This window comes from Podarcis cretensis, assembly GCF_951804945.1.
Source record: "Podarcis cretensis genome assembly, chromosome: 14".
Taxonomy (NCBI): domain Eukaryota; kingdom Metazoa; phylum Chordata; class Lepidosauria; order Squamata; family Lacertidae; genus Podarcis; species Podarcis cretensis.
This window is the reverse complement of record NC_137183.1, coordinates 18,524,056-18,812,413: the sequence shown is the minus strand read 5'-3', so window position 1 is coordinate 18,812,413 and position 288,358 is coordinate 18,524,056. Positions and strand designations below refer to the sequence as shown.

The following is a 288,358-nucleotide window of genomic DNA, read 5'->3' as shown; positions in this document are numbered from 1 at the left end:
GTTCCCTGTAACTTGGCTTCTCGCAGTGAGGGAACCACCAGAAGGCCCTCGGTGCTGGATCTCAGTGTCCGGGCTGAACGATGGGGATGGAGGAACTCCTTCAAGTATGTGATGAATAGTAGGGATGGATCATAGAATCATAGAGTTGGAAGAGACCACAAGGGCCATCGAGTCCAACCCCCTGCCAAGCAGGAAACACCATCAGAGCACTCCTGACATATGGTTGTCAAGCCTCTGCTTAAAGACCTCCAAAGAAGGAGACTCCACCACACTCCTTGGCAGCAAATTCCACTGTTGAACAGCTCTTACTGTCAGGAAGTTCTGTCCATGACTCTGTCCATTTCAGTTTCCTTACGTTTATCATTTTGCCAGTCTTCAGTTCAGTTCTTCACATTTCCACATCAGTTTCTGATTGTTTTAAAGTCCTCATGAAAAATTAATCAACATCTCAGTGCAAAAATACATGTTTGTATGCAGTTTTGCTTAATATACACATTTTTGCAAAGCAATCCCCCCCCCAATATAATGCATGTTTACGTGAGCTTAACTATCATATGCATTTTTATGCACGCTTTAGTATATACACTTTTGTACTCATTACTCACTCCCAGAACTCCATTATAAGACTCAGGGAAGTGCTAATTCCAAAGACTGGCTGCATTTCAATTTATGCATTGTTTCAAAAAGTCCCAGTAAGGTAAAGGTAAAGGTAAAGGGACCCCTGACCATTAGGTCCAGTTGTGACCGACTCTGGGGTTGCACGCTCATCTCGCTCTATAGGCTGAGGGAGCCGGCATTTGTCCGCAGACAGCTTCCAGGTCATGTGGCCAGCATGACTAAGCCACTTCTGGCAAACCAGAGCAGCACACGGAAACGCCGCTTACCTTCCCGCCAGAGTGGTACCTATTTATCTACTTGCAATTTTTTTTGTCGTGCTTTTGAACTGCTAGGTTGGCAGGAGCAGGGACTGAGCAACGGGAGCTCACCCCCTTGCGGGGATTCGAACCACTGACCTTCTGATCAGCAAGTCCTAGGCTCTGTGGTTTAACCCACAGTGCCACGCACGTCCCTTCCCAGTAAGGTAGGCTCATCTTTAAATGCAAACTGAATCAAACTTCTCCTGCATCCCTAGCTGATGCTAAGCCTGGAAGCAAATATTGCCAAATCCAGCCTCTCAACCTGGCATGGGCCTGTTACACTTTCCCTGCTGTATCTGTATTGTGCTTCTGGTTCCACCCCAGCTTACACTTCATTATGTTTCTTTACATAATGTCGCCGGCAATAATAGTAACAGCTAAGCTCTTTCTTATTTGGATGTGATGAACAGCTCAATCTCTTGAGAGGGAGGAGATGAATGAAGCACAAATATATGGGGAAGGGGGAAATACATCATTGTTACTAGTTAGTGAGCCATGCTGTTGGAAATAAATATGTTCGATGTGCATAAAAACTGGGGGGGGGGAGGGCAGGGGAGGAGGAGAGGGAGCCACGACAACTGTAGGCAGAAGTTCAACGCATAAGTAAATGATCGCTTAGGTCTGGGCCAAATGATTCGGGGGAAAGTATAATTTCAAAAAGATATTAATGTTGTTTTATGCCCTGCATAATTGACTGCCACGAGGCATGCAGAGAGTGTGAGCTAGGTTTTGCATGCAGAAATTATGATTTGGAATATCAAGTACAGTCGGCTAATCAGCATGATTGAACTGCTAAGGCTTTCATCATAAAGTTGGATCCGTGATTAAGACGACAAACAAAACCAAGGAAGTAACTGAAAGCACAAAAACAAGTGTGCAAGCAGAAAGCCAGCAGGGGTATATGACTATCTCTGTGTGGAACGGAAGTCATGAGTCTGTCTGAGGTGCCATGAGCTCCTGGCTCTCCAGGAACAAATACGTTCCCTTGAGGCCAACATGGCAGACCTGGGAAAATGAAGAAAGGCAGAGAGGTTGGTGGATGAGGCCTTCAGTGACTTTATAACTGTGCCCCCTCACAGCTACAATTGCGTGGCAAGTTCCCGCCTCCCCCCACGGAAATAAAGACACAGACAACAGAATTCAAGGTTAATGGGTCAAATTAGGCCACAACTTTATTGATTACAGGAATTGAGGGGTATTGGCTTAGGCATTGGTCCTATCAGCTAACTGATTTCAGCCCGCTTGGTTGAAGACCGGTGAGGGTTAACCAGCAGCAGGGGGAGTCCTGCTGATGCACATCAACTAGGAGCTCCCCCTGGGGTCACCGATCGGGGGCGTGCCAAAGGCCCACACCTCCATTGGCTTAGGACAAGGCGAACCCCCCCCCCCCCCCGGAATCCTTTACTGGACTACCCTTCAATTTGGGGGGAAGGTGATGGCGCTTCCTCCCCCCACCGTTTTCATCTGCATAACAATACCCCTACCAATGCCTAACCGCCAATGCCAAGGAAGTTGTGATGATTGCAATGAGGTAGGCGAAAAACCAAATGGCTGGTGTCAATTTGCCAAATGAGAAAAATTCCTACCAGGCCCCTTGACGGTGACCAACCACAGTCCATAGCAAGGTCGGAGAGCCTAACCTAACCTAACGGGTGGGCGGGGTGGGAAAACCTGATCAGCTGGGGTGTGGAGAGGCAAAGAGGGCAGTCCTCGGCCACGCCGGCCCTAAATAGGGCGGGCCACACCCCCCAGACCAGCCGATCGGCTGGCCGGGGGAATGACTCATCTGAGGATTCCCTAGTCCGAGGATTCTCCTAGCCTGAAGCCCGCAACCCCACCTCCTCTCCAAATCAATGCTCTAAAAATCAATCCATCTTCCCAGGTAACTCTGGGAATTGTAGCTCTGTGAGGTCTCCTGACAGCTCTCAACACCCTCAGCAGACTACAGCTCCCATAATTCTTTGGGGGAAGCCATGCCAGTTTAAAGTGGTATCACAGTGCTTTATCTGTATGGTGTGAATGTGGCCTCTGACTATTTCATTTAGATGTAATTTATATTTGTGACTGGGGATGTTAGCAGTGGCCACCATGCTATGTTCCTCTCTTGCTGGAAATTTTTTTCTGGTCTACTCCAGAGTTGCTGGCAGAGCATTTTAAAGGCTTTCTGCGGTCAGTTCTGATGTCACTTTCCGCCAAATATTAGCATTTATGCAAATGGAGGAGCTGAAGATTATCTCCTGCCTAGTGGGAGGCCTTGACTGGGCAATATTATCTGACTGCAGGAAGGAAGCTCCTAAGGAGTTCTTGAAAGCAAATGAACAGTGGCATGTCGTTAACGGTCCTAATTAATGCTATTTTATCGAATGTGTTGTGAGTGTATTGAATGTGTTGTGAGCGTAATAAACACTCCTGGTTTTATTAATAAAAGTACTTTTGAAAAAGCTATTGGTCTAGGCCAGGCTTCCTCAACCTCAGCCCTCCAGATGTTTTGGGCCTACAACTCCCATGATCCCTAGCTAGCAGGACCAGTGGGAATTGTAGTCTCAAAACATCTGGAGGGCCGAGGTTGAGGAAGCCTGGTCTAGGCCAATGTGGCCTCAAGCTACACCAATGTGCTGTAATAGTTAAAGTTTTGGCCTAGGGCCTGGTAAACCAAGGTTCAAATCCCCATTCAGTCATGCAACTCACTGTGTCACCTTGCACTAGTCACTCACTCTCAGCCTAACCTACCTCGCAGGGTTGTTGTGAGAATAACATGGGGGAAGAGAAGAACTGTGGACACCAACTCAAGCTCTTCAGAGGAAATATGGGGTATAAATGTATTAGGTAAAGGTAAAGGGCCCCTGGACAATTAAGTCCAGTCAAAGGTAACAATGGGGTTGCGGCACTCATCTCGCTTTCAGGCAGAGGGAGTCGGCATTTGTCCGCAGACAGCTTTCTGGGTCATGGCCAGCATGACACAACCACTTCTGGTGCAACGGAATAGCATGACAGAAACCAGAGCACATGGAGACGCTGTTTGTTAGCCCAAAAATGGAAAACAAGTGAGGTCCCAACTAAAGAAGAATGGCAACGTAAACTGATGGAATATGTGCAGCTTGCAGATTTAACATATAGAATAAGAGAACAAGAAGAACAATGCATTTAAAGAAGATTGGAAAATGTTTATTGAATATACGGGGGGGAATTGTGTACACTTAAAAACATTGGCAGCATTAAGATAAATTCAACAGTGTGAACAAGTTTTGATGGATGTAATAATGGAATACTGAATGGTTTAGTTTATGTAATATATGCAGAAATTAATGATATGAAAAATGAACCATGGAAGGAGAAGAAGGGAGGTCATTGTCATTTTAAGGTTGTTTAAATGAATATTTAAAATGGCAAAACAGAAAATTTAATAAAAATGAGAGAGAGAGAGAGAGAGAGAGAGAGAGAGAGAGAGAGAGAGAGAGACTGGTTGTAAGAAAAGTGTTGGCCTTGGATAAACATCTGGATTTCCTTTTGGAGGTGGCACACAGAGAAGGGCCTCAGATGATGATAGGCGTCTTGCTGGTCACTGTGAAAGCAGGGTGTTGGGTTAGATGGGCCATTTGTCTGATCCAGAAGGGCTCCTTTTGTGTTCTTAATATCTGTTCATTAAAACAGAAAATTGAGGTTCAGGGGAATGCCTCCTTGAACAGGTACGTCTCCAAGAGCCGGCGGAATGCCACTACTGATGGGGCCTCTTCTATTTCAAGATGACTAGTCGGGTTCACATGGGGGAATATAGGTGTTCCAAGCTGTATAAAGCTTTAAAGGCTGAAAATTAGCACTCAAATTCCCAACAGGATCATGGTGGGAGAGTTGAAGTCCCTCTCCCCACACAGCATGGTCCCAATCAATCACACACACAAACACACACTTGCCTAACAGAGGTGACAATGTGAATAATGACTTGTCTACTTTGGCTCTAAGTAGAAGCCTTGAACTAGCCTGTCAAGAAATGAATGAGGAAGAAATTTGATTCATTTCACATGTTCCTCAACCTCTGACTTCCTCTGGGCTAATATGTCACAAACAAACTTGAAAGCATCATTATCACCTCATTCACCTGCCAGAGAGCAAGATAACGTCATTGCTCCTTGTTCTGGAAAAAAAAAAGTCCCCAAGCTATGCTGTTTTGCAGTTCCATTTCAATACTCCACAGGCATTCTTCTGTGTAGTTCAGAACTTAAACAAAACTCCAGTTGCATAAATTTGCTTCTGAATAGCATCTGGCAAAGTTACTAAATCCCAGACTCCCCCTGTCTCCCCAACCCCACTGCCCCTGAAGGATGCAAAATTCAGGCTAACACAATCTATTTCCTGGGGAAAATCAGTTATCAGTAAAAGCAGATGTGGGAGGTAACAAAACACAGGTTAAATATTGATGACTGACAAAGTTTCGTGGCGCAACAGAACAGCCTTTCGTTACTCAGGCAGCATATCAATTAGGCTCTTTTCGAAACGACTCTACAGAAACGTGAAGATTTCTTGCCTTTTGAATCAATTTAAAGAGTCAACCAGCTGTTAAGGCTATTATATTCTATTGCCTCCTTTAAAGAGTGCACAGCAAATCAAGGCACTGTTACACAGCTCTCCAGGCAAAGCTGTTTTTTGTCTTTTTACTCCCCAACCTCCTAAGCTGTGACTTACGTAATTGGGAAAGAACAGGATGTTTTGTGATGCACATTCCAATTATTATTATTTTCTTACAACAGTTAAATGTCTTCCAGACAACACAGGCCCCTGCAGAGTTCACAAGAACAAAAGCATTCTACTAACGAAAGAGAAGAAAAGCAAATTCTGTATGCTAAGTTTCTTCAACTGCATGCCCTATAAGCTGGTCGGCCACTATGGGAAATAGCTTGGATGGGGCGGACTGCTGCTCTGAGCCATCAAGACCTGATCATCTCCCACCTGATCTGCTGAGAGCCTGAAGGGTCCTGCTCTGCTTCTGTCCACCTGGCTTGGGGCGGGGCCTGACAGGCTCCACAAAGGACGGACTGTTTTGTTCTTTAAATTGCTTTTATTTTTTTATCTATGTCATTTTAAATTGTAATTGATATTCATGCTGCATTCTTAGGTTTAGATTTTATGATTTATGCGGAAATTGTTTTCCATTTGGTTGTGTGCTTTTTGTTGTGCTTTATTTATTGTTTATGACTTTTGTTATGTTGGTAATTATGTAAATCTTGTCATGTTGTAAGCCGCCTTGAGCATTGTTTTAACTATGGACAGTAGGCATACAAATAAAATGATGGTGGTGATGATGATCTCAGTGAACATAATACAAGAATATAAGAAGAGCCTGCTGGATCAGGCCAAGGACCCATCTAGTCCAGCATCCTGTTCTTACAGTCACCAACCACTGTGGGTAATTCACCAGCAGGATTCAAGCACAAGTGCACTCTCCCCTTCTATGGTTTTGAGCAACTAGTATTTAGAAGACATCCTGGAGAGTGAAGTGAAATGGGCCTTAGAAAGCACTGCTAATAACAAGGCCAGTGGAAGTGATGATATTCCAGCTGAACTATTTAAAATTTTAAAAGGTGATGCTGTTAAGGTGCTACACTCAATATGCCAGCAAGTTTGGAAAACTCAGCAGTGGCCAGAGGATTGGAGAAGATCAGTCTACATCCCAATCCCAAAGAAGGGCAGTGCCAAAGAATGCTCCAACTACCGCAGAATTGCACTCATTTCACACGCTTAAAATTCTACAAGCCAGGCTTAAGCAGTATGTGGACCAAGAACTTCCAGAAGTGCAAGCTGGATTTCGAAGGGGCAGAGGAACCAGAGACCAAATTGCAAACATGCGCTGGATTATGGAGAAAGCTAGAGAATTCCAGAAAGACATCTACTTCTGCTTCATTGACTATGCAAAAGCCTTTGACTGTGTTGACCACAGCAAACTATGGCAAGTTCTTAAAGAAATGGGAGTGCCTGATCACCTCATCTGTCTCCTGAGAAATCTCTATGTGGGACCAGAAGCTACAGTTAGAACTGGATATGGAACAACTGGTTGGTTCAAGATTGGGAAAGGAGTACAACAAGGCTGTATATTGTCTCCCTGTTTATTTAACTTATATGCAGAATTAATCATGTGAAAGGCTGGGCTGGATGAATCCCAAGCCAGAATTAAGATTGCCGGAAGAAATATCAACAACCTCAGATTTGCAGATGACAGTACCTTGATGGCAGAAAGTGAGGAGGAATTAAAGAACCTTTTAATGAGGGTGAAAGAGGAGAGCACAAAATATGGTCTGAAGCACATAAAAAAACACACCAAAAAACGAAGATCATGGCCACTGGTCCCATCACCTCCTGGCAAATAGAAGGGGAAGAAATGGAGGCAGTGAGAGATTTTACTTTCTTGGGCTCCATGATCACTGCAGAGGGTGACAGCAGTCACAAAATTAAAAGATGCCTGCTCCTTGGGAGAAAGGCGATGGCAAACCTAGAGACATCACCTTGCCAACAAAGGTCCGTATAGTTAAAACTATGGTTTTCCCAGTAGTGATGTATGGAAGTGAGAGCTGGACCATAAAGAAGGCTGATCGCTGAAGAATTGATGCTTTTGAATTATGGTGCTGGAGGAGACTCTTGAGAGTCCCATGGACTGCAAGAAGATCAAACCTATCCATTCTTCAGGAAATCAGCCCTGAGTGCTCACTGAAAGGACAGATCCTGAAGCTGAGGCTCTAATACTTTGGTCACCTCATGAGAAGAGAAGATGCCCTGGAAAAGACCCTGGTGTTGGGAAAGATGGAGGGCACAAGGAGAAGGGGACAACAGAGGATGAGATGGTTGGACAGTGTTGTCGAAGCTACCAGCATGAGCTTGACCAAACTGCGGGAGGCAGTGGAAGACAGGAGTGCCTGGCGTGCTCTGGTCCATGGGGTCACGAAGAGTCGGACACGACTAAACAAACAAACAAAATAACATTTCAGCATGATCCTTTCTGTGGCCAGTGGGTGCAGAGAGGCTCCACTGCTGCCTCGAAGGATAGCCATTGTGGCAAGTAGTATCAATAGTCCCCTCCTCTATGAAATGCTAGCTGACAGATATATGAAGCTGGCCTTTTACCAAGTGAGATTATTGGAGTGCATTCAGACATGGGGAATTTGGCATTTCCCAGATTATAATGCTACCACCTGTGCCCCATTTCCCCAAAGCTCCTTTCAAACTATAGGACCTGCTATGTTACGGAACTGTGGCTTTCTGACCAATACACCATTTCGCCTTGGTCAATTTTGTTCCCAACACCGGGTGTGTTGTTACACAACAGACATCACTGCACAACATCGGCACTCTCCCAACTTTTCTGCACCTGCGTGCTTTTCCGCACCTGCGTGCTTCTGCTCCCCAATTATTCCCCCATAGAAATGGCAGGAAAGAACTGTATGCCAATATACCACCCTCCAATTTGGTCAGTGTTGGCATCTTGGCACATGCCGAAAGCAAAACCTTTCGACGGTGGCTGCTGCCTGCTGATTAAAACTGATAGGGCAGAAGACGGGGACGCTAACAGTAGGTGATGCCAGAGCCAATGACAAATAGAGGCAACGCATTCTAATTTTGCCTTCATCCTCCTTCCTAGAGCTTCCTATGGAGCTCTGCAAGGGGCAACACTGAGACTGAAGGAGGAGGAAGCTGACAACCAGTTCCACTTCCTGAACTGGTTGTAGGTAAGATGGCAGGCAAGTAAGGACAGGCTGGTGGGGGTGGGGCAGTGTCTCCTTGTCTCAACAGGCCAGCCTACACTGAGTTCAGACTGAAGTGTGAAGCATGTATCTCTGATTTCAATTCAGAAAGTAAGTGTCTGGGAAATCCGACATGAATTATCGGCCACCTGTATTGCATTTGATACGTTGCTTGCACTCCCCCCCTTTTTTTTAAAGGAAAAGGTAATGACTCAATAATAGCAACAAGGTACAGCGTTGCAAAGCTTTTTGTCCCCAGCGAGGGATGACTTTACATGCTAAATTCCGACTGCCACAGAAGCTTGTTTCTGTTATCACCTGCTTAAAGGAGAAGGAGATACATGCTCCATTATCTCATAATGCAGAAAAGAGACAAAAAGAAAAGCCAATGGCGTTTCTTAACTTATTCTCTTGTTTCTTCCTCTTTTGTAAAATGGATGCAGTTCATTAATTGGATCCTACTTGGGTATTTCTGGAACTGTGACTAGCACTATTAAACTCCACAATTGGCAGGAAGCATTCTGTGCATTTAATAGTTGCCTATCTTTTTCCCGCTCAGAATAATAATATGCTCTTAAATCAGTTTGAATTATTTAAAAAGAAGCTGGTTCTTTGGGAAGGGACAAAAGACACATTTGCATGTTAGATTTATCTAAAAATAACAGCTCACAAGCAATCGGCTACTTGGACAGTAATGGATCACCCTCACTGCTGCTTTCGATTGCTGGGGAGGCTCTCCTTCCTCCATCATAGATGCCAGCCGTTCAGAACCAAAGGATTATGATACAGCAGGGAATCTTTTTCAGCCTGGGGGCCACAATGTCTCCTGAGCAACATTTTCCAGGGTCCACATTCCAGTGGTGAGCAAAAGTGGGCACAGAAATGGATGGGACCCTTACCTTTCTACGTTAGGCAACATTCTAGCCATGCAAAACCCAGAAGTTTCTACATCCTTCCCCACACATGCAGCTCTCTGTCTCCCACACAGACAAGGAATAGGCATCAAGATATCAAGGAAATAAACAACTATCTGACATCTGAAGGCAGCCCTGCATAGGCAAGTTTTCAATGTTTGATGTTTTATTGTGTTCTTAATATTTTGTTGGGAGCTGCCAAGAGCGGCTGGGGCAACCCAGTCAGACAGGTGGCATATACATAATAAATGTTGTTTTTTGTTTTTGTTTTTAATAATTTTTTATTGGAAATTTTATTTACAACATAACACAAACCCCCCAACACAGAAATCCACGGTGTCCTGGGAGTCAATGTAGGTCTTTCAGGACTGGTGTTATGTGATCTTGGCGGCCACTCCCAGTCACCAGTCTAGCTGTTGCATTCTGGATTAGTTGTAGTTTCTGGATCACCTTCAAAGGTTGCCCCATGTAGAATGCATTGCAGTAGTCCAAGTGGGAGATAACCAGAGCATGCACCACTCTGGCAAGACAAAGGCTGGCTAGAGATCCACTTTCAGTCCCCAGGCCTGATGTTCCCTGGCCTGTGATCATCCTGGACAGCCAGGGCTGTTAAGATACCTTCTTCATAGTCCTTCCTGTCTAGGAATGAAAGCAGGGTTGTCTGGTGCCCATCGGGACTCATAAGGCAGAAGGCAAGGAGCCGAAATAGGAAGCGTAGCCAAAGCCAGTGACAGATGGAGCCACCTCATTCTACTTTTGCCCACTTCCTCCTCCCTGATGAGTTCTGCAAAGGCACCACTGAGACTTAAGGAGGGGGAAGCTGGCAGCCAGGACCACCCCCTGACCTGGATTGGTTGGAAGTAGGAAGGTAGGCAAGTGGAGGGCTGGCTGCAGGCAGGCTGAGGTTGGTGCAACAGGTCCCCACTATCCGTAATAGACCAGCTTCCACGGCCAACAAGGTCTTCCTGGGCTCTGGGGTGCTGCTGTATCCTTGCTTGTTCCTCAGTTCTGGTTTTTGACTTGCTCCTCCAGCCTGTCTCCCGGCTTGTCCTTCAGCCTGACTTGTTCTTCAGCCCTGATTCCTGATATCCTGTTACTCCCGCTTCCTGGCTTTCCTCAGCCTGCTCTCTGCAGCCCAATGTGGACATTTTCATCTCATTACAAGTTAAAAGGCCCGCCCAATAAAAATTCAAGGAGGATCCCCAAGGAGGAAATTTTTTGGGGGGGATATCACTTCTCTTTTGAAAATGGAACAGTTCAGATGGCATGTTCAGAGACGCAACTTGAAAGGCAACAAGATGGTGATGCTACATCTTTTATCCGTTTCTGGAAACTGCAAACGCCTTGGGCTAATGAGCTGTCCACAGATTGTTTCTGCCACCCGTTGTGCCTTAATGTGATTAGCCTAGGGAAGGAGGCAGCAGCCAAGGTGGCCCTGCAGTCATTGGCTGCCAGGATTCCCTTGAAGTCTTAACTGGTCCAGACTTCACATACACATATGTCTGTGGCTACTTTCAAGAGGAGTTTCTGAACGTGTGGTGTTCTGCAAGCATCGCCTGCTCCTGACAGGCGTGTTTTTGCGTTCCTGAACTTAACTGTAATATCAACCCAGAGTCTTGTGATACCTTAAAGACTATCACATTTATTATGGCATAAGCTTCATGGACTCAGGTCCACTTTGTCAAGAGCATGAAGTGACCGGTACATACAGGAAAAAATGGTTAAGATGGGAGGTGAATGGCAAAAGTAATGCCAAAGTTACAGTCAGTGATATTCCATAGCTATCCTGGTATTGGTACACTATTTAACACATGAGTTTGGGCTGCATGTCTGTACTATAGCTGTGCCATTTTGCAAGTTAAAAACAAACCTTTCTTAAGCACTTTTGAAAGTCTCCTGGGTTGTAGGGAAATGTATCATTTTCTGTAAAGAGAGACTGATATTGCTGTTGAATCTGGCTCACGTTGGCATACTTGATCTTCATATGCAATTATTATTATTAATAATATTATTAATATTTATACCCCACCCATCTGGCTGGGTTTCCCCAGCCACTCTGGGCAGCTTACAGCATAAATAAAACAGAGTAAAATACAGTGGTACCTTGGGTTAAGTACTTAATTCGTTCAGGAGGTCCATTCTTAACCTGAAGCACCACTTTAGCTAACGGGGCCTCCTGCTGCCGCCGGAGCATGATTTCTGTTCTCATCCTGAAGCAAAGTTCTTAACCTGAGGTAATATTTCTGGGTTAGCGGAGTCTGTAACCTGAAGCGTATGTAACCTGAAGCATATGTAACCCGAGGTACCACTGTATCAAACATTAAAAACTTACAGTCAAACCTTGGTTGTCGAACGTAATCCATTCCAGAAGACCGTTCGGCTTCCGAAACGTTTGACAACTGAGGCATGGCTTCCGATTGGTTGCAGGAGCTTCTTGCACTCAAGTGGAAGCCAAGTAGGGTGTTTGAGTTCTGAAAAACGTTCAAAAACTGGAGCATTTACTTCTGGGTTTTCGGTGTTTGGGAGCCAAAAGGTACGATAATGGAGGCATTCGGGAACCGAGGTTTGACTGTACAGGGATATCTTCTACAAGTTATGCAGTTCTTTCTCTCTATATATATAATCAGCACAAATTTGCAGAGCTTCGGACTCTAATAAGAAGTGGAGGCTTCTGTGGAAGAGGAGGCCCAGCAGACATTTGGTCAGGTGGGGTATTCAAGATTCTGGAGAAGGTAGCTCTGTCCCCTTTCTGGAGTTCACAATAAATTTCTTTTTAAAAAAATAAATAAATTTTTATTAATTTTCCAATACAGTTGTACATTTTTATCCAAATTTTAACAAATTATCTTTTTGGACTTCCTTCAGCTTCTCTGGGAATCATCCGTGTTTGTCTCTTCAGTACGCATTCCCTTCATTTCTATTGCCATTTGTCTTCCCTCTCCCTTCTATTTCTTTTTAACAATACATCTCAACTTTTACAGTGCCTCTTGAAACCCCACTAGCATTGTTTGTACATCACATACATTTTTCAGATATTCTACAAACTTTCCCCAGTCTTTGATGAACTTTTAGTCTCGCACATATCTGATTTTCCCAGTTAATTTGTCCAATTCCGCATAGTCTGTCAGTTTCATTCTCCATTCTTCTATCGTCGGTATTTCCTCTTGTTTCCATTTCTGGGCCAGTAGAATTCTTGCTGCTGTAACTGCATACTGAAAAAGCTTACAGTCTTTTCTTCTTATTTCCTTTCCTGTAATCCCTAAAAGAAAAGCTTCTGGTTTCTTTACAAAAGTATATTTTAACATCTTTTTCAATTCATTGTAAATCGCCTCCCAGAAACTTTTCGCTTTCTTACATTCCCACCACATATGATAAAACGTTCCTTCTTTTTCTTTCCATTTACAACACTTATTGCATATCTTATACATTTTTGCTAGTACCATCTATAAAACATTTTCATAACATTTTCCTTCAACGCCGTACATGCAGCGAATTTTAAATTTTCTTTCCACAGTTTTTCCCAATCATCAAATTGAATATTATACCCAAAGTCTTTGGCCCATTTTATCATTACCGATTTAACCTCTTCATCTTTTGTATTCCATTCCAACAATATTTTATACATTTTTGACAAAATTTTACATTCATTATTTATTATATCTGTTTGAAACTTTGAATCTTTTTCTTCATAACCACTTTCTTTTATATCTTTTTTAAACATTTCATTAACCTGGAAACAATGCAACCAATCATTTACGTATTCTTTAACTTGTTCATATGGTTTTAGTTTCCATTTTCCCCCTTCTTTAATTACCATTTCACCATACATAATCCAATTACCTCTCATACTAATTTTCTTTACACTCATAACTTCCAGCGGGGGAGTTCACAATAAATTTCATCCAACTGCCAGAAGACCAGGAGGACTCTCCTTCACCACCAGCAGCTGTTACAGAAACTTTCCGAACTTGATAGGCACCTGCGTGGCCGAACATATCCTCCTTAACCTCTGGGGAAGGCTCCCTCTCTTCTTCAGCGAGCCCCAAGGCAGGGTTGGAGCATAAGGATAGACCGGACAGTCAATTTCAATTCTGTGTTTCAAATGCATTATTGTATAAGTCTGTTCAGATCCATTTAAGCATTAAGAAAGAAAGAAAGAAAGAAAGAAAGAAAGAAAGCTGTGTTTGTACAATATTTCAGCAGAACTGTGCATTTTATACTCATTTGATAGTGCTTTTTGAGCTGAGAACTGTATTGAAAAATTCAGAAGGAATGGAAGGATAACTGCATTCTGGTATCTGGATCAGGTTGGTTTGCTAAAAAAAAAATGTGGAGCCAACAAAATCCTGGTGCATCCCTAATGGAGTCACAGTTACAGCATCTCAGCAAATCTGGTGTTTGATCTCATCCTGAGGTTTGCTCAGTAGGGAGCTATCCATGGTACTGATCTTCATCTGTCAAACCAACAGCTCATTAGGGATGGAAGATAAATTTGTCCGATTCACATTTTAAAGCAAACACACTTAGTTTGCTGGTGCTGTGTGTGTGTGTGTGTGTGTGTGTGTGTGTTTAAAAATGCCCATTATTGTTACTGTATTATTATTATTATTATTATTATTATTATTTCTTCAAGAGCCAGCAGTATGCCAATACTGGTGGAGCCTCTTATATTTCACCAGGGAGAACATTCCACAACACTGGTGCCACCAGTGAAAGAGTCCCCCCACTCTCCTCCAGAGCACACAGTTGTTGTTTGGTTGGGTATATAAGGGGAGAGACAATTATTTAGGTATAAATCCAATTGGAGAGAAGGTACTAACCCTAGTTTGCTCTGAAGTTCTGTATGACTTATACCAGACAACTGACATCTGGCTTCTCATGCTTAGAACCATAAGAAACTTCACGACAAGAAGTCAGGCCATTGGGTCTGTGTAGCACTGGTGTGTGGGATTGCAGGCCCAAGAGCCAGCTACAGCACTTCATTCCTCTCACCCTAGTCCTTGGAAATCTGCTATAGGTCACATCCTTTGCTGGCCTTGCCTTGGACCCTCCTGCAGTGTTTTTGCCTGGCTGGAATGCATCCATGAACCCCGGTCATGCTTCTTGCTTTCCTGGATGGAGGAATGCAGAGAGCATGTGCAAGTATGTGTAGAAACTAGCATAATAATGATAATAGGTTTTGACCTATAAAGCCTGAAATGGCTCAGGACCGCAATACCTCAAGGACTGCCTCTTTCCATATGAACCTACCTGGACCCTGAGATCATCTTCTGAGGCCTTTCTTTATGTGCCTTCTTCTCAAGAGGTCCGGAGGGTGGCAACATGAAAATGGGCCTTCTCTGCCGTGGGTCCCCCTCTGTGGAATGCTCTCCCCAGGGAAGTTGGCCTGGCACCTTTAGGCACCAGGCAAAAATGTTCCCTTTTAACCAGGCCTTGGGTTGATCCAGTTTAAATCCTATGCCCTTTAAAAATGTGTTTTTTGAGGTATGGGGGGGGGCTATTGGTTTGTTGTTTTTATTTTTATTGGGTATTTTGTGGTTTTATATCTTGATCTTATTCTGTGAACTGCCCTGAGGACCCCCCCCCCCAGGTATAAAGCGGTATATAAATTCAACAAATGATGATGGTGATGATGATGATGATGATGATGATGATGATGATGATGAAAGTAACAACAACAATATGCAACCCATCTGACAGGGTTGCCCCAGCCACTATGGGCAGCTTCCAACAAATTAAAACACAGTAAAACATCAGACATTAAAAACCTCCATAAACTTCCAACAGAATATTAAAATACAATCATTCATCAAATATTAAAAGCTTCCCTAAACAGGGCTGCCTTCAAATGTCTTCTAAAAGTCAGATAGTTGTCTATTTCCTTGACATCTGGTGGGAGAGCGTTCCACAGGGCGGGTGACACAACTGAGAAGGCCCTCTGCCTGGTTCCCTGTGATCTCATTTCTTGCAGTGAGGGAAGCACTAGAAGGCCCTCGAAGCTGGACCTCAGTGTCCAGGCTGAGCGATGGGGTTGGAGACTCTCCTTCAGGGATACTGGGATGAGGCCGTTTAGGTCTTTAAAGGTCAGCATACTACACAAAGGCAAGCTTTACATTCTTAGCAATGTCCACTTTTGCCTCTGGCTCTGCCCACCAACATGTAGTCCTTGGAAGGTTTCCAGAAAGAGAATGTCAGTTGAAAAATGTCTCCTGCCCCCAACACTGATAAAGCCAAGTTATATCTTTGATGGCTTGCTATGGTTCAGGCTGAAGACTTTTCTAGCCCTACCTGGAGATGGTGTGGAATGAACCTAAGGTTGTTATTAATGATTTGAGCCAAACTTTGTTCCCAGGAGCTATGTACTCAGTAGGTACCACTGCAATCCTTCTCCCTCCCAAGGCAAAGACTGAGGGTGAAGACACTTACCTGTTTGCTCAGCAGGTGAGTTGCTGTTGCTTCCTGGGAGGGGGGAAATGGCATGGTACAAGCATACCCAGAGGAGCAAATCCAGTTCTCTTGTTTGCACTGCACCAATCTCCCCAGCACCTCACTCTTTCAGTAAGCTGCAGCAACTCACCTGCTCAGAGGTAAGCAACTCTGTTCTACCATACCACCTTTGAGACAATTTTTGCAGTCTTAGCTCCTGCTCTCCAGGGAGTTCCTTTGTTCCTCAATTTTTGTTTGAAAAGATCTAAATTTGGTCTCTGCCCAGATGGATGATTTAACCGTAACAACTTACAGAAGGTAACAGGCAGGTAAGCTCTCTAGAATAACATGGAATTAAAAGAGGAACACCGTTTAGGTTGATTTTAAGCTCTCCTGGCCTTCAGTGTTGCACCAAGCTATTTATTCCAAATTGCAAAACGGTCACACTGCTGCTGTTGTTTTGTAACTAAATCTCCAAATTGCTACTGAAAGACCGGCATGCGGGGGAACGTATAATGAACACTGCGAGAGAAACCTCTGGAGCCTTGTTTCTTTATTACCTAAAATCCTCGGCAGCTGAGGCTGCGAAATTTATCAGGCTTTATGATGTGCTGCACCTTTAGAAATTGGGTTGGGACCTCTCTGTGGTTTATAGCCACTGGCTTGGAATAATTTACACCCCTTTCAACCAACCCCATTCAAGGCTGGGTCTAGTGAAGCTTAAGATTCCAGGACTGGAGTCACCTTTAATTTGAACTTCACGGTGAGAACAATTGATCTTTTTGACCTCTGCCTTTCAAGAGAGCATGACGGAAGAGACTGATTGTCTAAACTCTGCATCCAGGGATAAAAGAAATCTCATATCTCATATTTTTTCCCATTGCAAACATCTCATCACTCCTCAAGATCCTTTACAGCAGAGATGGAGAAACGTTTTCAACCTGGGGGACCCAATCACATCTGGGCAACCTTTCAAGGGCTGTACACCAGTTGTCATGGACTGGCTGGATGAAGAGGAGTGGTGGGAGGAACCAGCTGGAGAACCACTAAGGGAAGAAGGCTCAGGGGTTGGTGGTGGGACGGCAACGAGGTGTCGGAAGCTGAAGAAATAACAGGGCTTAGTGAGCTGGGAGAGTCCGTGGCAGAGAAAAGTCTGGAATCAGAGACAGAAGCTGAAGGAGAAGAGTGGGCGGCCGAGAGACAGAGATGAGCCAGGCTGGTGCAGAGCTACGGGGGTCTCCTCCTGCTACTGGAACAAGCTCCATCTGGTCAGCAGGCTGAGACCAGACCTGCCCACAGACTGTCCCGCCAGAGCGGTGTATGCTCCGGTTATCTCCTGCTTGGACTACAGCAATGCTCTCTATGTGGGGCTACCTTTGAAGGTGACCCAGAAACTACAACTAATCCAGAATGCAACAGCTAGACTGGTAACTGGTAGCGGCCGCCGAGACCATATAACACCGGTCCTGAAAGACCTACATCGGCTCCCAGTACATTACCAAGCACAATTCAAAGTGTTGGTGCTGACCTTTAAAGCACTCAACGGCCTCGGCCCAGTATCCCTGAAGGAGTGTCTCCACCCCCATTGTTCATCCCGGACACTGAGGTCCAGCTTCAAGGGCCTTCTGGCAGTTCCCTCTCTGCGAGAAGTGAGGTTACAAGGAACCAGGCAGATGGCCTTCTTGGTGGTGGTGGCCACCCTGTGGAATGCCCTTCCACCAGATGTCAAGGAAATAGACAACTATCTGACTTTTAGAAGACATCTGAAGGCAGCCACCAGAAGGCCCTCAGAACTGGACCTCAGTGTCCGGGCAGAACGATGTATGCAATTTTGACTAAAATACACATATGTGTTTGTGTGTGTGTTATTTTCACTAATGTATGCACTAATTTTGTGTGCCCTTTCCCTAATCTATGGGTTTCTGCACACTTTGTTTGTGAAACTTGAATTGCAAAATTCAGATAGGTGCGAATTTTGAAGAGTTGTGCTTCAGTTCGTGCATTGGTTCATAAAGTGCAAATTAAATAGTTTCTCATTAAAACCGAAACAAACTTGCATTTCTCTCCACCCTGATGCCTAACTACAGGAACATAATTCACAGTAGTTGCAAGGCCCCATTTTCAAAATGATTAACTGCCAAAAATAGCTATTGATACAATTGTTCAAGGCCAGCTCCTGATCTGAGGAAACCTTCAACAAAATGCCCTCCTAGGGCGATGCCTCGCCGCACCTGTGCAGGTGAACCCTCGTTGGTTTATCTGGAGGTGAGAGAGAAACAATATGAAAACAAAAACGGGTACAAATTTGCCTAACATTTGCATATGCTAATGTTCATGCATAGATGCCCATTTTTGAAGTAATTACTGTAATTTAAATAGTAATGCAATTGGATCTCACCTTTGTGTTCCACCATACCTGGGATGTTTTGGTTAGAATGCCAGAAATGGCTTCTATTTAGTTATAGGCTTCAAAGTGATGCAGAGGTTCTGTGTGCAAAGGTGGTGCTCTACCAATGAGTTATAGTCGCTCACCTTTTTCCTCTTCTTCACGCCTCCCAGAGATCAAAAATAAAATGTTAGCAAACTTGAGAACAGGCATCACATATTTATTTTTGCATTTTTCTAACAGTGTTTTTTTTTAATATATATATTTTTGAAATAAAATTGCCGCGTGTGGCATTGTTCCACATCAACAGCATGGCTGGTGGAGAAATGCCTGCCTCGTATCAATAACATCTGCTGATTCCCCCTTTTTGGGGAGCTGAGTAATCAATCCTTCCCAGCAGGCCGTTCAAGAGAAATGCAAGCTTTGCAGACTGAGATCACCATCTGCGTTTCCCCTCCAGCCAGTCTTGTGGCAAGACTTGCCAGAAGAAGATTAGTCTTTTCTCTGTTTCTCTCTTCCCCGTTCCATCTCTCTCTCTCTCTCTCTCTCTCTCTCTCTCCAAAGTAACCAACAGGATTTTTTTAAATAAAAAAAATCAGGATGTGGGAATAAGTAGAATCAATAAGCTCTCCAGAAACTGAAGGTTAACATGGATCTCCACATATTAAGCGTGCCTTTGTATCGAGCATCATTATTATGTTATTTAATCTTTAATTATATACCTCTGTACGCCGGCTCCCTCGGCCAATAAAGCGAGATGAGCGCCGCAACCCCAGAGTCGGTCACGACTGGACCTAACGGTCAGGGGTCCCTTTACCTTTACCTGTATACCTCTAAGCAGTTTACAAAAATATTCATTAAAGAACACCAATGCAAGCAAGTCAACAAAGTTTCTCAATTTGATCCTTTTACATGGTTTTGTTTGTATTTTTATGCATTGCGATTTGCTGTTATTTTTATTGATGACAGATTAGTAATTCTTTATTGCAATAAGTGTAAACAGTTTAATTATTATTTGCTGGTGCTTCATTTTACTGTTTACTCTTAGATTCTGAAGTATTGTTGAGTGCTGCTTTCTTTGATATAAATTGTTTATTTTAAAGTTATTGCGACTTTTCATATTGGATCAGGTTGTTACTATTAATGTTTGGTGTTTTATTATTATTTTTATACGTGTTGGGAGCCGCCCAGAGTGGCAGGGGCAACCCAGCCAGATGGGCGGGGTATAAATAAGAAGCTGTTGTTGTATTTTTAAAATCAAAATACAAATAAAATCAGTCATTTTAAAACAATAAAGCATAAGAAAAATATATTCCAGGGTAGGCTTGGTGAAATAATAATTTTAAAAAGGTTTCAGTGGGTGCTGGATGCAAACCAATAAAGGTGTGATCTCAATTATCAGGGAGTTCCAAAGATCAGGCACCGCCACACCAAAAGTCAATTCCTTGCAAATGTAGATCGACATTATGGGGCACTTGTAAAATTCCCTGCCCAATAAAGTAATAGTGGATGTTTGCAGAGAAGGAGAGCCAGACATGGCCAAGAGAACCCAGTCGTGTATGAACAGATTTAAATGTAAGGTAATGTAAAGGTAAAGGGACCATTAGGTCCAGTCGTGACCGACTCTGGGGTTGCGGCGCTCATCTCGCTTTATTGGCCGAGGGAGCCGGCGTACAGCTTCCGGGTCATGTGGCCAGCATGATTAAGCTGCTTCTGGCAAACCAGAGCAGCGCACGGAAACACCGTTTACCTTCCCACCGGAGGGCCTATTTATCTACTTGCACTTTGATGTGCTTTGAACTGCTAGGTTGGCAGGAGCAGGGACCCAGCAACGGGAGCTCACTCCATCGCGGGGATTCAAACCGCTGACCTTCTGATTAGCAAGTCCTAGGCTCTGTGGTATTGCATAAATCCAGAGTGCTGTTGTACTTGCAGACTTCCCCTGGGCATCTGGTTGGCCACTGTGAGATGCTGGCTTGGATGTGGCACTGGCCTGATCCAGCACGCTCTTCTTATGTCTAGCCTGACTTCTGCCCATATGTTGGCAACGTGAACTCTTGTTTAAGCAAACAAGAGCTTAGCACAGAGGGTTGTCGATGATAACCTTCACCGACATTTCAAAATGGCATCGAGCAAATTGAATTCGTCTTTCTTTCAGCAAATAGAGCAAAACGAATGGGGCTGTCTTCCCCTTCCTCACCCTCAATCATCAGTTCTTCCTGCCTTACCACCACCCCCACTTTCTTCAGTTTACAGCAGCGGATGCATTTTCTTGCAAATATTGATAGGCCCTCCAGCATTATATTGGCAGGGGATAGCGGGTACCACTGTGTTGCCAGCACATCATGATTATTTGAATGGCCCTTTGGCCAGCGTCTTTGTAATATTGTCAGGCCCATTCACTTGGCCACTGTAAAGACTGTTGGCTACAAACAGTCACAATCTGACTGACATTTTAAAAGCGGCATTTGCAGATTAAATTTCTAATTTGGTTTTTGAAATTACATTTCCTCTCATGGTTCCTCTAAAGCAGGCAAGGCCAAACTTGGCCCTCCAGATGTTTTGGGACTACAACTCCCATCATCCCTAGCTAACAGGACCAGTGGTCAGGGATGATGGGAATTGTAGTCCCAAAACATCTGGAGGGCCAAGTTTGGCCATGCCTGCTAAAGGGTATGCAAGGTCCCTCCCCCACCCCCAATATTATCCCTAAAACACATACCCTACAACAGTTCTCTGATGAAATAGGGGTGTCCTATTTCATCATCATCATCATTACCCTGCCCATCTGGCTGGGTTGCCACACCCACTGGGCGGCTTCCAACATATATAAAAGTATAATAAAACCTTAAACAACTTCCCTGTACAGGGCTGCCTTCAGATGTCTTCTAAAGGCCCTTCTGGCAGTTCCCTCCCTGTGAGAAGTGAGTTTGCAGGGAACCAGGCAGAGGGCCTTCTCGGTAGTGGTGCCCACCCTGTGGAACACCCTCCCATCAGATGTCAAGGAAATAAACAACTATCTGACTTTTAGAAGACATCTGAAGGCAGCCCTGTTTAGGGAAGTTTGATGTTTTATCATGTTTTCAATATTCTGTTGGTAGCCGCCCAGAGTGGCTGGAGAAACCTAGCCTAATGGGGGTATAAATAAATAAATTGTTATTATTGTTATTATTACTATTAAAGGTTGTATCTCTTTGGCTCCGGGATTGCAAAACCCCAAACCCTCCAACTTTTCTCCGATGAAAATGGGGTGGTCCCAAGGAAAAGTGAGACATTTGAGGATCAGTGTTCAGCAGGTACAACTCTCCCTTTACCATGGAGAGAACTGGCTCCCAACGAAAGATTAAAAATACATTAAAACATCAGTCATTAAAAAACTTCCCTAAACAGGGCTGTCTTCAGATATCTTCTAAATGTCATATGGTTGTTTATTTCCTTGACATCTAATGGGAGAGCGTTCCACAGGGTGGGTGTCACTACCAAGAAGGCCCTCTGCCTGGTTCCCTGCAACCTCACTTCTCGCAGGGAGGGAACTGCCAGAGACCTTCGGCGCTGCACCTCAGTGGCGAGGCTGAATGATGGAGGTGGAGATGCTCCTTCAGGTATACTGGACCAAGGCCATTTAGGGCTTTAAAGGTCAGCACCAACATTTTGAATTGTGCTCGGAAACGTGCAATGAATGACGTCGGTTCCACGAGGCCTTCTGCCATCTCATCTTTTTCCTGTTCCTTCCACTCATTTTGCAAAATCAAACCTATCATATAAAAAATAGTTCTAATTCTGATTTAATTCCAAGCAAGTCAGGTTGGGGGAGCAGGCAGCGGGGAGGTGAGCATTTTGCCAATGACAAATTTAATGAAAATAAAGTCTCGACACCAAGACATTATGGGGTGGCATAAGCTACCTTCACTGTTGCCATTGGAACTGATAGTTACATTCAGTCACTTTAAATTATATCGATTTCCCCTCCCCCTACATTTTCTGCCTTAAACTTATTTTTCATCTCTTGGAAATCAATACTATGGATCCTTTGATGTGGAACAGGGAGTATCTTGCTGCAATCTGGAGCTGACGGTGGAAGAAGCTGGAGATATTCCACTCAGCCTTCTTGTTCTGTCAACACAGAAATGTGCAGAGCAATTTTTGCGCAAGGACACTAGTGAACCAAACTAAACCAATCCAAGGTGCAAATATATCCCTAGTAGGGCCATAAATAAGGAGTGCCATACATCCCCACATGGGTGCAACATTAAAATACCGTATTGGCCCGAATACAAGCCACACTTTTTTTCCAAATTCCGGCCGTGAAAAGTTAAAGTGCTGCTCATATTCACGACCTTACAAAAAATTATCCAGTATTAGCTATTGGAAAAATGATAGCATTCCAACAAAAAGAGAATGGCTGGGGAAACTTTGCGAGTACCTGGAGCTAGCAAAATTGACAGATTTAATAAGGAGAAAACCTAAAACTATGGTCATGAAGCAATGGGAGTGTTGAAATGATTAGTTACAGAACCAGGGCTCGACTACTAAAATCTGGTTGTGTTTAGAATAATCTTGTGAGTAATATAAAAAATACAAAGCGAGACATTAAGGAGACTCAAAGGAAACCACTGAACAGAGGTTTTGGCGAATGGATTACCAAAAACGCGTGAGGCAAATGGTGGAAGTCTTTTAAAAATATTTTAATTAAGATAGATAAGGATATGATGAAAATACATAATTGAACATAAATATAGATTGGAAATGGCTGTGTATAGTGAATACTTATCTACTTTTAAAATTCTCATTCTTGATCTTATTTCTTCCTTTTCTTTATCTTCTTCTTGTTCTTTTCTTTTATATTTTACCTTTCATTTCTTTCCTTTCGAGAGCCAGTGTGGTGTAGTGGTTCAGAGCGATAGACTCGTAATCTTGGGAACCGGGTTCGCGTCTCCGCTCCTCCACATGCAACTGCTGGGTGACCTTGGGCCAGTCACACTTCTTTGACGTTTCTCAGCCCCACTCACCTCACAGAGTGTTTGTTGTGGGGGAGGAAGGGAAAGGAGAATGTTAGCCGCTTTGAGACTCCTTCGGGTAGTGATAAAGCGGGATATCAAATCCAAACTCTTCTTCTTCTCCTTCTTCTTCTTCTTCTTCTTCTTCTTCTTCTTCTTCTTCTTCTTCTTTATTGTGAATATTGTTTTGTAGAGGGGTAAATAATTGTAAATATGAGAAGAGGTAAAATGTTTTCTAATTTTCTCTAGGTTACATGTATTTTCCTTTTTTTGTAAATTTGTATTTTTTTCTAATTTGTAAAAAATTAATTTTAAAAAATTAATTAAAAAAAATCCAGTATGCAGCCAAGAGCATGAGGCAAACAGCTCCAGGCGCAGTGCCGGATTTACGTATAAGCTAAACAAGCTATAGCTTAGGGCCCTCACTTTTGATTCTGGAAACATCCCCATTTAGAGGAGGGTGTTGCTTATGTATCTGGATTGAGGAGAGAAGTTTAGTTCTGGTTCATATGAGCTCTAAATGAAAGCATGGTTCCTGCTGAGCTACATAGGCTGCTGTTTCATTCAGCTCATTTTAATCCCGTATTTATATCTCTCCAGGGACCCCGAGCCATGAATTATAGATTGCAAAATATGAAACCATGCCATGCCTAGGAGCACTCAGTCCCCTCGCCCCAACCATGCTGGCTGCATGTAGTCCAACAATCATTTATGGTGATGGTTGGGAATGAATTACTGTTTGATTATTAATATTTTATGATATCGAGAATTGATTCTATCATATACAGTTGTACCTTGGAACTCGGAACACCTTGGCTCCTGAACAAATCGACTCCCAAACGAGCGAAACCCAGAAGCGAGTGTTTTGGTTTTTGAACAATTTTTGAAAGCCAAATGTCTGACGGGGCTTCTGCGGCTTCTGATTGGCTGCAGGAGCTTCCTGCAGCCAATCAGAAGCCGTGCTTTGGTTTCCGAACATTTTGGAAGTCGAAATGACTTCCAGAACAGAGTCCGTTCGACTTCCAGGGTACAGCTGTAATATTGTATTTCAAATGTAGAATTGAATATTACTTCAAATGATTTAAATTGTTTGTTTATGTGGTCACATTTTTCATTATGCATTGGATCAGATTGTTTTAGGGTGTGTGATCTTTCGTTCCTGTGGCTTGCAAATTGCCTTGCGCAGAGCAAAGCAGAAAGGCAGCGTACAAATTAAAAACAGGTATTTGAAAAATCAACATAGGTGTGTAAATTTGGATCGATGGATTGTTCATAGTTCTGATGTGAGCTCATGTTGTTCCTTTTCTCTTTCTGTTCTGTTTGCAGTCATGGATAATTTGCAAGACTTGTACTGTTTTTAATTATGTATTACTACTGAACACCATGTTGACATTGCAGTACAGTGGTGCCTCGCAAGATGAAATTAATTCGTTCCACAAGTTTTTTCTTCTTGCGAGTTTTTCGTCTTGCGAAGCACGGTTTCCCATAGGAATGCATTGAAAATCAATCAATGCGTTCCTATGGAGACCGTCCGGGGACAGAGGGGAAGCGCCGCGCGCCTTCCCCTCTGTCCCCGGACCTGTTTAAAGCAAGGGGCGGCGGGGAGAAGATTGCTTCTCCCCGTTGCCTGCCCCGCAATCTCCGGGGACAGAGGGGAAGCGCCGCACGCCTTCCCCTCTGTCCCCGGACCTGTTTAAAGCAAGGGGCGGAGGGGAGAAGATCACTTCTCCCCGTTGCCGCCCCTTGGTTCAAAAGGGGTCCAGGGACAGTGGGGAAGACGCGCTGCGCTTCCCCGCTATCCCCGGAGCTTGCGGGGCAAGCTTCGTTTTGCGAAGCAAGCCCATAGGGAGATGCGTCTTGCGGAGCGGCTAAGAAAACGAAAAACTCCTTCGTCTAGCGAGTTTTTCGTCTTCCAAGGCGTTCGTCTTGCGGGGCACCACTGTATATAAATGGTGGCATATTGAAAAGTTCATGAATAGAAATATTGTTTTAAGTAAATACAGTGGTACCTCGGGTTAAGTACTTAATTCGTTCCAGAGGTCCGTTCTTAACCTGAAACTGTTCTTAACCTGAAGCACCACTTTACCTAATGGGTCCTCCAGCTGCCGCTGCACTGCCGGAGCACGATTTCTGTTCTCATCCTGAAGTAAAGTTCTTAACCTAAAGCACTATTTCTGGGTTAGCGGAGTCTGTAACCTGAAGCGTATGTAACCTGAAGTGTATGTAACCTGAAGCGTATGTAACCTGAGGTACCTCTGTACATAATACAGTCATATCTTGGATCCTGAACGTCTTGGTACTCAGACATTTTAGCTCCCGAATGCCACAAACCTGGAAGTGCTTGTTCCAGTTTGCAAAGGTTCTTTGGAACCCAAATGTCTGATGGGGCTTCCACGGCTTCTGATTGGCTGCAGGAGCTTCCTGCAGCCAATTAGAAGCCGTGCTTTGGTTTCCAAACATTCCAGTCGAATGGACTTCTGGAATGGATTCCGTTTGACTTCTAAGGTACGACTGTAAATAAAGCGGACAGCTTCTGGCCTGACAGCCAAGCCCTGTTCAGCCAATAGTCCTGAGGGCCAGACAGAGTGATTTGGAGGTCATATTTGGTCCCAGGTCCAGAGATCCCTGCCTTCGGCTTTACACGGTTAAGTATTTTCACCAGTAGAAGAATCCTTTGAAAATTCCTTCCCTCTTTCCATCTTCCTCTATTTCCTTCTGCTAGAAAGAACACTTTGATTTGTATTCCACTGCTACTTTCCGTAAGATAACAAATCTAAAGGGGGGGAAAATCAATCTCAAATCCCCTTTTCCCCCTTCATCGTCACCCCATGGTTTTCTGGTGTGTTGTGACTGTTAATGGTGGCTTGCTTTCTTGGTGGAATAAATAAGAGAAGAACACTGAGCGGAAACCTTTTTTAGACCTGCTAACGTTGGCTCAAAGGTCCGAAACATTTGTGTTTCCTCCCCAGTCACATCTGAAGACCATTATCATGGAAGGCACAAATCCACAGGGTCACAGACCCACCCAGAAGACATGCACATCTCCACAGAGCTATGAAAAATTCAATTTCGCATGTATCTTCTGCACTATTTTTTCCTTCTTGAAAAGCTTGTTCCTTTTTGCCAATATTTCAGTGTTATCCATAATACACCACACAGTGTTTTTCAGAATTTCATCAGGGAAGTTTTCACGGGAGACAGCATGCTGTGTAGTGGTTAGAGAGTTCAGAGCACATGAGACTAGGATTGGGGGTGGGGAGGTTAGAGTCAGTTTGCATTTTAAGGCAAGTTTAACAAATGGCACTTTCCAAACCAATATGCATGCTGGAACACAGCCAGAGCATGGTGCTGATAACACCAAGGTTGCAGGTTCGAACCCTGTATGGGACAGTTCCATATTACTGCATCACAAGGGGTTGGATTAGATGAAACTCTGGGTCTTTTCCAACTCTACAATTCTATGATCCTTCACACTTTTCTGAATTTTGCAATGCCGTTTCCCCGGTCAAGAAGTGTGTACAAAAATTAGTAGAGGGTAAAGTGGGCATAGAGGGACACAGGTGGCATTGTGGTCTAAACCACTGAGCCCCTTGGGCTTGCTGATCAGAAGGTCGGCGGTTCAAATCCCCATGACGGGGTGAGCTCCTGTTGTTCGGTCCCTGCTCCTGCCCACCTAGCAGTTCGAAAGCACGTCAAAGTGCAAGTAGATAAATAGGTACCGCTCTGGCAGGAAGGTAAATGGTGTTTCCGTGCACTGCTCTGGTTTTGCCAGAAGCGGCTTAGTCCTGCTGGCCACATGACCCAGAAGCTGTCTGCGGACAAACGCTGGCTCCCTCAGCCTATAGAACGAAATGAGCGCCACAACCCCAGAGTCGTCCGCTACTGGACGCAACGGTCAGGGGTACCTTTACCTAAAGTGGGCATATAAATGTGTATGTCAGCGAAAGTAACATAGAAAAGTAGGTTATATTCAGGAAGATTGCTTCCAAACCTGTGTATAGAAAAATGTGTTTATTAGAAGAAATTCAAAGAAAAATGCTGGGGGGGGGATATGTTTTGTTAGTCACTGTAATATTTATACACATACATATAAATTACTGCAGAAATGTGGTGGACTCCAAAATGTGGAGTTCCAAAAATGAGAAACTCAAAACAAAGTTATGCGCGCGCGCGCACACACACACACACACACACACACACTTGAAAATGACATTAACACTAATGAATCATAATACAATAATCACTGGAATGGTTTCATAGTAGAGGGCATAGAAAACTGCATAGAAAAAAATGTGTTTAATAGGAGAAATTCAAACAAAAAATGCTGAATAAGAATTTTTTAAAAGGCACAAGGCAAGGCATGAATGAAGAGGGGGAACCTCATCTTCTTAAGGAGGATTGGGTGAGGTTCAATAGCCTGTGCTGCATTTCCTTGAATATTGTACATTTATTTATTGATGGGGATCTAGCTTGTTTAATGAGATGGCTAAGTAATTGCAAGGCTGAGTTTGTTTTCTGCATGGGACACTTTGGATCTAATGTGATTATATTTAATTACTGTCTATTGGGGAAAGATGCAAAATGCCAAGCCGAGCACAGGGGGGAAGTAATGTGGTGATTTATTTCTGTGTATCATGATCGTGTAGGATGTGAAAAGACTCAGGGGCCCAAAGCTCATTAGAAAAATGGGAAATGGGAAACATTTTTTACCCGATCCCATTGGAAACATGGGAAATAATCAGATTGCATGCAGATTTGATTTGTGCCAAATTATCACAAAGTGAGAATTTTGCCTTTGAAAACAAGCACACGGGGGGAAAGAACTAGTTGTTTCACACAATTAAAAGCAGAGTTAGGTTGAGTCAGAACTATGTCAAAACTTTTGTGAAAAAAATATTTCAAACAGCCTGTCCAACATCATCATGAGATCAAATTATCATGAAACTCCAGTGGGTGCAGAATGCCATGGCGAGACTTCTTACCCTCCATACCCTCCAACATTTTCCCAGTGAAAATAAGAATGTCCCAAGGAAAAGCGAGACATTTTGGGATCAAACTGGAAATCAGTATGGCTTCTGTAAATCCAGGACTGCCCTGGACAATAGGAACACTTGGAGGGGCTGGGCCTCTTCTTATATGCAATTTCAATTTTAGAGGGTGGGTGCAATTGCACCCCCCAAAAAATCACAGAGGGCTATGTTTTGCATTTTTTTCAGATCTGGAAGCTTTCCAGAGGATGCTCTCCCATCCAAAAAGATAAGTCAGGAATCTTTGACCAGAGGAAAAGAAACAGTTTGGATATCAAACCATCATGGAGTATGGCAATGAAATATCACACTCAAAATGCTTGACTAACCTATTAAGAGAACAGAAGATTAGACAAATGAACGAGAAAGCTAATGATTTTATCGTGTCCTTGGTGGGTAAGGAGGTAATGAAAATCTCATGAAAGATAAATGGCAAAGTTAGCTTTAAATGGATGTGAGGGAAAGCAAAGGAGGACCAGCATTCATTCTGTTCTGATGATTTATGCTTTCCACATTTCGGCTTTCGAAACACAGTTCTGCTCCATACAAGACTTTAGAAGTTTAGCACCGTGAAAAACTTTCAGCTCCCTGGAGATTTCTGGAGAATCTCCCTGGAGATTCTGCTAACTGGGGAGTTGTAGTCCTAAACATCTGGAAGGCACAAGGTTGAGGGAGGCAGGTTGGAGTTTTCAGACTAGGCCTGAGGAGACCTGAGTTCTTAATCCCCACTCAGCCATGACACTCATTGGCTGACCTCAGGCTAGTCACTATGTTTTTTCACCTAACCTACATAGCAGTTGTGAGGATAAAATTGAGGAAAGAGAAGAACTGTGTGCATGACCTTGAACAGCTAGGAGAAAAGGCAAGCTATAAATGTACCAAGCAATGGTGGTGGGTGTTGTTGTTGTTGTTGTTGTTGTAAATTCAGTGTGGAGAGAGCAATGCTGCATTTGTGGTGATTAGCAGCTACCTCCTTTGCTGAGTTCTTGCATATTAAAACTGGGACATAAAAAAAAAAAGGTCTTGCAAGCAGAGTGGAGGCAGTTCAAAACTAAAATGCAACAAAGGGAATAGACGCTTAGAAACTTTATGAAGACGAAACACTTCTCCAAATTAGCTGCACATAAAAGTCTCTGTTTTGCTTTGCCTTTATGGCTTCTCAAAAGCATCTTCCGAAGTCATGAGAGCTAATTTACTCTTTCTGCTTCCATAATTATCATATTATTATCATATTGCTTATATCTCTCCGGTGCTCCGAGCCATTTCTGCCCGCCACCCTTCACAAGAATTGCTGATAATTTTGTGTGAAGAGTGTGTTTATGAGTACACGGCACCACTTGAAGCTGCAATTCGAAGAAGGCTGCTAGAAGCAACTTCTGCTGAAATGAACAGCTGAAAATAATCAGTTAGGGCCAAACCAGACTCTTGTTATTAGGATCAGCCATTGTTTTGTTTTTTTCCTACTTGCATCTCCAAACAGCTCCAAAGTTTGGGATCTAGGGCTCTGGGACAGGCATGTAGCACTTTTCTTCCATGCCTTTTCCCTGATGGCATCAGAGTAGCCCCATTCAGTGGCTGAGCACACACTCTACATACAAAAAGGCTCCAGGTTCAGTTGCTGCTCTCTCCGGATAGGGTTGGGAAAGACTTTGGAGAGCTGCTGCAAGTCTGTGCAAACAGCACTGCCCCAGATGGACCTGTGGTCTGACTCAGTATCAACCACCCTCTTCTGTTCCCGCCAAGTGAGCTAGGAACATACAAAGCTGAGTCAAACCATTGCAGAGCCTCCAATTGCATCCTGATGTTCCAGGGATGGTCCCAGATTTACAGAAACCATCCAGGTCTCCGGTTTGATCCTGGAACGTCCCGCTTTTCCTTAGGATGTTCCTATTTTCATCAGATAAATGTTGGAGGGTATGGAATAGGACATCCCTATTTTCATGGGAGAAATGTTGGAGGGTATGGAGTTATGCAACCCTTGCGTCAAGGAGATAACCAACTATACAACCTTTAGAAGATCTCTGAAGGCAGCCCTGTATAGGGAAGTTTTTTTTAATGTTGAACATTTTATTATGTTTGTCTGTATATTGGAAGCTGCCCAGAATGGCTGAAGCAATCCATGGCTGTTAAAGTGGTACATTAGTGCTTTGGATCTCTGCCTCTCACCCAGAAGAGTTCTGTACTCTCTCTCTCTCTCTCTCTCTCTCTCTCTCTCTCTGTGTGTGTGTGTGTGTGTGTTGTGTGAGAGAGGGGGGGAGGGAGAGGGTTTTGAAAGCAGCAAACAACACTTCAGACTGGAAGGAGGCAGTCAGTCCCTAAAGCCATGTATTTATGACAGTGACTAACAAAACAGAAATGTTAGTTTTTAAAGGAAAAATGTTTTTTGTTCCGCCTTCTTCAGCCGCTTTGATTTGAATCGAAGGGTAGTGTCACCAGGACTGCAGAGCGCTGAGGTTAGGTTGCAGAAAGATACTGGTTCAAACTTAAGTCAGATGTCAGGGAAATAAACAACTACCTGACTTTTAGAAGACATCTGAAGGCAGCCCTGTTTAGGGAAGTTTTCAATGTTCAAAGTTTTATTCTGTTTTTAGTGTTCTGTTGGGAGCCGCCCAGAGTGACTGGGAAACCCAGCCAGATGGGCAGGGTATAAATAAATTATTATTATTATTATTATTATTATTATTATTATTATTATTATTATTTCCCCCATTGTATTGTATTGCAGTGTATTGTTTTGTATTGTGTATATTTTTTAAAACTGCTATAGAAGCCGCAGTTGCAATTAGCTCCACTCAGTGTCTTTTTTCCCCTGCATTTCCCCTCAGCGACGTTTTTCCTAAGACACCTCGAAGAAGCCACCAAGTGCACAAACAGCTTTTTGAAGATCAAAATTGAATTCCCCTCCCTCTTAGCCTCCAAAGGTTCCCGGGAAGAAAACTCAGTCTGTTGATTTCAAGGGGGAATTGTGCCCACTTGCAGAGAGGGGATTAATTTGATGCTTGAAGAGTACTTTCCTTGCACTGTTCTCTGCAGTGTACAAAGTGCAAGACTGGAGAAGTTTGAGACAGATGGGCTCTGGGATTTCAGAAGCTTCAGAGGCAAGAGCTGCAAGGGAAATATAAAACCACAACCCATTTCCTCCGAATACCCAAAACCCTTTGTGCGAAACACTCCAATTTCCAGATAATATGTAATATCGTTACAATGTCACAGTGCTGGGCAACTGTCCTTTGTTAAGGAGATTGCTTCTTAAGGATGCAGAATGACAGAGATGTGTTAGCCCTGATAAGCCATACAAAAGGACATATGGGGTTCAAACTGTGCAGGAACACAGGATACCAGCCTTGAAAGCCCCTCTCTAACCTTCAGCATATTGTCGCATGAAGGGCTACCTGGAGATTCTAGCTGAACAGGGTTAGAAACCTCGCTACAACTGGGAACCTTGTGCAATCAGAGCTCCAAATGAAAGAGAGGGTTCTAACAATATTCAGCTGAACTCAGTTGGAATGCTCCCCACGATCAAGAGTGCAGGTCCAAGGGAGGGTTCTAAGCGTGCTTAGCCAAACATGGTGAGAACTCACCTTGCAAATGGAACGCTGCGTAATTAGGGTTCCAGATCAAGGGGAACACTTGAACTGCATTCAGCTGGGTATATTTAGACTCCTGCAATGGAAAATCCTGCACAATCAGGGTTCCAGGTCAAATTGAGGATTCTTTGTTCAGCTGAATGTAGTTAAAATCTACCAGTGTGGTGTAGTGGTTAAGAGTGGTGGACTCGTAATCTGGGGAACCAGGTTCACTTCCCTGCTCCTCCACATGCAGCTGCTGGGTGACCTTCGGCCAGTCACACTTCTCTGAAGTCTCTCAGCCCCACTCACCTCACAGAGTGTTTGTTGTGGGGGAGGAAGGGAAAGGAGATTGTTAGCTGCTTTGAGACTCCTTAAGGGGAGTGAAAGGCGGGATATCAAGTCCAAACTCCTCCTCCTCTTCTTCTTCTTCTTCTTCTTCTTCTTCTTCTTCTTCTTCTTCTTCTTCATTTGTCCTTCTCCTTTGGCGATCACTCATAGCCGAGTGCAACTGTCTTCCATGAACACGGTTTTAACTGTGAGTCCGTAAGGGACTGTAGAGGTGAATTCTGGATCCACACGTCCTTCCACAGTGGGGACATAGGTTTCTGGGTGGGAGCTGATCACAATGAGGGTATGCCAAACGTGCCGTCCTCTTAACTCATTCCTCCTTTTCGCCCTGAGTTTGTGCTTCCTCAAAGTCCATGACACCTTTGGTAAAAGCTGTACTCCAGTTGGAGTGCTTGCAGGCCAGTGTTTCCCAGTTATCAGTACGTACACTCCATTTTTTTAGATTTGCCTTCAGAGCGTCTTAAATCTCTTTTGTTGTCCACCAGTATTTCGCTTTCCATTCTTAAGTTGGGAACAGAGTAGTTGCTTTGGAAGATGATAATTAGTCATCTGAACATGACCAGTTCAACGAAGTTGATGTTAAAGAATCATTGCTTTGACACCTGTACAGACCTTCATGCCCACCATGCAAAAAATCTGCAGAGCAGAAGACTGCACATACGAGGATGTTGGCAACAGGGCTTTTCTGCACACACCCCTATGCCGGCTGAGACCCTCGCTGCCTGCACACTGTCTCGCCAGAGTGGTACATGCTCTGGTTATCTCTTGCTGGGTCTATTGCAATGCACTTTATATGGGGCTACCTTTAAAGGTGACTCAGAAACTACAACTAATCCACAATGCAGCAGCTAGACTGGTGACTGGGAGCAGCCGCCAGGACCACATAACACCAGTCCTGAAAGACCTACATTGTCTCCTAGTACATTTCCAAGCACAATTCAAAGTGTTGGTGCTGAACCTTTAAAGCCCTAAACGGCCTCGGTTCTGTATACCTGAAGGAGCGTCTCCACCCCCATCGTTCAGCCCGGACACTGAGGTCCAGCTCCGAGGGCCTTCTGGCAGTTCCCTCCCTGCGAGAAGTGAGGTTACCAGGAACCGGGCAGGGGGCCTTCTCAGTAGTGGTGCCTGTTGGTTTCTGCTCTCTTCACTGTGCAGCGAAGTGCTTGTCACGAGGCAATGTTTACATTCCAGTCAGAGTTGCTGTTGGAGTTTCTCACGGGAAAGGAGACTGGATGTGACGTACACTGGTTTCCTGTTTTTCACTGTTCTCACTCAGTGCTTCCCTACGTGCTTTAGAGGAGAGAGGATGCTTTCTCTGCTCCGGCAGAGGCAAGATGTTTTTCTGTAATCTACCAGCTTTGAAAGGTAAATAAAGCAATATAGAGTATGTGCACGTATTCCTCATCATTCCGCTGTGCACGGGACACTGCAAACACAACATTCTTGGTTATGGGCCCAGAAGAACGCAATCAATCTTGGGAATGGGCTCCGGTAATCGGAACAGCGGCAGAGGGACGGATCGGATGCTATCTCTGCGCGTCAAGATGATTGATGAGGTATGTGCTACTGCTCCGGGCAGCCTGCCAGCATCTAATTAATGGCTTTATGGCTGGACTTTGAACTTTTATGGCCATTTTGCCGGGCACAGGCAAAGGCTATGCTGGGGAAACCGAAAGTAACTTTTAAACGTGCTTTTGGAATAAAGCAGCTGCAGAAAACAGTGACGCAGCTTGATTTAAGGCAGCAGAGAGAAAGCACTTTTGAACTTGCCTTTGGAATGAGGCTTGAAGCAGCAGAGACGCAGCTTGTATAAAGCAGCTTGCTTTAATGCAGCAGAGATGATGCAGAAGGCTAATGCCAGAGTCATGATGGCTAGCTGCAGAAGGCTGGCTGATGCAAATGGGGAATCTGATGCCAATCAGCCACATGCTCAGCTCAGAGTAGCTTGTGATACTGCCATGATTCAGAAAAAAGCAGACCGCCAGGGTGATAGCTGCATGGGCAAGGGGGAGTCTTCACAGACGTCATCCCAAAGTGCAGTGGAACCACCAGATGGCGCCAAAGCTTTGAAGGCAGTGAAATGCTACTCGTGTGGACGTCTAGGCCATATGAAGAGGGAATGCAAATATCCCAGGGCCAAAACAGAGCAGCGCAGCGAAAGCTCATCGCGTGGAAAAGGCCGAGGCAAAAGCAGAGGTCCAGTGTCCAGGACAACGCAGCCCAAGGCAATGGTCTCACGCTTCACTCCAAAGGTTGCAAAGGTCCAGAAGACGTCTAGATCTTTTTTCGTGGTGGATTCGGCTGCAACACACCACATGTGCAACGATAAGCGACTGTTCGTGTCTTTTACACCGCAGGAAGGTGCGATTCACCAGGCGGATGACCACACAATCCCCAGTAAAGGCTACGGAACTGTTGTTCTTCACAGTTTGGACTTATCGATACAGAATGTACTTTATGTGCCAGATGCCAAACATAATCTGCTCAGCGTTGGACAGCTGAATGAGCGGAAAATTGACGTTTCTTTTAAGAACAAAAGGTGCATCATCACAAAGAAAAATGATTATGTATTGTATGCTGAATATGTTAATCGTTTATATGTTTTGTATTATGATGATGTTGTGCAGGATGACACTTGTTGCATTGCAGGTTCTAACAAAAGTTTGCATGCAGAATGTATTCACGATTTTCATCGAAAATTTGGTCATTTGAATTTTGAGGCAGTATCTAAAATGCCTGCCTTGGTTGAAGGTATGACTATTAAATCCTGCAGGTACCACATGAAGTGCAAGGCATGCACAGCAAACAAGGTGAAAATGGCTGCGAAAGGTAAGGTGTCTAGTAGGCAAGCTACAGAACCATACCAAATTGTTCATGCTGATTTGGTTGGACCACTAGCGCCCTCTTTGGGTGGAAACAGGTACTTCATGGTTCTCATTGATGCATTTTCCAGGTATATTTATGTGTACAATCTCAAGCAGAAATCAGAGGCTTTTCCTAGGTTCAAGGAATTCTGTGCTTGGTTGGAAAATGTGCATGGTAAGAAGATAAAAATTCTTTTCACTGATCGCGGGGGGGAATTCACTTCTCAGCAGTTTGAAGCTTTTCTGTCTGAGAAAGGAATTCAACACGATTTGTCTAGTCCTCGCTCGCCATGGCAGAATGGACTTTGCGAAAGGGCAAATCAAACATTGCTTCAAGGGTTAAAAACCTTGCTGCATGATGCCAATCTTCCAGAGAGTTATTGGGCCGAATCTCTCTCGTGTTTTGTTTACAGTTATAATCTCAGGTTATCTTCAGCGATTGGTTGTACCCCCTATGAGAAGATGTTTGGCAAAAAGCCATACATCAAACACATGAAAATTTTTGGTTCTGACATGTGGGTTCACTCACCACAAAACTCCAAGTTAGACAAGCGTGGTTTGCATGGTATCTTTCTAGGTTATGAGAAAGGTTCTTACAGAATAAGGATGACTGACTCTAAGACCATTAAGCTCACAAGAAGTGTTGAGTACAATGCCAAGTGGGGGGAGAATGTGGGAATTTTCCAATGTTACCCTGATGACAGTGATGAGACTGAGGATAGTCAAAAGCAACCACAGCAACCCACACCCACTGATGAAAGTTCTGATTCTGAGTCTGAAACTGAATCAGGTGATTCAGAGGATTTCAAGAGTGCGAAAGCCTCTATGCGACCCTCTGAAAGCTCTGATCAAGAATTGGAAGAACCATTGTTCACAATAGGTCACTTTTCTCCCAAGAAGGAAGAGGAGAGTGTTGAAGACTTAAGGCTAATTCGCAGGTCACAAAGAGCCACAAAAGGTAGACCTCCAAAGAGATTTGCTGATGAGTTTGCCAAGATAGCAGTAACAGCTGTTAAAAGCTCCAAGAAGGTATTTGAACCTTCAAGTTTTCAAGAAATCCAGGATTTGGATTCAAAGGAAGCTGAGCCATGGTTAAATACCATGAAGGATGAGCTTGATTCCTTGAAAAGAAATGCCCTCTCATCAGATGTCTATTACTACAACAACAACACTGTGCCCTTTTGAATGTCTGCACAGGGCTGTTTTATCCCTAGGAGCAAATGGACAGGAAATCACTGGGGATTTCTCTTGTTTTTAAAAGAAGATGCTATCAGAATTTGGAAGCTTTCCTTCCTCCCCGCCCTGGCTGTGGGGAGGGGGGGCATATGTAAGGAGCCTTGGTGTGCAAATTTATGAGCTATGCTTTTTTACTTAATGAATTAATGTCTCCAGTTAATGAATTAACTTAGCTGGTTTAAGGAAAGCCGCTGCTTGTTCTTAAGAGGAGCACAAGTATTGTTAATTGCTACATATGTCCTTAGGGAACCCCAAACCGGCTACGATAAATAAAACCGAACCTTCCCTTCCTGGTAAATGCAAATCATGAGAGGAGGGGGAGGGAACGGTGAAATCTATGTTTGGAATGCGTAATGCATTCTAATTAGCTCCCTGTTAATCAGAGCAATTACCAGAGGCTATCGCAATACTGAAGGTTGCACTCAGGCTGGTCCTTTGAGATGCGTCTGTCAAAATAATTATCAGCTTGCACTTCACAGAGTCGACACCTTCCTTTTGAGATGAACAACAACAGGCAGCACCACAGTCATGTTGGGGGTGGATTAATCTGCTCCCCTTTGGAGGAGAGAAGCACAAGCTAGATTTTGATCCTAAAGATGTCAGCACTTCCAATGCTCATTCCCTCAGGTTCTATGATTCATGAACTGCAGTAACCTGGATTCTCCTTCCTCTTAGGTAACATTGCAGTCAACCTGGGCTTGTGTGTTTTCAGTTGTCTTCTACTCATGAGTAGGCCCACTGGAATGGGTGGGCCTAAGTTAGGCAGATTAATCCACCCCCAACATGGGACGTGGGTGACGCTGTCGGTTAAACCACAGAGCTTAGGACTTGCCAATCAGAAGGTTGGCGGTTCGAATGCCCGCGACGGGGTGAGCTCCCATTGCTCGGTCCTTGCTCCTGCCTACCTAGCAGTTCGAAAGCACGTCAAATTGCAAGTAGATAAATAGGTACCGCTCTGGCAGGAAGGTAAACGGCCTTTCCGTGCGCTGCTCTGGTTTTCCAGAAGCGGCTTAGTCATGCTGGCCACATGACCCGGAAGCTGTACGCCGGCTCCCTCAGCCAATAAAGCAAGATGAGCGCCGCAACCCCAGAGTCGGCCACGACTGGACCTAATGGTCAGGGGTCCCTTTACCTTTACCTTTATGTTAGTCATGCCCATCTATTTCAACCGGCCTGCTTTGAGCAAGGCCTCCATCTGCACTATAAATTTAAAGCAGTATTGTTCCACCTTATTTCAATGATTTCTAGACCAATTTAGCTCTGGTTTCTAAGCAGTGTACAAAGAGATGTAGAAGACAAAATCAATTAAGATAGTCAGATTAAGCAATCATGGCTTCCTCCCGCCCCACCAAAGTATCCTGGGAATCATTGTTTGTTAAGGGTGGCTGAGAGTACTCCCTCTTCCCTGGGAACTCTGGGAATTGTAGCTCTCTGAGGGGAGTAGCTGGTCTCCTAACAACTCTCAGTTCCCTTAACAAACTCAGGATTTGACTGTTTAAAGTGGTAACAGTCCTTTAAATGCATGGTGTGAATGTGACCCTTGTTTCTCAAGTCTGTGAGATCAAGGCTGTTGTATCCCCCATTGGGAGTATGAGACTCCCGAAGGCTTCGCTCACAAGGGTCATAGGAACGTGCAAACCCACTCACCACGACAAGGTAATGATCCAGCGAGTGAAGTGTAGTATAAACACCGACAACTGGGAAACACAGACCTGTGAGTGCTGCAGTTGGAGAACAGCCTTTACCAAAGGTGTCATGGACTTTGAAGACACTAATTTTTAAAATTTATCAAATTTATCAAAAATACATCATCCTCATTTCCCTCCCCCCAAAAAAAACCCCAACCAGACTTCCCTGAGCTCCTCTCTCTGGTTTCTCAGCACATGATATTCTCTGCATGTTATAAAATTGTAAAGATCCTCAATTTATCTATCTGTATATTACCAATAAAGAGTTTGTTAATGTTTATTCAAAACCTGCCAAGGAGTCCAGTTCATTTTGTTGTTTCTTTAAATACTTTGTAAAAGGTTCCCATTCTTCTTTAAAGTCAGAGTTATCCTTGTCACGTAGTTTATGTGTCAATTTCGCCAATTCCACATAGTCCATCAGTTTCTCTTGCCACAGTTCTTTAGTCAGGATTTCCTCATTCTTCCATGGACTTTGAAGACACTCAAACTCAGGACGAAAGGGAGAAACGTGCCAAGAGGGAGGCAGGTTTGGCAAACCCTCACTGTGATCAACTCCTGCCCGGAAACCTATGTCCCCACCGTGGAAGGACGTGTGGATCCAGAATTGGTCTCCACAGTCACTTACGGACTCACTGCTAAAACCCTGTTTTGGAAGACAGTCTTACTCAGCTACAAGGAAGATCACCAAGGAAGAAGAAGAATGCCCCATTGATATGCCCCAGAGGTGTGCATAGGCTATATTAGAAACCAGGCTTTGTGTTGCTGTCCCAGTTCAATTACCAGCCAGATTCAGGCAGGTGCTTACCATGATGGTATCTAGGTGCCTACCAAAGCCATTTTTAGTTTAGGAAGGCCTTCCCTGAAGTGCAACCCAGTCATTTATGGAAGATCAATTTTATAACTGATGAAATTGTTTTGTTGCTCTTTGAGTTTGATTGGATGGTTTTATTGTTTGCTGAATTGGTTTCATTCTTCTCAGAGCTGGAGCTTGATTCTGCCTTTACCGTGTGCTTTGATGGCTTTGTGTTGGGAATACGGAATTTGCTTGACAGATGAATATATTAAAAACCAGTCATTTTAAGGTGGCAGTCCTATGTGCTTACCTGGGAGCAAGTCCAATTGAAGTAAGTGAGGCATCCTTCCAAGCAGATATGCACAGGATTCTACTGCTAGTATCACCTTATGCCTAGAGTAAGACCAATGAGACCAAACAGCTATACAGTGGTACCTTGGGTTTACTTAATTCGTTCCGGAGGTCCATACTTAACCTGAAACTGTTCTTAACCTGAAGCACCACTTTAGCTAATGGGGCCTCCTGCTGCTGCCGAGCCATTGGAGCACGATTTCTGTTCTCATCCTGAAGCAAAGTTCTTAACCTGAAGCACTATTTCTGGGTTAGCGGAGTCTGTAACCTGAAATGTATGTAACCTGAAACATATGTAACCTGAAGCGTATGTAACCCGAGGTACCACTGTAAGCTGAAATCTTTTGACTTGAGTGCATGAGATTATGTCAGTTGGGTGCTAACTTCCCATTATAAGTGGGATTATGTCAGTGCTAACTTCCCATTATAAGTGTCAGTTCCTATATCTTAGTACAGAAAGTATTGATCTGATGTGTAGAGATCTGCCCTATTCTACTTAATTCAAGAGAGTTCCGGAAGCTTCCAAAAGCTTCTCTGTGTAAAAGAAAGAAGCAGAAGTTTCGTGATGTTTGGGTTATTCCTTCAGAGAAGCTGAGTACAGCTAGTTTAAACTGGTCCTGTTATCTCTTCTGTCAAGGTCTTGCTGACTATAATAACAGGCCAGAAGGAGCCTGGGTTTCACTTTCTCTTTCTCTCTTCCTTCTGGTGTGCTGTTCTGTTTAAAGTGTTATAGTTTAGACTTATTATAAGTAATTGTAAGTTTAAGTCTGCTGCAACTGGATTTCTTATGGACTGTGCCAATCCTAAATGTTTTGAATTTGTAACCATTATGCTCATTTGCCTTCAGTAGCAGTAAAGCACTGCTGGATGAAATATTAATTGCCTCTGGTCTATTTTTTGGGAATCCTGCAACGTGTTTAAGTTGTTACTCTGTTAACTATACACTGGGATCTACTCTGGATCAATACTGAGTAGAATTCCATGACAATAAGTGCAGAGGGTAAGCCCTGAGGATTTCTTGTTCCCAGGATGTTTCTGGTGCGCCTGCTAGAGAGCTACAGATGGCCTAAGTCCCAAATGGATTTTAACATTTACGTGAGTTTCCGGCAAAGGGAGACCCATGTGCTCACACAGCTCCATCTGTCAAGAAATATTTATATGCATCCGTCATCCTGGACTATCCAATTTGGAGGGCCACAGCTTAGTGGTAGAGCATCTGTTTTGCACACAGGACGTCCCAGGTTCAGTCCCCAGGAAGAGTTGGGAGAGAGCCTTCTCTGAAACCCTGGACATCTGCTGCCAAACAGTGTGCACAATACTGAGTTGGATGGGCCAGCAGTCTGACTCGGGGTCAGGGAATGGTCTGAAGACAAGGACTGGGGAATAATAATAATAATAATAATAATAATAATAATAATAATAATAATTTATTTATATCCCACCCTCCCCAGCCAAAGCCGGGCTCAGAGCTGCTAACAACAATAAAAGTAACACAGCATTCTAAAATCAATTCAAAATCAAATTAATGGCAACCATTGGGCTAGAGTTCTATGAGGATTACCAAAGGAGGGGGTCAGGCTGTGCCCTGGCCAAAGGCCTGGTGGAACAGCTCTGTCTTGTGGGCCCTAGTCTCTTGTGACAGAGTGTTCCACCAGATCGGGGCCACAGCCAAAAAAGCCCTGGCTCTGAATGTATCCTATGGCAGACCATCTTCTGATGCAGAGCTGGAGGGGGGATAGTTGTCCCCTCCTTGTCCACAGCATGTTCAGAAAAAGAGAGAGACAGAAGCTGAACAGCTTAGGGAGGAGTTACCCAGTTATGATATACAGTGGTACCTCAGGTTAAGTACTTAATTCGTTCCAGAGGTCCATTCTTAACCTGAAACTGTTCTTAACCTGAAGCACCACTTTAGTTAATGGGGCCTCCCGCTGCTGCCGTGCCGCCGGAGCACGATTTCTGTTCTCATCCTGAAGCAAAGTTCTTAACCCGAGGTAATATTTCTGGGTTAGTGGAGTCTGTAACCTGAAGCGTATGTAACCTGAAGCGTATGTAACCTGAAGCGTATGTAACCCAAGGTACCACTGTAATGACAAGGGAACCGGAAGGGAGGGGCAGCTAATGGAGACATCACTTGAGAGTGTGGGACCCCCTCCCTCACCACAGACTCGGAGGTCCGAACGTATCAGAGAGCAAAGGAGTCAGAGGGAGGGAGGAACTTCCCATTGGCTCCCAAAATGCTGCGGAAGTCAGAAGGAGGGTTTAGAGCAGGCATGGCCAAACTTGGCCCCCCCAGCTGTTTTGGGACTACAGTTCCCATCATCCCTGACCACTGGTCCTGTTAGCTAGGGATGATGGGAGTTTTAGTCCCAAAACAGCTGGAGGGCCAAGTTTGGCCATGCCTGGTTTAGAGGCACCATCTTGCAGAGAGCTGTGTATTTGTGCTTGCAACATGACGCTGTAGTAAAAGGACTATAAATTTATCAACCGCTCGTTAATTCTTATCTGTGAAGTTACTGAAGGGAGGGAGGATCCCCATGCCTGACACTCGGCATACGGCAGCTTTCCATGTTCCCAGGAGCCTATTCATACTCGTATCTCTCCACAGAGCTCAAGGCAGCCTCTATGGGGATTGTCTTATTTTATTTCAAAGCTGACAAAGTGTTCTGCGATGCTGCCCAGTCACCCCCATCTTGTCCTTATCTAGGGGTGCCACCAATAGCAAAGATGCTGGAGGGTTGGACTAACCCCAATCCTACAGTCAAGAACTGAGGACTACCACCCCATGAGTTTAGCAATCTAGTGTCGGATACTGTAAGCAGCTGCCTCATGTGGTGAATCACTAAACAGAAGGTGTCAGAACCCTTCCAGACCTGGTAAAACCCACCCACCCAGGTGTGGGAATGTTGTGGATAGTAGGAGAAGATATATTGATTAAATATTATCCTTCCTCACTCACACTAGCGAGTCATATAGCAGAGCTCATTCCCCTTTACACAGCAGGAAGCTTGTTTGCAGATTCATTTGAATCTCTTTAGTTAAGCATTCCAATCTGGCATGCCCAAATTAGAGTTTATTCCTTGTAAGTCCCCTTTTGTTCCCTCTTTAAAAAGAAGTAAAAACACAACAGTCTTTCCTTACAGAGTAACAGGAAGTTTACTTACATTCAGTTCACAGTATGATCCCTGGAGGCAGGCTTTAGCTCAGACTTCCTCAACCTCGGCCCTCCAGATGTTTTGAGACTACAATTCCCATCATCCCTGACCACTGGTCCTGCTAGCTATGGCTCATGGGAGCTGTAGGCCAAAAACATCTGGAAGGCTGAGGTTGAGGAAGCCTGCTTTAGCTTGTAGTTACAGAAGAAGGTGTGGATTCATCCCATATGGGCATTTATCCCAGTGCAGTCCAAGAGAAGAAATGGCATCAAAAGAGGAAGATGGCTGCGTGACTGGCCCCTTTGTAGGGTCTGCCAAGGTCACGCACCTGGTCACATGCAGGGAGAAGATGCTCCAGACCAGGTATAACAGGAAGTTCAACTGGGTGGAGTAACATCCCCCTGCCTGTGTCCACTCTAGGGAAACAAGGAATGTTGTATTTGACTGCTCTAATGGGTTACATCCCACACCAAATTGGCCATTTGAGCATTCTGGGTAGAAAAAAGCTGAGCCTTCAATTGTCTCTTGCTCTTCTGTCCCGACTCCATGTTTGTTCTCTGATTCTGCCTTCTAGCTATAGTCCTCTAATCCTGATTGCACTTTCTTCCTGAGGACTCGTCAGTCTCGAATTGCAGTTCTTAGTTCCTGGCGTGTTCGGGAACGTTGCACAACACCCAGCCCTGACACAGGAAAGAGAATGTCCTAAAACCCAAATGTCCTGGACTATAGAACTCCTGGATGTGCTTAAGTCAGCCACAACCCACTTAATCCTGACTCAGTCAGAGCAGCTTTCTGCCATTCATTGCCATAGCATCTGTGTGCTAATCACTTTATGGGGCATGTTCCCAAAAGGCGGATTATGCATCCTATAAACAAACAAACAAATAAATCCTGAGATACTTCGTAACATTTTCTACTAGCATTTTTTAAATTGTTGCTCGGCAAACTTCTGAAACGGTAAGAATGTAAACAGGAAACGTTTCACAAGAGCACGGTAAGAAAAAGAACAACAAAAATTAATCTCCCTTACAAATGGCTTAAGCAGTCCCACTGACACCTTGTGTTCCCCCAAACTTCTAATCGCTTTGTGGAACACTTCTTTCTGAGTTAAAATTGGAATGAAAGGTTAATAAGAAGTATGTGCACAGCCCCCAAAATGTCTATAGGCGAGTGAGAGACAAATCTTAATTCAACGCAAAGCCTTTCGGGTGAAACAAATAATCTTTTAATCACACTGAATTGTCAGATTATGAGACAGGTGTATATCCTATAAAACACAAATGTATCGTGTCCTGTTATGTGTAAAAATGTGATTTGACTTTTAGGAGACAACTGACAGCAGCCTTGTTTAGGGAAGTTTTTAACGTTCAAAGTTTTATTCTGTTTTTAATGTTCTGTTGAAAGCCGGCCAGAGTGGCTGGAGAAAGCCAGTCAGATGGGAAGAGTAGAAATACTAAATAATTGTTGTTGTCGTCGTCGTCATCATCATCTATATTGCACATTCTGTGGACTCCACTGGCTTTGCATGGAGAGAGAGAGCTCTTCCATTCAGATCCTGTCCATTGTAGGTAACTGGCTGGCCACTGTAAAGCCACTTCCGAGTTCGAGAGGAGGTGGGGTTGCGGGCTTCACGCCCTCCCCACGTGCGCGGGGGCTGGCTCTCAGCCTCTGCACCATTGAGGGAATCCTTGGCTGCGTCATCTCCCTAGCCAGCCAATTGGCTGGCCTGGGGGAGGCGTGGTTTGCACTATTTAGCATTGGCGCGGCCAAGCATCTCCCTCTTTTGCCGCCATAGCTCCTCTGGTTTCCCACCCACCCGCCCTTTAGGTTTCATAAGATCTTGCTATGGACTTTGGTTGGTCGCCGTCAAGGGCCTGGTAGGAATTTTCCCACTTGGCAAATTGGCACCAGCCACTTGGTTTTTTCGCCTTCCTCGTAGTAAATCGTCACAACTTCCTGGGATTGGCGGTTAGGCATTGGTAGGGGTATTGTTATGTAGATGAAGGGGGGAGGAAGCGCCATCACCTCCCCTGGATTGCGAAGGGTAGTCCAGTAAAGGATTCCGTGGGGCGTGGCCCTGTCCGAAGCCTATGGAGGTGAGGGCCTAAGGCACGCCCCCAAGCGGTGACCCCGGGGGAGTTCCTAGTTGATGTGCATCAGCAGGACTCCCCCTACTGGCAGTTAACCCTTCCTGGTCTTCAAGCAATCAGGCTAAAGCCGGACAGTCCGTAGGACCAATGCCTAAGCCAATACCGCTCATCACCTGTAACCAATAAAGTTGTGGCCATTTTTAGCCCATTAACTTAAATACTTGTGTCATGTTTCGTTATTTCCACCAGGGGGAGGCGGGAACTCGCCACGCAAGACCAGGATGCTAGACTAGATGAGCCTTTCACCCTGATCTGTAATCTGGAGCGAGCCTTTCAAACATGTTAATGCAGCCAGAGGTGAATGTGCCGTTGTGGACCAGCTCTACAGCTGTTTAGGAATTCATAAAAACTGGTTCCAGGTCAGTTGTCTTCAAACAGGACTTCATCAACTTTCACATCATTTTCAGACGCAGGGACCACGTCACATACTTGTTCTTTAAAAGCCAAGGCGATTGTGTAAGGTTTTCCTTTGGGATGCTGTCTGCACCTGTTCAGGTATGCATCATAGTATCCCTTTCCTCTTCCCAGTCTGTTGCCGGTTTGGTCAAAACCAAGTCCTGGCAGGAGGATGAGATCCAGACCCTCTGTTGAAGAGAGAACATAAAAACATATATTTTGAGTGAAACAGTACTGACTTCACCAACTCATTTCCTTTTTATTTATTCAGGAAGGGTGGCATATATTGACGCGTGCACAGACCTCAAGATTTGCCTTATAGCTATGTTGTTTTAAATTCTCATCTGTTTCTGAGTTGTTCTGTGGGCTCTCTGCTTCGATCTGCAGTTCCGCTCCTGAGGCACACTGTGTTAAAAAAAAAGCTCTCTGGTTCCCCATTCATTAGAATGGGGAAATCTAAAAGCAGCTATGACTTAAGAGTGGGGGAAATGAAAAGTTTGAGAGAAACCGAAATTGTACCACCCCCTCCCATGTACAAAAACCAACTTGAGCAGCAGTAGAAGTTTACTCCCAATACTGGTGATGGGACAGTGTCCTCAAGCACAGCTGAGGGCAGCAAGCTAGCTCTGCTCTCATGTTAGGGACTGATGGGTTCTTCTGATCTGTGTCAATTATGTATGTGTTCACTCACAGGTCTATTCCATGCAGATATTTTTTTAAAATGCATAAAAATTGCATCAATTATTATTATTATTATTACAGTGGTACCTCGGGTTAAGAACTTAATTCGTTCTGGAGGTCTGTTCTTAACCTGAAACTGTTCTTCACCTGAAGCACCACTGTAGCTAATGGGGCCTCCTGCTGCCACTGCACTGCCACTGCACGATTTCTGTTCTCATCCTGAAGCAAAGTTCTAAACCCGAGGTACTATTTCTGGGTTAGCGGAGTCTGTAACCTGAAGCATATGTAACCGGAGGTACCACTGTACAGTCATACCTTGGTTTTAGAACAGCTTAGTTCATGAACTCAGAACTCGAATGGCGCAAACCCAGAAGTAGGTGTTCCGATTTGTGGACTGACTTTGCCTTGGAAGCCGAATGTCCGGCGCAGTTTCCAATTGGCTGCAGGACACTCCTGCAGCCAGTCGGAAGCCATGGCTTGGTTTCCGAACACTTCGGAAGTCGAACAGACTTCCAGAATGCATTCTGTTTGAAAACCAAGGTATAACTGTATTATTATTATTATTACTACAGTGGTGCCTCAGTTTAAGAACAGTCCAGTTTAAGAATGATTTGGTTTACAAACTCCACAAAACCGGAAATAGTGTCTTGGTTTGAGAACTTTACTTTGGTCTGAGAACGGAATCCGAACGGTGGAAGGGCACCAGTGGCAGGAGGCCTCATTAGGGAAAGCATGCCTCGGTTTAAGAACAGTTTTGGTTTAAGAGCAGACTTCCGGAACAGATTAAGTTTGAAAACTGAGGTACCACTGTATTATTATTAATAATAATTGAATTTATATACTGCCCTTTACCCAGAGGTCTCAGGGCAGTTCACAGAACCAAATCAAAATACATACTGTATTTTTGGCTCTATAAGACTCACTTTTTCCCTCCTAAACAGTAAAGGGAAATGTGTGTGCGTCTTATGGAGCGAATGCAGGCTGCGCAGCTATCCCAGAAGCCAGAACAGCAAGAGGGATTGCTGCTTTCACTGCGCAGCGATCCCACTTGCTGTTCTGGCTTCTGAGATTCAGAATATTTTTTTTCTTGTTTTCCTCCTCCAAAAACTAGGTGCGTCTGGTGCGTCTTATAGAGCGAAAAATACGGTATTCAAAATAAAAACAACCCAATAAAAAAAACCTTCAAAAAACACACCAAACACCACCACATTTTAAAAGGGCATAGGATGTCAATCAAATCAACCAAAGGCCTGGTTTAAAAGGATCACTGTAGGCATTTTGTACACATTCTTCCTCTAAAATAACCCTTTTTAAAGTAAACTGCACCATGAAATTCAGAGAGCGGAAAAGAAGCACAGAAAGCTCACTTGTACAGAGTCAGACCATTGGAAGAAGAAGAAGAGTTTGGATTTGATAACCCGCTTTATCACTACCCGGAGGAGTCTCAAAGCGGCTAACATTCTCCTTTCCCTTCCTCCCCCACAACAAACACTCTGTGAACTGAGTGGGGCTGAGAGACTTCAGGGAAGTGTGACTTAGCCCAAGGTCACCCAGCAGCTGCAGGTGGAGGAGCGGGGAAGCAAACTCAGTTCCCCAGAATACGAGACTACCGCTCTTAACCACTGTACCATACTGGGGTACCTTTACCGGTAGATGGGCCAGTGGTCTGATGTGGTATATAAAGTCTGCTGCTATGATGCCAGCTGTGAAGACATCATATAAAAACAGCAAAGGTGTATGTGTGAGTATAGAAACACACACACAGTGCTATCATTCTCAATCATGCAGATTCCTTTGAATCATTAACAACACTTACGCTTGGCTAGGATTTCTTTAACTGGTTTGAAATCCTAGATATATGCACTATAATTCACAGTTCAGTCACATAAAGGTTACAAGTGATTGGTAAACAATATGGATGTAGAAACAACTAAGCAATCTCTTAAGGATAATTTCCACGTTCCTGGTACTTCACTTTAATTCCTCTTTTCTCTCTTGATATTAGTGTGTGCTGCTGGCCAGGGCACTTTTATGATTGTTTCTTCCACTGTTTGGTTTTAATTCGTCCAAGCAGGCTCATATCCCTGACTCACTTTCTTTTTTAAAAAATTACAAACTAGGATTGCTTCGCTGCGGGCGCCTTTCCCCCCCCTGCTCAAGCTTTTCACAGGTATAATTATTTTTGCAGTTGATCTATTATGCAATCAATAAGATGAAAACTCGGCTTGTGCAGTTAATAATAATCAAGATTCTACTCCGACTTTCTTTTTAATAGAAGAAAGGAAACATCTGGTAGCTCTACAACGCTGCAGCATTTTAACTACAGGCTGGTTAATTTGGACTGTAGCATAAGGGATAAAAGGAAAATAGGATTCATTATAGATTGGGGCCCTGGCTGGGACACTTCTCCAACCCAGAATATATGCCTGTCCATGTTTTTGCACTTGGGCAAAAAAAATGAGAGGCACAAATACAAGATGGGTGACACCTGGCTTGAGAGCAGTACATGTGAAAAGGATCTAGGAGTCTTGGTTGACCACAAACTTAACATGAGCCGACAGTGTGACGCGGCAGCTAAAAAAGCCAATGCAATTCTGGGCTGCATCAATAGGAGTATAGCATCTAGATCAAGGGAAGTAATAGTGCCACTGTATTCTGCTCTGGTCAGACCTCACCTGGAGTACTGTGTCCAGTTCTGGGCACCACAGTTCAAGAAGGACACTGACAAACTGGAACGTGTCCAGAGGAGGGCAACCAAAATGGTCAAAAGCCAGGAAACGATGCCTTATGAGGAACGGCTAAGGGAGCTGGGCATGTTTAGCCTGCGGAAGAGGAGGTCAAGGGGTGATATGATAGCCATGTTCAAATATATAAAAGGATGTCACATAGAGGAGGGAGAAAGGTTGTTTTCTGCTGCTCCAGAGAAGCGGACACGGAGCAATGGTTCCAAACTACAAGAAAGAAGATTCCACCTAAACATTAGGAAGAACTTCCTGACAGTAAGAGCTGTTCGACAGTGGAATTTGCTGCCAAGGAGTGTGGTGGAGTCTCCTTCTTTGGAGGTCTTTAAGCAGAGGCTTGACAACCATATGTCAGGAGTGCTCTGATGGTGTTTTCCTGCTTGGCAGGGGGTTGGACTCGATGGCCCTTGTGGTCTCTTCCAACTCTATGATTCTATGATTCATGTTGTCATGGGCTCACAGGATGACAGCATACTGGATGAGGACCAATACTCTTTAAATACCCTTGCCTTAGAAAACTGAAGAACTGATTTGGATGTCCTCCCTGTAAAACAGTCGTATCTTGGATCTCAAACTTAATCCATTCCAGGAGTCCATTTGACTCCAGAAACGGTTGGAAAACCAAGGAACAGCTTCTGATTGGCTGCAGGAGCTTCCTGCACTCAATCGGAAGCCGCATCGGACATTTGGCTTCCAGAAAACGTTCAAAAACCAGAACACTTACTTCTGGGATTTCAGAGTTGGGGAACCAAAATGTCTGAGTACCAAGGCATTCAAGAACCAAGGTACGACTGTATATTGAATGGATTGTGATTTGGGGGCTATGGATGGGGTTCTTGTTTTTATGGTTTTTATTGTGCTCTGTATCATAGAATCATAAGATTGTAGACCTGGAAGGAACCACCAGATCATCTACATAGTACAACACCCTTTTACCCTGTGCTTTTTTCCTTTAAAAAAGATGTTTAGGGGTACTCTCATTTTGACTCAAGAAAATCACCATTTTACAGTTCAAATCGGGAAAAGTAAATACAGTAAATGGACAGAAGCACAAAAAAATCACAAAATGTTTAGGGGGTATGCGTACCCCTGCGTACCCCCAGGGAAAAAAAGCACTGCTTTTACCCAAGGCAAGACTCAAACCCACAATTCTCAGATTAAGAGCCAGTGTGGTGTAGTGGTTAAGAGCGGTGGACTCGTAATCTGGTGAACCGGGTTCGCGTCTCCGCTCCTCCACATGCAGCTGCTGGGTGACCTTGGGCCAGTCACACTTCTCTGAAATTTCTCAGCCCCACTCACCTCACAGAGTGTTTGTTGTGGGGGAGGAAGGGAAAGGAGAATATGAGCCGCTTTGAGACTCCTTCGGGTAGTGATAAAGCGGGATATCAAATCCAAACTCTTCTTCTTAAGAGTTTCAAGCTCTACTGACTTAGCTATTCAGTAGTAGTAGAAGAGGAGGAGGAGGAGTTTGGACTCGATATCCTGCCTTTCACTCCCCTTAAGGATGTACATGTGGAGGAGCGGGGAAGTGCACCCGGTTCACCAGATTACGAGTCCACCGACTTTACCACTACACCACACTGGCTCTCAGTAACACTGTGGTGTCCATCTTCCCAACGCCACCATTTGCTTGTGTGTGTCTGTCCCGTCTCCCACCCACAACACAACTGTTGCTTTCTTGGTGCAAAATAGCATTTCAGGGGCTGGAGGGAATTCTGTGCAAAGAAGGAAACAATAGCAGGGAAAAGGAAGAGTGAAGTCCAGGTGTTTTCTCGGCTTGAATTGCATGTTTGCACTCAGGAGCTGAGGTTTTGCTGGCCATCGGGCTTTCAGACGTTGATTCATGCCTCTGCCAGGGAGAAGAAGGGAACCGGCTGCCGTCCTGAACCGCTGCCAAGCTTAAAGGCAACCATTGTGCCGATCTGCTATTTTTGTTCCGATATGGAGTGGGAATCGCCAAGGGGACATTTGAAACAAATGAGCCTGCGGCGGCTGTGCAACCCTTTGGAACGAACCTCATCATCTTACTTGTTAGTTTTTGCAGAGGAGAGAAACTTCAGGAACTTTTATTCGCTGGGGGGATGGATGTAGGAGCAAAAGCACTGTATTTCATTACGAAAAGAAGAGAGCCTGTTTCTGATGGTCGGCGTACGCTCTTGCTGAACCTGCTGTGTACAAGTAGAAAAGTGGGAAGGGAGTTGCTGGCTATTCCTGTCAATTGCTTTAGGGATACCCTGGGATATTCGCTGTCCTGTTAGTAAGCTTCAGGCTCACTTAGTTTTCTTTGATATGCTTTAAACGAATTGCTATTTCTTAATTAAGCGGTATATACATCTTGTTAATTAAGCCTATCCTCTTGCTGATAACACTTCAAACATCTGACAAAGTGGGCTTTTGTCCACATAGGCTTATACCACAATAAATCCTGTTTGTCTTTAAGGTGCTGTGAAACTCTTGGCTGTATGTGTGTGTTTTTGCTCATTCAGATAGGTGCCAATGATGTGATACTGATAAAACCTCATTGATGTGGGCCTGTTGTATAGCATCCTCTTTTGGGTGAAATATTATTGTTCATATTAACTTTGCTTTGGAAACAATCCTTGACATTTGTAGGTGCTCATATGCTTCTAAATTATATTCCTGCGATGTGGAGACTAGCAGATGCACAGCAAATGTGGAAGCTGTTTCAAAGTTGGAAGGGTAAATAATCTGAACATATTCCTGCCCTTTCTACATTTGAATGTATCTAGGATATATTAGGTAAAGGTAAAGGGACCCTGACCATCAGGTCCAGTCATGGCCGACTCTGGGGTTGCGGCGCTCATCTCGCTTTATTGGCCGAGGGAGCCGGCGTACAGCTTCCGGGTCATGTGGCCAGCATGACTAAGCCACTTCTGGCGATCCAGAGCAGCACATGGAAATGCCGTTTACCTTCCTGCTGCAGCGGTACCTATTTATCTACTTGCACTTCGATGTACTTTCAAACTGCTAGGTTGGCAGGAGCAGGGACCGAGCAACGGGAGCTCACCCCGTCGCGGGGATTCGAACTGCCGACCTTCTGATCGGCAAGTCCTAGGCTCTGTGGTTTAACCCACAGCGCCACCCGCGTCCCTTCAGTATATATTAGGTAAAGGTAAAGGTACCCCTGCCCATACGGGCCAGTCTTGACAGACTCTGGGGTTGTGCGCCCATCTCACTTAAGAGGCCAGGGGCCAGCGCTGTCCGGAGACACTTCCGGGTCACGTGGCCAGCGTGACATCGCTGCTCTGGCGAGCCAGAGCCGCACACGGAAACGCCGTTTACCTTCCCGCTGGTAAGCGGTCCCTATTTATCTACTTGCACCCGGAGGTGCTTTCGAGCTGCTCAGTTGGCAGGCGCTGGGACCGAGCAGCGGGAGCGCACCCCGCCGCAGGGATTCGAACCGCCGACCTTTCGATCGGCAAGTCCTAGGCGCTGAGGCTTTAACCCACAGCGCCACCTGCGTCCCTCAGTATATATTAAGGTTGCCTAATTAGGGACGCGGGTGGCACTGTGGCCTTGCTCACTGGAAGTCGGCAGTTTGAATCCCCGTGACAGAGTGAGTTCCCGTTGCTCTGTCCCAGCTCCTGCCAACCTAGCAGTTCGAAAGCATGCCAGCGCAAGTAGATAAATAGGCACCACTCTGGCTTCTGTCACAGTGTCCTGCTGCGCCAGAAGCGGTTTAGTCATGCTGGCCACATAAGCCGGAAAGCTGTCTGTAATGGTTGTAAGGGGGTTACTTGTGCGTAAATTGCCTTCAGTTTAGTCCGTTTGTTTGCTCAACCATGTTTAGGGTTGGAGCTCGCCCTCCGTGACCTGTTAGTCACTTGCAGAATCCGTCAGTGGGCGTTTCTTGAATCTCTTCCAGCATAAAAGCTGCTTGACCCCAAGTCTCCTCCTATGTTCCCTGCGCGGAACGCGTCTGCGCAAGTGAGGGGAAGGCAGAGGCGTGCCAGCGCTCTCTCCACTAGATTCGGGTGAAGGGTCTTGGAGCCCTGTCACCAATTTCTCCATCTCCCTCTCATCTCTATTGGTGTTACGCTGAATTCCTTCCCCCCTGCTGGTCCCCTCTCCAGCATCGCTCTGGAGCCCTGCCTCCGCCTCTCGCTCTGCTCGCTCTGATGTCAGTTCCCTGACACTGTCTGTGGACAAAAGCCGGCTCCCTCGACCTGAAAGTGAGATGAGCGCCACAACCCATTGTTGCCTTTGACAGGACTTAACCGTCCAGAGGTCCTTTACCTTTATTTCAAACAGTTACAAATCCAGACAGTGGTTGAGCTTTTGGGACAAAACTGCTTTTAAAAATGCCACTTCTGAGCTTTTTTTATGGAAATACAGCAAAAACGGCACTGCCAACATAAGCTGCCATACATCCGGATTTTCCCCGGACATTTGAAAGATTTACTGCAGCCGACTGCAGTATTCCGTATATATGTCTGGGAAAATCCGGATGTATGGCAATGGCCTAGTATATATTTTTGAAAATTCATTGTATCCTATGCATTTGGACACCTGTGAAGGAATCGTAACCCAATTCTGTATAATAGTTCCTGAGATCAAGTGGAAGGATTTCATCTCTTTTGGAGACAATTGGATTAACACGATGGACCGAACCTTTCAAAACAACACATTTTTTTTGGGGGGGGGGTTAGAATTCCTAAGCAACGCCAGATATGAAGCTGTTAGTATTTATCTATGTTAGTATCTATCAGGGCATATGGTCTGCTGATATTGATATATGTTTAAATTGGAGTTGATAGATTATTTTTTACTGTCAGTATGGACTGATGTGGTTTCTTCCTGTTATATTTGCAAGAGAAATCTAGCACTAGCTTCCCCGTCTCTGCTCTGCTCTTCCCTCCCCAATCTTTTTGTTTAATGTCTCCAGTCTGGAGTAAATTGTTTCCTCTCACTTAATTATTTGAGGCTTCTGACTGGGAGATGCAATTTATTCGTATATTGGTATCAGTGGCGGTTGGATGGGTGTTGGATATGTAGTTACTGCCGGGGCCTCCTCACAGCTCCTGCCAAAGCTTCTTGTGCTTATCTGAACAGAAATAAAATAAACGTAAATGTATTATTTTTCAAGTAAGAATGGAGCCCAGATCTGCAATATCCTTGAAAGGTCTAAATATTTCAATATGTCTGGTGCTGATCTTGTGAGTCCAAAGTGGGGGAAAACTTCAGACTGCAGGGCCATGTTCCCTCATAGGTAATCTTCCAGGGGCCATATGCCAGTAGCAGACAGGGGTAGAGGCAACAAATAGTTGGAGCAATGGATGTGACTTATTACCATCTGTACTTTTCTACATTTAAAGCACATCCTTTCCCCCAAAGAATTATGGGAATGATAGCTTTTCCCTCACAAAGTTATTTGTTGTTGTTGTTTAGTCGTTTAGTCGTGTCCGACTCTTCGTGACCCCATGGACCAGAGCACGCCAGGCACTCCTATCTTCCACTGCCTCCCGCAGTTTGGTCAAATTCATGCTGGTAGCTTCGAGAACACTGTCCAACCATCTCGTCCTCTGTCGTCCCCTTCTCCTTGTGCCCTCCATCTTTCCCAACATCAGGGTCTTTTCCAGGGAGTCTTCTCTTCTCATGAGGTGGCCAAAGTATTGGAGCCTCAGCTTCACGATCTGTCCTTCCAGTGAGGACTCAGGGCTGATTTCCTTCAGAATGGATAGGTTTGATCTTCTTGCAGTCCATGGGACTCTCAAGAGTCTCCTCCAGCACCATAATTCAAAAGCGTCAATTCTTCGGCAATCAGCCTTCTTTATGGTCCAGCTCTCACTTCCATACATCACTACTGGGAAAACCATAGCTTTAACTATACGGACCTTTTTTGGCAAAGCTATAGTTCTCAGCAAAATATAAAACACTATAGCGTCCAGAATTCTTGACTAATATGTTTTTAAAACACTCTAACCAGCCAATGCAACCCTCTGCCTGTCTACTCAGAAGTAAGATCCACTGAATGCAATGGTTTGTGCTTGAAATGCAGCAGCAAGGTGTCAAAGGCAAACATACAGTTAGCAGGGCAAACGAGAAGTTGCAGGAATTCGTGACTGAATAAATGTGCAAATGTAGCCTTAAATAAATAGCGTTCTGAATAAATATTGAAACAATACTTCGGAGGTTGGGGGGAGGGGAAGCCCCTCTAAGAAAATTAATCCTCAGAGTTTGCAAATGAGCAGCACATTTTCTACCTAAATTTGCTTCCTGCATATAGACCAGAAACTGTCAAACACTCAAAATCAAATATACACTATTGCTCCAGCCCTGCTTTAGAGATGGCATATTAAGTTTGAAACAGCCACCCAATGGAATGGCAGACATTGATACATTGAGGTGCCATCTTTGCCAAGAGCTTGCCCCATCTAGTATAACAAAAAGCAAGTTAAATTTCTCTGCCATACTATCTCAAAAATAAAATGGATTTCTTCTTTTGTCTTTCTATTGCAAAGCAACAATAATAGATCAGCAAAGCAAGCCCGTTTGCTGGGGACAGATTTGGCTAATTTTATATATATTCCATGTTAAACTGTTTTTTGTACTTTTAATTTTTCCAAACAGACTTTTAGGAAGCTGCCCTTAGACCCAATCGGTATTCTGTGTTCCAGGGCTGGAGAACATCTCCAGATGTTGGACTCCATCAGTCCCAGGTAGCATAGTCAACCATCAGGAATTGGAGTCCAGCAATGCCTGGAGAGGACCACAAGTTCTCCATCTCTGGTCATCTCTCCCTGACACTCCAAAGGCTCGGGAATACTTTCCTTCCCCATCAGCTTTTAGCAGGAGATGTCGGGGATTGAATCTGGGACTTTCTGCATTCAAAGCTCTACAACTTACCTTCAACCTTTGACATACAAAGCAGGTACTCTGGCATGCAGCTGTGACCCCCTGCATGCAAGGCAAATGCCGTACCACTCAACTATCTCCTTCTACTTACAGTTCAGGTGCAACACCAATAAGCTACAGTTCCTCCCATAGGTGACCTCCACATAGGTGACCGTTCCAGCAGAAACACTCAAGAACTCTCCCTCTGGAGTGTATCTGTGTCAGAGACGTGGCCGAATCAAATGCCTGAGAAGTGGCTGAGTGTGAAAATGAAGGAATGCCATTCCACAGGGAGCCAGTGTCTGACTCTGGAGAGAGGGAATGCTGGCAAAGCAGGGGTAGGATAGTTTGGGTCCCCTTCATCTAGAGTTCCCATACTCAGATAAAGCAGCAGACTTGGAAAGCTCACAGTCAGAGAGGGAGGAGGAGATAGATGGCATTGAGAGGGTTGCTATGCAACCAGGAGGGAAGCAGAGTTTAGAGGGCTCTTGGTTTGAGAGCGGGGGGGGGAGTCCACCCGCCCTCTCCCTGAACCAGAAGAGCTGAAAGGGTCAAAATGCAACGGAAGTACAAGAGCGGAAGGACTGGACTTTGGCGCCTTTCGTGATGTGAAAGGGGCGGAGACTCAGAGTGACCAACTCATAGCTAAGAGCGGCAGGCACGGAGCCGCTCTCTGGGTGTGAATTGTAAATAAAGGTACCATAAAACGGCCAGAGACTCGTTAATTCTTATCGGAGCTTGCTTGCCTGCCTGAGATCATTACTATCTGTAAGCTGTCTTCCCAGAAAATGAGGGCCGTCAGCAGAATCCGCAAGTAGGTTCCAGGTAACAGAGCCCTATCCCTCTCTTCCTCTGTGTCAGAGATCTGTGTCAGCATGAAGCATTTACAGTGGTACCTCGGGTTAAGTACTAAATTCATTCTGGAGATCCGTACTTAACCTGAAACTGTTCTTAACCTGAAGCACCACTTTAGCTAATGGGGCCTCCTGCTGCTGCCACGCTGCCGGAGCACAATTTCTGTTCTCATCCTGAAGCAAAGTTCTTAACCCGAGGTAATATTTCCGGATTAGTGGAGTCTGTAACCTGAAGCGTATGTAACCTGAAGCGTATGTAACCCCAGGTACCACTGTACCTTCCCGACCCACATTTGCCCTCCTGAGCAAAAAAGTGTGACTCTCCCTTGGATTGATATAAGTCATAAAGGTTTAAGGCAAAGGAATACTGATAATTCATCACCTAACAGAAGCAAAGCAGAGGCATACACTAACAACTATTCTTCCTGCAGCTTCCACTCCTTTCAGGTCTGTTGGGATTTGATAGCTCTTGTTCAATTTTCTCCCCCCCCCCCTCTCTCTCTCCTTCCTTCCTCTATTTCTGTTCCCCCAAAGCTTCACTTGCAACAATGTCCACTTTAAGGCAAAGGATGAAGGTGTTGAGGGGGGTGATGATGCATTTTGGAATGAATTTATATTAATTTTTGTATGCACTTTTGACCAATGGACATATTTTTATAAGCAATTTCTCCTCACAGAATGCATTTTTTGCATGTCGTTTTAACCAATATATAAAATATATGCATAATATTTTTTTTAACGCTGTTTAGTTGGACAACTGCATAGCAAATTTCTGGTAAATGCAGATTTCAAAGGATGGCTGTGCTTCAGTTTCCACATTGCTTCAGAAAATGTGATTTGGCTTTAAGTGAGAACTGAGCTAAATTCCATCCCTACCTATGAGGAAAGTTGTGTATGTTTAACCTGCAGACAAGATGATTAAGAGGCAACAGGTCAGTAAGGCTAGACGATATATCATCCAAAACCGGTTTCAAGTCCGTATCGCGGTATATTGGTTTCATATTTTTTGACCTGGCAATAGATTTCGAATCATGGGATGTGTGTGTGTGTGTGTGTGTGTGCTGTGTGCTATGCAAAATGTGAGGGAAACCGTGAAGCCAGCCAATTCCTCTTCACAGCCGCCTCCTTATTTCAGACATCGTATTGAATTGGTATATTGTGATGTTTAGCTGGAGATATATTGCGATGATGAAAACCAGATATTCTCTAGCCTTACAGGGCAGCTAGCTTCAAAATAATCGGAAGGGCAGAAAGCAGATTGGGATCTAGCGGTAGTGCGTAGCAAAAGGTAAAAAAACGTAAAGGGACTCCTGGATGGTTACGTCCAGCTGAAGGCGACTATGGGGTTGCGGCGCACATCTCACTTTCAGGCCAAGGGAGCCAGCATTTGTCCACAGACAGCTTTCCGGGTCATGTGGCCAGCAAGACTAAACCGCTTCTGAACACCATGACAGAAACCAGAGCACACAGAAACACTGTTTACCTTCCTGCCGCAGCGGTACCTATTTATCTACTTGCACTGGCATGCTTTCGAACTGCTAGGTTGGCAGAAGCTGGGAGAGAGCAATGGGAGCTCACTCCGTCGCGGGGATTCGAACCGCCGACCTTCTGATTGGCAAGCCCAAGAAGCTCAGTGGTTTAGACCACAGCGCCACCCGCGTCCACAAGCGGGGAGAGCGCTGTGCTTATGCGCTGCTTGAGGACTTCCCACGGGCATTTGGATGGCCATTGTGAGAGCAGGATACTGAACTAGGTTGAGTGTTTGGTCTGATCTGGTCTTTTATTCCAGCCAGACCCCAATATCCCATCCACTCTCTGCTTTTTGGGGGGTTTATCCCCAACCATCCATCCCCATTGAGCATGTTCAGTGCTGGCAGGGCTGCTTTGCAGGGGTGATGATCCTGGTGGCAGAATCCCAGCTGCATTAATATCTTGGATGTCTCCAATGATCTCTATGGGCAACTCACTTCCAAACCAGAGGGCATTTAAGAATAGCTTCTCAGTGTGAACCAGGAAATTTTACTCTTTCTACCACGTCTCTCTTCCTCCACCGTCCTTTTCCAGGAAGTCGCATTCCCACTCCTTTGAGTTACAGCCCACCCCTCACTATAAAGGATTTTTCTTCATACTTCTGGGTTGTGCCAATTCTGCTGTGTGTGGGTGGTGAAGCACAACCAGTCAAAGATTTGAAATATATTCACATGGATTAAACAAAAAAACAAAAAAAACCCAAGCATAAAATAACCACACGTCTTATCAGTTTACAATCAGCTGCACCGGTTCCACCTAGCAGCTCTGAGAAGCTGTGAACATGTTGAATCAAAGCAGAATAATACGCCTGTCTCCGAGTATTACTTTCTGCAATTTCATCTCGCTGGCAATTTAGCAACCTGCCTGACAATAAACTCGCAAGCGAATTACCTGCAAAACATACAGACCGCCAAAGACAAAAGCTATCCTTTCCTCCTCCTTTCAGCGTGGAAATGCTCATTCCAGGGGAAAAATGAAGATGGAAAGGTTAGACGCACACGCATGCCAGGACTTGGAATCGTAAAATTGTAAGAGTTGGAAGAGACCCCAAGGATCATCTAGTCCAACCCGGGGGAATCTCAAGCCCAGGGGCCAAATTTGGCCTCTCTAGCTGGTCCTGGTGCTGGAGGAGACTCTTGAGAGTTCCGTGGACTGCAAGATCAAACCTATGCATTCTTAAGGAAATCAGCCCTGAGTGTTCACTGGAAGGACAGATCCTGAAGCTGAGACTCCAATACTTTGGCCACCTCATGAGAAGAGAAGACTCCCTAGAAACGACCCTGATGTTGGGAAAGATGGAGGGCACAAGGAAAAGGGGACGACAGAGGACGAGATGGTTGGACAGTGTTCTCGAAGCTACCAGCATGAGTTTGACCAAACTGTGGGAGGCAGTGGAAGACAGGAGTGCCTGGCGTGCTCTGGTCCATGGTCCATGGGGTCACAAAGAGTCGGACATGACTAAACGACTAAACAACAGCTGGCCCTTTGGACTCTCAAACCTACACTCCCACACACACACTTGCAACACCCTTTCGCAGCTCTGCTTTGTACCCTCCTTGAGGGCTTTTGCCTAGTTAGAATGTGTCGTTGTATAAAGTAACCTTCTTATACCAGGTAAAATTAATACTTGTTGCTCTGTCCACATCCAATCAATTTTGCCGAGTGGCTCTGAATTCTAGCGTTATGAGAGGGGGAAGAAAATCCCAGCAGAGCATTCACTGTCTCCAGATATCTCAAGGACCGTCTCTGAACCAATCCAGACCCTGCAATCAGCATCTGAGGCCCTTTTTCATGTGCCTCCCCACAAGATGTCCGGAGGGTGGCGACAAGAGAACAGGCCTTTTCTGTGGTGGCTCCCTGTTTGTGGAATGCAGGGAGACTCGCCTGGCACCTTCATTACATATCTTTAGGCATCAGGTGAAAACATTCCTATTTACCCCTATCTGGCTGATTAACACAGACTCATTTTAAATGTGTTTGTAAGGGGGTGGTTATTTGTTTTTGTTTTATTATATATTTTGCTTTCTCATGTTGTATTTTTATGTTGTGGACTGCCCTGTGATATTCAGATGAAGGGTGGTATAAAAATAAAAAAAAAAAACAAAAACCATTGTTTCCAAAGTATTCATGGTTTCATTGGCCCCTGTCACAGCCCCTACCCCACAAGTATTTTTCTTACACTCACATTTAAGAGAAGTGACTGCACATGGCACAGCTGCCTTCAGACTTCCCTGGGGACACCTGATCTGTCTCCTGTATGTGACTGCAATGACTGAGCAAGAATTTAATTACATGGAGCAAGGGGGGGTGTCACTCAATCTCACTACTAAATCTACAGAATACTGACACCTGCTGGCTAAAGTAGGCGTTTTCGGGTATCTAGTAGCCCTCGTTGCTCAAGTTCCAGAAAGAAAGTGAGCCATTTTACACACAGCTAATCTGGGTCAGCCATTTCCTGACCCAAATTCCCCCACCCACAGTTCTCTTAAAAAAGAACCCCAAAACACCTTCCACTAGATCTAGCCCCAGTGTGGTTAGATTGTTGGTTAGGGACCTGGGAGACCAGAGTTCAAATTCCCACTAAGCCATGAAGCTCTCGGGGTGAACTTGGGCCAGTCACTGTCTCCAGTGGCGTAGCGTGGGGGGTGCAGGGGGGGCAGCCGCACCGGGCGCAACATCTGGGGGTTAGGGTTAGGGGGCGCAAATCCACGGGTTAGGGAACGCAAATCCACAGGTTAGGGGGCACAAATCCACGGGTTAGGGGGCGCAAATCCACGGGTTAGGGGGCGTAAATTACTTGCCTTGCCCCGGGTGCTGACAACCCACGCTACGCCACTGCTGTCTCTCAGCCTGACCTACCTCCCAGGGTTGCTGTGGGGGTTAAATGAGGAGGGGGACTACCATGCATGCCGCCTTGAGGGGTGGGAAAGTGGGAAAGTCAGTGCAACAAATTGATAAAAATAAATACTCCAAGTAAGGCTAGCTTTGGATAGAGTGTGCAGTTTCATTTCCAGTTAGTGCGTGCCCCACAGCTTCCTGCTAAAACCCTGTAATATTTACAGTGGTAGCTCAGGTTACATACGCTTCAGGTTACAGACTCCGCTAACCCAGAAATAGTGCTTCAGGTTAAGAACTTTGCTTCAGGATGAGAACAGAAATTGTGCTCCGGTGGCGCGGCAGCAGCAGGAGGCCCCATTAGCTAAAGTGGTGCTTCAGGTTAAGAACAGTTTCAGGTTAAGTACGGACCTCCGGAACAAATTAAGAACTTAACCTGGGGTACCATGGTATACCACAAATGTCCCGGAGGGGGTGTTGTCTTGCTTTTGTTGCACTATAGTGCCAGAGGATCCCAATAATGAAGTAACACTGGGGTTAGGTAGGTAAGGTAAAGGACCCCTGGATGTTTAAGCCCAGTCAAAGGCGACTATGGGGTTGTGGTGCACATCTCGCTTTCGGGCTGAAAAAGCCAGTGTTTGTCCACAGACACCTTTCCGGGTCATGCAGCCAGCAGGACTAAACCACTTCTCGCGCAATGGGACACCGTGACGGAAACCAGAGTGCACGGAAATGCTGTTTACCTTCCCGCCACAGTGGTGCCTATTATCTACTTGTGCTGGTGTGCTTTCGAACTGCTAGGTTGGCAGGAGCTGGGACTCAGCAACGGGAGCTCACCCCGTCGCGGGGATTTGAACCACCAACCTTCCGATCGGCAAGCCCAAGAGGCTCAGTGGTTTAGACCACAGCGCCACCCACGTCCCTGCATTGCAGAGTAACTAATAAAGTGGGATGATGTACAGGCAGCCCAGTATAAATCATCCACTTATGCACTATTATTGCCCCAGTGACATGTTGCAAAACACCCACAAAAACACAACAAAAAGGGCTCTGAGCAATGCGGATAATAATAATAATAATAATAATAATAATAATAATAATAATAATAATAATAATAATAAAATTATTTATATCCCGCCCTCCCCTGCCGAAGCTGGGCTCAGGGCGGCTAACAACAATAAAATAGTGCAACATTCTAAAAACATTCTAAAAATTAATTAAAATCAAAATTGATGGCAACCATAAACTAAAGTTCTGTAATTTCACCACTTGCATGCCCAATGGATCATTGCACTTTGCAAGTGATGTTCTTCTGCAGATCCTACTGTATCAGTAACTCCATTCTACATAAAGTAAGAATCAGGCCTTTAGTGTGGCGAAATTCCCTCCCCTTCAACATTTAGGTTGGCACAGTCTCAGTTGTCTTTTCAGCACCGACTGAAGACCTTCCTCTTTCAACAAGGCTTTTCAGTTTGGATCTTTCCTGGTCTGGATCCGTACTGGATTTTATTTTACTTTTTGAGATGTTTTTATTATTTTATCACCTGATGCTTCCAGCCCTTGGGAGGAAGAGAAGGCTATAAATTTAATAAGTAAATTAACTCCGTGAAACTGACTTCTGAGTTCCGCCTGCAAAGGACAGTACTGTTCGATTCATCTCTGCCTTGAGAAGCCCTGGCAGTTTAGAAGCACTGCTAGGATCAGGAGCTGCTCCTGCTCCCCCTTTTCCCCCAGAGGGGCTCTTTCACCAGCATACTAATGCCTTAAAGGTAAAGGTAAAGGTACCCCTGCCCGTACGGGCCAGTCTTGACAGACTCTGGGGTTGTGCGCCCATCTCACTTAAGAGGCCGGGGGCCAGCGCTGTCCGGAGACACTTCCGGGTCACGTGGCCAGCGTGACATCGCTGCTCTGGCGAGCCAGAGCCGCACACGGAAACGCCGTTTACCTTCCCGCTGGTAAGCGGTCCCTATTTATCTACTTGCACCCGGAGGTGCTTTCGAACTGCTAGGTTGGCAGGCACTGGGACCGAGCAGCAGGAGCGCACCCCGCCGCAGGGATTCGAACCGCCGACCTTTCGATCGGCAAGCCCTAGGCGCTGAGGCTTTAACCCACAGCGCCACCTGCATACTAATGCCTTGCTAGACCCAAATCCCTTCTCCTGATACCCACCCACCCGACACAGAAGTGCCATGGCTCATTGTCTTTGAGCAGAAGTTCATTCCAAACTTCAAATCATTTCATTAAAAAATAAATTACATTAAGAGCTAAGCCTTGATTTTCAATTTTGTCTCATGCCATGGTCTTTTTTATGACCAGTGTAAAAAAAAAAAAAAGGCAGAAAAAAATACTTTTTAAATTAATCTCTCGCTTGGATATATATTGTACTGTAAATTTTAATCAACCCTCCCAGAAGGGAAGAAAATCTAATAGTCCTGGCAATCACTTTACAATCTTGTTTGGACCATTTTCTGTTTTTCCCATTATGTAGTTATATTTAACTTCGCCGCTTCCAACATATGCGCTCCATCTATCTGTCATTTTGCACACATCTTATTTAAATCCTTCAATGGGGCCGTCAAGACGTTATTTACTACACAGGTGGATTTTTTCCAGGGCTTCTTAAATGCAGGTATGCACCTAATGTCCATAGAATGTCAGTCTGAGAATGATTAAAATAGCTCACTCATTATACCTTCATGCAGAGGTATACGATTAATGAATTTTTTCTGCCCACAATTGAAATTGCTCTTCCCCCTTCTCTTAGCTTATGTACCAATTCTAAAGTCCTGCAAGAGAACGAAGTATTTTCAATTTTAAAAATTGGAGGGGGGTGGAGAGGGACTTGAAGGACTTCTCTGTGACCCTTCCCCTCTGCAGGGAGGTGTGACCGATTCAGATGGCCCGCCCCCACCACTTAATGGATCCAAATCAGGCTTCCTCAGCCCTCCAGATGTTTTGAGACTACAGTTCCCATCATCCCTGACTACTGGTCTTGCTAGCTAGGGATCATGGGAGTTGTAGGCCAAAAACATCTGGAGGGCCACATTTGAGGAAGCCTGATCCAAATGGTTTCCAGAGAGTGGTAGGGGATGTTTTATCCCATGTTGATGGCCTTTCAGCTGATTCCCTGGTGGCCCGCTGGATTGTGGAGTTAACCAGGGCTATCGACTGTCTGGCTCCGAAGCGCCTTCTCCGATTGCATGGAGCCTGGACAGCCCCATGGTTTTCCCCAGAGCTGAGGGCGATGAAACAATCGCTGAGACAGCTAGAGTGCCGGTGGTGGAAAACTCACTCTGAATCGGACCGGGCACGGGTTAGAGCTCAACATTGAGCCTACCAAGTGGTGATAGCAATGGAGAAGAGGACCTTATTTACCGCCTCTATTGCATCTGCAGAAAACAGCAGCAGGAGACTCTTCCAGGGCCTTCTGGCAGTTCCCTCCCTACAAGAAGTGAGGTTACATTGAACCAAGCAGAGGGCCTTCTTGGTGGTAGCACCCACCCTGCAGATCGCCCTCCCATCAGATGTCAAGGAAATAAACAACTATCTGACTTTTAGAAGACATCTGAAGACAGCCCTGTTTAGGGAAGTTTTTAATGTCTGATGTTTTATCGTGTTTTTAATATTCTGTTGGGAGGCGCTCAGGGTGGCTGGGGAAACCCAGCCAGAAGGGTGGGGTATAAATAAATGATGGTGATGGTGATGATGATGGTGATGATGAAGATTTGATTCAGTCCATGTTTTTAGGCAAACTTGGTCCGTGCATCTTGTCAATTTGAAGAGAACTGATCTGATTCACAGACTGTTTCCATAACAATTGCTCTCTCTCTGTGTGTGTACTGTATTGCATGTGTGTTTCTGCAGTGCAACAGAGCACAGATGTGGAAACTGGTGTCATCCAGATGCTTTTGACTACAAACCCCCTGATCCCTGACCATTGGCCATGCTGCCTGAGGCTGATGGGGATTGGGAGACCCACATCTGGAAGGCGACAGAGTCCCCACTCCCAGTCTAACCGCTGTACCACTTTGGATATTTTCCGTCAATGACTGTCCATGCCTTGATATGTCACAACATTACTCATCTCTCCCACAAGGATGTATTCTGGCACCAAATTACAGCCCCCTGCTCACCAAGCTCACCTGCCGCTGACAAGGCTTCTTCCCTGATGTCATTTTCAGCCGGCTGATGGATGTTCCAGGAAGTCAAGGGCAGCAAAGCAATTTCTTCATAGGAAGCTAGCTTCACCATGTCCATGTGGCTGCTCCGGGGCTTGTAATGCGGAATGAAGCACTCTTTGCCACGCTGGAAAATGTCCTTAATGATTTCTTCTGTCTGGACCTCATCTGACATGCTTAGGAAGACGGCAATTCTCCGAGATGCTTGGTATTTAGGATGCTCCAGCACCTGCACTGGGAAAGAGAGGAGTTTGCAGTCAGAGAGATTGGAAAGTTCACGAGAAAAAAGGTTGGGAGAACCCACCTTTTCCTTGAGGCATCGGGCTTAACCACATAATCCAAGTTTCCAACTGCAACCAAGGTTGTTGTTCTTTTAATAGTGTATCAAACCATACAGTTGGAAAGGACCATAGCAGTATAACTTTTTCATTAAAAAACCCCGAAATCCCAAGGGAGCAGAAAAGACTATTTATGTATGTGACCACGGCTGCGCGGATTTTATTGGCCCAGAGATGGAAAGAAGATAAAGTCCTTACCGGAGAAGAATGGCAGTTGATAGATTGTGCCGAAATGTCTAAAACGACCAGAAGAATCAGAAATCAAGAAGACCAAAATTTTAATAAGGAATGGGAGGAAATTGTAACTTATCTTAAAAACCATTGTAAACTGTTAAAATCATTAGTAGGATTGGGATAACACTAGTAGTTTAATGGTGAATTTTGGATACAATGGAGAGGTAAAAGATTTGGATGATCATAAAAGATGCAGGAGGAAATGATTGACAATAGGACCCACAAAGGGGAAGAGGGAAGTCCAGAAGATTCTCTGGAATCTTGCTTTTATGTTGCATGTTGGATATGTGACTAAAATTTTAAGCTGAAAACCAAATAAATAAATTTATATAAATAAGGGGGGGGGAGGAAGGGACCTTAGTGGTCATCTAGTCAAGATTCCTGCTCAGAGCGGGATCTGAAACATAGGATGCAAGTACTAAGATGGCTTCCATCCTCTGCTTAAAATATCTTCAATATCTTCCATCCCTGTCGGATTACTGCCAAACAACTCTTACTGCTAGGAAGCTTCTTCTAATGCCTAGCACAGATATGGGGAACCTGCGGCCTTCTAGTTGGTGTACCCCCATCACCCAGGGCAAAACTACAACTCCCCATTGCCCAAGGCCATTGGCCATGCTGGCAGGGGCTGATGGGAGCTGAAGTTCAATGGTACCTGAGAGGCCAGTGACTCCCCATCCATGGCCCCCTCCTAGTAATCTTCACCCACTGAACTCTACCTCTGTCCTCTGGAATAACAGAAAACAAGCCTGCTCCATCTTCTGCCCGGCATCCCTTCAGATATTTGAAGCAACGCTCTTGGCACAACGTCTGGAAACAAGCTGCTTCCTTACTAGAAAACTGCCAGATACCATTTGATCCAGCATTCACTGGGGTCAAGGAATCTTTTTGACCCCAGTGGACCAGATCTGAATCTCCCCACCCTGTAGATCAGGCATAGGCAAACTCCGGCCCTCCAGATGTTTGGGACTACAATTCCCATCATCCCTAGCAAACAGGACCAGTGGTCAGGGATGATGGGAATTGTAGTCCCAAACATCTGGAGGGCCGGAGTTTGCCTATGCCTGCTGTAGATCAACTATGACACTTCCGTGTTGTATTGGGAGAAGGGATTTAAGCCTAGCAAAGTATTACATTAATATGCTGATGGAAGATGCCCTTAGGCTGAGAGACTGTGACTGGCCCAAGGTCAGAGCTTCATGGATGAGCAGGAATTTGATCCGGGTCCTAGCCCAAAACACTAACCACTACAATGCCACTGCTGCCTCGGGTAAAAGGCCTTGCTCCAATCCTCCTCTGACAGCTCAGTTTAGCTTCCCCACTACAGTCATACCTTGGATCCCAAAGGCCTTGCAATTCGAATGTTTTGGCTCCCAAAGACCGCAAACCCGGAAGTGACTGTTCCGGTTGGCGAATGTTCTTTGGAACATAGTTTATTTCCTTGACATCTGATGGGAGGGCGTTCCACAGGGCAGGCACCACTACCAAGATGGCCCTCTGCCTGGTTCCCTGCAACCTCACTTCTCACAGGGAGGGAATCATCAGAAGGCCCTTGGAGCTGGACCTCAGTGTCCGGGCTGGACAATGGGGGTGGAGACGCTCCTTCAGCGATACTGGGCCAAGGGCTTTATAGGTCAGCACCCAGTGGCGTAGCGTGGGGGGTGCAGGGGGGGCCGGCCGCACCGGGCGCAACATCTGGGGGTTAGGGTTAGGGGGCGCAAATTACTTGCCTTGCCCCAGGTGCTGACAACCCACGCTACGCCACTGTCAGCACCAACACTTTGAATTGTGCCCGGAAATGTACTGAGAGACAATGTAGGTCTTTCAGGACCGGTGTTATATGGTCTCGGCTTAACTACAATGGCCTCTAAGCTGTTTACAATACAAAAAGGGGTTGGTTTGTTGTTGTTGTTTTTTTAAAAAAAACCTATTAAAATCTGAAATTAAAATGCTTGTTGGAATTTTTAAAAAGTCTTTGATTGGTACTGGAGGTTCTGTAGGGAGAGGGCCTGCCTGACGTCAGCTAGAAGGCAGAGCCACAAAATTGGGCCCACAATCCTAAGCGATACAAGCCATGCATTCCAACCTTGATGGACCATTAACGGTGACTCCCCTGAAGACCTCAGTTACTGGACAGGGATAGATGAGATTAGGTGGTACTTGAGGTACCCTGGATCCAAATTGGCAAGGTGCTTGTAAATCAGCAATCGTATCCAGATTGAGAAGAAGATGCTACACTAGGTGGACCTTTGGTCTGATCCAGCAGCCCTCTTCTCAACATACCTTCTAGGGAGCTAGGCAGGTGTTTGGGTTCTCCTGGGCAACCAATTTCATACGCCCCTAAAACTTACACACACACACACACACGCATGCACTCTTGAATCCCCAAATTCCCCCAAGTGTTTAGCTTCTGACAGCTTCTCCGCAGGGACCACCACCATCTGGTAAACAGGATTAAGAAACGGGATTATTTTCGGAGGCTTTCTCATTTGGGGCTGTGGAGTCTCCTTATCTCTGCAGCGGGACTCGATGCAGCCGTAATAGTTACAAGCATGAACTCAATCTGAAAAGTGAGCTGGGAGTCCCTGAGGAGATCCCTGCTACTCCTTGAGCTTCACTCGGATAACCTGAGGCAAGACACTCTCTGTAATGTGGGCATATTGCAAGCAGCCAACATTACAAAACTGTTATTAGGATCATGCAAATAATGTCGATGAAATCCCTTGAGCACTCAGGAAAACACCATAGGCATGCTAAGTATCAGCTAGTTCAGCCATAATTTTTGCCAATCTTTACACGGTTTCAGAAGAATTTGTGTCGCTGTTAGGCTTTGGGGCTCTTTGCCCCCTTCCCTGAAGGCTTGAAGACGCCAAACTAAAACATGTTTCATTCCAACAGGTTTATGGGTCAACTGGCTCTTAAATCATCCTCTTACAACCAAGTTTATTTGTTGTGTTTATTGGTCTGACGGGGACGCAGGTGGCGCTGTGGGTTAAAGCCTCAGCGCCTAGGGCTTGCCGATCGAAAGGTTGGCGGTTCGAATCCCTGCGGCGGGGTGCGCTCCCGCTGCTCAGTCCCAGCGCCTGCCAACCTAGCAGTTCGAAAGCACCTCCGGGTGCAAGTAGATAAATAGGGACCGCTTACCAGCGGGAAGGTAAACGGCGTTTCCGTGTGCGGCTCTGGCTCTGGCTCTGGCTCTGGCCAGAGCAGCGATGTCACGCTGGCCACGTGACCCGGAAGTGTCTCCGGACAGCGCTGGCCCCTGGCCTCTTAAGTGAGATGGGCGCACAACCCCAGAGTCTGTCAAGACTGGCCCGTACGGGCAGGGGTACCTTTACCTTTACCTTTTATTGGTCTGATGGTTGTATATACGGTATGATTGTTTTAATCTGAAATCTCGTTAGCTGCCTCAAGTGGCTCACAACTTACTGCAAGCTGGAAAGGCAGGATATAAATATATATTTTAAACTGATATATGTGAACATTACACCCATTTATTTACAAGGAGCTACTCAAGACAGCTGTCAATATTGTGTTTTATTTCATTATTAATGTCTGCATCCTTCTGTTCTTTCAAGGAACCAAAAATTGGGGGTATGTTTTTTTTCCTGGCAGGTTTCCCAAACAAGTACTGGGAAAAGGCAGATCTTCTTAGGCTCAGAGATGACACAACACTCGGCATGATCAGGCCGCTTTCCAGATTATATTTAAGGTCATCCAAGTTTGGGTGCCCACCACTTAGAACTATCTCCCTACAAACAATGGGTTCTACCCAATGCTGGTCCTATTCAGAGTGTTGAAAATAATGGGCATGACCAACTTTGATCCATTAATTTCAATGGGTCTACTCTAAGTAGAACTTTGATATCACCTGCAAATCAAGATCCAGTCTTGTGAAAACATACTCCCTTCTCACCCTACCTCTTTGGAGAGAACGTTCCTCTTCCTGGTGCCGATCAGAGTTTTGAATCACATGCATGCCAATGAAAACCATGGTTTATACAAACAACATGGCAGGATCACCATAGTTTGCAGACCCACCTCAGACCAAGGGGTCCACGGTTTGCATTAAGCATGGTTTAAACTGGTGCAACGCAATATGGAGCTGTGATTGACACAAGGAAGGTGGGGCGGGGGGGGGGGGAGAAATCACTCTAGAGCAAGCCATGGTTTGGATGCAGAGCTAACCTGTTAAGTTGTGGGTGAACATATCAGACGACACAGCAATTCTTCAAACAGCTCTTGTTTATTCACAGGCCAGAACAGAACTGAACTGAAGGGTTCTGCCAGCCTGCTTATATAGAGCTCCACTAGAATGCAACAGTAACCATTTTCTGTAACTATCCAATCACTGAACATCACTTTCAATCCCTTATTTGCATATGTGGACCTGAGTGAAAACTATCTACGGTATCCTCCTGCTGGTCCAGGGTGAGAACTTCAGTACATGACATAACCAAAGACATTTTGCTGCCCAAGAGGGAAGAACAAATGATGCTCCCCCCAGAATATCAAAGGTGTATCAAGGTGTTCATGTTATGTTGGCACCTGAGGCTGAATGGCCCACAAGCACCTCTCCTCATCCCTGGGAATGAAAATACAATGTGATATTAAATATGAAATTAAATGACCAACTCAGTCAGTAGAGCATGAGACTCTTAATCTCAGAGTCGTGGGTTTGACCAGATGACCCCCGTGGTCCCTTCCAACTCTACAAATCTGTGATTCTGTGAAGAATTTGCTGTCATTTCACGACACCCAAAATCAGTCACATTCCCCCTACCTAATGATAGGGCTGGCCCAGTTTAGAAGAGTCCAGAATTACTTCTGCCCTGGGCCATTGCCAGGTTTAAACTGGCCTAGAAACTTGAGCTCCTTTCCTGATACCAAACCTTTCCCTCCCAACCAAGCTTCAACATCAGGCAATAGGTTATTTTTAAAATTTGCAAATTTCCCACTATATTTGCATTTAAATTAAATGTACTTTGATGTGCACTGGCCTCGCTCCCACTACCCCTGGGAAGTTCAGAGATCTTATTTAAAGACAGAGAAGACACCCACGGTGGAAACTTCCACAACCACACAGCACTGTGAACAACGCAGGAAACTGTACAGCAGTTTACCAAAAGCAAGCAAAAAAAGAAAAAGGAATCTGCTTGCTTTTCTGGATCAGGAAATGGCTATTATTGCCGAATCAGAGCATGCAAACCAGCAGGACTTCAGTCACAAAAGGAAACATTCAACAAGCAAAGCCACCCAGTGACTAATTAAACGCCAGTGGTGAGGTCAGCCCGGTACAGCTACTCTCATTTCAAATTAAGACCTCTGTCAAATGAGTATTCATTCGAATAAATAAATTTTCTCTCCGCCTCCTTTTCGTTTTCTGGCATTTCAGTCGTGGGCTTCTTTCATCTCTCTTCCCCCATCAAATACATCTCGTTCAGGCACTAACTGACAGCATCTTGTTACATTTCAGGGTATTGAAAAGCCAGATGAAGATGAAAGGCGAATTCTCATCGGATGGAGCAGGGCTCCTAACTTGGCTCCAAGTTACAAGAAACAGAGATGCTTTAAAAACTGGTTTTAATTTACTGGGAGATAAGTGTTAAGTTGTGGGTGAACATATCAGACGACACAGCGATTCTTCAAAGAGAACAGAACTGAATTGAAGGGTTCAGCCAGCTTGCTTATATAGAGCTCCAGTACAACGCAACTGTAACAACCTTCTGTAACTATCCAATCACTGAACGTCACTTTCAATCCCCTTTTTACATATGTGGACCTGAGTGAAAACTATCTACAGTATCCCCTTCTGGCCCAGGGTGAGAACTTCAGTACATAACAATAAGGTTTCTCACATTATTAAACAAGTCATGGGGGGCGTGCAAGGAATTACACAGGAGACAAACTATTGAGCCATCCCTTAGCACAAGAGCGTTCAGCAATCATTAGTGAGGTTTAGTGGGTCAGTGGATATGCAACTTATATGCAACTTGCAACCCACATCCCCAACCTCCCTTCTATTACCCCCCCCCCTTCTTCTTATTTATTAAATTTCTATACTGCCCTATACAGTGGTACCTCAGGTTACATACGCTTCAGGTTACAGACTACGCTAACCCAGAAATAGTGCTTCAGGTTAAGAACTTTGCTTCAGGATGAGAACAGGAATCGTGCGGCGGCAGGCCCCATTAGCTAAAGTGGTGCTTCAGGTTAAGAACAGTTTCAGGTTAAGAACGGACGTCCGGAACGAATCAAGTACTTAACCTGAGGTACCACTGTACCCGTAAATCTCAGGATGGTTCACAACATAACATCAAGAAGCTGCTTTGATTAAACGATTGTGATTTCTAACATTTCCATGCACCAGGGCAGGTTATAACAACCAGAAATACAATTACAAAAACAGGAAACCGTTGTAATAATGACACAAAAGACCTGCTCAGAGCAAAACCATGATCACAATCGTTCACTTGTATGTCGCCTTTCCATAGTTAAAACCACGCTCAAGGCAGCTTACGGACACAGAAATATTTGCGCAGGTACAAAACTGTAACCAAAGTAGTCCTAAGTGATGTGTTTTAAGCATTTAACACCTCTGTCCCACACACGGCTGAAAAAGTGTTGGAGATGTGATAAATTAGGGAGAAAAAAACACTTCCCCTCTGATACTAATTAAGGTACACACAGCATCTTGAGCAGGGGTCAGCAAACTTTTTCAGCAGGGGGCCCGTCCACTGTCCCTCAGACCTTGTTGGGGGCTGGACTATATTTGGGGGGGGGGAATAACCCAGGGATGCATTTTAAATAAAAGGACACATTCTACTCATGTAAAAACACGCTGATTCCCAGCCTATCCGCAGGCCGAATTTAGAAGGCAATTGGGCCAGATCCAGCCCCCAGGCCTTAGTTTGCCTACCCATGATCTTGAGACTAGTGCAGGGAGGAGGGGGAAAGGCTCAGAAGATATGCATCCCATGGTTCGTAACCCTCAGTCCCCAGATACTGTAAGCATCAACACTGGCACCACATGCCATCAGTGATACAGGAAAATAAGGAGCCTTATACAGAAGGGAACCAGTGGAACATCTAGGGAGCAGGTGGCGCTGTGGTCTAAACCACTGAGCCCCTTGGGCTTGCTGATTGGAAGGCTGGCGGTTCGAATCCCCACGATGGGGTGAGCTTCCATTGCTCTGTTCCAGCTCCTGCCAACCTAGCACTTCTAAAGCATGCCAGTGCAAGTAGAAACATAGGTACCGCTGTGGCGGGAAGGTAAACGGCGTTTCTATGCACTCTGGTTTCCATCAGGGTGTTCCATTGTGCCAGAGGCAGTTTAGTCATGCTGGCCACATGATCCGGAAAGCTGTCTGTGGACAAACGCCGGCTCCCTTGGCCTGAAGCGAGATGAGCGCCGCACCTCATAGTAGCCTTTGATTGGACTTAGCCATCCAGGGGTCCTTTACCTTTACTTTTACCTACGCTGACTCCTAGCAGCTCTCTAAAATTTCAAGCAGGGGTCTCTCCCATGTGGGAAATTTGCCCTGCCTGAAATCCTTGAGGTGCTTCGAGTTAAATGGACCATTTCTCTGACTCAGTACAGGGCAGCTTCCAATGTCCTTATCTGATGCCATTTTCATGCTGGGTCCAGTCTAGGTCACAGAACTAACACATTCCATTCCTATGACATTTTCACTCATCTCAAAATACAGTGGTACCTCAGTTTAAATACGGTACTTAATTTGTTCCAGATGTCCGTTCTTAACCTGAAACTGTTCTTAACCTGAAGCACCACTTTAGCTAATGGGGCCTCCTGCTGCCGCCGCGCTGCCGGAGCACAATTTCTGTTCTCATCCTGAAGCAAAGTTCTTAACCTGAAGCACTATTTCTGGGTTAGCAGAGTCTGTAACCTGAAGCATATGTAACCTGAAGCGTATGTAACCTGAGGTACCACGGTATTATGGAAGCAAAAGGAAGTTTCGGTCTCTGAGAATGGGGTGAAAAGGAAACAGAAGGTGGTTATGAATGATGAAGTCAGTTATATAGGAAAAAAGTCATTTTTATGTTAAATATATTGTAAGAACTATTTAATATTGTTGTTGTTTTTCTTCCTTTTTTCCTTTTTAGTTGCTAGGAGGTGATGGATATTTGTTTACTTCTATATTTCTTTTGTGTGTGTGATGTATTAAAATGAAACAAATATATATATATAAAACAATGATGAATGGCATGACAGAATTGATGGATACTGCACAAAAGTGAAGCAGCTTACTTTGCATCGGCAGTGCTCAAAGCTTTGCTTTTTATGTATTATGTTCCGCCCTATGAATTCATGATGTGGCAATAAAGTAGAGGCTGCCTTTGAGCATACACAAAATGCACCTCCCTCAACTGCTGAATTCTACCCAATCTCACCACATGTGGGAAGAAGAACGGTTGCCAGGCCAGAGTATGCGAGCCTCCAGAAAAGTTTCGGCCCTCAGCCCCGCTCCCTCTTTTAAAGCGTAAGGCTTGCAGTCCCTAAACCCCTTTAATTCTGCATTTATTTCCAACATTAATTTATTTCACCATCGATGGTCACAAAGCGGCTTGCACAACATCCCCTCAAAGTAATACACAAACAAACAAAAGCAATAGGTTTTTAAACAAAAACAAAAACCAGTTCCATAAACACAAGCAATCCATTTTTGGGGTGAAAGCAGCCACAATGAACTCAACGGGACATCTCACTTCCGAGGGGGCCTGCGTATCCGCAGGGGCTCCCCACGCACACGTTTCCGGGGGATGACGCATTACCGACCTCACTTCCGACTAAAACACTCACTTCCCACCCTCTCCAGGGGCATATCCGCGTCCGCCCCTTTCCACGTGCGGGCCGTTCCCTTACGTCACCTTAGGCGCCCTCATTTAACTCAAGGAGGGGTTTTTCTCGGGGCGGGAGGGAATCCCCCCCTTTACACTCTCACTTTCTCTCGGTCTCTATCTTAAACACCCGCGCGCGGAGGTGGGGGGACGAGGGCGCACGCGCTTGCGCTTCCCGGGCAGCCGCGCGCGCCGTTCCGTGGAGAAAGGGGTTTCTCCCGCTTAGTTTTTCTAACTGCACGTGAACCAGCGTCGCGTGGGAAGAGGGCAAAAGAGCCTTGAGGGACACGAGTTGGCCGGCCTCTGGGGAAACGCCTGGGCGGGGAAAAAACCCACAGAAAAGACTTTTCCCCCAGACAGGCTTGCTGGCCCTCACCCACCTTGCCGCGCACCAGGCGCGACTGGCGCAGCTTCTCGGCGGCGCTCAGGGCTCCCAGGCGGCGCTTCAGCTCCGCTCGCAGCGCTCCCTTGGCGGCGTGCAGGGCGGCCATGTCGCCGGCGGAGGCGGCTGCGCCCTCCCCTCGGCTCTCCATAGGCAGCGCAGCCTCCGCCGCCTCCCCGAGGAGGCGCCTCGACGACACCGGCTCAGTTCAGGAAAAGGAGTGCAGGGAGCGCGCGGAATTGGGCTCCGCGGGGGCTGTCGGTTGCGCTTAAATGGCCTCAGCGCGGAGGGAAAAGGCGAACAAGCTGTACTTTCTCGCTGGAAGAGACACTCACCTTTGTCCTTGCAAAATACCGGGTGGGGGAAGATTTTTCTTTTCATCTGGTGCCAAAGTGACTTCAAAGCAATCTACTGCAGCCTAACAGGGTGACCTCTCTGGAATTTGTCACACATGCACGCACATAAATGTGTAAATCTCTTACCCACCCCACCCCTCAAAAAACCCCCGTCCTTTCTGCTGGGGATAATTCAAACTGAAATCCCCAGGTGTCAAAAGAGGTTGTTTATGTATGCCACTACTCCGGCCCATGTTTTCAGCGAGGTCCCAACTAAAGAAGAATGGCAACTGAAGCTGACGGAATATGTGCAGCTTGCAGATCTGACATACAGAATAAGAGAATAAGAAGAAAAGACTGGAAAATGTTTATTGAATATATGGGGGGGGGGATTGTGTACACTTGAAAATGTTGGCAGCATTAAGATAAATTAAACAGTGTAAATAAGTTTTGATGGATGTAATAATGGAATACTGAATGGTTTAGTTTATGTAAAATATGCAGGGATTTAAGATATGCAAAATGAAACATGGAAAGGGAAGAAAGGAAGTCACTGATATTTTAAGGATGTTTAAATGAATATTCTAAAATGCAAAACAATATATACATATTCACACACACACACACACACACACATATATATATATATATATATATATATATATAAAATTTGGAAGTCTGTGCTTGGCTGCCTGGAGCTTAAATACTTGACCTTTCAAACCGGCATTTGGAGAGGATCCCTAAATTGGTGCAGAGAGAAGACCTGAAATACAGGACAAAACTCTTACCAATACAGAACATAGCATTATTCATTGAAATACAGTGGTGCCCCGCAAGACGAATGCCTCGCAAGACGGAAAACCCGCTAGACGAAAGGGTTTTCCGTTTTGGAGGTGCTTCGCAAAACGAATTTCCTATGGGCTTGCTTCGCAAGACATTTTCGCAGTTCCTGCGGGGTTTTTTCCCTTCCCCCCCACCTTTTCCTAAGCCGCTAAGCCGCTAATCTGCTTATCCACTAAGCCGATAAGCCGCTAATAGCGCTAATCCGCTAAGCCGTCAATGGGCTTGCTTCGCAAGACAAAAAAAAACGCTAGACGAAGAGACTCGCAGAACGGATTAATTTCGTCTTGCGAGGCACCACTGTATGGGACCCTCCTGTATTATATACAGGACAGGTGGCAACCCTAAACGTGACTCTACGCACTAAGGACAATCTTACTGATTTCATTTTCCAATTTTAGAGTTGCTTTTCATTATAAATCTAAAGCATTGTTTTCCTTTTTTTTTTAAATGATATTTATTAAGATTTTCCAATTACAACAAAAAAAAGATAAAAAAACCAAAACATCCATTTTTAAAATCTTTTTCCCAATAACATCTTTTCGGGACTTCCCCTCCCCTCCCCCTCCTGTATTCCAATTCTTACAAATAAACAAAAAAAAATTCAACAAGTTCTTATCCCAAATTTAAACTTATTATCATTGACTCAATTTTAAAAATATTTTCCCATCCCCTAAAATCGACCTGTTCCCTTCCGCGAGTTCCCCCCTTTAATATGCAATACAGATTAAAATAGAAGAAAAATTAAAAAATAATTTTACGCCCTTTGGATTCCAAATTTCCCTCCCCCCTTTCCCGGTTGCGTTCCCAATGTTCCTCGACGTCTGATGTCTTCCTGGAGTTCCCACATCTCTCTAAACCATAGTCCTTTCCCAGTCATCTTTAATTTCGAATGTCCAATCTTGGAAGGAGTCTGTCTCAAAAAAGGCCCATTTCTTCCATCCAGATTTTTATATCTAGGAGTAAAAGCTCCAATTTTATTTCTTTAAACCTGTCAAATCTGGATGTCCCAAATGTTCCCACTTCCAGCTTTGTCCAGTTCTTATTATTTTTGTTGTTCTTGTTGATCTCACTCCTTTTTTTTTTTCCCCCTGCTCTCCTGCACAAATGTTCCAATTCCAAAAGCTTCTAATTCCTCTGCAGAGGCTTGTTATTCAAGAACAAAACATTACGTTAAGTCCCTTTCATTCTTCAATAGATAAATCTATTGTCTCCTTTAGTGCGTAGACCTCTGTAGACAAAATAGTGTTCCATTTCTGCAGTTTCCCAGGAGATAGAAAGTTCGGGTCAAATTCCACGCCAACAATACTTGTAATGTCCCTCGGCTCCTCTAGGTGGTTTGCAATAACTAAATTCCCTTCCAGATCACGTCCACCAGTCAAAATAACTTGTTATTCCTTGTTTGTAACAATTTGTATCCAATTTGTAACAAATGTAACTGGCAAAGTCCTCGTAACAAAGTTCTCTATTTTATTCTTCCGCTTTGACAGCTCTTTGACAGCTGTCAAAACCTCTATTTCTCTTCTCCCGGCGCTCTCACAAATCGCTCCCAGGGTTCCGGGGGGGGGGGGTTGCTTTTTAATTCAATTCAATTCCACCTTTCTCCTCCAGCTCAGTCTTATGATTTTCCCTCGCGAAGTTAATAACTTTGTCAAAGTAGGGTTGCACTCGATCTTAGTTGTCAAATCCTTTGCTTTAACTCTTCTACAACGGGGGGGGGGCTGACTTCCTTTTTGCGCCTCCCCCGCTCGCTCCGAATTTTTTTTAAAAAATTATCCCCCTTTTTAGTCCAGGTTCCGATTACTCACGGGTTATTCTTTTAAGTCCAGATTTTCAATAGAAGAAGTCAGCGCTCTCCGTCGAATGGCATGCGGCTTCGCTCGGCAGGGGAAGCGAAGGACTCAAAGCACCACACCCCCCCCCCCCGTCACCCGCTCCGCAGCCTTTAAAAAGGCTCCTTCGCGGGTCGGGGGGGCGCAAAAGGTGCCAGCCGAGTCACCATGTCCATGGGTTTCAGCGCCCATGGTTTTTGAGGGTCCCCGCGTCGCCGGCGCGGTAGGACCCAGCCCCTGCCGAGCAGGCTCCCTCCGGAGCTCGGAGGGAGTCCGCCATTCGGCGATGGCGCCAACCCGGAAGTCCTAAAGCACTTGTTTTCCATGACGCCCCTCAGTACAACTGCTGAGGGAACTGTATGCTGGGATGTGCAGGACAGACTAAAGAAAGTGCGTTACTTTTCCTATGGATCGTAAACACTGAAGTTCGCTCCTACAAGAGGCAGCGGGGGCTGCCACCTTTAGACAAATTCATCATGGAGTGTGGGGTTTTCTGGCTAGTAATCCTGACCCAGCCTTCTACCTCCATTGTGGAAAGTGGTGTGCTTCTCAATAATAGCCATTTCTGGAAAGTGCAGGAAGAGAAGATGCAGTTACTGCTTGTGTTCTTCCCATGAGAGGCATCGTGGTGAGAGCAGGATGCTGAACTCAATAGGCCATTGGCCTGATCCAGCCCTGATCTCTTTATGTTCCTGAGGTGATGCCAGCAAAATCTCTGAGCCTGAAGTAGGGCCAGCTCCACTAAGGCTTCTATCAGATGAGCCTGTGGGGACAGTGGGCCCAAACGCACCCCAAGTTGTGGTAGTGCTGTCCTAGACTCAGGATTCATCTGTAGAAGACCTATAAGGCAGCAGTAGGCAACCTAAGGCCTGTGGGCCGGATGCGGCCCAATCACCTTCTCAATCCGGCCCACAGACGGTCCAGGAATCAGCATGTTTTTACATGAGTAGAATGTGTCCTTTTATTTAAAATGCACCTCTGGGTTATTTGTGGGACCTGCCTGGTGTTTTTACATGAATAGAATGTGTCCTTTTATTTAAAATGCATCTCTGGGTTATTTGTGGGGCCTGCCTGGTCTTTTTACATGAGTAGAATATGTGCTTTCATGATGGGCGTAAAGCCGAATAAACATTTTTTTGATGTGCTCTAATTTAAAATGCACCTCTCGGTTATTTGTGGGGCATACGAATTCGTTCATTTTTTCTTCTTCAAAATATAGTCCGGCCCACCATGGCTGAAAAAGGTTGCTGCCCCTGCTATAAGGGCTTTATTTCAGCTTGCTGGAGCAAATTCAGAGTTCATTGTTTCCAGAGCATTGCATGAGCCTAGGGTCCAGCCTGAATTTCATCCCACCTTGCCTTATGTCAAGCCTAAACCTTGTCTTGTCTTCTCACCCCTGTTGGGCCCTGCCTTGCCTCACCACACTGCAGAGCAGAGCAGTTCAGATCTAGATTTGCCAGGCAGAAGCTGCCTGGTTCGTCATTGTTGAGGATGTCTTGGGTTCATGTTAGCAAAAGTTGGACAGTACTTGTGTGTGACATCACAGACATGTGACACTGCCTCCCCCCCCCCCCCAGATCTTGGGTCCAAGCCGGCACCTCTGCCTTTCACTCAGATTTATCTGTCTGCAGTGCACGTACGACAAGGCTACAGAGCAATAACAGTTAGGCAAGAGTAGAATGGTGTGAGATAACAGTTTGGGGAAAGGAACTGGCAGCCACGAAGGAGCCCTGCACAAAATGAACTCTTGTGACAGTTTCCTGCGGCAGCACAGCTTTGATGGGGAAATGAACACCCTTCACCGAAAAATTTCCACATTTTGGCAAGGTGAAGTGGTGCTGCTGACACAGGCGGTATTTATGTCCTGTTCTAAACATGGATTTTGCTGGCGCAGAAAACTTCAGGATAGAAATGCATCTCCTACAGTTCTGTCTCCCAGACAGTAGGGACTTGCTGAAACATAATGGCATTCATTCAGTTTCAGCCCCTGAGGTAAATGCAGCTTTCTCACGAGAATGACATTTGCTCCAGAGTAAGAAAACCTCTTGGATTTGCACCCTAACTCTCTTTCTGGCAACAAGGCTGTTCCATATTTTAATGCACTACAGTCAGCCATGACACCTGATTCCTTTCTAAAGCAGATTGTAGGGTCAGTGGGAACTGTGTTACAACCCAGTGTGAACTGGATTGCAAACTTTAAAACAACAGCCTTGCTGTGTATGCTAAGGTGATCAGGCCTGAGGCACACAGCCCTGGTACTTTCTTTGCAAAGGAATGAAATAATAATAATAATAATAATAATAATAATAATAATAATAATAATTGTATTATTTATACCCTGGCTGGGTTTCCTCAGCCACTATGGACAGCTCCCAACAGAATATTAAAAACACGATAAAACATCAGACATTAAAAACTTCCCTAAACAGGGCTGCCTTCAGATGTCTTCTAAAAGTCAGAGAGTTGTTTATTTCCTTGACATCTGGTGGAAGGGCGTTCCACAGGGTGGGCGCCACCACCAAGAAGGCCATCTGCCTGGTTTCCTGTAACCTCACTTTTCGCAGAGAGGGAACCGCCAGAAGGCCCTTGGAGCTGGACCTCAGTGTCCGGGCTGAACGATGGGGGTGGAGACGCTTCTTCAGGGATACTGGGCCAAGGTTGTTTAGGGCTTTAAAGGTCAGCACCAACACTTTGAATTGTGCTCGGAAACGTACAAGGATTTAACGATAAACATCCAGACCAAAAATGAAAGTTCCAAAGCTTGCATTCCTAACCAAAAATTTTACACATCTAGGGCATCCTTTACCTTATGCAGAATAACCCCGAACAAAGGATGATAGAAATTTGAGTGAAGGAATTATCCTACCTGGGCAAACTTATCTCCAATACAGACACAAAGTATCTGAGCTAAGGATCCTTGTAACAAGCAAAATTAGGGATTGGGGGCAGGAGTGAGACATGCGAGAAGGAGGTGCCTACAAATACATTCTATCTTGGGGTTTCCCTGTACAGTGGACCTCAGGTTAAGTACTTAATTGGTTCCAGAAGTCTGTACTTAACCTGAAGCGTTCTTAACCTGAAGTGGACTATCCCATTGAAAGTAATGGAAAGTGGATTGATCCGTTCTAGACGATGGAAAAACACCCCCTAAAACAGCAATTTAACATGAATTCTACTGTTTCACGAGACCATTGATCCATAAAATGAAGGCAATAATCAATGTACTGTACTATAAAATAAATAAAGACAGTATTTTAGATGAAAAAAATTAAAATTTATTTCCAAACTCACTGTTTGGAGGGGGCTCAGGGTCCTCTTCCACAATCACAATCGGCTTGGCTCCCAGCATTCATGGAGGTCTCAGAGAGCTCCTGCGGCTGGAGCCCAGTCGCAGAGACTCTGCAGGCCCCGTGGACGTCGGGGCTTGGCTCCCGGGATTCACGGAGCCCTGCAGGCACCGCAGAGAGCTCCGTAGGCCCCGCTGATGTCCGGGTTTGCCTCCAGGCAGCGGCGAGGCCTCCGAGAGCTTAGACAACTTACTTCTGGGTTACAATTGTTCGTAACAAAAAAAACAAAAACGTAAGTTGAAGCGTTCGTAACCCGAGGTACCACTGTATATCCTTGGAGTTGGCATTGAGACAGAACTGCCTTTATGTACACTTGGGATATGAACTCCCATCCCACACAATCCAGAACACCATAAAGTTGCACAAGCAGCAAACCATTGCCAAAATACAGGTTTATCTCAATATTGCCCTCTGCACATGCATGGGAGCATCTGTTACATAGGTCCAAGGAAGTAGCGAAGTCCCAGCAGATGTGACTGGCTTGAGCTTCACATCCACTGCCCCAGCCTTCCTTGTTTGCTTCAGGTTCTATAAGCGAGAAACATTCGCACACTTAACTAAAAGTAATGTTGCCTGCTGAACAGCTGCCCAGATATTTCTCAGCTGTATGAATTTATGCATATTGGCAGCACTGTTCTCTCTCAGTTAACACACGCTGCTCTGCAAAACTAGCAACTTAAATTTTCAGTCTGAACTGGATTAAGAGCACAACTTTACTTAACTTTAAAAATAAATGGACATAGTAGAATAAATGATCTAATATATGTTTTCTACATAATAAAATAATAATTATATCATAAGTATCGATGTCTCTTAACATAAGCGTTGACCGACTGGGTTGCCAAATGCAAAACTTGCCCTGGTGTTTCTCCTTTATTGTTGTTGTTTAGTCGTTTAGTCGTGTCCGACTCTTCGTGACCCCATGGACCAGAGCATGCCAGGCACTTCTGTCTTCCACTGCCTCCCACAGTTGGGTCAAACTCATGCTGGTAGTTTTGAGAACACTGTACAACCATCTTGTCCTCTGTCGTCCCCTTCTCCTTGTGCCCTCCATCTTTCCCAACATCAGGGTCTTTTCCAGAGAGTCTTCTCTTCTCATGAGGTGGCCAAAGTATTGGAGCCTCAGCTTCATTATCTGTCCTTCCAGTGAGCACTCAGGGCTGATTTCCTTCGGAATGGATAGGCTTGATCTTGTAGTCCATGGGACTCTCAAGAGTCTCCTCCGGCACCATACAGTGGTACCTCAGGTTAAATACTTAATTCGCTCCGGAGGTCCGTACTTAACCTGAAACTGTTCTTAACCTGAAGCACCACTTTAGCTAATGGGGCCTCCTGCTGCTGCCACGCCGCTGGAGCACAATTTCTGTTCTCATCCTGAAGCAAAGTTCTTAACCTGAAGCACTATTTCTGGGTTAGCGGAGTCTGTAACCTGAAGTATATGTAACCTGAAGCGTATGTAACCCGAGGTACCACTGTAATTCAAAAGCATCAATTCTTCAGCGATCAGCCTTCTTTATGGTCCAGCTCTCACTTCCTCTCCTTTATTAGGGTAGCGAATTTTCTAGAATCCTGTTTAAATAATTCGAGTTGCAATGTAATTGTGGCACTGGGGTGGAGCTTTGCAGCAAAAGTCTAGGGTCCAGCTCATCAGAAAGAGCTGCACCAAAAAGTATGTGGTCCTTGACGGAGAAAAACCTGGCTCACTCTGATAAAAGGAGTATGACCACTGGAAGAATTCTCTGAGAGAATTATGGTTTGAGTTTTCTTGAATAAGGCTGTGAAGGTGCCATACTTTTAAGGCACATTTCTCCACACCAACCCAAAGGATCTTGGGAACTGTGGTTTACCCCTCACAGAGCACCCTTCTTAAACTACACTTCCCATGATTTTTTCAGTTGAGGGGAATGTGTGATTTAAATGTAGAGTGTTTAGTGTTTACACAGCCTAAGTTACAAAATGGTGGAAGAGGAATGGGCTACAGCAGAACTATGTTTCGTGGTAAGGGATTAAGGTATTTGGAAAGCAAAAACAGAGCAGCTGAAATTGTCTTTTAAAATGTAAACCTTCTTGAAGACCTGGTGGATATAAATAATAAGATGTGCAAGCCTAGTGTCAGGGAACTGACATCGGAGCCAGAGGTGGACGCAAGGCTCTCAAGCGATGCTGGAGAGGGGCCCAGCAGGGAGAGAGGGAGCTCATTGGCTGGGGAAGGAAATCAGCGTAACACCAGGGATAGAGGAGGGCAGATGGGAGAATCGGCAAGGGGGCTCTTCACTGGAGACCAGCGGGGAGAGCACGGGTCCTCCGCTACCCACACCCACCCTGCGCAGAAGACTTCCGCACAGGGAAAGTAGGCGTATACTTGGCGTCAAAGAACTTCTTTGCTGGAAGAAGTTCAAGAAACGCCCACTGACGGATTCTGCTAGCAACTGAACAGCCACGAAGTGAAGGGCTGTCCAGCCAGAACAGGTTTAATCAGGCTACCTAGCCAGGAGTGGCGGTAACTTACACACGAGCAACCCCTTATAACCATTACACCTAGTTTGAACAATACATCAGTTTGGTAAAAGATAACACTATTCCTTTGATTTTAATCCAGGAGAACCTTGCTTGTGGTCTCAATGGATCATTTTACTGATTAGCTAGACTTTATTTATTTAAGCCCAGGTCTTATAGATGAAAGTTAAAGTTTATATATGCTTTAGCTGTATATTTCTTGTTTAAAGGCTGGAAACAAAGTCTTGTGTTCTATTTTGAATCCACAGGGTCTTAAAATGTTAATTACACATTATGCTGCCCACAGTTATTTGTTTCTTAAAGTTGAAGGAATTTCCCCCATGCAGACTGAAGGCTTGTACCCCACTGTACTTGATCATACAAATTTCCAAAAATGTGGTATGATTGTAACTTGAAAAGACATTGTACCTTATGAACACACAAACATACAGTCCTGACTCAAGTTGTTCAAGTATTTTCCTGTTGAAGACCTAGCCAAGTGAATACATACTGAAATGGTGGTCTAAAAAATTGGTGGGGAAGGAATTTGCATTTTAATTAGAAACTACCTAAGTCACACTTTTTGACCCAATACACAAAACAAGACACAACTGTCCTTCAAAATTCACGCTTCTCTGAATCTTGTGGCGCAGTTCTGCAAACAGAAAATGTGTACAAAAATAGTATGTTGGGGGGGGGGTGGACTCTGAAATGCTGGGATTTTTTTTAATGAGGATCCCACTCCTCAAAGTTGTAAACTGCTGGAAAAATGTGGCTGGAAAAATGAGAAATAGAGATATCAGCAACTATTCTGTCTTAGAAAATTTCCAGTGTGAAACCTTTGCCTCTCTTTTATAACAATATTTGGCAATTCAAAATGTCGGGAAATGCAATAGCATAGCATCATAGCATGGAAACAAGGGTTAGAGTTGCTTAATCTCAACCTAAGGCTGAGTTATGTTGTTTTCTAGTCTGTTGGTTAAAGGTCAAGCTGAAAAGTACAGAATTTAGATTGGCAGAACTGAATGAACTTGGCTTCCAACGCTTCCTCCTGTTGCAACTCATCCAGTTTAATATTTTACTCAGGACCAGTTGTGCTGGGGTCCGCTTTCAAAACACAGAAGTGGAACAGCAACTGTCTCGAGGAGGTTATGCCATGTCACAATGCTTCTCACCCAGGGCCGGATTTCAGTTTGATGAGGCCCTCAGCTAATGGTGGTATTGGGGCCCTTTATATGTCCAGCTGTCCTTTGGCAACAACAAATTGTCACTGTTCTTTGTGTTGAATATATGTTTTATGGTAATTTATGGACCTAATAGGTATCTAAAGCCATTTGCTCAGAACAAAATACGTATTTTATCAAAGTACAGTGGTACCTCAGGTTAAGTACTTAATTCGTTCGTTAATTCATTCCGGAGGTCCATTCTTAACCTGAAACTATTCTTAACCTGAAGCACCACTTAATTCGTTCCGGAGGTCCATTCTTAACCTGAAACTATTCTTAACCTGAAGCACCACTTTAGCTAATGGGGCTTCCTGCTGCTGCCGCGCCACCGGAACACAATTTCTGTTGTTATCCTGAAGCAAAGTTCTTAACCTGAAGCACTATTTCTGGGTTAGCGGAGTCTGTAACCTGAAGCGTATGTAACCCGAGGTACCACTGTAATTGTTGAACTGAAATACAATTAAGAAGAAGTACCGTATTTTTCCGTGTATAACATGCCCCCATGTAGAAGATGCCCCCTGTTTTTAGGGGCACTGTCAGATGGCAATGGTCGTTGCTTGTGAGTAAGCAGTCAGGACTCTGACCTGTATTTTACAGGTTATATTTTGGTGCAAAACTATTTACAGTGCAGAGCCACAAGTTCATGTCTGCCTCAGTTGCTATCAGAATACGGGAGTGGTTGTTTCCGGAACCTCCCCCAACATAATAGCTTCGTCACCCCCAGCCTTTTCCTTCCTTCTTTGCGTTTTACACCTCTGTGCAGGGTGGGCAACGGAAGGGGTGTGCTTCCCTCCTGGTTGGCTTGGCCAGGAGCGGTGCTGAGGCTCCCCGCAGAATCCTCTGGTCCTTTCCCTTCTTCCCCACTGGAGGTGTGGCTTTCCTCACCACAGGAAGAGGAACTGCTTCGCAAGATTTTCAGAGGTTCCCTGTAACCCAGCTGCCCCTCTGCTTCCTTATTATTGTTGTTATGTTATTGTTATTCACTACAAAACATTGCAGGCAGGTGCATATATTGTTTCACCTTAACTAATAGCAAGGCTAGGGGGAGCCAGATTCTCCCCATAGAAGAAGCATGTGAGTAGGGGAGGGTTAGCCCTCTGTTACAAGGTCAGAACAGAGGCTGCCCCCCACTGCCTGGGTTAACAGCCGTAGAAAGAGCCCCTGTGGGTGAGGACGTTTGGCCCTGCAAACTACAGCTCCCATCAGCCCCAGCAAGCATAGCCAGTGGCCTGAGATGATGGGAGTTTTAGTTCGGCAGCATCTGAAGGGCCAGAAGATATTTCCTTATCTGCCTTGTTGGGACCTACGAAGTTCCAAGTTTTCAGCCACTTAACACTTTCAGCCACTGAAGTTCATGGTTTCAGCTTTTAGATGTTTCCCCATCCTTCAGCAAGCCAGTTTTCTGTAACCACCTGAGCACTCTCAGCCCTCAGTGAATTGTTTTCGGGACTCCCCTCACTAAGGGTTTTCCCCCTATAGATTTTCATACTTCTACACACATTGTGCTTCTGCAAACTTCTGTTCCCCTAAGCCTGCTGATATCTTCCCCTTGTGCGTAGGTATGCCAGTGGAATAAGCATCTTAAACATTTGGGGGTTGTGGTCAACTAACGTGTACTCAGAGTTAGACCCATTGCAATGGATGGCCATGACTGAGGTTCATGAATCTCAGTGGGTCTAACTCTGAGTAGAAGTAAGTTGCATGTTTACCTTTGGAACGTTGGGAGTGAAGTAACAAGGCTTGTTATAAGTATGGTTGCCATGTTTCCTAAAGAGAATATCCGGACACAAAAGCTTGCAGATTCTCAAAGACAAAATGAAGTTTTGGAGCTATTTTTAAGGAAATGCATAAAAATCTACTGGTAGTTAAGTGATTTCCTCCCAGCTACTGCTTCAGACTGCTGTATTCTGGCTATGTCCAGAAAATTTCAGACATATGGCAGCCCTGCCTGGACCACTGGGAGGCAGTTGGCAGAAAAACATCATATTTTTCCCTCGCTGATCCCTTCTTGAGTAACTAACAGCCTGTAGATCTTCTCTCAAGCTTTACTTCCTTCTTACTGCTTCTTCAGTATTAAGTGTTGGACTCTCTTTTTGTAAGTTGGTTCTCAGAATGGCCTTGTTTGCCAGGAGTAAGAAACCTTTCTTTATTCTTTCAACCAGCAGTCTTAATGGACTATTTATTTCTGCTCTCCTCCGGTATATACACACACACATGGAGAGAAACCATTTCAACTTGATTATTTGAGAAGATTTAATGCAATCTGAAGGAAGCTGTCCGTGCATCATGCGATAACAGTTCTGATTTACCGTGAATTGTATCAGATGCAATGTTTTCAACACAGGCATACAAAAACATAAATAAATAACAGATAAATAAGTTTGGAAATGGGAAGGAAGAAGTGCTCCCTTTGGCTCAATAAGGCAGTCTTGGTTTTCTAATAGCAGGAATCCTTCCCGGAAGGCATGGTGATATAAATATCTGGTGGTCACCAAGGAACCAAGTTTGTCAGTAATACTGACTGAAGAATGAGAAAACGGAGATGAGTTTTGTCTTGATGTAGTGCAAGGCCAGCCAGGGACTCTTCTCTTCACCCAACTTTGCAAGGAAGCCGTCCTGCAGTAGGGGAGAAGAATAACATTCTCGTTAGGGGTCAATTTATTATGACAAAGTGCTGTTTGCTTCCCCATACCAAGAGGGCAAATTGGTTTGAAGGAAAGTGCTCAGATTATCTTTCTTTTTAAGCCAAGAATATTGCAGGACAGTGCTACCTCGGGTTAAGTACTTAATTCGTTCCGGAGGTCCGTTCTTAACCTGAAACTGTTCTTAACCTGAGGTACCACTTTAGCTAATGGGGCCTCCTGCTGCTGCCGTGCTGCCGGAGCACAATTTCTGTTCTCATCCTGAAGCAAAGTTCTTAACCTGAGGTACTATTTCTGGGTTAGCAGAGTCTGAAGCATCTGTAACCTGAAGTGTCTGTAACCCAAGGTACCACTGTACCCACTGTTGAATAGTGGAAAAGATGGACGAAGGCCACAACTCTGTTGGATTCATAGCTCTTTATTGTAGCAGTTAGAACTACTCCTGGAATCAGACTGACTGCAACCTAGCTGGCTGCTTTATATAATACTATATAACTTGAAACAGTAACAACTCACAACTAGCTAACCAATCAGCGACAGTTTTCAATCCTTCATTTACATACTGGTGGCCCTGAGTGAGAACTGCCACTAATCTTAATACATAACACCCACCATTCTCTCTGCTAGCACAAGGGGTCCTGCACTAGTAGACAGGGACGTTTTACATTGCAGGGTAGAGGAATCCAATGCAATAGTCATGCTAACTCATTGTGCAATGGAACGCACAATCAATTGTGCAATAAAGTTACCAGTGACCTGCTTATAGACTCTCCTGGACACGGATATTCTGCTGGTGCAAAACATTTCGCAAGTGGGAAAAATATACTGCTGAGCGAGTTTGCCTTCGGCAGGAAGAGAACAGCCTTCCCCTGTTGTTTTGCATATAGCGTGTGGAAATTCAGAGCTAGGCTGTCTCCAAAGCTGGAGGTTCTATTCAGCTATCATGGCTGGAATAAAAAGTTAGCTTCTGTGAATTTGTCAGGTCTCTTTTTTTATTAAGGCGATTCAAGCCAAGCCAGCCAGCAGCAAATGTCGTATGGTAATTGAATATATTAAGGGATGCGGGTGGTGCTGTGGGTTAAACCACACAGCCTAGGACTTGCCGATCAGAAGGTCAGCGGTTCGAATCCCCACGACGGGGTGAGCTCCCATTGCTCGGTCCCTGCTCCTCCCAACCTAGCAGGTCGAAAGCACATCAAAGTACAAGTAGATGAATAGGTACCACTCCGGTGGGAAGGTAAACATCATTTCCATGCACTGTTCTGGTTCGCCAGAAGCGGCTTAGTCATGCTGGCCACATGACCCGGAAGCTGTACGCTGGCTCCCTCGGCCAATAAAGCGAGATGAGAGCTGCAACCCCAGAGTCGGCCACAACTGGACCTAATGGTCAGGGGTCTCTTTACCTTTACCTAATTATATATATTGGGTGAAAATTTGCTTTCTTTTATCTGTCCTGCTTATCTCCATTGCTTGTCTCTTCAATTTAAAGTTCAAGCAACAACCGAATGATGCACAATCACGCACGCACACACTGAACCCAGAAGTAGCCCCAAAACTTCATAATGGTGTCATGAAAGGGAGTGGAGCAGGGCGAAATGGAGTGGGCTTATGCACACTCGGCTGACACATGTGGGGGTCCAGAGCATAACTCCCACGCAAAACAAAGATTGCCTGTATTATAGAGAAGCACTGTAACAAAACACCATTTACAGTGCCAACACTTGGCTATTGTTGTGCGACCTGAGAAAGCAATACACTCGTACCTTGGTTGTCGAACGCCCTGGAAATCAGACATTTTGGCTCCTGAACACTGCAAACCTGGAAGTGAGTGTTCAAGTTTGCGAACGTTCCTTGGAACCAGAACATCCGACGGGGCTTCTGTGGCTTCTGATTGGCTGCAGGAGCTTCTGCTGATTTTAACCCTCAGTGTCTGAGGGGGGAGGAGATGGTCTTTCAGGTATTTGGGTCCCAGTGCCAGATTAGCAAACTGAGTAGGCACCTATTAGGATCCCCACGACAACAGAGGAAAAGTAATATTTGATATTGAAAGAAAATGACAAACCAGCTTTCTTAGTTCAATGTGAGGGAGTGGATGAGATTTTGACTGCCTAGGGGCCTCCATGGGGTTTAATCCAGTACTATAGGGACCCAAGTCATTTAAGGTTTTAAACAATGCCCAACTGAGGAAACTGAGCAGCAAACTTACCCAGCCTCCATTTTCGCTGATCCACATAGCTTTGGTGTTTATAAATTCAGTGACACAGTGGCAAATCGGTTCCACGTTTTCTCTTGTCAAAGGAACTCCGTGCTGTCGCAACTTCTTTGTGATAATTCCTGCGAAGACGAATATTGTCAAAATCCGTCCCCAGTTGGTGTTCCCGTCAGCAAATTCCTGTGCCATCACCTGGCTGAAAATGTCACTGGCCTCCTCGACAGAACTGATCTTGATGGAGTGCCAAAGTGGCTTTATCTTCTCTTCCACTTCTTCCTGAAGCGAAGGTGCTACTCTTGCCAAGACTTGGGCAACTCGACTCGGGGCAGCGTCCAGTTCGACATCCTCACAAACGTGTTTCAAGTAGTCTTGGACCAAAGTGTAAACAGACTGCAACTGGCTGTTTTCCATTGAGAAATGAGCACAGAGGGCAAAATGCAAGCTTTGACCTCGACAATGTAGCTTCAAATGATTTTCAGGTTGCTTGAGAGCTGAACTTAGTAACTTCAGCCTTTTCATGCAATGGTTTCCTCAATGGGGGTGGGGTGGAATTTTTCGCCACACTTTCAAGAAAGTCCATTTGCATGCAGCTTGTGGCTAGGAAATGGAAGTTTCCAGCGTGGGAAAAAAAACAGGTTTCTAGCTTAGACTTCCCCTAAAATGATTTATGAGTTCTCTAAATGCAGATAGAGGAACCGTTAAAAGTTATAACACAGTGGAACCTCAGTTGTTGAAAGTAATCCGTTTCGGAAGACTGTTTGACTTTTGAAACGTTCAACAACTGAGGTGCAATGGGCGGTCAGCAAAATCCATTGAAAAAATGGAAAAACATTCCTCAGAAGCCATTTGACGCCCGAGGCACGTTTGGAAATGGAAGCATTCGCTTTCGGGTTGTCGGTGTTCGGAAGCCGAAATGTTCGACTTCCAAAGCGTTCGACAACCGAGGTTCCACTGTATATTAAAAACCCAAGTAATCAGCAGCTGCAACCTGGCATATTAATGTTGCTAGATGAAGTAGGTTTACACAGGATCAGATCTATATACAAGACAATCAGTGTGTGTGTGTGTGTGTGTGTGTGTGTGTGTGTGTGTGTGTGTCTAGACACACATAAGCATTGCTGCAAGCTGGTGTACCAGCACAAGGGTTCATAGAAATTTTAGCATCCTGATTTTGGCATGGCATTAGTTCCAAGACCTAACGCCAACCTCAATAATAGTACTTTGGAGTAAAGAACCAGAGCAGTGTAGTGATTGGATCAGAGTCTTGGATTAGGGCTGGAAATTCTCTGTTTGGTCATTTCAGATGACCTGGCTATCTTCCAGTCTAACCCACCTTGCAGGGTTGCTGTGAAGATGCTGTCAGTGAGGGTAAGGACCCCTGTGCATTGCCTTAAGTTCCTTGGAGGAAAACACTGGATATTTGGGGAATGGTCATAGGTCAGGGGTAGAGCATCTGCTTTGCAAACAGAAAGTCCAAGGTTCAGCCCCTGACTTCTCCAGGAGAGGCTGGGAGACACCCCAGTCTGAACCCTAGAGAGCCTACTGAGATAGATGGACCAATAGGCTGGTGTGGAACAAGGCAGTTTCCCATGTTCTTATGAATGTAGCTGATTAAATAAAGGTGTTGGGGAAAGCAAGCTATGTCATGTTCCGTTAACAGATGAGTAGGACCTTGCTGACTTCTGTTATAAGAATTTTAAGCTCTCAAATATAGAATAAATATTCATAAGGTAAAGGTAAAGGGACCCCTGACCATTAGGTCCAGTCGTGTCCGACTCTGGGGTTGCGGTGCTCATCTTGCTTTACTGGCTGAGGGAGCCGGCGTACAACTTCCGGGTCATGTGGCCAGCATGACTAAACCGCTTCTGGCGAACCAGAGCAGCGCACGGAAACGCCGTTTACCTTCCCGCCGGAGTGGTACCTACTTATCTACTTGCACTTTGACGTGCTTTTGAACTGCTAGGTTGGCAGGAGCAGGGACCGGGCAATGGGAGCTCACCCCGTCGCGGGGATTTGAACCGCCGACCTTTTGATCGGCAAGTCCTAGGCTCTGTGGTTTAACCCACAGCACCGCCCACGTCATAAATGCACACATAACAAAATGCATCTCTGGGTTATTTGTGGGGCATAGGAATTCGTTCTTTTTCCCCCCATTCAAAATATAGTCCAGCCCACCACATGGTCTGAGGGATGGTGGACCGGCTCATGGCTGAAAAAGGTTGCTGACCCCTGGCATAGACCCTCATTTTTAAAGGGAAAAGGGAGATAAGGCTTCACCAAAAATGTTAGAATGCCACAAGTATGTGTCCTGGCCAGGCCTGCATCCCTTACAGAGATTTACATAGGTGTCAGAGCTGCCTCCAGGTCCCAGCTCACAGAGGACCAACGCTAGGCTGTAGTTATGTACAAAAGTCTTTATTGAGATTCCGTTTCCATTTTAAAGCCGCAGCGTGCAGCTCTACGTCTCGACCTTAGACCGGCGAAGTCCCGTCTGAGTCTCCGCCCCTTCCACACCAGTTTAACACTCTCGCCTTGCTCTACCTCTTCCTAAGCTCCTTTCTCCTCTGGGCCCTCCTGCCCGCTAGGGTCTCATCCTTCCTAGACTCCTCTGACGCTGACCCTGACGATTCTTGCCCCTCCTTCCGGCGGGCTTTAGGACCTGGTTCCCTATCCGGGCTACCTTCTGTGCCGCTCGCCTGTACCTTTGAACTTGGCGCGCGCGCCCAGCCTGCAACTTTCCTCTTGACCGTTAACTCGCTCTCCAATGGAGGCGTGGTCAACCCTGACTCATCTTCTCTCGCTGGTGGTGCATATGTGGGCTCTGACACCTGGGACTCCTCCCCCCCACTACGCTCTGGTGGGGAAGCTGGTCCTGATTTCCAACTGCTGCTCTGGGAGTCCCCGCTGGCCCCTTGCTTCTGGGGTGTCCCCCTTGGGTCGCCCCTTGCCCTGCCCATCGGCGCCCCCTTCTGTGAATCTTCCGATTCGCTGGAGAGGCTCATGGAATCTATCGGGCTGCTGTCATATTCTCCTACGCTGCCCTCGGATTGCTCCCCCTCGCTCTCCATCTCCTCTCCTCCCTGCGCTCCCGCTGAGTCCCTGACAATAGGAAACAGATGTTTCTTATCAGACAGGATAGGTGGACCTCTAAGATGAGCAACTCATCCCTTGAGCGCAAGACTGCTGCTGAAAATGCTTTTAAATGTCTTTAAACCTGCCCAAAGTGCTTTGAAACTGTTTTAAAATACACATGGAGCCATACTTTAAGACCACCACCCCAGCCTGCCTCCTCAAAACAGACCCTACCTAACAAAGGGAACATCAGACACCAAGGTTATAAGATATCTCTCATGTTGATGCTACTAAAGTGAAATATACCTCTTCGTCTACATAATGAAGTGATTTGTTGCGACGGGGGAAGCTCCATCATGTCAGTGTGCTATAATGAATTTATTGCATTGGCTCAGACTTCACTAGATAAGTCTATCATGTGCCGAGCTGGGAAAGCATTGAGATAACACAAAGTCGGAATTTCCCGTTGTTCCCTTTTCAAATAAATCATTCCATAAACAGCCAATAGTGCTGATTACGCCTCGCCTCGCCGGGTTCCTCTTGCTGAGATGATCTAATTTGTGCAACTTTGCAAATTGATGAACTCGGCTCCTGTTCCCAAAGCATCAGAAAAATAATTTATGTGAACGGCAAGGTGTTTGCTTCTGTCTCACAAAGGCATCAGCTGCGTGGGTGGGGATCGGGACGGTTTGACACCAAAGTGTCTGCTTTGCAGAGAAGTCTTGCATTACAGGACCCAGGGTCAGGGCTGAGCCATTGGCAGCAGTCCCAAGGGAAATGGAAGCTGGGACCCAGGAGCCCTAAGAGGGGCTAGTTGGTGGCAGCAAAGGGCAGAAGGGCAAGCCAGTGTCACAATCCGGTTCACGGGCGACCAAAGTTGAAATATACTCAGTCAAGAGTGGATTTCATGCTCTTTATTCAGCTCATAGTGGTGAGGAGGAATGAAAGTTCCCCCAAAGTATCTGCTTTATATACATTATTTACACAATGGGCTGCCCATGATTGGCTAATTCCGGAATTCTCCTGTAGGCCTATCAGGTTGTGGATTCACTTCCATCTGGAGCTGGATTGGGTGGCTCCTGCGGACCAATCATACTTCTGCATTGTTCTAGGGCCAATCAGACTGCTGCATTCTGAATCCTATTGTTCTAGGACCAATCAGACTGCTGCATTTTGGATCCTATTGTTCTAGGACTAATCAGACTGCTGCATTTTGGATCCTATTCAACTCAGTATATAACAGAAGTCCTGGCTGGGGACATCGGGACTGGGGGCAAGATGGGAGCAGGAACGGGGGTCCAGAAGCCAGGAGTCAGGAAGCCAAGAGTCTGAAGGTCAGAGAGCTGGGAGTCAATAAGCCAGAGGTCCGAGGGTCAGGAAGCAGGGAGTCAAGAAGCTGAGGTTCAAGGATCAGGAAGCAAGAAGCCAAACACAGCAAGGCAGACAGCGTGTTGCTGTGGCAAAGAGCCGAAGGGAAATGCTGACCTTATATCCCTTCCTGGCTCTTGCCACCAGGTGCTGTGAGTTACCAATCGGCCTCACCTGTAAGGCCACGCTTTGCCTCTTCAGAACAAACTTAGGAAGGCCCCAGTCCTGTAAAGTCCTATTGGTCACAGGGCCTGGCTCCTGCGCACACACACCTGACAGCAGGACAAGGCAGCTACTGCTGCAACTGAGCAGTAGAGCATCAGCTTTGCATGCAGAAAGTCTCAGGCTCAGTCCTCAGCATCTTCTGGAAATCGGCTGCCAGTCAGTGCAAGCAATTCTGAGTTCACTGGATTCTGTAAAAGGCAGCTTCTTATGAACCAGGAAAATCAAGGTAGAACTCGGACAAATTTTACTCAAGGTAGACCCAATGAAATTAATGGACCTAAGTTAGGCCACATCTGCACAACACCTTTATGTAATTCACACATGTAATTCAAAGCCAAAGCAATAGGTAAAGATAAAGGTACCCCTGACCGTTAGGTCCAGTCGCGGATGACTCTGGGGTTGTGCGCTCATCTCGCTCTATAGGCTGAGGGAGCCGGCGTTTGTCTGTAGACAGCTTTCCGGGTCATGTGGCCAGCAGGACTAAGCCGCTTCTGGTGAACCAGAGCAGCGCACAGAAATGCCGTTTACATAGCTATCAACTTTCAGATTTGAAAATAAGGGATCAGCAGCCTCGAAAATAAGGGATCAGCACGGTTTACCTTCCCGCCGGAAGTATTTATCTACTTGCACTTTGACATGCTTTCGAACTGCTAGGTTGGCAGGAGCTGAGACAAAGCAACGGGAACTCACCCCATCGTGGGGATTCGAACTGCTGACCTTCTGATCGGCAAGCCCAAGAGGCTCAGTGGTTTAGACCACAGCGCCATCCACTGAAATTAATTAATTAATGAATGGACCTAAGTTATGGCCCACATCTGCACAACACCGTTATGTAATTCACATGTAATTCAAAGCCAAAGCAATACTTAACCGTAAAATGACATTTTACTGGTTACATTTTATCCTGCCTCTTATCTCAGTTATCTGGTGTTGTTGTTGTGTTGTTGTTTTATTAAAAAAATCCAAATTACACAACACACACTAATTTATATATACAGTGGTACCTCGTGTTATAGACGCTTCAGGTTACAGACTCCGCTAACCCAGAAATAGTACCTCAAGAACTTTGCTTCAGGATGAGAACAGGATGACGCGGCAGCTAAAAAAGCCAATGCAATTCTGGGCTGCATCAATAGGAGTATAGCATCTAGATCAAGGGAAGTAATAGTGCCACTGTATTCTGCTCTGGTCAGACCTCACCTGGAGTACTGTGTCCAGTTCTGGGCACCACAGTTCAAGAAGGACACTGACAAACTGGAACGTGTCCAGAGGAGGGCAACCAAAATGGTCAAAGGCCTGGAAACGATGCCTTATGAGGAACGGCTAAGGGAGCTGGGCATGTTTAGCCTGGAGAAGAGGAGGTTAAGGGGTGATATGATAGCCATGTTCAAATATATAAAAGGATGTCACATAGAGGAGGGAGAAAGGTTGTTTTCTGCTGCTCCAGAGAAGCGGACACAGAGCAATGGTTCCAAACTACAAGAAAAAAGATTCCACCTAAACATTAGGAAGAACTTCCTGACAGTAAGAGCTGTTCGACAGTGGAATTTGCTGCCAAGGAGTGTGGTGGAGTCTCCTTCTTTGGAGGTCTTTAAACGGAGGCTTGACAACCATATGTCAGGAGTGCTCTGATGGTGTTGCCTGCTTGGCAGGGGGTTGGACTCGATGGCCCTTGTGGTCTCTTCCAACTCTATGATTCTATGATTCTATGAAATCGTGTGGAGGAAGCAGGAGGCGCCATTAACTAAAGTGGTACATCAGCTTTAAGAACAGTTTCAGGTTAAGAACGGACCTCCAGAACGAATTAAGTTGTGTGTGTGAGAGAGAGAGATTGGTTATTGGTTATTGGTTTGCTTTGTTCTTGTGTTTTTATTTTGTGCTCTTATGCTGTGAACAGCCCTGAGATCTTCTGATGAATAATAATATAATATTGTGTGTGAAAAACAAATCCAATATGTATAACTCAGAAGAACGTAACAGTAATAAAACATAGATTTATTGCAACACACGATAGGATCTGGTTTCCTTGCATTATTTCACCCCCTCCTTTCATGCCTTAAAAAAAAAAATCTATTGTCAGATTCTTGGGGGGGAGAGAATGAAAAAGAAATCTCATTTTGCGAGGGGGCGGCCCTGCTCTGCTGCTGCCCTGAGCACATACTTAGCCTGCATGATCCAGCAATGATCAGGCAATTTATTTACCACCAATTGCGTGATACCAACAATTTATTTATTTATTGGTGCTACAGAGCAGGAATGCTTCTCCAGATGGAAATAATGTGATCATGTTTGGGAAATGCTACAGAATGATTCATAAACCTAAATGGTGGCTGGATGGTTCAGTCTAAATTTGCCACTTGTGAACTATTATGGTTTCGATGGCATGTTACTTGCATGTAAAAAATGTTCCTGTCTGGAAGGGCCCAGAATCTCATGGATAGGATATGTGACTTTTAAAGAGGGTGTTCACATTGCAAGTTCTGTGTTGGCTTATTCTGTGTAGCACTGCCACCTGGCAGCAACTCACAAGTTAGCAGGTCAAACACCAGCCCTCAAAAGCAGAAGAAAATGCATTTTTTAAAAAAAAAAAAAAAATCTGTTATAAGCTATGTTTAGCGACAGATTGGGAGAATCAGGAACAGAGTTGTGCAGACCACAATCTCACACTGTCGTATGATTTAGAATGATAGACTGCTAGAGCAGGAGAGGGTGTTGTATGCCATCTGAACCAGTTTCTTGGCTAGCCCCCTCTCTGGACTCAGCTACATTAGTAAAGAAACAGCTATTTGAATGCGCTATAATCATGCAACACCAGATGGCGCCAGGGTGCAGGAAAATTTTATACACAATTTTCCATAGGGATTTCTTTCTTTTGTTATAACGATCTAATTTCTGACTTATTTATAGCATCCCTCCCTGTGTCTAGATCCACGTTCTCTTTTCCTTTTCCCAGCAGACAAAGAATTATTAGTTCCAACAAGCATTGGGCTGCTGTGGCAGGGTCTTCTGAGGGTGGGTGTTGCATGTTTTGTGTTTGTGTTTGTGCTTTTATATGGTTTCAAACTGCTGCTTTTCTAGAAAAAAGGGTGCCAGAAATCACCATGAATGCCTCTTATAATGGCAATGGTGCCCACCTGAGAGGTGCCAGAACTGAGTTCCAGTGAGTTCCAGCTGAACGAAAAGCTCTGGCATGCTATTTTTAATAGGGTTACTAATTTAAATTGTTGTCCAATGTGTATATTTACTTGCATCTGTTTCCATTTAAGCTGTGAACTGCCTTGGGTACTGGGAGAAAGGCAGGACATTAGTTAGATTAATAAATCCATTCTTTCCATGTCCTTTGTTCTACCATTTGAGTGTTCCCTTTGTTTTTCCTTTTGTGTGGGAGAAAGCAGTCTGTCCCCTTCCCAAAACCTGGTAAGTGGTAGATGAGGAGGAAGAGGGAATGACTAGGGCAGGCGTTCCTGGAGAACAAATAATAATAATCAGTGCTTTTTTACTGGGGGGACACAGGGTGGCGCAAACCCCTAAACATTTTGTGAATCTTTGTACTCTTGTCCATTTACTGTATTCATTTTTCCCGATTTGAACTGTCTAGGAGAGAACACTGCGATTGGAGGGAGGGAGGTAGCAAGGCAGACACATTGCTAGATTAAACCTTGTGGAGGCCCCTAGGCAGTCAAAATCTTGGGGCAGGGGGCTTGCATTGAACTAAGAAAGCTTGATTGTAATTTTCTTTCAAGATCCAATCAATATTATTTTGATCTGTTGTCGCCGGTCCCCTAAAAGCCCATAGGCCAGTGCCTGCTCTATTTATATAGTAATCCAGCACTGGGCAGACAGATGGATCAATGGAGGAGAAGGGGAGGCGGCACAGAGCAGACTGTTATGTACTGAAGTTCTCACCCTGGGCCAGCAGGGGTATACTGTTGATAGTTTTCACTCAGGTCCACATATGCAAATAAGGGATTGAAAGTGACGTTCAGGGATTGGATAGTTACAGAAAGTGGTTACTGTTGCTTTGTAGTGGAGCTCTGTATAAGCAGGCTGGCGGAACCCTTCAGTTCTGTTCTGTTCTGGCCTGTGAATAAACAAGAGCTGATTGAAGAATCGCTGTGTCGTCTGATATGTTCACCCGCAACTTAACACAGACCCAACTCCGAGGGCAGCAGAAGAAGTCACTGGCGGACTTCTTTTTGAGTTTCTGGTCCATGGTCTCTCCTTGGCTTCAGAGGCGAAGATACATCTCCTTGCCAATGGCTCAAGGGAGCCAAAGTACTCCTCTGCAGGTATCAAATGCCCTGCAGTAGAATTGCACACACCAGCCATGGACATCAGCGGCCATTAACTTCAACGGCCATTAAGTTTAGGAAGCTTCCGATTCAATCTGGTGGAATTGTTTCAGCATAGATTGCTCCTCTCCCTCTGTCCTCTTAATAGTGCCTTTAATCTATGCAGGAGGATTCTATTAAGTTAAACATTTGTATGTCTGGAATCAAGCTACATATCTCCTGGCAATGTTAATGGGTGTCCCACCGCTAAATCCCTGTGCGTCGAGTGCTAAATGCTTTTGCCTAATGATCCTGCTTGAGTCTAAAAACAAACGCTTGCGAACATTTGCAAGTTAAAACTGATTCCGTTCTTGGGTCTCCCTCATTTAATTATCCGGCAAGCTACACAGGGGGCATTTTCCTATATTAACATCTAAACCACACACATTCTTTCTCTCTGTGTGTTTGTGTGTGTAGACTCTGAGTAAGGAAAAGCAGACAACATAGGGAGTATATCATATTTCTGGGCTACACTGAAATGTAATGGGGCATGCAGCTTGAAAATATGTATGACTACCCAGAAGTGGAACTGAAAATTCAATTGGGCTTATTCCCCTCCCCCCCGCCCCCCCAAAAAGGTACGTAAGAGATTGACAGTCTTCATATGCCCAACTTGGGCTGGGTTGTGGTCAGGGCCGGATTTAGGTTTGATGAAGCCCTAAGCTACTGAAAAAGAGGGGCGTGGGTAGCACTGTGGGTTAAACTACAGAGCCTAGGACTTGGATCAGAAGGTCGGCGGTTCAAATCCCCATGACGGGGTGAGCTCCTGTAGCTCGGTCCCAGCTCCTGCCAAACTAGCAATTTGAAAGCACGTCAAAGTGCAAGTAGATAAATAGGTACCGCACCAGCGGGAAGGTAAATGGCGTTTCCGTGCGCTGCTCTGGTTCACCAGAAGCGGCTTAGTCATGCTGGCCACATGACCCAGAAGCAGTACGCCGGCTCCCTCGGCCAATAAAACGAGATGAGCGCCACAACCCCAGAGTCGTCCGCAACTGGTACTAATGGTCAGGGGTCCCTTTACCTTTACCTTTTAAGCTACTGAAGGTAATGGGGCCCTTAAATGTCCAGCTGTCCTTTGTCAACAACAAATTGTCACTGTTTTTTGTGTTGAATATATGCTATATGGAAATTTATGGACTTAATAGGTATCTAAAGCCATTTGCACATAACAAAATAGGAGCCTATATAGCACAAAACACTGTTGCTATATGTAGGATTTATTTTATTTGTTTTTTATCTTATACAGTGATACCTCCGGTTAGGAACGGGATCTGATCTGGAGGCCCAGCTGTATCCCGAAATCTTCGTAACTGGAGGCGCCCTTTTGCACATGCGCACGGCACGATTGAGCGCTTCTGCGCATGCGTGCATGACAAAACCCGGAAGTATACACTTCTGGTTTTGCCACGTTTGCAACCCGAAAGTTACGTAACCCAAGGGTCCACTGTATTTTGGAAATGTACATCCAGGGTTTTTTTCCCTTTAATTTTTTTGGGGCCCCCCAAGAAAGTTGGGCCCTAAGCTATAGTTTGTTTAGCTCATACGTAAACTCGGCACTGATTGTGGTAGACTAGCAGCAGCCAACATGGTGGTCACCTCTAGATGTTCTTGGACTATAACTGCCAACCGTCTCAGCCAGCATGACCAATCATCAGAGATGGCCGGAGTTCTGTTAGCATTTATATTGTATTTGTTAGGAAATGTATTTTACAGAGAATAAATTGTACTGGGGAGAAGAAAACCGATGTAATGTAATGTAACAGCGGCAAAATCTTGTGACCACATTTAAGGTCACAGGAATGCTGACCCTACATGGCTTCTTCCTGGCTCTGTTGCTGAAGGTGAATATTGGGGGGGGGGAGAGAAGATTTTTTTAAATTCATTTTTTAAAATAAATTTTATTTTTGCTTTTTCTATCTTACATAAACAAATGAAATTAAAAACATAAACATATAATCCCTTCTGACCCCCCCCCCTTTGTGGATCTTTGAAGGACCCAAGTTCAAATCTTCGCCCACCCATGAAGCTCACGGGATGACCCTAGGCCAGTTGTCCCCCATCAGCACACTCTATTTTGCAGGGTTGTGGCAAGGCTACAATGGAATTTCTGGACTGTACCATAGCAGCTCATGTGATTTATTTCATTTTCATCTTCTGCACTAATGGGAAACTCATTCTGCGAGTACCAAAATGAGCACAGCAAAAGTACCACCACCCACACAGAAGAGGATGTCAGCACGCTTGAGGAAAACCCCGAGGTTTGCAGAAGTACAAAAAAAGTTGTGAGGTGTTTTTATTTTCTTTTTTAATGAAAGGAGCTATGGTGGGCCCTCTGGAGATTTTCCTGGGTCCTAGCGGTCCATTTAAGTATCACATGTGTTCTATTGGCACAGAAATGGAAACAAGAAGAACTAGTGACAAAAGAAAAATGGCAGACAAAATTAATGGACTATGCAGAATTAGATAAGATGACAGGAAGGATCCGAAACTGTGGCTTCTCAGAGGACTGGAGTAAATATTTGAACTGTTTGATCCGTTCCATGAGGCTCTTCATATAGCGGTTTTTTCGTCTTGCGAAGCAAGCCCATTGAGAGCTTAGCGGATTAGCGCTATTAGCGGTTTAGCGGCTTTTAGCAAACAGCTGTTAAGCGGCTTATCAGCAGATCATCTGATAAGCAGCTTAGCGGCTTAGGAAAAGGGGGGGGGAGGGAAAAAACCCCGCAGGAACTCGCAATACATTTTCGTCTTGCGAAGCAAGCCCATAGGGAAATTCGTTTTGCAAAGCGCCTCAAAAACGGAAAACCCTTTCGTCTAGCGGGTTTTCCGTCTTGTGAGGCGTTCGTCTTTTATGTGAAACTATATATATATATATATATATATATATATATATATATATATATATAAAGTTTCACATAAAAAGCCTCGTTTGTGTTCATTGATAAGTCCCAACCCTTGTGTCCCATTTTGGTCCATGTCAATTTCACTGTGTTCATTCGTAAGTCCCATTCTTTCTGCCTCGCTTTGTTTGTGTAAGTTTTGCTTGTTTTCCTTGGCATTACTCTGGAATTAAAAGGAAAGCTGTATGGAAATTTCATACCTCAATGCACATTTTTGAATGCATTTTCTCACAAAGTTCACATTTCCGAATGTGCATTATTTTAAAGTGCATATTTCTAAAAGTATCTTATCTTTATAAGACATGGGTTCTGTTCTGCTTTCATAGTCGATGTAGGCTTATCAAAATCAACACTTTTTTAAAAAAAACTTTATTGAAAGTTCAAAAAATACATAATTATATGTGCACTAAACATGGTAAGGTGAAAATAAAAAAGAGAAACAGAAAAAGAGAAACAGAACCCGTGTGGAAAGGAAAATAAAGGGGGGAGAAGGAAAAACCAAAACTGTATACATATTTTACAGAGTTGTTATTGTACTTCACCAGATTTTGACTATTACAGTATTTGTAAGAATGGATTCCAAATATCACTGAATTTGTCCATGGCAAGTCTGCGTTTATATGCAAGTTGTTCATATGTTGCAAGTTTGTATTAAGTCTTCAATCCAATCGTAGAAAGGAGCCGCATTTTTATTTTTCCAATTCATCAGTATCTGTCATTTTGCTGTAGTAACGGCACATAAAATTCACTCATATTGTCCTTTTGTAAGGTTCCATGTGCTGGGTATATAATTCAAGAGGCTATTTTGCTCTGTAAATGTAAGGTTGTTCCATACAGTTCTGTTGATGGTTTCAGCTACCTTCTGCCAAAAATCTTTCAAGATAGAAATCCATGGATTTAAGTTAACTTGGTCCATTGAATTAAATGAGTCTACCCTGATTATGACTAAGCTGAATACAACCCCATCTTTTTATACACATTTCAGAAAGTTTTTTGAGAACACAAAATCCAGAAGCATACAAAATTTATGGTTAGCTGGGTTCTGCACCTTGGCCACAAAGGTGAATAGGTCAGAATTTGCAAAGATCCTTAGTGGCCCATTTGATAGGGGAAAGGATTCTTACATACCCTACAACACTTCTCCGATGAAACTAGGGATGTCCAATTCTATTATTATTATTATTATTATTATTATTATTATTATTATTATACCCTGCCCATCTAACTGGGTTGCCCCAGCAACTCTGGGCAGCTTCCAATACATAAAACAAAATAAAAAATAAACATTTTAAAAACTTCCCCTTTTGTCTTGTAAAGGCTGTATAGTTACTCATTTCTTTGGCTCAGGGGGTTGCATAACTCAGTACCCTCCAACATTATCCCGATGAAAATAGGGACGTCCTCAGGAAAAGTAGGACATTCCAGGATCAAATCAGAAACAGGGACAGCTTCTGTAAATCCGGGACTGTCCCTGGAAAATAGGGACACTTTGAGGCCTGTTCTTAAGTCTTAGTCCTACATAATGCCTCACTTCCCTGAGGCTGTCATAGTGTAGGAAAAAAAGCACAGAAGCAGAGCAGTGAATGAAACATTAAATAATGCTGAGACTTTCTCTTGCTTTTGTTTCCTTAATAGTTACATCTCGCTACAGCGTTTACCTAATTATCTTGACAGTGAGCTAGTACCTCTGAGGCTCTTGGAATAAAAATCTAACACAATCACCTAAAATATCGCAGTGCCAAGAGATTCGAAAAGACTCTCTCAGATTATTGTTATTTTTAAACCCTTGATTGAATTCCAAGTGTGCTACTCAGGCATAAAGCCCTGGTCCAGCAGAATGAGCCTGTTACGAGATCTCTGTATATTAGGTTAGCTTTGTGGGTGGTGGTGGGGGGGGAGAGAGGTAGGGAATTGGGCATTCCAAAAAGAAAGATATCAGAACCGATTCGCCCTGGTACTGGATAGAAAAAATGCACACCCTTCATAGGTACCAACTCTATGGAGCCCTGGTTCTTTCGGAGAGCTCCAATAAAATATTTTTGTCGTTTAGTCATGTCCAACTCTTCATGACCTCATGGACCAGAGCACGCCAGGCACTCCTGTCTTCCACTGCCTCCCGCAGTTTGGTCAAACTCATGCTGGTAGCTTCGAGAACACTGTCCAACCATCTCGTCCTCTGCCGTCCCCTTCTCCCAACATCAGGGTCTTTTCCAGGGAGTCTTCTCTTCTCATGAGGTGGCCAAAGTCTTGGAGCCTCAGCTTCAGGATCTGTCCTTCCAGTGAGCACTCAGGGCTGATTTCCTTCAGAATGGATAGGTTTGATCTTCTTGCAGTCCATGGGACTCTCAAGAGTCTCCTCCAGCACCATAATTCAAAAGCATCAATTCTTCAACGATCAGCCTTCTTTATGGTCCAGCTCTCATTTCCATACATCACTACTGGGAAAACCATAGCTTTAACTATACGGACCTTTGTTGGCAAGGTGATGTCTCTGCTTTTTAAGATGCTGTCTAGGTTTCTCATTGCTTTTCTCCCAGGAAGCAGGCGTCTTTTAATTTTGTGACTGCTGTCACCATCTGCAGTGACCCCTTCATGGATCACTACCTTGCCGTGGCAAAGGGGCTTGAATAACTCAGAGAAGCTATGAGCTATGCTGAGCAGGAACCAGCAAGCCACTCCAGTATCCCTGCCAAGAAAACTCCATGGACAAAGACAACAGGCATATAAAATAAAATATTTAGGGGGGCAATATTTTCTGCAAGTTGGTGCCTTCCACCCTACTTCCCTTGGGCAGCCACCTCCCCCTCAGCTGGGCACCTCTCTCTTTTCCTGGTCTTGGCACCCTTCCCAAGTGTGTCTGGGCCAGGGCAGCTGGGGAGAGGGCTGGCAGGAGGGGCGAATGGGGGGCGCAAGAGGCAGGCAAGCAGGCAGAAACTGACTGTGGGTTGGTGGGGGCAAGAGGTGAGCGGCGAGGGGGGGGAGGCCTGTGCCCAGTTGTATGCAGTGGGGGGGTGCGCTTCACAGAAGTGCGGGGATGGGGGGAGAAGTGAGGGTGGGGTTTTCAATCCGTTCTGGAAGTCCATTCGACTTCCAAAGCGTTCGCAAACCAAGGCACGGATTCTGATTGGCCCTGGAATAGAATAGATAAACTTTATTCACATTAGCCAACGGCCATAGCAACATAAAACAAGCAATATGTACAAATAAAAAGACAGCAATGGGTAAAAGGGCAATCAAATGACCAAGATTATCGTTCAGATAGTGGCCCTTAATCTCATCGCACCCTCGATAAACCTAGCAACCTTTGCTGTTGTCTGATCATTTTGATCTGATAAAAGAAAGAACAATGTGGCCTCAGATGGGCGGCCTGGGTAAATAAGAGTGGGGTAATGATCTCATTCCTCGGATCTTTATAAAGGGGACAGGACAAGAGAACATGAGCCACTGTTTCCAGATTGCCATCTCCACAGGGGCAGAGTCGTTTCTCAGTTGGAATCTTTTGGTATCTGCCCTCAAGTACGGCAGAGGGCATCACATCCAATCTGGCCAGTGTGAAGGCACATCTGTATCCTGGGATAGTTAATTTATACAAATATGGTGCCAGGGAAATTGGCCTTGGAAACAATGCCGACAGCCAAAGTGGACGTTCAGCTTCCATAAAACGTTTGCAAACCAGAACACTTACTTCTCGGTTTGCGGCGTTCGAGAGCTGAGCCGTTCGGGAACCAAGGTACCACTGTATTTTGTTCACGTTGGTGCCTGGGACGCCCTTTAAGGAACCTATGATATAGCATTTTAAATTCACGGGATTCACAAAACAGTGGGAAATGGCTATGACTTGTTCAGAACTGCCAACCAGGTAACATATAAGCCACTGTTGCACTTTTCCGGATGCATTTATTGCCCCTGTAAGTCCCAACTGATGAATGAGGATAGGCAACTGTGTGTGTTCAGAGGTGCTCCTATCTGGATTGGGATGAATATCTTGTAGCTGGTGGTGGGAATACTACTGAGGGCCACATTCATTGCTGTGTGAATGTGCTTTGCACCAGTATCACCACAGTTTGCCACTCAAAATAAATATTTTACAAACTTTGGGTCGCCCCAGGACCCGTTGACGTCCCAGTCATCTTCAGGACCTTCTTTGGGTCACTTGTTGCCTATGAGTCGCCCCAAAACTGCAAAACCAGCAGCCAGTTAGCTGTTGTACCGGCTTCCTTCTCCCCTCATGGCAAACCGGAAGTCCTGGAAGTTTTAAGCATCTCTTAAATATTCACTTGCGTTGTTTAGGATTACAGTGGTACCTCGGATTAAGAACTTAATTTGTTCTGGAGGTCTGTTTTTAACCTGAAACTGTTCTTAACCTGAGATACCACTTTAGCTAATGGGGCCTCCTGCTGCTGCTGCGCCGCCACCGCTTGATTTCTGTTCTCATCCTGAAGCAAAGTTCTTAACCTGAGGTACTATTTCTGGGTTAGTGGAGTCTGTAACCTGAAGCGTCTGTAACACAAGGTACCACTGTAGGAGTCTTTAACCTCCTTCGTTGCTGGCTGTGCAGCTGTGAATGGTGGGCTTTTTGTGATGAATTTACTGATTTCTATTGGGAGGTTTTTATTCTATTTCGATATTTAACGCTTTCAGATTGTTGTAGGTCACTTAGAGATTTTGCCCAAGATGCTAAGGGGGATATAAATCACCTAAGTAATAAGAACAACAAGAAAAACAATAATAACTCTGTTCTGCCTAAAGGAGCTCCATTTTCAGCGTATTTTGTTTGAACGGCGGGTGTGCCAACGCATCTTGATGAGAGCTGTCGGAAGCCTTATAATGCTCTGCTTCCCAATTTATAAGCTTAACAATCTGTGTCTGTGTAGTTTGAAATCAATATTAATAGAGAGGCATAAACACAGTAGGGTCGTTTCTGCTATTAGGAGCCCATGTCCAATTAATTAGTTCTTAGCATGCTTGAGTATACACTTCAGCCAAGATTGTGTGCTGTGTCTCCCCCACCACAACCCCTCGCCATGGATAAAGCATGGTCTCGTTTGGCATTTAAGTTGCTCCTCTTATTTATTTACTTCCCCGGGGCAGATTTATAAGCCAGAAGCTACTAAAATGGTGCACAACAAGGTAAAAGGAGAAAAAATATAAATAAACAATAAAAGCATGTTGATGATAATACGGCTAATATTCCAGCAATTGACTGGGGCTGTGTGTGCACAGCAGTTTGAGGTGAATTTTCCCTCACTTTGCATTTCCACAATCCACAGATAATATGGTAAAGGAGGGCAGGATCCTACATGAAATCACAAGTTATAAAACTGTGGACATACTGAAGTGCATTGTGTGTGGGCAGGTGGATTTGCACATGAATGGTGGTGTTTTTCTGGGTGCCGTCCCTCACCAAACCCCCTAGTTCTGTTGACAAGGCCCTCCTTGGTTAGCTGCCAGCGAGGGAAGGCAGAACAACTTACCACAACTCAGTTCTGGCATCTCTCAGGTGGGAACAATTGCCATTATACGAGAACGGCTTCGGCACAGTATACCTGAAGAAGTGTCGTCCAGCCCGGACACTGAGGTCCAGCTCCGAGGGCCTTCTGGCAGTTCCCTTCCTGCGAGAAGTGAGGTTACAGGCAACCAGGCAGAGGGCCTTCTCGGTAGTGGCACCTGCCCAGCGGAACGCCCTCCCATCAGATGTCTAGGAAATAAACAACTATCTGACTTTTAGAAGACATCTGAAGGCAGCCCTGTCAGGAGAAGTTTTTAATGTTTGATGTTTAATTGTGTTTTTAATATTCTGTTGGGAGCTGCCCAGAGTGGCTGGGTATAAATAAATTATTATTATTATTTGTATCTGTTTAGCTCGGGACTGCCCAGAGTGGCTGTGGCAACCCAGTCAGATGGGCTGCATATAAATAAAATTATTATTATTATTATTATTATTATTATTATTATTATTATTAAATATTAATATTTTTCAATCAGCTCTATTGTGCAAGTCTGTTATATCAGAAAACTTGTATTTCAATTAAATAATAAAAAACCAATTGTGCGCACAGGTAAACAAATGCCCACAATGGACTTCAGGTTTCCGGAACTCAATGAGGGATGGATGTTCAGTTCTTGTTTATTTAACTAGGGGCTGTGTCTCTGCTCACTTCATTCAACAACCCTACCTACTCACTACCCTTCCCAGAGCTACCACTCTCCTTAGACCTCACTAAATCTTCGCTCATTGGTCCAGGATTCCCATCTGGCTCTTCCTCTCCCTTTGCTGCTGCTGTGATGGCCCAGCACCTCTAAGAGTCCAATTTGTCATGATGCTGCAGTTTGCAGCACCACCTTTTGGCAGCCATGTGAACTGCATCATAATGACATCATTGGGAATATATGTATTAGGAGAGATATAAAGCAAGGTTCCTGCTTTGCAAGCCCAGAACAAGAGACTGTTGGTTGAGACAAGCTAACACACAACTACAGTGGTATCTAGGGTTAAGAACTTAATTCGTTCCCGAGGTCCATTCTTAACCTGAAACTGTTCTTAACCTGAAGCACCACTTTAGCTAATGGAGCCTCCTGCCACTGCTGCTGCGCTGCCACCATGCAATTTCTGTTCTCATCTTGAAGCAAAGTTCATAACTAGAGGTACTATTTCTGGGTTAGCGGAGTCTGTAACCTGAGGCATCTGTAAACTGAAGCGTCTGTAACCCAAGGTACCACTGTACATGGGGAAATGAAAGTAATCCAAGAATAAGCTAAAGAGTGGAGTCTTAGCTCCAACCCATAATAACTGTTCTCTTCTTCTTCTTTGGCAATCACTCATAGCTGAGTAAGATTTGTCTTCCATAAACATGGTTTAAGTGGCTGTGGAGGCCAATTCTGGATCCACACATCTTTCCACAGTGGGGACATAGGTTTCTGGGCAGGAGTTGATCATGGTGAGGGTTTGCCAAGCGTGCCTTCCTCTTAGCGTGTTTCTCCCTTGCGTCCTGAGTTTGAGCGTCTTCAAAACCCATGGCACCTTTGGTAAAGGCTGTTCTCCGATTAGAGCACTTGTAGGCCAGTGTTTCCCAGTTGCCAATGTTTATATTACTTTTTATTTTTTAGATTTGCCTTGAGAGAGTCTTTGAACCTCTTTTGTTGACCACCAATATTACGCTTACCATTTTAAAGTTTGGAATAGAGTAGTAACTGTAGACAATGTTTAACTCTATAACATTTAACATTTAACTCTATAATTACCAATTACTACAGTGGGGAGGTGCCAGACACAAAGGCGGATGGGAAACACAGAGAGAAGGTTCAACTGAAAGTGTTCAGGTTTGGACAAATGTACCCAATAATGCCAAGGGAGAAATCAGACCTATGGGTGCATTAACACTCTAGTGTATAAATGCTGACTCACACCTCAGGAAAAGCCTTCTTAAGCAAAAACTTCTTCAATAGCCATCTTCCTTGGTCCTCAAGCCTGACCTAGACATGATGCAAGTGAGGTTAGACCTCGCCTTCTTTGAATGAGGCAATAATGCTTCCTATTTTGTTTCCCACAAACAGTGTGATAGGTGGGTGGGCAAAAATATAACACAACACGTGTCAAGAGTGATAAAGAGGGAAGATGCCGGGAAGGAAGTTCTAGTTCTGAATCACCATCCTTCGGGATTTAGCAAGACTCTGAAACTGTCAATAGCATTCTCTGCATTTCAGAAGGTAAGGAAACATGTGACCTACCTTTTCCGAGGTCAGCTGGTACAAGAAGGAGAGAAAGCTGCTTACAGAGCAGTCATTTGTCAATACATTTTCAACCAAACAACTATTATTCTTTAGTTCAACATTGTGTCCAGATACCATTTTTTAATCATATGTTGAGGTTTTGCTAAGGTTTTCCCAGTAGTGATGTATGGAAGTGAGAGCTTGATCATAAAGAAGGCTGATCACCAAAGAATTGATGCTTTTGAATTATGGTGCTGGAGGAGACTCTTGAGAGTCCCATGGACTGCAAGAAGATCAAATCTATCCATTCTTAAGAAAATCAGGTCCTGAGTGCTCACTGGAAGGACAGATCCTGAAGCTGAGGCTCCACCAATACTTTGGCCACCTCATGAGAAGAGAAGACTCCCTGGAAAAGACCCTGATGTTGGGAAAGATGGAGGGCACAAGGAGAAGGGGATGACAGAGGACGAGATGGTTGGACAGTGTTCTCGAAGCTACCAGCATGAATTTGACCAAACTGCGGGAGGCAGTGGAAGACAGGAGTGCCTGGCGTGCTCTGATCCATGGGGTCACGAAGAGTCGGACACAACTAAACGACTAAACAACCACAAAAGGGAGAGGAATGACGTCTCATTGTTTTGAGTCTGTAAAGCTGTCAATTATGGCTCCACCCAGTGGGGTCCACCTGGCGCCATCTTTTGATGGACTTGTAAGATGATGCTTTTTGCTGTCAATGTGCTGCTGCCAAAGCTTCCTGCAACTAATATGGAGTGGGGTGGGTGTGCTTTACATATTGTTATGAATTGCATGTGTTTTTGTAGGAATATACTGATATCATAATGTGTTTCTGTCAGAAGTTGTTGGGGAGCCTCTGCATGTCAAGTGACTAGCAAGTCTAATAAACAAATAAACAAATAATAAAATCTCAGTTTCACAGCAGCCATTTTCATATTATATACTATGGTACCTCGGGTTACATGCGCTTCAGGTTACATGCGCTTCAGGTTACAGACGCCGCTAACCCAGAAATAGTACCTCGGGTTAAGAACTTTGTTGCAGGATGAGAACAGAAATCGTGCTCTGGCGGCGCGGCAGCGACAGGAGGCCCCATTAGCTAAAGTGGTGCTTCAGGTTAAGAACAGTTTCAGGTTAAGTACGGACCTCCGGAACAAATTAAGAACTTAACCCGGGGTACCATGGTATACCACAAATGTCCCGGAGGGGGTGTTGTCTTGCTTTTGTTAAGTACTTAACCTGAGGTACCACTGTAATAATAATAATAATTTATTGCTTATACCCCACCCATCTGGCTGGGCTTCCCCAACGACTCTGGGCGGCTTCCAACAAAATATTAAAATACAGTAATGCATCAAACATTAAAAGCTTCCCTAAACAGGGCTGCCTTCAGATGTCTTCTAAAAGTCTAGTAGTTGTTGTTCTCTTTGACATTTGGTGGGAGGGCGTTCCACAGAGCGGGTGCCACTACCGAGAAAGCCCTCAGTCTGGTTCCCTGTAAATTGGCTTCTCGCAGTGAGGGGACCGCCAGAAGGCCCTCAGTGCTGGACTTCAGTGTCCAGGTAGAACAATGGGGGTGCAGACGCTCCTTCAGATATACTGGATTCTCGTCTTCTCACTGGGCTCCCAAATTGACAGCAGGCTTGCCAGCAGCAACCCCGATGGGTGAGCAACCAAAACAGTATCTGGGACTGGTCCAAGATCAGGGTCAACATAAGCAGAGTACACAGCAAGGGTCAGGCGAGACAGGACATCAGAGCCGTCCAAGGCCAGGTTTGGCTTGGGCTGGAGGCAGAACTGGATGTTGTTCCAGCGGCTCTTCTGGTCCAGCAATGGCGGTTTACCTGAAAAGGATATTTTAAGATGAAAATTGGCTTTTAATCCCTCTTCCAATATTAACTATATTAAGGTCTTTCAGGATCAGGTCATCAAAGAGATAAGCAATATAGACGCAGGCTGGCAGGCCACACCTCTTTGGCATAACTTAAGCAATTGACCTTGCAGAAGCTGAAAAACAGAGGCTGTTATCATCAGACCAGCAGATGAAGATGGAGCTTTAGTTATCTGGGACAGAAAGAATGACATTAAGGAAGATTTGGGATAGCTAGGCAATACGGCCCATTGTATTCATTGTGAAAATAACCCCGTGTGGAGAATAAAAAAAGACACAGCATATTTTAATAGATGAAGCACTTATTCAGGGGTATATTTCAAAATCCACTTACGAGGTTGTTGTTTTTACTGACACAGAAGGACAGAATCTCCCAATTTTATTTACTTCCTGTTATTCATAAAGGGATATTCCCAGTGCTAAGTAGACACATAGCAGTGGCTGGGGAAACCCAGTCTGATGGGCAGAGTATAAATAATAAAATTATTATTATTATTATTATTATTATTAGCAGTATGGATCCCTTCCTAAAACTGTAGCACCCTGCTTGTGGTTAACGCTTAGCTGGAATGAAATATTCAACGCAGCAATAGAGAAATTAAAATAATAATTTATTTGTCAGACAAATAAATATGAGGCACAGTGGTATATGGTTACCAAGCTCTGGCCTGGCCTCTTGCCATTCTGGCCAGCACTTATATTTCCTTAATCCAGCCCCCTTGCTCCTCCTGTGGCTGCCTCTGTCCAATCAGCCTGGTTGAAATTCCTATTGGCTGTTTGCTAGAACCAATCACAAAAGATACACCCATTTCCTTCTGTCCTTTTATGGGAAACAAAAAGCTATATATTCTTCTATCTATAAATGACAAATAAGTAGTAATATATCTTACATGTGTCTCAACAAGGAACCTTAATTACCAGCTCACCTCGCCCTATTGCCCTCCAAAACAGATGGTTAATCTTAAATTTTTATCTTAAACAGATGTCAAGGATCATCATTGAAAGATCTCCTTCCTTTGGAGGTCTCTAAACAAAAGCTTGACAAATGCTCTAATGATGTTTCCTGCTTGGCTGGGGGGGCTGGGCTGGTTGCTGATGGCCCCTGTGATCTCTTCCAACTATATGAAATAAGAATCTAGCATAAGGATTTAACATTTCTTAGCTTCTAATTCCTTTGCATAATTACATTTAAGCCAATATATTTAATACATAACATAAATAACCTTTTAAAAGGAAAAGAAATCTTAAAAGGATCTCAGTTTAAGAAAGAAACAACTTTAGAAAAAGACTTCCCAAAATACTCTCTTCCTTTCTGCCAGCTAGATGCTTTTCCATTGCTCTTGACCTTTGAACCTTAGGAAAATATGGCTCAAGTTTAATGGGAGGCACATGGTTTTATTTTACTATTTACCCACTCTTAATTATGTTTATCTCTTTTTTTATCTTCTGTAATATGTAGGGTCAGTGTAACCTTGGCTGTCAGCCTGTAATTCCCTTTTTACGACTTTGAGAATTGTTTTCTGCTATAAATCAGGGGGCCCCCTTATCCAGGAGAATAAACATCTTGCCAAGGTTCTTAGGCAGCTGCTCTTCTGCCTGGCATGAAACATTTGAAGATCTTTAAGCTCATTTTAAAATACAGGCCCTGATCAAGCCTCAATAAAAATGCAGGCTTATGATTAGATGCCTCAAAACCTTTCATGGAATATATAGATTTGTATCTGAAAGATACAACACATTTTCTTGAATTTCATCAATAAAGGTTCATTTAGGTTCAGCCAATTTTCGGCTAGCTCCTTTGGGATGAATGTGCTTTGTATAGTAAGAATCCACAGGAGGGGGCTACCCTGGTGACGGAGGATACTCTAAACAAAAAGGAAGCACATCACCAGTTTCGTTTGTGCTTTAGCAGAACTAAGTACAGTGGTGCCTCGCAAGACGAAATTAATTCGTTCCACGAGTTTTTTCGTCTTGCGATTTTTTCGTCTTGCGAAGCACGGACTTTGGAAAAGCTTCAAAAATCACCAAAGTCTTCAAAAACCTCAAAAAAGGCTACCACACCGCGTGCTATGAGTTGCTCCTCGAAGTGAATGCACGGTTTTAAGAAAAAGGAAACAAACTTGCAAGACGTTTTCGTCTTGCAAAGCAAGCCCATAGGGAAATCCGTCTTGTGAAGCAACTCAAAAAACAAAAAACTCTTTTGTTTTGCGAGTTTTTCGTCTTTCGAGGCATTCGTCTTGCGAGGTACCACTGTACTAAAGCGGGGGGGGGGGGGGGAATCAGTTTTCAGAGAGATTGAACTTGCATATTTCAGGCACAGCCTGGGGCTGCAGATTTGCACCTAAGATAGTGAATCTATTTCTTGGATATATTACTAGCAGCACACATATTAACTGGAAGCCATCTGCATAGAGGTGTACAATGGAGAGTACAATGGCAAGGAGTTTGGAATATTTTTAGTTACACTGATGAACAGACAGCTAGGCTAATATCAATTAGGGAATTTTTTAATGTTTGATGTTTTATCGTGCTTTTAATATTCTGTTGGGAGCCACCCAGAGTGGCTGGGGAAACCCAGCCAGATGGGCGGGGTATAAATAATAAATTATAATTATTACTATAACCATCTTGGGCCCTACGATTGTCGGCTGAGGGTTTCCTGGTAAGAGTGGGCGGTGGCAGCGGGCGGCGGGGATCACCGCAGGCCAGATAAACGAGTCCCTCGGGCCTTATCCAGCCCGCGGGCCTTAGTTTTGGGGACCCCTGCTCTAAAGTCACCACATTTCCTTGGAGGCCGGATCTGCTGCACCTGCGGATCCTGCCGCCTGAGGCGGTCACCATTGCAGGTGCCCCTGTTCAGCAGCGCATGCAAACCTCACCATTTCGGTCCAGCTGTGTTTCTACCTGCCCCACATCCGAGATAATCGATAGTGTCAGGTGTGGTGCAAGTGGGCATGACTTGCCCAGAATGACCCCAAACAGGGAGGCCTGGAGCAACTAAACAGTCCTGTGAGCTCCCCACCGCTGCGATATCTGGTGTTCTCCTGACGGGTTATTTTGGTGGTTAGCAGATATCAAATTAATTCTGCACCAAGTAATTTCATACAGTTAATTTTTGTAACATGATATCGATGTTGTTGAACTTGCAGAGAAATTTCCACGAGAGCCCGGAGGTGATTTTAAAAAGCAAACGAACACCAATGAAGTTTACTCTTGGTTTTGTGTGACTTTCACTCCGTACTATTCACAAAAACAATTCACAACGGACAGCGTGCTTTATGAAGCAAGGCCAGAGCTCCAGGACTTCCAAAGAACTTGATGTCCTCGTACGAACCTTTGCACGACAAGCAAAACACCCGGCAATGTGGGATTGCCTCATTTGGTACGCCGACTTGGCTTCTGGTAACAGATGCTGCTCTTGTGAAAACTGGCGTTCTGCCAGGTAAGAAAACAGAAGCTGTAGTCTGCAGGTGTGTGTAGGAACTCTATTCTCTCATGCATTTAAAGTCTGCTGTTTATAACTTTAAAGTCAGGGAAAGGGAAGAGGATGTGGGGATGAGATTGGAGTTGGGGCTGGCTCACTTGCAAAGGGCGACATATAGGGCTAGGAGATATTTGGTTTTCAAATTTGTGATATATCACCAGCTAAACATTGTGATATACTGATACAGTGGACCCTCTGGATACAAATTTAATTCATTCCAGGGGTCCAGGGGCACGCCCAAAAATCCATATCCAGAGGCACCACTTCTGCGCACATGTGCGGCATGATAGAGCGCTTCTGCGCATGCGCGAGCAGCAAAACCCGGAGAAATACTTCCGGGTTTGCCACTTTCGCAACCCGACGTTTACGTTACTCGAGAGTAACATAACCCGAGGGTCTACTGTATATCACAATGTCTGCAATAAAAATGGAGCTATGTAGAGGCATAGGACGCGGGTGGCGCTGTGGGTTAAACCACAGAGCCTAGGACCTGCCGATCAGAAGGTTGGCGGGTCGAATCCCTGCGACGGGGTGAGCTCCCATTGCTCGGTCCCTGCTCCTGCCAGCCTAGCAGTTCAAAAGCGTGTCAAAGTGCAAGTAGATAAATAGGTACCACTCCAGAGGGAAGGTAAACAGCATTTCCGTGCGCTGCTCCGGTTTGCCAGAAGCGGCTTAGTCATGCTGGCCACATGACCCGGAAGCTGTACACCGGCTCCCTCGGCCAATAAAGCGAGATGAGTGCCACAACCCCAGAGTCGGTCACGACTGGACCTAATGGTCAGGGGTCCCTTTACCCTTTACTTTTATGTAGAGGCACCAGCTGGCTTCATGGTTTCCCCCACATTGTGACTTTTGCATAGCACACACAAACATCATGATTCGCAATATATTGACAGGTCAAAAATTATGAAGCCAATACCATAATATGGACCTGAAACTGGTTTTGGGCAATATATCCCCCAGCCCTAACACACACCATGATTTGCAATATATTGTCAGGTTAAAAACTATGAAATCGATGATATCACAATATGGACTTCCAAACCGGTTTTGGACAATATATTGATATATTGCCCAACCCTAGTGACAAAAGACGTGAAAGCAAAGTTTGTGTTGGGTGGAAGTGGTAAGAGCAGGATCATGGCAGTGGCCACCTGGTCCAGCATCATGTGACCAAACAGGTGACATGGGGAAGATCTCAAGCTGGAACTGCGTGCAACGAAATCCCTCTCTCCTCACCCTTCTCCTCCCAGGATACTGCAGGGACTATTTGTGCTGGGCCTGGGGGTAACCCATGAAAAGCGATCCAGGACTGGTCCAGAATCCGAAGGTTCCTCTAGGAGTCAGTCCAACAGGGCCAAGGCAGGAAACCAGGCAAGAACAGTTACAGGATCTCAGGCAGGATCTAGCATACAGCAATGTTGCTCCCGCAACCTGGGGCAGGGTCCGACAGCCTTTTATCTTTGCCAGGGTAGCGGCGGGTCCTGATCCCCTGATGACTCACCTCCCTGTTTCACCCAAAGGCAAGCACTCTTCCTGCGAGCACTCAGATCTCTCATTGTGCTGGTCCAGGGGGGAGGTTACCGTGGGGCGAGGTCCAGGACCTGAGTTGAGGGTCGGCAGACAGTCCTCCTCGGGCGAAGCGGGGTCCACAGCGAGAAGCCGGGCAAGGACAGGAACTCTGGGGAACAGGACTGGATGCTGGCCAAAACAGCTCTTCAACGACGTTGCTCCCGCAACCTGGGACCTGGCTGACTGGCCTTTATCTTCTCTGAGGCCAGGGGCGGTCCCGGCCCCTAGGAGACCCGCCTCCCCTGGCCTTAAGGCGAGCACTCCTCCTGGGAGAAACCAGTTCCCTTCGCCTCTCTGCCCTGAGCTTCTGCCGTTCAGGAGAGGCTGAAGGGTTACTGGACCCAGGGGGAGACTCACCTGCAGGCACTGAGTCCTCAACCACCTCCGGAGCCAGAGTGGATTCACCTGGTGCCTGCTCCTGAGGATCCGGCACAGGTGCAGGCGCTTCAGCATCAAGGCCCTGCCCCAGTTCAGCCAGCCCTGGAGGCGGGGACTCCTGTGCAGGCTGGGATTCCTCCGGTTCAGCCTCTGAATCGGATTCCCAGGCCATCACACTCATTCTCTCAGACCTTAGTCTCTGCAGCTCGGGAGATGTCGGTGGGTTACTAGACCCAGGGGCCGCCTCAGTCTCCCCTGACCCAACCAGTAGTGGAGCAGCTGTAAGTGGTGGCTCAGCGGAAGGCAGCGAGGCAATCCCTGCATCTGGAGCCAGGGCAGGCTCAAGCCCCTGACTCGGCCCAGCTGGTCTTTGTTGCAGGGGAACCTGTGGAGACTGGGACCCTTCAGGACCCGGCCCCAGACTTGGTTCAGATGATGCCTGAGGCAAAGGATCTGGTGCAGATGGAGTCTCCTCTGGTTCCGAGTCTGAGCCCGAGTCCTAGGCAAGGCACAATCTTGCAGATGAGGAGAACCATGGATGTCCCCTTGAGCTCCATGGAGGGAATAAATGCAATAAATAATACAACACAACAATGCGCATGAACATCAGGATTGTAAACTGCTTTGTGTTCTTCCTTTAGCAGTGTGCCATATAAGCCTATGCTATTGTGTGCATTTCTACATGTGAACGTGTCCATAAATCTGCTTGCGGAACACATGTCTTGGGCGTGCATTTGCAGGACTATTGAACCTGATGACACCAAACTATTTCAGGGGGTCAAGCAAGCCCACACTCCCTGGTTTTCTCCTGCAATGGTGGCTCCTCTTTGCCAGGAAGGGAGAAGGAAGGAGAAGGGATAGGATAGAGAGGGGTTACACCACTCTGATGTCATAATCCTTCTGCTGACATCACAGCCCTGCCGCTTAAGAGGAAGTCATTTGCCAGTCAGCAGAAAGAAGGAGAAGAACGTGAGAAGCAGAGAGGGAAGAAAGATGAAGAGGGGGAAGGAGCATGGAGAAGAAGAGAGGAGACGCTCTAAAGATCTGATGTTCTCAGATGCCTGACACACACCTTCAGCTGATAGCTGTGCAGTTTTCCTCGTGGCCCTTAAATGTTTCGGCAAGTGTGATGTTAAGGACAAGCGGTACCATCTCCACCCATCGAATTCCTCTCCTCTATGCTTCCTGCACATTTACATGCAAAGTCCAGGTGGGCATGCATTGCAGATGGTTGATGTGAGAACGGTAAGTGTTCCCCCCTCCATAGATCGGCCGTTCTATTGTAAGATAGGGTGGGGTGTTCAAAGACTGAACAGAGAGTTCTGAAGCAGACCTCCAAAGGCCACCGAAAAGCCAATGGTCTGTAGCCTGGAAATATGCAATAGGCTTGAAATGCTTGGAACATCTTCTGCGATATTTTAGCCCAGCTGTTGTGGGTTCGAATCCTCCTCACTAGAGATCATACCATTTGGAAAGGCTCCAAAGCTTAGGCCTTGCCTGTACAGTGGTACCTTGGTTCTCAGACGCCTTGGTTCTCAAACGCCAAAAACCTGGAAGTAAGTGTTCTGGTTTTCGAATGTTTTTCAAATTCCAAACATCTGATGTGGCTGTCGGCTATTGTTTCCGGGGCGCCTGCACCAGTCAGAAGGCACGCCTAGGTTTTCGAACATTTCGGAAGTCAAACAGACTTCCAGAATGGATTAAGTTTGAGAACCAAGGTGCCACTGTATTTAGTGCTTTTGTTTTTGCTATTTATTTTGCATTTTGGTTTTTGAGGCTTTTTCAGTTAATTTGTTTTTGTGACTGTGTGGAACCCAGTTCAGCTACTGATTGGTTGATTGTGTGACTGCGGAAATGGATAAAAGCCCCCCATCCAAACAATGACTATCATCAGTGCAGGTAAGGGGAAAAAAATTAATTTTTATTTTTATCATCTACAATACTGTCTTGTTAATTTATAGTACATTGATTATTGCTTTCATTTTATGGATCAGTTAGATAGTAGAATTCATGTTAAATTGCTGTTTTAGGGGTTGTTTTTAAAAGTCTGGAACAGATTAATCCGTTTTGCATTACTTTCTACGGGAAAGCGCGCCTTGGTTTTGGAATGCTTTGGTTTTGGAATGGACTTCTGGAATGGATTAAGTTTGAGAACCAAGGGACCATTTCATGGTGGTATCTGTGTCTGAGTTGCTGACTGTAGAGGCCCAGAGGGCTTTCAGGCAGAGCAAACAGTACAGGGTTAGATGCTAGATGCTCTGTTGGTGGCTCTTTAAATTAGCCTTTGGACCTGAGTTTATGGCAAGAGATTAAGAGGATTATTACTACTACGACTACTACGACTACTACTACTACTACTACTATTAAGGACAACAGTTTAATTTTGCTTCTGGGGCAGCCATGGCTTTATGTTGCAGCACCTGTCTTTAGTACGTAAGCGCCCAGGTTAATAATAATAATAATAATAATATTTATTTATACCCCGCCCTTCCCAGTTCAGAAAACCAGGCTTAGGGTGGCTAACAACAAATTTAAAACACTTAACTGATGCAACAACAAAACAGCATAAAATACAGTATAAAACATGAATAACAATAAATTCAGAATTCAAAAATCAGTTTTTTGGGCAAATCCATCCAATAAACATTAGATGATCACCAGGGCTAGCTGGCTGAATTAGTCCTATTTGGGCCAGAGAGGAGACCAGGGAAGAATTAGCTGTGGGATCCCAGAGCGGGTAATCTTCGTAAAAAGGGGAGGGGGAGGGAAGGAAGGGGAATAAAAGATCAGACTAAGTTCAAATTGAAAGCCAGGCAGAATAGCTCTGTCTTACAGGCACTGCGGAAGGAAGTTAAATCCTGCAGGGCCCTGGTCTCATGGGACAGTGCATTCCACCAGGTCGGAGCCATCACTGAGAAGGCCCTGGCCCTGGTGGAGGATAATCTGACTTCCTTAGGGCCCGGGACCTCTAAACTATGATTATTCATGGACCTTAAGGTCCTCTGCGGGGCTTACCAGGAGAGGCAGTCCCATAAATACGAGGACCCTAAGGTACCATGATAGGGAAAGTAGTGGGCTATGTGCACTAACAGAATTATTCTGCATTAAATAACTTCAACTATCAGCTTTCAGCAACTAGCAATAAGGGTCAGCCCCAAAACAGGTTGCCACCAAGTCCCATTGACACAACCACTACCCCTTCCACATATTTTCCTGCTTCTAAGTTGGCAGCTGGCAGAGGGGGGTAGCTGGTGCTTCTCTAGAGGGTTGGGTTTGGCCCTGGGACTTCCAGTTGCTGATCCTCGCCTTACAAGGATATGATGTGCTGGTTCAGCACAGAAGAAGCAATAAATGACACAGCCTTCTGGGCACACCTTTCCAGGAGTTATGTTAATGGGGTCTTATTGGGGAGGTGATGCTAACCCCCATCATTGTATTTCAGGCCAGATGTTGTTTTCCTTGAGAGCATCTCTATCCCTGAGCAGCCCGCAGGTGAACCCCCTGGTGCCTATGTAAACAATACAAAATATGCTAGGTATGAGCAAAGGCAGGAATAGTTGTCCTTCGGGAGCCAAATAGCTTTTAAAAGAACAGTTGTGTGTCAGCAGTGTTGCTACAGTTTGATTGCAAAGTCTAATAAAAGAAAAATTTGCAACGAATGTTCTTAAAATTTGCACTCTCAACCTTGAATATATCCAAGAGCTAGACTTTCAATTCTGCAGAATTTAATCTTCCTGGCTCCAAACTAGTCTGAAATGGAACTGGGGCTATGTTAGAGTGGGACAAACCTTGTCAGTTACAGGTTTTCATTTTTCACTTTGTTACATTTCTGGATTTGTTTGCAATTTAAGCAAATAAGTCCTCATGAGTGTTTGTCAGCATTTTGGGGGAGCAATGTTATGCATAAAAAGCTGGAGGAAAGCAAGCAGGTAAAAGCTAGGGTTGCCATATGTCCAAAATTTTCTGTACATGGCCAGGATTCAGCCGTTGGAAACAGTGTCCAGAAGGAAATAGCTGAAATTCAGATGTATGGCAACCCATGTCAGGTGTAGAATATTCAACAACTTTGGGAAAAACTTTTAAAAGCTCAAAAACTTTGACCAAAAGGCGGGAAAAATCTCAACAACTTTTGGGTCCACATTTTCACTTTTTGAATTCTGAAACATGCCAACCCTAGATAAAGTTAGGTAAAGGTAAAGGGACCCCTGACCATTAGGTCCAGTCGTGGCCGACTCTTGGGTTGCGGCACTCATCTTGCTTTATTGGCCGAGGGAGCCGGCATACAGCTTCCAGGTCATGTGGTCAGCATGATTAAGCCGCTTCTGGCAAGCCAGAGCAGTGCACGGAAACACTGTTTACCTTCCCGCCGGAGCGGTACCTATTTATCTACTTGCACCTTGACATGCTTTTGAACTGCTAGGTTGGCAGGAGCAGGGACCGAGCAATGGGAGCTCACCCCGTCGCGGGGATTCGAACCGCCGACCTTCAGATCGGCAAGTCTCCTAGGCTCTGTGGTTTAACCCACAGCGCCACCCACATCCCTTTAGATAGAGTTAAGCCAGTGTAAATTTACATCAGTTCCAAACTCTGTTCAGCACAGTTTGTATAAATATCTGTATAAATATATTTGCAGAGCAATTTCCCCGATATATCCCATTTTCATCTGCTGTTTTCACTAATATATGCATTTTCATGCAGACTGTACCTTGGTATATGCATATATGTGCACATTGCTTGGCTGGAAAACTGCATTGCAAAATTCAGAGAATTCAACATTTTAAAGATGGCTGAGTTTGGGGAAGAGCTCTGTGGCTCAGCATCTGCTTTGCATGCAGAAGGTCCCAGCTTTGATCCCTGGCTTCTCCAGGTAGAGATGGAAAGTTCCCCTGCCCAAAACTCCAGAGAGCGGCTGCCACCTAGTGTAGACAATACTGAGCTAGATGGACCAATAGGCTGACTTAGTATTAAAGCATCTTCTGTGTTATGCTATGCTATGTTTCAGTTCGCTGATCATTTCAGAGAGTGCAAATCAGGTAGGCTCACCTTTAAAAGATGTGGAAATGCGGAGAACCGAATTTAAGATTGGCAAAATGAGAAACTTGATATATTTGCCTATCCCTATAGCCTATAGGTGCTGGAGGAGACTCTTGAGAGTCCCATGGACTGCAAGAAGATCAAACCTATCCATTCTGAAAGAAATCAGCCCTGAGTGCTCACTGGAAGGACAGATCCTGAAGCTGAGGCTCCAATACTTTGGCCACCTCATGAGAAGAGAAGACTCCCTGGAAAAGACCCTCATGCTGGGAAAGATGGAGGGCACAAGGAGAAGGAGATGACAGAGGATGAGATGGCTGGACAGTGTTCTCGAAGCTACCAGCATGAGTTTGACCAAACTATGGGAGGCAGTGGAAGACAGGAGTGCCTGGCGTGCTCTGGTCCATGGGGTCAGGAAGTCGGACACGACTAAATGACTAAACAACAATAGCCTGCATAGGATCCATAACGACATAGGTGCTGGGTTCAACCCAACTTGGGGGAGAGCCCGTCGTGCACGTGACATCACACACACGATTCGAACCACCAACCTTCTGATCGGCAAGCCCAAGAGGCTCAGTGGTTTAGACGTGAAAGGGGAAAAGGGAAAGGGAACAAGCTCAATTCTTCAAAGGTTATTTGTTTGAGCCTGCTAACATCAGATGCAATTTTATGTTTCACCTCGCAGTAGGTTTGCAGCTAATGGTGGGTTTTTTATTTTACTTTTTCGGGAGAGAGAGGTAGTAGCAGGCTGGCTGGCATGAAAACGGAAAACTGCAAATGAGTTGAGCAGACAAATGAAGCAAGGAGGGACATTCACTGGATCAGAACCAGAAAATGGCCAGCGCAGAGCGTAACAAATCGGCAATACAGCTGTGCCCCAGGGCATTCAGACAGGAATCTAGCAGCTGATGATAAGAAAACAAAGGCAAAACAGAATTGGAGGAGATGGCCTGTGCAATTCGGAAATTTTTTCCTTTGCATTCCTACATGGAGCCAATTTAAATATTAAGAACATACGAAGGTTAGCATAGCCTCCTTGCTGGACCACACCAAGGTCAAATGAGACTGGCATTCTGTTTTCAACTGCAGATGCCTCTGAAACAGAGGTGTTGACTGACCAGGAGAACCAAACCAGTCTGTCCTGCTCCTGTGCTTTTTAAATAGCAGCTTGATCTACACAAATCAGTAGGTGGAGCATGTTTACCTACTAATAATTGCAGATCATGTCTGCTTAGAATCAGGAATGGACTGAGTGAGGACTAGAAAACTGAAGCTCCGTCCGGATAAGGCAGAGGAATTGCTGGCAAGCGGTTCATCTTCCCAGGGCAGGAGGGTTCAACCACTTCTGGGTGGTGTCTTCTTCTTTGGCGATCACTCATAGCTGAGTAAGATTGTCTTCCATGAACACAGTCTTAATGCTGTGTCCGAGGTGACTGTGGAGGTCAATTCTGGATCCACACGTCCTTCCACAGTGGGGACATAGCTTTTTGGGTGGGAGTTGATCATGGTGAGGGTTTGCCAAAATTGCCTTCCTCTTAGCTCGTTTCTCCCTTGCGTCCTGAGTTCCCATGTCTTCAAAGTCCATGACACTTTTGGTAAAGGCTGTTCTCCAACTGGAGCGCTCGCAGGCCAGTGTTTCCCAGTTATCGGTGTTTATACTACATTTTCTTAGGTTTGCCTTGAGAGAGCCTTTAAACTTCTTCTGTTGACCACCAGCATTACACTTTCCATTTTTAAGTATGGAATAGAGTAGTTGCTTTGGAAGGTGATAATCAGGCATCCGAACAACATGACCAGTCCAACAAAGTTGATGTTGAAGAATCATTGCTTCGACCCTAGTGACGTACACTGACGTTAGTTCGTCTGTCTTCCCAAGTGATATGTACAATTTTTCAGAGACACCGTTGATGGAATCTTTCGAGGAGTTGGAGATGGCATTTATAAGTGGTCCATGTTTCACAAGTGTACAGTAAGGTCGGCAGTACAGTAACTTTGTAAGCAAGCATTTTGGTTTCCCTGCGAATGTCCCAGTTCTCAAACACTCTGCACTCTCCTTATTGCTGAACTACAGCATATCATTCTTGGCCATTGCTGATTGTCTCAATACTGTCTGCAAATCTCTACCACAACTCCCCATTTTAAAAAAACAAAGAAGCCCTAAACTTTGCACATAGCAAAGGCACTCCAGCCCTTGGATCATTTTGGTTTTTTGGGTGCATTTTTTAGATAGCACAGCTGGAACTGGCCAGATCATTGCCTCAGTCTCAGCCTTGGTCCGCCTGCTGCCAGGATGTGAAAGACTGGAATAACGCAGTAATCACCAGTCTGATTACAAGGCTGTAAAACATTTGAGTATATTAAAGTGCTGTTTGAATGATAAAAAATAACACTGGAGAGGATGATTACAAAAACAAAGGACAAATGAAATAACAAAGTAGATAAACTCATAAAAATGACTCTGAGATCATGCGTGGATATTTTATGAACCCAACTAAAGTTAACTGCACATTTTTAACGTCCAAAACACAATAAAGAACAAACAGAGAGTTGCTTCTCATTTTAATAAGACACAATTATCCTTGTTGCTGGTAAATGCCAATGTCTTCCTAGACAGAAGCGTGCAGAGTGAAAAGCTGAAAGTCCGGAACGATATAAAAATATATGGAGCTGCTCTTCTATAAATTACGGATGTAAAAGGGAAAACAGAGCATACTGATGTAAAATGAGCAATCATTTATTTTTACTCTGAGGGACTTCAGAGGCGATGCTAGAGGAATCTGGTCTCCTCTACTGACAACAACCAGGTGACGCTTAGGTATCTTGATTTGCAGAGAAGATAAGTAACACCTTGACATGAGGTCAGGCTCTTTGTCCGTCCAGCTTAGCACTGTCTACTCCATATCCCGCAAGTGTTCTGGAAAAAACGAGACATCCCATTTCTCGCCCGAGAGCACAGCAGCCATTTTCGGTGCCATGGTCTCACCCGATTTCATACCAAACTCTCCCCCCAAAAGCATTTTTTTCAGCACCGTGATCTCATGCGGTGCCCCAAAATATGCCTTTTTGGGGCACAGCTCCCCCCCAAAAAAATCTTTTGAGCTCCATGATCTTGTGCAGGAGAGCATGGGAGGAAGATGCATGTCCCAGTTTGGGGGCTCAAGACGTTGGAGGGTGTGTTGCTCTGACAACCGGCAGCATTAAGGATAATGTTTTAATTTCCTGAAATGGAAATGTTTGCTTAAGTTGAATTGCTGTGTATTTTTTAGTATGGGGTTTTCCCTTTAGCAATAGCTCTCAACTGATTGGCGAACTGTGAGTCACATGAGAGAGGCATTCCATTCTGTTGTGACTATTATTCAAGTCACTGTCGTTTTTAACTGTTCTCAGTTCTCTCTCTGTGTGTGAGGGAGAATCGATGCTGAGAGACTTCTCAGGATACTGCAGGGGGCAGAGTTTCAGGAAGAAGGCCAAGAGGAAGGGTAACTTGTTTGAAGGCCCCCTCAAACCTGGCCCTGAAACCAGATGCAGTTATCGAAGATATTATTTTAAATCACATCTGAAGCACATTCTTCCCCTCAAAGGATTCTGGGCACTGTTGTTTACCCCTTGCAGATTTACCATACCATGCAACACTCAACAAACTACAGTGCCATATCCCACAACTGTCCCAACAAAACCAGAACATCCCATGTTTTCCTGCAAGAGCACGGCGGCCATTTTGGGCAATAGCGTCTCATGCAATTTTGGGATGCAATCTTGTTTTCTCCAGGGTTGAGGTCTTGCATGGCACCCCAAAACACATTTTTGTGGAGTGCCATGCAAGAAAAGTGTTTTTTTGGGGGGTGCACGATCTCACGTGGGTCATGTGACCCAACATGGGAGTGCAACCCCAGAAGATGGTGCCCCAAGTTTTCCCCTGTGTTGCACTGGAGGGTATGCCACGCCCAGCCTTAGGCCACCTTCACACCAAATATTTAAAGCACTATAATACCACTTTAAACAGTCCAGAATCCTGAGAGTTGTTAGGAAACTCCTTTTCCTTTCCCAGTCCTGCAATTCCCAGTGTGGATTGACAATCCCTCTTCACAGGTCATAGCTGTCAACTTTCCCCATTTTTAAAGGGAACTTTTCCCTTTTTTAAAGGATCTGATTTCTTTCCGCAGGGCCTGTAAGACAGAGTTGTTCCGCCTGGCCTTTAGCTTGGAGCCAATTTGATTCCCTCCCCCTCTTTCTTTTTCCTTTCTCCTCCTGTGATGAGGCTGCATTTTAATATTTTAATGTTTCAATATTTTAATGTTGTTTTTTAATCTTGTTTTTAAGTTGTATTCATTCAACTTGTTTTTATTATTGCTTGTTAGCCGCCCTGAGCCCGGCCTTGGTTGGGGAGAGCGGGGTATAAATAAAAATTATTATTATTATTATTAAATTCCCTTATTCCGGATAGGATTCCTTGCAAGAAAAGGGAAAAGTTGACAGCTATTAAGGTCTCCTAAAAACTCTCAGCGCCCTTAACAAATCCCAGGATTCTTTGGGGGAACGTATGACTGTTTAAAGTGGTACAGTGGTGCCTCGCAAGACGAAATTAATCCGTTCCGTGAGGCTCTTCGTATAGCGGTTTCTTCGTCTTGCGAAGCAAGCCCATTGACAGCTTAGCGGATTAGCGCTATTAGCGGTTTAGCGGCTTTTAGTGGATCAGCTGATAAGCGGCTTAGGGCTTAGGAAAAGGGGGGGGGGGGAGGAAAAAAAACCCACAGGAACTCGCAAGACATTTTCGTCTTGCGAAGCAAGCCCATAGGGAAATTCGTTTTGCGAAGCGCCTCCAAAACGGAAAACCCTTTCGTCTAGCGGGTTTTTCGTCTTGCGAGGCATTCGTCTTGCGGGGCACCACTGTATTGTGTGAATCCTCATTCAGAATCTGATAACAAGCCACTTTTGTTGAGGCCTACTCATATTGCTGAGAACATCATAAAATAGTTCTCACACCACTGACCGGAAAGGGAAGGTGAGTCACACACACTGACTGGAAAGGCATTACTGGCTGCTGAGAGACCATTTCTTATTTTATTTTGCCGAATGCTTTGTAAACGCAGCTGTACCCTTCTTTTTGGAGAAGGGCTGGTAACTTTAATTGATTAACCTGGGGATCCAAAATGTTCCTTGTAAAAATGCAAACTGATTAATATGACGCAGACCGCTGTACTGTTTTTGACACCTCCAAGCCCATTTTATTTATTATGTTCAGTGAAACACTATTGCATTCAAATAATTACAGAGTTACCTGTCAATTACTGATTATTAACCTTTCCGTTTTCACGTCAAAAGCACGAAAGACAATAGCAAGTTGTAAAAATTAATACTATTGCAATAATAAAATATATGTATATATTTGAAACATACTGATATCTTACCACAGCTGGTTTTGATGTACAAAAAAAAGGGGGGGGGAGAGAAAGAAAACAAATATAAGTAATCTCTAGCAGAAGTAAGAGTATATTAACTTGAAACATTTCAAAACCATACTGAGAAAAAAATCATTTGACAATAAACTGTAAAAGGGGACTAAATTTCTCTAAACACTCTTTGGCCATATCCTTTTTGTTTACTTGTTTGGGGCAGGCATACCCAAAAGCTCTGCCACTATGGCCCTATCCCATAATAAGCAGCAGGTCCCAGGAGTTTGGAGGCCACGGGTTGAAGGGCTATTGGGCAATAAATAGGAAAGGGAAATATAGGTAAACATATCTTCTGGATTGGGTGATTGCATTTATATCCCACCAATTTTTCTCCAAGGAGAACAAGCTGGTTCTCCCCCTCCTTATTTAATCATCACAACCCTGAGAGGTTCCAGGTTCGATCCCCAGAAGACTCTTGCTTGAAACCCTGAAAAGCAGCTGCTGGCCAGTGTAGACCATATTGAACCTGATGGGCCAGTGGGCTGGTTCAGTATATGGCGGTTTCGAGAGGCAGGGACTGGCCCAAGGTCACCCAGTGAGCTTCACGGCTGAGTGGGGAATCGAACCCTGTTCTCCCAGTTCCTAGTCTGACACTCTAACCACTACACTACACTGGCTCTTCTATGCTATATGGGGTTGTTGTTGTTAGGCTGTGGATTAAGGTAAAGGTAAAGGTACCCCTGCCCGTACAGGCCAGTCTTGACAGACTCTGGGGTTGTGCACCCATCTCACTTAAGAGGCCAGGGGCCAGCGCTGTCCAGAGACACTTCCGGGTCACGTGGCCAGCGTGACATCGCTGCTCTGGCGAGCCAGAGCCGCACACGGAAACGCCGTTTACCTTCCCGCTGGTAAGCGGTCCCTATTTATCTACTTGCACCCGGAGGTGCTTTCGAACTGCTAGGTTGGCAGGCGCTGGGACCGAGCAGCGGGAGCGCACCCCGCCGCAGGGATTCGAACCGCCGACCTTTCGATCGGCAAGTCCTAGGCGCTGAGGCTTTAACCCACAGCGCCACCTGCGTCCCAGGCTGTGGATTAGCTCCTCTCTAATAGCTACTGCTCTAATGAACAATGAAGTCAGCTAGGTAGTCATTCGGCTGGACAGGGGTGTGTGCCTGTGTCACTAGGTAGGTCAATGAAATGTCTCTTATTAGGACAGCAATGTAAAATGGAAGAAGTGCTATTGAACAACACAGGACTTGACTTCTATTTGCAGTAGATTGTATTGGATTGCACTGTTAGGCAATGAAGGAAGCCCAGTGATGTGCAATGGGGTGTACTCCCAAGTAAATGGATCTAGGATTGCAGCCTTTTTGACTCATAAAAAGTGACCCAGTTAAGCGGGTAGCAGTTAATTTTAAAACTTGAACTATAACTTCAATACAATTGCACTTGGGATAGCAGATGCCTTTGTTGGAGTCTGACACACAAGGGAGAATTTCTCTTGCAATTTTTTGTTTTGTTTTGGATCCCCGTTTTCCTCCACGGAGCTCAGTGTGGCTCTTCTTCCCTCGTAATTTCATCCTGTGTGACACTGGGTGTGACTCACCCAATGAACCTCATAGCCTAGTGGGGAACTGAACCTAGGTCTTAGCCCAACACTGTAACCACTATGCCACACAGCCTCTGATGATTAATTTGCACGTGTCATCTTATGTTTCCCCACTTCAGAATGATTGTTTTTATTCCTTTGTGAAGGCTTGCCGTTTAAACCAATTAATTCATCGATGAATCAATTAAAAATCATCTGATGAATGACTAATGCTTCTTTCGTCATGCGGCAGCCTTATTTTCTCATGCTTAGTGTCTAAAAAAAAACAACCCCACTGAATCTTGTGGTACCGGAAAAATGAATGGCATGAGCTTTTCTTAAGTATGCTACCATCTTGTCCTGCTCTGAAATCTGTGTGAATATAGATTTGAGTTAGAAGAGCAACACACACACACCCCTTTGGGAACTGTAGTTTACCACTCACAATCCTCCTGAGCACCCTTAAACGACATTTCATTTCATGTGCTTTAAAGCTGTATGCTTTTGAATGTGGATGTGATGGGTTAGAGCGGTTCTCAACCTGTGGGTCCCCAGATGATGTTGGACTACAACTCCCATCATCCCTGAGCTCTGGCCTTACTAGCTAGGGGTGATGGGAGTTGTGGTTCAACAACATCTGGGGACCCACAGGTTGAGAAAGGCTGGAGTGGGAGACTCCAATTTCCCTTATAGAGCTTGCTTTGTTTATTGAATATATTTCTTCTCCAAGTCTGGATTCAGACTTCTCTATGAAGAATTGGTTGTTAAACCACTCTGAGAATTGTAGCTCTGTGTGGGGAATAGTGGGTCTTTTAACAACTATCAGTGCCCTTAACGAACTACAGTTCCCAGGCTTTTTTGGTGGGGGAAGAGGGAGCCATGACTGTTAAAGTGGTATAAATGTGCTGTAAACGTATGAATTGTAGAGTTAGATGGGACTATTAGGGTCATCTAGTCCAACCTCCCGCAGTGCAAGAAACTTTTGCCCAACAGGTGTCAATGAGACCTCACCCTTCTCCAGAATGGAGATTAAATGGCAGGAAAAAACCCACCTATTAAATAGCTGCCAGACTAACACACAGGTGATAAATACACAGGAAAGCAATGCAGGCACAGAGGAAGACTATTGGCACTTCTAGTAAGGGTAGGCTGTAGCGTCTCAAGGGGGTGGGGATGGGGGAAATATATATTTTTACATACTCAAGAGATAATTTTTCCCCATTATTATTTTGCATAGTCAGCCAGGATCAATCTTTAGTATGAAAAAAGATCTTAGGCAAAGCACAAAAGAAACCTCCACACCATACATCAAAGCATTTTGATAACACATCAACGATCATGTCGCGCCCCCCAACAGCCTGGGAACTGTAGTTTGTCGCGGAACTACAATTCCCAGCACCCTCCACCAAACTACAGCTCCCCAGGATTATTGGCAGGAAACCGTGACTTTTCGCTTCGGTTCCAGGCAAGAGTGCAGCCCCAGCTTAACCGGGAGATGTCGGGATTTGAATCGGTGACCTTCTCGGGAAGCCCTGCCTCTGAACGACAGCCGTTCCCTTATCTGTCCAGAGCATAGCTGTCAACTTTTCCCTTTTCTTGCGAGGAATCCTATTCGGAATAAGGGAATTTCCCTTTAAAAAAGGGAAACGCTGACAGCTATGGTCCAGAGCCTAGTTGCTTGCAGCTCCCTTGCTTTCAAGAAGCATTTATGTCCCTTAAAAGAAACCAAAGATCCCAGAAAACGCTGCTTCAATCAAGCGTTGGACTCCAAGTCCCATGAGCCTCCCGCCAGCGCGGCCGCTACTCGGGGCTGATGGGAGTTGTAGTCCAACGAGCATCTGGAGGGCATCTAAGCTGGTTTTTAAGCCCTCCCTTCTTCCCATTCCGCCCGCCCCACTCGCTCTTATTAGTTTGTTTCGCGTCGCGCGCCGTCCCCGGCAACCGCTGCCAGTCACCAGGAAGGGAAGGGAAGAGGAGGCGGAGGCAGCAGCCGTGTCAGAAAGCAGCGACAGCGCCGCCTTTCCCCCTCCCTCCCTCCCTCCTGGGTTTTCTTTACCTCGTCCCCGCCCCCTTCCTTTTCCTTTCCGCCCGCCCGCCCGGCTTCCGCCAATCAGCGCCCGCCCGCGTCGGTTTCTGTCGGACAGGGCGGGGCCGGGGAGGAGAGGAAGGGAAAGGAGGAAAAGGGGGAGAGGGGAAAAAAAAAGTTTATTGAAGACTCGGAGGAGCCAAGCGGCGGCTGGAACTCTGCGGCGCGAGGACCCTCGCGAGCCCCCCTCCCCTCCCGCGGAGTCAGGTGAGAGAGCGAGAGCGCGTGCGCGGGCCCGTGGCCGCCTTTTCTCCTCACTACCCCCCCCGTGTGTGTGTGGGGTCGGGGGAAAGTGTGGGTCCCCCCTTTTTCTCTCTCTCCTCCCTACCCCACATACATGGGGTGGGGCTCTTCTCTTTGCCCCCCATCCCCTCCCCAAATTACCCCCCATATATTTACTTAAGCTGCCCCACTTTCCCTAGGGGCGAATTCAGTGGGGCTTACTCCCGAGGAGGCTTGGCTAGGGTCGTGTAGGGGGGGGAGGGAGGGGGGGTCTCTTCACATTATTCTTCTCACTGCCTCTCCCCCCACACCCCGTCCCCCACTTACATAACCTGGGAGAGGGGCGAGGAAAAGGGGGAGAAATGATATGGAATACCACCACCCCTCTTTTTGCCAAAGCCCCACCTTAGGAAAGAGTTGGGGCGAGCACTCCCCCCCCCAAGAAAAAGGTTCTTCGGGCCCAACTTGAAGGAAGGAAAGGGCAATTTTACGGGGGTGTAACAGGCTCTAGGAGGGGTGCATGTGTTCCTGCCCCCCACCAGGGGAACCTTACTTTTTTTGGTGTGTGTGGGGGGGATAGGGGTCTTAGGCAGCCCTTTTCCCTTTACTTCCCCCAGGAGGAGAGTTAAAGGAATATGTGGGGAAGGTGAAATGTTGTGGGGGGGGGGGGGTATAATCCCCTTCAGAGGACTTTGACCTATGGAGGGCACAGGGCTCTAAAATTACTGTACTTGTTTATTTGTCCCCTTCACACACAGGAAAGGAGGGTGAAAGAATGACAAGGGAAGCTTTTGCTTAAATACTTTTAGTTCCCTTTAGAGCACTTTACACTGGAGGAGGAGGGGGTTTGGGGAATGCTTCCTCTTCTTACACCCCCCCCCCCCAAAGGGTAAAGTTTTATGCTCTGAGTGGTACAACTTCAGGGAAGATAAGAAGGAAAGGATATTGAAAGAGGGGAAAGATCTTAGGGGTGCCTTCTTTTTCTTCTTTGACACCCCCTCCCCAAAGCTGAAGGAAGGCTTAGGGGTTATATGGACAGCTGCCACTTAAAGACTGAAAGGTTTTTGGCTGGGTAAGAGGAAAAGGGAAGACCAAAAACCACCTCTCTCTCTCAAATAGGGACTGATCCCAGTTCACACACTCATGGGGTAATTGAGAGGCAGGGGGTTCACTGGGAAACCTCTGCTTAAAGGCAAGGGTGGGTATCAGAAAGACCACAGGGCAATTTCTGGTGGGTCCCTTATTTGTTATTTAAAGAGTCCAGGCTAGATGGGCCTTGATATCATCTGGCAAAACTCTTTCTAGCCTCTTAAAATGGAGAGTGCAGACTTGGGACACCTGGTTAGTTGTACCTTAACCCTTTGGAGATCCTGAAAGTGCACTCCTATTCTTCAACTTAGAACACATCATGGAAAGGTAGGGTTTCTAGTTTTTTAAAAAAAGTATGCTGTGAAAGGCTAAAGTCAACTTAACCTATATGTAGGGGAATGTTTACCCCTTCCTCATTTTCAGAAGATTGTACCCCTGTGATAGGGGCATGAAGAGACATCTTCCATTGCCTTCTAGGTAATATTAAATATCTCGTAAGGAAGAAAATGGAATCCTCGTTGTATCAGGGAGGGTAATTCCCTGTTTATTATTTGTGCCTGTGTTCAGAGATCTACTGGTGGAGTCTTTTGCAAAAAAACAAAAGCTTCACAACAGCCCTGTGAGGGCATTTAGGCTGTCAGAATGACTGCTTCAACATCTGTCAGTGAGCTTCAAGTGCGGGAATTAGATTCTGAGTTCAGTCCTTATGCAAACCTTAAGGAAATAGAACGAGGTTCTTCTGTAGCAGGCTTCCTCAACCTTGGCCCTCCAGATGTTTTTGGCCTACAACTCCATTATCCCTAGCTAGCAGGACCAGTGGTCAGGGATGCTGGGAATTGTAGTCTCAAAACATCTGGAGGGCCGAGGTTGAGGAAGCCTGTTCTATAGCCTGTGGTCCTCCTTATGCTGTTGAACTACAACTCCCATCAGCCCCAGCCAGCATGATCAATGACCAGGGCTAATGGGAATTGTGCAGCAACATCTTGAGAACCACAGGTTCCCCATCCATGTACTATATAGGATACATTCACTCCTTGAAGTTCTCTGGCACTTGTTCCATCATGGGGCCTTCAGTCATCCTAAAACCGCTATGGGGAACCTTTGGCATTTTGGCCCTCCATATGTTGCTGAACTACAGTTCCCATCAGTCTCTGCTAGCAAGACCAATGGCCAGGGATGATGGGAATTGTAGTTAAGCAGCATCTGGAGGGTGGAAGGTTCGCCATGCCTGTCCCAAGGAACTGAGGAAGAAGACATTAGGATGGGGAATGAAATGTGAAGTGATGTTACATCCTTCAGTAGCTTCTGAGCAGGCAGAGAGCTCTGCTCAACATTTGGGACAGGCAGAAACAAACAAAAACGCTGTTAGAAGGGAAAGGGTGCTAGGTGATTGGTATCTGCTTGGAAATGGGTTGGGGACAAAATTGTCCTTTCTTAGGCCTGCCTACTGGATGTAAAGAGGAATCTTACAAAACGGGTGGACTAGATTCATGGGAGGACAAGTATTTGTGTGTGTGTGTGTTGTGTGTGTGTGTGGCAGTGGTGGTTATCAGCACACCAAGGGACCTGTTAGAGCCCTGGAAGGAAGTAGCAAAGGAATACAGAGACCTTATCATGGGATGTGGGAGGCTTGGTAGAGTTTTAGGAGAAACAGGAAATAGCAGCTCCTGCCTCCAGCAGGTTCTGGAAGGCAGGGGCATTCCCCAATGGGGAAGAGTTGGTATGTGATTTGGGAAGAAGAGGGGAGTTGATGTGGGCTGATGTGCAGCCTCACTGCCCCCAACATGTAAACATGTTGAGGGATGTGAGTTTAACCTCAAGCAGCTGTTGTTTTTGTCCCCAGCTGCCTTGCCCTGTGGAGTATGAGTCAATCAGGTGACGGGATATCCAGGAAATAAATAGACCAGTTAGAAGTGCCTGTGGTTTGGGGTGCTTTGGTTAGAGCTGTGGGGCTCTGAGCTGGCCTGGGGGGCCCACAGACATTTGTCAAAGAGACCACCTGTAGGGTTTGTTTGCGGTCACTGTTCATTGTATTTACTTCTGGGCTGATTTTTCCTCTGTTAACCTGCACCCTGGTTCTAAACTTTTCATTTGATCTCAAGAGAATTAGATTCTAGGTAAGTCTGCTTTGGATTGTATAGCCTTCCTTAATGCCTTTCATGAGGTGTATCATGTTCTGCATTATATGTTTAATCTTGTTAGAACTGGGAGCTTTGTCTTTGGCTACAAATTCCCTTTTTTGTCCAGGTGGTTATTAAACTCATGGCAATGTTAGACAATGTGATTTAATTTTATTAATGTTTAGCCTATTACAGGAAAGATCAGAATACAAGCTCTTGGGCAGAAGAAGGTCAAAAGTGATTTAACTTGCCTGGAGCTGTCGACTGGGACATTTTTAAAAAGTGAATTTCTGCAGGTTACTGTTCCCTGTTGTCTTAGACCTAAATATGGCAATGAATTGACACCCCCCCCCGCAAAGTCTATCCAATGAGAACACATTTGTGTCTACTTTTCCAGACAGCTGCAGTTTATTTCAAGCAGTAAAGTTCTTCATTTTTGCCATTTTTGCACTGTTAGCACTACCACTTTTGTTGTGGGCTGCATGCTTATCCTGTTCCTTCTGCTTTGCCTTCAGGCTGAGAGGAAAAATAATGACTTGTAAAGTATTAGTCTCTTGTATTGCGTTGGGGTTAGTGTGGATGGAGAATTGTGCCTCCAGCCAGCTGTTTCTGCCCAGGAGGCCAGAAGAGTACACTACTCCTCACTTTTTTTTCACATTGGTTCGGTGTGCACATTGCACTAAGCTACCCTATGGCCTAGCATGAGCGTGCGAGCTCCCAAAGAGGATAAGATGTCTGCTTAGCTAGATCTCTTTTGGTCCTGCTGATGCTGTACTGCTGAAAGCTAAGCCATGGTTTGGCATAGTACCTCCGAAACCATGATTTCCCTCTTCCAGAGTTCATGGTTTGCCTGGGGGGCCTAGGACTGGGCCCCTTGCAGGGTTGTGGAAGCCTACAATCGCAAGCCTGATGTTGACCTTGTTTCCACCTTCACAAGAACTCAGTCATAATTGGGTTTGTGTGTTTTTTTCACTCTTGTTTTGAGTGCTGTTTGTGAACGTGTGCCATAGATTTGTGCCTTGAATTTGGACCTGGAGAACCTTTTAGCTGTTCTTAATGATCTTCTGACACGTGCGTACGGTGTGCTGTTTATTGTTTCGTTGAGAAAAGAACGGGTGGCTGGCAACCGTATCCAAAGTTTACAAGTGTGCCATGCACAGCTTTTTTTAAAAAAACAAATAAATCTGTGCCTGGACTTGTTTCTGTCTGCAACCTTGCCCACGAGGTATGAGAGCAGAGAAGACACCCAGAGCCGAGGGTGATTTGCTTCCTGTAAAGAATCATTGTGGTCCTGTGCCGTTGCTGACTCCCATTTAATATTAGTAGGTGACTCCTGTGGTTTAAGGCTGGTACATAATCAGACTTCGTAACTTTTGCTCGGAAGCCTTAAGCAGAACAGTAAAACTCCTTGTGTAATCCCTATAAGAAACTGCATTTAAATAACTGAGTTCCTCTCTTGAATTGTAGATGCTTATTGAACTTTAGGTACTTTTTAAAAATGTGCTTTATTTTTAGGCCTTATAATTTATTCCTCACTGTCTTTTGGCTTTCAACTCATTGATGGCTTTTATTGCTGCTCTTTGAATTTTCTCTAGTTTGACAATGTTTTTCGGTTGTGGAGACACCCAGAAATGTAAAAATGCTTCTAGGATACAAAATATCAGCCATAGAGGTGGGGGAATATCTTTCTGCCTCATAGTGACTGTTAAGAATGCTTTGTTTGTACATATCTCATGTAATGTTCATCCCTCACTTGCAAGGAATTGATCATTCATTATGGCAGCACCTGGAACTCCCTATCTATTGATATCAGGCAGGCAATTTTGCTGTATTGTTTGGCACCAGCTAAAAAGATATGTTTCAACAAGCCTGCACTGGCATGTATTCCCGCCCCCCTTATAATAGTTTGTAAATTGCTGGTTTTGTTTAGTTTTTGATACAATTTGATGTCAATTTGTTTCTAATGTTTGCTTTCATTGGTGTTTTAAGGAATATTTTAGATTGCCCTTTGTAAACCATTTAGAGACTTTCTTTTTGAGTAAATGTATAAATTTTGTTAAATAATGCAAAAGTTCTAATTCTAGGGAGCTTGGTGTTTATCCCCTTGAAAGTTTTGCTTAGGGTAGCAGCCTTGAAACAAAATGGAGAATTTTGACACTTTACAAAATACCTGGTTTATTTATAGCTTTGTTTTATTTCTGATAAATATTTCGATACATCATTCAGCCATGCTCCCGAGACTGTAGTGTCAGACGTTTTTCTAGAATAAGTGATTTGGGTTTCTTCCTGCCTCAACTCAGTGGCTTATCTCTGTCCAAAAGATGTTCTCTCGGGCCTCTGTTGCTGCTCCCTCCTTTCCTTCCAAATAACTATTATTTCTCAACTGTTTGCTTTACCAATTGATTGCAGTAGAAACAAATCTTTCACAGATCCCACAGACGTGAATTTCAACCTTAACGTCTTCACTAATTCCTTTCATTACGTCTTCCTAAAATTTTTAGTATGTAAGTTGCCACAAAATCTCTGGTAATAAGCCAAGTGCTGTGACTTTGAAAATAGACAACACTTCGTATTAAGGCCACTTGCTGTACAGTATAACTTTTGGGTCTCTCCCTCCCCTTTAAAGTGAGTGACTTCTTGTATGAAAAGGGGCAGGGTGGTGGTGAAAGCATGTTGTTAGAAGCCGTTTTTTACTTGGATGGTGCCTTGACCTGGATGGTGTTATTAGATCAGGGGTGGGGAATGTTTTTCAGCCTGAGGGTGGCATTCCCTCATGATCATTCTGGGAGCTGCATACCAAATGCTGAGCAGGTCAGGGACAAAAGTGGTTGAAGCAATGAATTATTATTATTGTATTACATTTACACCCCACTTTGCCTCCTCCAAGGAGCTCAAGGTGGTGCCTACCATTCCTCCCTTTCCCATGTTTTCCTCACAACAACCCTGTGAGGTAGGTTAGGCTGAGAGATGGTGACTAGCACAAGGTTGTCCAGCGAGGTTTGTGGCGGAATGGGGATTTGAACCCTGGTCTCCCAGTTCGTAGTCCAGCGCTCTGACCATTACTCCACAATGGGTGTGACCGTTAGCCTTGTGCAGTAGGCTATATTCCATCTGTGCAGAAGTCAGAGGTTTATGTATGTACCCACTTATCTTCACAGCCCATCCAAACAAGAAAGGTTAATTATCACAGTCTGAGGACACAGCCTACCAGACAAAAGCAGTTGAGCAGATCCGGTCCATCAGGGGCATAGCACAAAGAGTGTCCTGGGGGCTAGATTGAGAGGCTGGAATCTGAGGTCCCTCAGCCCTGTATTAGCTCTTGCTCACAGAATTGTCCGCGGACAAGGTGGATTATATGTTGCATCATATCCATTCATATTCATAACTGAAAAGGTCATCCCATTTGAAATGTACCTTAAACGAAATCTTGGGCCCCATCTGCACTATACATTTAAAGCTGTATCATAGTGCTTTAAATGGCCACGACTTTCTCTAAAGAATCCTGGGAACTGTAGCTCATTATGTGTGCTGAGAGTTGTTAGGAGGGCCCTATTTCCCTTACAGAGCTACAGTTCCCTGATTAGTTTAGCATTCATTCCATCTTCACAGGGAATTTTGGGCAGTGTTACTTTAAAGGAATAGTGGGAGGGGGGTCTCCTAACAACTCTCAGCACCCTTAAACTATGGTTTCTGTGGAAGAAACCATGACTGTTTAAAGTGATATGATACTGCTTTGAAATTATAGTGTAGGTGGGGCTTAGCTGTTTTTAAAACACATTATTGCACTTAGATTTGAAAGAGGGCATGGCTAGTTATCAGCAGGACAGTAGTATTATGGATTTAAACCAAGGAACTGAAGAATTCTTAATCTCTCTGGCTGTTAAAGCAATTGCCCAGTTGATCAGGCAACAGTTAAAATTGTTGGAGGCAAAGTATTTTTTATTAAGAAAAGGCTTAATTACAGGGCAGTGTTTAATAATAATAATAATAATAATAATAATAATAATAATAATAATAATAATTTTATTATTTATACCCCACCCGTCTGGCTGGGTTTTCCCAGTGTGGAATGACTCCTAAATTATCTGATAATGATAGATATTGTCAGAGCTGCCTCTAGGTCCCAGCTCACAGAGGACCAACGCTAGGCTGTAGTAATGTACAAAAGTCTTTATTGAAGTTCAGTTTCCATTTCAAAGCCACAGCGTGCAGCCCTACGTCTTAAACCCTAGATCGGCGAAGTCCCGTCTGAGTCCCCTCCCCTATGACACCAGTTTAAGATCCTAGCCCTGCTCCACCTTTTACGCTGCTCTCTCCTCCTCTGGGTCCTCCTGCCCGCTGGGGCATTGCCCTTTCTGGACTCTTCCGACGCTGAGTCGCTTAGCTCCTCCCCCTCCCTCCGGCGGGCTTTAGGACCCGGTTCCCAATCCTCATTCTCTGCTGTCCCGCGCTCCTGTACATTTGAACTTGCCTCTCGCGCCAGCCCAGTGACCTTTCTCCTAACCGTTACACTACTTCGGTCACTGCTTCCCTCTTCCGGGACACTGGCCGGATCTGACCTCTCCTCCGTTGTCCGACTTTCTGATGGAGGCGTGGTCAGCCCTGCCTTATCTTCTCTCCCTGGTGGGGAATGCACTGGCCCCGATCCTTGGGACTCTTCTCTCCCACTCTGCTCTGGTGGGGAAGCTGGTCCTGATTTCCAGCTACTGCTCTGGGAGTCCCTGCTGCCCCCTTGCTCCTGGGGCGTTCCCCTTGGGAACCCCCTACCCCTGGCCACTGGCGCCCCCTTCTGTGAATCTTCCGATTCGCTGGATAGGCTCATGGAATCCCTCGGTCCACTGTCCTCTTCTCCTACGCTCCCCTCGGATTCTTCCCCTTCGCTCTCCATCTCCTCTCTTCCCTGTGCCTCTGCTCCTGAGCCCCTGACAGATATGAATACCTTTTTAAAAGTCATTTTATTGTTTCTTTTCCATTGAATTTAGGTCAGAGAATGAAGCATCTATGATTTTTTGTTTTCATTTTTTATTAATGTATGAATTGCTTTTTACATTTGTATTTAATAAATACAGGGTTTTTTTCCAGTTACCAACGAAACCCCAACTAAATGCAAGTTTAAGCAGCCCAAAGTGAAGATCTTTCACACACACACCCAGCTTGTTGAAACAAAAATGCCTTCATTTGTTTCTGTAAAGTACAGCTAGTGGGCACTTGTCTTATCTCATTCTGGATGTTATTCTACAAAACAGGAGCAGCCACACTGAAAGCCCTGCTCTGAATTACAGTGGTAAGCAGACTTCTGATATTTGAGGGACTTTAAGAAGAAATACTCTTGCAGAGCACAGTGACTTGCTGGAAAAGGGCGGTCTCTCAAGCTGCAGGCCTCCTTGACTCAAGTTATCAAACCTAGACCCCAGGTAGTCAACACAAGAGATTTGTGATTGTATTCCTGCCTCTTAAAAATAGTAGCTGTAGGGCACTTGGTCCAAACACATAGTAGCTTTTTTTGTTGAGGGTGGGGGGATATTTATCAGGAAAGTGGCAGGAAGGGAAGCTTAAACCCCTCCCTCCACACTGTGGTACAAAAACCCCAGACAAAGTGCAGTCATGCATTTTCTTGTCACTTCTAGTGTTGTTACGTGCCCCATATACCCTCCAGTTTGTTTCTTAAAGTCTTTTCCTAATGGTATTTTCAAAAAAACTTAAATGCATTGCTTTTGAATCCCTTGGCAGGTGTCTAGCTCTAGACATTTAGAAAATGCTGTTTAAAAATTGGACGCTATATTCCATGCCAAAGTGGAGACATAGATCTCCAAAACTTCTCTTTTCATTGTAGTGGTGAGAGACCTGCACTTCTTGAACCTTGAACACTGATTTATATGCCTGGTGTACAACAGGGTATATTATGTCACCTGTCAAAGATCACAAGGATCAAGGGGTGCTCCAAAACGTTTTGAATTCTTCAAATATTGCATGTGAAAGGTACTGATGAACAGCCCCTTTTGTAACTTCCTGGTTCAGGGAAACTCTTAATGCATAAGGAAATGTTGGTTAAAGATGTAATTGAAGGCACCTTAAGAGATGGAAATGTGGAGGTAATATTTAGATCTGCCATTGTTGTATTTGGCTTGTGAGCCTCAGGAAAAGTTCTTGGCATCCTTATGTCTCAAGAGACAATGTGTGTGTGTGTGTGTGTGTGTGTGTGTGTGTGTCAAGCCAAGCCAAGTCGCTGTGTTAGCAGCATGGAAGTGACCTCCCTGGAAGTGTGGGCATCATATATGGAGATTCTGGGCTGCCCAGACAACAAGACCACTCTCTCAGCCTCGCTGATGTGGTCCAAAGGAAAGCAGAGCAATTTGTTTGGAACCAGCTTGGCTGGAAAAGTAGTGATCCAAATTCTTCAGAGTTGTGACTTCTAATAATGGTAAACAAATGCCATCTCATCTGATACTTCATTTGCTGGGTCTTTGACCTGTTGGAACAATTCAGTCCCTATTCTGAAGAATGGGTAGGACGTGGGCTATCTGAAAGTGTTTTAACCTTGGGGAATGTGAAACCTTAATCCTATTAAGGTATAAACATCACCAGCACAGAAGATGAAGATGAGGATCAAGTTTGAACGTACCTGTAGAAATTCAGCTCGGCCAACAGGACAGTGCAATTCTGTGGATCAGAATAAGATCTGCACTGCAGCTGGATTTTTCTGTATCCCGTATAGCCAGTCCTAACCTATATGCAGCTGTTAAGGTGTGGGTATGGGATGTGACATTTTTGTTCCTCCCACCATCTCTACCCATTGGCCATGCTTGCTAAGGCTGATGGGAGTGGGAGTCCCAACAATAGCTGAGAGTCGCAGGTCTCCCCTTTCCCCTCACTTAAGGCTACAGATCGATAATGTCATTTATCTGAGCTTGGTTATAAATAATGTGTCCTCCTGGCTTATGCATATAAATATTTTTATCCTGCTCTTGTTATCATTAATTCCTAGGGTGGCAAAAACTGTGTAAAGCCGCCTTCATGGATTTGTCATTTCTGGTTATTCTGATGCAGGTTCACTGTGCATGTGGGATTCTGAAATATGAAGCAAAACTTGCTAGGTAAGGCACCTGGGGTTGCCAAGGGAGAGGCCAACCATTCTCTGCCATCACCCTCAAGCCCAGTTTCTGTTTTGGCTTGGCTAGGCCACAATGCAGTGTGCCAAGAAACTTTGTGCCTGTTGGGTTAATTTCAGAGCTCAGAAGTAATGGAGCAGCTTGCTGGGATTCCTACCCCCACCCCACCGGCCACTATTGTTCTTGTTTGTGTGAGGATCTGCTGCCTAGTCTGAAGCTTGCCTTGTTGTGTACTTGGGCTGTTGATTACTTAAAATAGGAAGGACCTATATCTGAAGACTCAGTCTGGCACCCTGCTCCCCACCTCACCACACACAGCTGCTTTCCTTCCATGTCCAAGGCATCTGTGGACCTTGCCACAGGACCCTGTGGTCAGGCGCTCTCCCTCTGCTGCTAAATTACGGGCTGAAGATGAGAGCATGCTCTGCCAACTTTGTTCAGCCTTGCCTTAGGTGCCCCCAGAAATGCATATTTGTTCCTGCTTCGGGAAAGTTTTGGCTTCCACACAGTTGTCAAATGAGAGAGCAGAGCTACGCTTTCCCCCTCTTCTTTGACTGGCAATGTCAGCAGCAGTAGCAGTGAATAGATTTATTTTTCTCTTGGTTTTCCCAAAGCAATTTCCACAGATCATGGGGCTGCAGGCTCACCGCTCACTTCATTTCATTTGTGCATTTTAGTTTCACTTAGTGGTTGTATAAGAATTCCTGAAAGCTTTTGAGAGGCTATGAGCTTAACGCCACACAAACTTTGCCTAAAATCCTAAGAGGTTGAGGAAGCTGCTCTATGCTGAGTCAGATAGTTCTGTTTCAGCATTGTCTACATCTGCAGTTCCCAAACCATTTTTTCCCATGGACCACTTGAAAATTGCTGAGGGTCTTGGCAGACCACATAATGATTTTTCTGCTCGTTTTAGCAATAGTAATGCAGTACACCGTGCTAGGTGCTGTATGCTTTTTAATTGCATTTTAATTGCAGTTTTTATTTCTTATATACTGCATTGTGTTCAAATGGTGATACCACGAAATAATGTTTACAAAATAAAAGAAGCAACAGAATGCAATTAAAAATAAATATGATTATTTAATGGGATGGAGGTGCTTCCTCTCATCTTCAACCACAGAAATGCCACAGACCACCTGAGTAAACTTCATGGGCCACTGATGGAGTGCAGTTGGGAACCCCAGATCTACATGGTCTGGCAATGGCTCTCCAGGATTTCAGACAGGGGCGTTCCCATCCTTACCTGAAGATTGAATTCGGGACCCTCTTTTAATATGTAAAACATGTGCTATAGGGCCTCATTGAGCTATGGGCCCCACAAGGGTAATTCAGGGCTGAAGCGTTTTTGTTTCTTTGCTTTGTGAGTTGAGATAAAATGACTTTTATGTTCTTGCTGGTCTCTGAGACTGGGCAGAAGACCAGATAGCCAATAAAAAATAGAAATCCAGTCTGTGCATTGTGTGGTCCTCGTGTGTATACTTCATCTGATCATTATAATGATAGGGAGCAGCTGTAAACTGGCTTGGAATCTAATTCCCACCTCCCTAATTCAGGGCCCTCTCTATCTTCAGATTGCACCACAAGACCAGTTAATCTTTGCAATAGCCTAAAATTACAGCGTGATTGGATAGCTTCCTCTCCCCCCCCCCAATCCTCTTGACCCTGTGCTTTATGCCAGTTGTGCGTCCATATGTTGCAGTTCGTTTGGAGGGATGAGGCAGCTACATTTCTAGTGCCATGTCTTTGGGAAAGGTCTTCACGGAGCCAATCTCATTTTGGAGTATGATTCTTTGAAAAACTAATTTATTTAAATGTATATCCTGCCCTTCCTTCCCAAGGAGCCCACTTTGCATTTTATTATATTGATTTATTTGAAGTATTTCTATACTTCCCAGATGACCGAACAGTCACTTCGAAATAAACAAGCAGCAGCTTTAAATTGGCAGTATATAAAATCCAGCATGCCTTTCTGCAGTTCTTTTTATACAGAGCACCAGTTTAAGGTGCTTATAAGTCAAAGTTAGCCCTGTGCTATGCCCAGGTTATCATTTACTTCATTTGGGTTGGGATAGGCTTTCAAGGAGGACAGAGAGGCATTTTGCTGGCATCCATCTGTCTGTCTCGAGAGACAATGGAGTACATCTCCAGGGGTGAAGTGTTAACAGCACCAAAGCGACCTCCCCAGGGCGTAAGCCTGGGCAGTGTGTTCGGAGACCCTGGGCAGCCCAGACAACAAGACCCCCCTCTTGGCCTTGCTGATGAGGTCCAAAGGAAAGCATTACAAGACACTTAGCACCAGCTTGGCTGCAGGAGTTGCACAGAAGGAGGCGTACAAGGCACCGTCCAACTGTCTTAGGGGCTGCACTCCAGATTTGTGTAAGGTTTACCCCTTAGCCTTTTCTTCTCCTGAAAACATCCCACCAGATACCAGAGGTTTAGGGTCAGAGTTTTCCTTGTCCTGGGTGAGCTTCCTTCCCAGGTCGACGAGCCCCATTTGCCCCTGCATAGAGAAGTATATGTGTGCAGAAACGAGCCTACTGTACAAAGGTAAAGGTTACATCCATTGCTGTTCTTCCTTTTACCCCTGGCTTACCCAGCCTGGGCATGTGGTCCCTGGGAGGTTGCCCAGAAGGGGAGGCATCCCTAGGACTGAAAAGGCCCCCCTCCCCTACTGTGTACAGCTGTAAAAACTACGCAGGGGGGGTTCCTTGTAATGCACCTCAGCTGCCTCATCTCATCCATGAGCCAAGGCAAATGGAATTGAGCAGCTGCAGTTAATAAGGGGAGGATTCTGAAGAGCAGCAGAGGCCCTAGCACATTGGAGAAAGGAGGAATAAAGAGTCTTATGTCACTCACTGCTATGAATCAAGACAGCTGAAGTGCACCATGGGGGCTACTGCTGCTTTTTCTTTATCTATATTCCACCTTTCTCCAAGGAGCTCAAGGTGCCTTGCACGGTTCCCCCAGTGTGATCCTCACAACAGCTCTATAAGGTAGGCTAGGCTGAGAGAGAGAGACTGCTCGAAGGTCACCCAGAGAGTTTTTATGGCTAGGATTTTAACAGGGCTCTCCCCAGCCCTGAGACAAAACACTCTAACCACTGTACCATACTGCCTGTCAATCAGGATTTGCACTCTGGACTTCATTGAGTTGGGACAGGCAACTGTGGGTATCTGACTCTGATACGTACGACTTGGCAGGGCAGCCAGTGTGATGCCCTCCAGATGTTCAGGGCTCCAACTCTCATCAGCCACAGCCAGCATGGTGAAAGGGTTTGCTGTCACTTGGAAGTCACAAAGGCCACAGTGTCTCTCTCTCTCCCTCCCTCCCTCCCCTCCCCATCTAGCTGAACATGGCATACCAACCGCTGAAGACAGCTTAAAGGAAGTCCAATGATATCACAACTGATGCTTGAACTTGCTTGTTTTCCTCTTTCCTCCCAACTGCATTTTTCCTTTTGTGACATGTCTTTTCCCCCTTTTAGATTTTAATCCTTGGCACAGGGAATGTCATGTCTTTTATTGATCTTTTCTGCTGAAGAGCTGGGTAAAAATGCTTTAAGCGAATAAAACAAAATTGACCCTGTAACTTAAAATAAGCAGGAACAGATGCACTTACGGTGCTTTTTTACTTGGCAAAGTTTCACATAACCTCTCTCTCTTTCTCTAATAATAGACTGACCTCATTTTTCACACCACTGTTTTGTAAGGCTTCTTCACGTTCCTTGCTTAAGTGTTGTGCTTCTTGAGTAAGTGTGTAATTACTACGTTCAGGTTCCCCAGTGATGATCGCGGTTTCATTTGCGTAGTTTTCCTGCAAAGGCTGCCTGATCTGTGCTGTTTTGGCACCCAGTTTCATTGAAAGCTGCCCTTTGCCTCTCTACGAAATCTGCACATTGTTCCTTTAAGAAACCAGCTTGCTCAGGGTGTCTTAACCTGCTTAACCTACCCTGCTAGCGAGGAAAAAGTTCTTTAAATAATGGATATTAGCTTTTACCAATTAGGATTATAAGCTTCACAAACAGGGTGGAGTCTCCCCAGTTCAGCCAGTCACATTTGGAGAAGGTGGGGCGTAATGTTCAGGGTAGGTTGCACGGGAGCACAGCTTCAAGTGAAGTTAATCTGGGGTGAAGCAAACAGAAAATTGTGCAGATCTTGTTGGTAGGTCTTCTTTTGTTGCTCTGAGAGTGTCTGTGTTTTTCCCACTTTGACTCCGAGACTGTTTGGTCAGCGTGCTTTCGGCTGATTTTGCCATTGTTCGTTTTGTGGTGCTGGCAGGATATTAAAATTTATGCAGGGAAGCAGAACAAAAGGGGTCTTTGGACAGGAAATCAGGTGTCGAGACACAAACTTGACTTGAGTTTATTTTTTCACCAATCTCCAATTTAAACCACCTCCTTTATACAGAAAAGTGATTTTTCTGTGTATGTGGCTATTTCTACAGTGTTGTGGGCTGTTGGATCTGTATTTTAATTTTTATGTGGCACTGCAGCTCTTAAATCTCCTTGGTCTGTGTTTAACCTCTTAATTTCTTTTGAACTGATGATTATTGTTATTGCTCAGTTGGGGGGGGGAGAGAATGACATTTTTTCCTTATAAAATAGAATCAACTGCTTTTAAATGCTTTCTCCTTTTCACTTGCATCTTCAAGATTGTATTTATACAGATAAATATATTATTTTGGTATGTTTATTTACAAGAGGATGGAGGAGAAATTTTCACAAAGGTCCCTGTGTATTTTGGGGGGTTTGGGATGGGTTCAAAGTTGACATTCCTGAGTGTGTGCCTCTTTTTAATGCTGATTTCCCAGAATGAGGCTTACCCAGGCTATCATCCTACCTTTTCAGTGTAAGAATAGAATTTCTCACAAGCATTGGTCAATATCAGCAGCACATGAACCTCAGAAACACTGTTGTTCTACATATTCAGGTTCTCTCTCTGTGTGGTGTGTATTGTGTGTCTGTGCTTTTTGTTTTTTCACCAGTTGGTTTTGACTTGGAAGAGTGGGTGTTAAATGTCTCTTCCTTGGCCTGACTGCATGATTAGTGCCCCAAAGACAACAGGATATTTGTGCTTCTGTAGTGTGACCAGGACAGATTAGGCAAATATCAGACCTTTCGCCTGCCCTAAGCAGCAAAAAACTTTTTTTTATTATTTTAACCCAAGGTACCACTGTATGACTTAAAAGTGAAGGGAAAGCTGAAATGGGCCATTCTCACCTACTTGAAGCAGACATTTCTGTATTTAGGATTAGTGTTCGGATGTTCCTTGGAAGTGCCTGTTGACTTCCTGAGTTTTGGAAGGGGCTTGTTATTATTTTAGCAAAGGGTCTTTTTGGCAGTCTGTTTGAGTCAAGTAGAGAGGGCTTTGGCTTGCTACACTCTATCCCTCCTCAAAAAGGCATTCCCATAAAGTTAGTAACTGTCACCATAATTTTAGGGCCATTCACAGGTGTGCACAATAGTTAAACTGTGCAAATCAACAAGTGTGTGCATTCTCACACCAACACTTGTTTTCTGAAGTCTCTCGGCCTCACTCACCTCACAGAGTGTTTGTTGTGGGGGAGGAAGGGAAAGGAGAATGTTAGCCGCTTTGAGACTCCTTAGGATAGTGATAAAGCTGGATATCAAATCCAAACAACAACTCCTCCTCCTCCTCCTCTTCTTCTTCTTCTTCTTCTTCTTCTTCTTCTTCATGCACAGAGCCAACTTGTACCTGTGTTCATTGTAAGCTGTGAATGAGCCGATTGAGTTAGACTAAACATGCAACTGTTAGCCTTGAAACTCAGACTTTTCCCCTCTATTCACTTGGTGCTGCTGGAATCTTCCTATGCATGGGTAGAGTTCAAGCTCAAACTACTTGTGGAAGCAAAATATGCCCTGAAAAATAAACATATTAGTCTGCTGGCATGGTTGGAGAGCATCTCTCTGAGATAGGACCAGCCTTCCTGCCCCTCTTCACACAGAGCTGGTATTACTCCACCATGCCAATATAGTCCCAGTAATCCCAGAGGGATGCGCTACAACACTGTGTGCCAACCTGGTGCCCCCCAGATACTTAGGACGGCAACATACACTCTTCCTTTACATTTTCAGTGCATTGGGGAAATTTTGAGAAGGAATCTCCATATATGTTGTTTTGAGAAATCGTGCTTCCGTGGGACAGGCGGGCTTTGAAATGAATGGAATCTTGAACCTTTCTTTAAAATGCAAGTCCAAATTGGGGAACACATGGCTATGTTAATCCGTTTCCCAACCATTAGTGGAGAATGCAAGTGGTGGAAGAAATTGCCTTCAATGGACATGCAGTTTGTGTTTGCCTCTGCAAAGGGTCTCCGGGGTGGGGGTGTTCTGTGGTGGGATCCACACAATTAAGGCCCTCTTGTTATAAACAGAAAATGAGATGGTAAGCCTAGGTCTGGGCCATACAAGAACATAAGAAAATCCTGGTTGGCTTAGGCAAAAGATTTTGTGGTTGGGGGAGGCTTGCATGACTGAATGTTCTTCCCTCTAGAACTCCAGCTTCCTGCAAGGAGACCCAAAACTACTTTGTCCAGGAGAAGGATTTGCTGTTTTTCTGTGTGCAGAGAATTGTGTGCTGTCAAATTTTCTTAAATGGAGGAACATTCAGTCATAGGAGTCTCCACCCTGCGTCCCGTGCAGTCTGATATGGTGCAGCTCAGACCAACTCATCTGCTTTCTTGGGAGAACTAGCTCTGGTTTTGTGTAGATGTGGTATGTAGTGTCAGAACTGGACTGGGCAAATCCAGGTTCGGATTGCCACTAAAGATGTATGATTTCTGGAAATTGTGAAGCAGCAGAAAAACAACAACTTTTTTTTTTAAGGGAGATGAACATTTTGTGGAAAATTGTTGCTTCCCTATCTAACTTAAACTCTATTTAACCACTTTAACAGCACGTATATAATTTGGTTGGTATATAAAATTGTACTATTTGGCATTCATGAAAACAGAGCAGACCTAGTTTGACTTGGAAATAATATCCATTCAGTTTGTTGGCACTTACCTCCCAGGTTTGAACACACAGGATTACTGCCCATAAAGTGTAACAGCAGCGCCTTCTGTTTCAACTTTCAAAAGCTGCTGAAAACTTTTCATTCCTTCAGGCTTGTGCAAGCAATTAAGTACACATCCGTCCATAAGAGTTAGCTGATATTAAAAAAAAGTAATTTTTTTATTGTATGCTTCTATGTACAATGGTTGTAAACCACTCTGGGGTTTGTTTTTTAATAACTAGCTGTGCAGGCATCCCCCCCCCCTTTACATGCATTTTACTAATGCGTGACTATATACATGTGCCACCAGAAAATAAATAAATGAATACATAGAATCACACCAGGAAATGGTGGAGGAGAGCTAGATAGTAATCAGTGACTTGTGAGGAGACCCTTCCTGGAGCACGAAAAGGATGTCAGTGAGGGTGGAAGTCCCAAAGAGACCATAGGAGTAGCGGGGCTTAGTTTAGGCTGCTCAGCCCTCCCCACCTAGCAGCTGACGCATGCAGAAGCCACTATCCTGTGCATCCTCCAGCCAGCCCCAGAACTTTGACTTTAGTTGAAGCGAGAGCTGGAGCACAGGAAAAATGGAGCGTTTGGAGACTTTTTAGGGAGTGCTTCCCAATTTACGCACTTGTGTGCATGAGGGCCCGTAATGTAACCCCTGGGTAAGGGGGGAGCTGTATATAGATAACTTTAATAAATAAATACAGTAAAACTCCATTAGGCTGCAGTCTCACACTACAACCCTGCAAAGAGGAGAGGGTAAGAACTGTGTATGCATGCTTTCCCTGCAGGAAAGGCAGGATATAAATGTAGTTTTAAAACTGTCACATGGGAAATCACTTACCAAACAAACGGAGCTTTTCAAAAACAGTTTGTGAGATGCCATGCATGAGGGGTTGCCGTTTAAAGGTGGGGGAAGAACAATAACTTGGGCATATCTTGAAATTTATCTTAGGCGCATATGTAATATATGTGTGGGTACTCTCTTAGAACGGTTTGTTGAAGAGGGTGACATCCAGAGCTGGAAAAATTGCAAGCAGCAAGTTGCTTAGGAGTTTGAAATTTGTCTGGCAACTCTTTCTAGATCTACGGTACTTATTCACTATGCACCTTGTACTGAATTTGTACGTAATTGTGAGACTGTTGTCCATAGGACTTTAGATGGTTGATATTGGGGAAAGGTGCTCTTTTAGATAGCTGAGTCCCAAGCCATTTAGGATTTTGTATTTGTAATGTGTTCTTTTCATTGCAAGCAAATAAATATTTTGGTGATTATTACAAGTAAAGACATAACAGTCATTATGGAAACAAAAGTAACACTTCAGGTCTCTAGCTGCCCACAACACACTGAAATCAAAACTGCAAGAGTTAACTAAGAACATTTTGCCAAAGATTATCTTGCCTTTCCAGCAGTTGTATATCTGCTTATTATTTTTCACTTTGCGCAATAAATATGCACCAAATCTTCATGAAATCATTATCTTTTTGCAGCAAGTCTCTGTTCTCCCCATCAAAAATCATTAACAGAGCTAATTGTGGGGTACAAAGAATGGACTATTCAGTAATGAAAGATTGTCTTCCAAAAAACGGTTGCAGAGTCACATAACTACCACATGTGGTAGAAAGTTCCAAAGTAACATTGAAGGAGCTTGATGTGTTCACATGAATCTGGGGATTAGACCTTGAGGCAACCGAGGCCTTAGATTTCTGATGGGCTTTTCTCATGCCTAATCTGTGTTTCAGTTTGTTCTAAATAAGGGTCATCAGCCTTCACGTACAGAGCACATCTTGCATTACTAACACATTGAATTGGGCCCGGTAGCTCACTGGTGTCCAGTACAGTACTTTTAAGACAGGAGGCACATGATTCCGTTAGGCCAGTGTTTCTCAAATTTGGGTCTCCAGGTTGTTGGGACTCCAACTCCCACCATTCCTGACCACTGGTCCTACATGCTAGGGATGATGGGAGTTGTAGTCCAACAACAGCTGGAGACCCAAGTTTGAGAAACATTGCATTAGGCTATCGCACTCCTAGCCACAGGAGCTGCTTCAGACTCCAGTGCCAGACAGGAATCTAGGAATACTCCCAGACAACTGCAGAGTGAGCTGGGTTGGGTGAGGAGCCAAGTTCAGTTCCAAATGTGGTAGTGAAGTTTTTTTCTCAGGTACATATTGTCAGCTCGTCCTACTCTCGAGTAGGACCCTGGCAGAGACACATGCCTGACTGGCATGTTCCCTCCCTCCTGGTCGCTGGTCGATCGTTTGGGAGCTTCAAAAGCTTTCTTTTGCCTGAACATCACAGCAACCGATGCCAACAGACATCGGCACACTTAGGGATCCCCAGAGTCTTCGCAGCTTGCATAACAGACCTCAGCAACTCAGCATTTCGGCTAATCTACTTTATTTACATATAAACACACACGGAGCACTGCAACATGGCTCCCTCTCTCTCTAGCATCAGATAGCAAAGAGAAAAAACAAAGGACAATAGTCCCAGTTCACAGAACACAGTAACACAAACAACCTAGAACAAGGTTGTCATCTGGACTAGCCAGATGTTTTACAGATAATCAATCATAGACAGTCCATAAGACTCTAGACATTCTTTTTTGGTGACTGTAACCTTGGTTAAAGAAGCCATTTGGTGCCTAGTTTATATATCTGAGTTTCTAACACTGCACAGGACACTTAGTCTGTTGCAACAAAACCAGGAAACTCAACTACCCCTCTGGAAGTTCTTTAAATGCGTAGACGGGGGAGAGTAGGAATCAGGTTTTCCTTGCTGCTTGTATCTGCTGACCTTGCTTGCCTTGTTTTTCCTGAATTTCGATTGTTTAGAAATGGAGAAGCAAAGGTCTATTAGTCGGTTATTGCAGAGAAGTGAAAAACCTCCTTCTTCCTCCACTCCCTTTAGCTCTCCTCCAAAGCGGCTTTGTGAGTCTGTTCTCTTGTGTCCACAAACAATTGAAATCTTGAACTTTGTGTTCGGATCAAAGTGTAGGGACTGGAATCCTCTGTGTTGCTAGGAGAGGGGTGGGGGGCGGCCAAGCCCTTTGGAGTGTGTTCTGCTTTGCCAAAACAAACACCTAGAACAAAAGGAGTTCCTTTGCTAGCACAAAGCCACGTCTGAATGGCTTAAAACAGCTATCCTCAAACTATGGCCACACTGACATTATACATTGAAAGCAGTATAATGCCCCTTCAAAGTCACCTTTTCCTCCAAAGCATTCTGGGAAGTGTGATTTGTTAAGGGTGCTGAGAGTGGTTAGGAAACCCCAGTACTCTCACAGAGCTACAGTTCCCAAGGAAGAGGGAGGTTCATCTGGCGCCTTCATTATACGGGGGTGCCGCTGTGGTTTAAACCACTGAGCCTCTTGGGCTTGCCAATCGGAAGGTCGGCAGTTCAAATCTGCGACGGAGTGAGCTCCCGTTGCTCTGTCCCAGCTCCTGCCAACCTAGCAGTTCAAAAGCAGCACAGTGCAAGTAGATAAATAGGTACCGTTGTGGTGGGAAGGTAAACGGTGTTTCTGTGCGCTCTGGCTTCTGTCATGGTGTTCCGTTGCATCAGAAGCAGTTTAGTCATGCTAGCAACATGACCCAGAAGGCTGTCTGTGGACAAACGCCGGCTCCCTCAGCCTGAAATGTGAGATGAGCACTGCAACCCCATAGTTGACTTTGACAGCGCTTAACAGTCCAGGGGTCCTTTAACCTTTACCTTTACCTTTTGACCTATAAAGCCTTAAACGGCTCAGGACTGCAATACCTCAAGGACTGCTTCTTTCCATATGAACCTACCTGGACCTGAGATCATCTTCTGAGACCCTTCTTTGTGTGTCACCTCTACTAATAGTAGTACAGTCATACCTCGGGTTGAAGTAGCTTCAGGTTAAGCATTTTTGGGTTGCGCTCCGCTGCGACCCGGAAGTAACGGAGCGCATTACTTCCGGGTTTCGCTGCATGCGCAGAGGCTCAAAATGATGTCATGTGCAGAAGCGGCGAAACGCGACACGCGCAGATGCGCAGTCGCGTGTTACGTTCTACTCAGGATGCGAATGGGGTTCTGGAACGGATCCCGTTCACATCCAGAGGTACTACTGCAGAGGTACTACTGTAGTGGTAATAATAATAATAATAATACTATAATAATAATATAATTATAATACTGTAATAATATACCAATAATAAAATACAGTGGTGCCCCGCAAGACGAATGCCTCGCAAGACGAAAAAACCGCTAGACGAAAGGGTTTTCCGTTTTGGAGGCGCTTCGCAAAACGAATTTCCCTATGGGCTTGCTTCACAAGACGAAATGTCTTGCGAGTTTTCCCGACTTTTCCCCCCTTCCCCCCCTTTTTCTAAGCCGCTTATCCGCTAAGCTGATAAGCCGCTAAAAGCCCCTAAAAGCCACTAAACCACTAATAGCGCTAATCCGCTAAGCCGCTAATGGGCTTGCTTCGCAAGACGAAAAAACCGCTAGACGAAGAGAATCGCGGAACGGATTCTTTTCGTCTTGCGAGGCACCACTGTAATACACCGTTAGGTACCAGGAAAAAACATTTCTCTTTAACCAGGCCTTTGGCTGATTGACATCCAGTGCCCTTTTAAAATGTGTTGGCGGGGGGTTATTGGGTTGTTTCTGTTTATATTTTGATTATGTATTTTTTGTTTTTGTATTGTGGACCACCCTGAGACCTGAGGGCATAGGGCAGTATACAAATTGAATAAATAAATGAAATAATAAAAAGAGGGATCGATAGTTAAACCACTCTGAGAATTGTAGCAGGTGGCGCTGTGGGTTAAAGCCTCAGCGCCTAGGACTTGCCGATCGAAAGGTTGGCGGTTCGAATCCCTGCGGCGGGGTGTGCTCCCGCTGCTCGGTCCCAGCGCCTGCCAACCTAGCAGTTCGAAAGCACCCCCGGGTGCAAGTAGATAAATAGGGACCGCTTACCAGCGGGAAGGTAAACGGCGTTTCCGTGTGCGGCTCTGGCTCTGGCTCTGGCCAGAGCAGCGATGTCACGCTGGCCACGTGACCCGGAAGTGTCTCCGGACAGCGCTGGCCCCTGGCCTCTTAAGTGAGATGGGCGCACAACCCCAGAGTCTGTCAAGACTGGCCCGTACGGGCAGGGGTACCTTTACCTTTACCTTAAGAGAATTGGGGGGGGGGGGTTGAGTCTCCTAACAAATCTCAGCATCTGTAACAAACTTTACTTCCTAGCATTCCTTGTGGGAAGCCATGACTGTTTAAAGTGGTGTGATACTGCTTTGAATGTATAGTGCAGATAGGACCTGTGTGTTATGGGGGCTGCCTGGGTGATGTGAATGGGGCTGAACTGTCCTTGAAAAATGAATGTCATCATCCGTGGACTAGAAAAACCCCGAGAACATAAGGAGAGCCCTGCAGGGTCAGACTATAGGTTCATGTGGTATGCAACCAAGTTTTACTCAGAGCAAACCTGTTGAAATTAATGGACCTAACTCCAGTCAGGTTCATTCATTTAAGTGGGTCTACCACCACGGCAGTGGTCTCTCATGCAGTGCAGCTGATGGACATAGGAGAATCCCAGAAGCACCATCATTGCCTTGAGGGATGGGTCACAGGGTGGGGCCCCCATAATTAATATTAACTACCCTGCAATAACAAGGAAAGTTGGGACCATCACTTAGTGGTGGAGCATTTGCCATTGCTGAAGATTCTCTACCTGAAACCCCTGGAGAGCCACTTCCACTCATTGTAGGCAGTACGGAGGTAGATGGGCCAATGCGTCCGGCAGCTTCCTGTGTTCCTAAGAAGAATGCCTGTTCATTGTGTGAAGTGTGTCCAATTTCAGCCTGGGAGTCTGTATTTGGGTATCAAAAGCTTGGGAAACACCAGCATAAAAGCTTTGCCAATGCACCTCAAACTTGTGATATAAACAGGGCCTTCAGTGCCTGCTTGTTTTGGCAATTGGGTCTGCACTTGGTAGGAACCATGATAATGCAAGGTTGTCCTCCACCACTTATTTTCAGTTTAAGGGATGATGACTTGTCTCCTGTGGCTTGGAACTGGTTCAGAGACATGGGGAAATAACCTCATGATGTGGTACTGTACAGTCCTTCCAAGACTGAGGTTTTTTTGGGGTTGTAAATGGAGGGAATAAGTGTTTGGATGTTCCCTTGTGTTTTGAAATGACGACTCCTTATCCCTGGAGGGCTAGTGTGTCAAGAGAAAGCAATTGTAATTGAGGGAAGACTGGATGACACTTAAGCCACAGCCATTCTCAGGGAATTAGTTATGTTAGAGTCTCAATTGTGTGTTTTACCAATAGCTACTTGTTCATTTATTGATTGAACAAAATGAATACAGTCGTACTTTGGTTCTCGAACGCCTTGGTACTTGTACGTTTCGGCTCCCGAACGGCGAAAAAACGAAAGTGTGTGTTCCAGTTTTCGAATGTTCTTTGGAACCCAAATGTCCAACACGGCTTCTGCGGCTTCCAGTTGAGTGCAGGAAGCTCCTGCAGCCAATCGGAAGCTGTGCCTTGGTTTTCAAACATTTTCGGAAGTTGAACAGACTTCTGGAATGGTTCGAGAACCAAGGTATGACTGTATCCCACTTGCATGAAAAGCCATAGTGCAGAAGCTTCCTTGCTGCTGCATGGATTGGGTTTGAATTGGCATAAAATTATTTCAGGCAGAAGCAGGAGACTGGGCAGGCAGCCTCTGAATTTGCAGAACCTGGAATTGGAACTTCTGATCATCAAAGGTTATTCATTTTATATAATGAGACATTTGTAGCATGTAGTTCAAGGTTCGAAAAGGTGCTAGTGGGAATGATCAGCTGCTTCCTGGGAATCTCAGCACGTTTATTCAGCGGCCCAAATCCAGGCCTAATACCTAAAACATTATTATGCATTTTATGAGTGGGTCTTTGGAATGTAGTAGGTTGATTCAGAGGTAACACCTGATCCCTGGTTGCGCAAACCACAGTTTAGACTCCAAACCATGACACAAATTGCAGACATGCAGGCAGACAATGATTTGTGCAGTGGTTTGCCTGGCCAAGCAACCTGTCATGGTTTGCACTTTGGGTGCAAGGCCAAACCACAGTTTCCTCAAACTGTGGTTTGCAAACCAGCTTCAAACTGTAGTTTCAGTTCCTAGTTTGATTTGGCCACTCAAAACCATGGTTTGTCAGATGTTGGTTTGTCACAACAAAACATGGTTTGATATTGTGTCTGAAGTCAGGGTAGGAATATCCTATTCAGTGTTCTCACGCTGGCCTAATTCTCACTGAAGTTGTAAACCTGTCTCTTGGCTGGTTCAGACAGAAGAGGTGCCCAGTTTTGGGAAGGTCTTTCCTCCCCACTGCAGTGCTGCCATAGGAAGAGGCTTTCTTCCTAGCCCAGTGCTGGAAAGAGGAGCAAAAACACAAGCATATTTAACAGCTGCTGCAAGGTAACAGCTTGCTGGCTTGAGTTCAAGTGGCTGTGTTGCTCCTCTGTTAAAAGTATATCATGATTGTGAATTTTGATGTCTGTTTCGAAATGTTTTTATTTTACATTTGTACGGTACTTTTGGGAAATATTTATACTTTGCAAGGTGGCTCAAAAGTGCCTTAAATAATTAAATTACCCGTTTTGGTGTTTGGAATAACCAAAAATTTGCACGAGTTCACCAAGCTTGCCATTCACTGTAATGTATAAAATTACCTTTTTAAACAATTCATATTGTGTTAACTTATTATCATAGGTCTGTTTAGCGCCGAGAGATAGAAGTTTTGATACCAGACAGCACAAAATGTATTTTCAGCTGTGTGTGTGTGTGTGTGTGTGTAGCAGAAGCCGCCAAAACAAAAAAATCCTTCCTTCTTCCTAGCACAATCTCATAGTCTTATCGTCGTATTATCTGTCATACTATTCAAAGCAGCTTAAGCTGGACAGAATGGAAAACATACTGGGGACACTTCTTTTCATTAATGAAAGCTTTTTTATGTATCACTGTCTCTGCTGGTGAAAAGGCAAAATTTGAGCAGTAAAAGGCCTGCTTTTCTTGTCTTGCCTCTTTCACCTCGGCCACTTGACACCTGAGCTGCGTATTTTTCGAACCCACCCTAGTTTTTGTGACTTTGTTCGGTTTTTAAAATGTTTTTAATGTTGCATTTTTAAATGGTGGCAACCCTCCCCATAGGGCCTTAGCGTGAAGGACTGGTAATAAATTAAAATAAAATCTTAATATCAAATCAGGTAAACAGTTTGTGTGATGGCTTGTGTCATTAGTACAAAAAGTTTGTACAGTTGTTGTTTTCAATTGAAGCAAGTACTCTCCCAAGGCTGTGTTAGCTAGGGGTGTTCTGTGATGTTTGTTGATCGGGTTCAGCCTTTCCAGCAACTGCTTTTGAATCTTCTGTTCAAACTTTTAGATAGGGGTCAGATTACTTATTAGGGCAGGTCGTGGGACGGATTCCCAGTGCTGTGTTTTCTTTCTTTCCTGTTTCATGTTACACATAACCTCACTTACCTGTGACATGATTGGGCCCTTCCGGGTGACCTTTTTTGCCAAAAAATTTAATTGATTTTTCAAATTTTTATTGTGTATTCATGATAATTTGTGCTCATAGTGGTATTGGGACAGGTGTATGTGATCCCCGCCCCCTTCAATCCTGTTTGCAGCTGCAAAAGTTTCAGGGTGTTCGTGCTGCTTTGTTATCGGTGTGCACCCATCCTGTAGCTTCCTGCTGAAATCCTGCAATTTTTTTTTATACCACAAATGTTCTGGACATGGTGGGAGGGTGGTTGTCCCACTTCAGTTGCACTGTAGTGCCAGAGTGCCCCTCCAGACTGCAATATTGTGTTAGCATTGGAGGGGCATTGCAGAGCAACTAATGAAGCAGAATTATCTGTGGATGGTCTGGTGTAAATCCAGCACGTATGTACTACTACAGTGTCAGCTTCTTGTTGCAGAATACTCCCGCAGAAGCCACTGCAAACCGTGGTGGCACCCACCCTGACTTTTCTCAATTCACAGCATTCACTTTTAGGGGTGTATGTGGGGGGAAGAACAGGGAAACTCATAATGCAACATCATAGGCAAATGAACCATTAATTATAGGGGAGAAGGTGACATAAGGAGACATTTAGCAGCTACTCTGTGTCTTCTACAGGGTGTAATTTGGCACTATTGTAAAGTTTAAGAGGGGAAAATGTGTCAGTTGGCTGCACTAAAATCTCTCTCTCTTTCTCTCTGTCTCTTAAAAAAAGTTAAGAAATTACCATCTCTTGGGGTGGAGGAATCAGGCTTCAAGGAAGGCATTATATTCTGTATCACCTTCTATAAATTCACTAGGATATATATTCATTTCTCTTTTTTAAAGTTTTCCAGTACTAGCAGCCTTGTATCCAGCGTTGCTCAGGATATCAAACAAACAAACAAATCAGTGCAGTTTTGAAAAGTTCAGTCTGCCATCTTGAGTCAAAATGGCAGCCAACTGTATCCAAACATAGACAAAAACCTGCTTCTAAATCTCAGGAAGCATCATGCAATATTTTGTTATGATATCTTAAGAGGTGTCCAAATGTCTAGCAAACAGAGCAACAGTTTCCCGAAATATTTAATAGATGGGTTTGGATAATTCATTGCCCTCCAGATGTTGTTGGACTCTGACTCCGAGCAGCCCCAGTCAGCAATGGCCAATGGTAAGGCATAATGCAAATTGTAAGAATATCTGGATGGCTACAGGATAGCCACCTTGTTCCAGGAGGCCAATCATATGATTTTAAAATTAGATGTCTGCTGGTTGACATGGACAAGTTTGTTACCAAAAGGGTAGCTTTATATGCTGCTAGCAGTGCAGAACATACGGATTACAGGGATAGTTCAGTTGGTATAACATGAGACTCTTAATCTCAGGGTTGTGGATTTGATTCCCACATTGGGCAAAATTTTCCTTCATTTCTAGGGGTTGGATTGGATGACCCTTGTGGTCCCTTCCAGCTTTACAGTTCTATGATCTACTTTTTTTAGGCCCAAAACAATGTAGGCTGCCATGCAGACTTGTTAACTTAAATGATACAGGGTATTTTTTATTGTCTTAGATTTTAACTACGGTGGTACCTCGGGTTAAGTACTTAATTTGTTCCGGAGGTCCGTTCTTAACCTGAAACTGTTCTTAACCTGAAGCGCCACTTTAGCTAATGGGGCCTCCTGCTGCCGCCGCGCTGCCGGAGCACGATTTCTGTTCTCATCCTGAAGCAAAGTTCTTAACCTGAAGCACTATTTCTGGGTTAGCGGAGTCTGCAACCTGAAGCATATGTAACCCAAGGTACCACTGTATTTGTATTTCTGATATTTTATGTTAATGTCCTTCTGGATTATCAGCATCATCATCCTTTCACTTTACTTACAGTTTGTTTAGTGGTTTGTATTGTGATGGACATTGGCTATAAGCAATACGAATCTTGACTTTTTGTGACAGGTGAAGGAAAAGCTGAATTGGCGAAGATAGGTTTCTGTGGGTTTTTAAGGAACATTGAAGTAAAGCTAGACTGCAGTGCTGAATTGCTTTCCTTGAGAGTAAGCCCAGCACAGTGGGACTTGCTTCCAACTAAACATGCATGGGGCTGCAGAACACACACAAGCTTGATCTATTGCCGCAGAGTCCTATTGCCAGCTAACGTCATGCAAATATTTGAAAGCACCTGCTTTATTTGGCAGACACACTTTTGGCTTCCTTTTGAGCCAAAGAGATACGATAATGACAGATTCATAGGTTTTCCTCTGGAAAACAACAACAACCACCTCCTTGAGTCATTTTGGTACAAGCCCCTCCCCATTGTATGCTCACAACAGCCCTGTGAGGTACGTCAGGGTGAAAATGGCTAGCTGTCCTAGAGTCCCTAAATGAGCTTCATGGTAAAGATTTGAATCCAGGTCTCCCTGGTTCTTAGTCCAAGACTCTAGCTATTACGTCCCACTGCCTCTATAAACTTCTCTCTCTGTTGTGAAAATCCTGGTGATTTCACTATTGGGTGGATTAGAATCGAAAGGCTTATCACATGAAACTGAAGTGCTAAATTGCACAAGGATTTTACCACCTAGGAGGCCAGCATATGAATCAACTGTAGGACAGAATTTTGTTTCACAGCTTCAGGAATTCTAGCCCGTTCATGACCCCTTAAAGACAACAGGCCAGTTGACAGGTTTTATTGTGCCTCAGTGCTTGTTATATTGAAAAAAACAACTTTTCTTTTTTTGGTATTGTTTCAGTACAGATGGTGACTAATTTAAAAGCTGCAGAGTCATGTGCAACTTTTGACCTATTTGTGGGTTGTGTCAGTCAGTGTTAGTAAGTTCTTGCAGGATGCCACTCATTCCCTGCTTAAATTATTTTCCCCACCTACCCTCATCATTGACAAGCCTCCCTCCATCTATCTTTGTCACACTGCTAAAGCTATCCATCCTGCAATTAAGAATTGATTGAACCCTGTTTATCAGATGATGCGTCTTGGAATAAAACTGCATTGCTTTACTTGCATTATTCATGCTTGGCATTTATAAAGTGCTTTAATCGTTCAGCAGCATTATCACATAAACGTTGATCAGTATGGGAATGTGCTTAGGTCAGTCTCCAACTCATGCAGAACTCTTTCTCCTTCTTCTCATCCAGGAGATTGGTTAGATTCAGCAATATAAAACTTTCAGTCAACTAAAAAGATGTCCCAGATTAATTGGGCAACAATTTTTTTAAAAAAAATACACTGAATTGATGTCCCAGACCCTCCAAGTGTCCCTATTTTCCAGAGACAGTCCCAGATTTACAGAAGTCATCCCAGATGTCCCTATTTTCAGCACAGTAATGTTGGAGGGTATGGAATTATCCGACCCCCGAGCCATCTGAAGGCAGCCCTGTATAGGGAAGTTTTAAAACATTAAATGTTTTATTTTGTTTTTATATACAGTGGTGCCTCGCAAGACGAAATTAATCCGTTCCGCGAGTCTCTTCGTCTTGCGGTTTTTTCGTCTTGCGAAGCACGGCTATTAGCGGCTTAGCGGCTATTAACGGCTTAGCGGCTTAAAGAAAAAGGAAACGAACTCGCAAGACGTTTCGTCTTGTGGAACGACTCAAAAAACGGAAAACTCTTTCGTCTTGCGCGTTTTTCGTCTTGCGAGGCATTCGTCTTGTGAGGTACCACTGTATGTTGAAAGCCACCCAGAGTGGCCGGGCCAACCCAGTCATATGGGTGGGGTATAAATAGTAAAATTATTATTATGGAATAGGATGTCACTATTTTCATCGGAAAAATGTTGGAGGGTATGGATCTCCCCTACTTTGCCAGGGCATATATCTTAGGCCTTATGGTGCCTTCACCTGCTAAAGCAAAGCAGCTTTAAGTCTGGATGGGAGACACATGGCAACCCCATGAACACTGCCTTGAGCATATGGCGGGAAAAGGACAATATGTAAATGTATGAAATGCTGATGATGCAGCTCTTTACCCTGGCCATTTGAGATATATATATTTTAGGGCCCACCCTATTCCTGTGATTGCAGTTTGTTTTAACTGCTTTTGAATGTTGTACTTCTAATTGACCCACCCTAGGACCTTAGCGTGAAGGGCGGGTAAACAGTGCTAATGATAATAATAATGAGATTACGATATCTAGTTTATTCATTCATGATACTGTCTTTGGCCAACACTTTGAGTGTATTCTGCTATTTAGGCATTTATTCAGTTGGATAACAATGACTCTGGAAAGCTAAGTGAACGATATGCTACGATGTTCTCAAAGTAATGACATCTTAGACTTGTGAATTGGTACTTGCTTTGTCACTTGCTTCAAGGATTCACATTACACCAGGCAGAAGGGTTTCAGTAAACAGGAGCAATACTGACTGGATTTCTCTTTCTTTCAGTATTAGCAGGAAATAACTAATGTAGATTTCTGAAACTGTTGTGGACTAGTAACCTGAGCATGCATGGCTCCACTTCTTCAGAAAGAACGGACCTCGTGTGTGTGTTTAAGTACATCTCATTTTGGCAGACTGAGTCCTTCCTTGAGTAGGAACGCTTGAGAAAATTAAACTAAACTCATCTGCAGCTCCTGCATGAATGTGCAGATTGTAATTTAATTATCCACTGGCTTTCGGGTTTCCTAAAACTGCCAACATGGTTCCTCGTTTCAAAAATATATTAGCATGCATTTATCAGAAATATTTATCTCAAGAGCAAATATGTTGAAAGGGGTATATTTAAATATTGATTTGTGTGCTTTGTGTTTGGAAAATGTCAACACACTGACAGAGAAACATTGATTGTTGTTGTTGTTCTTTTGAACTATCATACAAACCCTGGTTGAAGACTGTGCTGCTTGGGGTTCAAACAGCTACTTCAGGCATGCTTATTATGTCTTGGGCACGCTCAGTGGAATTATTGGCCCTCTAGAGCAGTGTTTCCCAACCTTGGGTCCCCAGCTGTTTTTGGACTACAACTCCCATCATCCCTAGCTAGCAAGACCAGTTGTCAGGGATGATGGGAATTGTAGTTCAAAACAGCTGGAGGCCCAAGGTTGGGAAACACTGCTCTAGAGCAAGGTTTCCCAAACTTGGGTCATCAGCTGTTTTTGGACTACAAGTCCCATCATCCCTGACCCCTGCTCCTGCTAGGTAGGAATGATGGGAGTTGTAGTCCCAAAACATCTGGAGACCCAAGTTTGGGAAAGCCTGCTTTAAAGCATGCTGTGCCACAAACTGCTTTTGTAAAACAAATTCCTAGGCTGCAAAAGTGGCTTGCCATGTGTTGTGACGAGGCTGTTCCAAATACATAAATAAACACAAACATACCGACACAGTCAAAGACTCCCTTCAACCTACAGAAATCGCTGTGCTGTTCTTTGCCTGTCTTTCTCTTTCAAAATAGGGTGGTCAGAATCCATAGCGTGGTGATCTCCAAATGAAGAGTTGTGTGAACTCAGCTCAGTTCCCCATCTGTCTCTCAGCCAGCCTTCCCTTCTAAAAATAGCACCCCCTTTCTCCCTCCCTATTCTTAGACGGTGCATTAAGTTCAGAGAGTCAAAGCAGGAAGTAGCGGTCAAGTAGGAAAGCAGCCACGGGTACTTCCTTGGGGTTAAAAGTAAGATAGACGTCACGTGTTGGCTACCGTCTAATCTCGCCTTCCTGCAAAGCCAGTGATTCTTCTCTCCTTGCAATATTAATCGTCCTTGCTAACGCGTGCGCACACTCCTGTTCAATCCGTATTCATCCAGGCAGCTTGATTTTGTGACAAGATGACACAATAGGAAATTGGCATACTGCCACATAGTGTGTATAAATCATCGTGCTCTTTCTTTGGTTGAAAAGAGGGTGTGAATGCAGTTGTCAGGAGTATCTGTCTTTCTTCCTGTATACGGATTCTTTCCACGGTTTGTTTGTTTTTTCTAGTGTGCAGTTGGACACAGAATGTACAACTGGGAGGGAAATGTGCAGTTGGAAAGCTGATTATGTGCACTTGGTAAAGGGGGGAGTATAGCTGGGCACATCAGGTATATGTGCTCATTAACCCCTTAAAAAACAGGCAATGCCAGGGACAGCGTACAGTATACACATTATTAGGTAAAGTGCACTCAGTTTCCATACTTAAACTGCCCAAACCATATTAAAATGCCTTCCTTTTCTGGCAGAACCACTTCTTCTTAATCTTCAAGCAGGCAACACTTTGTTGCATCCTTGCAAATAACCTTTAAAGTTAACCTTGGACCTGTCTTGCACCCGTTCCTTCTTTGGCAGCCAAGTAGCTGGTCTGGGGCAGTGTTAGAAACTCAGATATATAAGCTAGGCGCCAAATGGCTCCTTAAACCAAAGTTGCAGTCACCAAAATGGAATGTCTTCGGCAAGATGGCTCTAAAGTCTTACTTTTCAAATGATGGACTGACTGTGATTGATTCTCAGTTGGCGAGTTCAGATGATAACCTTGAGCTAGGTTAAGAGCTTTGAGAAAGAAGAAAAGTCGCTTGATCCAGGTGTGCATTGGCAAAATCCAACCTCTCTGTCTTAATGGTGACTTCTTCTGCTCCGACTGCACAGAAAAAACAATATGGTTCCAGAAATTCATCTGATTGTGCAAATAAAATATAACTGATAGAATTCTACAGGATGGGGATTAGTGTGTGAAAACAGTCCCAATCCAATGATCCCCAGATGGTGGAGAGGTCAGGTGCCATTCTGGTGCCTGGGCATCTTCACTTGGTCACAAGTGGTTGAAAGCCAGGTGCAATATGTGCCTGGTGCCTAGGTAAAGGTAAAGGGGACCCCTGACCATTAGGTCCAGTCATGACCGACTCTGGAGTTGCGGCGCTCATCTCGCTTTATTTACAGCTTCCGGGTCATGTGGCCAGCATGACTAAGCCGCTTCTGGTGAACCAGAGCAGCGCACGGAAACGCGGTACCTATTTATCTACTTGGACTTTGACATGCTTTCGAACTGCTAGGTTGGCAGGAGCAGGGACTGAGCAACAGGAGCTCACCCTGTCCTGGGGATTGGAACCGCCGACCTTCTGATTGGCAAGTCCTAGGCTCTGTGGTTTAACCCGCAGCACCACCCGCATCCCTCCACAAAACCACCCTCATCTAGCACGTTTCAAACACTGTCTGGCCTCCCACTCAGCCAGTGGTGGCATATTATAATAGGTGCAAAGATAGAAGTTTCCTGTTTCTGCAAGTAGTCAGGCCCTGCTTTTATTTTTTAGTACAACACATGCACTTATGAGCCTCTTGATGTTGGCATTATGGGGTTTGGCAGCAAACACGCAGCCAAGCACCTGCACAGTGTTTATGGTAATTTGGCGACCCTGAAAATAATTTGACCTTGTCCTCAAAGGCACACTCTCAACACACTCAGTGCCCAGAATTTGATCAATGAAAACAGTTGTTGTCATTTGCTTTCCTGAAGGAGTGTTACAGTCACCATTTTTTTATGTCCTCCCTTCTCCCCCAAACTCCATGAGAGACAGGGACAGAACTTCAGCATGGTATGAGGGGCAGAGGAGATCCAGACAGCCACTAATAATATATTTTAATCCCCTTTGGGTTTGCTCAGTAAACTCCTGTTTCCTAGTCAGGTTTTTCAGATCGCCCAGGTGAGTCTGAAAAAGACCATATAGAAACCCTCTGGGAAAAGCTTCATTTGTTGGTAACTTGATTCTGCAGACCACCCTTAGAAATAGGAATAATTAAGCGGTATGTCTTAAATAAAATAAATAAACCCTTCTGTTTGCAGAGCGCACTGAAGACAACTGCTAATCTGATTCTAGCTCTGCCTTGACTCTGCTGAGTCACCTGGCTGAAGGAGCAACTTGTGCAGACTTTATTCCTGCTTTGGTGCGGGCTTGTTTGTTTTTGAATTCACCTGAGACCAAATATCATTTTTCTCATTCGAAAGTATTTTTTGGACCATGAGTAGATAGATCAGGCTATAGTTCAGAAAATCTGTTGAGATTTTAGCAGGCCTGGCAGTATCGGAATAGGCCCAGGCCACAAACTTGTATCTCATTGGCCTTCAGTTTCTCTAGAGGTCTGGTGTTAATTGGCCTACCTAGTTTGGTCTGTGGGGCCTGGTAGCTGTCAGTCTGGGAGTCTCTTTAAGCTTGTGCTGTAGCTGCTATATATAAACTGAGAGGAGAAGGGCTGGAGTAGGAAAGATGAAGAACTGGCAGGTGGTTGTCTCCTTCCTTCCTTCCTTCCTTCCTTCCTTCCTTCCTTCCTTCCTTTCTCTCTCTCTCCAAACTTTGGTTGTTGAATGTAATCCGTTCCAGAAACCTGTTAAGCTTCTGAAATGTTTGACAACCGAGGCACGGCTTCCAATTGGTTGCAAGAGCTTCCTGCACTCAGCAGAAGCTGCGTTGGACGTTTGGCTTCCGAAAAATGTTCGAAAACCGGACCATTTACTTCTGGGTTTTCAGCATTCAGGAGCCGAAACATTCCAAAATGGAGCTGTTTGAGAACTGAGGTTTGACGCTGTGTGTGTGTTTGACATACACATACACATACACATACACATACATATACATATACATATACATATACATATGCAGCCCTCACCCCTAAGCTCACAAGCACCCAAGCAATAATACCATAAGCAAGGAGCAAAGCACACCTTGTATTCATTTGGCTTTTTATGCTTGTTAGTTTGGGATGTCCAACAGGGAATTTGTGCAACTGGAAAATCTCATTTAAAAAACAAAAATCTGATTCTTTGATGTGAAATCCAAAATCTATAGATTTCACACACACACACACACACCCTTTTTGAAAGAGCTCTTTGCGAAACATCTGAGGCTTTGGTCTAAAAATAGTAAAACCTGCCATTTGCTGAGACAAATGTGGCAATGTCCCCCTTTTAAAGAAGAAAATGTTTTTCATATCCTCTGGGCAGAAATGTTTTTTCGTTCTTTGCTGTTTACGTGCATAGTTTGAACAAGTAGAAAGCAGAAGTATCAGAGCAACTTCAGACGAAGTGTTCTACCTGAGGATAGAGAACTCTGATAAAACACATGCTCTGCGGGTAGGCAATTCCAGACCTGCTTCCTGACCTCTCCACGCAAAGGCAGAAGAGCTGGGAAAGACATCTTCTGACCTGAGGCCATTGAAAGCTGCTGACAGTCAAAGATAGTACTAGGCTAGTGGATCAATGATCTGGCACAGGATAAGAGCGGGTTGTGTTGTGGAGTTTTGTTTCTTTTGCTGTAGAACTGAGTTGGCTGAAATTAATTGTCAAGGGCATTGACTTGGATTGAGCCAGAAATTTACTCTTGAATGGCCAGTGCTGAAATCATAGAGTGGAAATTAAATATTAACCGTGTTCCCTTTTGCTTCTGGATGCCCCAAACTGCTTACCAACAAGCAGGCTACACTCACATTTTGTGTGTTTCATCTTTGATCAGGGTATACTAAAGGAAAGGGATTAGTGCCTTGGCTTACCATACGAAAGACAGACAGACACAAGGCAACCTTTTTGGTCCAGAAGTTAAACCTCGCGATATATCCCAATACAATGGTACCTCTGGTTGCGAACGGGATCCATTCCAGAGCCCCATTTGCAACCTGAGCAGAACGCAACCAGCGTCTGCGCGTGTCGCGATTTGCTGCATCTGCGCATGCGTGTGATGTCATTTTGAGTGTCTGCGCATGCACAAGCGGCGAAACATTGGAAGCAACTCTTTCCGGTACTTCCAGGTCGCTGTGGGACACAACCTGAAAACGCTCAACCTGAAGCAAACGCAACACAAGGTATGACTGTATATCCCTGTGTCGGAAAGGTGGGAGGAAGAAGGCGGTTGCCCCCAGCCCTCGGCAGCCGGCCATGCAGATGATCAGCTTCATCGTGCGCAGCTTCTGCCGCTTCATGGTGAGGGCGGGCTGCACAGCCCCGGGCAGAGCGCATCAGCAAGGGTAATGCAAACGCAAACATGGAGCCCTGGAGCGCCACCAGCCTCCCTGGAGCTCTCATCTTGCAAGTGGTGGCTACCAGGAGCTACCCTCTGGAACGTCACGCAAGGCACAGGAGGCGGCTCTGTTCCACCTGGGTGCAGCTCAGCACCTGGCATGAGGAGAAAGGGAGTGAGGAGGCTACCACTTGCAGGACCAGAGAAAGAAGCAAAGGTGCTGGCTGGCTGGCTGGCAGGCAGGCAAGCCCTACTTGAGTCTTGGGCTCCCGAGGCTGGCGGCTGGGCTGAGGGAGGAGTTGGCAATCGTTGGGCAGCCTTGCATGGCGCCTGGGAGCGAAGTGCGCAATGCTGGCTACGCCCAGGGGGAGCGGGGATTCGCGACACATTGCCTGCCCCAAAACTCTGAAATCGCGATCTGAACTTTAGATCAGTTTTGGACGATGAATCGATACATGACTCCGCTCTACTCATAGCGCTAGAAGTCGGGGAGATCCAACAAAGATTCAGGACAAACAAATGAAAGTCATTATTCACACAGCTCTTGGTTTTAATTCTCTCCCACAAGCGGCACTGATAGCCACCAGCCCAGATGGCTGGGTTATTTTAAAGGATTAGACAAAGTCAAGGAGGAGAAGGCTCTCAGTAGCTGCTACCCCTGGTGGTAATTTGCTTCTGAATACCATTTGCTGAAAACCGCAGAAGGAGAGGCTTCTCTTGCACCTGGGTCCTGCTTGCAGCCTTCCCATAGGCATCGGGTTGGCCACTGCAAAAAAAGGATGCTGGACTGTATTGGCCAGGGGTCAGCAAACTTTTTCAGCAGGGGCCGGTCCACTGTCCCTCAGACCTTGTAGGGGGCCAGACTATATTTTGAAAAAAAATATGAACGAATTCCTATGCCCCACAAATAACCCGGAGATGCATTTTAAATAAAAGCACACTTTCTCTTCATGTAAAAATACACTGATTCACGGACCGTCCGCGGGCCAGATTTAGAAGACGATTGGGTGCATCCGGCCCCCGGGCCTTAGTTTGCCTACCCATGGCATTGGCCATTGGCCTGATCCGGCAAGCTCTTCTTATGTTCTTAAGTGAGGCTTATTAGGGCAATATAAAAGAACCGAAACAGCTAGCCCTGCCCATATTTTATTCTTGGAGTTCTCTGAAAGATCAGCATATGAGAATTATTCCCCACTGTTGTTATATACTGCCCAGTCTGTAACACTAATCAGAATTGTTCTCCAGTCAGAAGTTTTTTTAAACTTTTCCATGCTCATGAATGACTGTGGTCCGTTTTCTAGGAGATAATTTCTCATCTTCTCAAAGGAAGAAGCATTGTCATTTGACGGCCATCTAAATAATTTTTTTGTTGGGCTGTTTCATTTAGTCTTTTCTGCCCTCACAGGCACGTTAAGACACTTTGGCGTAAAGTGGTACATTCAAAACAATTAAAAACCAGTCGATAGCTTCTTAATAAATCACTTTGCTTCTGGAATTGACACTTCTGTGAAACGCTCTCCTTTCAGTACACGTTCAGAGAGCCTGAGCTTTGTTTACAGCTCCTTTTCTTAAGTCGATATTGAAATGGCGTGCTGTAAAATAAAAGCTGGTGTCACGGCACTTCTTTATAAATCATGTTCAGAGTGGCATATTTCTGATAATTACTGTGATAGGACTTGAGGACCCGCGCAGTAGGATGCTGTGAAAGCTTTTCTCGTAGGAAGGGGTGACTTTTCTCCTCCTCCCCACTTGCTGCTTGTCAGGAATGTTTCGTGTAAACGAAGTTTTTCCTGCTGTTTGCGTCTTCTTCTCCCTGAGATTAACTAGAGTTATTGGCGTGTTCCACTTTATAGCCCATTATAATCTTTGATCCTCAAGCCAGTGTTCCACTAATCCGTATCACAGCTGCACTCAGCCTTTCTTGTAAGTAGTAATTACTGTTTCCGTGTAACTAAGCTATTCACGCCGTACTATAGACTCGAAGGCCTGCTCTGAAGATGAAACTTCCTAAAATTATCGATTGAATTTGTTTCCCATTCTTCCTCCCAAAGGAGTCCAAGGCAGCAAATGTATATAAAGTTTTAAAACAAAACCAAAATGCTCTAAAAACACCTGAAAGCAGTTGCAATTAAAAACAGACTTCCAGCAAATGATTTCAAGATTCCCAGGAATAGTAGTCTTCAACCACCAAATGTCTATTTTTCTATTTTTTTAATAAATTGCCCGTCTCAGGGCGATAAAATCACAATATAAAAACACAGAATATAAACAAGAATGTTTTCAAATTCCTCCTGAAAGTTAATAATGATGGAGACAGGCACACCTCACTAGGGAAGGCATTCTACAACCATGGGACCACCAATGAAAAGGCCCTGTCGTGGGGCAGTTCCAACCAGGCGGCACTGGTGGCCCCACATCACAGAATTGTAGAGTTGGGAGGAACTGCGAGGATCATCTAGTCCAATCCCCTGCAATGCAGGAATCTTTCACCCATAGTGGGGCTCAAACCAACAAACCTGCGACTGAGAGTCTCATGTTCTACCAACTGAGCTGTCCCAGGCCTCACCTGCTGATCATAGAGTCCATGACAGTTGGCATAGAAGAAGGTCCTCTATTAGGTACTTGGCTCCCAAGCCATTTGCGGCTTTATATGCTCGGTCCCAGCGCCTGCCAACCTAGCAGTTCGAAAGCACCTCCGGGTGCAAGTAGATAAATAGGGCCGCTTACCAGTGGGAAGGTAAACGGCGTTTCCGTGTGCAGCTCTGGCTCGCCAGAGCAGCGATGTCACGCTGGCCACGTGACCCGGAAGTGTCTCCGGACAGCGCTGGCCCCTGGCCTCTTAAGTGAGATGGGCGCACAACCCCAGAGTCTGTCAAGACTGGCCCGTACGGGCAGGGGTACCTTTACCTTTATGCTAGGATTAACACGTTACATGTGGCCTGGTAAGACATTGGTTGAAGGCATTTCAAATGTTCTTGCAATCTGCCTCCCCAAGGGTGGTGCAAATAGAGCAAAGATGGAACTCTGGTTTCTCCTGTTAGGAGTTTAGACAAACACAACCCAAATACTATCAACTCTTCAGCTCTTCCCCTCCCGCTCTCTTCCTGGCCTAAGTTCCTGCCTTGGATAACTGTTTCAGTTTCATAAGTTTGTCCACGTAGCGTTGCATATTTGCATTTAGTAAATCTTGATTTGGGGGGAGGTGGGGGTTGAAAATGATGTAACATTTTGGTGGCCATACTTATAAATATTGTGTTCTATCCAACTAAGTCCTACTCGGAGAGGACACACTGAAATGAATGAACCTAAATTAGTCATGTTCATTAACTTCAATATGAGCACGCTTGATTGGAGCCAAATCCTTCCTCATCAAAGCCCGGCACATAAACATTGGTAATCTTGCAGCCAACATGGTGCCCCCCAGAAGTTACTGGACTACAAATCCCACCATCCATGACCATTGGCCGTACTGGCTGGGGCTGATGGGAGTCGGAGTGCAACAACATTATGCTGGCCCAGTGCTGTCCACCCTGGCTCAGGATATACCTGTTGACTCAAGGGCATCCTGATCAAATTTGCAGATGACACCAAACTGGGAGGGGTGGCTAACACCCCAGAGGACAGGATCACACTTCAAAACGACCTTGACAGATTAGAGAACTGGGCCAAAACAAACAAGATGAATTTTAATAGGGAGAAATGTAAAGTATTGCACTTGGGCAAAAAAAATGAGAGGCACAAATACAAGATGGGTGACACCTGGCTTGAGAGCAGTACATGTGAAAAGGATCTAGGAGTCTTGGTTGACCACAAACTTGACATGAGCCAACAGTGTGACATGGCAGCTAAAAAAGCCAATGCAATTCTGGGCTGCATCAATAGGAGTATTGCATCTAGATCAAGGGAAGTAATAGTGCCACTGTATTCTGCTCTGGTCAGACCTCACCTGGAGTACTGTGTCCAGTTCTGGGCACCACAGTTCAAGAAGGACACTGACAAACTGGAACGTGTCCAGAGGAGGGCAACCAAAATGGTCAAAGGCCTGGAAACGATGCCTTATGAGGAACGGCTAAGGGAGCTGGGCATGTTTAGCCTGGAGAAGAGGAGGTTAAGGGGTGATATGATAGCCATGTTCAAATATATAAAAGGATGTCACATAGAGGAGGGAGAAAGGTTGTTTTCTGTTGCTCCAGAGAAGCAGACATGGAGCAATGGTTCCAAACTACAAGAAAGAAGATTCCACCTAAACATTAGGAAGAACTTCCTGACAGTAAGAGCTGTTTGACAGTGGAATTTGCTGCCAAGGAGTGTGGTGGAGTCTCCTTCTTTGGAGGTCTTTAAGCAGAGGCTTGACAACCATATGTCAGGAGTGCTCTGATGGTGTTTCCTGCTTGGCGGGGGGTTGGACTCGATGGCCCTTGTGGTCTCTTCCAACTCTATGATTCTATGACTTCTGCGCTTGCTTTCCTGTGACTTACAGTATTAGCACACTGCCACTGGGCATTTCTTTCTGCAATTAGACCTTTCTCTCCTAGCTGTGTTTGATGGGCACCCTTGTTTTCTTGATCAAAGTCATTTGAAAGTTGCCGTCTTTCTGAGCCAGTCTTGCTTAAGAGTTGATTGGGGCCATAGCGGCCCCTGAAGACAACACACAGGTTGGGGTACCAGCATGTGCCTGGATAGCTCAGTTGGTTAGAGCATGGTGCTGATAACGCCAAGGTTGCAGGTTTGATCCCTGTGTGGGACAGCTGCATATTCCTGCATTGCAGGGGTTGGATTAGATGGTTTTCAGAGTCCCTCCCAACTCTGATTTTATGATTTCTATGTTTACGCTGTAACAAACAGTTGGTTAAGCTGTGACTCAAGATCCTGATTCCTCCTCACTCACCCCAGTTGAAATTGGCTCTTTGTATAGGAGGATTAAAAGCCTGAGGTTTGGGGGCTAATCCTACTAAATGCAGCTGTCTCTGATCCTATTAATTGGCTTCTGTAGCCTGGGAATGCTAACAGGTATGCAAGGTTTCAAGGCTGGAGTAGTAATATTAAATAACAACTCCTGGCTTTGCTTTCTTGCATCCTCATGCCCCACCGTCATCAGCAATTGTTCAGCTGTTGTTTCTTGGTAGTGTTAAGCTGAATGAGATCACTTGTGCCTTGGTAGGTTTATTGAATCACACACTCTCTCGCCTCTAACCCTGTTGGAGGTGATCATTCATTTCCCTCACCGCTTAAAACCTGCTTGATGCTCTTCCAGATGTTGTTGGACTACAACTTCCATCATCTGTTGGCTAGGGCTGATGGGAATTGCAATCTTGAAACATCTGGAGGGCAGTGGAGAAAACAGCTCAAGACCACGTGATGCCTTCAAACCCTTCACTAGCTGCTGCCTTGCCCTCCTAATTCTTAAAGCTTGTCACAGCCCAGCCCTCACAGCCCAATATTTATTCATCCACAGTCTGTGCTCTTCAGACTTGTCTACCTTTGTTGGACTAGATGGGCCTTTGGTTTAATCCAGTAGGGCGGTTCCTATGATGGGGTGGGTGATTGAGGAGAAGGCTATCAATGACTACAACTCATGAAAGCTGAGATTATCTCCACTGTTGGCGACATTGAGTCTCTGAATGATAGTTGTGCAGGGTCACAAGTGGAGGGGATGTCGTTGCATCAGGTTGGCCACTGTTTGAACTTGGATGCTGGACTAGAGAGACCTTTGACATGAATCTAGCAGGGCTCATCATAGGTTCTTACCTTTCCCCTTGTTTCTCCATATGCCTCCTCATCTCTTTCAAAGTCTGTTCTTCTATAAAGCCTTGCCTAACCCAGAAGTCTTAATCACCACCTGAAACAAAAGCTGGCATCTCCCAACCTCTCCAGCCACCACTAGCAGATCTAGATTGTACACTCTTTGGCACAGCACCCTGTTACTACTACTACAAAGCGGCCCTGTATGTCAAAGGGCTACATTAAAACTGGTATGAAGTTCTTTGTATTGTTAATAGAGCATTTTCCAACTGCATTGTTGATTTCAGGACCAAACTAGGCTGCGTCTACATCTCTGTCCCACTTGTCCTCCCAGGAGCATAGGGGGAGCATACATGGCTCTTCCCCCAACCCCCATGGAAAAGCAATCTTTGAGGAGACAAATAGCAGGAAGAGAAAGGGTTAAACATCCTTCTTACCCCTCCCTCCACAGCTGCTTTTTGTCAGAGGTCAGGAAGGGAACCCAGTACACTTACCGTAATTGATAAGCTTGCTGCATAATGTCCCGTTCTGCTCTCACTAACATGGCAAAACCTTGTTCTGTTTCTTGATCGGCTTTTAAGTTCAGCTTAATTTTTTTTTTCATTTTAAAAAAGTTCCCTCAAAACAGAAACCTTCTAACATCTGGGGTTTTTTCCTGATTCTTGAGGAACTCAGGTTTATTTACATCTTCAATGTTTTGAAAGTGTTGACAGTGTGCAGAACGCTTTTTCAAGAGTCCTTATCCTAGATGCTGTCTCCTGCCTTCATCCTCTAGCTACAAAATTGGGGAGCTGGCACAGCTAGAACTGGATCCGGTTTTTCTTGTTCTTCTTCAAAGGTTTACTCATCCTCCTATACTACTTCCTGTTTTTGTCTATTTGACAGTGTTGGTTTCTCCCTTCCCCCAGCCTTCCTACACTGCCACTCATGATTTTAATAAAATCACTCAAATCAAATTTTCAGATTTCAGGGAATTGTTTCTGCATGCGCTGAGCTGCCATGGATTTTCCTCCTTGCACCTCTGTTCTGGTATATGTTCTAGTCCAAGCACAGGCCCCGTTTGATCTATACATTTAAATCAGTCTCTAACCACTTTAAATAGTCATGACTTCCCCCAAAGAACTCTGGGAACTGTAGTTTAGTTAATGGTGTTGGAGGTTGCTAGGAGACCCCTATTCCCCTCGCAGAACTACAATTCCCAAACTTCCCTCGAGTGTTAAACCACTCTGAGAATTGGAACCTGCACCCCATTTGTTAACAGCTGTAATAATATTAATGACTGAAAATTGTAAAGTTTCATTACTCTCACTTCTCAGAAAGATTGACTTAATAAAGTTTGGGATTTGGCTATAACGTCGAAAAATAAATTATCTAAGTATAAGAATTCCAAGTGATATGGAAATAAATTATGGGAAAACTGGTTGCCCCTCATACAGTTTTGTCAAGAAAATAATTACCTCCTGCAATGCAAATTCAAGTAGGCTTTGAGTTTTGTTTCGTTTTTGTTACTGGTAATTTTTTGTTAAGGAATATTTCCTTGTAGAGTATTATTTCTGAAGTATTTTTCTCTGGAGCAGTTTACCTTATAATTGTTAAGAATTGTCAAACGATTAGGTAAAAATGTAAAAATGCAGATTCCAGCTACAAAAGCTGAGGCGGCCAGAGACCATCTTGGCTTTAAGACCTGGAAGACCTGCCCGCTGCCTTGCTGGCTTTTCCCCTCCTGGCCTAGAAAGGCAGGGCCCTGACTGACTCCAACTGCAAAAGCCAAACAGACGCTTAAACTGCAGTATTGTTTAGTGCTGTTGGGTTTTTTGTTGTTGCTGCTGCTGTTGATTATTATTATTTTTTTGTATCTTTTCAGCTCTTGTTTTGATTTATGTGGCAATTGTTCAGTTTTGTCTATTTTTATATTTATTGTTTATAGCTACTTTTACAATTATGTATCCCCCCCCCCCTAAGCTGCTTTGACCATGGTTTTAACTGTGGAAAGGGAGCCGTACAAATAAAATAATTGCGATGATGATGAGAGGCACTACAGTGGCTAGCCCTGGTCAAAGAACAAGATTTTAGCTACAGCTCATAGTTTGTCCAGAGTAAGATATGTCACAATATTGCAATTATACCATACTCTGCATTGCTATTGTAAGCCAACTTGAATAAAAATGTATTGCACCACCAGTGAAGGATGCATAGGCTACAGTTTTGGCAAGTCTCCAGAGAAGAGAATTTCAATGGAGAGGGGCAGCCACTGACCACCTGTTTCTGCAAACTTCTTATGACTCGGTGTATAGATCCAGATGGTATACTTGAACTTAAAGGTCATGCTGGTCTCAGGTTGGTAGGGGCTTTATGATGTCTTTGTGGAATGTCTCGAATGCAAAAAACTTAAGGGCGGGTCTGAACTCCTTGACTAACCCGACTCTCTTGTTTTCCCAGGTCACTAGAAAAAGAGTATGGCTCAAGAAACCAACCATAGCCAAGTGCCTATGCTTTGTTCTACTGGGTGCGGATTTTACGGAAACCCTCGTACGAATGGCATGTGTTCGGTATGCTATAAAGAACATCTTCAACGGCAGAATGGTAGTAATGGTAGAATTAGCCCACCAGGTGAGTTCAGATCTCCAAAAGGCGTCGGGGTTGACTTCTAGATGCACAAGCTCATGTGGCTGCGGTAGGGAACCTCCAGTTTGCTGGACAGTTTGGTCCATAAAGCCATCTCCCCCCCCACACACACACACACTCCCCCAAACCAATCAGCTGACGTCACTGGGTGACATCAGGCGATGGGCAGGTTGTGGGGTTCACTCCTGCCAGGTGCTGCAGGTAACATAGGGGAACTTCAGCCACATGGTGGCTTTTTCGTGTGCTCTGGCTTCCATCACAGTGTTCTGTTGCTCCAGAAGCTGTTTAGGCATGCTGGCAAAATAATAATAATAATAATAATAATAATAATAATAAGAAGAAGAAGAAGAAGAAGAAGAAGAAGAAGAAGTAGTTTATTATTTTGTATCCCTCCCATCTGGCCGGGCAGCTCCCAGCAGAATTAAAAGCACAATAAAATATTAAACATTAAAAACCTCCCTAAACAGGGCTGCTTTCAGATGTCTTTTTAAAGTCAGGTAGTTTATTGCCTTGACATCTGCTGGGAGGGTGTTCCACAGGTCAGGCCCCACTACCAAGAAGGCCCTCTGCCTGGTTCCCTGTCATGGCAAAATGATGGGGCTGGAGGCACTGTCTGTGGACAAATGCCGGCTCCCTCAACCTGAAAGCCTGATGAGCACTGCAACCCCATAGTCACCTTTGACTAGACTTAATCGTCCAGGGGTCCTTTCAGGATAAAAGTGCAGGGGTCAGATAATTGACAGGTGGGTGATCCCTACCGACTTGTCAGAGTTGGCCCACGTGGTAGCGGCAAGATAAAAATCTGGATTCCGCACTCCTGCAAAGATTTCATGACCTGTCCAAGACAGCTGGGATTTTCGCTTGGCCTGTGTATGTAAAATGGGCCATGCTAAGCAGACTGCCTTCCTTTGTCTTGCAGCAGGCAGTTGCTAATTGTAGAATGGGAGAGAGAAAGAGAGAAGGAAAAGAAGACTAATTGTGTGTGGCCTGTAGTATCACCAAACAGATTATGATTCAGCTTCAAACGGAACATTAGGCCTACGCAGTTTTAACAGGGTTTTTTTGTCAGCATAGTCTAAGGGTCATTCTTGCAGCTCGTATTTTACTTATGGTAAAGTATTGCAGGCTTAGTCTGCCCGATACTGCCATAAATAGCTGTAGAGCAGGAGCGGGGAGAAGTGTTCAGCCTGAGGGCCGCTTTCCCTTCTGTGCAGTCTTCTAGGGGCCACATGTCAGCAGTGGGCAGAGTCAGAGGCAAAAGTGACCTTAGTGTGAATCTTACCTTTGTACAGCAGGCTCATAGGAACCAACTCCTAGGGGCAAAGGTCTCTTCAGCCCCTAAAAAAATATATTTGAGGGGGCCAGCCAGTCATTGCCATTCAGCTGGTGTGCATGCACTGCGTCTTGGTGATCGATTATGTGGGGTTTACCTGCCCCCCCCCAATATTTTATTAAAGTTGGCACCCCTAAGTATCTAGTTTCTGCACCAGTCTCTCACTCTGTCCTCCATCCAGGCCAACTGCATTATTAGAGTATTAAGTACACATTCCAGACTGGCAGGAAGGTTGCAAGGTGGGGCTGGTGAGAGAGGTCTTGAGGGCCAGGTACAGAGGTCTAAGGGGCCCCATTTGGCCTCTGGTTCCAAGGTTCCCCATCCCTGCCATACTGAGGGACTGGTTTGTTTGTGAGCCAAAACCGGCCAATGTAGGAAGGGATAGCTATGTTGAGGAGAGAGGGAAAAACAGGTGATCTGGAAACAGCTGCTGCCAAATTAAAACGGCAACACGCGACTTGCAGAACCTCCCATTACACTCTTGACCTTCCTGCCAAATAGCATGTTGCACATCATTTAAGATAGTGCAACTTTTCCAGGAAGCGACCGTGAATACAGTGGTGCCCCGCAAGACGAATGCCTTGCAAGACGAAAAACCCGCTAGACGAAAGGGTTTTCCATTTTTCAAAGTGCTTCGCAAGACGAATTTCCCTATGGGCTTGCTTCCCTCCCCCCCCCCTTTTTCTAAGCCGCTCAGCTGCTAATAGCGCTAATCTGCTAAGCCGCTAATAGGGATGCTTCGCAAGACGAAAAAACCGCTAGACGAAGAGACTCGCGGAACGGATTATTTTCGTCTTGCGAGGCACCACTGTACTTTCTTAACTTGGGCCACATCCAGGCCACCTGTTTAAAGCTCTATGATTCGTTAATGCAAAGCCATGTCAGAATTACTTAAAACAGCAACCCTAAAAGTATGACCTTATCTGCACTATTCACTTAAAGCAGTATCGTAAAGCCAATCCTCCATGAATTTGTCTGATCCTTTTTTAAAGCCATCCAAGTCGTTGGCCATTGCTGCAGTAAATTCCGTTGTTTAGCTATGTGTGGTGTGGATTGATTATCGTCCCCCGAAGAGGTATTCTTTGTGTCTTTAAAATATCAAATTTTATCTTATTTGAATTTTTAAAACAAATCAACCTGCACATTAAATTCAAAGGCACAATTGCCATCTCTTGTAGTTGGACATATATAACTGAATTCTAGTCCAACCCCTGTAATGCAGGAATATGCAGCTGTCCCATAGGGGGATCGAACCTGCAACGTTGGCATTATCGGCACCATGCTCTAAGCAGCTGAGGTGTGGTTAATAACTTAGCTGTAGATATCATTCTGTCGTGAAATCATCACAGCCCAAAGTTTCCCCCAGCCCTAAGATTGCAACATCAAGCCTATGGTGACCAGTTGTCTTCTAGCATGGCCAATTGCTGTCTTAACACGAGTGCCTCTTCTTTCAGCAACTTCTGTTAGTAGCCTAACTGAGTCTTTACCAGTTCAATGCACTGAAGGCAGCATCCAGGAAACTTCATCAACACTAGAATCTACACCTGTTCCACCTATGCAGCCAAGGTAAACTTTGCCATCCTGTGTTTGTGTGTGTCAAAGGTCTATGTGGAATTGTTACCATAATGTTAATTGCAGCATTTTCTATTTTGGGGACAGAATGGTAATTGCATGAATGAGAGCATTCTCCCTTTTTTTGGATTGGGAGTTCTGCACTATAGCTGTCTGTGATAGTTTTGTTAATGTATCTGGGGGCAGAGCACGAGCCCGTCTTTCTACACTGTTCCCTATAATAGCAAAACACAGGTGCTGATGGTTACTTAGACGGAACAGGAAAACGTGAGGGAGGCATTGCCATACTCAGGTGTGCTTTGAGGTTTGTAAAAGTACCCAGATTTGCTGGAGTACTCCCCAAAGATACAGATGTCGACTGGGGAAGATCTCAACTTAAAACTTGTTGGTATGGGCAATGGTACAGCAAAATCTGCACCTCAATGTATGACCTAAACACTTGTAAGGTAAGCATTTGCACTTTGAATTGGAAGCACGCTAGTGAATCTGCTTTGGTCTGGCAGCTCTGGTCCCAGTGCCTGGCCCCAGTTCCTGAACAGTCTTTCAAAGACAGTTCTATTATTTTCAGAGCTCTGTGCTAAATATACAAGATGAACACAGTGTAGGCTAGTCCGTGGGGGTAAATGTGACACTGCCCTCATCCACCCATCAGCTGACCATCTTCTTAAATTACAACCAGTCCAATGGGTGGCAGCACTTGTCTTTGGACAAATACCGTATTTTTCGCCCTACAGGACGCACCGGCCCATAGGACGCACCTAGTTTTCAGGGGGGGGGGGGGGGGAATCAAGTAAAAAAATATGATCCCCCCCCTGCTTTTGTGGGAAGTGGCGGAATACCCCCACCTCCCGCAAAAGCCCACAGGAGCCCAGCGTGACTCCTGCGGGCTTTTCGACCAGGAGGGAGAAGGGACTGAAATGGCCAGTCAGTCCCTTCTCCCTCCTTGGGGAAAAGCCCCCAAGAGTGGCGCGCTCTTTAAAGGGTGCGCGGCTCCTGCGGGCTTTTCTAGGAGGTGGGGGAATTCCCCCCCCTTGTAGAAAAGCCAGCAGAAGCCGCGGAGCCCCTTTAAAGAGCGCGCGGCTTTTGCCTGCTTTTGCGGGAGGTGGGGGAATTCCCCCATCTCCCGCAAAAGCCCACAGGAGGGTTGGAGAGTAGCGGGAAGGCGTCGCGCGCCTCCCCGCTGCCCCCCATCCTCTGGGGCGGGCGATGGGGGAAGCGCTGCTTTCCCCACCGCCAGCCTCAAAGAGCAGACTCTCCTGGCTTCAGCAGAAGCAATGTGAAGCCTCCGGAGCGCAGGCTTCAGAGGCTTCGCGTTGCTATCGCTGAAGCCAAGGAGCCTGCATTCGCCCCATAAGACGCACACACATTTCCCCTTCATTTTTGGAGGGGGGAAAGTGCGTCTTATAGGGCGAAAAATATGGTACTTTGCTTCTGATGATTTTATTCGTTTTGTAATTTTGTTTCTGCCCTGCTTTTCCTTCGAGGAGCTTAAGGCGACGACCGTGGCTCCCTTTCCCTGTTTATCCTCACGCCAGTCTTGTGAGGTAGGCTCAGCAGAGAGAGAGAGAGAGAGAGAGAGAGAGAGAGAGAGAGAGAGAAACTGACTCCAGGTCACTTACCAAGCATCATGGCCCAGTAGCGTCTTGAACCCTGGTGTCTATAATATCAAGTTGCCTTTATAAGCAGTTGAAACAATTGCCTTCTATAAGCGAATATTTAATGTGCTAGTTATGGCAAAGACTGTACCACTTTCTAAAGAAATTCTCTCCCTGCCACCCCGCTTCTAGCCCTGTGTCAAGCCCATCATCACTCTTAGCAGAATCTGTAGCAACATGTGAAGTGGAAAGTACAGACATAGTGGACAAGGCAGGACCTGAAAGAGAAGATGTCCAAGGTTAGTATATGAACTAGTTGGATGCCTTCACTGTCTTTGTTTATGTTTTTTGGAACACGAAGAGAAAATATACATTATTGCCCTACTTGATCTACTGCTGGTTATCAATAACTCCGCAATGCCAGTTGTCAAAAACTGCAGAGGCCAGAACTGAAGAGACTTGAATTGTACACCTTGATTGCAGGCACTTACAGATTTGTTTTATGGCATTTCCCAGTGAGCTTGCTGACAATTGCATCTCCTTAAGAGTGGAGAGAATCTTTAAGCACTTAATAATTTGTCACAGAAGGTATAAGGCAACATGAATGTGCCAGGATTTCTCACCTTCCCCACCCCCCAAAAAAAAATTACTACTGTTTAAGCATTTTGGAAAGAGGTAAATAGTTGGGTGAGCAGCTCTGCATGACCAGAAATTTAATCTTACTGGTTTCAGACTCCAGTAAATCCCATCTTTTGTCTACCAGCCCCTTTTGATTCCAAAGCTTGAGTGTGTTTGTTTATCTTGCAATATTCAGTCATATACTGAATATCCAGATTAATGCCATGGACATGAATGTTTCAGCCACCCAGTTTATTTCAAGAGAATCCAAACTTTGCTTACCGCGCTTAATTTGAATCCACCCTGTGGCTTTGCAAAGAAATCACCTATACGTGTAAAGCTGAATTTCACTGCAACAAGCCTAAAAGACTTTAAAGTTTTTTGTCAGTTGTGTGGCAAGTAATGCAATTATGCAAAAATACCTGTGTTAGTCTTGCCACAATAGATTTTTTAAAATCAGCATGGTAACCCAGAACTCCTTTGCATGTGGGTTTTTTAAAGTGACATTCAGGGAGATTCCCCTTTAAAATTGCTATATGTATTATTTGTGGAACTGAGCTTTCCTTGACAGATGTTGGGGCATCCTTGTGTCCTTTGGGCACAGATAACAGTGGAGAGTCTGGGCCCCCAAAACCTGCCTTTGAGCATTCCAGATGTGCTTCTAAAAACAGATCGTGCTCAATTTCATCTTTTAGGGTTTTTTTTTTTTTTGCAGTGACTCTAAACCATGTCATTAATACAGTTAACAATGTGATCCTTCCTACTCAGAAGTGAGTCTAACTGTGTTCAGGGAGACTTACCCCCACGTGTAGCGTGCCTAATATTATTTGAGTGTTCCTGAAATTCAGAAACACAAGCACCAGTGCTCTTTCTCATACACATTCTGGAAAGATGCAGTGAAATGACATAAGCACAGCATTACTCAGCTCATGCACGCATCTCTGTGTATTCATTTCTGCCATGGGGGAGCCGTTGCAGATGGCTTGCAAGTTAAGCTGGATCTCAGTCACACACTTGACAGCTAGGGCCTTGAGATAAGAAAAGGGGTATTAGACAAGTGCCGTGTGTACTAGAGTAAGCGAAAGCTTTATCTGTATTTTCCTTTGGTCCACTCCCAGTATAACATAGCAGGGTTTCTTCCTTTCTTAAGAGAACCCCTTGTGGGCTTCCCCCCTCCACCTTGTGCTCATTGGGCTACTGATCACATCTTCTGCCTTTGGTGGGGTTTTTTTGGTTTGTTTCGTTGTCCTTCTTTTAGCTAAGCAATACCTGCCTTTTAGTTCTGTGGTCTGGGCTCTGATTTGCTGCATATTCAAAACAGAGCACTGGTGTGGGGTTTTAAAAGAAAACCCTACACTGAGGTAAGCGGAAGGGGCCTTCTACCAGGTCTAATAATTTGTCCCCAAGAGCCTGCCATTGTCTGTTCCGACTGGCAGTGACTCCAGGATCCCAGGCATGGATTTTCTCATCACCTGCTCATTTTTGACTGAAGAGTCCAAGGATTGAACTTGGGAGCTTCTTGATGCAAAGCATGTACTCCACTACTGAGCCGTGGTCTCTTGCCTGTATGGAAATGTGGCCACTCACTGGCTTGAGCCGCTTCTGGGTGGGGAGGGGAAAGAGCCTTAGCTGCAGCTGAGCTTTCTTCCTTGCTAAAACCAGCTGTGTTTGACTCTGTGAACGTGGCATAACCCCCTTTTCTGTTTGGCACCATCTAATCTTTAGGGTGTTGTATTGTGTGATACCACATCTGTAAAAGAGATGTGAACCGGGTCTCCTAGCCATAGAATGGACAGTGCACTGTGAGCATGACCACTGGCCAAGCGTGATGGAAGTTGTAGTCTGAGTACATCTGGAAAGCACACATTGAGCGATGCTGCTCCAGACCCTCTCATGTATGCTTCCCAGTTTCTTGCAGAGTGAAGGTGGGATATAAACGCTGATGCGAAACATAAATGAAGGGGACACAAAGCCTAAACAGAATGGAATGAAGTTGCCAAAATGCAGTGCCATATATATATTCTTCGTTTATATCAGGGATCAGCAAGGTTTATCTTTCCTGGGCCAGATTGGTCCCACAGAGATCCCTCTGTGGGCTGGATCGCGTGCGCGGCTGCGATTTTCAGCATTTGTGCGTGCACAGATGTGATTTCCAGCACCACGGAAGCAAGTCCCTGCGCTGCGCTGTGCCAGACTAGCGCAGCGCGAGAGCGGGCTCCTCGGTTCGGGGGTGGCTCGTGGGCCGGTCAAACAACCTCCGCGGGCCACTTCTGGTCCATTGGCCTTAGGTCGCTGACCCCTGGTTATATGTTAATCCAAGTCATGACTAGTCAAGTCTCTGTTGGTGAACAGAGAAACCATAAAATGGTCTGTATCTCAAGATAAATAGATGATTTGAAGATGTAATGCGATTCCAAGACATCTGCTGAACCCTTTAGTTGGTGGAAAGCTCGCCTGTATGAAATTTTGGTATGCCAGGAGTTCTCTCCACAATCCACAGAAGGACATTACAGGGTATGAATCTATGCTTTCCCATTACAATATATTCCCCCAGTGGCTGGTTTCTCCTATTATATTTTAAAGATACAACTCATGCGTAGCATCAAGAACTGAAAGTACTGATAATGCGTTTTACCTGGGGAGCAAATGCTCACATGAGTTGGAGTCATATATTTGAGCAACTCTTTTACAAAGTAGAAAAGAGAGGTATAAGTTTTAAAAATATAAATATATATTCGATTTTTTTTGCCTGTAATGCTTGGATATATCTGTGGATCTAAAGCTACATAGTTTGGTGCGGTGAAATGTGGATTGTGTGAGTCTGTGTAAAATTCAATATGTGGGAAATACCTTGGACTGCAGTTCTGTTCATACTTACTGCTATGAGCTTTCTGCGGTTGCAGTTTGGGATAGCACAAGGCTCCTTCTAACCATAGCTCAATGGTAGAGCACATGTTTTGTGTGCAGGTTCAATGGTAGAGCACATGTTTTGTGTGCAGGTTCAATGGTAGAGCACATGTTTTGCGTGCAGGTAATTTCAATCTCTGGCATCTCCAGTAAAAACAGGGGATCAAGGAAGAAAGATCTCTTTATCTGCCTGAGACCCTAAATAACCCTTGGCCTGGCTAAAATGTTCTACTAAGCCAAACCACAGTTTAGCATGGATGTGTGGACTCTTGGAGGTTGTGACTGCTTTGTTCTTTCCCAGTTGTTCTGTTCTGATGTGCCTTGCTAAACTGTGGCTTGGTGACCCAGCTGAGCCTTTGCTCATAGTTCAGTTCTCTCCAGACTAACAAGCCGTCACCAGGGTTTGTCCTGTGGCTTATGGCTCATGGAGAATTCTTGGAGAATTAAACCATGAACCTGGTGGGGACAGAATGCTAAGCCCAAATCATGACTTAGTGCAGCAGCAGAACCACCTGGGGGAGGAGCAAAGCAACCTCAGTCTCCCCTCCGAGAACCTGCACATTTCTGCTAAACCATGGTTAGCCACATGCCACTGGCAATTGAAGTAGATAATACTAGCTTAGATTGACCAATGGTTGGACCTGGTAAAAGGCAGCTTCCTTCACACAGTTGGACCCTCTAGCCCAGTGCTGACTGACTGGTGAGTAATCACTCTCCAAGGTCTCAAAGATATTTGCCTGCCTTCCTACCTGTAATTTCTTTAGCTGGAGTTGGTAAGGATCAGAGCTTGGGCTTATGCATCCCCTTATCAACTGCCCCCACCCTCACCCAAAATCCCCGAAGGTGGGCACTTAGGAATCCTCATCCTTAATATGCATGAATTGATAGATATCCTTGGCTATGGCCCCAGTGTGGATTTTCTGAAAGGGAAATTTATTGTCTCTCCCCCCACCCCACTTGGCACAAAGCAATTTCTCACATGCAGCTGACCTTCGAACTGCACAGATTGGGGATTTTGCTTTGGATATACACTAGGAAGCCATTACAGTCGTGCCTTGGCGAACGCCTTGCGACTTGGAACGTTTTGGCTCCCGAACACTGTAAACCAGGAAGTGAGTGTTCCGGTTTGTGAACGTTCTTTGGAACCCAAATGTCTGATGGGGCTTCCGTGGCTTCCTATTGGCAACAGGAGCTTCCTGCAGCCAATCAGAACGTTGGTTTCTGAACGTTTTGGAAGCTGAACAGACTTCCAGAACAGATTACGTTTGACTTCCGAGGTACCACTGTACTAACTTTCCAGTGTGTGTCCATGCATTTATTCAGCACTTATAGGGACAGGTAAAATAGGAAAATCTGAAAGCCACATGTAGATTTAGCCATGTAGAATAGCTTTCTGTGTAGTGGAGACGAAGAGAAATAATTTTTGTGTCATTTAAAATATTTGTATGCCGCAATTTATCAAGGGGGTTTAATGCATGAAGCAGAGTAGGAAGGACTTTTTGCATACTTCCAGACCACAAGAGCTGTCTGCCTGCGGGCACCCATGTTGCTTCATGACATTCATGCGTATTGCATTTCTGTTATTCTCCCCACTTTCCAGTGCTCATTCAGTTGCAATTACCTCTTTGCTAGAAGAATTGTCCTTCTGAATCCCTGCACAAAGGAACTGATCCCATTGTAGCTAAGAAAGGAGGCAGGGGAGACTACTTGATCAAACTACAGAGTGGGAAAACTTCGTTCATATCTTTGTTTAACTTTCTCCCATCTACACTCCCAACACTTTTCATGTCCTCTGTTCCCAGTGGTAACCAAGCAGATCAAATCACATTCCCTTGCTAAGCAGTCCTCCCTCGCCACCATCACCCTTGATGGCTTTGCACGCAGAGTCGATCAGCCCTGCGCTGCTGTGGCCCTCAGGTGTAAGGAACTGTAGGAGTGGGTGGGTCCGTTTTTAACAATAAACGAATGAAAACCACTTTCAAACTGACTACGCAGCATGTTTGTGTGCGTGTGTGTGTTTTCTAAAGAATAAAAATACATACCTAAAATACATGTCCCGTTGAATAAATAGAACCAACATCAGTGGACCTTGCCGAAACAATTTCAATAGACAGTACCGGAGAGGAATTGTCGATGGATAACTCAGATTTACCTGACACTACCAGGGGCTCAGAAACAGAGTGTGATTATGATGCAAGCATAGAAACTAATATAGATGATCCCGATTTCCCGGATGAGAACTCGAGAGTGAAAACGAAGAGGCGCGATACAGATTTAACACTAAACACAGTAGGTAAGTGAGTTTCCTTGTTAACGTAGGTTATAGCAGTGACTCCCAAACTGGGCTGGGGCAGGAAGCAAGTGTGTGCCACGAGAGGGGCTGGAAAATGAACCTTGGTTAAAACAAGTGCTCAAACCAGGTGCATTCGCTCTGTAGGGATGCCCTCTTCCCCAGCAATGACCTCTACCAGGGGTGGGGAACCTCACCTTTTCCCTTTCCCCAGGTTGCACCCCTTGCCCCTTGCCCTCCTTGAGTTCTTTTGCCCAGCTGATATGTGTTCTGGAACTGTGATGGTGTCTCTGCTTGTCCAGATGGAGAAGAGGTGGTGTCAGGGGAACCCCTGGCTTTTGCATGGCTGGGATTCGCACTGCTGCACTGAGATCACATCCATTGCTCTGTCCACTGTTGCCTCTGGCCTCACCCACTGTCAGCGTGTGACTCCCAGAAGGTTCCTCACCCCTGATCTATACCCACACACTGTTTCTGCCACTCTTATTGGCAGCGATATCATCCGAAAAAAAGGGTATAAGGAAACGCCAAAATTCCCTGATGGCACCTTGCAATGCAGCAGAGAAGGCAACAGGTGAATCATAGATATGTCACAACTGCCAAGACAGCATCCTGGGTCCCAACCCTGCATCCAGGGTGAAAGGGGGCCCTGGATGCAATTTTAGCTGTGCTCTCTGGCAGTCATGAAAAAGAGGCCCACACTGTTAGACTAAAACAGGTGTGGGATGAACCCCTGGCCCTCCAGATGTTACAGAACCACAACTTCCATTAGCTCCAGTCAGGGATGATGGGAGGTGTAGTTCAGCAGCATCTTAGACCACACCTGGTCTAAAAGCTGCATGAGAAAAGGAAGCAGCGAAAGAATGAGACATCTCTCCATTCTCCACTCAAAAATGGGCTGAGGGAACTGTGCCCCAGATACTAAAAGTTTTGGAAACGCTGGATTAGGTAAAATGGAGCATAGAGAGAAATAAGCATCTAGTTCTAATAGTATGTAGATGGACCCGATCTAGTACTCTTTTTAAACCTGTTCATTTCAAAGGCGGGGAGATCTGACCCTGTGTGTAATTCTCCTGTTGGAATGCATGGGAATTCAAAAGTGCTAAGCTGTCTAGATTGTGCACAGTCTTAGCACCTGGCAGTGAGTCAGACCTCAAACACTTTTTATCCCATCCTTTCCCCCAGTCTTGGTCTAGACATTGTCCTCTATTTGCTAATGTCTTTTAACATGATTCTGCTACTAACTTTGTTATATGCATGGCATAGTTTCAAATTTAAAAAGCTGTTCTTTTTAAGCTACCTTTGAGAAAGAGTAAGCTTACTGTAGCAGTTTTCCACCTTTTTCTGCATGTTTCTGCATTCAAATGTCTGTATATCTTTATTCTGTGTCCTAATCCTGCTTTAATAATCTCTCTTTCTTTCTCTTTCTCTTTTAAATTCATACTTCCATTTGCAGCTCCAGATCTTTCAACTTCATGCTGTTCTGTAAAGAGCAAGAGTGTAGCAGGAAAAACAAAAGCTTTAACCATTAACTGCACCCTTCCTGATGTCCAGGCTTTTCATTTGCCTCTGATGTGCTTGCTGGTGGCTGTGTGTATGTGTATGATTCCTCCCTCCCCTTCAAGCACCAGCCTCCCCTTTCCTTGTAAAAGATCATTTTCTGTTCATATAAGGTACAAAGAGATCAGTGGCCAGCTCCAAAATAAATGTGCACCCAGTGGCTTATATTAGATCTTTTTGACTTCTTCTGTGGCTAAGGGCAATTGCACACACCCAGTGCCATATCTCAGAATGCTTCTAACTCTCCCCGTTCGAGATGTAGTCTGCAGTGCAGCAGAGGAGTATAAACTGCTGCTGTACGCCAGGTCAGGCATCTTCTCCATCTAACCTAAGTTTTACTGCTCCCAGCATATTTCCTCCTCCCTTTAAACTGAAGATTTAACTGAAGGTACAGTGGAACCTCGGTTGTCGAACGTAATCCATTCTGGAAGACCATTCTACTTCCGAAAACATTCGACAACCCAAGTGCAATTGCCGGCCGGCAAAATCCATTGAAAAAATAGAGGGGGGAACTGGAGAAACGTGCTGCGGAAGCCATTCGACTTCCAAGGCGTGATCGAAAATGGAAGCATTCACTTCCGGGTTGTCAGCGTTAGGGTTCCGAATTGTTCAGCTTCCGAAGCGTTCGACAGCCGAGGTTCCACTGTTCAAAGCTTTGGGATTCTTCTGCATGCAGAACATATGCTCTTCCACTGAGCACTGCTTCCTCCTCATTTGCGAAGAAAGAACATCTAAATTCTCTTTTCAGCTGCGCAGAACTCATTGCACGGTTCCTTGGATCCTGGCCAGCGCGTAAAATGTTCTTGTGTGTTAACCTACAGTTGTCCAGGATAGTCCTGACTTCATCTGTCTCCCCCTCCAGTATCAGCTTGATTCAAGTATATAGTCTGTGGACAGTGAAAGTCTGGCATACGACAGGGATGGGTAGCTTGTGGCCCTCTAGATGTTGAAGGACTCCAGCTCCCATCAGCCTCTGCCAGCATGGTCAATAGGTGCCCTCTGGAGATGTTTTTGTCTTACAATTCCCACCAGAGGGCACCTGTTTGGCAATGGCTGCTGTAAATTTTTGAGCAATGTGCCCCAAACTTCTAGTACTTGGAGCATGTTTAAATTATTATTTCCTCCCTGAGTTGAAACTGGATGCACATTGTTCGCCAGATACCTTGAGCAGGCTTGGTATCTCCATTGATACTGTCTTCTATCCTTCGCCCTGTGCATTGTGCAGTTGTCTGTAACTCAGGTACAGATTGGTGCTGTCTAGCCATGGGATTCCCCTCCTCTATTAGCAAAAGGCTGCATCAGGGAACAGACATATCCTTACTCCCTCCTGCCGGATTGCATCTCAGTCTTGTCCGTATTATTGGCAGAGAGAGGGAAGGTCAGTGCTAGGCATGGTCTTCGCCTCGGCCAATATGAATTGCTCCTTGTACATTCAACAGGTTACCTTAATGTTCGATGCTTTCGCTCCACTGTTGTGTCCTGGCACAGAGTTTGGTCTTTGAATTTTTTGGCTGTTCTGGAAACTGAGTCCTGCCCAAATTGCTACTCTATTCCCCGTTCCTCCTAGTGGGCTCTGGTATAATAAAACTCCTCGATCAAAGCCTTGTAATTCCAACCAGTTGCCATATTTCATCTAACTTTGCAGTTAGGTTTTCAACACTTCCCCCTCCCCTTTCTGTATTTGTCTGTCTGTCCTGGAGCTGACTTTTATGTACATTCATCCTCTGGCAGTATTCTGCCAGGGACAATCAGTTTGTTTCGTGACGTCCAAAGGTCAGAGAAGGGAATTCTAAAAAAGTTCTTTAATAAGTCAGCTGCCTAGCAGTTTCCTGCCTCTTAGGAGAGGTGTGTTGAATTTTGAATGGCTTCCCATAACAACAAAATCTCAAAGTGGTCTACAACAAGAATAAAATACAGTAATGAAACAAAATGTATTAAAAACGTAAGGATAAAAACATCCAGCTGCTGGTGCTGCACAAATGAAACTACTTCTCAGGGATGTTGGTTGCCCATCCACAATGATTACCTGCAAGCATGCAGGTCACATGGCCACACTCTTCCCCCACAAGGGTGAGGTGTTTCTTATCTCCTTTTAAAAACAAGCTAGTTCATTTTAAATTTGATCTAAATTAGCACATGCAAATATGTGCCTTTTTGTTGTTGTTTCAGCAGTGAACTTTCTCTTATTTTGGGGGTGTTGCACAAGTGCCCCCTCTAGCTGTTGCTGGATACGTCAGCATCGTTTAAGTTCAGGGACAAGCCAATCTTTTGGGGAGTGCGGAGTAATGGGGCATAAAAAGTCATAGTACTGCTTGGAGCTGGGTCAGTCTCCCCCTGAGGATCTCTCCTCAAAACCCACCTCTTCCATGAAGGTGTTGACTTTATCCCTTGGTCCCTCACCCTGGTCCAAAACTAAGCAGACATTTTAATTGTTGCTGATATACACCCCCCCACACACACACTTCCATTACATCTCCATTTGTTGTCTCACCCCACAATTGATGGCATGTTCCTGGAGCTTTGGTCCAAAGGCACACGATGTAGCCACCTTTCTGACGCCAAGCAAACCAGGGTCTGGCTCTTGGGGATCCTTGCAGGATGTAGCAATGCAATTAAATGTATTTAAGGCTGTAAGCTCCTAAATGCAAGAGGCTGAGAGTTCTGTTTGATTTTTCTCCTTTATTTACTCTTAGGTTTACCCCATTTATTCCCCCTCGACTGCTTTGTTGCAGGGACCACATAACAACTCGCTCCGCATTAGTAAGGAATCAATTTTTTAGCATTGCCGCACCTATACTTTGGAACGCCCTGCCTCTTGATATCAGGCAGAAGGCTTCACTGTACTTTTCGGCACCGGATAAAAACATTTTATGCAAGTGGTCAAGTGGGTATATATGGGGTATGCGAGTAAACTGGTCCCAAACTGTGAAGGGTTGTTACCTTGAACTTGTCCCAGTAGCAAATTGGCAACCAGCACAGGCCTCTGAGCAAAAGTGTTATATGCTGACAAAATCTCGTTCCTGGCAGCAGTTACGCTGCAACATTCTGCACTCCCTGCAGCTTCCAGATCAAGCTAAAGGAAAGCCCCACGAAGAGCACATTGCAGTAGTCTAATCTCAAAGTAACCAATGCATGAACTACTGTTACGCATCAGATGTTGGGAGGGCAGGGTTATTATTGTAAAACCTTTTGCCTAATTTCTGCCTTGTTTCGATCAATGACTTGCAACATGAATTTATCTCGCTTGAATAGTGATGTGCTTAGGTAATTTTAGACTCTGGTTTCTGGCACCTCTCGGGCGGGTGCCACTGCGGGCCGGCAATCTCCCTGCCTGCTTCTTGCCTTTACATACTTCTGAGAAAGTATGAAAACGAACATTTCAAGTCAAAATGGGTGGTGGCCAGTGTGTGCGGGTCTACACTTTTTTTTAGATCTGTGACTCCACCTAGCACCTAGCCGCTCCTAGGTGCAATTGCTCAAGCTATGGGACAGAGCCAATTCGGATTTCCTTTTCTTCAATCCGTCTCCCATGTAGCGGTAGTGGGCCTTAAGCTTTTAAGCCAGCCTCTACCGTTGCACACAAGTATTTTCTCAAGGGCCCTTCTGAGCTGCCCTAGCCATCCGCCTGAATCTATGAGAACAAGGGAAGCAGGGGCGCATTTATTTGACCTGCACCAGAACCAGGGGCGACCCCCAAACCAACTAGGGAGATGGCTTGCCATAGTTTTTAGCACCTCCTTGGGCACTGAATGCAGCTGTTGTCAAACCGGCACCTGTTCAGGGCTGCCCCAAGTCGCCTGGTGACTTGCTGTAACAACTTCATGGTGAGTTCCGGCACCTATTTTTTCTTGGGGGGAAAAAGCACTGGCTGTAAGTAAAATGTATTGCCTTCTTTGCTGGCTTTGGGAGCTGCAACTGCTTAACTTGTTCTAGACCAGGCAACTTAAGCCTTTTCAGAGACCCAAGACCCAAACATGCATTTGGGGACCCATTTCTCAATCTTTCACCATACATTTGCATGGTGGTAGTATGCCTGTTGCAACCCGCCTTGGATCAGACCACAGCACACTAGTGAGTCCGCGCTCAGCAATTGGAAGACCTAGGCAATCTTCAAAGATTATATTGAGGAGTTGTGTTAGAGTTCTGTGTCTCAAGCAACTTTTAAGGCTGTCTGCAAAGACATGTTTTCAGTCTTATATAACCCCCTATTTCAGCCGTCAGTGGCCCACTTCAGATGTCATTATTTCAGTCTTATTTCAGACTAAGAGCGGTATTTAAGCCAATTCATGAAGACAGCTAAAACTAAAGGCGCACACTTCCAGCCTTATTGAACTGAAGTTCACACTTCTCTCTCCCTGTTTTAAAGGTGTGTGGTGATTTCAGGATTATTATTATACTTTAATGGCATGGAGCAGATCTTCCAATGGGGTCGCACCCACAGGAATCCCTCTCTTGCGGAGCACAGTGATCAGTTGGGGTGTAGACATAGATTACTGGCATGGCAATTATTATTTATGTCAGCCACTTTGTGAGGCTTGCCCGAAAAATGAAAATGTTTCATATATTGTGGGTTAGCTGGGGCTCAGTGGGGAATCTTTAGTTGTGATTCCTGTTGGGGTGCTCCCCTTCCTCACCCTCCCCTTTGCAGTCCCCTGCACACCCCCAAATTCTGTTCCAGGGGGCTTCCAACTTCCCCCCTTCTTCTCTGCAGTGTGCTCCCAAAACAAGACCCTTAACACTTGGGCCCAGGATACCTTATTCCTCAGATCCCTACCTGATCACTCTCCTAGAGTTTTGCTGCTATTGGTCCCTTGTGGCTTAGATGCACAGCTTGCGTCCACCAGGAGCCATGAAGTCAGTAATGTGGGGCTGACTCTGTGGACATCTCTCCTGGCTGAGGTCAGACAGATCCCCTCCCTTTTTAACTTTGGGTGCTTTGTGAAGACCTTTTTAGTTCAGCAGGCTTTTTAAGTAAGGCCCTCCCTCCCCCCCCCCCCGATTTAATGGATTATTTAACTTTATCTTTTGTATCTGTTTTGTACCTCATTGTACACTGCTTAGAAACTACAGTGCTTTTAAAATTTGTTATTATCGATACATACCCGGTATTTCAAAGATTTCAGCGTAAAATTAATTGTGTTGCAAGAAACCCACAACCATACATAAGGCTGCACATTTTCTGGAGCTCTGTTGCTCCATTGCATAAGAAACATACCCCATTTCGCCGTAAAAAATATTGTTCTGTTGCCTTCCCTCCCCTAACCCTTGCTATATTCATTTATTTAACCATATTACAATTCCCTATCTTTGCACAATCCATTCTTCAACAATTGGCGTTCCTCTTTTCGTGTCCCTTTTTCTTTAAAAACAATAACATAGGTTGTTTGCCCTTAGAATGTCCAGCTTCTTCACTATGGAAAACAATACCTGTATTGTTTCATCTCCTGTATGAGAAATAAATGAAAAACATGATGTTAATGTGCATTGCACTGAGGGTGAGCGAGGAATTAAATGATGGAACTCCCTCCTACAGGATTCAGCTATGGCCACCAATCTAGATGGCTTTAAAAGAGGCTGGGACAAATTCATGGCAGAGGAGGGAGAGGCTTTGTTCTCCTTCCATGGTCAGAGGCAGTCATGCTTCTGAATACCAGTTACTGGAAACTGCAGGAGGGAGAGAGTGCTGTTGTGCTCTCGGATCTTTCTTTGAGGCTTTCTATGGGCATCTGGTTGGTCTCTGTGAGAACAGAATTCTGGACTAGATGACCCATTGGCCTGATCCACCAGGGATCTTCTATTGTTATTGGGAGAAGATAAAACTTATGTAATTAAACACACCCACATACAAACACCCTGGTGTTAATCAGTATATGAACTGTGAAAAGATCTACTCCAAAGCAGTGGCCTAGCATGGGTTGCTGGTGCCCAGGGCAGGGCAAGTGTTGCACCCCTCTGGTGGACTGGGCAACTGGGGGGAGGAAAAGGTGAGCCAGCCCAACCTCATCGGGGCATCAGCCACACGGAGGAGGCGCTGTCCCAGCCCTGAAGGCTCGCACCAGGGGCAGCTTGCCTCCCTGCAACTCCGGAAGGTGGCAGGAGCTCAGCAATGCTGAGGGAGCCTGCTGTGGGTTGTCTGGTTGTGCCCATCTCATAAGTTTGCACCTAAGGCCACCACCCCTCAGACCCCCGCCCACTACACCACTGTTCCAGAGGAGCCCCAAACCCTCTAGAGTTTCTGGGGGCTGCACAGGGGAGGGAGAGGAAGAGGAAGGCTTGCTGGGTGAGCAGAAGTCTGTTGTGCTTGGGCAAAGGCAGTGTTGCACACATCCCCTTATACTCCCCAAACGAGTCTGTGTATTGAGCCTCTCTGCTGGGTTTCCAGCACATGAAGTGCTCTGTGTGCATCCAGGGGAGCAAGTGGGGTGCAGGCTTCCTGTCAAGTAACCCCTTTGGCGTGGGAGATTTTCATGTGAGCAGTATACGGCCATCATTTCCCTTTGCAAATAAATGTCCAACTGCCTCTGAATACGAAGCTAAATCTCAGCTTGATTTCCGCCTCTCGTGACCGGCAGAGAGATTAAACAAGGTGGTGAGTGTATGGTGGAGCATTCTGGAGTATTTAAACGATGGAGGAATCTGGTTAAAGTTCCGGACGTGGCCAGATTTGGGTCTTCGAGGGAGGAATTTAAACCCCAAGGGCGCAGGACCCGAACCTGCAAAGTTCAGATTTTTGCCTTGTCTTTATCTCTCTCGTGTCTTTTTGCTCTCTTTCCCCGCAGCTTCAGCATCAGATAGCGCAGAGCCATCCTCTGAAGAACAAGAGAAATCACTCGACAAACCAAAACAGAAAAAAACTCGCTGCTTCATGTGCCGGAAGAAGGTTGGGCTTACCGGTAAGTTCCTTTTCATTTCATTAACTTGAAATGCGAGCTGTAGATCAACAGTAAGAGCTTACTTCTGCATTTGAAATAGACACGTCTGGATCCTCTAACATTGAGCTCAAACCAGCCCCTGCCTTTTACTCCCCTGTTTAGAGGAGGTGGTGCAAAGCTTGATGATTTTGTGTGTGTCTTTTAAACTACAGTGGTACCTTGGTTTACGAACTTAATCCGTTCCGGAAGTCCGTTCTTAAGGCAAAGCATTCTTAAACCATAGCGTGCTTTCCTATAGCAGCAGGGGACTCAATTTACAAACACACTGAACATGTTTTGCTTCCAAGGCAAAGTTCACAAGCCAAAACACCTACTTCCGGGTTTGCAGCATTCTTAATCCAAGTTGTTCATAAACGAAGCTGTTCTTAAACCAAAGTACCACTGTATCTTTATAGCAGCTGCTGTTCCATGCATCTTATTATTACTGCTAATTACGGTAAGTAGCCTGCTCTTAATTGTTAAACTGGGTTTTTATAAGACGTGTTTTTTTTAATGCAAGTTTTATAAGACTTGTGTTTTCTTTATGTAAGTTGTACATAACTTGGCAATCCACCAAGCTGAAGGGCAAGCTGTGAAGGTTCTGAGCAAGTAATAATGAAATGGTGTATTTATTATTAACATTACTGGTGTCGCGTTGTCACTGTGCCCTTCAACTTGCGATGAGCTGACAAGCAGCCTTTCAACCAGTCTGATCTGAAATGTTGTGCAGAAAATTACTTTGGGGGTCCCTGCAGCACAATATACACCCAGAAGGCTTTGTTTGGCCAGTATTGAGTCTACATTTCCAGAACTGATGCTAAATACATTACTTCTTGCAAATGAACCACCATAGCCACTAGAGGTCCGTGAAAAATTGTGTCCTGGGCTTTTTAGACTCGTCTATTCATGTACTGGGACATGGGTGGCGCTGTGGGTTAAACCACAGAGCCTAGGGCTTGCCGATCAGAAGGTCGGCGGTTCGAATCCCTGCAACAGGGTGAGCTCCCATTGCTCGGTCCCTGCTCCTGCCAACCTAGCAGCTCAAAAGCACGTCAAAGTGCAAGTAGATAAATAGGTACCGCTCTGGTGGGAAGGTAAACGGCGTTTCCGTGCGCTGCTCTTGTTCGCCAGAAGCGGCTTAGTCATGCTGGCCACATGACCCGGAAGCTTACGCCGGCTCCCTTGGCCAATAAAGCAAGATGAGTGCTGCAACCCCAGAGTCATCTGCAACTGGACCTAACGATCAGGGGTCCCTTTACCTTTACCTTTTACCCATGTACTATCTGAAACCAAAGGGGGCACGCATTACTTTGTACCCAGGTGTGTGGCTGAAAGGACTCCCTCGGAAGGGGGTTGACTCTCCTTCCTTGGATATTTTTTAATTGCATGGATGGCCATCTGCCCTGGATGCTGCAGTTGAGATCCCTGCATTGCCAGATGTGAAATACATAGACATTAAATTCAGCTCTCCTGCCCCGCTAAGCGCTTTGAGCAAAGGAAGTGCACCCCGCTCTTCTCCTGATCCCCAGGCCTCTTACAGCCTCCCTGTCTTCTCTCCTCCTCAGGATTTGAATGCAGGTGCGGCCACGTTTACTGCGGCGTCCACCGCTACTCAGACGTCCACAGTTGCTCTTACAATTACAAAGCGGACGCAGCCGAGAAGATCAGAAAAGAGAATCCTGTAGTCGTCGGGGAAAAGATCCAGAAGATTTGAACTGCTACACTCTAGCTGGAATATTAAACAAAAACGGAAAAAAACACAAAAAATATATGACCATCTGCAGATGAAATTGACTTGAGCTTCTTCCCCTCGCCCACCCCCTTCCCAATTCTTCCTCCCCTCCTGCTTTAGTCATGCCGAATCATGCATGTCATCCGAAAGCATAGGTTCCCCCCTCTCCCTTTTAGAACATGACTAAACTTTATTGCAATGCCCCCACCACCAACACAACAGCTGAAGAGTTAAGCAACCTTTACACTTGTGAGATTCACTATGGGAGTCCCTGTGGGGCCCCTGAATAAATACGATGGCTATTCAAGTATTATCCTTTTGAAATAATTTTTAATTTTAGTTGAGTGCAGAGGGCTTTTTATAATACCGACACAGAGATATATCGGAAGGCAGCAGCGCTTTTGTTTGTATTTCTCTCTCTTCTGTTGTACTCAAACATGCATGCATTAACCTGGCCGTTTTTGTTTTTCGGGGATTTCCCCATCTCTCTCTTTTTTTGTATATAGCTTTCCTTTCCTTTTCTCTGCAGCACGATTCCCCCCCCGCCCAAAATAACGCCTCGTACGGCACAACTAGCGATCAGTAACTGAATGTATTTTAATCATTGCAGCTGCTTGGGTTTTTGTTTTTGTTTTGTTTTCCGTTCTCCTCCCCCATTAACAAAGGTTTATACATATGTTAGCATAATAGCTTGTTTGCACCCCCCACTACCTATTTATGTATGAATCATTTGTAATGCGTGAGTTTGAGCGTGCGATTGAGTGAGAGAGAGAGAGCAAGAGAGAGAGAGAGAGAATTCTGAGATTCTAAAGTTTGTGTGTGGGATTTTTGTTTTTCCTTTTCAAAGATAACTTCTAGGATATTTCTTCCCACCCCCTTCTCCCCTGTGTGTGTGTGTGTGTGTTCTGGGATGGGGGGGGGAGGGCGGGGGGGGGTTGTCTGCACTTCCTTGCCGACTGCAGGTTTTCTTGGGGTTTATGTTATTGGGTCCTTTTATGTACACCAATATGAAGAATGATGAAGTTTTAACTGTATTGTATTTATGTTCATCCACGTCTTTAACTTTGATTAAAATAAAATTTAAAAAAATTGGGATTTGGAGGCGATGGTATGCGTTGCTTTGTACCCGGAAGGACTCCCTCGGAAGGGGGTGGGACTCTCCTTCCTTGGAGATTTTTATGCAGAGGTTGGATGGCCATCTGTCATGAATGCTGCGGATCAGATTCCTGCATCGCAGAGGGCTGGACTGGATGACTCTTGGGGCCCCTTCCTACTCTACAACTCTGTGGATGGACTGTAGCTCAAGTGGTAGAGTATCGGATTTGCACCAGGAGGTCCCAGGTCTAATCCCCAGCACCTCCAGGTAGGACGGAGAGGGTCTGGAATTGGCATACAGAGAGCATTACATACAGAGTCTCCCCGCACTGAGCTATGGCTCTGTCTGCTTCAGTCACTCATACAGAATCTCTCTATCCTCATCAGCACCACATCAAACTCTCTTAAAGTGCGTGGCTCCCCCCCCCCCCAAGAATTCTGGGAACAGCAGTTTGTTAAGGATGCTGGGAATTGTATCTCTGTTGCAGCGGTTCTCAACCTATGGGTCCCCAGATGTTGTTGGACTAGAACTCCCATCATCCCTGAGCTCTGGCCTTGCTAGCTAGGGGTGATGGGAGTTGTAGTTCAACAACATCTGGGGACCCACAGGTTGAGAAAGGCTGGTTTAGGGGGTCAACAAGAGAAGCCATGTGTTTTAAATGTCTGGGGTGGAGCGTTGGTCCAAGAGCACAGGTGAATGGACCCAGACCGTGTGTGGTCCTCAGACGCTCTCCCTTTGGCCTGCCAAGTCCTAATGCATTGGTAGGGAAGCTAAGGGCTGGGGGCCGGATGTGGCCCAATCGCCTTCTAGATCTGGCCCGCAGGACAGTCCGGGAATCAGCGTGTTTTTACATGAGTAGGATGTGTGCTTTTATTTAAAATGCATCTCTGGGTTATTTGTGGGGCATAGGAATTCCTTCATTATTATTTTTCAAGATATTGTCCAGCCCCCCACAAGGTCTGAGGGACAGTAGACCGGCCCCCTGCTGAAAATGTTTGCTGACCCCTGCTCTAATGCTTTCCCCGCCGTGTCCAGCTGATCGGCTATCACTTGGATGATGTGGAAAATGTCACTGTTCTCAAGACTGCGAAGCAGCTTAGGGTCCACAATCTTGCTGAACTGAAGCTCTAGGGAGCGGAGGGGGGAGGTTTTAAATAAGTGGGTGTGGAATAAGTGTGTTACTCTGCGTGCCCCCTGCATGGTCTTACGGCAAGTGGCAGCGATTTCAAGCACAACATGAAAAACTAAAACAACTTGCAAGAATAGGGCGGGTCCTAATCTCAGATTTTTAAAGCTAGGGTTAGAGGCTGAGGTGCATCTTCAGCATTCACAGAAAACACTAGTGAAATTGCCACACTGCCATTATTCAGTTTAATTCTTCAGTATTAAAAGACTGTTAAAAGTGATTGTAGCATTTAAATGTGCGAGCCTATGCATGTTTACTCAGAAGCCGGTCCCGCTGAGCTAAATAGAGCTTCCAGGAAGGGTGTGTTTGGTAGTGCCAGAGTGTCCAAGCTGTTCCAAATATGTTTATCAGTTATCCTTACAACCCTGCCTGTAGGCCAGTGCAGTATTGCCCCCATATTGCAGATAGGCTGACTGACACCCGGAATGCCTTGCCTACTGTAACCTAATGTTTTTTGTGCCTTTCCACCCAAAGAACCAATTTGCTTGAAGGAACTTCCCAAAGCATTTACCTAAATGCAACTACCAAAGATCCTGTGCGTTTAAGGAATTCTTTCTGAGCTGCAATTGAGAGAGAGTCACGCTGAGACTTTGGGCTTTGCCCAGCCAATATAGGCAACGTTCAGGGCTGCTGGAGGGCTTCAGCTTCTCCAGTCCTGGATTAGGCCCTGCGTGGTGCAAAGGAAATTCAGGCAGCATCAAAGATGATTGGGAAAGAGACTCCCTTTTTGTCTGTGATTCCACATCTCATGCCAGCAGCCTTCCCTAAACCTGGTGCCTTCCAGATGTTTTGGAAGCTGCTGGCTGATGGGAGTTGTAGTCCAAAACATCTGGGAGACACCCGGTTGAGGGAGGCGCAGCCCAAAGTTCATGAAGTGTGCCTGCCCTCCCTCAACTGCTTTTGTTATATTTTCTCCAGCCTGGATCTGGTTAGCATATGTTTGGAAAGGGCTGGGCTGGTGGGGAGGGTGGGCAAAGGGGGATGAAGGTTGCTGTCGAGTCATGCCAAACTCTGGGATTCATTAGTTTCCTGGGCTGCCGGCAGCAACCTTCGGAAGGGGTGGTCTGCAGGGAAGGGCTCTGATTGGCTCTTTCGTACAGGGAGGGGAGGGACTTGTCAGAAGTGCAGAGGCGATTGCCACAGCTGCCAAGCCTCTTTTGACTTTCTGTGTCTGCAAGAAGGAGGTGAAATGTCGTTTATCCCTGTGGACGAGGATTCGGACTTCCCCATTCAGAACGTGCCTTACGGGGTCTTCTCCACCAAGGAGCAGGTAAGGAAGAAGCTGGCTTCGCGTGTACATTTTGGGCTATTTGTCTCTGCTCTGAGGAAGCAAAGATCTGTGTGTGAGAGAGACACCATAAAGTTAGAACACACGGAGTCCTGGGAACTATAGCTTGTTAAGGGTGCTGGGAGTCGTTCTGTGAGGGATAAACCACAGTTCCTAAGATACTTTAGGGGAAACAGCTAAATATGTGCTGGGATGTGACCATAGCTAGCAAGGCTGGGAACTTAGCTTGATGATTGCTTTAGAAAGTTATAACACTGTTTATGTCTATATTGCTACATTTATATCTCTCTCTCAGACACACACAGTAGTACCTCGGGTTAAGTACTTAATTCGTTCCAGAGGTCTGTACTTAACCTGAAACTGTTCTTAACCTGAAGCACCACTTTAGCTAATGGAGCCTCCCGCTGCCACTGTGCCGCCGCTGCACAATTTCTGTTCTCATCCTGAAGCAAAGTTCTTAACCTGAAGCACTATTTCTGGCTTAGCGGAGTCTGTAACCTGAAGCGTATGTAACCCGAGATACCACTGTATAGTTTTTCCTGTTTTAGCCTTACAACAACCCCTTGAGGAACGATGATAAGCAAAGGCTGTTTTATTTTGACCCTTCTCTGTGCACATACCTTTAAAAGAATCACAGAACTGTAGAGTTGAAAGGTGTCTGAGGGGTCATCTAGTCCAACCCCCTGCTGCAAGAATCATGCCCAACATGGGGCTCAAACCCACAACCCTGAGATTAAGAGTCTTGACACTACCGACTGAGCTATCACTGGTCATATGTCAATGGATGTGTGGTTGGTAGCTTCAATTATAAGCTGAGCAACAACCCTAGTATGTACCAAGAGACACTCTGTGCAGGCAGTGATTTTATCAAGAAAGACTTCATTTTGTGCCAGTTAATAGATGCTCTGATTTTCTTGCTCTTCCTTCCCGCTGCTTTCCAAACATTCTTTCTGAAATTAACCTTTCCTTCCTGACTTTTTGACAAAGATCGGTGCCTCATTTTTGCCTTAATTGATTCCTAATTTTCTGAACTTTCAAACACTGTTGGGAAAAACTGGGAGCATTTCCAGAAGAGACATTTATTGAGCACTGTTTGCAGGAATGTTAGACAATGTCAGTTTATTTCATGAACATTTTTATTCTGATTTGTTTGTGGGGAGGTTAGATGATGATGCATCGACGCTATTGTTATCCCACACTTTCCAGGGCATTTTCTTGTCACTTTCTTTATTGCAAAACGTCTTAACTTTGGGGGAAGCATTTGTCTGGCTGGGAAAGCCTGTCACAACAAATATGTTTTCAAGTGTTTCCAGAGAGCAGATGCCTTTTGTATCTTGACAGGAATGCCGTTTCAGGGGCAGCCAAAGTGAAAACTCTGAGTTACTGCAGAGCAGGCTTCTGAGATCTTTGGAACTTGCAAGAGAAACTTTCCCACAGAGTTTAGAGTGTTGGAAGGTTTGGATCGCACGAAAGAAAATACTTCTTCATGCAGTGCAGAGTTAAACCATGGAACTCACTCCCACTAGAGGCAGTGACAGCACCAACTTGGATGGCTTTAAAAGAGGATTAGACAAATTCATGGGGGAGAGAGCTCCTCTGCAGGCTCCTTTCAGGTTAACATAGGATTTTTAAAGTTTTCCCAAAAGACAATATAGGGACTGTGGTTACCCAGAGACAGCTATCAGAAAAAAATCAGGGCAGTTGGCACATATGGCTTAGCCCTCTAAGCTTCAGGTCATGCATTAACTTGTCCGTTTGCAGAAAGTCCTGCTAAGCAAACATTTCGGGATGCGTTTGTGAGTATTTAGATAGAGCTAGATTTATCTCCTGCTCCCCCTGTCCTATGCATATTTTGGGGGAAAGGCTGTAGCTTACCTGCCCACAGAGTGTCTCGCCAGAGTGGTGCATGCTCTGGTTATCTCCCGCTTGGACTACTGCAATGCGCTCTACATGGGGCTACCTTTGAAGGTGACCCGGAAACAGCAATTAATCCAGAATGCGGCAGCTAGACTGGTGATAGGGAGTGGCCGCTGAGACCATATAACACCAGTCCTGAAAGACCTACATTGGCTCCCAGTACGTTTCTGGACACAATTCAAAGTGTTGGTGCTGACCTTTAAAGTCCTAGACAGCCTGGGCCCAGTATACCTGAAGGAGCGTCTCCACCCCCATCGTCCAGCCCAGACACTGAGGTCCAGCTCCGAGGGCCTTCTGGCGGTTCCCTCCCATCAGATGTCAAGGAAATAGACAACTATCTGACTTTTAGAAGACATCTGAAGGCAGCCCTGTTTAGAGAAGTTTTAAATGTTTGATTTTTTATCATGTTTTTAATATTCTGTTGGGAGCCGCCCAGAGTGGCTGGGGAGGCCCAGCCAGATGGGTGGGGTATAAGTAATTTATTATTATTATTATTATTATTATTATTATTATTATTATTATTATTATTTGAACCGCCCTGAGAGCTTATGCTGAAGGGCTGTATATAAATCTAAAAAATAAAAATAAACTGTTGGAAGGTTACAGCACCTGCTGTGGCTGTAGAGACCGATATGGGAGAAACATGTTTTGTTGCAGCTGGGGCAGATGAAGGCATCCGGTTGTCCTGTTGCAGATGTAGCTTGGTGTTTCCTCTTTCTACACTCCTCCCAACAGCCACCCTTCCTCTGGTCACTGCTATGAATGCACAACCTGACTGACTGCGTCCAGACACTGTTAGCTCTTGCCCTGCTTTGGGAAGCAGGTGGGAGGGGGTCTAGGACCATAGCTGTCAACCGTCCCTTATTTGGCGGGAAACTCCCTTATTCCAGCACCATTCCTGCTGCTGTCCCGGATTGATGATGTCCCTTAAATTTCCAGGATTCAAAGGAAGCAGCTCCTCTCCCTCCCTCCCTCCCTCCCTGCCGGCCAGGGAGGAGGGAGGCTCTGACTGTGTTGCTTGGCTGTGTTGCTCACTCAGTAAGGAGTCTAAGAATGACTGGGGGTGGAGCTTGCATGCCTTGTGCTGATCAAATCGGCTGTGTTGCCTGGGGACGTGCCTTTGCTCAGCGCTTCCCAGCAGAGAGGTGACGGTGGTTTTCCTTGCCGCATCCCCTTTGCTGGGTTGCTGCGCTGTGGGAACCACCGCTTGAGGCTTCGTTTGGCTGCTGGCTGGGCTTTCTTCCTTTGGCTCGGAGGGGCTCAGAAGTTGAACATACCTGTGCTCGGAATCGGATGGATATGTCATCGATGGCCCACTCACCCTTGCCGGGGAAAAGGTTTGTCTGGAGCGGGGGCACATGGTGGGGGAAAAGGAAAGGAACTGGTTGAGTACAATGGCAGGCGGCGATCTTGTGGTGGGGGGCTTGTTGACTAAAATCCCTTATTTTGGCTGCTGATCCCTTATTTTCAAATCTATAAGTTGACAGCTATGTCTAAGACCATACCGGAACCGTCGCTGCTTCTTCCCAAAGCATGGCATGGCACGAGGGCTGTGGGGTGTGCACCAAATTTTGGCTTAGCTCAGGGTGCCATAGTACAAAGTACACCCCTGCTAGAGCCGCCCAATCAGCAGGAAAGGGGAGCTTTTTTTAGCCACTGAGAAGAAGCCTTTCTCCCCCTTTGTGCTGACTGGAGCCAATCAGAGTGAAAGGAGGTGTGTCAGCGACAGAGGATTGGCTCCTAGGGTCACTCTGGAGAAGGCTTGTGGGAGAACACTGAAGAGCTGCTCTGTATTCTAAGCATTTAGGAACGCTGAAAACAACAAGGTGCTTCCGTTTTAAGAGAATGGGGTGCAAGTTCTATTACATACAACAGAAAAGCCTAGCATTCGTACCACAGGCCAGTATACCTGAAGGAGCGTCTCCATCCCCATCGTTCAGCCTGGACACTGAGGTCCAGCTCCGAGGGCCTTCTGGCAGTTCCCTCCCTGCGATAAGTGAGGTTGCAGGGAACCAGGCACAGGACCTTCTTGGTAGTGGCGCCTGCTTTGTGGAACACCCTCCCATCAGATGTCAAGGAAATAAACAACTATCTGACTTTTAGGAGACATCTGAAAACAGCCCTGTTTAGGGAAGCTTTTAGTGTTTGATGTTTCATGGTGCTTTTAATATCCTGGTGGAGGCCCAGCCAGATGGGTGGGGTATAAGTAATAAATTATTATTATTATTATGTCCAAAATATTAGCCCCTGTGCATGCACATAAAAAAGTAGATCTAACATAAAGGCAGCACATCGAGTTCTGCATTGATCATTTCAATGCATCCCCTATTATTAATATTATTGCACAATTATCAGATCACTATATAATCTTAGAAGGGTGCAGCTGTGACAGTGTGTGGCTGTGGCCATCATGAAGAGAGCCTCAGCTTCTGAATTTACCACAACACAACTGGTTGCAGCTCTATTCTTTGCTCTGTGTTTACCGCTGGCTAGCGTCAGAAGCTGTACACCGGCTCCCTCGGCGAAGAAAGCGAGATGAGCGCCGCAAGCCCAGAGTCGGCCACAACTGGACCTAATGGTCAGGGGTCCCTTTACCTTTACCTTTAGCATTGCATCTGGAAAGTATAGATCGGGGTAGACAACCTAAGGCCCGGGGGCCGGATGCGGCCCAACCACCTTCTCAATCCAGCCCGCGGACGGTCCAGGAATCAGCATGTTTTTACATGAGTAGAATGTGTCCTTTTATTTAAAATGCATCTCTGGGTTATTTGCGGGGCCTGCCTGGTGTTTTTACATGAGTAGAAGGTGTCCTTTTATTTAAAATGCATCTCTGGGTTATTTGTGGGGCATAGGAATTTGTTGATTTTTTTTTCAAAATATAGTCCGGCCCACCACATGGTCCAAGGGACGGTGGACCAGCCCACGGCTGAAAAAGGTTGCTGACCCCTGGTATAGATGCTTATCTTATTCTATCTTCTCTCGCAGCCCAGATCCAGAATTGGAGTTGCCATTGGTGACCAAGTGCTGGACCTCAGCGCCATTAAGCATCTCTTTAATGGGCCTATCCTTTCTAAGCAGCATCATGTCTTTGATCAGGTATTTTGCCAAGGTGACCTTGGGCCCCCAAACCTGAGGTTCTCCACCCCTGATGTAAACCATACTGAGCTGGACGAAGCAATGGCCTGACTCTTTATAATGCTGATTCCTATGTTCCTGTGAGTTCCCGTTGCTTGGTCCCTGCTCTTGCCAACCTAGCAGTTCGAAAGCACGTCAAAGTGCAAGTAGATAAACAGGTACCACTCTGGTGGGAAGGTAATGACGTTTCCGTGCGCTGCTCTGGATCGCCAGAAGCGGCTTAGTCATGCTAGCTGTATGCTGTCTCCCTCGACCAATAAAGCGAGATGAGCGCCGCAGCCCCAAAGTCAGCCACGACTGGACTTAATGGCCAGGGGTCCCTTTACCTTTACCTATGTTCCTAATAACCTGCCAAAAGCTTGGAGGTGGCAGGACGTCAATATGACATTTTGCGAGATTATCTGTAATTCAGTGCTCTGCCATTGCAATTTGCCATTGCATTTGGAGGTGGGCAGAAGATGGTTTGGGGTTTGTTGTGCATCCATGTTCTCTTTCCTTCATTCAATGCCACAATATGCCTCATGTGCTGTGTGCTCAGGGAGCATTCACGCAGGAAAACATGTCTGCTCTCCTTTGCAGCCAACCCTTAACCATTTTATGGCGTTGGGCTGGGAAGCATGGACAGAAGCCAGAGCGCTTCTCCAAAAGCTGCTATCTCACAAAGAGCCGACGCTGAGAGATAACGTGGAATTACGCAAAAGGTAAATAAAAAATAACTAAAAACTGGGGAGAGAATAAGTGGCTAGGACTCTGTAGGTGTGTGTGCTGCTATTTTATGGGAGCCCAGAAAAGCTGCAGAATGTGCTAGTGGCCAACAGAGTCCATTTCCTAAGATTCCAAGATTTTCTTTTTAAAAAAAATATGTAAGTTTCTAGTCCCTGTGGTTTCCCCTCTAAAATATTTCTGTGCTCTCTTTGTGCCACACAGTGATGTTGAAGGCTGTTAAGTTGCAAAGCTAAGCTTGTGGGCAAATGCTTGTTTGGAATGTCAGGAGCCAAAGAGATTACTGAATAATATTATTGATCCTCTGGGATTCCCAGTCCTCTGAGGCTGGCTGTGCTAGAGAGTTCTCAGCTAGGAGCTCCATAATGTCCAAAGCGGGGCTTGCTGTCAGCTCTGATCAGCTGTCTTCTGGGCAGGTCTTCTTAAAAACATGACAGCACAATTTGCAAACAGGCAAACAGTGCAATTCAAAGTTAGCACTTCTGAAGGAAAAACAACCAATATGACAAAAATAGCAAATTCTTAGTCACTTACAGGATTTGGTAGGTGAGTAAGAATTAATTTATTTTTTTATTATTATATTGGAAGATGCCAAAAACATGTTTGCTCTACCAACAATTTACTGTATAGCAACGTGTGCCTGCATACAAAACACTTATCAGATTGTAATGTACACAGGCCTAAGATAGTTGGTACTGGAGGAGATGCTCTTTTAAGTGTGCTACAGTAAACATTCGAAGATTGGCAAATTCTGACATTGACCAGTTGTAATATTGTAAGAAGAGAGAGAGAGAGAGAGAGAGAGAGAGAGAGAGGAATGTCAGAAAATTCACCTTGCGTTGGCAGGATTGACAGAAAACTTGTAGTAAAAAATTTGAGCAATGGACTGACAAAGGATTTGTAAGTATAGAGATACAAAAGAGACGCAGAGGGGGAAATCATTATATTAAGATCCACAATAGGGGGGGAGTCAAAAGGGATTATATGTTTATGTATTTAACTCATATGTTTATGTAAAATAGAAAATGCAAAAAGAAATTTATTAAAAAAAGAAAAAAAATTCACCTTGAGTGAACAGAACCAAGTTTCCTTAGTGCTTGAGAACTAAATATTATTTCTGTTTGTTTCCTCATTTGCCTTCTAGAGCATTTGTACCACAGGCTTCGGCAATAATGCACCTTCCTGCTGAAATTGGTGAGTTCCTTTTACTGTCAACAAGATCCACTTAACCTTTGTTCATTTCCTCCAGAAGCAGAGTTCTATTCTCAAATTACTGGGAATGTCAGATCCCGTCTCTTGATTTAGCTGTAGTCTATACGAGAAACGGGGGAGAAATTTGATTCCACTGACAGTTAAAGGCGAACCCACCTCCTAACCCTTGCTTTCCAAACCAACACACAGCTGCCCTTCAAAATGCACACTTCTCCCAATTTTGCAGTGCCATTCTCCAGCTCAAGTGATTTATTCATTCATTTATTTTTATTAAATTTGTGTACCGCCCTATATCCGCAGGTCTCAGGGCGGGTCACAAAATAAAATCCCAAAATACATTATCGAAATAAAAGAACAAGAACAACCCAATAACCCCGCTCTAAGTGAAGGCGGTGAAGGTCCTGTGTGAGTGTCTGGAGGCGGTTGGAGGATGGATGGCGGCTAACAGATTGAGGTTGAATCCTGACAAGACAGAAGTACTGTTTTTGGGGGACAGGAGGCGGGCAAGTGTGGAGGATTCCCTGGTCCTGAATGGGGTAACTGTGCCCCTGAAGGACCAGGTGCGCAGCCTGGGAGTCATTTTGGACTCACAGCTGTCCATGGAGGCACAGGTCAAATCTGTGTCCAGGGCAGCTGTTCACCAGCTCCATCTGGTACGTAGGCTGAGACCCTATCTGCCTGCGGACTGTCTCGCCAGAGTGGTGCATGCTCTGGTTATCTCCCGCTTGGACTACTGCAATGCACTCTACATGGGGCTACCTTTGAAGGTGACTCAGAAACTACAACTAATCCAGAATGCGGCAGCCAGACTGGTGACTGGGGGCGGCCGCCGAGACCATATAACACTGGTCTTGAAAGACCTACATTGGCTCCCAGTACGTTTCCGAGCACAATTCAAAGTGCTGGTGCTGACCTTTAAAGCCCTAAACGGCCTCGGTCCAGTATGCCTGAAGGAGCGTCTCCACCCCCATCATTCTGCCCGGACGCTGAGGTCCAGCGCTGAGGGCCTTCTGGTGGTTCCCTCATTGCGAGAAGCAAAGCTACAGGGAACCAGGCAGAGGGCCTTCTCGGTAGTGGCGCCCGCCCTGTGGAACGCCCTTCCAGCAGATGTCAAAGCGATAAACAACTACCTGACATTCAGAAGACATCTTAAGGCAGCCCTGTTCAGGGAAGTTTTTAACGTGTGATATTTTACTGTATTTTGGGTTTCTATGGAAGCCGCCCAGAGTGGCTGGGGAGGCCCAGCCAGATGGGCGGGGTATAAATAATAAATTATTATTATTATTATTATTATTATTAAGTAATGTTTACGAAGATGCATATAAAGTCATCAGAAGCATTTCTGCCCCCAACAGTGAAGGTAAAACAGTAACCGTGAATAGCCTTATCCTCTGTGAATTTGACTAGTCCTTTTATAAAAAGAGAATAGGCAGGATTAGTGCTACGGGACTGACGCCTCAGTTACCACTCACACTGACTTGCCCGCTCTCTTTTACATATATTTTCCCCACCTCCCTGAACAACCCTAAAACAAATGCTAACTATCCCAGAGTATCCTGTGCGGGACCTTGGTGTGGGGGATAACCAATAAGCTGGAGTCCCAAGCGGATGTTTTTAAAATAACAATAAAGATTTATTTTAAAACAAGGTATTATAATACAAGTGGAGAAACTTAGGCTACTTCAGAATTAATAAGCTAGTTTGCTGAATTCATTTCACAGAGGTTTCGGCTCTGAGGTAACTTTCAGTAATAGTCTTAATATAATAATATAATATAATAATAATATAAAAAGTACAATGAGAACGATTGGAAGTTTTTCACAGAAGACTTTATTGGATAAGATATGATGTTATATAAATAATTGCCTTTTTTAACTGATATTTTCTTGTTATTGTTAATTCTTTTTTTTGTCCTTTTTTCTTTCTTTTTCATTTTTGTGCTAAACTCTGATTCTTTTTTTGTCCTTTTTTCTTTCTTTTTCATTTTTGTGCTTAACTCTGATGTACTCACCTGTAATGTATGATTGTATTTTAAATCAATAAAGACAATATATATATATTTTTTAAAAAATAGTCTTAAGGGATCACAACCCCCCTTTCTTAACTGGGTTTTGGGAGTCTCTTCCTTCCACAGAAGAGTCTCTCCCCTCCAGAACAGTGAGAGACCTAAGTAGACTGATCCCTTTTCAGCTCCTACTTCTCCTGTCTCTCCCTCATTCACCCAGCAAGATTTGGTCCTATTACTCCTGCAGGACACTATACTCAGTCCTTCTCCATTCACTCGGAGTGGATGTTTTCTCCTGAACCAACTCTCCCTCCTCAGCACTCTGTATATTTCATCCTGTCTCCTAACCTAACTCCCAACCTCTCCAACCCCAATTCCAACCCCCTCCACAACCACAACTCAAAACCAACCTAACTAACTCTCTCCCTCCAAACATAGTGGTTCTCAACCTGTGGGTCCCCAGATGTTGTTGGACTACAACTCCCATCATCCCTGAGCTCTGGCCTTGCTAGCTAGAGGTGATGTGAGTTGTAGTTCAACAACATCTGGGGACCCCCAGGTTGAGAAAGGCTGCTCCAAAGCCTCTCCTTTTAAATTCTCCCTCCTGGAACCTCGGCCAATAGAGGCTGCCGTTCTTTAACCATTTGCTGGCAGGAAATAAAAGTAAAAAAGAAATACTTGTGGAACCAACTTTTCCGTCACAAACAAGCTATGTTGTCCCTCTGCTTCCTGCACAACTGACATGCCCACAAACGTGGACACGAAAGGAGGAAAGTCAGAGTAAAACGAATGGAAAGTTTAGCCATGCTGTTTCCTATGACGGACACCAGAGGGCAGTAAGTGAATTGTATATGAAATCATTCACTGTGCTGTACTTGTGTTTTTGTTTTTTTAACAGAAAAAAACAAAGGAAGCAGGATTTTGCTTTCTGTGTTTTGGAGGGCAAGCAGATGAAAGTCAAACACTAGTTTCCAAGTCACAAGAAGCAACAGCTCAATTTCATTCTGCACTAGTCAGAGCTCATCTACTCTCTAGTACTGTGTCCAGTTGTGGGTTTTTTTTAAAGGCAGTATGGTGTAGTGGTTAGAGAGTTGAACTAGGACCTCAGAGACTTGGGTTCCAATCCCTTACTCAGCCATGAAGTTCACTGGGTGACCTTGAGCCAGTCTCTCGACTTGACCTACCTCACAAGGCTGTTGTGAGGTAGGTCAGGCCGGGAAGAGGGGAGACACATGGAGAGCTCCTTAAAGGAAAGTTGGGATATAAATGTAGTGATAATAAAGAATAATAAGGAAGAAAGATGTAAAATTGGAATGGGTTCAGAGTCAGGCAACGGAGATGGTATAGAGAACAAGTCCAGTGAGGGAAGGATGAAGGAATTGCTTTGTTAAACCTGGAGCAGAGAAGACTGAAGGGAAATGAAATATATGAAAAGCTATTGTTGAGGAGAAGGTAAAAGCTGCATTCACAGTTGAACCGCATGATTCCCACCCCAAGAATGCCAGGAACTTTTCTCCTCACAGAGCTAACATTCCCAGCACCCTTGGCAAACTACAGTTCCCAGGATTGTTTGCTGGGTGTTGTGTGCCTCAAATATGTGCTTTAAATGTTTACATGCAGCCTTTTCCCTTTCTGCCCCAGAAGGCAGGAGTAGACCAAATGTGTCATGGGAGAGTAGATCAGATCAGATGAGATAAGACCCTCGTAAAACAAAATGTTGTGAAGATAAGATATGGCAACCTTAGCAGAGATTACCTCACACCCCGATAAAACCGCAACACAGGCAAGCTTAAAATGACCACAGATTTCCTTGGAAGTTCACAAAATGCCCCATTAAAATGGTAAAAAAATGATCCCTCTTTTGACATATATTAAAACAAAATATCATTTATTATCTATTGCACTTAATTATTAAGTTGCTTTGAGTTAATTGTGTGTGTGTGTATTTAGTTGTTTAGTTGTGTCTGACTCTTCATCACCCCATGGACCAGAGCACACCAGGCACTCCTGTCTTCCACTGCCTCCCGCAGTTTGGTCAAACTCATGCTGGTAGCTTCGAGAACTCTGTCCAACCATCTCGTCCTCTGCCATCCCCTTCTCCCAACATCAGGGTATTTTCCAGGGAGTCTTCTCTTCTCCTGAGGTGGCCAAAGTATTGGAGCCTCAGCTTCATGATCTGTCCTTCCAGTGAGGACTCAGGGCTGATTTCCTGAAGAATGGATAGGTTTGATCTTCTTGCAGTCCATGGGACTCTCAAGAGTCTCCTCCAGCACCATAATTCAAAAGCATCAATTCTTCAGCGATCAGCCTTCTTTATGGTCCAGCTCTCACTTCCATACATCACTTAGTCGTGTCACAAAGAGTCAGACACCGCTAAACGACTAAACAACAACAATATATATAGTAACTCAAAGTGACTTACCAAAAGGCACAGGCATTAAAACCAAGGCCTTTTTCCAGCACCTCTCAGGTGAGCTCCATTGCCATTACAGTGGCACCTCGGGTTACATACGCTTCAGGTTACATACGCTTCAGATTACAGACTCTGCTAACCCAGAAATAGTACCTCTGGTTAAGAACTTTGCTTCAGGATGAGAACAGAAATCGTGCGGCAGCGGCGGCAGCAACAGGAGGCCCCAGTAGCTAAAGTGGTGCTTCAGGTTAAGAACAGTTTCAGGTTAAGAACAGACCTCCAGAATGAATTAAGTTCTTAACCCGAGATACCACTGTATAAGAGAACAAGGGAGGCGTTCATGGTGAGTTCTGGCACCTCTTTTTTTCTATATAAAAAAGCAGTGATTAAAACCAACATAAAACTTACACAGAGTAAAAAGCCAAAAACATATTCGTAGTAAAAAAAGACTTTGAAGGAGACTACAAATAAGGAAAGCCCCCCCCCCCCCATTAAATGCCATTCATGGTTGGTGGCACCACAGGTCTGTCATCCCTCCCCATGAAGGCAATAAAACATTGCAGCTGGTATCCAAAGTCGTTGCCAAGTTCTGCAGCTTCTTTCAGTTCATTTCTCTAACACCACTCCTTGCCAAATTCTCATCCCTACAGGAGACTATACTGATTTCTATTCCTCCCGGCAACATGCTACAAATGTCGGGGTGATGTTCCGTGGAAAGGAGAATGCTCTGATGCCCAACTGGTCAGTAGTTGTGTTCTAAGAATTCCAAGGTCTCAAATATAAAATAAAAGTTCATAAATGTATTAGGCAAACACATACGTAAGTGTATAAGCCATTGGTCTGAAACAGTACAGGAGAACAATCCTGAAGCCGTTTTGACTCTCCCAAATAGACCTCAAATATTTCTATGCAAGGAAGAAGGAAATGGGAAAAGCATTCTGATTGTCTTTTGACTGTAGGGTCTTACACCTCCCATTTCACATACAGTCTGGCAAGTATCTGTTAAGCTGAGCGCACTCTCAAATTTCTGCTGAAGACCGCCTCCTTCTGTGATGTATGCATGATGTTTGGGGTGGTGGTCTTGGGCTACAGGGTGGGCAATTTCAAAAGTATATATAGGGGCTTGCACACCATTGTTCGGGGTTCTCCTCCCTCCTGTGTGTGGGGAGTGGGGACCCTGTTGCAACAGTTCCTAGAATAAAGATCAGGCTTACTAGCCGCTTTGCTTCTCAATTTACTCTGGTTGTCCTCTGTTATTTTCTCCTACCAATAGGGAACCCACTTAAGGACTCTCTCTACAGGCTCCAGAATACCCCAAAAGGGAAAGGGAGCAGTTTTTCTTATAACAGTTGCTTTTCCAACGACGTTTGGGAGGGGTTGAGTGGGGAGAAGCATCATTTGGGTGTCCATTCAAGGATAAAGCATTATTTGGATGTGATGAGTGAGAGGATACTCAATGAAGCAATTTGAACCCTTGTGGACTTTCCATAGGCATCTCGTTGGCCACTGTGAGAACAGATGCTGGACTAGATGGGCCACTGGCCTGATCCAGCTCTTCTTATGTTCTTATGCATTGAGCACATTCTCCTTTTAGTTGATGATCACAACCCCCCGTGATGATTTCTCTTTTCAAGGTTGCACTTGCCAGTTGGGTACCACGGACGTGCCTCTTCTGTCGTTGTATCTGGGACACCCATCAGGAGGCCACTGGGACAAATGCGACCTGATGATGGTAAGCCTTTTGGCCTTCCACTCACCATCTGGTTTCACATTTATAAACGGAATTAATATATAAGCGAAGAGTCTCGAGGTGTCAAATTAAAAGAGAGAGATTCCTTTCTGTTTGGTACGATTTTAGTATACAGTCGTACCTTGGTTTTCGAACACCTTAGTTCTTGAATGTTTTGGCTCCCAAACGCCGCAAACCCAGAAGTGAGTTTTCCGGTTTGCGAACTATTTTTGGAAGCCGAACGTCAGACGGAGCTTCCACGGCTTCTGATTGGCTGCAGGAGCTTCCTGCCGCCAATCAGAAGCTGCGCTTTGTTTTCTGAACATTTTGTAAGTCAAACGGACTTCCATAACGGATTCTGCTCGACTTCCAAGGTATGACTGTATTTCAGTTGATATAACAACTCTTCCTTTCCTATGTCTGTCTCCCCTGAACAAGTGAGTAGTACACATATATTGTATTATTTACATGGTGAGGTTAACGTAAATAGATTTGGCTATTATTACTCCCCTTCTTTTTCTTCTGTAAGTACATTCATCTTGTTTCTACATCTCTGGACTGATTTGGGTGTTTATTTATTGTTTCTTGAGGGACGCAGGTGGCGCTGTGGGTTAAAGCCTCAGCGCCTAGGACTTGCTGATCGAAAGGTCGGCGGTTCGAATCCCTGCGGCGGGGTGCGCTCCCGCTGCTCGGTCCCAGCGCCTGCCAACCTAGCAGTTCGAAAGCACCTCCGGGTGCAAGTAGATAAATAGGGACCACTTACCAGCGGGAAGGTAAACGGCGTTTCCGTGTGCGGCTCTGGCTCGCCAGAGCAGCGATGTCACGCTGGCCACGTGACCCGGAAGTGTCTCCGGACAGCGCTGGCCCCCGGCCTCTTGAGTGAGATGGGCGCACCAACGCCAGAGTCTGTCAAGACTGGCCCGTACGGGCAGGGGTACCTTTACCTTTACCTTTATTGTTTCTTAGCTCCTTTGTGGTGAGAGGCTTTGTCTCATATTCTGTACTGCAGAATAGTCTTTATCCCTTTTCCTGACTTGTTTAAATAAGTCTTCCCTTTTTAAAAAGCAGTTGATCCATGCATGCATAGCAAGGTGGCATTGTCAAACTTGTAAACACCATCGCTTTCCCTATTAAAAGAAACAGCATGCTTACTTTTTGTATGTGTTTGTTCTGTTTAAATCACAGCAAAACCCCCGGTGTTTGGTGCTTGCAAACTTTTGGATATTGAACTGGAAATGGTAGGATTTTATTTGCTTATGTTGTCCCCTTCATCTCTCTACCCCTGGTTTTAAGAACCCTGACCAAAAAAGGGGGGGGGCAAACAAGACAACCCATCATTAAAAGAAACATATAAAATTTCAGAAATGCAAATTCTCAAAATTGAAACGGTCAGAACTCCCCCAAACCATTTACATCTTTTCACAAAAGAAGAAAAAGAACAGCCCTAACTAGTTGACACCATTTTGGATTTTTAAAAATTGCCTGCAATTTTCTCTCTACTAGTGCTTATAAAGCAACAAACTTGTCTATAAGGAGAAAGATGAAATTAATTGGTGAGGAAACAATTTTCAAATTCTCTTCACTTAAAAATGCTTTTGTTTTTTTTTTTTAATCTAGTGAATTTCTGTCTACCTTTAAACAACAACACCACCACCAATAAACCTCTGAGGCCACTGCATGATCAAATCAAAAACCATTGAGTTGTTTACAACTTAATTATATTCAGAATAAACCTACTGAAATTAATAAGTCCAAGTTAGCTATATCCATCAGTTTCAGTGTAGGACCAACGCTTCAATTGGATTGGCCCAATTAAAGGAGCAGGGGACGCAGGGAACATAACAATAAAACCACAATTAGAAATTAAAGCAGCAGGAAAATAGGACATATATCTAGGAGCACGTTAATGTTAGGAAGGATCTAGGAAAATAAATACTACAATGTTGTTGTCATCATTGTTATACTGCAACTACTATTAATTCAATTTCTTATGCACCCTTCACCATAAGGTCCCGGGGTGAGTTAATGACCATTTAAAATACATTATTAAAACAGTTTAAAACAAATTGCACTCACAAGAGTAGGGTAGGTCACACAAACACCATCTCAGGTGTCAAAGTTCAGGGAAAGAAGAGCATTATGATGGGAACTGCATAATGATTTGATTTCCTCTCATAAGAGCCCTGAGGCAACTCATCAATGAAAACGCAACCATTTAAGCAGAGTTAAAACCACAGTTCAAAATAAGACCAGATGCTCAGCAATCAAACAAACAAGCTTGCATTGTGCTCCAAATCCTGGCTGCTGTATTTGTCCTGTTTGCACAGAAAGTGCCATGTAAGAATCAAGGAATTGGATGGGATAAGCTGAGATGAGTGCATGTGCTTCACCATGTTGGTTCTTTTGTATAAAATGGCATATTTCCATTTTTGGAGCATATACCCTAACAAAACCACCTCCTGTATTTTCCCAGGCTTTCTTTGTAGGCCCTGGAAACAAACCTGGAGAGGCGGTTCCCATCAGCGAAGCTCACAAGCACATCTTTGGGATGGTCCTTATGAATGACTGGAGCGGTAATGAGCCCTGCTGCTCTTCCCCACGGCAGGAATACTCTTGCTATGCTTTTGTATTAGACAATGTAGTGAAATGAGGCAGACTTTTGAAGATTCCTTCAGGAGAGCAAAGATATAGGAAGCGGCCTTATGCTGAATCAGACCATTGGTCAATTGAGCTCAGTATCGTCTCCACTGACTGCCAGTGGCTCTTAAGGATTTCAGACAGCAGCCTTGAACCTATGACCTCCTGTACGCAAAGCAGATGTTCTGCCTCAGAGCTAGTGTTCTTCTCCAGTTAAACATTTGAACCTGTCATATATCATGTCAGACCATTGATCTGTCTAGCGAAGTATTGTCGTCAACGTCTTCTTCTTCGGCGACCACTTGTAGCCGAGTAAGATTGTCTTCCATGAACACGGTTTTAACAGTGAGTCCATAAGTGACTATGGAGGCCAATTATGGATCCACACATCCTTCCACAGTGGGGACAGAGGTTTCCAGGCTGGAGTTGATCACGGTGAAGGTTTGCCAAGTGTGCCTTCCTCTTAGTGCATTTCTCCTTTTCATCCTAAGTTCAAGCATCTTCAAAGCCCATGACACCTTTGGTAAAGGCTGTTCTCTAATTGGAGCACTCGCAGCCCAGTGTTTCCCAGTTGTCAGTGTCTATACTACATTGTTTTAGATTTGCCTTGAGAGAGTATTTGAACCTCTTTTGTTGACCACCAGCATTACGCTTTCCATTTTTAATAGAGTAGTTGTTTTGGAAGGCGATAATCAGACATCTGAACAATGTGACCAGTCCAATGAAGTTGATGTTGAAGAGTCATGGCTTCAACACTAGTGATCTTTGCTGCTTCTAGTATACTGGCATTAGTTTGCCTGTCTTCCCAAGTGATATGTGAAAAATTTCAGAGTATTGTATACACAGTATTGTATGCACCAGCTGGTTGCAGCTCTCTAGGTCTTTCCCAGCAAGGGAGGACTTGAGTCAGGCATAGGCAAACTCCAGCCCTCCAGATGTTTGGGACTACAATTCCCATCATCCCTAGCTAACAGTGGTCAGGGATGATGGGAATTGTAGTCCCAAACATCTGGAGGACCGGAGTTTGCCTATGCCTGACTTGGGTAATATTTCGTAATATTGCACCCGTGTGAGGCCAAAATTTGGCACCCCAAAAATTGATATTCCCAGTTATGGATCTTCTCAATTTTGTGCCCCTTCATTTGGGCATCCTGTGCAGTGGAACCACCCTCACTGCCCTAAATTGTTCCCGGTCCTACCTGGACATGCCAGGAATTGACCCTGAGTCCTCCTGCATGCAAAGCGGATTCTCTTCCACTGAGCGACAGCCCCTCCCCTGAGAAGCAGAGCCTAAAACTTATATATACAGTGGTACCTCAGGTTAAGAACTTAATTCATTCTGGAGGTCCGTTCTTAACCTGAAACTGTTCTTAACCCAAGGTACTATTTCTGGCTTAGCGGAGTCTGTAACCTGAAGCATATGTAACCTGAAGCATCTGTAACCTGAGGTACCACTGTGTATCTGTATCTATATCTATATCTATATCTATATCTATATCTATATCTATATCTATATCTATATCTATACAGTGGTACCTCAGGTTACATACGCTTCAGGTTACATACGCTTCAGGTTACAGACTCTGCTAACCCTGAAATAGTGCTTCAGGTTAAGAACTTTGCTTCAGGATGAGAACAGAAATCGTGCTCCGGCGGCACGGCAGCAGCAGGAGGCCCCATTAGCTAAAGTGGTGCTTCAGGTTGAGAACAGTTTCAGGTTAAGAACAGACCTCCGGAACGAATTAAGTACTTAACTCGAGTTACCACTGTATCTGTATCTGTATCTATATCTATATATCTGTATCTATATCTATATCTATATATCTGTATCTATATCTATATCTATATCTATATCTATATCTATATCTATATCTATATCTATATCTATATCTATATCTATATCTATATCTATATCTATATCTATATATATCATCTCTTTCCTTGTCTCCTAGCACGTGACATTCAGAAATGGGAATATGTCCCCCTGGGTCCATTTCTGGGCAAGAGTTTTGGCACCACCATCTCTCCATGGGTGGTGACTATGGAAGCTCTGATGCCGTTTGCACTGCCGAATCCTATCCAGGTTAGCAAAAAGTGATCAGATGTATCCCATGTGACTTATGGGAAAATTTATTCTACATGACTTATGTGGAAACAAGGCTACTTGTCAGGTGGGTGGGGCATACATAAATAACAAAGATGTGCATGATTCCCCACCCCAATCCAAATTATGTCCCGACCTAGCACTTCGAAGCACCCAGGGTTGGATGAAGCATTAAGCAAAATGATCACGGAAATGGGGGGGGGGGCACCACAGAAATTTTCCTTTGCCAGATTTTGCCACCATTTTCTATGGTGCAGTTGAACCAGGTTCAGAAGAATCCCACAATACAGTGGTGCCCCGCAAGACGAATGCCTCGCAAGACGGAAAACTCGCTAGACGAAAGAGTTTTCCGTTTTGGAGGTGCTTCGCAAAACGAATTTCCTATGGGCTTGCTTCGCAAGATGAAAATGTCTTGCGAGTTCCTGCGGGGTTTTTTCCCTCCCCCCCCCCCTTTTCTAAGCCGCTAAGCCGCTTATCCACTAAGCCGATAAGCCGCTAAAAGCCGCTAAACCGCTAATAGCGCTAAGCCGATAAGCCGTCAATGGGCTTGCTTCGCAAGACGAAAAATCCGCTAGACGAAGAGACTCGCGGAACGGATTCTTTTCGTCTTGTGAGGCACCACTGTATGTGCATTGTAAGTTCAGTGCAACAACAGCAAGAAAGGAAAAACAAGATTCAGTTGTGCTGAACTTTATAAAATAATTGCAGAATAATAATAATAATTAATAATAATAATAATAAATTTTATTTATATCCCGCCCTCCCTAGCCGAAGCCGGGCTCAGGGCGGCTAACAACAATAAAATAGTGCAACATTCTAAAAACATTTCATTATAAAAATTAATTAAAATCAAATTGATGGCAACCATTAAGCTAAAGCTAAAGTTCTGTGAAGAAGGCAGTATTTTATGATTTATTGTTGTTTGTATTTTGAATTATATATAAATATAAAGGTAAAGGGACCCCCGACCATTAGGTCCAGTCGTGACCGACTCTGGGGTTGCGGCACTCATCTCGCTTTATTGGCCGAGGGAGCTGGTGTACAGCTTCTGGGTCATGTGGCCAGCATGACTAAGCCGCTTCTGACAAACCGGAGCAACGCACGGAAACGCTGCTGACCTTCCCACCGGAGCGGTACCTATTTATCTACTTGCACTTTGATGTGCTTTCGAACTGCTAGGTTGGCAGGAGCAGGGACCGAGCAACGGGAGCGCACCCCGTTGCGGGGATTCGAACCGCCAACCTTCTGATCGGCAAGTCCTAGGCTCTGTGGTTTAACCCACAGCACCACCTGCGTCCCTATATATGGGGGCACCAAAATCTTTTTAAGTGCTGAGGGCCTCTAAAGGTCTTAAATCCAGCACTGGGAGAGGCCTTGATCTGACCTGGGGACAACCCGAGTAAGATCCTGGCTCCACCACCTTTGGGGTAGTAGATGGTAGAATTTAAAGATTGAACAATGAAGGAATCCAGTGCAACTTTCGTGCTAGCAGAATCTAGGTGCACAACAGCTGGTTCTTGTGCAACAGTGGATTTAGTTGTGAAACAGCTTGCGCTTGTGTTTTTCCTTGTGCAACATCATCCTGCCAGCGCAACAAGCGTACCACTAAGGGACTGTAACCTAGCAGTACCTTGGATGCAGCCCTCTGTTTTCACTTCAGAACTGATAGACACTTAACCACTTGAGTCTGCTATTATAGAGGGGTATATGACGCTTCTTTTGCTTCTTCAAGGATCCCATGCCACTGCCCTACCTCTGCGATGATCAGCCTTATACTTTTGACATCAACCTTTTCGTTGCTATTAAAGGTACAGTACTCCCTCCTATGATACATTTTCATTTCATTCAGGCTTGCGGAGCGCCAAAATAAGGGGAAAAAAATGGGAGGCCATAAGTAAATGATGTATTAAAAGAGTCAAAACGCCAACAGTACTCTGTTAAGCTACTAAGGCCCTTCTATTCAGCCTTGTTTGTAAATTCTAAGAAACAAAAAACAAAAAAAACTGCAATTTTGTAAGGTTCATTCTTTATTTTGATTCAAAATGGTGTCTAACTGTATTCAAACATAGACAAAAATATTCCTCTTGTTTTTCGGAACCATCATGCAAAATGTGGTTAAAATCAATGTAGTTTTGGAACGGTTCAGTCTTCAATTTTGATTCAAAATGGTATCCAATGATATTCAAACATAGGTGAAAACCTGTTCCTTGATATCAGGAGGCCCTAGGTAAAGGTAAAGGGACCCCTGACCATTAGGTCCAGTCGTGGCCGTCTCTGGGGTTGTGGCGCTCATCCCGCTTTATTGGCCGAGGGAGCCGGCGTACAGCTTCCGGGTCATGTGGCCGGCATGACTAAGCCACTTCTGGCGAACCAGAGCAGTGCACGGAAACGCCGTTTACCTTCCCGCCAGAGTGGTACCTATTTATCTACTTGCACTTTGACATGCTTTTGAACTGCTAGGTTGGCAGGAGCAGGGACCAAGCAACAGGAGCTCACCCCATCGCAGGGATTCGAACCGCCGACCTTCTGATCGGCAAGCCCTAGGCTTTGTGGTTTAACCCATAGTGCCACCCGCATCCCTCTACCAGGAGGTCCTAGAGGTGCCCAAATGCAGAGTGAAGAAAACCTCTCAAAAGATATAGCAGAAGATAGTATCTTGATGATACTTTAGATTAAAGTTGCCTTTAACCAGACATAGGCAAACTCGGCCCTTCAGATGTTTTGGGACTACAACTCCCATCATCCCTGACCACTGGCCCAAAACATCTGGAGTGCCGAGTTTGCCTATGCTTGCCTTTAACTGTTATGCTACATCTCACAAATAAAAGAGGAAGTTTTCCTTGAAATAAGAAACGAATGGTAACTCTAGCATATTAGAGTTCTAATACGAGAAGTGCACTCCTTGCACAAAGGTTTCTTTATTTAATTCCTATTTCACCATCATAAAATTCCTGCACAGACAAAACTCCCCTGCAGAAATTAAGATGCAGTTGATATGGAAAAGTTCCACGTGGTAATTGCATCTATCAGTTTTTCAATCTGTATACCCCTGTGCAATGGCTGTTTATGGTGGTGGAGCAACAGCAGACATTAAGCCCTCCAGCACACCATCATCCCTGAACATTAGCCATGCATGCTTACTGGAGCTGATGGGCGTTGGAGTCCAAGAATATCTGGAAAGCCACAGGCTCCCCACCCTTTAGCCAAGCCATCTGTGATGTTCAGCGTTTTGTGCAAAAGCCTGTTATACGCAGCTTTCCGATTTGCGCTCTCCAGTTTTTCCCTCCCAGCTGGGTTAATTACTTTTACCCTGCCTTTTTCCCCAGCAAGAAGTATCCAAAGTAGCTGATGAACAGAAGATAAAGCATAATGCAAAACGTTAGCAGAGTTAAAACAAACAAGAATATTAGATCAGACATTTGAACCAGAGAGCGATAAAAAGCTAAGAGGAGCTACCAATTAAAGCTACGTTAAACTCTCACACCGGCTGAGGGTTTTCTTTAGATCTCCCTTCTCAGTACACACTCCTAAGATATCTCTGCAAGGACAATTTCTACCTTGGAACAGAAATAGGGAGTAAATTCTATGGCAAATCCCAGAGGAAAAGGTTTATGGTTTTGTCGAAATGTGCAAGACTCTCTCTGTGTGTAAAAGGAATCAAACTCCCTTGCTTGAGCAGTTTTATGACAGGAACTGTAAACACCTCAGTCTGTATTCTGCTGGAGTTGCACATTGCCTTACTGTAAAGTTGGATTCTTGCTGTCATACTTCCACCACGGTGAAAAGATTATGGACAAAATGAACAAGTGAAACCTCCTCTATAAGGTAAAGTAAAGGACCCCTGGATGGTTGAGTCCAGTCAAAGGCGACTATGGGGTTGCGGCACTCATCTCACTTTCAGGCCAAGGGAGCTGGCGTTTGTCCACAGACAGCTTTCCAGGTTATGTGGCCAGGATGACTAAACTGCTTCTGGTGCAACAGAACACCGTGACGGAAATCAGAGCGCACGGAAATGCCGTTTACCTTCCTGCTACAGTGGTACCTGTTTATCTACTCGCTCTGGTGTGCTTTTGAACTGCTAGGTTGGCAAGAGCTGGGACAGAGCAATGGGAGCTCACTCCGTCGCAGGGATTTGAACCACCAACCTTCCGATGGGCAAGCCCAAGAGGCTCAGTGATTTAGACCACAGCGCCACCCGCATCCTCCTCTGTAGTACTGAGATTGGAAAAGTATAAAGTTGCACCTAAAGTGTGTTGTCCAGAAAGCCGCCATCCAAACCGAGGGATTGCCCATCCCTACAAATATCAGACACAGAACAGCTCTCACATATTTGCTGAATCTATATTTATGTTGACTGCAGTTACTTGGACACAGGTGATGGTATTTAAAACACTGCGTCCTCACAATCCTCCTTACTGCAAACTTATTGATTTGTTTTCAGGAGATGGAATGAGCAAGCCTGCTAATATTTGCCGCTCAAACTTTAAGGTAAGAAATGTTTTCTCTCCCGTGTTCATGGTTGAGACAGGATTTGAAGTGGGCACTGCTACAAACCTCACACCAGCCATTGAGCCACATTGTCACCTGTTGAGTGCATACGTACGTATGGTATGAATGGCATAACAGCAGAAAGGGGAGGCTTCTGAGAATCTCAGTTAGTTCATGGAAGTAAAATTCTGTTTTCTCTGTGTGCGTGTTTTCACAAATGTTAGGTATGCATGTCTGTTATGTGTGCATATTATATTATATTATATTATATTATATTATATTATATTATATTATATTAATGCTTGCTATTTTAATAAATATATGCATTTATATGCACACTTTACCCTAGTTATAAGCATTTTTGTACACATTACTTGGCTGGGGAATTGCATTACAAAATCCAGAAAGTGCAAATTTTGAAGGATGGCCGTGTTTCAGTTTGTGCATTGTTCTTGGGAGTGCCAATTATATAGGTTTATCTCTAAATGCAAACTGAATCTAATTTCTCCCCCATCCCTAAGAGGAGCTCACTAACAGAGCAGGTGGTTTGCATGCAAAAGGTTTTCCGGTTCAATCCAAGACACCTCTATTTTAAAAGGACCCAGTGGTGGGGAAGATCTCTCTGGCTGAGACCCTGGAGAGAGCTGCTGGCAATAAGAGGCAGTCATGGGCTAGATGGAGAAACCTTGTATAGGGCAACACCCCATGTATCTCCAATACTCTAAAACCCTCTCCTCTCTTTTATCTTGCAGCACATGTACTGGACCATGAAACAGCAACTGGCTCACCATACTGTCAATGGCTGCAACCTCAGACCTGGAGACCTCCTTGCCTCTGGAACCATTAGCGGGCCTGTAAGCATTTAATTATAGGGACGTGGGTGTCGCTGTGGGTTCAAGCACAGAGCCTAGGACTTGCCAATCAGAAGGTCGGTGTTTCGAATCCCCCCGAACAGGGTGAGCTCCCGTTGCTTGGTCCCGGCTCCTGCCAACCCAGCAGTTCGAAAGCATGTCAAAGTGCAAGTAGATAAATAGGTACCGCTCCAGCGGGAAGGTAAATGGAGTTTCTGTGCACTGCTCTGGTTCTCCAGAAGTGGCTTAGTCATGCTGGCCACATGACCCGGAAGCTGTACGCCGGCTCCCTCGGCCAATAAAACGAGATGAGCGCCGCAACCCCAGGTTCAGCTACGACTTGAACTAATGGTCAGGGGTCCCTTTACCTTTAAGCATTTAATTAACCATACCCTGATTGTAATGCATCGTATTTGCAGTAGAGATGACGGGAAGTTCCACCAAATCTAGATTTTAAATCCAGATATAGGGAGTCCAGTACCTGTGGATCCACTGAGTCCCAAGCCATGTCTGATCCAAAACAGATCCAGATAAGACCTTCTGATGTTTCCATGCCCAGCATGACATAGGCACGCCGGGGTTTGGAGGTGCCCCCTTCCATATTAAAAACAGCTTCCTCCCTGCTGGCCCATCCAGTATGAATTACTGGAAGTAAATCCATAGATTGTTGCCCATGCATAGCACATCAGAAAAACTGGGAGCCGTGGGAAATGCAGTTTTCATATTTCCCGGTGCCCCTGGACGCAGTGTTTGTGTAGTCCAGGCTGTAGGTGTCATAATCAAAACTGGATCCCCCCCCCTTGCTGCCCACCACCACCTGCCTCTAGTGCAGCGGTTCTCAACCTGTGGGTCCCCAGATGTTGTTGGACTACAACTCCCATCATCCCCGACCACTGGTCATGCTGGCTAGGAATGATGGGAGTTGTAGTCCAACAACATCCGGGCACCCACAGGTTGAGAAACCCTGCTCTAGTAGGAGAGAGAAAAAGGTGGAAGCTGTTTTCCTTGCACAGTGAGAGAAGAATGCTGAAATAGGTTTGTCTCCTTTTTTGTACTTGATCAGGCACCTTTGTGGAAGGCTTTGCTATGTTTTGTTTTAACAGACTGTTCAGAGATTTTAAAGGCTTTAGCTCTAAAAAAAACCAAAAACCAAAAAAACCATCCCTCCAGGATCCTCTTGCCAGGCCACATCCCTTGCCAGCCTTACTTTGCATTATCCTGGTGTATTTTGCCTGGTTGGAATATATTGGTAATGGATCTTCCTTGCCTGGATGAAGGATAGGTATGTGGGTGTGTGTTTGTAAGTGTGTAGAAACTAGCTTACTGTCAGGCTCCGGGGACTCGACTTCCTCCCCCCCTTTGGCCGTAGATAAGCAGGACAAAGCAAAAAGAATTGCTTACCATTTAAAGAATCTTTAATGATCACAGCAAAAGAACAAAGCAGACATTCTCGGAGTGAAGGTGCTCCCCATTAAGGTTTCCACCCACTTTCCCCCTAGTCACTTCCGCGCCTTGCGACCTGATCTCGCAACTACCGTGCTTATTGTATCGCCACCTTATCTGCTCTACATGACCTTGGACTGATAGGCTGGGCACTTTCCAGTAAGAGAGAGAGAGAGTCTGTTAGCTCTCTCTCTCCCAGTTCTTCTTCACTTTGCTGTTCAACCCCCAGTTCGTCCCAACTTTTGTCTTCGGAACGATGCCCCTCTGCAAGCCACTGTTCCAAATCTATACTGCTCCACTGCACCTGGGTAGTTTCAGGATCCTGGTCAGGAGCAGGGAGAAGGGGAAGCGCCCACCATTCCTCACCAGAGCAGTACTCCTCAGCCTGGTCTTTGACCCTTACTACACCTAAGTAAAACTTGCATTTGTTGCTCCATCCCTTTTTCTCTCTGGGCCTGTCCACTCCTGACATGTGGCTCTTGGAAGGTTGCCCCCAAAGGACTGCAGCCATGGATCTGAATTTACTTCCCCAGCCCTCCTTCCACCAGTGGGTCCAAGATGTACAGCAGCAGTATATCCACACAGAGAGATGATGCTAAGTACCTGTTTTCAATTTCTGCTTGAAGGATCCCGAGAACTTTGGTTCCATGTTGGAATTGTCGTGGAAAGGAACAAAAGCCATTGACCTTGGTCATGGCCAGTCTCGTAAATTTCTGCAGGATGGAGATGAAGTCATTATAACAGGTGAGTGTGTTTGAGGGGTAGGATGAGATAGAGTACATATCAGGGTCAGCATGAGACTCCTTAGGGTAGTGATAAAGTGGGATATCAAATCCAAACTCCTCCTCCTCCTCCTCCTCCTCTTCTTCTTCTTCTTCTTCTTCTTCTTCTTCTTCTTCTTCCTCACGCCCACACATACCCCACTCACACAAAAAAACAAATCTCACTACAGCCAACCAAAGACATCCAATCATACCCTAGGCCGTCCCCAACCTCTCTCACCACCATGGAAATACAACAAGCGAATACAGTAGTAAGAGAACCCACACTGTGATGCTGACACAAAACCTCACACATACCCTAAAAATAAGAATAGAGGCATTGCCACCTGACCCCACCCCACTCACCATTCCCCCATCCCCCTCTTTTTTTCCTAACCTAACACTGTATGCAACACTAATGTCTCACAACAAATGAAACTGATCTGTAGAAAACGCTACTTGAAAAAGAGAGAACACATGTATCTTTGTAAACTAAGAAATCTTTAATAATAATAAAATTATTATTTTTTAAATCTTCCATATCTGAGATGTAAAGCCAAATAGCGAACGCAGCTAAGCGACGCCAGTTAATCTGAGGCTGATGGCTGCTGATCTGCTTATGTGAATTCATCCTGCAATCTCCTTCAGTCCATCGCTTGCTGTGATATCCGTGATGCCTCTGGCACAACCAAGAGTGATCCTTTGCTCCTTGGCTGCCAAAAGCATCACAGTCTGCTTCCTACTGGTGCTATTTTTAGCACACCTGGAAGCATTGATGGAGGAGGCGAACAGGACGTTTTCAGGAGTGCTATGAAGCCCCGGCGCATAGGAAACCACTGAATATGGGTTAAAAAATCCCAGGTGTCAGGATTTGCCATGGACATGCTGCAAGTCCCTGCAGGCCACCCCAAAGTGTTGGCCACAGGCAAGGACAAATCTAGTACAGTGGTACCTCGGGTTACATACGCTTCAGGTTACATACGCTTCAAGTTACAGACTCTGCTAACCCAGAAATACTGCTTCAGGTTAAGAACTTTGCTTCAGGGCGAGAACAGAAATCGTGCTCCGGCGGCGCAGCAGCAGCAGGAGGCCCCATTAGCTAAAGTGGTGCTTCAGGTTAAGAACAGTTTCAGGTTAAGTAAGGACCTCCGGAACGAATTAAGTACTTAACCCGAGGTGCCACTGTATGAAACTAATGAGGCTTAAGCTTAAGGACCCCTAATTCCTCACACACACACATCCCATAACTTGAAAACTATAAGGCATAGGAAGTATTTGTTCACACTGGTGACTTTGGCATGCGATACAAATCCAGTACAGCAATTTTAATTAAAATCTGAGATGCAGTAGTTAATTAAAATAAAATAAAATGGGGTGGACTATCATGAAACAACCTCATTGAAAAAGGTAACTGTGTTTACCCTGGCCTTGTTGCAAAGGAGCCCCCATGACAGTTCAGGGCCCCCAAAATGTAGGTCCGCCACTGGCCACAGGTTAAACAATACAGTGCTAGATGGACCTATTGTTCTGACTTGCTGAGAGGCAGGTTCCTGAGTTCCTAATAGGTTTTAAAAGGCGTTCTTTAACTTTCCAAAAAAAGACACAACAAGGACAGTAGGAACATGAGAACTGCCTTCAGCCAGCCTGACTCTTTGCCCGGCTAGTTCAGTATTGTCCACTCCGACTGGCTTTTGCACATATGATGGTTTGATTAATGGCCTTGATAGCTGGTGCCAACTAGCAAGTGCACATGTCCGGTTAGGAGGAAACACTCTGGCAATTCTGAATGCGGCAAGAAAATGCTAATTCATGTTTGCGCTCAGAGAAGGCGGGAGAGCCACATGCAGCCACCAGGCCTGAGGTTGCCTGCCCCTGGTGTAAGGGAAATTGCCATAAGCACATATGGAACACAGTAGGTGCCCAGATAAGGAGTAATGCATTGCTTAAGTCAGTTAACAATAAAATAGAATTGTTGCCAGAAGAGGCTTCCTGAGAAGAACAAAAACAAAATAAGCACTCTGGCAGACGACCTTGGGAAATTCCTTCCTCAGTTGTGGGGCCACAATCACAAAGGCCCTGCTCCTGCCTTTGAATGACTTCTTTCCATCATTGGGCTACTGATCTTAACAAATGAGGGAGCTTTCGTGTGTCATATGTCCTCAATCATTTTAGTACATTTTCCTCAATCCGCTTTTAACAGTTATCGTTTCCTGTGTATGTGCTTTCTCATCCCACAGGCTACTGTCAGGGAAACGGTTATCGCATTGGCTTTGGCGAATGTTCCGGAAAAGTGCTCCCAGCCAGACCTGTCTGATTGCTTTCTTTGGAGGACATCCCAGAGGGGAGAAAGAGGAAGAAGGGCCCTAAATGTTCTCTCTTCCATTTTTTTTAAAAAAAATTCTGACTTTGCTGTTTGTGGGCATGGAGAAATTGAAGATAACACTGTTGGGGCTCTCTCTCCATATTTCTAAAATGCTGTGGAGGTTTCAAAAACTATGGAGAACGCTTAATTGTTGGCATTTTTACTAACAGTATTTTTTAAACAATAAATAGTGAATCTAGTTGTCTTCTGTGCTGCATTCCATTAATATCAATGTGAATCTATTTGAGAGGCTATTTATGTTACAGAGAGTGGCATTTTCTGTACCACAAATTACCACATAGCTCCAGTGACCGTTTTTATCTGTAAACTGGCTAGAAGAGGTGGTGCTTCTGAGCATTTACTGACTGCCTCTGTAAATAAGAATGCTAATGTGGTTTTTTTTTACATGTTTCCCTCTTGTATATCCATGTATACCAGAGGTTCCTGCCAACCTAGCAGTTCGAAAGCACGTCAAAGTGCAAGTAGATAAATAGGTACCGCTTCGGCGGGAAGGTAAACGGTGTTTCCATGTGCTGCTCTGGTTCGCCAGAAGCAGCTTAGTCATGCTGGCCACGTGACCCGGAAGCTGTACGCCGGCTCCCTCGGCCAATAAAGCGAGATGAGCGCCGCAACCCCAGAGTCGTCCGTGACTGGACCTATTGGTCAGGGATCCCTTTAACTTTACCCTGTATACCTGAGGTGGATAGCATTTCATACATCTGATGAATGTTTACTCTTCAGGTTTAAACTACTGTTCACCTGAGTTTAGGGAGCTGTTCAAATCCCAGGGGCTTTTGTTGTACGAATTGAGTGATTTCCCTCAAACTCATGTATAAATTGGGTTTCTGCTTTAGTTTTCCGAGTACAGGGGTTGCCAACATGGCACTCCTGGGCGCCAAGATGTTCACCAGGACCTCCTGTGGTGCCCTCAAAAATCCACAGTACACAGAGATTGTTTGCTTTTCCTGCTCAGTACCTGTTGGTGCTGGCTCAGCCTGTCCTACATTGAAGCATACCCACATTTCACAGGATATCAGGATCGGACACTCACCATCCCCTCTATTCTGAACAGAGGAGAGATGGCAAGAAATTTGTGGACTACCAGAAATCTGGTACTGTATGCTGCATTTAGTGGAGTTTTCTCGGGTTGTGGACTGGCTCCATCATGCCCAACCGCCTAAGCTGTTCATTAGCCCTCCTGCTCAGAAAGGAGTATAAAAAGCTTCCTGTTTGGGCTGGGACCAACACGGTCCTCCAAGTGGTGGTGGATTTTGGTGTGTTCCTGAGCTCTGACTATCGAATGTGTCTTACGAAGGCAAGCAAGGTATTTACGATGAAGACAAATGGGAAGAAAATGCGACGAAAGAGATAAATCAGTCATAGCTGAACACTGCCCACAAAATTAGTTCTGTCTCAGCAAAAAGCCTAAAAACTGCAGTGATAAAAGTTCCCTTCAGAAGGGAGAGCTGATCGATTTAACTCTGCCAGCTTATGCATATGGCAGGTGCCAGTGCTACAAGATGGACAGCTGTCTGGCTCCCAGTCTCTGCGGAAAGCTATTTTCTTCGCTGGTGATTTGATGAAGTGCTGCCCCAAGAGATGGAGAGATTTGTTTTAAGGTCATCCAACTTGGTGATGTCAATTGTTGACTGGTGTAGTGCCAATGTAGTACCTTGAATTCTTCCCCTGATGTTTATGATTCACGGATCAGGAAGTCCATACATCCCAGGTCATCTGCTATAGGGGCTATGGTAAATGCCATGGTTAACTGCATTTATTTGGAAGACTAGCTTACTATCTAGTTAACTTTGTCTAGAAGATTCTCCCTGTTTGAAATGGCTCCCCCCGGTTCTCAGTACTTTGCAGAATTGTTCTGGATGTTGCCTATTCTGAGAGAGAGAGAGAGAGAGAGAGAGAGAGAGAGAGAGAGAAGAGGAGTCCCTGAAAACTCTTTGGTATCATTTCAAAAATGAGGAATTGTAGCTGTTTGTTGGATATCATAAAACCTTCTATTTATTGCCAATGCATTGAAACAGGAACATGATGCTTTACAGAGGGGAATTTTGGAAAAGAGCCGCCCAGATCAAAATACAGCTTCAGGCCTGCAGCTGTCAAGTTTGCAGATTTCTACTGGCACCAAATTGATTTTTCTAAACGGTGCCAAAGGAACAGAATGAATCTCCCTTGACTGGAGCGTTCATTTAGAGGATGCACAGGCTCTCTGAAAACACCGCCTGGGATAATTTCACAGCATGTGAGAGGTGCAGGCACAAACATCTGTTAAGCAAATAGCATTAAAGCTGCATCTAATGATAGCATCAAGGGCCAGATAGCTCAAAGCTTCAGTACTTGCAAGGACATACGTCCGGCCAGTTTATGCGACACAGCATCCCCTGTAGGGCACGGAAATTGTGCTAACAGTACACTAGCAATATCTTTACATTTTGGAATGCCAGCGAGAAAGCAGACCTTGCTCTCGGTATTGGAAATCTGGTGTGCGGCATTCAATGAGCCTTTCCATGCTTAGGTGATGGATTATTGCAGTTCCTCCTTGACCATGTACAGAGATGCAGGCAGTGGCGAGTCTTTGGTTGAAGGGAAGATAGATGTAATGTTTTTAGAGCAGTGGGATAGAATTGGAAGGAGCTCCACTCCATTCACTGCAAAATTACCTTTTCCAAGAGAAGCCTGGAAAGAAAACAAGTTTTGCATATTTACATCATGCCTCAGTTTAAAAACGTCTCTCCCCGTCTCCTCGACACATGCTTTTTATGCTCACAAGAACGATAGTGTTCTTCAGGAGCTCCATTTGTGTAGTGTTATAAGAATTCTAAGATCCCAAATATAAAATAAATGTTCATAAATGTACAAGGCAAACACATAAGTATATAAACCATGTGTCTGAAATAGTACAGGAGTCCTGAAACCATTTTGACTCTCCCAAATTGGCCTCTAATATTTCTCTGCAAGGAGGAAGGAAATGGGAAAGCTTTCCCCCTTGTCTTTTTGCTTACAAATCCTGTCTTAATCCTGTGTTTGAATAGGGTGAGCCTGTGACTGGTTTCAGGAATTAAAGTATTTACCATCACAAAAGAATGGCCAGGCTGTCCAGGTAAAGCAATCAGTGATTATTAACAGATATCCCGGTGTTATGTACTGAGTTGAAATGCAGCAGTCTGATTGGTCCTAGAACAATAGGATCCAAAATGCAGCAGTCTGATTGATCCTAGAACAATAGGATTCAGAATGCAGCAGTCTGATTGGTCCTAGAACAATGCAGCAGTATGATTGGTCTGCAGAAGCCACCCAATCCAGCTCCAGATGGAAGTGAATTCACAACCTGATTGGCCTACAGGAGAATCCCGGAATTACCCAATCACGTGCAGCCCATTGTGTAAATAATGTATATAAAGCAGATACTTTGGGGAAACTTTCATTCCTCCTCACCACTATGAGCTGAATAAAGAGCATGAAATCCGCTCTAGACTCTGAGTATATTTCACCTGGCAAACAGGATTTCTGCTGTAGACCGCCTCCTGTGATGTATGTATGATGTTTTTGGGGGTGGTCTTGAGCTACAGGGTGGGCAATTTCAAAAGTTTATATAATGGCTTGTGCACCATTGTTCTGGATCCCTCCTGCTTCCTGCATGTGGTAGTGAGCACCCTGTTGCACCAGTTAATAAAGATCAGGCTTACTAGCTGCCTTGCTTCTCAATATTCTCTGTTATTTTCTCCTACTGATAGCGGACCTACTTAAGGGCTCTATACGGCAGCCTTTCTCAACCTTGGGTCCCCAGATGTTGTTGGCCTACAACTCCCATCACCCCTAGCTAGCAAGGCCAGAGCTCAGGGATGATGGGAGTTGTAGTCCAACAACATCTGGGGATCCAAGGTTGAGAAACACTGTCCAGGGTTGTAAAGACTGCAGAGAGAATAGTTGGGTGCTCTTCCCCCCCTTGGATCAAATCTATGCTGCCAGGTGCCATGAAAAAGCTGCAGAGATAGCGCAGGATAGTGCACACCCCAGAAATGATCTCTTTCAGCTTCTGCCTTCTGGATGAAGGTACAGGGTTATAAAGACTAGGACTAGCCGCCTGAGAAACAGTTTCTACCCAAATGCAATTCTGGTTTTAAATGCAGTATAAGGAGTCTCTATAGGAGCATATTGTATTTTAAAATGGGGTTTCAGAGTTTTTAGGGGTTTTTGAATGTCTTATGTAGATTTTTCAGTTTCATCGTTCTGTATGGGACAATGACAATAAAGATATCGTAATCGTATACCCTTGGATACCCCATAAGGGAAAAGGAGCAGGTTTTTCTTATAACAGTATCATGAAAAATATATATATTTTATCTAGGGATGCAAGAAGGCAGCAATTTATGTCCTTACCTGAACTTTGCCACTTTACTTATCACATTCCCCCACCTTTTATCAAGTAATAGGGACAAAAAAAAGCAGTAACAGAATCGAGGGGAAATACACTGAGCACGCATCCACCTTTCATCTCATTAGCTCAATGCAACATACAGTGCTGTGTTTTTATCCCCACGACCACACTGTGAAACAGGTGACGTTGTTATCAGGGCACCTCTGGGATTTGAACCCAGGTTTTCATAGTCCTAGCCTAATCCTTTCCCCACCACATCCCACCATGTTCACTGTGTGTATAGGGGAAGATCCATTGATATGCAATGAAGAAAGAAAGGTGTATATGAGGTGAGGCTTCTTTTTTAAGAATTTTGATAAATGGATGACAAAGCACTTTTGTTGTTGGAAGCCGTTTATTAGATAATATATTCACTACAAGGTTTCTGCTAGGTGTTCTTTCTCTGAGTGCAACTGTCCCCAGTACGGAAGAATTATTTAAGACTTAAAATTCATTTTATTTTACATTAAAATAAAATTAGCAGAGGCACTTTGTCTCATGCAGTTCAGAATCACTACCTTGTCACCCAAAGCTGCAGCCCTTTCTGGATGTGAAACTTCCATTGATATATATATATATATATATATATATTTCTTCAAGGGAAATTTGCACCGACGAGAGGGCTGTCTTTGGGACTTGTCTGTGCATTGAACAAGGCAACTTATGCAGGAGCATAACCAGAAATATCAGCAGATGAGGTATTTAGAAGGTCCAAAATTTGCTTTCCTCCTTTCCTACTGGTCTACTTTGTGTTTTGTCCCCTGTGAGAGAAAAACCTGCCAGACAGCTGTTAAAGGCAAAGGAGCCCCCTGCCAGAAAAAAGTTGGCAACCCTCATCAGCAGCCACTGTTTTCTTTTTCAGCTGCTGAAGAAGATTGCCAGCTGTAGCCTGCATTTAACAGCAGCCTTGCAGGCAAAAAATTAGCAAGCAAAACTGAGCCTGGAGGTGGAACTGATGGAGAAAAAAATCCATCTGCTAAATTTCTGTCAGGCTGCAGTTAAAGGCGGAGGGGCCCTACCAGGAAAAAAAATTGGCAACTCCTACCTGCTAGGGTAGGAACCCTCATTTAGTAGGCATATGTCTGGCTGCAGTTCTGGATAAGCCTGAGTTGGCCTGATTCAAGTCTTAGGTGGAACAGGATTACTTAATTCCCCTACTTTCTCTGGGCTTCTCCTGGTAGAAAATGACATCCAGCCTACATAACAAAGAGTACCTATGGTAACCTGTGGCCCTCCAAATGTTGCTGGACTACAATTCCCATCATCTCTGACCATTGGCTGTTCTCAAGGGGTGGGAATGATGGGAGTTGAAGTCCAGTAATATCTAGAGCTGAGTTTCCCAAGGTTTTTTGGACTACAACTCCCATTATCCCTAGCTAGCAGGTAAGGGATAATGGGAATTGTAGTCCCTAAACAGCTTGGAGACCCAGGTTTGGGAAACCCTGATCTAGAGGGTGCAAGGTGCCCTCTCTTCTCAATTTTACTTCTTAGAATGACATTGGTACCTTGGTTCTCAAACGCTTTGGTTCTCAAACACCAGAAACCTGGAAGTAAATGTTCCGGTTTTTGAACGTTTTTCGGAAGCTGAATGTCCGATGCGGGTGTCGGCTATTGTTTCTGTGGCACCTGCACCAATCAGAAGCTGCACCTTGGTATTTGAACGTTTTGGAAGCCAAACAGACTTCCAGAATGGATTAAGTTTGGCGCTTTTGTTTTTGCTATTTAATTTGCGTTTTGGTTTTTGAGGCTTTTTCGGTTAATTTCTTTTTGTGACTGTGTGGAACCCAGTTCAGCTATTGATTGATTGATTGATTGTGTGACTGCAGAAATGGATAAAAGTCTCCCATCCAAATAATGACTATAATCAGTGCAGGTAAGAAAAGAAATTAATTTTAATTTTTATCATCTTTACAATATTATCTTATTTATTTTATAGTGCAGTACTTTAGTGCAGTACTATAGTGCAGTATTTTATAGTGCAGAAAGCAGTTGATTATTGCTTTCATTTTATGGATCAATGGTCTCATTAGATAGTCAAATTCATGTTAAATTGCTGTTTAAGGGGTTGTTGTTTTTAAAGTCTGAAACGGATTAATCCATTTTGCATTACTTTCTATGGGAAAGCGTGCCTTGGTTTTGGAACAGACTTCTGGAATGGATTAAGTCTGAGAACCAAAGTATCACTGTATGTAGTTGGAAGGAATGTAGGTATGTATGCACCTCCTGCACTGAACAAGCCCCCTTAAACATGCCCACAGAGGTGCAAAGAGTTTTTCTCTGTGAGAATTCTCTTTGGTGGGCAAGGCTGTGTCCACACCCATTTGTGGTCCTGTATCTTTTAATGCTCGTTTAGATGTGGCAGCCATTTTGCGATATGTCACACCCTGCCACGGCAGCCATTTTGTTACCGGCACCCACGGTTCTTTCTCAGCAACACTGCAAAGGTGCCCACTGCCCCCCCCCCCAGAGGCTGGCTTTCATAGTTGTCATGTGACATGAGGCCCCCTCCCTGCTCTTCATCCAGATGTGGCAAGTTTCGTGAAGGCCATCTTGTCCAGGGGTAAGCAGAAGGCAGATGGGGAAGCTTTGCAAGGGCTTCCAGATGTTCAAGAACAGCAGTGACAAAATGACTTGGGCCCCATCTGCACTACACACTGAAAACAGTATCATAGCACTTTAAACAGTGGAGTTTGATAAGGGATATTGAGAGTTATTAGGAGACCCCTGTTTCCTTCACAGGGCAACAGAGTGGTTTAACAATAAATCCTTATTTACAGGGTACTCTGGGAATTGTAGGTCTCAGGGGGAGGGGGAAAGGGGGGGTCACTTAACGCCTCTCAGCATCCTTAACAAACTACACTTCCCAGGATTCACTGGGGGAAGCCATGAAGCCATGTCTGTTTAAAGTAATATACTTCTTTAAATGTAAACCAGGAGAGGACTTTTGTGTGAGGGGACTCCCAGTTCAGTTCTGGTACAGAAAAACACATTCATTGGCTCCAAATGTGCTCAAAGGAACCTTGCATTCTAATTGTGCATCATTTGCATCTGGCTCCAGTTGGTAGATCTTGAGAAGATGATGATGATAAAATAATAATAATAATAATAATAATAATAATAATAATAATAATACAGATCCTGGAGGCTTGAAGCCTGCTCACCACCCCAATTAGTTCAACTCCTTGTTCAAGGTATGATTCTGGCAGCTGCAGCATCCCTGACAGATGACTGTCTAGACTCGGCTAAAAATACCTCCCGTGAAACTGGGAACAAGAGGGGAGTCATTCATTTTAAGATCAGCGCATGTTTGGTGGCCTATATTTTATAAGTAACCAATGCCCATCTCTATGAAAAGCAGGATATATATGAAGGACGGACTTATTTATTGCTAGGACCCAGGGGAAGTGGAGGGGAAATGCAGTGTGTCTTTGGGTTGTAGCCACTCAGAGTTGACCCACTTAGATTAAGGAACATGGCTATCTTAGGTTCATTAATTTAAATGGGTCTACTCTGAGTAGGACTAGCATGGGGCACAATCCTCTGACCATTGGTGCTGGGCCTGCCATGGGCTTGCCCCCCTTTTGGTTTCTTCAGCTGCTGCAGGGCTGTGGGATACAATCTATTTCAGAGAAACAGACCAGACAAGAAAGGAGCAGGAGTGGAGTTATATGTCAGGGATGTGTATACCTGTGAAGAGATCCAAGATTTAGAACCTCAAAGCCAAAGTGAGAGCATTTGGGTCAAAATTAAGGGAGAAAAGAATAACAGTGACCTCATTGTGGGAGTTTACTATAGATCCCCAAGCCAAACGGAGGACATAGATGATGCCTTCCTGGAACAGATGGCCAAGCATGCAGAAGGAAGGGAGATAGTAGTAATGGGGGACTTCAATTACCCGGATATTTGCTGGATGTCAAACTCAGCCAAGAGCATAAGGATAAACAGATTCCTCACTGGCCTTGCAGACAACTTCATTGTCCAGAAAGTGGGAGAAGCAACAAGAGGAACAGCCATTTTAGATCTGGTCCTAACCAATGTTGATGACTTGGTTAGTGGGGTAGAAGTGGAAGGATCATTAGGCACGAGTGATCATGCTCTTCTGAAGTTTACTATACAGCGGAAAGGAGCAGCCAAGCATACTAGGACTCAATTTCTTGACTTTAAGAAAGCCGACTTCATAAAACTTAGGGAAGTGCTGGGTGAGATCCCATGGACAGTAATACTAAAAGGAAAGGGAGTTCATGATGGCTGGGAGTTTGTTAAGAGGGAGATAGTAAAAGCACAACTTCAGGCAATACCAATGAGACGGAAACATGGAAGGTGCCTAAAGAAGCCAGGGTGGCTATCTAAAGAACTTTTAACTGAGTTAAGATTTAAAAAGGATGTGTACAAAAAATGGAAAAGGGGGGAAACCACCAAAGAGGAATTCAAACAAATAGCCAGCACGTGTAGACACAAAGTCAGAAAAGATAAAGCACAGAATGAACTCAGGCTTGCTAGAGAGGTTCAAAGCAACAAAAAAGGCTTTTTTGGGTATGTTCGTAGCAAAAGGAAGAACAAAGAAACCGTGGGGTAACTCAGAGGAGAAGATGGTGAAATGCAAACGGGACAAAGAAAGGGCTGAACTCCTCAATGCCTTCTTTGCCTCAGTCTTCTCCGATAAAGAAAACAATGCCCGACCTGAAGAATTTGGAGTAAATGATTCAGCAGAGGAAACACAGCCCAGAATAACTAAGGAGATAGTACAAGAATACTTGGCTAGTTTAGATGTATTCAAGTCTCCAGGGCCAGATGAACTGCATCCAAGAGTATTAAAAGAATTGGCAGATGTGATCTCAGAACCACTGGCAGTCATCTTTGAGAATTCCTGAAGAACAGGCGAAGTCCCGGCAGACTGGAGGAGGGCAAATGTTGCCCCTATTTTCAAAGAGGGGAAAACAGAGGACTCAAATAATTACCGCCCAGTCAGTCTGACATCAATACCAGGGAAGATTCTGGAGCAGATCATTAAGCAAACAGTCTGTGAGCACCTAGAAAGGAATACTGTGATCACCAATAGTCAGCATGGATTTCTGAAAAATAAGTCATGTCAGACTAACCTGATCTCGTTTTTTGACAGAATTACAAGCCTGGTAGATGAAGGGAATGCAGTGGATGTAGCCTACCTTGATTTCAGTAAGGCATTTGACAAGGTGCCCCATGATATTCTTGTAAAGAAGCTAGTAAAATGTGGACTTGACTATGCTACCACTCAGTGGATTTGTAACTGGCTGACTGACCGAACCCAAAGGGTGCTCATCAATGGTTCCTCTTCATCCTGGAGAAGAGTGACTAGTGGGGGTGCCACAGGGTTCTGTCTTGGGCCCGGTCTTATTCAACATCTTTATCAACGACTTGGATGATGGACTCAAGGGCATCCTGATCAAATTTGCAGATGACACCAAACTGCGAGGGGTGGCTAACACCCCAGAGGACAGGATCACACTGCAAAATGACCTTGACAGATTAGAGAACTGGGCCAAAACAAACAAGATGAATTTTAACAGGGAGAAATGTAAAGTATTGCACTTGGGCAAAAAAAATGAGAGGCACAAATACAAGATGGGTGACACCTGGCTTGAGAGCAGTACATGTGAAAAGGATCTAGGAGTCTTGGTTGACCACAACTTGACATGGGCCAACAGTGTGACGCGGCAGCTAAAAAAGCCAATGCAATTCTGGGCTGCATCAATAGGAGTATAGCATCTAGATCAAGGGAAGTAATAGTGCCACTGTATTCTGCTCTGGTCAGACCTCACCTGGAGTACTGTGTCCAGTTCTGGGCACCACAGTTCAAGAAGGACACTGACAAACTGGAACGTGTCCAGAGGAGGGCAACCAAAATGGTCAAAGGCCTGGAAACGATGCCTTATGAGGAACGGCTAAGGGAGCTGGGCATGTTTAGCCTGGAGAAGAGGAGGTTAAGGGGTGATATGATAGCCATGTTCAAATATATAAAAGGATGTCACATAGAGGAGGGAGAAAGGTTGTTTTCTGTTGCTCCAGAGAAGCGGACATGGAGCAATGGTTCCAAACTACAAGAAAGAAGATTCCACCTAAACATTAGGAAGAACTTCCTGACAGTAAGAGCTGTTTGACAGTGGAATTTGCTGCCAAGGAGTGTGGTGGAGTCTCCTTCTTTGGAGGTCTTTAAGCAGAGGCTTGACAACCATATGTCAGGAGTGCTCTGATGGTGTTTCCTGCTTGGCAGGGAGTTGGACTCGATGGCCCTTGTGGTCTCGTCCAACTCTATGATTCTATGATTCTATGTGTGGATATATAGAGATGCTTCCCTATACCTCAGGGTTCATCTGACGATGCTGATACTTCCCTCTAGTTTCATAAAAGTCCTGCATGGATCCACTGAGTTCACTATTAGAAGTAGCAGACAAGCAGCAGACTCTTCCTCAGAGGTCACCCACTATTAAGAGAGGCTCCAAATAGGCTTCATAGGATAGCTTCCAAGGAGAGCTCACCTAAATGCTATCAGAGATCAAAACCAGGCATTTGGCTTCTCTGGGAACTGCAGTTTACTCCCCACACAGCTACTATTCCCAGTGCCCTTAACAAACTACAGTTCCCAGGTTCTTTGGGAGAAGTACTTTAAAAGTCAAGGAGCAGATGTCCGTATTCTGCACATCTGTTACAACACTGGTTTTTAATCAACCTTGCAACCCACTCCAGTTACGACGGCGAGAAAAACAACAACCCTTAAGGTTTCTTTATTATTATTGCCAATCTTGTAAAGAGTGCCCTCGTTTTAAAATGCCAGCCCCCTCGTCTTTGACCCTCATACCGCCCTGGTATCTCTGCATAGCATCTGCCTGTATTTATAGAATGTATTTGCCCATTTCAATTACAAATAACGATTTAAAACAGAGAGAAGGTGCTTAATAGAGATTATACTAGAAAAAAGCTTGGAAGGGATTTTCTAGTGCCTAGAGAGCTTTTGTGCTACTTGATATACAATCATAATCATTTCCTCATTAAAACCTGGAGGTCACTCCTTCGGAAGGAGAAAGGACACGGTGATGTATCGAGGCTGATAGGCAGGAAGCTATCACCAGTGTGCTCTCAGGGGGACCTACACTGCCCTGTGCATCTCGGAAAAGCTGTATAATATTTTGTGCCCTCCTCCAGGCAAGGCAGCTGTCCGTGTTGTGCTCTCTCGCGCAAGCTTTTGGTTGGTCCATGTGGCTTCATGATTGTTGCCCGCCTCCTCCCCTCTGTCCCCAGTCAGTCATCCAGGTGCTGTTCCTCCCATGTAGATGTCGGGATGGCGCTGTAAGGGTCCATGATGACTTTCGCGCAGCGGATAATCATGACTATCAGGAAGAGGCAAAGGAAGACGAAGCATGCTAGCGTTAGTCCTTTGTCCACGTCGACAAAGACGGGTTCGGGTGTTGGTCCTTCCATGGTTTATGTCTCTCCACATCAGGGTTGATTCCCACTGCTACCCTCATTGTACACCTGTGAAAGACGACAAGGAGAGGGAACTGACTGGGCAATGTGTCATGAAATCTACATCTCATGTCCTTGGCTGGTTGGTTTTTTTTTTAAAGAAGCAAGTTAAGGTGCTTATGCACCTAAACATACCTGCCTAGACTTGGGACTGACTTCAGAGGCTCCATCTTTGTGTCAGGACACCAAAGTGTGGTATAAGCAGCCTCATATAGCCAATGTGCTCAAGTCTAATTAAGGCACGAAGGGGTTAATACCATAGTGTAAGCTGTCCTGCCAAGCTTAGATAATGTCCACTTCCCTCACCTTGGGAAGAAACAGGCAATAAGGCCTATTGTCTCCCACCTGTCCCCCATGGCCACTCTACCTGAGAAGCTCTGCATGTGAAGAAGTTGAGCTGGTCCACCTCAGCCGCATGACTCTAACCAGCCACTCTTGAGTCCCTATACCAATAATTTAGGAAATTTCACCACTTTTGCAACTAAGCCAAGTTTTACTGCCTGTGCATCCCCTCCCCAACTCATTAATCTGACCTTTGAAGAGTTTGTAAGTAAACGATTTTTTGAAGTCACCAAGCATATGACTTTTTCCTATGCTGCGGGAAGAGGGAAATTCTGAAAATAAACTTTTAAGGGGACATTTTGGATCTCACTTTAAAGGGCATATTTTAAAGGTTGAACAGCCCATATTTTCATGCTTTACTTTGCTGCATATTTTGTGACTTTAAATCTGGGAGAGATTTCGCTGACCAAAGAGTACTTGCAGCAAACTTGGATCTTGGTATCCAGGAATTATCTTTTTATACCTATTTTTTTCCTTGAACCAACATAAAAGTCCAGCCGAAACCAAGACCCCATCTGAACTATGCCTTTCAACCATACCATCAAATCAAACAGTCATGGCTTCCCTCCCACAAGGTCCCCATGTCCCCTCACAGAGTTATCAAAGTGATTTAACAGGGGCTACACAAGGACAGTGTTCTCGAAGCTACAAACATGAGTCTGACCAAACTGCTGGAGGCAGTGGAAGACAGGAGTGCCTGGCGTGCTCTGGTCCATGGGGTCACGAAGTCGGACATGACTAAACTACTAAACAACAACAACACAAGGAAACTGACCTGATATACAAGATGGGCCACTGCTGTGTAAGGAATGTTTCTTTGTCATACGCCCCGGATCAGGCTGAAAGGCGATGGGTACGGCCCCTATGGAAAAAGGGACAAAAATGTTAATTTCACTCTCCCGTGGCCTTAAAAATTAACATTTATTTCTCTGTTTTAAATCTGTCGGGCTGCTACCCTGAAAATTATTAAATCTCTCGCTCACATTACATAAATAGGGCTGGCACTGGATACTTCTGTGAGGTGCAGAAATACAGTATCGAAACCATGTCAGCCTCAAGGATACGTCCATCAGTAAGATATGAGGGACAATCAGTGCAAAGAATTTAAAAACAGACAAATGTCAAACAGAAAGTGTTCCAGTTAAATCACAACTTTAGCCATCAATCAATGTCTAAAAGACACCAAGAGGCTTATTCCATGTTTTTCATGTTAATATAATAACTTCTCTTTACACACCCTGATTATTTTGCAAATTCTAGGATCCTATCAATATGTTCTAGCTAGGGCCACATTCCCACCATCCACTAAAGAACTATGATACCAGAGTGCTTAACAATCAATCCTTCTTCCCACGGAACTCTGGGAATTGTAGCTTTTTGGGGGAAGCCATAACTTTTTAAAAAGTGGTATCATTGTGCTTCAAATGGATGGTGGGAATGTGGCCTCAGGGTTGCCTTTATAGAGCTGGACAGGGAGGAGGGTGGGGAGAAAGCTAGCATCAGTTGTGGCTCTAGCGCCACCTACTGTTGGCCTCCCTGGCTTGCAGCCTACCCAATGGGCACCATGCAGCAATGCACACCCTTAAGCTTACAGCACTGGCAAATACTGCACTAGCAGATGATGTTATCACTCCTGCTGTGAGCAGAAGAGTGACCGAGTGAAGCTCCCTCCCTGTTCCTGCACCACTGCTTTAAAGTCCCCACACACATAGGGTTGCCATACGTCTGGAATTTCCTGGATGTATCCAGAATACTGCAGCTGCAAGCAGTGTCTGGGTGGAAATCAGCGAAATGTCTGGATTTTCACTTTTTTAACTATGGCAACCCTACTCACACAACTATGCAGAAATGAAGTCTAGGAGAAAAAAAGACTCTTTGCTGTAATCCCCAAGCAACAATAGCAATCTGTCATGTGCCATTCCTCCTGCTGTTTCTGTAATCCATCAACCATAACTTTTGTCCCCAGCTACCAATGTGCATTTCCTTCCTCAGTCTGCAGGCATGGGCAAGGCTGAGGGCACTTGTCTTAGGCTTCAAAGGGCTAAGCCAGCCAGGGCCCCCTGCCAGGAACCAGGTGCCATTTGGCTTGAGTTTGTAACTTTATTCTAACAAAACACCTTCAAAGAAGATCCGCACAGGCCTGCCAGTCTGTGGAGATTTCCTGACCCCAAACTGGTGACTACAGAAAAAGTGTCATTTTTGTTACGTATTCAGTGGTCTGTGTTTGCCTGAGCTTGAGTCTGGACCAAAGATTCTGAGCCCCTGTGTTCTGATTCGATACATGATATCCAATCACAGAACATTTCAGGATTTGGGCCTCTGCCATTGGCCCTTGAACTCTGTCTGAGTTATGATTCGCAGTTTGGAAGTTTAGACAGCCAATCACGTTGGAAGTGGTAGTGGCCCAAGCCTTCAGAAATGTATATAAGTAGTTGCTTTGACCCTGTTGTGTAGTTCCGTTAGTTCAAAAAAGGTTCTTGTTCTTATTGCTGTGTCTTGCCTCGTGGGAACCCACCTACACATCCATTTTCCTTTCTAATTTAATACAGTAAACTCAGTGTTTTTCTTCTAGAAAAAAGGTGCCGGTATTTACCATGAAGTCATTACTGTGTTACATTTTTAACCAGTGCTTTTTTCCTAGAAAAATGGTGCCAGGATTGTGTACCCTTGAATACCTTCAGAAAAAAAAAGCACTGAACAAATCCAGTCTTACACATATACAATCATTCAGACAAACTCTCGGATGTTGGAGGTGGGCATCTTAGCAAGTTCTGGTACTTACTTACTCTAATTCTTGGTGCCTTTGCTTCTCAGCTTTGTAACATTGAGACTTCACAAAGATTCATTCAGGCAGAGACCTGGAAGAATGGTAATATGTAGGTGTCATTTGTACGTGCACTTAAAAGTATGATAAATCTCATTCAATTATGAGAGTAATTAAGGGATGACTGTCAAACATCTCGGTGATAGAGAGAATTAGTGGTAGAGCATATGCTTTGCATGCAGAAGGTTCTGGGTTCAATTCCTGGTCTCTCCAGGTAGGACTGGGAATGTCCTACGAATAACAAAGTACAGGTCCCAGGATTCTGTGGCAGAAGCCATGACCGTTTAGGAGGCCACAATCTAACACTAGTAGCCATGCATTGTTAGAGATGATCGAAAGTGACAGGTAAGCTGTCTTTCTGATGAACTGCTACATCATCACATATCAGGAGGACTGCCTGCTGAGGGCCTGAAGGACCCTGCCCTTGCTTCTTTCCACCTGGCTTGGGGCAAGGCCTGAAAGGCTCCACAAGGACTGCAGCTGCTTTTTAATTTTTTATCTGTGTTGTTGTAAATGAGACCATCTTGGCTGTGAGCCCTGGAAGACCTGCACCCTGTCTTGCTGACCCTTTCCCATCCTGCCTGGGAGAGTGGAGTGCTGACTGACTCCAGCTACAAAAGCTGAGGCTGTTGAACAGATTCTTGGGCTGGAATATTGTTTACGTTGAGAGAGCTGTCACTGTTATTTCATATTATTGTTGTATCTTTAGTTTTAGATCTTATGATTTACGTGGAAATTGTTGCCATTTGGTTGTGTCCTTTTTGATGTGCATTATTTATTGATTATGACTTCTGTTATGTTTGTAATTATGTAAATCTTGTCATGTTATAAGCCGCCTTGAGCATAGTTTCAGCTATGGAAAGGTGGCATACAGATAAGATGATTATGATCATGATATCTTCTCATTGAGAGGAACACCTGCTGAGTTTTTGAGGAAGAACACCATGTGCAAACCATTTATCTCAATGGAACTTGAGAAGCCAAATTTCCATATCCATCACAGGTTTATACAAATTCCATCCTAACATTGGCAACTCTCACTCCATGCAGACTTTAATGTGAAATGAATGTTCTCATGAGTCAGTATAAGAGCCACTTAATTATCTGCTACCTATTCAAAATGATACCAATGAATCTGCTTCTAATTTCAGTTCCAGGTCCATTAAACTGCAGGCCGGATGGTTTAATCATATTGCAGTGTCTGTAATCATCCCACTTTTATTTAAATAAAAAATAAAAAAATCTCAGACTTCTCTGATTATGAAGTGAAATCCTGTTGATTGATATAGACAGGGTAGTGACTTCTGCTGCCTAGAGAGAGCAATATGTTTGATCTGCAACATTCCCCAGCAAACTTAATTGTATTTTTTCTCCTGCTAAAGTTCTTTCAGGAAAGAAATCAGTCTATTATATTATTACATCAGCAAAGCTGACGGCAACTGTGGGGTTCCTTTATCTGTAGCCCCTTTTGGGCATTTTCAATTCTTCTGTTCGGCTTCTTCTATTAGCTGTGTAATTTGCAGAGCTGCATCAGCTCTTATATGCCTCATTTAATTCATGACAATTCTCTAACTCATTTTGTCTCTGAGGCCCGGAGACTTTAAATAGTGTTTCCCCTACAACCTGTGAGGTTTTCCCCCCTTCTTCTTCTGGAAATGAAAGAGTATTTATAGAGTAGCTCGAAATTGGGAATTTCACAAATCAGTAGACTAGAGAAGGACATTCATTCATGTGATGCCCTTCAGGCAATCTATGCTAAAGAAAGCTATGTTTTGTTGCTTCTAAAGTTCCATCTGCACTACATACTTAAAGCAGTATCATGCCACTTTAAAATCATGGCTTCCCCCAAAGAACCTTGGGAAGTGTAGTTTGCAAAGAGTGCTGGGAGTTGTTAGGAGACTCCGATTCCCTTCAAGGCTGAAATCCCAGAGTTCCTTGAAAAGAGGGATTGGTGGTTAAAAAAACCACTCTGAGAATGGTAGCTCTGTGTGGGGAAGGAGGGTCTCCCAACAACTCTCAGCACCTTTAACAAACTACAATTCCCATGATTCTTATGGAGAAGCCATGACTGCTTAAAGTGGTATGGCACTTTAAATTCATAGTGCAGATAGGACCTAAACTTGCATTAATAGTTACCCTGATGGGTGCATCAGATCTGGAGACATTTTTAAATTTCTACAAAAACAATAAACATACAGAATTCTGAATAAGTGAGTAGACTAACAAGTCATACATAGATATATAATTTGTTTCATATTGTTGTTTTAGACCAGTGGTCTAATCAAACAAATAATAATGATAAACTTTCTATACTGATCCTTGTTCATTCTCTGATTGCTTGGCTGCCATTAGTCATGCCTAGAGACAATCTGCATTGTTCAAACGTGAGTATCCTGGAGTTCTTTTTCAGCTCTATTTGGTAGCCAACCTCTTCTCTTTGCGTGCCCAAAGGCAGACAGAAACAGTTCTTTCCTAAGCATCATATTTGCCATCTGTATGATCACTTGGCTGCTTTGTTGGACAAACTATTATTTGTTAAAATTTGCTTACAAATGGTAGTCTGGGTAGGGCCAGGGGATGGGGGGGAGATGCTGCTTCTTTTGCACTGCAGCGCTGAAAAGAATATCAAATGAATGTTTTTGGAAAGTTACATGCATCAGGCTCAAGTTTCAGTCATCATATTATGAAATCACCACCAGTATCCTTTAAATCATTTCCTGGTAATTTGCTAAATCAGGATCCCCTTCAATAGTTCTAATAGTGTTTTGGGGGTTTTTTAATTGCTTTTCCAGCAATTGACTTAACTTGATAATTGAATTGATGTTCCCCAGCAACAAAATGGATTCTAGGAATGAGAGGTATGAAACCGCTCCAGTTGAGGATGGCTGTGTGTGTGTATGGGAGAGGGGGAGAGAATTGTTGTTGTTGTTGTTGTTGTTGTTGTTGTTGTTCTTGTTGTTCTTGTTGTTGTTGTTGTTGTTTGCTTTGTATGATCAAAACAATACAGCTAACTATTAGGATTTCCTCCTGCAATTCAAGTGAGGGCGGGCTTTGGGACTCTGCTTCCTCTCTCTGTAAATAGCGGATTTGAAGCACCAAGGTAAAATGCATAGTTGCATTGAATATGTCTGTTCTTAAAAATGCAAATGGTACCACCTTTTTTGCGGGGGGGTGTGTGTGTTACAACTGACAAGTATCCGGATCAGAGGAGGTCCTGGGGGAAGGGACTTAAGCATTTCCTCCTCTGCTTCATTCTTGATGAAAAGGCCTTGGTCTAAGACAAAATACTGGGGAACTTGCTATGGGGCCATGCACCTTAGCTGGGCCTACAAGGACCAATCCTATGCACAGTCCCAGGGGGCCACCAGGGGGCGCATTGGAAGATGGCCGACAATAACATCTCTCTGACCCACACAAGGTAATTAAGAGGCTGCTATGGGAAGTATGCAGCCTTTCTGCCCCCCCCCCAAGGGGATGGGGGGGACTGCCTTGCCAGCGGTGTCCATAATTCACCCCCGGATTCAAAAGAAGGGGGTGCGGACACTTGGCACAAGCTCTCGTATGAAGTCGTCTCTTCCTGACGCTATCTCCAATCAGCGCACTGGTTCGCTTTGGCTCAAATACAGTGGTGCCTCGCAAGACGAAAAGAATCCGTTCCGCGATTCTCTTCGTCTAGCGGTTTTTTCGTCTTGCGAAGCAAGCCCATTGACAGCTTAGCGGATTACTGCTATTAGCGGTCTACCGGCTTTTAGCGATCAGCTGTTAAGCGGCTTATCAGCGGAACAGCTGATAAGCGGCTTAGCAGCTTAGGAAAGGGGGGGAGCGGAAAAAACCCGCGGGAACTCGCAAGATTTTTTCGTCTTGCGAAGCAACCCCATAGAGAAATCTTGCGGGGCACCACTGTATATAATTGGAAATACATAATTGGAAAGAAGCTAAAGCACATACATCAAGCGAAGATCGGGAGTTAAGACTGCTGATTAATGGATCTCTATGAGTGGAGCGGCAGGCGGGACAAATAAATCAAGTGATAAACCACCATTAAAAGACTGGTATGTTTGGAGTGAAACGGAAAGGGGGTGGAGGAAAAAACTCTTCTTTTTTTTTGCCTTATGTGATATTAATAACCCTCCACCCCAGAAAGAAGAATCGTTGCAATTTATTAATCACAAGCAGGAATTTAAGAACTGTGTGGAGTGAATTATTGATCAAAGAGAGGATTGGTAAACATCGGAGAATGGAGGAAAGTTTTATGACGCAGTTTCAAATGGCGTCTTGCCAAGACAGGCTGGCCTAAGAAGGACGGGGGGGGGGGAATGACCAGGGTCATCGGAATGCGAATGATTTTTGGAATGTGATCTAGACCTGGCAGAGCCCTCTGAGATATGTTTGGCAAGCCTGGGAAAACCAACGGACAGACTGAGGGAAAGCTTTTTACAGAGGTGTGGAAATGGCGTCTGTCCTTATGTGATATGATTTTTGGAGAGTGTAAAACCCACACAGAGGATGTTTGTTTTTAACCCGCTTGTGAAGATTATCAGAGATCATAAAGAAAGGAATATATGATAACAAGAAGATGAGGAAAGTAACAAAGAGACTATCTGGACAGAACTGGATAGAACTGTCTAATTAAAGCAGCAATATAAGTGATGTTTGGACCCCTTTTCGGAGCTTGAAGTATGGGTACCCCCAACAAAAAATTAAAAATCTGACTGTATAATTTTGAACTAATGTGATTTGGAAATAATGTGATTTGATTGGCCTGTTAATAAAAATTATATATATAAAAAAATCCTATGCACAGTCCCAGTGTCTACCACCTTTTTGGCCCCCATCTTCCAGCTGCCAGCTTCTCCAGGCTTACCTGGCGTAGCACTGTAAAGGGCCTGGAGCCAAGCAACCCATATTATGTTGTAATATACAGTTACCGACTCAACTTGTGTGCATGAAAAGGTTAACCTGAGCTCCAGGTGCCAGTGGTTGGAGCTTAGCAGGCTCCCAGCTGCCTTTGCTTCCTCCCTTTTCTCTTTGCTTTGCTTCATCAAAGAAGCCAGAATTGCAGCTGAAGAAAAACCAAGTGAATGGAAAACCTCTGTAACAAGAGATTTTTATTGCCTGATTCTTTTGTAACAAAACTAAGTTCTTTCCTTTAAGTCATTTGGAACCTTTCTTCTTCATTTCACCGCCAACCGATGAAGCCTTGCTTGCTGTAACTCCTGAAACCTTGTGAGTAAAATCTTCACTTATTTGCAGAGTTAAATGTTTGTGATTTATTCTAGCCTAAGTAGTTTTGTGGGGAACATTTGTTTAGAGGTGGATGAGGGCAGATGCAAATCATACCAAGTTTTAACGTGCTTGCTGTAACTCCTGAAACCCTGTGAGTAAAATCTTCACTTATTTGCAGAGTTAAATGTTTGTGATTTATTCTAGCCTAAGTAGTTTTGTGGTGAACATTTGTTTAGAGGTGGATGAGGGCAGGTGCAAATTGCAACAAGTTTTAACGTGCTAGGAGCAATCACCATTGTGCTACCTCTGCTATGAAAGAGTAGGAATCTCTCTTCCAAACCTCTCTCTAACATTATAGTACTGCTTTGTTAGGAGGGGCTGCTGCACCACACTGTTGTTGCGCACAAGTGGGCTTAACGAGTGACAGTGCTGGGATAGACCAGAAAACCAATTTAGCATCTCACCACAGGCAGCAGTCCCCCAGGTTCCATCATTGGCATCTCCAAGTACGGTTGAAAATGTCCCTTGCCACTGCCAATCAGGGTAGACAATATTGAGCTAGATGGACCAATGGTTGGACTCAGTATAAACATGGAAATAGTATTTTTTTAAAAAAGATTCCATAAAATAAAATTAATAATTACTAATTAATTTAATTAATTTAATAATTCAGACAATTAAGAATGCCCTGCTAACATCGCTGGCAGAAATTGTCGCAGTGAAAAAATTAAATATGAAAGAAAATTGGGCTACCTATAAAATTGTATTAAAGGAAGAAAACGGAGAATTGGAATTAAAGGATTATACAGAAATTAAAGCTCATATTAGTGATTGGTTCCAATATATTCAAATTAAGTATAGATTAGCGAAAGACAAGAAGTTAGGATTTGAAAAAGAAATATCAAAATTCGATAAATACTTAATACAAGAAAAATCAAAATATATATCTAAATTGTATAATCTGATCTTAGAGTGGGAAACAAAGGATGAATTGGTTAAAGTGATCCTATCTTTCTCAAGAGTAGGCCTTAGGAGGGCACTGAAAATTTTTGATGCTTACTGCAAATCAAATTTTCTTACAATTAATCATGCCAAGTCCAAAGTTCTAATTTTCACCAAGAGTCGAAAAACCTATAATTGGAGAATAGACGGAAAAGCCATTGACCAAGTCTTTAAATTTCAATACTTGGGAGTCCTTCTCCAATACAACATGGCTGGAAGGTCCATCTGGCATATGTATTAAATAGAGCTAAAGCCCTTTCCTTTGCGCTACTGCGTTTTTTCTTTTCAGATGGGGCTTTCCATATTCCATCAGTGTTAAAAGTTTTCAAGGCAAAGGTGATTGCAACAATAGCATATGCAATCCCAATATGGGGGTCCTTTGTTAATCTAACCCAATTGGAGGTAATCCAAAACCAGCTGCTAAGAAGGTTGCTAAAATTACCCAGGTGTGTAAGCAATACTGCTATACGTCTCGAACTAAATGTTACAGCTCTAGAAACCACATTATGGAAATGCATCCTCTGTTACTGGTTGGCATTATGGCATAAACTTCCAAATCTCCACTTGATACAGTGTCTCTGGAGAGACGACTTCCCTAGCCCTTGGGCAAAAATAATACATGGGAAACTTGTGTCCTTAGGACTATCTCCATCTGAACTACTAAAATTGGATTTAATTTCTGCCAAGAGAATTATAACTCACAAATTAGAGGAGATGGATTTACAATTTAATATTGCGACAGGTGGTGGCACCTGTTCGCCAATAAACCTTGGCTTAACACCACCAACGAAGCTTCCATCTTATTTAACTACCTTATCTGTGGTGATGCACAGGTATGCCTTTATAAAGGCTAGATTCAATGTTTTCCCATCAAATGTGTTGGGTAACAGACTCTCCAACGGACAGATCTCACTCCTCTGTGACTGTAAAAGTGGATCTATAGAATCGTTATATCATATAATCTTCTGTTGTCCTATACATTCGGCTTCACGGTCCAAGTTTCTGGCCCCATATCTATCGAGAATAGCTGACAGACCTCAGGAAGCCCAAATAATATACTTATTAAACGACGAAGACTCAAGTAGATCCCTTGCAGTCGCTAGATACCTGATTAATGTCTTATTTCATAAGAGGAGAAATGGATCACTGTATGACTCGGACAGCTTAGCCAAACTTAAGAACCATCAATAAGTGCCAGAACTAAGACGCATATCCCCCAAAATCTGAGGGATTTGAATTGCGGTTGACATAGAGGGAGCTTATTGTGTACAGTTTACTTAATTGAAGTAAAATTGGTTTTATAGGGGTGTTTTAACTTGGAACTGTTTAAATTGTATTGTTTATGGATAAATTTTGATGTATTGTTTTTAGATATGGGCCAATGGCCGTAATAAACCAATCAATCAATGCTTAAATGGGCGCAAGATATTGGGAAAAATATTATGTTTGAGCAATGGGAAAAATTGTGGAAAGAAGATATGAAATTCACTATGTTATATATTGAAAGAAAATTACCTCAAAATACAACATAGATGGTATTTAACACCTGAAAGAATAGCAAAAATGAATAAAAATTGTAGCGATGTCTGCTGGCGATGCAACACTGGAAAAGGTACTATGATACATATATGGTGGAATTGTTTAAACATCAAACAATTTTGGGAAACAATATACAACGAAATGAAAAAAATGTTAAGCAAGTGCTGCTTAGAGCAGGCATGTCCAAAGTCTGTTTCGGGGGCCTACTCTGGCACACCAGGCGGTTTAATCCGGCCCCTGTGGCAGCTTATTTCCTGGGGTAAAATCCTAAATATTAGAGGGGGATTTTCCTCTGGTGGCAGATGACAGAGACTGTGACACCAGAGACCGGTGTAAACCAAACTAAATAAAGGTTTTATTATAAAAAAAAACAACAGCAAAGCTTGTGGGTGTTTTTCCTGCAGGCAGAGTTCAAACTGCAGCTTTTCTCCTTTTGTAGTTATGGCCCGCTGAATCCAATCAGCCCAGAGCTTACAGAAACTGTTCTTAAAGGTACAAGCATCCTTACTGTTTCTATGCAGAATGACTCTCAACACTAAAATCCTAAAAAAAAACCCTCAACAACTTCAATCCTAAAAGAAGCTCAACAACGCCAACTCTAAAAAAAAGCTTAACAACTTTGGAGTAAAATCCTAAAAAAAAAAAAAAAAGGTCAACGGCCCTTCACTTCATCAAATCTGGCCCTCTTTGAAAAAAATTTGGACACCACTGGCTTGGAGGAATCAGCCAGTCGTCAGTGATCACCAGCTACTATTTTTGCCTTGAAGTTCCTTGCAACGACTCTGCCTTTCCAAAGCTCAAACTTCCAAGATCTTTAGGAAGCCTTTCAGGGTAAACAGCCAGTAAGAGGCATGAGCAGATTTGGGCCATAAACACTGATGTGAAATATTTCCTTTTCCTCTGTATTTCCCATCTACTTCTGAACTGAATTTTTTGCTTCTCTACCTCAACCAGACTGGCTTGGAGATTTAGAAGTTGGCCCTGGGCCAGGGAATCAGGACTTCGGAGAATGCAAAAGTGTTATTTCAAGATGGCTGGTGTGGAGGAACAGGAAGTGCCATTCTTTCTGTTGCCTTGGCATCAGAAGTTGGTATTCCTGAGCAACTGTGAAGGTCCAGCGCTAACCTCTGATTCCTGGCCCTGTTCCTCCTCTTCCTGCTTCTTGTTGTTTGTGCCTGTTTGCTGGTGCCCTCTAAGTGAGGATGGGGCGGCAAATCTGTCAATTTTAGTTTTTCTCGGTTTCTCATTTCCCCTCTAATCTCAAATTGAGTTCTCCTTATTTCAACATCATCTGGTGTGGCTTTTTCTTAAAAGGGCCTCACATGAAATTGGCAGCATTTTAGTCCATTTTTTTTTTACTGGGTAGGGGTGTGGAATTCACAGTAGGGCCAACTGAACGTAAGACTGAAGAAAAAACAACAATAAATGGAGAGAAACCAAGGCCCCATTTGCACCCTCAACACTGCAAATTGTTAAAGGTGCAAAGAGTTGCTAGGAGACCCCTGTTCCTCTCAGAGAACTACAGTTCCCAGAGCTGTATTGTATTGTTATTGTATTTTAGTGTTTTGTTGGAAGCTGCCCAGAGTGGCTGGGGAAACCCAGCCAGATGGGCGGGATATAAATAAAAATAAATAAATATATATATATATATATATATATATATATATATATATATTATCATCCATGGCAAGAGAGGTTGGTTGTTAAATCACTCTGGCATTGTAAGGGTCTCCTGACAACTCTCAGCACCCTTAACTGCAGTCTCCATAATTCTTTGGGGAAAGCAGGGCTTATTTTTCAGCCAGAACTCAGTTCTGGCACCTCTGAGGTGGGCGCCATTATAAGAGAACAAGGGAGGCATTCATGGTGACCTCTTTTTCTAGAAAAATAGCCCTGGGAGGGAAGCCACAACTCTTTAAAGTGGTTTGGAACTGCTTTAAAAGTATAGTGCAGATGAGGCCCAAAGTTAACAGATTCATGTGTCCCTGGGCACTCGCTTACTTTGGTGCAGTACCACTTTTAACCATGCTCATCCAGGACAACTGTTTTGTGGCCCCGTGGTTCTTGGTTCCTAACACAATGGATCAGGTTAATGAGTTAATGAGATCAGATGTAGGAAACATCTATCATGCACAAATTAATAGACTAAAACCAAATCTTTAATGCTCCTTTAAAATACTCCTCATGGAAGACGGCACATCCATCTTAATTTTGCCATTAAACAAATAACTGTCTGTGGATTTAGGAAATGGACCCTTGATTCGCCATTTTTAAAATGAGGAAATGTCAACGCCTCTGTGCTGGGTTGCTCATAAAACCCCTTTTGAGTGATGGTCTGCTTTTGTCTGGTGCAGTCTGGAGCGCTGTCAGTCTCCAGCCTGACACAATTATTCATGTCAGTTATGCGCTATAGTTCATACATCACAATCAATCCAGTGCTTGCATTTTAATAATCCTTGGGGGTGATTCATAATATGTTTTCCATTCTCCAGCATTTAAAAACCATCCAAGCATTGAGCCATTCAGGCCATTACTTTAGTCCACAGCACTATACAACTTGCCAAGATTAACCTTCTCTCCTCTTGATACACGGTTTGTTTACTCTGTGTAATTCTGTAATATGGACAGCATCCCAAGTCCATTGACACATTGCAGCCCATCTAGAGCAACTTTGGCTGATCTCCTGTTATCAATGGGAAGGCCCTTTGTCAGAAAATCTACCTGGCTAGCTTCTATTTTTGCCTTGCATTTGGTTTGGTTCAGTTCCTATTGATAGTCCAACCTACTTAATTTGCATTTCCAGTTACATTACAAGAAACAAAATGCAGCCATCCTTCAAAAGCCACACTTCTCTCACTTTTTTTCAATGCAGTTCTCCAACCAAATAATATGTACAATAATGCTTATACTAAGATCCAGTGTGGTTTAAAAAAAATGCATGTACAGTGGTACCTTGGTTTAAGAACAGTTTAGTTTATGAACAACTTGGATGAAGAACGCTGCAAACCCGGAAGTAGGTGTTTTGGTTTGTGAACTTTGCCTTGGAATAAGAACATGTTCCATTTCCTGTTGAGTGTAAATTGAGTCCCCTGCTGCTATGGGAAAGCACGCCTTGGTTTAAGAACGCTTTGGTTTAAGAATGGACTTCCAGAACGGATTAAGTTTTTAAACCAAGGTACCACTGTATTGGTGAAAACAACACTAAAATGCTTTTGTATAGGGGAAATTGCCTAGCAAAAAGGTGTCTCTTAGGCAAAGTTGCATATGCAAATATATATATTAGAATAAATTTGTATGAAAACGCTGGGTGAGGTGAGAAATCTTTTTAAAATCCCACAAACTTATGTGCAAATGTGGAGAATTGAACATTAGACTGGAAAAATGAGAAACCAAAACGACAGATTCATCCATCTCTGTGTTCTTGGTTTGTTTGGGTTTACACTCCCTTCACAAATTGCTCCAAGCTCCACTGGTGGTTCTTTCCAAACTCTAAATGTCACGCTTAGGTTTTTTTGTTTAAAATGCATTTAATGTCAACAAACTGCAATTTTGTACTTTCCTTATCAACAAACGTATTCGGGGAAGACAATATGAATGGTATGAAATAAAAGATGCCTCAGAAGGTCAAATGGTCAAAGTAACATGGAATATTCAGCCATCTTGTCCATCCATTAGACATGATTAAACTCTATCGTACTTTACTGTAACTTGTGATGAGTAATCTGTGCATAGGTGAGCAAACTTGGGTAAAAAGGTTAATTGCTGGTCAATTGCAGAGAGCCTCTTTGTCAAAACAAACTGAGCACAGCTATAGAGGCAAGGTTAATGTTCTTTTAATGGGCAAGCCCTCCGGTTGTCCCTTTTGCACAGCATGTTGGACAGACTGTAGCAGCACCACATTTCTCAGGACAAAATATGTTTGGTCCTGATTTCTTCTTTTTATATAAAAAGACGAGGAGGAGGAGAATAATTCTGCCTTTACTTGCTTAAAGGATACATGGCACCTGCGATATGTAAAGCTTGTCAGTTGCCTTCACTTTTTGGTGTACATCGATGCATCATTTACAATATATGATGCCAAACACCTGATTAATGGGAGCCAAAATAGTTGCAAATCCAAACTGGTCAGTAAAGCAGTGGGAAAAACTTGTTTGATATATGCTAGGAAATAAATATACTTAAAAGAAGTAGTAGTCTGGGTGTTGCTTGGTTCTAAGTTATTTATTATGCCTTTGTTAGAAGATGCAAATAATTTGTATGTCAGTACAATACTGATAAAATACGAAAAGGTAAATGACATCCACAAAAACATGGAGTGTCATTGTGGTGCAGTGGTTAGAGTGTTAGATTAAGACCTGGGAGACCAAGGTTCAACTCTTCACTAGGCCACTCAAGTATTTATGGATATATATAAAGTCTCACACTTATATGGAATGGGCCAAGTGCATTGTAAGGGTGAAAAAATGAGCAACTGACAGGAGCGATAATTTACAATTTCACCCATCCTGTATCCATTCCATGCCAATCACTGGTATGGATGAATGGCAGCTTATCCCAATTTTTTTTTAACAACAATCATGCGCTTCATGAAAAGAAATTGAGCACAGTTATACAGTGGTACCTCTGGTTAAGAACTTAATTCGTTCCGGAGACCCGTTCTTAACCTGAAACTGTTCTTAACCTGAAGCACCACTTTAGCTAATGGGGCCTTCCGCTCCCACCGTGCCATTTCCATTCTCATCCTGAGCTAAAGTTCTCAACCCGAGGTACTACTTCTGAGTTAACGGAGTCTGTAACCCAAAGTGTCTGTAACCTGAGGTACCACTGTAATATGGTGACTCTCATAAAATGTGTGTGTGTTTGTTTACAAAAGCACCAATTCTACAGCATTTGTGGGTGAATGCTTATTGATGATTTCAGTTGGCTGTGCATACTTATAAATTAGCTGAGATTCCTGAGTTGCAGGGGGCTGGAATGGATGACCCTTGGGGTCCCTTCCAACTCTACAGTTCTATGATTCCACGATTGCTTGTGCAACACCACATGCCTCTCTATATGAAAAGAATCACTAAGTCTCCACCCCCATTGTTCAGCCTGGACACTGAGGTCTAGCTCCGAGGGCCTTCTGGCAGTTCCCTCACTGCAAGAAGTGAGGTTACAGGGAACCAGCCAGAGGGCCTTCTCGGTAGTGGCGCCCGCCCTTTGGAATGCCCTCCCATTAGATGTCAAGGAAATAAACCACTATCTGACTTTTAGAAGATATCTGAAGGCAGCCCTCTTTCGGGAGGTTTTTAATGTCTGATGTTTTATTGTGCTTTTAATTCTGTTGGGAGCTGCCCAGAGTAGCTGGGGAAACCCAGCCAGATGGGCGGGGTCTAAATATTATTATTATTATTATTATTATTATTATTATTATTATTATTCAGTGAAAAGGCACTAACATCGGTGCCTTTCTGGAACAGTGCATGAATGATCAACTACGCTATTACATTATAATGGGCCGATCGGATGTAGCGTCAAGAGTGTCATTCCAGATTGAGGGACAAATATCCACTCAAGCCATGAAGCTTAGGAGTATCCTTCTGCCCTAGCTACCATCTCTCAGCCTAACCTATCTCACAGGGTTGTTCTTGTTGAGTGGAGGCACTTGTGTAGCCTTGAGGGCCATGTAGGGTAGCATCCAGTCCTGAAGCTTTTCACCCTTGGGTGGAGGTCTGGGATAAGCTTCCTCTTTGACCACAAGAGTCTATAGTGCCAGGAATTGCGCCTCCCAAGGCACCTCTTGCTTCTGTTTTTTACCAGTTTCTGGGAATCGCGAGTGTTCCACTTCCCATAGATAACCGGTTGGTAGATGCTGAACTAGGTGGATCATTGGCCTGATCCAGCGGTGCTCTTCTTATGTCCTTCCTGATTTCAGTGCAAGCCGTGTTGAACAGAATCTGCCCTCCGTTGCATAACCCCACCGTACGTCCCCATTGCTAGGTGCGACACCCAAGCGTGATTGAACATTAGAAGCTCACCTTTATATGCAGAGAGTAAGTGCGCTTAGCAGTAAGTTTAATGGACTGGGCGAAACCAGCAAAAAGCCATTAATCTTGAGCACAAAACATGACCCACTTAACTTCTTACCAAGGTTAGGGGCTCATGCGGCGAAAGGGTAAGTGTTTGTGTTCAGAGTGCCCAGAGGCATCTCGGGCTGAAACATTGTCCTTGTACATTTCATCAACGCATGTGTTGACAGCAGACATTCTTCACCCTTGAAGCAGGTGATACGGTTTTACAAGCATATTTATGCAACTCTGCCTAGCCCTACATGGATTGAAAACCAAGAAGTTGGGTGGGTTTTTGTTTTGGTTATAGGTTTACAATAAAGAAGATAACTATCAAAGTGTTATGTGTTATCTAAGATGAAAGTATACTCACTGCAAGTTATGAATCTCTTCTCCTGAAACATCCCAAGGCGATTAACAAAAACAAAAGACTCAAATTTTTGCAAAACAATTTCCCCTAATAGAATGCATTTAGTGTGTTATTTACACTAATAACAGGATTCTTTAATGCATACTTTTCACCTAGTAGATACATCTTTGTACACATTACTTGACTGGAGAGATTGCATGCAAAATGGATAATTAGGAGAAATTAGCACTAAAATGCTGATAAATCTTTGTGAGAAGTTTTTTTAAAAGCGTGGAGAACAGAAGATGGGAAAAATTAGAAGCGGAGAGAAATGAAAATGGACTAATTTGCCCATACTCAGCGACCAATGAACTGTAATGTGAAAGCTGGCAAAGAAAACTGAAATTCAGGGAATGAAGAGAGTGGAATGCCCTGCTTGCAGGGAATAACTGGTTATAACCCCCGAATACCCCCACTTTTTTCTGGAGCTCACCTTTATATATGCTGCAGCGCATTTGACTTCTGCTGTAAGCTGATAAACAGATTTACAGCCGTCGTGACTAATTCCACATTAAATTGCTAATAGTGTTTCAAGGTTACCTGCCTGGGAAACTTTGGAGGCTCTGTATAATTAGCGTGCGCTGGAGACCGCCTTTGAGAAATGGACATAGGGGAAAAGTATTTAATTCATCTGGGGAACGACAGGTTTCAAAGCAATGTGGGAAATAAAAAATGACCTGTGTACACAAGCCTTCCCCCGTTTATTCCACAGAAGTTTCTGTTTTTGTTCGGGCTGCTTTAACTGATCTAATCACCATGAATGATTAACTCAAAGCTTTGGTATGACACCTTCAACAACACCAGTACTTCACTGCGCAGTGATATATAAATGTAATTGTGGTAATTTGCTTTCCGTGTAAGGTTACCAAATGACTTTTAAAAAAGCAGCAGCCTGGCTCATGCGCTTTTAACAACATCTTGGCCTGCAGACATCATCAGTATGTTCTGTGTCCGAAAAAGCCTCGCCTGCAGATGGAGTGGCAATTTATGGATCACCAAAAAGAGGAAATGCAAGATTTAGTCTAGATGCACACCTCAGCCTGCGTACCAGATGGAGCCGGTAGACAGATGCTATGGCACAGAATTAACCTCCACCTCCATGGACAGCTGTGAGTCCAAAATGACTCCCGGGCTGCACACCTGGTCCATTCATGACCACAGAGTTCTCCTGGATATTACCATGTCTGGTCCCTAGGTCTCAGGTTTGGGCTCTGAAGTCTCAGGGTCTGGAATACTCCTGAACTGGGAACCCTACATGAGACAAGTAGAAAGACATTTTGCATGCAGTCCAACAGGTAACCCACATGCTTTGCGGTCCATTGGCACAAGATGGACTTCAGGGCGATGATGGTGGTGATACGCTAGCAGCGCTAATGCCGTCTTTAATTTCCCCTTCCTCTAAGCTAATTGAATCAATCATGGATTTAATAATGCAATTCCAGGGAGGACATCATAGCAGCTGCCCTAATTGCACAGATCTAAAAGGGCTGACATTCAGTCAGCAAACCCAAAATCTGTCTCATCTGGAAATGCATCCAACGGCACCTTAAAAAAACCAACAACAGAGCGATCCTTTATATAAAACGAAAGAAGTAAAAGAGGAAAGAGCAATCTCTAGATATTAACCTAAGTGTGCAGTTTGGCTCTGCTGCGTCTTAGCTTTAAACCTTTGTCAAAACAAATTTGCTCAAATGCTGCTCTGTTAGTCTGCTGGGGAGTATATTACAGCAGCATTTCATGGTATTATTCCAAACTTAAAGCTGGTGAATGAGAGAAGGGTCAAGCTCTTTTATCTATCACATTTACACCCCACCTTTCATCCAGGGAGCTCAAGAAGGCACACATGGTCCTTCCCCATTTTATCCTCAAAATAACCATATCAGGTAGAGGTTAGGCTGAGAGTCTATGATCGGACCAAGGTCACTCTGAGCTTCATGGCTGATCAGGAATTTAAACCCTGATCTATCCCAGATCCTAAACCACCACTCTAACCATACCAACTCTCTGCTTTCAGGGTGCAGAATATGGTTGTGGTAAATGGGAATAATTATTTTCGTATGAAAGAAACTAGCAACAAAATAAATTCTCTCTTCCTAACACAAAGCTCCTCTTCAGCCTTCTAGCTTGTCAACCACCCAATTGTGTTGTCCTTTACCAGATCATTTTATTTCCTCCCTCTAAGAATATGCTTTTCTTTTCCAATGGCCGTACAACACTCTGTAGCTACCAAGTCTCCTCAGTGGTTATTGGACTGTATTGGGGGGGGAGTCCCTGTGTTTGTGTGTGTGTATATAACATTGATCATCTATAGCCATTATTGATAAGCTTGATAAGCTATGGTTCTCTCTCTCTCCTTCAGGGTTTCTTAAGAATGTGTCCTTATTTCTCAGTGGCCAAATATCAGCTGCATATCTGCCAGTACCCAGGAAACTATTCAGTTTACATTTAATGGCAGTCCTGTATAATTGAGATTTTCCTGAAACAATAAATGAAGCCAAACACACCCATCCATGGGAATTCCTTCTCCAAGTTTTACTGTGCAGTTCTCCAGCCAAGTGATGGGTACAGAAAGGTGTGTATCAGTGCATGTATTTATGAAAAGAATACACAAAGGCACATTATATTAAGGGGAAATTGTTGAGAGAAATTGGCACTAAACTGCTGGTGAATTTTAATGAAGACTTTTAAAAAATGAACAAATTTTCAAACTGATCTGGAAATGTGGAGAACCAAATTTAAGATAGGGAAAATGAGGATGTGAGGGAAAACCAAAACTGACAAATTTGCTCATCCCTACTCAGCACTCAGCACCTGAGTTGATGATTAGAGGAGGGAATTCCTAAAATATTCTGTACCGTGTGGACTCACATTGGCTCATAGCAATTTTTCCAAAGGCAAATCCTTCTGTCTCTCAAGTGGCTCGTAATCCAAGTAATTAAACGGTTTGGGGCAGAGAAGATGCCAAATGAAGCAAAAATGACAGTGTATGGACAAAGTATCTCTTTAACCCATGACATGCCAGTCTCGGCAGCAACAACAAAAAGGCGTCCAGTCATCTGTTCCATGGCCGTTTGCTGAAGAAGAGGTGCTTCTTGTGGTCTTGGCCGGTTGGGGGCTCTGAATACAGTCCAGTGATGGTGTGTCTGGAATCCTGCTGCCAGATGCTGCGTCCTCAGAAAATGAACCAGGTGCTCCACAGATCAGGGACCTTGAGGAGCAGGCAGGGAACTGGTGCTCCACATCCCCTAGAGGGGCACCCAGGTGAGATATCTCCTGCAGAACCCTTGGAACTGTCAAAGCAGGAGGTGGAGTCATCTTTCAGTCGTCCAACTCCTTGGCCAGCAGCACCATGGCTTAGCAAAGCAGTGTTGCCGCCTCAGCATCCCCTGAAGCATTCACTGCGATGCAAAAGCTGTTTTTGCACACCTCCCCAATCTCTCCATCCAGATGGAGGCATAGGCGGGAAGGATGGGCAAAGGTGTCGGTTCCAGTTTCTCTCCGTTCCTCATTTATCCATTCAGTTCTCCACTTTTCTGCATCAGTTTGTCTACTTTTTTTAAAGTCTTCATCAGCACCTGAGTGTGCATTTCTTTTATTATGGACACATTTTACGTGCACGTGCAATTCCCCCTGACATTATTTCTTAAAAAAATATTTTTTATTGAAAGTTTATACAAAACATATTATCCAAAAACATATCATCCTTAATTTCCCCCCATTTTTCCTCCCTCCCTCCCTCCCCCCACCCTCCCACACAACACCCCCCCCCAACTTCCCTCAGTTCCAGTCTTTGGTTTCTCTGTGAATGCTATTCTCTGCATGTTGCAAAGTTGTATAGATCCTTAAATTGTTTAACTGATTATTGTCAATAAAAAGTTTGTGAATGTTTATTGAAAACCTGCCAAGGAGTCCAGTTCGCTTTGTTGCCTCTTCAAATACTTTGTAAAGGGTTCCCATTCATCTTTAAAATCACAGTTATCCTTGTCCTGTAGCTTATGTGTCAATTTTGCCAGTTCTGCATAGTCCATCAGTTTTTCTTGCCATGATTCTTTAGTTGGAATTTCTTCAATCTTCCATCCTTGTGCTATTAGGATTGTCGCGGCCGTTGTCGCATACATGAAGATGTTTTCCAGCTTTTTTTGGCAGGTCTTTCCCTACAATCCCTAACAAAAATGCTTCAGGTTTTTTAACAAATGTTAGATGGAACATTTTCTTCAATTCGTTATATATCATTTCCCAAATTATTTTAATTACATTACAATCCCACCACATATGATAAAATGTCCCCTCCGTTTCCTTACACTTCCAACATATATTTGAACTAGTTTTGTACATTCCCCCTAACTGCACTGGTGTCATATACCATCTGTACATCATCTTCATATAATTCTCCTTCAACAGGGAACAGTCTGTAAATTTTAAATCAGTTTTCCATTCCCCTGACATTTTGTATGCTGTTTTCACTAATGTGTGCGTTTTTATGCATGCTTGATCCCTAGCGTGTGTATTTTTGGACAGTCCTGCGTTGCAAAATTCAGAGAAGTTCCAGTTTCGAAGGATGGCTGTGTTTTGTTTCAGAGGTGCGAGTTTAGGGAGGGCCACCTTTAAACATGAGTGGAAGTGAATTTCTCCCTAATTCCTAATATCACTGTTCAATAGCGCATTCCAGCCAGGCAAAAGCACTTGAGAGGGGCTGCAGAGCAAGGCCACTGCCACTTGGGGAGGGAGACATGTCTTGGGCACAATCTCAGCTCGCAAGGGTCAGGTAGGAAGGTGAGACTCCCCACGCTTGCCCTAGATTGAGCCTTGCTGCAGCTCCAGCTCATAGTCTTTGGAGCAATTGGCGGCTTATTATGAATTCAGATGCGATGCTGTCGCCAGAGCACACACTATTTGCTGTATCAAAAGTTCTGCTCATCAAATAACTCCTGGCGCATTAACTGTTTTAAATGACTTTGCGGATGGAAACATTTCTTAATGGCTTTAATTACCAGTCTGGTTCAGTGTTTGGAACTGGTTAGTTGAACGGAAATGCACAAGGAAGGCTGCAGATCTAAACATTAAATCTGGCTTCGTTTCAGAGTAGGATAAAACTCCGTTTGCCTGGCGTGCGTCAAATCTCAATAAAAACTATAATTCACGTGATGGAAGTTAGCAGGGTTGACTTGTGTGGGAGATGATGCTTTGGAGAAAGTTTAATGTTTAACTCCAGAACGAGGCAGGAATTAATTCAGAAGAGACCACCCATCCCATCCTGATTACTGGGATTTTTGCAAAAGTGAAGCTTTGTCCTCAAGCCCAGTGCCCCAGGCAATTGCTTACCCCTAAATCCGACCCTCCTATGGTTTTGCTCTAGAGAGGCTTTTAAACAGAGTTTATTCCAGACCTGCTTCTGCCCGTGTTGTTTTATGGGCTGCCTCCTTAATGTCACATTTGTGACGTGCCGAATCAATTACAGGAGGGGAGTTGTAAGTGGCTTGGGAAGGGGAAACAAATCATGAGGACGCAGATGAATTCTCTTTGATGTTATCAATTAACGTGGGAAGATTAAGTCATTGATCACAGGAAGAAAGCAACTGAAAATAAGATTTGACGCAAATAGCCTCCAACTGTAACTTTCAATAGTTCTGGCATAGATTTTCTCGCTGGATGTACCAGTTACCAGGGCACAGAGCTTGTGGCCCTCTGAAAGGTGCTGGACTTTCAGAAATGGAAATGGGAATTCCCACAATTTGCACATTCATCCAAAGTCAGGAAAGGAAAGCAAGCAATAAATACAAGCAGCATTAGCTATCAATCTGCAAACATTAGGTAAAAAGCAACATTATTTTCTGCTTTGTTATTTGCTATTCCCCTTTCACTGAAATTAATTACATAAGTGTCAAATGGAGCAGATAGAATGGCAAACAGGATTAGTTCTGGCAGAAGCTAAACTGCAGTGGAACAGAAATGGTGTTGATTGTGACAAACCCAGGATGGGATGGAATTTACTGCCTCCTTGCATCCCTTGTTGGACCACAACTCCCATAATCTCTGACCATAATCTATATGGAGAACCAGTGTTTCCTCATAGGAGACCCTTATTCCCTTCACAGTGCAGAGGTGGACTTAGGGGAGCACAGCTGGTTTGTTCACACAAAGGGTATCACAGCAGTGACTTAGAATAGAAGGCAGAATTTGGGGGGCACCAAATTTTTGGCATTGCCCAAGGCACCACTGCAATTTGAAAGCCCAAAGCCCACCAGCGCACAGATCTATAATTCCCAAAGGGTTTAACAATCAGGCTCTCTTCCCAAGGAAGTATGGGAACTGTTGCTCTCTGTGAGGGGAATAAGGGTCTCTTAACAGCTCCCGACACCTTAACAAACTAGAGTTCCAAGGATTATTTCTCGTGAATTATGACTGTTTAAAGTGATATGCTAATGCTTTAGTGTTTTGGGCAGGTGGGGTCTGAGTGTGTGTGTGTGAAAGAGTGTTAGGGGAGGCACCAGGAGGAGGAGGTGGAGCCACCAGCCATTGAAGCTGTGCGTCTGCCACGTTTGGCTCCGCCCCTGTGTCAGGGACCATGCTGAGGCGGGGTGCACTGAGGAAGAATGGTTGGAGCCACCCTCTCCTCCTGATCCTGAATCTTCCCAGGAGCAGGAGGACAGTATAGATTTGGAACAGTGGTTTGCAGAGGGGCATAGTTCAGAAGGCAGAAACTGGGAAATACTGGAGGGGGAACAGCTAGGAGAAGAAACACTGGAAGAGAGAGGGTTAACAGATTCACAGTCTCTGGATAGTATCCGCCCCCCCCCCCCAAAGTCACGGAGAGCTCAGAAAGTGTCAGAACAGAAAGCGCAGAAGCTACAAGCTCAGATTACAAAACGCAGCAGTGACGTAGATTAATAGGAATGGAGGAGGGGTAAGCCTTAGTTGGGAGCACCGCCATTCTAGAGAGATGCGTTCTGTTGTCTCTCGCTGTGATTATTAAATATTCTAAGTGGTAAGAAGACTCCTTTCCCTTTGTTCTGCTTATCTACTGCCATGGGGAAAGAAGCCAATTGCCTAAAGCCTGACACCCTGGCTCCTCCTGACAACATAGAATCATAGAATCATAGAGTTGGAAGAGACCACAAGGGCCATCGAGTCCAACCCCCTGCCAAGCATGTGCGCGATGTCACCCCCCCCCATTGCTCTTGCAATGTGGTGCCTCTGGACCTTGTAGGGAACATTTCCTCTCCCTGGAAACCTGATGTCGCAGTCCTGGCAAAGGCACGCATCAGGCGGATTGCTGGTGCTTGGAAAGTGGAAAGCGGGAGTTCAAAAACTTTTGAGTTGCTATCATGCTGCAGTGGAGTTGCTGGCTATCGATTGCCCTTGCCTGTTGAAACAAGAATGGGGTTCGACTGGGGATGCAAACTGCCAGGCAACTGCAAAACCAATGGGCTGTGAAATGCTGACCTCGCAGCATTTCAGAGACTTTGATTGTATAGGTCCTTCCTCATTAAAGGAGACGGGAATTTTGTTTCTTGTTCAAGAAAGGCAATGCCATTTCTGGCTCAGTCATTAATTGTCAACAGTAGTAGGCATTCAACCTTTGCTGACAGTGACAACCGGGAGATGCCATTATTACAAAAAAAAAAAAAGTATTTCTATGAACCTGCTGTGAGCTGGTTCATGGAGAAACCAAACTCCTCTTCCTATGGCAAGAATGTTAATAGAGCCGTATTTCACTCAGAGTACCCCGAGGCACCGTTCCGAGTGCGAAGCTTGGCACCATTGATTTTTCCATTCTGCAAAGATCCCCTTTTGAATGGTTTGTAATTTACAGAAGCTAAAGGGTCAGTTCAGAGGCTTTCCCTTCCTGCAGCTGCGCCTCTATCTGCCCATAGCAAAGTTTCATTAAACTCACTGCACTAACAAGAGAGGTACTTGCGATTTTTATCTCTCTTGCCTATTAAGAGCAGAACTCCTAAATTTTGAACATTATAACGACAGGCAAATTTCCATCTCTTGATTCAGTTCCCCACATTTCTGCATCACGTTGCAGTTTTTTTAAAAGTTCTTATGTAAATTGTCAGCATTTTAGTGCAATTTTCTCCTAGTGTACAATTTTTGTTTGCAAAAGGGGGTGGGAGGAGGTTATTGGTTTGTCAGGGTTTTTTCTTTTTTTAATGTATTTTTACCTTGCATTTTTATGTTTTGAACCATCCTGAGACCTATGGATGAAGGGCATTCATTGGCAATAAAGGTTGGGGTCCTGGCTAGATCCAATTGGCACTCAGTGTATGCAACACGTTGTTTTATGAGAGCTTTGGCCTGTTTGTATCCCATGCTGAGTAGAAAACCTGGGGAGAAGCCCAGGGTTGAGATTTTAGAGGTGTTACTAAAACAGGCTCCTCCCATTTCAGCCTCACTCTGGGCTTGGTGGCGTAGGAAGGGGAATGCAGGGGGGCGGGTGGGCCGCCCCGGGTGTCATCACGGGGGGGGGGTGTGACAAAATGGCAAAAAATGTGTTTTTAAAATAAAATTTAAAAATTGGGTTCATGAAACTTTTTTGTGAAAAAATATTTTTAAAAACGAGTTTAATAACTTCACCTGACAATTAATTGACTTCAACAAATCAACATAATACGCATTGAAACTTTTTAGTTCAGTCAACAAATGCAACGAAACGTGGCTGAACTCAATGCTGTGTAGTGGAGAATGGATGGATAAGGAAGGGGAGGGGTGTTTCTTTCCGCCGAAATCTGTCTCTGCAGTTTGTACTCGAGTGGGACATATTTTTCCTTCTTCTAATACAGGGGTCACCAACCTAAGGCCCATGGGCCAGATGCTGCCCGCGGAGGTTGTTTGACCAGCCCACGGGCCGCCCGCGAACTGAGCCGCCCGCTCGCACACTGTGCTAAACCGGTGCAGTGTGGCGCAGAGACTCTCTTCCACTGCGCCGGAAATCATGTCTGCACACACGCAGACTCCAAAAATGGCATCTGTGCAGATGCAGATGCTGAAAATCGCAGGCTCACGCATGATCTGGCCCACAGAGGGATCTCCACGGGACAGATCCGGCCCAGGCAAGATAAACCTTGCTGACCCCTGTTCTAATAAATTCAATGTGTGTGTGTGGGGGGGGGGGTGACAAGAAATTTTCCACACCGGGTACCACCTCACCTTGCTCCACCACTGTCTGGGCTTCAACCACCGGCACGCATGCCTCTGTTGCCTGCCTCTGCTCTTGCTGCACGCCAACAGGTAAAAGGTGTCGGTGAATTCACTTTGCATGAAGAGACTATTGTGGCTTGAAAGAACCAGAGTTCTTTTTTTTTATGAGAAAAGAAAATCACAAAGAAAAAACATAAAAAACAAAGCAAAAACAAAGGAAAACAAAGGTAAACAGCGTCAAAAAACAAGACCCAAACTCACCAACAAATACAACAACCAAAAAACACTAACAAAGAACCCACCCACCCGTCACCAACAGTGATTGACTTCCCTTCAAAACGGCTTGAGTTGTAATCCCACATTATCTTCCTACGGGGTATTTTTATCTCCTTTATTTACACCTCTCAAACTTTATGTATCGCCCACTGAAATTTTAATATTTCCTAAATATTCCTTAGGAAATATGAAAGAACCAGAGTTCAGGGGCTTCCAGGCGGTCTGTTTGCTAAGCATTCATCCTGTTGCATTTGTAGGGAAATCATGCAACGTCGCATCATAGCAAGTGTTACCTCACACCTTCCGGTGCATTCCCTAGTCACTTTCCTTAAAATGCATTTTTGTGTGTGAAGCAGGTTTGTTGTGAAAAAACCTCCCAGTCAACTATAATTGGACAGCGTGAGTTTGCCAGCATGTGACTGCCGTTGTTTTTGGGTGGGATTCATATTGGAAGCACCCAATACAGGCGGTTTTTCCTCAGTTGCCTGAAGGTCAGTTCATGGTCGTGTGAGGCATTCAGCTCAGGAATCATTAGCAATCACTCCTCTAGACGCTCCCTAATTCCCCCCAACCTTTTTTTGCACATGAACTGTTATTCTGAGCGACGCTACAATTTTCGCTTAGAAAATGGAGAGTAAATTATTTTTTGCTTCCCTTTAGGGGAAACTGCTCAGTCAGCAACATTTGGAAAGTGTTCAGCGGGAGCCCTTTAATGCTCCTTGAACATTACTGCACTGCTGTTTGAAACACACCCTGTCTAGAGATTTTTTTATTTTTATTTTTGCTTTTAAAGGGGGGGGGACTGTAGCATTAAAGGCAGTTGCAGGGGGTTGAAGTGAGTTGCCTCATTGGAAAGAATGGAACAGCAAACTTTGCAATTGAGGAGGAAAAGGAATGATAACGGATGCATGCAGGTTTAATTAGCTAAAGAAGAATTGCTAAAACATCTCTTGGGAGCCAAAGACTCCAGATGGTTGTAAAATCACCCAGAAGTTCCCTAACGTTCAGTAACAGAATTGGAATGAAAAATGATTATTACGTCACACTCCCTTCTCCAAAGACCTCAAGTTGTTATATGTATGTGTGTACAACTGCAACTTTTAGGCAGCTAGTCTCTGTTCAGACGTAACAGGAAACCAATAGTTTTGCCCCAGCAAATGAATGAGCCTGCCCGAGTCTTGGGCTTGCATATTTCTTTTCTTGCTTTCTTCCTCTTTCACACACTGGAGGAAAAGATTGGAAGCATCCACTTTTAAACTACCTACAGCAGAGCTTTCCAAACCATGTGTCATGACACGTTAGTGCAGGGGTCAGCAAACTTTTTCAGCAGGGGGCCAGTCCACTGTCTCTTAGACCTTGTGGGGGGCCAGAATGTATTTTGGAGGGGGGGGGGAATGAACGAATTCCTATGCCCCACAAATAACCCAGAGATACATTTTAAATAAAAGCACACATTCTACTCATGTAAAAACACCAGGCAGGCCCCACAAATAATCCAGAGATGCATTTTAAATAAAAGGATACATTCTACTCATGTAAAAAAACGCTGATTCACAGGCCGGATTTAGAAGGCGATTGGGCTGGATCTGGCTCCCGAGCCTTAGTTTGCCTACCCATGCATTAGTGTGTCAGTTGCAGTGTGTAAGTGTCTCTCGTGAACACTCCCCACACTCTTCCCGGGGCTGGAAAGGGGTTAGTTTAACCTCCGGTTTGCTAGTAAAACTGAATTACTGTGTCGCGAAATGATGCATGTCTAAAAAGTGTGTCACCAACACGAATAGCCACCAACATGGAAAGCTCTGGCCTGCAGGATACCATATAGCTGAACTTGGTGGTTTGTAAACCATGGTTAAACCCAAGATCTGAAACTTGGAGCAGCCAACACAGTGCCCTCCTGATGTTGTTGTACTTCAACTCCCACCAGCCCCAGCCAGCATGGCCAACAGCCAGGAATGATGGGAACTGTAGTCCAGCAATACCTAAAAGGCCATAGATTTCTCATCCCTGGTTTAAACAAGCCATAGTTCCTTGGATTCTGACACTACGGTAAATAGTGGGAGCTTTAATTTTGTTATCTGGAGTGAAAGAGGCAGAGAGGGAGAGGTTCACTGTCAGAGCCACCCTGGGTCCCAGCTCACAAGAGACCAAAGTCCAGTCCAAGTTATATACAAAAGGTTTTATTGAAGATCATTGTCGTCATTACATCCAAACTCCGTGGCTCCACATCTGTTACCCTTAGATGTTAGAAGTCCCCTCTGAGTCCGTCCCTCCCCTGCACCAATTTAAGAGGCTTGTGCTGCTCCACCTTTTCCTCTCCTTCCTTTTCCGCAGGGTCTTCCTGCCCCCCTGTGTTCCCTCTTTCCGGGACTCCCCAGAGGCTGAGTCTTCTCCTGCCTGCTGCCCCCTCCTTCGTGCTTTAGCACCAGGCTCCTCCCCAGAGCTCTCCCCACTTCCGCGCGCCTCCACATTTGAACTTGGCGCGCGTACGTTGCTCCTGACCTTCCTTTCAACAGCCACACTGCTCCCGGTACTGCTTTCCGCCCCTTCCGGCAGGACGTCTTGCCCCGATCTCCTTCCCCCCTCTGCTCCTTGTTCTGTTCCTCCCGACACACTGGTAACTCCACCCTCTTCACTCCGTTCCGGTGGAGAAGCAGGTCTCGATCTCCAACTCCCACTGGCGGTTCCCCCTACGTTCCCCTGCTCCTGACTGCTTCCCCCTTGGGCTCCCCTTGGCTTGACCAGGGGGGCTCCCTTTTGGGAATCCTCCGATTCACTGGACGGACTCATGGACCATCTCGGGTCATTGTCGTCCTCTTCCTCGTCAGGCTGGAATCCTTCTCCCTCACTCTCGGTCTCCTCCCTCCTCTGCGCCTCTCTCCCTGAACCCCTGACATCCATCCCCCCCTCGAAGCCCCCCCTTCCCCCCTCCCCCCCATCGGGTGCGGGTTGTGGGAACTGCAGCTCCTCGGAGGTAGATGCAGGATACAGTTCGGCTACGTCCATGACCTCTGCTGGCAGCTCGGTGTACGTGTGTTCGAATTCGGGTTCTTCACCCAAAATGTTCGCAGTTCCCTCTTCCATTGCTACTTCGTCTGGTGCTGCCGGCCAAGGCCCCTTCAGCCATTTCTTGCGCCAGGCTTCCTCTGGTTGCTCATCCCACCAATAAGAGGGCTCTGTGTCCACCCCCGAACACGATCCCCTGGGCGAGTTTGAGTTCGGCGTTCTTTCCTCGGCTGAAGAAAAGCCGTGGAAAGTGCTGCCTGAACATGTGGGGGTAAAGAGCCAGTCATCGAAGTACTCGGCTGGCATGGGTCTATGTGGGAAAAGGGCATGGAACTCGTCCTTTAAAAGAGGTTCGTCTAAAGCGTAGTCCGGCACCCACCCACTGGCACTGACTGGTGCACCCTCTCTGACTAGAAAGTATTCTATTCCCTCTTCCCCCCATCTCGAGTCCAGGATCTCTGTGACCTCGTTGAGTGGTTCGACCCTAGGCGATCCCTCCCTCCTAGGTGACTCTGTGCGTGGCTGCGGTACTGTTTCAGACTCCTGAAACCTGTGCGGGGAGGGCCAGTCGAAAAGCCACGGGGTTGATCTTAGCCTCCACCTGGTATGGTCCTAGCTGCCTGTGCCCTAGCTTCTTCTTGGCCAACGACTTGGTTGGCATCGCCTGGGCCGCTAACCACACCCAGTCCCCCACCTGGATGTCCTCTCCCACTCTTCTGCCTTTGTCTGCCTGCACCTTATATGCTTGTTTGGCTAGCTCCAAATGTCTCCGCAGCTCCTCGTGCACCTCTTGTAGTTCTGCAGCGAACTGGTCGGCCTCTTGCGGCTCCCCCTCTCTTGGTGCTACGAACCCCGGGAAGGTCCTGGGATGACGTCCATTGTTCGCGAAGAACGGCGTCACCCCCGTCGACGCATGCTTCGTGTTGTTGTAGGCAAACTCCGCCATCGGTAGGTAGTCCACCCAAGCTGTGGGTCGCTGATTTGCATAACATCTCAGGTACTGCTGCATGATCGCGTTGACCCTCTCGGCCTGGCCGTTGGTTTGTGGATGTCTTGCCGACGCTAGGTTGATCTTGACGCGCAGGATACCTAGGAGCTTCTGCCAAAAATTGGAAATAAACTGGCGCCCCCTGTCGGACAGGATGGCCCGCGGCAGCCCATGCGCCCGGAACACGTGGTCGATGAAGAGCTTGGCGGTCTGTTCCGCCGTCGCCACCTTCGCGCAGGGAATGAAGTGCGCCATCTTGGTGAACAAGTCCACCACCACCAGTACCGCCGTCTTGCCTCTGGAACTGGGCAGGTCAGTGACGAAGTCCAGCGCCACCCTCTCCCACGGTTGCTGTGGTGTTTCCAGTGGTTCCAGCAAGCCCGCCGGCTTCTGGTGTACTGGCTTGGACCTCTGACAAGTGTCACATCTGGCGACGTACTCCGCTACTTCTCCTCGCATCTGGGGCCACCAAAAGTCCCTGGCCACCAGTTCTATTGTCTTCTCCCTGCCGAAATGGCCCGCACTGGGAGCGTCGTGCAACTGCTGCAGAACCTTTGCTCGGAGCTTGTCGCTCGGCACGTAGAGGGCACCCTTGTGAGTTAACAGTCCGTCGCGTAACTGGAACTCATCGTCTCTCAGCGAACCCCTACGCAGCTCCTCTATTTTGGATTGTGCAAACTGATCTACCTGCAACGCGCGTCGCACTGCGTCCAGGTCGACAGCGATGGCAGCGCACGCCCACGCCTGCGGTGCAAAAATGTGCCTGGCTGCTATTGGCGCCGCTTCCTCAAGATATTGCGGTTTCCTGGAGAGCGCATCGGCTATAACGTTGGAGTCCCCTGGGACGTACTCTATCCTGAAGTCGAAATCCGCGAAGAACTCTGCCCAGCGCATGTGTCTTTGGCTCTGGAGTTTCGCCGTGCGCCAATACTCTAAATTCTTGTGATCCGTGCGGACCTGCACTGTGTGCTTGGCTCCAATGAGGAAATGTCGCCACGCTTTGAACGCTGCGTGAATGGCTAACAGCTCCCTGTCCCATATGGTGTAGTTTTGCTCCGCTTTGCTGAGCTTTCTGGAGTAAAAGGCACCGGGTCTCCAGTTTCCATGTGGATCTTCTTGCAGGAGTACGGCTCCAACCGCTCTGTCTGACGCGTCGGTCTCTACTCGTATGGGCTTGCCTGGATTCACGTGCAGCAGCTGCTCCTCGGAGGCGAAAAGGCTTTTAAGCTTCTGAAAAGAGCGCTCCGCCTGTTCCGTCCACACGAACCTCTTTTTCTTGGAACTGAGAGTGTCCGTGATCGCTGCCGTCTCCTTTGCAAAACCTCTGATGAATTTGCGGTAGAAGTTGGCGAAGCCGATGAATCTTTGGACTTCCTTCCGATTGCGAGGGCTCTTCCAGTCCAACACCGCGCGGACCTTGGCGCTGTCCATGGCCAGCCCCTTGTCGGACAGCTTGTAGCCTAGGAAATCCACGTCCGTCACATCAAACTGGCACTTCTCTAACTTGGCGTAGAGCTTGTTCTCCCGTAGTCTCTGCAGGACTTCCTTTACGTCCTTCTCATGGGCCTCCTCCGTTTCCGAAAAGATCAGGATGTCGTCGAGGAAACACACGCATTTCTTGTAGAGAAGTCCCGCTAGCACGTGATGCATAAATGCTTGAAAGACGTGAGATCCATTTTGGAGACCAAATGGCATCACTCTGTATTCGTACGTGCCCAGAGGCGTGAACATGGCCGTCTTCCACTCATCGCCCTCCCGGATGCGTATGAGGTTATACGCTCCACGCAGATCCAATTTGGTGAAGATCTTCCCCTTCCTTACGGTTGCCAGGAGATCATCTATCTTGGGCATGGGGAAGGCCTTGGGTTTGGTCTTACTGTTTATGAATCGATAGTCCACAATGAGTCTTTTTTGGGGCGTGTCCTTTTTCTTTACAAAGAAAACAGGACTGCCCCCCACCGCTTTCGATTCTCGGATGAATCCGCGCTTCAAATTGTGCTCTATGAACTCCCTGAGTTCTTGCATCTCGTCCTCAGACATGGAATACAGCTTTGCAGTCGGCAACTGCGCCCCTGGCACCAGGTCGATGGCACAATCATAAGGCCTGTGGGGCGGCAACTGGTCAGCTTCCTTCTCGCAGAAAACCTCCAGGAACCCCTCGTACTTGCGGGGTACTGCCTGCACCATGCCAAGTTGCAACTGCTGCTCAGCTCCCTCCTCCTGGCTGGACTGGATGCAATGTTGAGCACAGTACGATGAGCAAAAGGTGATCTGCCGTTGGTACCACGCTACAGCAGGACTGTGTCTCTCCAGCCAACTCATGCCTAATACTATAGGCGTGTCTGAAAGGCGGGTGACATTGAAGCTGATGACTTCTCGATGATTTCCAATCCTCATCACCATGGGAGGCGTCTGTTGCACAACTTGTCCTCCTAGCAATTTCCTGCCATCCACCGTGACTACGTTCAGAGGTGTTGTCGCTGGCAGAAGCGCTATGCGATGCTGCTTGACAAAGTGCGTCCCCACAAAATCTGCGTTGCTCCCAGAATCAATCGTGATGGGGACTTCCAGGGTGGTTCCATTCGGCAACTGAAGTGTTGCAGTGAGCTGCACCGCTGGCTTGGGTGGTAAAGGGTCTGTGCGTTGCAAAAGCGCTGGGGACTGCTCTACAGATTCGCCTGGCTGAGCCCCAGCAGCTCTGCTTCCAGCCAGGCACTGTCGTTTCCCTGAGGTTGCTCTGCTTGCATCATTTCTGCTGCAACAGTTGCTAAAGCTGCAGTGTGTTTCTGCAGCCTCTGGGGACACTCTTTCGCCATGTGCTGTGCACTGTCGCAAATGTAACACTTCCTGGTCCCTCTAGGAGGCTGTGCCTTTACTGCACCGGAAGCTGGGGCTCTGGCTGTTGCTTGAGCCTTAGCACCACCAAGTTCCATGGGCTCCTCCCCCTGCCTTCCCAGTGGCGAAGGATGTGACTGACTGAACTCCCTGGGGATGAAAGAAGACGTCCTCGCTGGTGGACGCACCTGACGTTCTTCCTCAGTGTGCCAAGGACGTCCCTCGTGCCTTATCCCAATCGCCAAAGCCCTCTGCACAAGCTCCTCCAGGGTCTGGGGTCTGTCTCCCCTGGCAAGTTCATCCTTAATGGGACCGCTGAGCCCCTCCCAGAACAAATCCCTCACAGGTGCACAATCCTTCTCCCAGCTTAGCGCAGTCAGTAAAGCAAAAAATCTGGAATGGTACTGACGCACAGTGGCTTTGCCTTGCCGCAATCCAAAAATTTCCCTGCGTGCAAGATCCACATCTACAGTTGACTGGAAGCAGGCATCCATTGCTTTAATGAATTCATCTGCATCGCGGCGGGCAGGGCCATCTTCACGCCACAAATTGCGCAACCAGTCTCTGGCCGGCCCATGCAAGTGAGAAACAATAAACCCCACTTTCTCCTCCTCATCTTTAAAGTCATGACGAAGCAAGTGCAATGCATACAAAACGTCTGCTCTGAAACTGGGGTAGTGCTTCAGGTTCCCATCGAAGTGGGTGACTAGGCTGCCCCCCCTCCGTCCAAGTCCAATCCCTTCTGATCTGGACCCTGGGAACCCTTCCCTGCTTGCACGTTCCCACCTGGTTTGCAGGTCCTGGCAGCGCTTCTCCATTTCGTCATGCTTCTTCTGAGACGCAAGGACTGCAGCAGTGAGTTCGGAAACTGTAGTTCGCAGAGCTGTCAACTGCTCCTCCGCACTCATGGCTGTCACCGTTCGTGAGCTTTGCAAAAAAAAATTTTTGCGTTCTTTGGAGGGGACTTACTGTCAGAGCCACCCTGGGTCCCAGCTCACAAGAGACCAAAGTCCAGTCCAAGTTATATACAAAAGGTTTTATTGAAGATCATTGTCGTCATTACATCCAAACTCCGTGGCTCCACATCTGTTACCCTTAGATGTTAGAAGTCCCCTCTGAGTCCGTCCCTCCCCTGCACCAATTTAAGAGGCTTGTGCTGCTCCACCTTTTCCTCTCCTTCCTTTTCCGCAGGGTCTTCCTGCCCCCCTGTGTTCCCTCTTTCCGGGACTCCCCAGAGGCTGAGTCTTCTCCTGCCTGCTGCCCCCTCCTTCGTGCTTTAGCACCAGGCTCCTCCCCAGAGCTCTCCCCACTTCCGCGCGCCTCCACATTTGAACTTGGCGCGCGTACGTTGCTCCTGACCTTCCTTTCAACAGCCACACTGCTCCCGGTACTGCTTTCCGCCCCTTCCGGCAGGACGTCTTGCCCCGATCTCCTTCCCCCCTCTGCTCCTTGTTCTGTTCCTCCCGACACACTGGTAACTCCACCCTCTTCACTCCGTTCCGGTGGAGAAGCAGGTCTCGATCTCCAACTCCCACTGGCGGTTCCCCCTACGTTCCCCTGCTCCTGACTGCTTCCCCCTTGGGCTCCCCTTGGCTTGACCAGGGGGGCTCCCTTTTGGGAATCCTCCGATTCACTGGACGGACTCATGGACCATCTCGGGTCATTGTCGTCCTCTTCCTCGTCAGGCTGGAATCCTTCTCCCTCACTCTCGGTCTCCTCCCTCCTCTGCGCCTCTCTCCCTGAACCCCTGACATTCACCTTGGGCCATACATTATTTCTCAGTCTAATCTACCTCAAAGGGTTGTTGTGAAGATAAAATGGAAGGAAAACCTTGTTGTTCACCATTCTGAGCCTTTTGAAGGAGGATGGGATGTGAGCATAATAAATAATGATGATGCCCTGGCTAGAAGGCAGAGCTTTGAACTGGAAAATCCTCTGTTTGGTGGGGGAAATCCTACCCCCCCCCCAACTCAGTAATTCATTAAATGCTTTTTGCTTATCTATAGCAATAAATCATTAGTCTACAATCTCACCAATTTTCTTTCCCTCTGCCTGCATTATTTATTTTAATTTTCTTTCAGTAGATTTATAGCTATTTTTTTCTGCCCAGAAAAGACAAAGCAGCTAAGAATCTCATTTCAGCCGCCTGACATACAGTAGAAACATTTAAGATGCCGTAACAAAAACAAGTAGCAATTAGCAACAAGTTGTTTGCAACCAAATAAAAGGAGTAATCGATCACAGGCCCAGAAGCTGCTAGAAAATGATAGGTACGTCTTAACGGTCTTAACTTTGCTTAAAAAGCAAGCAAAGATGGCACCTGGTGGATCTCCCCTCGAAAGTGTTCTACAATCTTGGGGCCACCACAAAAAGACCCCATCTCCTCTGCCCATCTACCCTGCCACTCATGATGATGGGACTCAGAGCAGGATTCCTGATGATCAGGAACTTTTATATGGAGAATGGTGGTTCTTGAGGTTTCCTGGGCCTAAGGAAGTTTAATTCAGTTTGCATTTTAAGTAGAACGTTCATAATTTACACTTTCCCAAAACGACAAAATAAGCGAAAAACAGCCATACTTTGAAGCTCGCACTTCTCTAAATATTGCACATGTCAGTTGTGTGTAAGTGGGGAGATGCGTATACGGTATGCATATGCGTATACGGTATGCAAATTGAGATCTCCGGTGTTGAGTTAGGATGGCTATGTAGCCAAAATAGGGCTGCTAAGACAATAGGGAGTGTTGCATCCTTGAAGGTGGAGACCCTAGATTTCTGCAAGTAGGAAAAAAATAGTGGGGAAACCTAAGGGGGCTACTTTTCTCCTGGGAAAAAAAAAAGAAATAGTGCAACGAGGGCTGAGCATTCTGTGACCACAGAATGCTGGGTGTCTGTTGTGGGGAGGTGAAAGAAACTACCCTGGAATGGAGTATCCCCCAAAAAGGGCTTGGCTGGCTGGTGCCTTAAACAGGATGCAATATTAAGGAAGTTTCGACAGCAGGCAAGTTTCCTTGAAAGACAGTTTGGCCGCTGCTTGTGGTCTTGTTCTGTCTGCTGGGGTGAACTTGCACAGCTTACATGATTTATGTAATTAATTAACGTAAATTAGATCTGTTACATTGACATTAACATTATTCCAACCCATTTCTATACCATTCCATATGCTTAAACCAGACTTCAATGGCAGTTCAGTCTTAGTCATCAGTGATGGGACACCATCCTCTGCCACATCTAATGGCCACAGGCAGGCATTCGGAGTGCCGGACTGGCCACATGGCATACACACCGCTCTGTTCTCCCATATTTTGCTGCCTTTCCCCCCCTCAGCCTCTGCCAACTGAGGCAAACACCTCACTGTCTAACAGTGATGCCAGCCCTGGCACAAACTGGTATAAACTTTTCTTTTCTTTTTTCTTTTTTGGTGAGCCATTTGTTTTATCTATTTACTTCTAAAGAAAATACCATACTTTCCTGTATATTAAAGGTAAAGAGACCCATGACCATTAGGTCCAGTCATGGCCGACTCTGGGGTTGCAGCGTTCATCTTGTTTCATAGGCCGTGGAAGCCGGCGTACAGCTTCCAGGTCATGTGGCCAGCATGACTAAGCCGCTTCTGGTGAACGCCGTTTACCTTCCCGCTGGAGTGGTACCTATTTATCTACTTGCACTTTGACGTGCTTTCGAACTGCTAGGTTGGCAGGAGCAGGGACCGAGCAACGGGAGCTCACCCTATCACGGGGATTCGAACCGCCGACCTTCTGATCGGCAAGTCCTAGGCTCTGTGGTTTAATCCACAGCACCACTTGCGTCCCTTTTCCTGTATATTAGATGAGGGTTTTTTTACTCCAAAAGAAAGTAAAAAATGGGTGGGTCATCTTATACATGGGTAGTGCAGAGGGGGAAAGGGTGATTGGTTGCATCCACGAGCAGGATCTAGTGATTGGGTGGGTGAATGGTGTCTTCTGCAAGGGCTGCTTTCGATTGGCTGCTGCTTTGTCAATTTGGCTTGCGTCACTTGCGATTGTGAGTGTTTGCCAGTTGGGTGAGTGATATTCGGTTTGGCATCCACCCCCCCTAAAAAAAGCTCAACAACTCTGGTCAATTCCCTCAACAACTCTGTGCCATCTCCCCCCATTTTCTTGAATTTGAGCCCCCCAAAATAGGGGGCGTCTTATACACGGGGGCGTCTTATAGACGGGAAAGTACGGCACTTATATACAGGGCTTTTTTTCAGCCGGAACTCAGCAAAATGCAGTTCTGGCACCTCTCAGGTAGGCACCATTGCCATTCTAAGAGAACGAGTGGGGTGTTCACAGTGAGTTCTGACACCTATTTTTCTAGAAAAATAGCAATGAATACACACAGAGAGAGACCGGAGTTATGTTGCTTCTCTAGTTTTGAGAAGGCAACAGAAATTTAAGCGCTTGCACTCGTCAAATAGGTCAGGTCCAGGAAAAGAGAGCAAGTCGTTGTATAATGGCAACAGAGAGTCACTTATGGAAAAAACAAATGGTTGCAAGTTCCCTCAGTTCAAATTGCATGCAGATTTGACATCCCAATTTTTGCTTTGCTCCCCACCCCCACACTCCCAATCACTTTAATGATTCACATTTCATTTCCCCCATCTGGAGACTTTCAGCCGTATAAACAGTTTTACCTGTCTTTCCTAACTCTCCTTCTGTTTCCTCAGGTCACAACAGATTTGACTTCTAGAGAAATGCTTTTCAGAGGTAAGTGATACATGGAATAATCTTTTGTACAATGTTGTTCTTTTCCATTAAAGTACATACGCTTCAGGTTACAGACTCCGCTAACCCAGAAATAGTACCTTGGGTTAAGAACTTTGCTCCAGGATGAGAACAGAAATCGTGCCGCGGCAGCAGTGGGAGGCCCCATTAGCTAAAGTGGTGCTTCAGGTTAAGAACAGTTTCAGGTTAAGAACAGACCTCCGGAACGAATTAAGTACGTAACCAGAGGTACCACTGTACTGAATCCGCCAGATCATCACTTACACCCAGTGCTGTTTTTCTCAAAAGAGAGGTGCCAGTGCTTACCATTCATTAATTCATTCATTATATACCGCCCTATACCTGGAGGTCTCAGGGCAGTTCACAAAGAAGATCACAATATATAACAATGAAATAAAAACAATAATCCAATAACACCCCCCCCCAAAAAAAGAGCCACCTTTTAAAGGCTATAGGATGTTGACAGTGCTGGATTTACGTATAAGCTAAACAAGCTATAGCTTAGGGCCCCACTCTCTTGGGGGCCCTCAATAAATCTAAAGGAAAAAACAACTGGATATAAGATAATATAAAAAATAAAAATAAAAACCACATACAGCAACAGTGTCTTGTGTTGTGTAGGCTTCTATGATGTAAGTAATGGGCCCCACCTGCTAGCCTGCACCCTAAAATATCACTGGTTTGCTATTATTATTTCATGTTATAGCAAGTTTCTAGAGACTAGATTATGAGCCTTTGTAAATTGTGTTTCTAAAGGAACTTTTGTTATTGCCCAATGCCAGTGTGTTTGCATTATTAAATTTGTTATGAATAAAAAATCATTTTAAGTTAGAGCTTAATTTTTTCCCACTATTAATATACTTCTTATTTGTATTTCACTATTAATATACTTCTTAATTGTATTTCAGTTCAACAATTACTTTTATAAAATACATATTTTGTGATGTGCAAATGGCTTTAGATAGAGTGGTGCCCCGCAAGACGAACGCCTTGCAAGACGGAAAACCCACTAGACGAAAGGGTTTTCCGTTTTGGAGGCGTTTCGCAAAACGAATTTCCCTATGGGCTTGCTTCGCAAGACGAAAATGTCTTGCGAGTTCCTGCGGGGTTTTCCCCCTTCCCCCCCCCCTTTTCCTAAGCCCTAAGCCGCTTATCAGCTGATCTGCTGATAAGCCGCTTATCAGCTGATCCGCTAAAAGCCGCTAAACCGCTAATAGCGCTAATCCGCTAAGCTGTCAATGGGCTTGCTTCGCAAGATGAAAAAACCGCTATACGAAGAGCCTCACGGAATGGATTAATTTCGTCTTGCGAGGCACCACTCTACCTATTAGCTCCATAAATTACCATACAGCATATAGGTAAAGGTAAAGGTACCCCTGCCCGTACGGGCCAGTCTTGACAGACTCTGGGGTTGTGCGCCCATCTCACTTAAGAGGCCAGGGGCCAGCGCTGTCCGGAGACACTTCCGGGTCACGTGGCCAGCGTGACATCGCTGCTCTGGCAAGCCAGAGCCGCACACAGAAACGCCGTTTACCTTCCCACTGGTAAGCGGTCCCTATTTATCTACTTGCACCCGGAGGTGCTTTCGAACTGCTAGGTTGGCAGGCGCTGGGACCGAGCAGCGGGAGCGCACCCCGCCGCAGGGATTCGAACCGCCGACCTTTCGATCGGCAAGCCCTAGGCGCTGAGGCTTTAACCCACAGCGCCACCTGCGTCCCCAATACAGCATATATTCAACACACAAAAAAAACCCAGCAACAATTTGTTGTTGACAAAGGACAGCTGGACATATAAAGGGCCCCATTATCTTCAGTAGCTTAGGACCTCATCAATCCTATGAAGGTTGTTGATCAGGTCAAGGGAAGGCCTGGTAGAAAAGGAACATTTTTGCCTGGTGCCTAAAGATGTACAATTAACTCTTCCCTTGTTTTCGGGGCTGTGGACAAATCATTATCTAGTTCTGTATTGACTGGCAACAGCTCTCCAGGGCAGGCTTTCTCAAACTGGACCCTCCAGATGTTTTGAGACTACAATTCCCATCATCCCTGACCACTGGTCCTGCTAGCTAAGGATCATGGGAGTTGTAGGCCAAAAACATCTGGAGGGCTGAGTTTGAGGAAGCCTGCTCCAGGGTTTCAGGCAGGGTTTTCTCCCAACTTTACCTGGAGATGCTGAGAACTCAACCTGGGATTCCTTGCAGGCAAGGCAGATGCTGCAACACTGAGCTATGGCCCTTTCTATCAAAATTCGCCAGCCTATTTGTGGGTGGAGAAATTGGGGGTGCCATTTCACTGAACTTCTCCAGGGGAAGGAGAAACTCACCAGCACTTTGTTAAAGATGGAGGCTCACCATTAGCAGGGACAGTTATTGCTGTTTTTTCTAAAAAAAAACTAACATTTGTTTTCGCTGCCACTTCAATGAAGGAGAGAATCAGCAAAGGTGTTGGCAGTCTGGCAGCTATTTTGCTTCCTCCACAAACTCCCCAAACCTTGCATCATTTTGGGGGTATCGTTTGCGTGAAATGGTCACCACCACAAAACATGGTGAAGAATATTCTGCCCAGTGACCACCTTTTTTCTGGAGCAGGGAGGGGGGAGAAGGAGAAAACTATATCTCCATAAAAAGACCTCTGAGAAATGTTGAATCAGATTTACTTGCAACTCAGGGAGGGGGGCCTCCAACCTTTGTAGGACTCCCCCCCCAGCCCCCCAGCAAGCTATTTATTTATTTAACAAATTTTATATTTCGCTTGATTGTAATAAAACCTCTAAGCACCGTACAAAACTATTAACAAAAAAAATGACCTATGAATGATGGGAGTGGGCGGGCTACACATTTCTCCTCCCTGCCGTAATCAATAAAACACATTGATAAATTGTGTGTTAAATGGTTATTCACTGCTGAATGTATAAAGCACATTCAGAGACCCTTGTGCATATTAATACGTATTGTGCAATACGATAAGCCGCAATCCCATGCCCACAAAAATGGGAGTAAGGATGGAAAGATCTGCCCATTTTGGTTCACCAAGTTTCTCATTTTTCCAATTTTAAATTCAGTTCTCCACATGTTGCAGCCCTTTGTGAGATATATATATAGACAGACAGATGATAGATAGATATAATCCTCATGAAAATTCACCAGCCTTTTAGTGTGAATTTTCCATAACAAACATACTTTTTTATGCAGTTTTGACCAGTGTACCCATTTTTGGCGAGCAACCTTCCCTAATAGAATGGCTCTTGTAGGTTATTTTCACTAATATATTCATTTGTTATGTACACCTTCCTTTGATATATGCATTTTTGTAAACGTTGGCTGGGAAACTGCGTCGCAAATTCGGATAAGGGCGAATTTTGAAGGATAGCTGTGTTTTGGTTCATAAATAGTTTCGGAAAGTGTGGATTTGATGGGTTCGGCTTGCGGTGCATTTTCAATCAAATTTCTCCTGCATCCCTAACTTGGGAGTAAACCCCATTGAAGGCAATGTGAATAACATCTGGCCAGGCATGCATAAAATTTTGTTGTATATTGTCATCCTGCATATAAGCAGCATCCAAACCCTGGCCATCCTGGTGTCTCCGAGAAGCTAAGGGCATCAAGCGATTAGACATCATTTTCTCATCCCAATGCCCACAGTTCATAGGCACCCTGCCTCTGAACATGAAAGTCTTTTTTTTCCCAAATACATTTTTATTGAGGTTATACACATAACAAACATACAAACAGATACAAAAGAAAAAATTATAACCAAAAAAAAAAAAAGCGTCAAGATATACAAGCCAACTTTTTCCTCTCTCTAACTATACAAAGATAGATTAATCTGGCTGTTTCACAAAACAGTAAACGATTAAACACACACACACACACACACACACACACACACACACACATCTGGGTACCATGCTCCTCTTAGACCATGAATCCATTTAACTCATGGTCATCCATTGCTACCTCTTAAATGAATTAACGGCACATGTCGAGTATGCACTGTGTGATTATGAGTGGGTAGTTAAGGACATAGAAAGTTGCCTTATACTATGCCAGGCAGTGGATCTCTCTAGCTCCATCATTGCCTACACCAACTGGCAAAAGCTCTGCCTATGTGGTCCAGCTGAAGATTGACGCTGGGACCTCTTGCGTTCAACACAAATGCCCTACCACTGAGCTAATCGCTCTCTCTTCCCCAAATGAAAGGAACATAAGAAAGTGCCTTATACTCAGACCATTTGTCCACCTGGTTCAATATTCTCTATACAGGCTGGCAAGGTTTCTCGGGGGTTTCTAGATTACTTTCTCCACCTTACCTGGAGATGGCAGGGATTCAATCTGACACCGTCTGCAAGCAAGGCTGCAGCTCTAACCACAGGTGCATTGCAACTAAACTTGTGGTTCCACAGGGCCATACAAAATGTCACCAGATTCTGTGGAATCAACTCAGTAAATCTGGACTAGGGGAAATTAACATATTCCTTTGCAACAGATGAGGAGAAGGTACATTCTGATTCAGATTATCACCCTTTCTACTTTCTCATTGTTACTTTCACTGTTGCAATGGAATAACTTTAATGTCTGACTTTTTCTTTCTCTGCAGTTTAATGGGTTTTGTCCCATTTGAAAGGGAAACATTTTCTTATTTCTCAATCACACAAGAAAAGCTATTAAAAACTTCCTTATAACCACTTAATTAAAAAAAAAGAAACCGGTTATACACACAGTATATGAGAAGAAATAGCTATAAGCCCTTGATGGTGTAGTTTCTCACTCCAATTACCTTTAGAGATAATCCATCTGCAATCGTGTGAAATTTACTTTGGAATAAGCTTTGCAGAAAACAGAGGCATTTGTATTCCAATATAAAGACACAGACTCAGGCTGTAAAGAGACTCAGGCTGTAAAGGCTCATGAGAAGTTTTAAATAGCATTCCCTTCACAAAAATAGATTCGAAAGACTAACGTTATTGTTACATTTAATGCTCCTTGCTGAATTTTGGCAGCAAAAACAAATACATTTGTGTAACTGAAATAAATACAGATCATTCACTTTCATTGTGTTGAGACTTTAACAGTGTGATTTCCTCTATACATTTTTTTAAAAATGGCTATGTGTGGTTTTAAAAGATGAACATATTTCAAAATAGCAGTAAGGTGTTCTTTTTTAAAAAAAGAAATCCTCATGTTGGTCTCTTTAGTGATGTAATGATGAATTAATATCATGAATTCGTAATAAAATAATTCAAAATGGGTTCTATAGTTTCAGAGTTAGAGACACACACCCCAAATCATTGAGGCTGAGATATTTTGGCAGGCCTACTTTAAGAATCCAAACTCTTATCTTCTCTGCAACACCTACTTCATTGAAAAGAAACAGATTCTTTGCTCCATTACAAACTTTACATCCCACCATGACCCACTCTCTGTCAAAACACTGGTAATGCCATTTCTGAACATCTGCTTCAGTACACAAACATGCATTTGCTTGAAGTATCCTTTGCGTGAAAGCTTATAACAAAATTCACCCTCAGGTAGAACAAACTGGAAACTGATCACAGGCACTGTAGTCAAATACAGAATCTCATTCTCCATCAAAGGAGCCATTCCTGGATATTGACAAATGGAACTCAGCGACTGCCTGTTTTTCAGTGGGAAAGTCCTTGTACAGTCTCGGAGCTTCAATGCCAATCCATACACACAGTTTTGTCTCACAGTCAACGGCTTTCGCTATTTGCAAAATGCAGCGTACAGGTGAGCAGAGCTAGCAGGCTACAAAGCAACCCTTTTCTCTAGGAAACAACTGGGGGGAAATAAGAGTTACCAACCTCTCAGAACTTGTTCAGTCCAGGAGTACCAAGCAGTGAGCTCTTCCCTGCGACGCGTCGACGCGATACAGAATCTTTGAGCATCCTTGCGTAGCGGTGAAATTCCTCCAGCTGATCCAAGAAACCCCAGAGGACCAATGAGAGATTCCCCTTCTCCTCTTGACACCAGCCCACGTCTGGAAGCTGCCTCCCCACTCCCTTTGTTGCCACAAAGCAGCCAGGTTTTCCCAGTTGCTAACTAATTGCAGGAAACCGTCTCTGCTGCAATATCAGAATCGCTTGCTGCATTGGGCTCGCGGTGGATCGAGCGGGGCTGATCTTCCGAGCGACACCTGCTTGTGTCAAGCCAGAGGGGCTCTCCCTCCTCCTCCTCCTCCTCTTCTGTTCGGCACAATTCACCTCCTGGGGGGCTGCGTGTTCCTGATCATCACATCCACGCCACTGTCCAGGGCTTTGCTGTCTGCAGTCCCTTGCTTGCCCTAGCCAGAGGCTGTGCAGACAGCCCATTGAGGGGAAAGGAGCTAGATGCACAGCACTGAGGACCAGATAAGAAAGATGGGGAGATTTTTAGTTTTGCATCAGCCCAATGGCATTGCCGTGGTACCATTTGAAAAAGACCCTTTGCCTGCTTTATACCTTTATCCCTCTACCCCACCCCCCTTATAATTTGCATGCAGAGCCAGAAAGCCCAATTTTCCAGCACTTCCCCCTCCCCACATCATAACAAGCAATAAAGAGCAAAGGAGGAGGGTTAAGTCTTGTAATGCATTGTATTTTGAGTGGGGAGCAGGAAATAGAAGTTATTTCTTTGTCCAGGCTTGTGCACAGTGAACGAGTACAGGAGTGGAGGGGTCAGGAGGAGAAAGCACATCAGACAAAATTGAAATTGAAATCCAAGGACCAGATTACCATTTTGTGCTCTTTAATACATGTTTGAAAGCTGGCGACTTGTCCCTTGAAGCAGCAGCGGCGGGTCCCTGATCCAGAGCCTGCTTTTAACAGCCGCTGAGAATCATGAAGCATCTATTGTGGATTTACACTGCAATTCTATGCATATGTTTTTTTTTTCCTTGTAAGTCCCTCTGGGTTCATTCCTAGTAAGCATGCTTAGGATTGCAGCTTTATTGTCCAAGGGCGCCTCCAGACTGGTGTCTTGGATACAATCATGGTGCATTCATGCTGGAATTAAACGGGACTGTTCACACATCATTTCGCTTTATTTGTTGGCTCTGTGATGCTTCCCCAATGTCGCCGCAACATTGCCATCGTTGCCATCTGAAAGGGCAGTCTTTGTACTATATTGCAACAGAAGATGGGGCAAAAAACCCCAGCAACCCAGTACAAAATTGTGGCATAAAAAGTCACAGGATTTCAGCAGGATGTTATGGGACATGCACTGATTGAAAACCCAGCAGTGTGTCCACCCCAAAACTTTTGCAGGAACATACTGCAATAGTGTGATGATACCAGATACCATCATGATCACAAATAATCATGGATGCACAGTAGAAAGGATACCTGGAGGGCCCCTAGCTTGAATAATAAACTCTGTTTTGTCCTCCCCACTTCCTTGAGTGGGGAGAGGTTCCAGGACCACCTTTTGGCATCCTTTCCCAAGGAGAGATCACAAGACGAACTCAGTATTACAAAGCAGAGCATATAGGGGCAAGCAGTATAGCAGATCTAAGATACAGAGGAAAGAATCTGCCCCTGGCTAGGTGCCTTCAGCTCAAAACATCTCTGGCTCACTCTGTTTCAAAAGTTGGGTGGCTACCAGACGGTCAGCATTTTGCAGGAAGGATTTAAGCGCATCCCAGAAATGTTGGCTTATACAATTAAAGGGAATCGGAGAGCTCTGTTACCCTGGTGCAACAAATCCACTTTAGAAAAGGAACATGCTTTCTGCGGCTGAGAATGTGACAGCGAAATGCATTGTAAATGGTGGAATGAATGAAGAACAGAAAAGCATATAAAGCACACACACACATAAACACCCAAGCAGGGAAGGCTGACAGTGCATCTGCCTCGTGTGCAAAAGCTCTTAGGTTCAATCCCTTGCGAATGCCCCCTTTCTGAAATTCTGGAGAGTCGCTGCCAGTCAGTGTAGACAATACTGATCTAGATGAAGCTATTCCGGCCCACTATATACCGTAGTATGACTCAGCATAATGTTATTGCCAAAAACTGCAAAACAAAGCAAATTTGCATAAAAGTGGCATGTGCTAATTGATATGAATAGATGCACATTTTGCAATAATTACTGTAATTTAAGTAAAAATGCAAAAGCTGTCACCACGGTGGGGAAGAGTGATTATTATAGCTGACCTGGGTCCAGGTGTTGCCAGCTGCTAATGGGCCATGCCAGTTACTCTGGTGTCCTTTCTTATGGTTCTTGATCTTTAAACCAGACTTAGACTGGGGACAACTCCGCAGAAGAAGAAGAGTTTGGATTTGATATCCTGCTTTATCACTACCCTAAGGAGTTTCAAAGCAGCTAACATTCTCCTTTTCCCTTCCTCCCCCACAACAAACACTCTGTGAGGTGAGTGAGGCTGAGAGACTTCAGAGAAGTGTGACTAGCCCAAGGTCACCCAGCAGCTGCATGTGGAGGAGCGGGGAATCGAACCTGGTTCACCAGATTATGAGTCTACCGCTCTTAACCACTACACCACAGTGGCTCATGTCAAGAAGTGCATGGATGGGCAACCGAGGGCCAAGTGGGACTTTTTCTTTGGCCCATGGACTCTCCCCAGAGTATGCCTCTCCCCAGACCTGCTTTGCCCCTCGTTGGGTGTTTTTGTCCGGCTGGAACATGTCCTTGAGCTCTGATGATGCTTCTTGCCTGCGTTGATGGAGAGAGATGTACGGGGTATAAAGATGCTAGCCTAACAAACGAAGGTAAGATCAACATCTGTGGCTTCACCTTGTTTACCTCCAGCCCTGCTCATAAATGACACATGACCCTCAGGACGTTGCCCATAATGCAGCCCTCAGGTTCCCTACAGAGCTGTCCTCTGTCAAGTAGGACCCACAACTAACTTATTGGTGGCACGGAGATCTTTCTTGCCTGGGAAAAGCAACGGAGAAGCCTCAGACTGCCAGAACGTGGAGAGAGCTTGTTTTATTAAGGGAAACTTGCCTTTTGTGTTGCCGATAAGAGTGTTTCTCATATCTTGGCGGCAGTTGCGAAGGGTAGGGAGAATACTGTGCCTTCTAGTAAGTGTTGCATTATTTGAAGGGGAAGAGATCCATATTTCGCATCTATTTTTCTTTTTCTTTTATTATTTCGCTCACTTGCTTCTCATGATCGGCTAACTGAAATGGATGCCTTGGCACATAGGGTCAGCGCAACATTAATCCAATCATAGCCCCTGGTCTATTAGTGGGATTTAGCTTTAGGGATGTTTTGAAAAACAAACTGAAACGAGCTCTGATTTCTCAATTTGTGCCTTGAGACATAGCTTTACGCTTGTGGTATGGAAGCTTGTTGAGTTCGAGGGCCACTTTCTAACATTCCAAGGCCACATGTCAGTGCTGTGCAGGGCTGGGGGCAAAAGAAGAAGGAGCAACAAATGTAAAATTTGCCTTCCTGAGTTAGGTTAGTTGTTAGGCACACGCTCACATACCTCCTGATCCTTCTCTCAACATCAATTGGTACCACAAGGAGCCAGTGTCTGGCTGACAGTATCCTACCTTTAAAAGCAGCAGGTATCCTGTTCTGTTGGGTCTTGAGGTCCTTGAGGTGGTGGACACAGTCTGGCAGAATCAGGTCAAGACAAGCAAAGTGACAGAAGCCAAGCCAGCAGTAAATCACACCAAGTAAGCTGGAGTTAACTCTTTATTAGCAAAAAAGCAATCTGCACATGAGTGCAGCAATCCATCTCTGGTAGGTCTTACCCCCATGAAGCAGGTGCTGAGACTGCCTCCCCACAGCTGCCTAAGTCTCCTACCCTCCAGGGTTTCCCCCCAAGCAATCAGAGACTGCGCCTGCATGTCTGTATTTGCTCCTCTCATTTCATGCCTCTTCTGGTTCTGGAAGACTGGGAGGAGGGGAGCTTGCTGCAGCAGGAGGGGTAGACATCTGTGACTCTTCACCAACCTGACTCATCTCTGCCTCTTGGTCTCTCTTGCTTCAGCTTCTGTCTCTGATTCTGGACTTCTCTCTGCCACAGACTCTCCCAGCTCACTAAGCCTTGTTACCTCTTCAGCTTCCAGCACTTCCTCTTCCCCATTCTCCCCCTCTTCTTCCTCTGCCCACTCATCATTGACCCACCACAACTCCCCAGGCTCTGAGCCTTCTTCCCAGCTGGTTCCTCCCACCATTCCTCTGCGTCCAACCAGTCCATGCCTCTTGCTTGCGTGGGTGGAAGGTGCGAGTGATGAGGTGAGCTGGGTATAGAAGCTGCTGACTTCTGTGAAGCTGGAATGTCACCTGCTGTACAAAGGTAAGAGTCACTCTGTTGTCCCACCTGTCTTTGCCCCTGCCCCCCCCCCCGCCCACCCTTGGAATGTGGACCCTGGAAACTTGGCCTCGAGGGAACCCTCCTGCTGAAAAGGTGTAGATGTTACAAGAACTGAAGGCTACATCTTTCTTAATTATCGAAATGAGGTCTTGATGCATTGCGTTTTTACACCGTAGGCAGGAGACTTTACAAATTCTGTGCCACCAGGGACCTACAGGCTGTTTATTCTGAATCAATATTTGCAGAGGGGCCACATTTCAGTGATAAAGCACTTGTTTTGTATTCAGGAAACGCCAAGTCAAAAGGTGATCTTGGATAGCAGAACTGGGAAATACCTTCGCCTGATGCCTCTCTCAGTTTGAGTGGTCAATACAGGGCTGGATGGACTAACGGTATGATCTGGTGGTGTAAGATCAGCTTCGTAAGTTCCATATGAGCAATTTTTCTTTCTGTTTCATTCATTACTTGTTTTGCTGCATCTGTATTCTGCCTTCTTCTCCAAGGAGTTCAAAGCGCACTGCAGTGGTGGAGGAAGGGGGGTGCGGTCTGCCCCAGGTGTCATCACTGAGGTGTGTGTGTGACAAAATGAGTTTTTTTTAAAAAAAAAAACTGGGCCCACAAAACTTTTTAGGAGTGATGTGGTGGCTTAGGCGTCTGAAGGTTCTGCGTTGCCTGAAATGGCAGCATGGGACTTGCGTCTGCCTACTGCCTCTCCCTCAGCCGCCCTACAACTGAGGGGGAGGCGGTGGAGAGGCTCCAAGCGTCGGAGAGGCTTGTCCCGCCCCCATGGGCGGCTCGCCACACCACTGGCTGCAGGACGTGCCCCCGCACCAGGCACCCAAGCGGCTAGCTACGCCGCTGGCTCACCGTCCTCCGTCTCCCATTTCATCCACACAACAACCCTGTGAGGTAGAACAGTAACTGGCCCAAGGTCACCCAGTGAACTTCATGGCCATGTGGCGATTTGAACCCTGGTCTCCCCGGTCCTAGTTTGATCCTCTCACAATGTCTTCAGCACGCACTCACAGGCACTACAGTGGTACCTCGGGTTAAGTACTTAATTCGTTCCGGAGGTCCGTTCTTAACCTGAAACTGTTCTTAAACTGAGGTACCACTTTAGCTAATGGGGCCTCCTGCTGCCGCCACGCCGC

At 45.0% G+C, this 288,358-nt stretch overlaps 5 protein-coding genes across 10 annotated transcripts; 2 read left to right on the top strand and 3 right to left on the bottom strand.

Annotated features, from left to right (window-relative positions):
• Positions 1–43,597: 43,597 nt before the first annotated feature.
• On the bottom strand, positions 43,598–74,702 carry MTHFS (methenyltetrahydrofolate synthetase). Its single transcript, XM_079954410.1, has 3 exons — positions 74,427–74,702; positions 64,580–64,844; positions 43,598–45,129 (listed from the first exon to the last, which is right to left on the bottom strand). The coding sequence occupies exons 1-3, from the start codon at positions 74,577–74,579 to the stop codon at positions 44,906–44,908; spliced, it is 642 nt and encodes a 213-aa protein (XP_079810536.1). The 5' UTR covers positions 74,580–74,702; the 3' UTR covers positions 43,598–44,905.
• Positions 74,703–86,732: 12,030 nt separating this feature from the next.
• On the bottom strand, positions 86,733–90,404 carry BCL2A1 (BCL2 related protein A1). Its single transcript, XM_079954413.1, has 2 exons — positions 89,353–90,404; positions 86,733–87,120 (listed from the first exon to the last, which is right to left on the bottom strand). Exons 1-2 carry the CDS (start codon positions 89,875–89,877, stop codon positions 87,013–87,015), a joined length of 633 nt encoding a protein of 210 aa, XP_079810539.1. The 5' UTR covers positions 89,878–90,404; the 3' UTR covers positions 86,733–87,012.
• Positions 90,405–117,245: 26,841 nt separating this feature from the next.
• ZFAND6 (zinc finger AN1-type containing 6) lies at positions 117,246–196,355 on the top strand. 5 transcript variants are annotated; one of them, XM_079954391.1, is made up of 7 exons: positions 117,246–117,546; positions 174,557–174,727; positions 177,530–177,641; positions 179,435–179,541; positions 184,839–185,060; positions 193,397–193,510; positions 195,094–196,355. In XM_079954391.1, exons 2-7 carry the CDS (start codon positions 174,574–174,576, stop codon positions 195,240–195,242), a joined length of 858 nt encoding a protein of 285 aa, XP_079810517.1. In that variant the 5' UTR covers positions 117,246–117,546; positions 174,557–174,573; the 3' UTR covers positions 195,243–196,355. The 5 variants fall into 5 exon arrangements, with proteins under 5 accessions (XP_079810517.1, XP_079810519.1, XP_079810516.1 ...); XM_079954393.1 differs by lacking the exon at positions 117,246–117,546 and adding an exon at positions 130,456–130,612 and having other exon boundaries at positions 184,839–185,056; XM_079954390.1 differs by lacking the exon at positions 117,246–117,546 and adding an exon at positions 130,456–130,612.
• A 2,305-nt stretch (positions 196,356–198,660) lies between these two features.
• Positions 198,661–226,818, top strand: FAH (fumarylacetoacetate hydrolase). Its single transcript, XM_079954345.1, has 14 exons — positions 198,661–198,812; positions 203,733–203,843; positions 204,462–204,583; positions 205,750–205,799; positions 210,886–210,976; positions 211,870–211,967; positions 213,150–213,202; positions 214,438–214,537; positions 216,554–216,684; positions 218,438–218,513; positions 221,147–221,193; positions 221,946–222,047; positions 224,114–224,231; positions 226,486–226,818. Exons 1-14 carry the CDS (start codon positions 198,732–198,734, stop codon positions 226,560–226,562), a joined length of 1,257 nt encoding a protein of 418 aa, XP_079810471.1. The 5' UTR covers positions 198,661–198,731; the 3' UTR covers positions 226,563–226,818.
• A 10,784-nt stretch (positions 226,819–237,602) lies between these two features.
• On the bottom strand, positions 237,603–283,508 carry CTXND1 (cortexin domain containing 1). Of its 2 annotated transcripts, none has more exons than XM_079954428.1 (4): positions 282,745–283,508; positions 241,668–241,739; positions 239,657–239,743; positions 237,603–238,548 (listed from the first exon to the last, which is right to left on the bottom strand). In XM_079954428.1, exon 4 carries the CDS (start codon positions 238,492–238,494, stop codon positions 238,315–238,317), a length of 180 nt encoding a protein of 59 aa, XP_079810554.1. In that variant the 5' UTR covers positions 238,495–238,548; positions 239,657–239,743; positions 241,668–241,739; positions 282,745–283,508; the 3' UTR covers positions 237,603–238,314. The 2 variants fall into 2 exon arrangements, with proteins under 2 accessions (XP_079810554.1, XP_079810555.1); XM_079954429.1 differs by lacking the exon at positions 282,745–283,508 and adding an exon at positions 243,842–243,976.
• Between the last annotated feature and the right edge of the window lie 4,850 nt (positions 283,509–288,358).

Coding starts and splice junctions, on each gene's coding strand:
- MTHFS (XM_079954410.1), bottom strand. CDS start 74,579: ATGGAGAGCCGAGGGGAGGGCGCAGCCGCCTCCGCCGGCGACATGGCC. Junction 64,845..74,426: donor CGCGCCTGGTGCGCGGCAAG/GTGGGTGAGGGC, acceptor TTCCCAGTGCAG/GTGCTGGAGCATCCTAAATA. Junction 45,130..64,579: donor AGAAGCCTTGTCAGCGGCAG/GTGAGCTTGGTG, acceptor TCTCTTCAACAG/AGGGTCTGGATCTCATCCTC.
- BCL2A1 (XM_079954413.1), bottom strand. CDS start 89,877: ATGAAAAGGCTGAAGTTACTAAGTTCAGCTCTCAAGCAACCTGAAAAT. Junction 87,121..89,352: donor TCAGCGAAAATGGAGGCTGG/GTAAGTTTGCTG, acceptor CCCCTACTGCAG/GACGGCTTCCTTGCAAAGTT.
- FAH (XM_079954345.1), top strand. CDS start 198,732: ATGTCGTTTATCCCTGTGGACGAGGATTCGGACTTCCCCATTCAGAAC. Junction 214,538..216,553: donor CCTTATGAATGACTGGAGCG/GTAATGAGCCCT, acceptor CTTGTCTCCTAG/CACGTGACATTCAGAAATGG. Junction 221,194..221,945: donor TTTGCCGCTCAAACTTTAAG/GTAAGAAATGTT, acceptor TTTATCTTGCAG/CACATGTACTGGACCATGAA.
- CTXND1 (XM_079954428.1), bottom strand. CDS start 238,494: ATGGAAGGACCAACACCCGAACCCGTCTTTGTCGACGTGGACAAAGGA.
- ZFAND6 (XM_079954391.1), top strand. CDS start 174,574: ATGGCTCAAGAAACCAACCATAGCCAAGTGCCTATGCTTTGTTCTACT. Junction 174,728..177,529: donor TGGTAGAATTAGCCCACCAG/GTGAGTTCAGAT, acceptor CTCTTCTTTCAG/CAACTTCTGTTAGTAGCCTA. Junction 193,511..195,093: donor GAAGAAGGTTGGGCTTACCG/GTAAGTTCCTTT, acceptor TCTCCTCCTCAG/GATTTGAATGCAGGTGCGGC.